The 288,358-nt window shown below is 39.1% G+C and overlaps 1 protein-coding gene and 1 pseudogene across 4 annotated transcripts; one reads left to right on the forward strand and one right to left on the reverse strand.

Annotated features, from left to right (window-relative positions):
• Positions 1–30,396: 30,396 nt before the first annotated feature.
• On the reverse strand, positions 30,397–30,923 carry LOC139022351 (ferritin light chain pseudogene; annotated as a pseudogene).
• Positions 30,924–135,958: 105,035 nt separating this feature from the next.
• On the forward strand, positions 135,959–238,908 carry SATB1 (SATB homeobox 1). Of its 4 annotated transcripts, none has more exons than XM_070433342.1 (12): positions 135,959–136,144; positions 159,762–159,996; positions 163,709–163,885; positions 164,661–164,787; positions 165,510–165,633; positions 184,252–184,363; positions 186,721–187,175; positions 194,864–195,076; positions 203,505–203,660; positions 232,087–232,290; positions 232,880–232,975; positions 234,569–238,908. In XM_070433342.1, the coding sequence occupies exons 2-12, from the start codon at positions 159,786–159,788 to the stop codon at positions 235,064–235,066; spliced, it is 2,373 nt and encodes a 790-aa protein (XP_070289443.1). In that variant the 5' UTR covers positions 135,959–136,144; positions 159,762–159,785; the 3' UTR covers positions 235,067–238,908. The 4 variants fall into 4 exon arrangements, with proteins under 4 accessions (XP_070289443.1, XP_070289442.1, XP_070289441.1 ...); XM_070433341.1 differs by lacking the exon at positions 135,959–136,144 and adding an exon at positions 155,278–157,061; XM_070433340.1 differs by lacking the exon at positions 135,959–136,144 and adding an exon at positions 155,278–157,050.
• The last annotated feature ends 49,450 nt before the right edge of the window (positions 238,909–288,358 follow it).

Below are 288,358 nucleotides of genomic sequence, written 5' to 3' on the forward strand. Positions count from 1 at the left end.
TTGTCTTTTTCTGTATGGCTTATTTCACTTAGCATAGTGGTGTCTCACATCCATGTTGTTGCAAATGGCAGGATTTCCTTCTTTCTTATAGCTGAATAATATTTCAGTGAGTGGTGTGTGTGTGTGTGTGTGTGTGTGTGTGTGTGTGTGTTCGCGCGCACAGGCATACCACATTTCCTTATCCATTCATCCACTGCCAGGTTGATGGACACTTAGTACTTGTGACTCTTATGGGGTTCAGTGACACTGAGAAAAAAATCTCCTTGATCTGAGAAAAAGTTTGGATAACAAGGAAACTCTGAGTCAGCGGCAACACCTGCGTGCAACTAGATTAACGGCACCCATGTCCACATCCGGTGGACTGAGCCTGGACTTCTCCTCGCCTTTAAGACGTCCTAGAAGTCAGGCTGCTGGAGGCTTTACTCACCCCTGTGCTCTGCAGTCACATTCCCATTCCATGGCTGCATCAAACAGAGCAAATAGCATTTATGCTCTTTTCCCCCGTGCTTGGCCCAATTAGACAGTATTGCTCCAAACAATAAATGCTCATAAAAATAAGAAACGTATTAGAAAGGAAGGTTATGATTGCCCTGTGGCCTAGAAATTGGATTGGTTCACATATGTTTCCAATAGAATCTTTAATTAAGATGCCTTTCCTATCAATGTGCCTCAGCAATTACCTGTATTGATGATGGGCCGTTATTTTCCTGGCAAGGTAATAGAGAATCTCACAGGGGTGTCTTAACAAGTCACTTCTAGAATACTTTCTGCCTTTTTTTTTCCTGTGACTAATTTACCTAAACGACTTGGTACTTATCAACCCCTTTCCTAACAGAGAATGAATTGGAGTATACACTTGAATAATATTTAAGGATACATTTAGTTGGGCTAGAGCCACTTATTTCTTAAGAACTCAGTGGAATAATGTGTTCATTCATCAATTCATTCATTTGGCAAATATATAGTAAGAGCCTAATAAGTATTAATCATCATACTCTGATGTTGTTGATGGTGAGTAAAATGGTTTGTCTGCTGATGTTGAACTATGAAGTTGGGATAACAAATATGAGCCAGCGTGCATGGGACCCAGACTGAGATAATAATAACAACAACAATAATAATAGTAGTAGTAAAAACTCATTTTTAGTAGACCCCCCTAAACAGTGCTGACTCTGAGATATTTTTTTGTATTTGATATATCCTATCGAAATTTGTTAAAGAGTCACTCACCCTCCTTAAGTAAGTGTTACATGAAGGGAATGCCTTCCATACACCTAATTTTACAGAATGCCACTCCTCATGTCTTGGCCTTATTGACCCCCACCTGACAACTTACTCTATTTCTAGACACCCCCCTTCTGACCTTCCTGCCCCTTCCTGCTCTGTCCTAGACTCTTTTTTCCAATTTGATATATGATCCATCCTCTCTTATCTCTGAACTTATCTTCCTTCCCATATTCTTTCTTCTCCACTTGACATATTCCTGAGATGTCCCTAAGGAAACCCTAAAGTCTCTTATTCCCATTTGCTGTTCTCAGAAACTCCCCCAAACCTCTTGATCCCTGCTTGTCGTCACCTCTTTCTCCACCTAATGCTGCTGTTTCTCTTTACCGCTGCTTAAGACATCGTCCCCCTCTTGCTCTCTTGCACTGCTTCCTTCCCCAGGATGCTCTCAGGTAATAATCTTGGTTGTACAGAATGGTCCATAGGTATGATGTTTGAAAAACCTCCTGATCTATGCCCTTGATTGGGAAATTTTTATCTAATACCACCTCTCCCCACTCTCCCACAATTTGTTTGCCATTAAAAAATAAGCATAAGAGTATAGTTGAAGAAAAGTATCAGACAGGAAAAGGTCTATACAGATAAAACAGGAAAATGACAGCGAGTCCTATTTCTCAAAGACATGAAGGAATTATGTAGAGAAGCAAGAAGGAAGAAGTATGAGATTAGATTGCTTCCTGGTTTTCCATCCATTAGAGGGGGTGAGTGGGAGTTGAGGGGGACCTCGTATGATAAACAAAGTTGAGGTGAACATGGACACCAGGGGGCTTCATCCTAATTCACATTTGGGACGCTGGGATGAGGTTTCTGGCTCACCAATCTGGAATCAGCCTGTGGAAGTGGTCTGGGTGGGATCAGATAGTTTAGGCAGAGGGAGGGTCAGAATTTAGTTCTCCAGAGTCAAACTTGATTTTTACATGCATGAATGGGACCCAGATATGTCTACATGGGTCCCGGGGGAACATGGGTATCATGTTAGGGTCTGGTTGAGTCACCACAACAGGAGAAAAGAGGCCTGGGACATACAACTTGGGGCTGCAAAGCAGGTTTGGACTTCAAGTATCAACCTGTTGCTATCCCTCATGGGTATCTACAACACCAAGGAGTGTCTGAATGGTGCCAGATAACTGAGGGGGACCATGGTGCTCTGACTATACCAAGAAAGAGTGGAGAATCCAAAACCTAGCAGGTGCATCCTTTAGTAGTACATGTCAGCAGGGATGGAACCAATCACACCTCCAAGGTCATGGTTCCAGAACAAGCATAAGATGAAGAAATAAAGACCTGAGGATCTATTTCCTCACCACCATGAAAAGTTAGTAAGCCCCTCTCTTACACCAGCTGTTATGAAGAGGAGGAAATAGTTTGGGGTTTGGGGATTGGAGACAAGTTTGGAAAAATATTATCTCCATTTGACCTAGTATTTAAAGACAATGTGCAGATTAGGGTTTATTTAAAAAGGAAAAAACAAACATATCTGATAGGTGGCGGTTCATAGAGCATATCTACTAAGTAAGAGAGAAATGTTAACAACTACATTTCCTTGGCACTCAAGATGAAAATCAGTGAGTGCTTTTGTGACCCAACTTCCTTTGCCTTTTTCTTCCCCAGCAATTATAAAAGCAACTCTTCATTGCCTGGAAAATGAGTGAGTAGAGAAAAGCCAGATGTCTCCTGCCCAAAGATTTTGGGATAGCCAAATAGGGAAGCCTCCCTCTGCATAAGTTCAAAACCTCTTCCACAACTTCTGTACATTATTTTTTAAATTTCCACACATGTTTTGAAGGTTGCTGCCTGGTGAAGAATTGACTAAACATGCTTTTAACTATTGTCCCTTGCCCCATTCCCACCAGTACCCTTGAGACGGCAAAATCTTTTCTTCTGACATTTGAAAGCATTAAAACAGCTCCAGGGCTGAAGGAAACATTTTCCTCATAATCTTTGAAAAGTTTAGTTGCCAAGGTGACAGAGGCCTTAGCGACCAGGTGAGAAGGCCTCTGCAGTAAGTCCGTAAGGTTATTCAATGAAGGGGCAGGGAATAAAAAATGATTGGAGGAAAGAAACACTGGTTTCCCAGCATCTTATACCTAGAGCAGCGGTTCTCAACCTGTGGGTCGCGACCCCTTTGGCGGTCGAACGACCCTTTCACAGGGGTCACCTAAGACCATCCTGCATATCAGATATTTACATTACGATTCATAACAGTAGCAACATTACAGTTATGAAGTAGCAACGAAATAATTTTATGGTTGGGTCACCACATGAGGAACTGTATTTAAAGGGCCAGAAGGTTGAGAACCACTGAAGAGTCTCTTTTATTATGTAATTAGAAGAAAGCCCAACTTGCCCTTCCCAACATGGTACTATGTTCTTGTTGTTTTGTTGTTTTTTGGTTTTGGGGGTGTTTTTAGTACTGTTTTTTTAAAGATTGCAATTTAGACACCATACAGCACTACATTGAAATGCAAACATCATTTTCAGATCAGCTACTTGGTGGAGAAGAGTCTAAGGAGCAAGTTTTATAGGTTACACATTAAATGCCAGCCACCCAACACTACACTCTATTTTTTTTTTAATATATTTTATTGATTTTTTACAGAGAGGAAGGGGGAGAGATAGAGAGTTAGAAACATCAATGAGAGAGAAACATCGATCAGCTGCCTCCTGCACATCTCCTACTGGGGATGTGCCCGCAACCCAGGTACATGCCCTTGACCGGAATCGAACCTGGGACCTTTCAGTCCGCAGGCCGACGCTCTAGCCACTGAGCCAAACCGGTTTCGGCTACTACACTCTATTTTTAAAGAAAGCCATAAAAATCAACTTTCTGTAGTGTAGCTTGGAAAGACATGAAGAGAGAATGAGCCTTAGATAGAAAAGAAAAGAAGTTGATGAGTGGATGTAACAAAAATACAAGGACAGTTCAAGTTTTCTAAGTACATCAATCAAATCTTGCTTGTCCATACTGAGCGGAATTGCTTGCCCACATTCTTTTTATCCTTCAGTCAAATCTGGTTAGAGTATATAAGAACATGAAATATCTCCAGAATGCACCACAAGCTGTACTTAGCTAACTTTTTGGCATTAGTAGGAGAAGAAAAAGGAATGGGAAAGAGCTGAAAAAAGTTGCACTATCAGGCAAGATTCTCAATTAGCTTAAAGTATATGCATATTTCAATTGGGGATGAATAAGACTGGACCTTTTCTCTACTACATTCTAACATGTGGTCATGGAATAGATACAGTTTTCATGTTTCCTATACCAACCATTAACCAGGTCCTACGCCTTCCCCTATGCACTGATCTTATCACATTGAATTTTGAGGGTAGAAGCAACTCTTGATCTTGCCTGGCCTGCCTGGAATGTTCTCTCCCAAGATAGTGAATCCTTGGAATTCAAGAAAACCAAAATACCAAGCTCACAAAGACAGGACAATTCTACCTCCTGGCCATAAATTCACATAGCCAGAAGCCAGGCATGGTTATCTCCATAACATATAACCTTTTGTCCATTTCTTTCCTTTTGACTCCAGTTTTCTTAGATGATTAACAGGGAATCATTCTGATAAACTGGCTCATGAGGAGATTTAAGATCATGTGACTACACTTCTCAAAAGACAATGAATTGTACAATTTGAACAAAATTTATCTAATCCTAATTTTAGTCTCTTTTCAAGACAAAAACTCTGCTACAATTCATAGGCTTGTCACTATTTTTAAATTAAACTCTTAAGCAGTAGAACCGGTGGTTGATATATAGTTTCTTGTTGGTATTGATGTCACCCATTCTTTATTTAAGTAAAGTTTCAAGAGACATGTTGTTTGTTTGTTTTGGGGATCGTTCTAAAACAATACAGTTAGTTTTCCTGAAAAATCTATGCTCACAAGAAAAGTATGAGTACAGTGGACACAGGAGAACTTTGCAATTTTTTCTACAAAAATGGATGAGGCAGCAGTAGGCACCAAGATTATAAACATTGTAAACATTTAATTTTTAAAAATCTATTCATTAAGTATTGAGTAACTAATAAATGTATATAGAGACAATGCAATTTTTTTCACCAAGTGATTCTTAGCTATTATATGCAAGGTTGCTTTGAAACTTTAAAATATATTAATATTTAAAAAGATTTTATACTATATCATTTGCCAGAAACATGTCAATATGCTTTTTCTGTTAATCAAGTAAGTTAATAATAGCATTCAGAAGGATCTGGGCTATTAATACATGCATGCATATTCTAGTCATTATAGTTAAAGGGACACATCAAGAAGGTAAAATTGTCCCTAAAAGTTCAAGGTATGACTAATTCTGGAAGGATTTTATTCAAGCAAAAGTTTTGGGTTCTGTGAGTCACCTGAAACAATTTTAATATTTTGGCTTCTGACTTCCCCACTCTGCTGAAGGTTCTGTGGTCATTAGAATTTAGACTTTTATTCCCCAAGATGCTAGCCCAATACTAGTGCTCCCATAATAAGTCAGGATTCCCTTTTACACAACATTCCATTTCCCTCATACAGATCAGAATTTTTCAATTAAACTCCTATTTAATTTTTCTCTTCCCTTTAGAATACTAAAAGGGATATTGTTTTCTGATTCTTCTTAATTGTTCTCCTTTTCCTGATCCAAATCAATTGAAACATCATAACAGCTTCAAAATTAATTACATGATTTCCCCTCTGCTTGGATAGATATGTACAGATCTCAGAATGTGATGGCTGTGTTCACATTACTAATTACTCACAAAATCCTTTGATGGCTGTGTGTCTGCACTGGCCCAAGTGAAACAGCCCACCTATAGTTGTGAGTTGCTTTCTTAAAAAAAAGAAAGAAAGAAAAAAGGCAGTAACTATTTTGGTTTTCTGTGCCTGAACAGACTCTGCTCAGTCCTTTGCCTCATGTGCTCTGTTTGTGCTCCTTAAAAAAATCATGTTTTCATAAAAAGAACTCAACTATTTCACTCTAGAGAATATTTTCGTCTAAAGGGGAGAACTGACCAGGTTCCATCCAAACAGGAAGATATGACTTGCCTAAGAAATTACTCCAAAACCCCCTTTTTATTGGGCAAAATCGGTGAAAAAATTAACTTTAAAGAGAAAACATATTAGAGCATTCAGGTGAATATGGAATCCACTGTTGATTTGTTTAAGAATGAGATGGAATGTGGTGGTTAGCATGTTAACAAAGAAGAAAAATATCTTGAGAAATATTCTAGAGACAAAGTCAGTCTTTTTCATGGCTCCCAAAACATCATAGCCTGCCTCAGTGGGCTGAGCAGGTTGGGCACACAACTCTAGCAGAAACCATTTGTGAGTTTTACATGCAAAGGTCACTTTGTGAAATTATGCAACTTGCTGCCCAGATATTTGCCCAATGGGAAGATTGTTGTGTTTTGTTCTTTTAATTTTTTTTCTCTTAATGAGTTTATTATTTTAAGATAAGTCAAAAATTAGTTTTCTCTCCCCAAAGAGGAAAAAATTTATTCTTTTCCATGCTATCTAGTTCTAGATACTTTATAAATTTTTGTTGAAAGAATAAATTAACGTGCAAAAAACTACCATATATTTGATTTTTCTCTCTTTAGTCTTTTTCCTACTCCTGCAACCTATTTCTAAAAATACACTTGAACATAAAATGCAGTGAGAGAAAATAGCAAAATTGGAAGACATTTTTGCAAGGTACAATGTGATATGACCACTATTAATTTTGAAATCTGAATTATTCTGCGCAAGTTTAAGTTATTTACTGGGTAGATGGGAAGAAGAATCCTTGGCAAACTGGAGCACATGGTATTGATCAGTTGCCTACTAATTATAAAGTTAGTTAAGGCCCAAATAACTCCCAAGCCAACTGGAAAGGCTATTTTTGTCTTCAAACAAATCCATCCCCCACTATCAACTGATGCTCAAACTAGAAGCTTATATGTCTCTGGCCCTCTCAGCTAATTAATGTCTAATTTTCTAAAAATTGGGACATTGTTTTACAGCCTAAAATCAAAATAAGAATTTAAATATAAATATGCTTTGAAAAAGAAACATTGGTTTATATTTATATAAATAAGCTGATATTTGATTATTTCCTAGGAATCATACATAAAAGATAGGAGGGAGAGAGGATGAGGCAATAGATACCTGATATGAAATGATGGGTAGAGAGAAGGAATGAGAAGCTTCAGAAAAAATGAGTCTAGAACATTGAAAATAGCCTTTCTTTACTAACTTTGTATTTTGCCTGCATTTAGTCCTTGCATCATAGAAAGAACTCAAACCTGAAACAAGGCCATACACACAACAAGAAAATAATAAAATAAACAAGTTTAATTAGAAATGAACCATTGGTATTCTACTTCTGCCAAGTGTTTGGGTGGTTTCCCATAGTACACAGCTGTAACGTTGCTATGAAATTGCTAAGTGTAGAAGGAACCCACCATTATCATCCCACAATAATATACTCTACAATTCTCCCCAAAGTGGGCACAAATATCCTTTGGGCATGATGACCTTCTAGTTCATTATCAGACCTAGAAACACATTCTTCAGCCCTCCCAATAAACATCTGTGCTCAATCCTAAAACTTACGAATCAGCCAAGGGAAAGAATTAATTAAAACTAGCCCAATAGATGTACATCACTCTTAATTGTCAATTAACAATATGGTTCATAAGCCTAGGATAGAAAAGCTATTTGTAACAACCAATGGCTGAGTTATATAACTTTGTAGTTGACAACTTAAACTTAAATTTGGACAATGACTGAGGAAAGCCAACAAAACGAAAGGTAACTTAAAAATTTCAACTACTCAAAAGGACTTCTCAGTTTTTTGCCTATTTATTTAAAACTAGAGGCCTGGTGCATGACATTCGTGGACTGGGGGAGGGTGTCCCTCAGCCTGGCCTGTGCCCTCTCGCAGTCTGGGACCCCTCAGGCCTAAGCCAGCAAGCAGACATCCCCCGAGGGGTCCCTAGTGCTGCTGCAGAGGCAGGAGAGGCTCCGGCCACCACCACTGTGCTTGCCAGCTGTGAGCCCGGCTTCTGACAGGGAGCAGGCCTAAGCCGGCAGGCGGACATCCCCCGAGGGGTCCTTAGCGCTGCCACAGAAGTGGGAGAGGCTCCCACCACCACCACTACACTCACCAGCCGTGAGTTCGGCTTCTAGTTGAGCGGCGCTCCCCCTGTGGGAGCACACTGACTACCAGGGGCCAGCTTCTTCATTGAACGTCTGCCCCCTTGTGGTCATTGTGTGTCATAGTGACCAGTTGTTCCACCATTTGGTCTATTTGCCTATTAGCCTTTTATTATATAGGATGCCTATGTTATGGTTCATGATACAAAGGGAGAATGGGGTCCTAATACATGCTGACAGGAGATTTGACTTTGGGTAGTGGGCACATGGGGCAATATACAGCTCATAGAAACCCACACCTGAAACCTATATGTTCACGTTGACCAATGTCACCCCAATAAATTTAATAAAAAAAAAAACACACACACACACACAAATAACAGAGGTTCAACATCTATCAGAACCACTGATTATTCCCCTGAGCCATACAATCTTAAGAAGCAATGATTTGAATAGGTAGCCTAGTGAGAGACTCTCCTAGTTCCTTCTATTCAAAGTGTGGCCTCCGAAACAGCAACCTCTGTACCACCTAGAAGCTTGTTAAAAATGCAGATTTTCCAGGCCATGCCTCATTGTTGGCCAATCTAAATTTTATCAAGAGGATAGAGAATATCAGAGATTAAAGTTGTATACAAGAGGGGGTGGAAAGGAACAGCTGTCAGGAGAAAGGGCATGTCAAGGCCATGGTGGTAAATTTTCTAGGCTGAAGTCCTTCAAGGTCTCTCCCTACTAAGGCTTGGCCTTAAAGTAGGGTCCTGTTGGGTTGTTTTGTTTTGGGGTTGTTGTTGTGTGTGTGTGTGTGTGTGTGTGTGTGTGTGTTTGGGGGCAGAGGTTCTGGTTCTGGTTTGGTTGTTTATTTTTATTTAGACAGCCTGAAATGACCCAGCTAGACTTTTGACTCTGGAAGGTGAATGCTGAAGGCCACAGGAGATATTTGAAAACCTCCCTCAGTGTGAAACCCAAGGAAGATGAGTCCAAAGGAAGAAATTATTTTTTAAAGTGCTATGATGAAAGCAAAAAAAGATTCATCAGAATATTCACGATGCATAATAGGTGCTCAATAAACAGTCTCTAATTTTCCTCATATATGGCAATAATGTCATATTTCCTGAAAGAAAAGAGACTAATAAAAATGTTTACATCTATTGAGTGTCTATAATGTGTCAAATATTATATGAGACATTTTTTAAAATTTTATTTTTTATTGATTTTAGAGAGAGGAAGGGAGAGGGATAGATAGAAACATCAATAAGAGAAACATCCATCAGCTGGCTCTTGCACGCCCTCTTCTCAGGATCAAGCCCGCAACCCAAGCAACATTCCCAGACTGGGAATCAAACCATGACTTCCTGGTTCATGGGTCAATGCTCAACCATTGAGCCACACCAGCCGGGCCATACTAAACATTTTTAATTCTTTTTTAAAATTATATTTATTTATAAGCAGTGGCCACATTCAATTTGCTTGCCTCTACTGGACTGCCTGCTGCGTGCCTTTGACAAGAACAGGGTGGTTAAGCCCTTCTGCGGGTACCTGGCAGGCCTGCTCTCTCAGCTTTGTCCTGATCACTAGGGTTACACTTTGCATGTTTATATAATTTCTTACCGTAACACTCTCCACTTCTAGTGCTAATCGCGTGTATTAAAATAAAATAGCAAATGTGCTGAGAGAAGCGCACACTACAAAGTGATACTTGTAATATCAAGCACTTTCAAAAGTCTATAATATTTGCATTAGGTCATCAAATATATTCCCTACTGTCAAAGAGCGCTTTTGTTCTCTGCTCCCCTCTGCTTTGTTTTATCTCTCACAAGTGAAAATATCCTTATCTCTACTAAGCCACTCTTACATAATCTTCTCCTTGCATCTGTTATTATTCACAGGGGAAAATAATATCACTCTATATGAAGAGAGATAAATCCGCAGCAAAATACATTATAAGCGCCTTTGTCTGTGGTAGCGTTCCCTTTAAACATGTTGGGTGTAAGTCCTTCCTTGTTCGTAGGTCCAAATTCCTTCTAGAATTTGGATGCTTAAAACTGAAAATTAAAAGGCATGCTCTGGTTTTTTGCTGGATATCTTCCACCATGCTACTTTAAAGAATATATTAAAGAGAGGGTGAAGGCAGGTGGTACATTTTTAACTGGCAGCTGAACATTTGCTTGGCTTAAAGCCAAATGAAATAACATAATCCTAACTGACTGGTACACTTCTTCCTGATCCCTTTAAATTCCTCTTTCTCAAATTCTTTATGACATTTAAATATCTCTTGAATTAATCAATTTTATAAAACAATGAGATGGTTATAAATTGAGACCGCCAGTAGCAACAATCATAATAAGATGGCTATCTTTTCCTAAGTATTTAGAATGTTCTTTGACTTTACCTGAACCATCATGAATTCTCACAAAACTCTGTAAGAGATATATTACTCCCATTGTATAGATGAATAAACTAAGGCCCAGAAAATAAAATGACTTGCCCAAGATCCCAGAGATAACTAGAAGGAAGACAAAATTCAAACTCAAGTTTGTTTATTTGTTTATTTGTTTTGCTCCAACACAACGCCCATGATCTCTTTACCATCGTTTCCAGTAATCACGTTATGTAAATTCCCTTTGCTGATTTCTATATTTCTGTAGAATGCTACCCAAAACTTTTTCAGGTTTTCTCACTGGCTCTAATGAGACTGCCGCTGCGAAGTGACTATTTGCAACTCCACTGTTCACAGAATGGCTCCCACGTGGCTGGTGCTCAATCAATGTTAAATAATAACAGTTCAAAGCCAGTAATGACAAAGCAGGAAGCGCCTCCCTCTTTATACTTTTAATGACTTCATAGGGCTCTTTTTTGTTAATTGTTTAATCACAAATTCCAGTTATTGCTATTTACATGCTCTTTTTCAACTTTTGAATACAGTCTTATTTCTATTTTGCCAAGCTTTCGGAAACACCAAATTAGAAACAAGCCTATTGTCTTCCACACAATTTCTGCACTGTGAAGAATGAAAAACACCACCAGAGTGCCTGCGTGACTAATAGGGAAAAAGAAAGAGAGGGAAAAATCAACTGCAAGTTGTCTAAGGAATGCCACCTTTACATCGAGTGCTTCGCAGGTTGAAAGTCACTCCTTCCATGGGGAAAAGACCCCCCCACACCACTTAATAACACGAACAGCCCAACCACGGAGGCCTAGCTTTCTACAACAGAAAATCCAGTGCGAGGGGTCATGGAATGAATGCAAAACTGACAGGCATTCATGTTGAAATGAGTGGCTGACTTGCTTTTTAAAGGAATACACAGATTTATTCACTTATCTCCATCAGTAGAACACAAAAATCTCACCCTGGCCCTAGAGCAGTGGTCAGCAAACTCATTAGTCAACAGAGCCAAATATCAACAGTACAATGACTGAAATTTCTTTTGAGAGCCAAATTTTTTAAACTTAAACTATATAGGTAGGTACATTGTTATTAACTTAATTAGGGTACTCCTAAGGCTTAGGAAGAGCCATACTCAAGGGGCCAAAGAGCCGCATGTGGCTCGAGAGCCGAAGTTTGCCGACCACGAGCAGGTCTGAGTTTGGCACATTTTAGGGTAAACCACCTGTACAAACAATATCACACCAAGTATTGGACTGCCTCTATGCCCATAAAGCATTTGAATGAAAGTTCAACTCCAAAAAGTTGACTTCTTGAACCATCCCCCAAACTGAAGGAGTTATGTCCTTCTCCCAAAACCTTTCTGACATTTTGTGAAATTCGAACATGAAGGTGACAAGTCATTTAACCTCAATGATTACTAATATGCATGCTTTGCTACTGTTACACACAAACCTGAAAATTAACAGCGGCATATCTCCGCAGGGGAGGAAAAAACCTTAAAAGAAAGCTTGGGGGAATGCAACAGAAAGCTTTGGATATGTATTGCCAATGGTGATTCCATTTGTTTCAGAGAATGCTTCTGTGCTCTCAAATTGAGCAGCATCCAAGGGGTGAGAGAATGATTGCGTGAGTAAGAAGAGAGGAGAAGATATAAAGTAGAGGCTTCCAACTGGCCAGGCCCCCGGACAGATTTTATTTGGCTTATACAGTGCTTCTTAAAATCTGATTTTGTTTCCACACTTAAAAGTTGGAAATTTTAAAATAAATTTTAGATTCTTCGATTTTCTTTAAATAACGGAAGATCTAGAAAATTGAGCACAGAATTCCACAGGGTGATGAGTAGCTAGGCTAAGAAATGGTTGTTCCCTTTCTCTCTTTCATAGAAAGGGCCTGCGTTCTTCAGGTTGCAATAGCTCCCTGTTCCTGACATCCAACCTGGTTGGATTTATTTCCATGATCTGTCTGGCTCCTGTGAGCATTTCAGCATTTACAACCTATTTTGCAAGCATTGGTGAGGGAATACAAGTATCAGACTTTTCTACTTAAATAGTTTAGAATATTTATTTGAATAGATGAAAACGTAAGACCTTAAACCTTACATCTCCCAGAAGAAAACAGAGGCTAAGCTCCTGGACACTGGTTTTGGCAATGACTTGTTTGGATTTAACACCAAAAACAAAGGCAAGAACAGTGAAAAGTTCCTATATTTAGAGTCCAATAACATGGCTTTGATTCCATTTCTACCCTTAATTAACTGAGTGCTCTGCAGCAAATCATTTTAACCTCTTTCACTGGGGCTTCTTCATTAGTAAAACAAAGGTGTTGTATTAAGTTACCTTTAGAGTTCCCTGCAGGTCTAGAAGGCTGTGCCTTCTTATGTGGCTAAACCATATGAGCCAGAAAGTCAACCTGATGTATGTTAGCTTTTAGTATGAGGATGAGGATGAGGGTGGGGGTGGGGGTGGAGGGAAACAGCCTAATGACACCTTGTACATGCTGAGAAAAAGTGATTTTAATTTCCTCTGAATGGTAGACTTCTAAGGGAAAGGACTAAGGAAATCATAGTTTCTTTTATAATAGCACAGAAAAATGAGAGATTTAATTCAATCTTATTCTATCTTAATTAAAAGGGGATTTAATATAAAATAATAATAATAATTCTGTATAGGTTGAATTGGGTCTCTCCACCTCCCCAAAGAAGATATAGTAAGCCCAACCCCCAGTATCTCAGAATGTGACTTTATTTGGAAATTGGGTCTTTGCAGAGGTAATCAAGTTAAATGAAGTCATCTGAGTGGACCTTAATCCACTATGACTGGTGTCCTTAGAGAAAGGGGAAATTTGAACATGGAGACAGACACATACAGATTTAAAGAGACAGGAAGAACACCATGTACAAGCCAAGGAATGTTCAAGGCTACTGAAAGCTAGGAGAGAGGCAGGAAACAAATTCTCACAGCCCTCAGAAGGAACCAACCCTGCCTTGATCTTGGACGTCCAGCCTCCAGAACTGTGAAATAATACATTTCTGTTATTCAAGCTACCCAGTTTGTGGTACTTCAGTATAGCAGCCCTGGCAAACTAATATACCACCTTCTATCCACTTGCCCCCAGCTAAGCAGAGGCATAGCATTGTTCCAGAGGTAGGGGACACCCCAGGGAAGAAAGGAAATAGTATCCTTGTGACTTCTGCGGAGACACATGCAGACTCTTTTGGTTCCTCCAGGTTATAAACAGTCACTGGTATGCACTAGTTCTTGCTCTTCTGAATCCGGAAACTCCTTTCTAAACTGAGTCCAAGACCAGCTCCATAATCTGCAAGACCCAGAGGAAAATGAAAGTGCAGGACCTCTTGTTAGCAAAGTATTAAGAATTTCAATATGGCAATAGCCAAGCATTAAACCACATATGGAGCTCTGTGTGACTACCCAAGTTACATGCCCATGAAGCCAGCTCTTACTGCAACCTACTAGATGTTTGAGAAGGTCACTAATGACTTCACTCTTCTTTTTCTGGGTAATTCTGGAATATATCTGGTCTCTGTGTGGAGCATTTTTTACCTGCTTAGATTTAGTTAAGTCCAAGTTCTCTAGCAACTTCTCATCATCTCTTTCCACATGTGCATTTATTTGCTAAATCTGTTCAATGTCCAACCTTCTATCGTGTTGGCTCCTGAAAAAGTAACATGGTACCTAGCATGAAATAATGTGTAATTTAGAGGCAGAAATCGCTGTGACCTAAGGAAGCATGTGACAAGTGAGACAGAGGAGACATAAGCATTGCACTCTAGACATTTAAAGACAAAGACTTTCCAGATAGGTTGCTGTTGGAAGAGGCAATATTGGGTGGGCCCTTAAAAATAGATTGAATTTTGTTTGGCATTTATGAAAACAATCCAGGTATAAGATCTAGTATATGCAACAGCACAGAGATGGGACACAATAAAATACATTTGAGGAACATGGGCACATATGGAGCCATTTGGGGGTGAGCCCAGATAAAAAAGGTAGGAGTAAATCAGCCTTTTCCCATCTTATGGAGGCTAATGGTACAAGAGAGAGAGGGCTTAATTATGTTGAAGAGTCAGAAATAAGCAGTAAAGCTGAGGTTAACTTTAATGGAACTTCAAATTATTTTTATGTCTAATAATAGATTATACCATCCTTGCAAATGTATGTACATCTATTTTATCAAATATTCTCAAACACTAACAACTGTTTTATACTCATGGGAAAAATCTGTATAGGAAATCTTGGGCCTGCCTACCCAAGCAGAGAAAATCCCACCTTCTTTGGATCCTTCTGATAACCTGGTACCCACCTTTACATTGGGACATATTATCTTGCAATTATTTGTTTTCAAGTCCATCTTCCCTCTGGACTATGAGTTCCTCAAATTCAAAGACTGTGTCTTATCATTCTCTCTACTCCTGCATATGGCATAATGCCTGGTACATGGTGAGTGTTTAGTAAATATTTGTTAAATGACTAAACAGATATTGCTGCTATATATGGTTGCTTTCATCTAAACATTCTTCTAGTATTTACTCATAAATGAGGGGCCTTCAATTTAAAAATTGGAATGAAAAAGCTCTCATCCAGCCCTCGTTGTGAACAACAGCTAATAGTTCTACTTTTAAGCACATTTCCCCCCATATCCATGATACCTATCCTTCCAATCTAATGTCATCATCCCTCCAGTGTCCTTGGCCTTATAGTACCTAGTGGCTGAGTTACCTGGCACCATTATTTTCTTACACGTGGCATTGGGCTAATTCTTTCCTGGCAGAGTCGCCCCTACTGAGATGAAGATGAGGGACTCCAGGTATGTTGAGCTACATCAATAACAACAATAGCCACAGTGTGAGTATAGCATCGCCTTCCTGTGCAAAAGGGCACCCTGACGTTCAGTTCCAGGACTCAGTTTTGGAAAGCAGTCAGCCTGAGAGGTGACATGCATCAGAGGCCTTCTGACCTTTACCCTACCACCTCAAGAGTTCCTCTGCACGTTAACTCTATAAGGTACTTTAAAAGTGTCCTCCTGCCATTCTGTCTTGTTTGTGGTACCGTGCGTGTGTGTGTGTGTGTGAGTGTGTGTGTGTTTTCTGAGAGCATTTGATGGCATCTTCACCTCAAAAGTTCACTTCAGAGTGAAGAGTCGGAAGAAGACTCTGCTAGATGCTTTGTTGTTTGGTTTTGGACAGGAAAGCCCTGTGACATAAAGAGCACTAACTGTTTATACTGATACAAATGGCCTGCAACCCAGGCCGGTAGGTGGGGAGTTTTCAGATGGTGTCATGATGGGAAATGGGGTGAGACACTTACCAGACATCAGGGGGCCCAGCGGTGTTCCCACAGCCACATCCTGGGACGCACGGCACTTAGGAGGAACGATTTTAAATCACTTTGATTTTAAAGTCATTTGAAATCAGGGTGAACATCAGAACGCAGTTTTATCATTTTAAAAAATGGATATGATGGAGGCCCTGAGTTTGGCAGCAGTGGGAGGAAGGGACACATCTTTGTAAAATTAGTGAGGTGGCTGAGTGGGAGTGGAGGGAAATCTCAGGCTTGCTGGATCTGCATCCTGGCAAGGTGTTGCTTTCCAGTTTCCCCATCAGAAAAACAAGACCATAAAAATGATGACCTCACGGGCAGTTCAACAGAACAGCACTCTTCCTAAATTAGTTGATGCTAGAGCTCACATTAATTACTCAACTATCATCGTAATTAGCACTGGTTGTGGAGCCAGGCAACTTAAGTGGTTTGGAGTCTATTTTGTTCAACATCTTCTAATCATATAACCTTGAGCATGACCTCTCTTGGCCTCAGTTTCCACATCTGTAACATTGGATAGCATGTCCTTATAGGATGGATGTAAGTATAAAATGAGTGGATACCTATGTAATAAAGTGTCTGGGATTTAATAATTACTCGATAAATGTACACTACAGTTGTTGTTATTACCATCACTGCTAAGATGATTTAAAGGGCAGGATCCATGTTCTCTGGGAAAAATAAAACAGCGCACAGTAGCCATTTGGAAGATCTTTCTGAGGACCAGCAAGCAGAGAGCTGACAATTAGATAACAAAAATATTACATTCCTTTTTTTAAAAAAAAAAAGCGACCGTTTATTTTTAAATAATTTTATATTTACAGAAGATTGGCATAGATAGTACAGAGTTGCCATATATACCCGTCACCCAGCTTCTGCTAATGTTAGCATCTTACATATCAGGATACAATTAACATTGGTACAAATGAGCTAAATTACAGACCTTATTCAGATTGCACCCGTTCTTCACTAATGTCCTTTTTCGTTGTTGTTCTAAGGTTCAATTCAGGATTCCACATTGTCTTTAGTTGGTGTGTCTCCTTGATCTCTGGGAAGCTGTGACCGTCCCACAGTTTATCATGGTCTTTCATGACACTGGCCTTTTGAAAACTGCTGGTCAGATAATTTTCAGATGGTCCTCAAAGTGGGATTTGTCTGATGTCTGCTTTTATGATTAGACTGAGATTATGAAATGTGGGGAAGAATAGGAGGTGAGATGCCTTTTGAGCCCATCGGCTCCTGAGGTACATGATATGATTTGTTATTGGTTATACTATCTTAGCTAGTTCTACTAGAACCTCTATTTTGTTTTCCTGATATATTAGAGTGTATTTCTCTAGTAACTGACTTAGATTTTTGCTGAATTTTTCATCCTTTTAGTTTTTGGTTCTTTTGATATTTTTGCTTCAGAAAGTCTTGGGGTATTGAAATTATTGGCTAAGATAGTTTTCTGCCTGGTTTCTCCACTGTATTGTTCCTCTTTTTCCCTTTCGCTTCTCTATTGATTGTAAGTGAGTCACTAAGTCCAGCCCTCACCCACGGGGAAAAGAAATAAGCTCCCTGTCCTGGAGAGAGACGTATCAAAGAATTCATGGATATCTGATTACAATTAGCACAGTAATTAAGAAATACTTTGGGGAGAGATAATTTGTGGTGATGCAAAAGTTTCTTCTTAAACTTTGCCCACGAATTTTAGCATTCATCAGCATATCGTGCCTGTAGCAATTTTTGCTATAATGTTCTAGTGGCAATTTTCTATTTCCCTCATTCTGTCTATATTTATTAATTAGAATTTCTCTGTAAGGAAGAAGTTTCCTATTTGATTTATTTATATAAGCGTGGACTCATCAATGTATATTTTATCTTTTGGGACTATAATTCAATTCTATCTCATGATGAATATTTTATCTCAAGTTGATATAGCTTTGGCCATTGGGAGATCTTTGCTAATTCGCAAATTTCTATATCCTTTTGACTTTTCTTCCCCTCACTTTCTTACTTTTTGAAACCACAGGATGCTGTGCTCTCATCTTGTCTTTTCCTCACTGTGAGTACCAGCTGTACCTACAGTGGGAGAGCTTCTGTGCGGGAGATACCCCTATGGAGCAGGACTTGCTTCAGTGGGGCTTTGGTGCTCGCTGAGTCTGCTCCTTGAGTGTGTCGCTTATGGGTGTGAAGAGTTGTAATCAGGTATGATCTCACGCTGACCACTGGGTTCACTGGTTCTTAGGTCTCCAGGGAGGTGCAAAGTCAGCCACTGCCTGGGGCCACTCAGCAGGAGCTACAGAGAGGTCTGCAGATTCCTCCTCTTTGTATCGAGTTTGGAAGTGCCCAGATGAGGTCCAGCTATGAAGTAAGGCAGGCTGGTGCTGGTGCCGGGTTTGAGGCCTTTTATTAATGGGTTTGGGGCTCCCTGACCCAGCTGCAGCTTGTCTGAGGTTTTCAAGGACAGGCCATTTATATTCAAAAGCCTCTGCACACAGCTTGGGTGGGGTTGTAAACTGGATGAGGCGGGGTCTTAGGGAATCACCAGGGTGAAGCAAACAGAAATACATGGCTGCCAGTCAGTCCTGCAACCGTGGAGGTCCCAGCACAGGAACAATGATCCCTGCAAGCACCTCCATCTGGGAGAAAGCCGCCCCGAGTTCCTGCCCTAATGCCAGACAATCCAGTTCCTCCTGGTATGTGTCTGTGACCCCCAGAGCCTCGCCCTGGTGATGGAGCTCAGAGGAAGTGGGAGCTTGTAAGTTCAGTTCATGGTGCCGGCCTTTAAAGAGGAACAGCTGGGTCTCCAGCAGCCTCTGTGTCACTGAGCCCTAGTGAGCACTGGTTTTTACAGCCCATAGTTCTTACTGCCCCCAGGGACTTCTCTTCCCAGCTCTGGGGCTCTGGGGTGGGGGGCTGGTATGGGGCTGGGACCCCTTGTTCCTCCGGGTGGCCTCCACAGAGATGATCTCCTTCCCAATTCAAAAAGCAGCACACGTGGGTGCAGGACCAGCTGGTTCCATGCTTCCGCACCTCCTACCAGTCTCAGTGTGCTTTCTTCTTTGCTTCTCTAGTTGTAGGACTTCCATTCAGCCAGCTTTCCAGCAGTCTGGATGATGGTTGTTCAATATTTTGTTTGTAATTTTGATGTGGTTGTGGGAGGCAGCAAGTACTGGCATCTACCTATGCTGCCATCTTCAAATCTCTCCAGCTTTTGTCTTTAGGCTTATAACATACTAGAGACCTGGTGCATGACATTCGTGCACTCAGGGGGTCCCTCAGCCCGGCCTGCACCCTCTTGCAGTCTGCGAGCCCTGGGGAGTGGGCCTAAGCCGGCAGTTGGACATACTTAGCCCTGCCACGGAGGCGGGAAAGGCTCCCACCACTGCCGCTGCGCCAGCCATGAGCCCAGCTTCTGGCTGAGCGCACACCTCCCCTGTGGGAGCACACTGACCACCAGGCAGCAGCTGCTGCATTGAGCGTCTGTCCCCTGGTGGTCAGTGTGCATCATAGCAACCGGTCATTCTGCCATTCGGTTGATTTGCATATTAGGCTTTTATTATATAGGATAGTTAAAATACTGTCTTCCAAAGTTACATAGATCAGATGTTTTCATGGTCACCACTTTTCATAATCATATCAGACGTTTGTTTGTCCCAGTCTGTTGCTTCTTGGCTTCCACTGACATCCTGGTTATTTTTTTAAATTTGCGTGAATCAAATGTAATTTTTGTGTTATATAGTCCTGTGGATTTTGGCAAATACATAGGGAATCATACATCTACCATCACAATACCATTTAGAAATGGACCTCAAAATTCGGCTGCGCTTCTCCTTTGCAGTCAGTCCCTCCCTCACTCCTCCACTACAGATCTGCTTTCCATTTCTATAGTTTTTCCTTTCCGGGAATGTCATAGAAATGGCATTGCACAACATATAAATGTCTATCGCTGGCTTCTTTCACTTAAGAAACTGTGTTTAAAATCCATGTATGTTCTTGCATGGCTTGATAGTTTATTTCTTTTCATTGCTAAGTAGTATTTTATCTTATGGACATGCTACCGCTTGTTCATTCATTCTCCTGTTGAAGGACACCTGGACTGTTTCCAGCTTTCAGCGATTGTGTAGAAAGCTTTTCTAAACATTCACATACATGTTTTCATGTGATAGTAAGTCTTCATTCAGTTCACTTGGTTACATACCTAAAGTGGGATTGGTAAGTCATATGACAAATGAATGTTTAACTTTATAAGAAACTGCCAAACTCTTTCCCAAAGTGGCTGTACCATTTTGCATTCCATTAGAGCCAGTGTCCGGTTGCATTTGCAATTGTCGGTTCTGTTTTGGTTCAGCTTTTCTAATGTAATGGTCTCCCATTGTGATCCTAACTTGCATTTCCTTAAAAACTAATGATGTTGAAACGTAGCACGTGCTCATTTGTTCTCTGTGTATCCTCTTTGGTAGAATGATAGTTTAGAACTTTGCCCATTTTTTTTAAAATGGGTTGTGTGATTTTATATTGTTGAGTTCCAAGATCTCTTTATGTATTCAGGATACAAGTGTCTTATAAGATATGTATTTTGCAAATAGTTCACGGCATTCTAAGGCCTTTCTTTTCATTCTCTTAACATTATCTTTCACAGAGTAAAAGTTTATATTTTAGATAAACCTCAGTTTATCCATTTTTTTCTTTTTTAGATTATACTTTTGATTTCATAACTAAAAACTCTTCACCAAACCCAAAGTCACATTAATGTTCTTCTAGAAATTTTATAATTTTATGTTTTTTTAAATACATAAAATATATTTGGTTATATGTATACCAAACATATAATTGGTTATATGTATACCAAACTCTAATTGGCTAAGATAGTGTTCCTGAATCTCCAGCCAGATGCTGAAGGAGAAAAGAGACAGAAGGAGTACAACCTCATCGTAGGTATATCATTCCCCTTCAGGTTCACCACATTCGTGCATGATACAACACAACGCTTGCTGGAAAGGGCGGAGCAGTGTGGAGCCAAGTTCTCCACCTCCACCTGCACACCTTTCTCAGAACCACGGAGTTCACAGGTGATAAGAAGGGAGGCGTCTCTGATACTGTTAGTATACTGTTAGTTATACTGGGTGCCATAACTAACAATGATCCATTTTTAGTTATTTTTGTATAACGTTTGAGGTATGTGTCAAGCTCTTTTTGTGGATATCAAGTTTTTCCTTGCCATTTGATGAAAAGGCTATCTTCTTTTCATTAAATTGCCTTTGCATTTTTATCCAAAAATAGGTTGACCGTGTTCATGTGAGTTTATCTCTGAGCTTCATATTTAGTTCCCTGGTCTATATGTTCCTCTTTTTGCCAATAGCTCACTGTCTGTGGCATATCTGAGTCTGGTTCTCATGATTGCCTTGTCTCCTCTGAGTGTGTTTTACTTGTCTTTGCATATGTCTCCTAATTTTTGTCGAAAGTTACTCATTTTTATAAAACAGTAAATACCAGGGTAAATATTTTTGATTCTTGGAGATGAGCACATTATTGCTTCTACTAGGCCTTTGCTGTTGGAGGTTTGTGGGACCTACTCAGGAGTAGGCTGGGTGCAGCGTTTGTTGTTGCTATGGTTACTCTCCTTGTACCTCAGGCTTCAAATGCTGCTAGTAATGCCTCCTCTTCCCTCTGGGGCTGGCTTGCCAGGAGTTTCCTCAAGGTCCACTTCCCTCTTGGATTGGGGTTTTCCCTTTGTGCTGCTCTCCAAAGAGTATCTGTCTTGCAGCTCTCCCTGGTTTATTTCACTGTTATGATTCCTTGACATTTGTTAGCCTGATGGTGGGGGTGGAAAGGGCGGAGCATTTTCTGATGCTCTGGTTAACCCTCAATTCTAGGCAGGCCAGTGTCTCTGGGTCTGGTGGCTGTGTATGCTGGGCCTAGCGTGCATTCCTGGAACACATGCCCCTGCCCAGAGGAGAGGGTGTTTTGTTTGTTTGTTTGTTTGTTTCATATTCTCTGCCCTCAGTTGCAATGAGTTTCCACCACTTGTTCTACCCACTAAGACACCAATTGTTGTGATCTTACCACAGACTAAGGCTTTTCCTCATGAGGGAGGTGGTTCTGGGAGAAGTTCCTGCCTCAGTTGCTGTTACTCTCTCACAGAGGGCACCATGAAGGAAGCTTTGAGCGTTAGAGTAACGAGAAACACAGGATCAGTGACAAGGCCAAGTTTACATTTTAGAAACATACAGAGACTGGGTTGCAGCAGGACAGCACATGAGAAGACCAGTTTCTTTTTCTTTTATTTATTTTTTAATACATATGTATTTTTATTTTTGAGATGAAGGGAGAGGGAGAGATAGAAACGTCAATGATGAGAGAGAATCATTGATTGGCTGCCTCCTGCATGTCCCCTATAGGGGATGGAGCCCACAACCCAGGCTTGTGCCCTGACTGGGAATGGAACGGTGACCTCCTGGTTCATAGGTTGACACTCAACCACTGAGCCACACCAGCTGGGTGAGAAGACCAGTTTCAAAGCTCTTGAGAGAGTGCACATAGCAGCAGGGAAGAAAAACCAATTATCTTAAGAATTGGCAATAACATTCCTCTTGGGGAGGGAACTGTCTCTGCTTAACAAATCTCTTAATGGGCTATTTAGGTGTAAAAAGATAGACTCCAAGGAAAAAAGAGGGGACAAAAAATGCAGCTGAGTTTCTCAATGAAATAAAGTGAGCTTGTTTGCTGAGACTGATAAGAAAGGAAAAGAGGAACAACCAACAGTGATTACAAAGCAGCTAATAGGGAGGTGTGATGGGTGACCTACCCTGGGGAAGGCTTGTCTGAATTACACTTTTGGAGAAGGATGTGTAAAATGCTAATATAAAGCGCTGTGTTTTCTGTGATGTAAATGCCCTGGATTGCCCTGAACCGTCAATAAAGTCAGCCACAGGCAACAAAGGAGTATGTTAAGGAGTTGGATTTGGACTGGGCACAGGGAGTCTTAGAACCAAGGATAGAGGCCGAGACCAGTGTCTGCATGAATTAAGTGCACAACAGCAGAAGGAGAACCAGAGAGGCCACTGAAATGAACAGATTCAGAGAAATTAAGAATTCCACCCCTGACACAAGGATAACCATTGAAGCTCCCAAAGGAGGGGCTGGACTTTTCACAAGTCAGAGGCTTCGGTATTTGAGACTGGGTGGTTTCAGCGAACCCTTCGGTTGGCAGTTCCTTCCCATGGCCAGGAATAAGGGGATGCTCAGGGATGGAGACCATAACAGGGACACCTGGAAAACTGAGAGTGTCAAAACAAACTGCTTTGGGCTCCCACTTATACCATAAAAGAGAGCCACAGAGTTAGACTGACTTTATTTACACCACTTGGGATTATTTAAGAATGTCACTTGCCAAGGGCAAATGCAGTTGAGGTTACTGTCAGAGAAGATCGTACAGCCTTTACGAATTGTTAGCTTTAAAATGGAATCAGGCTGCCCCAGAAGGAAATTGGGCATTTTCATGGCAACCTGGATGGACACAGAGGCGGGGAGTGCAGTGCTCCGGGCAGATGGGGTCCTGGTGCTGCCTTGGACCACTTCTCTGAATGTGACTCCCACCAAGACACTGCAGTCCCACTGCACCTCCCATAGCACATGCAAGAGGTAAATTGGGCACAAAAATGCCAATTATTTTACACCTGAGACACAAAAGCAAGACATATTACAAACAAGTGTATTTTGGGAGATTCTTTCAAAACAGTAAATCACTAACTTTGGCTCATAGTCTGTTGTATGAACTTCAGTACCAAACAAGAGGCAGTTGGAGTTACTGTCAACAACAGAAGCAGTACAGAAGAAAGTCAAAATTTTTTAAAGAAAACCTCCTGTACATTTATATTGTAGGAATATGTCTTATAAACAAGGGAGAAAATGTCACTAAAAACTCAAGGTAGTATTTTTGGAAATATTCACATTCACATTGTCATCTTTTGTTTTTGGGGTGTTTTTTTGTTTTTTTGTTTTTGTTTTTCCATTTTTTTTCTTTTTTCTTTTTGCTCCAAAATATCTCATGCCCTTTACTGAAACTAACATAGAGAAAGTATACTCCTCTGAGTTATACTCCTTGAACATGGTCCTCAAGAGGGATGCAACATCAACCCAAGTGCATTTGAGAGTGAGGTTTTTAAAAATTAATCCTGATAGACTTCATATCCTTTAGTGTCCGTCTGGATTTGGTTGCCTCAGAAGCAGATGCTAACCTAAGGATTTGAGTGTGCGAGAAATATATGGATCACGATCCCAGGAAATGTTGAAAAGGGAATGGGAAGTAAGGCAAAGAGGAGGAAAAGCCAGTAAAGTGTGCATTTATTAAGCAGTTAATCACTGTGGACAACGGAAACGCAGTGCTCCTGGAGAATTAGGGGAGAGAGTATAAGACACACCAGAGTCCTCCCACTGACGGGCACATGTTTGTGTCTACTTCTCCTGTGCCTGTTGAGAGCTGCTTGTAGGGACATTAACTCTTCACTTTGCACTGTGATCCTATCCTCATAGGATCAGGAAAAGTGGATTTTGCATGTAGAAATGTCACCAGCATGAAACCAATTGTGCCAAAATTTAATATGCACAACGACTCGATTAATCTAAGCTGTGCTTAGTAATTTCATTTCTCTTATAACTGATTGGCTAAGGCAATGATATGTGATACAGGCCTGGCCAATGAGACTGAATGGGAGGTTTGTTAAAGAGCTTCTGAAAAAAAAAAATTCCTTCTTGTAATAAGGAGACACCTAAGGAGAATTTTTTTTCTATCTCTCCCTGTGGTTGTGTGAGGACAGGACATGTAGGACCACAGAGACCATCCTCTTTCCATAAGGAGATAAACTGAGGGAAAATGCCAACAAACTGAGGATGGGACAATGGACACATTAGTATCATCTCTGGGCTACTGAAGTAACAAATCCTGGAATTTTCTACTTCCAATGCTCCTTTACTGTGAGCGAAATTCTTATTGTTTAATGCACTTTTAATAGCATATTCTGTTACTTGCAGCCAAAAACATCCTATCAATGGACTCAATGACTTTAACAAAGAGTCAATCAAGAACACCTTTGCCCTAGTGAATGTTGCTCAGTTGCTTGGGCATCATCCCATGCATCAAAAGGTTGCTGGTTGGATTCCCTTTCAGGGTACATGCCTGAGATGTGGGTTCGGTTCCCGTTGGGGATGTGTGGGAGGCAGCTAATTGATGTTTCTCTTTCCCTCTCCTTTCCTCTCTCCCTAAAATTCATTTTTTTTAAAAAAAAAATTAAACATTGATACCAAATGTTAAAAATTGTTTGGGTTTTATCACTAAAAAAAAAAAGTTGTTTCTTTACCTAAAGTAAATCTGTTTAATTCAAAGCATTGCATTGAATGATTTTACATGCTCTGTGCTCATTCCTCTTGAAATAGAAACCTTATATGTTTCTCTATACAGTTAAAAACATATATGCTGGATATACTACATATACCTATTGATATATGTTTGATAATGCAGAAGAATAAAAGTCATTCAAGCCCAAATATTGTAGTAAGCAGTTATCAGAATTCCTTATGGGGAATTTGCCCTTGTAGTCATTTGTTTAGCATCCAGGACACTTCATCTTTCATCAAATGCCTTCGAGGCATGGGGCAGACCCTTTACAGGCATCTGCCATGACTCTGCTCTGTACCACCGCCTCTGAATGCCTACCTGCTAGCCACTCACTCCACGGAGGAAATTAATGTAAGAAGTATCATCATGAGACAGTAAGAAACCTTCCAATTATACTGTGATCTGACCTGACTACTCTTACAGTGTCTTTATCTTCCCATCAATCAAAACAGGTTAAACCCTGAACACCACATTGAAAACGTTATTTAAAAAAAAGGGGGGGGGGGGGGAGAAAAGATAGAAAAAAACCTGTCAGATTTTAGTGGTACTTTGTGAAGATGTTTCAAGACTTTTTCAATGTAAACTATGTCAGGAGAGATCTCCAAACACATCATCTGATCTGAATTGTGGATGACAAATAGCCTGGGTTTCCCATCATCCCAATGTTGTCAATTTGGCCTTCCTCCCCACTGACTGAGGACAGACAGGGGGACTCCAGACTCAGGCCTGCATTAAGTATCACATCCAGTAAGTGAATTTATTGCCTTCACCAACGTCATTGCATCAGGGAGCGTTGGGGGGAACCCTGGCTTGGAATAACATTCCTGGTAGCTGCTGATAGTTCTCTTTCCTTCCAATAAAGATGAAAGAGAAAGGAGACAGAAGGAGTACAACCTCATCATAGGTATATCATTCCCCTTCAGGTTCACACACATTCGTGCATGATACAACACAACGCTTGCTGGGAAGGGCGAAGCAGTGTGGAGCCAAGTTCTCCACCTCCACCTGTATACCTTTCTCAGAACCACGGAGTTCACAGGTGATAAGAAGGGAGGCGTCTCTGATACTGGGTGCCAACCCCCCTGATCCAATTTATTCCCTTCCTGAGCACTTCTATCCTCCGACGTGGCAATCGCACCTCCTCACCTTCTTTCTCCAAGAGCCTCGTTAACTTCCCTGATACGTCCCCCCTCCCCACTCACCACTTAAATAATCCAAAACCTGCGACTGCGTGGTACCTCGCAGAAGAACAGATGCAGTTGGGCGCACCTGGGGACAGCTGCGGTCTGGACTCCGGGCCCCCATCAATTATCACCCCCCTTACACTCACCCTCCCCTCCGTCACATTGCCACCTGTGCTTTATGTGTTCCTGAGATTCCTTGGGAAAAAATGCAATGAGTAGCATGCGGGGGGTCTCTCGGATTCCCACACCGTGCGCCGTCCTCCCTTCCATCCCTCTTTGCAGCGTGCTAATTGTAAATGCAGAAACAGAGAACTGCCTCCAGAAAGCACAGGCTTCAAGCTCAACCCAGACAAAGGTGTAGCGGCTGCCAGCACTCAGACGCTCTCCCATTTCAGTCTGAGGCACCGCTTTGGAATCGCTGCAGGCTCACAACTGCCCTTGTCTTCAAGGGCACAAGTGGGCCCAAGCAGGAGGCAACAACCACTGTGAGTCTGAGGGCCGTGCAGCAGTGTGAGGTTTTCAATATATTACAATTATTAAAACACCTGTGCTAAATAACCTGCTCCAGTATGAAGAGTTCCTGAATCTCCAAAATGACTCATTACTTAAGTAGGCTGGCTGGCTGTTTGATTGTATTGGTGGGGGGTGCGGGGGGGTGGGCAGAAAATGGAGCAAAAGCTACGTTCAAACATCTTGATGTCCTCTCTCACCTGCATTGCGAGACATGGTGCATTTGCTTTGAAACTTCTTGCTCTCTTATTCTCTTGCCGGCCTAGTGCAAACCAAGCCAGATGTAAATGGCAGAATAAAGGCCACCACAAGCAGCCCGAAGAAACCAGCTCAGGGAGGAAAAGGTGCTGTTCATTCGGATTAAGAGCGGAGTGGAAGGAATCTTTCCTACTCACATCAGATGCTTTGGTGAGAGATAATCCAGGGGTAAACAGTGCGGGAATGACAGACATGCAGGTTTAAGTGAATAAGTTCATTTCTGCTTCTCAAGCTGTACTAAGTGCCCGTGTCAGATGCTTTGTCTATTTTAAAGCAGCTGGTCACTTAAGTTAAAAATCACACAGATGGATGAAAAGTTCTCACAGGATTAAGAAATGTCTTTAACATATCCATGGCCACATGGGCTCTGTGGTGGGCAAGGCTAGGGCTTCATGCAGTCTCTTTGCCCCCAAACCCCCAGACTTCTACCCTTCTAATGGACTTCTGGCTTTCGCAGTGTGATTGTCTCCTTCCGATGCAATTTCTTCCTTGGCCAGGGTTCCTTTCCTGAACAGTAGGGTACAATTCAGGTATGGGCAAGTGTAGCAGGAACCCATGGAAGCAAGCCATACACAGGTTCTAAGGAAATTCCTATCTAATCTCTGACATACAGTAGGAAAGGGCCCTGGGACTCCCCCATTCCAGGGTTCTGCTGGGACTCTGGTGTGGTTCTGAGGCCAGTTTGTAGTTGTACTCACACTTGAACTTTTTAAACATCTCTGGATTCATGATCAAACTAAGCCAAGCCAATCCTTAAATGCAGCCCTGGACTCCTTGCCATACCAACATAACCTAGGAAGATGCAAGTAGATGCTATGATTGCTTAGAAAATCTTCTCTCTAGCAACCTCTAACATTTCATCAGTGCTTAAAATTTTCCATGAACAATGCTAAGGTATTTTATATAAAATACCTCATTTATTTTTCACAGCATGCTGGTACAGAAGGCAGTATTGGTTTCCCCACTTTATAAAGAAAAAAGCTGAAATATAGAGTGTGTGAGTAACTTGCCAAAGGTCACAGAATTAATAGATACTACAACCAGAAATGTAAATTCTAATTCCATAGCCTGTATACATATACTTTTAACAACTATCCCCCCAAAAATGGTCACTAACACACACACAAATTAACCTCATGAATAATATTAGAAATGTAAAAGACAATAACAGTGAAATGATATCCCTTTCTTTTTCAAACTAGAAAAAAATTACAATGATAATATCTGGACAGGGGTGGAGGAAGGGTTAGGGCTCTCGGTGCTGTTGGGTGTATAAATAGATACATATTTTCTGGAAGACAATATGACAATAATATCAAATGCCTGGGGATTTTACCTACTATTTCAATCAGTAGATTCATTCCTAGGAACTTATCCTAAGGAAATAGTCTGGATAAGTGTGAAAAAGATGTGCAATGTTCATCATAGCTTTGTTTGTAGCAGAATGGGCAATAACTATAATGTGCAATAAGAAGAAATTAGCTAAACAACCTGTGGTATATCCATATATTGGAACACTTGTAGTTGGGCAAAATTGGGATTTAAATGTGTATTAAATTAAATTCCAAAACACATTCCATGTAAATGTGTTTAAGGTATAGTATTAAATAAAAAGATACAGAGCCATATGCATAATAAAATCCAATAATCCAATTTTTGCTCAAATTTTTACACATACTTGGAGCTTTGATTTTTAAAAAATCGTTTTTTATTCTCATTATTTTAATCCTGATTTTCTTTGGCTACTAGAATTATGTGCAAGTGCTTTTCATTTATTTTCATTTTCTCTGGGGTAATAAAGTATTATTAGTATAATCAAAATATTTTTAAAAGCTATTGATAATTGAGATACTAAGATTAAATTGATTTTATAGATCAGCAAATCTCAACTACATTGTCTAGGCAGATATAGATGTGAGATCAGTTATGAAATGTCAACATTTTTATTGCAAGTAATACTAAATTAAAATTAGAAAATGCTTTGTGAATTCAAAGTTATCCTTTTAATAATGTCTCTTCTACTTCCTTGGGTTTCAACACATTCTCAGGAGTAGAGGTAGATGAAAGAGGGTGGAATTCCCACCAACCTGGGGAAGCGCATGCCATCCACAGCCGATGCCATCTGCACCCTACAGACTGATAGAAGTGGAGAGTGATGTCCAACAACAAAGCCTGGCCTTGGTACAAGTGGGGGTCAAAATCTGGCTAATGCACGCGACTGACTGTTCATCCTGTGGCCTCTGCAGGAAATAAAAGCTGAGAGCAAAAGCCACAGACAACTTAGGCTATTTCCCAACTAAACTGTTTCAAGTCCAACACTGTCCAAAATACTTTATATTTAACAAGACAAACTTCTCCAGTCCTTAACAAGGTACCCACAAATTAGCGAATTCTGATTATGCCTCCTTCCCTCCTTTTGCCTCTTTCTTTCTCCACTTTTACAAGGCTTTCCAGAGATGAGACCATAATTCTCCTGGGGTCAAGGATGCAGGCCCCAGTTTTCAGGGTGTCAACCAGGATGGCTGTGTTCCATGTACTGATGCTCTAACTCCTGCCAGGCTTCTCAAAAAATACTTACAGTTTGGCCAAAAGAGCCCAGAAGAAATTACTGAGCTGAATTTTTGCCAGCGTGGCAGAAATCAAAGCACATGCTCTACAAGAGGTAGAAAGCTGACACTTCTCTGGACTGTAAAAAAGTGTCCTGTGGTCAGCCGTCCTTCAACAAGCACACTTTTGCTGTTTGTTTATTGCTGCTGCTGCTGCTTCTTTTTTTTTTTCTGCAAAAAGCTTTATTGTTTCATTTGGTCCAATGCATGAGAGAGGGCTCCATGGCGGTTAAAAGAATGGCTAGTAGTTTCAGGAAGAGGTTCAGGTAAAAGCCAGAGACACCAGGGGGATGCAGAGGGGCCTCTGAAAGGCTCTGGGCTCCAAAGGTTCCTAGTCCTGCTTAAGGGTGAGCCTTTCGAAGAGATACTCGCCCAGCCCAGCCTGAGGCCAGCCAGCCTGCACATGTGAGTCAGGTGGTCGCCCATCTTCTTGATCAGTTTCACCTGCTCACCCCGGAAGTGGTTCTCCAGGAAGTTGTAGAGATGCAGTCTAGCATGGGTAGAACCCAGGGCCTGCAGTTCCACAAGGGCCTGGTTCAGTTCCTCTCCAAGGCCAGGATGGTGTTCATGGCGTTCTGAGATTTGCCCACTCATCAGTCGTGAAGGTTTCTGCACGTCTTGGAAGAGAATGCAGCCACCACGCTTGTTTTGCAACTTTAAGAGACGCTCGGAGCCCTCGTGCTTCTTCTCCGCCAACTCTCGGAAGAAGTGGCTCACGCTCTCGAGAGCCACATCGTCATGGTCGAAATAGTAGCCCAGAGAGAGGTAGGTGGGGGAAGCCTGCAGATGCAGGCTGGCCAGGCAATTGACCGCAGCCTCCACCTCAGTGGAATAATTCTGACGAATTTGGGAGCTCATGGTTGTTCAGCAATAACGAGTTAAGGTAGAAAAATAAAAAAAAAAACAGTGTGTTGACTGGTCCCGAATGTGGTTCTGAAGGTAGTCACTGGATGAGACACAGGAGGGTGGCCGGAGGCTGGAAGAAGGGGCGTCCCTGGGTCTGTTCCAATAGTTGTTGAAGCAAGAGACAGATCCGGGATCTCTGAGTGCACTGCCTGTTTATTGCTTCTTCTAACAAACGTGTTAACTGATAGTCAAAAGCATCGTCTTTGATATTAACTATGCTGAAAGTATGAGAGCCCAAATGAGTAATTATTTCCACCGCTTACAGTAGGATTGAGCATTTGTCATATAAGGAAAATAGTACAATTCAATTGGGAGCATGAGCAAACAGTTCAAATATAAAATATTTGGAATATGTGTCCATATGTGATAAACATCTCAATCTATTTCCATGCTATTATGTCAATTTTAACTCTATAGAAATTTCAAGCTTCTGTGGGGTTTGTGTTTGTTTTTTAATCCTCACTGGAGGATATTTTTCCATAGATTTTTAGAGAGAGTGGAAGAGAGAGGGAGAGGGAGAAAAAAGGAGAGAAAACACTCATGTGAGAGACACATGGATTGGTTGCCTTCCACACAAGCCCCCCTGACCAGAGCCAGGGATCAAGCCCGCAACCAAGGTATGTGCCCTTGACCAGAATCAAACCCGGGACCCTTCAGTCTGCAGGCCAATATCCTATCCACTGAGCCAAACTGGCTAGGGCCAAACTTCTGTGTTTAAATATCATGCAGATATTTACATTTGTTTGGGTATAAATATACATATATTTGTGTATTGTGTGCATTTGAGTATAAGGGTCTCTATCATAATGTGCTGTAATTCACACCAAAATTAAGCCTGAAGTGATTTTGCATACCAAACCAAATTATGTCCCTTCAGAAAAAAATATTTAGTGAGCACTTTGTATGCACAAGGTCTTGTGCTCAGTGCTAGCAAGGGATACAAAGGTGAACAAAAATTCAATACAGATGCTCTCAAGGAGCTTACATTGTGTCAGGGGGTTGGAAAGACAAGTAAACAAACAACTATTAGGTAAACATAGCCAAATGACAATGATAAAAATTTAAAGATATATGGGTATGTCAAAAACTATATAGAGAGACAGATGTAAAGATGGGTATAGATCAAGGGTTGTCAAATTTTTTCCTGAAAGGGCCAGTAGTAAATAAATTAGGTTTTATAAGCCATACAGTCATTGTTGCCGCCACTAAAGTCTGTCATTGTAGCTAAAAGTACCCATAATCAATATGTAAATCAATGGGCATGGCTGCTTTTCAATAAGACTTTATTTATGGACATCGGAATTTGAATTTCATATAATTTTCACATATTGCAAAATAGTCCTCTTTTTTATTGCTTTTTAAAAAATTTAAAAATGTATAAAACATCCTTGGCTCACAAGCAGTTCAAAAACAAGAGGAGAGCTAGGTTTGGCCTGAGAGCCGTAGTTTACTGACTCCTGCCACAGACATAGCTTAAGGGACAGAGATCACAACCCATTGGAGTATGAAAGGTAAAACAGGAAAAAGCTTCATGGGGAAATGACTTTCAATAATGCACCATGAAGAAGGGCCATGTTTGAAAGAGATGGAAGTGGGATGGGAAAGGCAATGGATGGGAGAGGAAAAGTAATCTGAGGTCACTAGAATGCCAGAGTAAGGAGTTTGGTGTTGGCATTGAGAAATGCCAGGCTAAGGAGTTTGAGTAGCTCCTGGGAACTCGGGGAAATATTTTAAATAAGGAGGAAATAATTGCAGCTGTTGTCCAGGTAGTGGAAGTGGAAGGCTTGGTGAGGGAAAGGATGGAGCTATTACAGTCGTCCAGCTGAGTTAACATAAAGGCTTGACCTTGCAAAGTGGCCAAGGGACTGAGAATGGGAGAAGGGACTCGAGGGACAATGATGAAGCCAGTAAGACCTGGAGGGAGAACGAATGTGGTGCAGGAGGAAAGGGAAGGAACTGAGGCTGACTCTGCAGGTACAACCTGGGGGACATGGAAGAGGTGAATCATGAACAGAGACAAGGGGATGGCAGGTTGAGTTTTAGGGAGATTTCAGGGCATGTTGAGGCAGCAGGCGCAAGCACATAAAGGAGATGTTCCACTGGTTCTGAAATCTGTTTCCCATGGACGGCCTCTCTTCTCTGAGCTGCAGGTCATTGTTATCAGACTGCTAAGAGTTGCAGTGATTTCAAATCAATGTGGAGGGTTACCTCCCAGCAAGATATTCTAGATGCTATCAAAAATCGGGGCTCAAATGGTTGTCATTCACCGTACATGTCCAGGCAGAGAACAATCTAAGGCAGTGGTTCTCAACCTTGGCTGCACATTAGAATCACCTGGGAATCTTTTTTTAAAATCCTGATTTCTGGGCCTCCTCCTCCGGAAATTCTGTTTCTTTGTTATGGGGTGGGGCCATAACTTTAGTAACAAAGAAACAGAATTTCCGGAGGAGGAGGCCCAGAAATCAGGATTTTAAAAAAAGATTCCCAGGTGATTCTAATGTGCAGCCAAGGTTGAGAACCACTGATCTAAGGGCTCCTGCTATCAACTACTTCCAAACTCAAAAGGTCAACGTCTCTTGTTAGCCAAATCACCTAAATAACTGAATGCTGAACTTCCTTCCCACCTTACTTCTCTTTGTGCAGGAAGTTTGGATTTCAGGTGCAGTTAGGGAATCAGTAGCATGTAGAGCAATGAAGTTCAACAGAACATTCTGCAACAAAGACATTGTTCTATATCTGTGCAGTCTCCTATCGTAACCACTAGCCCATGTGGCCAGTACTGAATTTTAAATTGATTTAATTAAAATTTAATATATGTGTAGTGGTTGAATATTGGATAGTACAGATATAGATAATAATCATAGCTGAAGGAATGGCTGAAATAACCCAGTAGGTCATAGAACCCCAGAAAGAGGTAGCGTTTAAGGGTGGGAGGAGGCAGGAGATCCATAAAGGGAAGCGTGAAAGAAGGTGGATAGGACAACTCCCAAAAGATAGCCTTAAGGAAAGCTAACGAAAAAAAACGTTTTAGGAGGGAAGAGTGGTAAATAGTTTCAGTAAAGATACAACAAGCATGAGGCAATGCATGACGAAGACTTTTCCGTGGACTGCGAGTACTAGGTGACTACAGATGACCTTTGATACCTACAGAAGTATGATGCGGGCAGAATCAAACTGCAATGCTTTAGGAATGCACTGGTGACTAAAATTAAAATAATGACAACAGGCATAGTCATGCACCAGGCTGCTTGAGAAAGAAAAGAAATTTAAAAGGACATTCTTTTCAAAACCATGTGTGGCCTAACTCAAAGTTACTGGAAAGACTAGACTGAGAAGGGCATGGACATGACTGTATTTTTAGGATACCTTCATTATGAGGTGCACCATCAATACCATAACAGCTTTCTTCGGAGGGGGTGGGGGATGAGGGGCAACCACTCATTAGCACACACTTACCAATTCTACTAGCCAGGCTTTCCAGATGCAAGGGAATGGAGTATATATGAGGGTAAAGGGTTTCTTTAAAAACATAAGGCTTGTTTTCTATTAAAGGAGAAAACTGTTATGTGGATAGATTCTAAGCAGTATTATCAGATTCTCAGAAAATTCTGGTTAAACATTTTCGTGCAAACAGGAACTAGAATAAAAAAATAACAACGTGTAGGGTAATAGTATTAGGAGGTAGAGAGCAGATGAGAAGAGCTGGTAGGGTGACTTGGGTTTCAGAATGAATGGAAACATAGTATTATACTGTCATCACTGACCCCAATGAAAGAGATGGGACCAGTGTAGGAATCAAAACCTCTGTGAGCTTGGATAAACAGATAAAGAAGGTGTGTGTGTGTGTGTGTGTGTGTGTGTGTGTGTGTGTACAGAGAGAGATAAAATGTAAAATTATTCCGCCTTAAAAAAACAAGGAAGTCCTATCATTGGCAACAACATGGATGGACCTTGAAGGCCTTCTTGTAAGTGAAATAAGTCAGGCAGAGAAAGACAAATACAGTATGATCTCACTTATATGTAGAGTAAAAATAAAGAAAGAAAGGAACAAGCTCATTGAAAATGAGATTAGACTTTTGGCTCCCAGAGGTGGAGGGTGGGGAGAGAAAGAATTAAAGGAAGGTGGTCAAAAGGTACAAATTATCAGTTATAAGATAAGCAAACACTAGAGAGGGAATGTACAACATGATGGCCATAGTTAACACTGCTATTTGGTTTACAGGAAATATGTTAAGAGAGTAAGTCCTAAGCGTTCTTTTCACAATGAAAAAACGTTTTGCCTTTTTGTCTTCTCTTCTTTTCATTATATCTATGTGAGACCGATAGATGCTAGCTTAACCTATTGTGGTAATGTAATAGGTTACAATGAGTGTAAATCAAACCATCATTCTGTACCCCCTTAAACTTATAAAGTGATATATGTCCATTCTTTCTCAGTAAAACTAGGAAAGAACCACTATGAGCCTCTGTGCTTGTGAAAAACCGCATGTGCTTAGGTAACTGGTTTCAGGTAACACCTCCTTTGAGTTCTGGTGCCCAAAGGTCTTCATCAGAGGTGCTGCCACCATCATGAGAGAGAAGAGAAACTCACTCATTCTCTCCCACCCTAACCCTAACCCATCTGGGCTTCTCGCTTAGAGGCCAAAAAGAAACCTTTTCCTTTACCTTCATCTGTGCGATTAACATCGGCATTACGTCCAGCTCACATCGTCAGGCTTCATGTGCACATTGAGGAATATTTGCTTTTATGAAAGAACAGAGAATCATAGAACCAGAAAAGACCTCCCCAAACCACCCCAATCAGATCCTGTCTTCGGCCAGGTGTTTGTTCTTCCTGCCCCGGAAAGATGATTATTTCTTTCCTTCTTGCAAATCCCTAGGGACAAAGAGGCGACATTCGGCCTTGTTTCTTTGCTGCTGCACTTTATCCAGCGGTTGCCTATCTGAACGGAGACCCGTCTAGTCATGGCAAAATGCACCAACCTCCATGCTGGGGCCTCTGTTTAAATGTGCACTGTATTTGCGTAAACACGTCTGAGTCACTAAGTTCCTCCCAACAAATGTTTTAACATCTTCCCCTTTCTCTCTCCCATTTGTTCATTTCATTTCAAAAATAATAATCATTGTTCTTTGCCCTTTTGTCCAGTTTGTTACTCTGTCTTGTATTTTTTTTAATTAGGAAATTTTAGTGCAACATGTTATGTCTCTGATTTTAAATGTCGACAGCAAAGCCCTCCAAACTCATGATTTCCGTGGCAAATGTGGCTCTGTCTCATTGCTGAGCCACAGCAGCGCGAGCATTAACATTTTATGCTATATGACAAAATACTGTACTCTTGGAAAGGGCCAGAATTAATGTTACTATGACAACTCCAAATTTCTGACTTTTATGCATGTAAAATTTCAAGGATACAGTTGCATTATAGCACAAGGTTGTTTATAAAATCTCCCTCGAAGACTAAGATATTTATTGCAAGTCCTCACTGAGACCAATAGAAAGTGCCACCCCACCTCCCCCATACCAATACACATCAGCAAAATAGATGGTAGTGTATATGCGGTTGCAAAATATTATGAAATCGATTAAAATCTTATTTCTTTTCGTAGCTGCTATACTTATAAACACATACATACAGTATGCAGCAGTGGGTATAAATACAAATAAAACATAAAGAGAAAACATATAAAACCTCATAAATATACAGTATCGTGCCTTATCAATATTCATTTATGCATATCTCTGCACTCACGCATTAATAAAAGCACATATATTGGATTTGAATGTGTGAGGGATGGGCAGGGAAGCTGTAATCAAGATATTCAAGCTCTCCTCTTCATGGATAAGTATTACATTATCTCTCTCAGCCTATTATGTTTTCTGAAATTTCCAAATGTATGTTCTGGCCTCTTCAACTTTAGTCTTTTGCATTTAAGTAATGAGAAAGTTAAGTGCAATAAATGGATCACTCAAGGGCATTACAAAGGATGTTTTGATCTATTTAGAGCCTTTAACTTCAGAGCAAAGGCCTGGTTTAGTGTGACCTTCGTGAATTCAAACTGTTTTGTTTCACTAACAAGTGAAGCATATATTTCAATAGAATTAATGTATGGCTGGCTCCTCAGAAAGGCTCCATTGCAGGGGGATGGGGAGGGGGCTGATTTCCAAACTCCCTCAGACATATTTGTAAGAAAGCATCTCAGTATAATGGCAACTGATGAAAATTTGGGAAGTCTGTGGTCCTGCAGCTCTATTTCATTTCTGTTAGTAATGAGCGGCGCTAATACCGTTTTCTCCAAAAACTCAAAGTGCTCAGGTGCTTGGGAGCAAGCTGGACTTTATCTCAACAGACTCTTCCGTGTGTTCCCCATGGGGTACAGGGGTACAGCCGCCCCCCTCCCCCCTGCCCCCCCCCCCCCCCCCCACACACACACACACACTCTTTGTATTTTGTAACTGTTAATATTCAGGCCAAACCCTGAGCTGAGATTCTTTACTGTTTTCTGGGCCTTCATTTCCTTTAGGTGTCTTCCTTCCCTAGGGCTTTTGTCATTCCTTTGGCAACTATGAATAATGCGCCCACATCTTTACTAAAGACCAGTTGTTTTATGGAGCCGGGATGGATAATTAGCAAATTAATTCATTAGAGTTATCCTCCTATTATTGAACCAATCATCTGGATAAGCAAGATGTCCTTAGTTTATGAAAGACGTTTGTGCCTATGAGTGAATAATTGTGAAACTGTCTTTTTCCTTTCTAGAAAGAATTTAGGAAGACATTTTACATGGAGTCTCTTTGTCCTTGCTGAAACAAAGAATGTCACAGGGGCCAGAGGCAGCTAAGGGCACCAGTTCCTATGGGATCCAACACATGAATTATAATCAGTCCTCCCATTTGGAGAATGGTGGCTCACATTTATTGAGATATTACTGAGAGCAACATGCTATTGGAGGTACTTTATCGTCCATGCTTTAATCTTCTCAGAACCTCCATAAGGGTGAGACAATGGTGCAACATAGGGCTAAGTGCCCTGCTCAAGTTCATACGGCCAGAAAGCAATGGAGCCAGGGTTTGAACCCAGGTAGCCTGGCTCCTGCCCACACTCAAGACTGCTTTTCTTGACTTAATTTTATCAGACCTTTTAAGGAGATTCAGGGTTTTTAGGCATAGAGTTTGGGCCTTCTTGAGGCACCCCCATTACCATCCTCCATCTGAGGATGCCATAGGTCTGCCTGTCTGCTCCAGAGCAATTCCTATGACTTTAGACAACTTTGCCTCCTCCATGTCTGATATCCAAATATATCATTGCCCTTAACTCAGTGAGAGAAGACCAAACTTAACATTGAATGGTAAACATTTCTCTGTATAACTATATAGGCTTTTTTCATATTCTTAAAATATAATCTCTTGTGATTAAAAAAAATTGTAAAACACCAAAACAGTCCCTCTTAACAGGCCATGGCAATTCTCACTCCTGGAGTAATGCCATCATAATTAGCACTGTCTTTTCCATGCACAATTTCCATATTTTAGATAACATTGTATATAGTAACTACTAACAATATTTAAAACCAGTGCTCAACCACTCATTGCCAAGGACTATTTTAAGTTTCCTATGCATCTTGCTTATTCACTTAATAGCAGAAGCCTCATGGCAGTTATGTTATTTGTTACCAGGTCAATGGCTTTATGATATTTTATCATGTGTCATACCCGATGCATTTACAAATGAACATTTGTGTTTTCCATTTTATTTTTCACTATTGTAGACATCACTGAAATGAACATCTTTGTGTGTTTCAGATTATTTCTGACATGGATAAGGTAGATTTCTAGACATGGAATTTCTGGCTGACCCTTCATGAGGCTCTTTATGGTAGCAATTGCAAAATTGCTTCCTAGAAACTACTACTATGCAATTCTTGCTAGAAACCTGAAACATGTAGTGAGGCAATTGTTGTTTGGAAAGGTTAAGTGAAGGGACGTGCCAGCTTGTTATCAAATTAAGTCATCAGAAAACTCCATGTTTGAAGCTCATTAATGTGGACTTCTCAGAAAGGCCTTCCCAAAGTCACATGTCAAAACGTGTCAAGACTTTGGCCTTGGCTTTCATCGAGGACAATTAAGACCAAGTCCACGTGAGCAAAGTCATTATTGAAAAGATTTTCTACAGTGTTAGCCCTTAGCCCTTAAATAAGAGTAAACAAACTTTACCCTGTCCAATTGATTAACTGGCACACATCCATCTTTTTCTATTAAAAAATATAACTACATTTTTGTCTGGACAGCTGGGAAACCTAAAACTTAAGTGAATATTGTACAGTAGCCTACAAAATAAAATACAAACTTCTCATTGGCAGAACATGTCGCCCACCATTTTACCCCAACCTAGGAATCCAATTGCACCTCCTATTATTGCTGTGAGCAAATGCTCTGTCCCAGATAATCTTGTCCCACTTTCTGATGACTCTTCATTGTCATTCGAATTCTCATTACATGCACAGTGCCCTTATCTAAACACCTATTTGAATCTTGCATGTTACTCTATTTTCTTCACTTGCCTTTTTATGTTCAACTTGGTGACTAGGCCATAAGCCCCTAGAGGTCCTCTCTCATGTCTACATCCTGTAGGAATTCTTAAGAGGAGAGAGTCTCATATCTTAGGTTTATGTAGTGATCTGTCTGGGCTCTATTGCATATTCCCCAGGGAAATACCTGGAGGCCAGAAGATTCCATTATTACCCCCCTTAAAACCCTTAAGGACTCCAAATCCCTTTACATCATAATAACCTCTAATAAAGGCATAGTCACTTAAGGTAGGAAGTCATTCGCTGTACAATAGAAACATAAACTGCTAAACAGGTCCCACATTCACTGTTAGGACTACAGCTCGGTATAAGATCTCAGTTAGAATTTACTGAGTGGTTTGCAAAAAAAACAAATGTTGACTCAGGACTTATTGTATGTACCTAAACTCTCTCTGAGAGAAGAGGACATTTCTGAAAACCCCCTTTTCAGTTCGGTTGGGGTGTAGAAATTTTTTTCTGTAACCCTGCACCAGGGAACCTTTCTCTGCAGCACTGCTTTGACTAGAATAAGTATGTTTTTGTAGAAGTATCTTTGGAGAGTGCTTGTGTTCTATGTAAAGCCATTATTTTTCAACATGGAAACTCAACAAACTGTAACTAGCTCATGCCCCTTCATCATTCCCTCTCAAGTTTCCAGAATCACTTGAGAAGTATTCACTTTCCAAACCTCCCTTTGTAAAGTCCTAGCTTGAACTGTATGCCTCAGCCAAGAGTAGAGTCACAATATGTTGCTAAGCAAGGCACTTGAGAAAAAAATTCAGGGTCACTGTTCAAGTCATCTCAGCAAAGGAACGTATTCATGCAGTGAAGTCACCAGGTAATGAGTAGGTGGCAGGCAATTGAGTTTTCTCTCTGGAGAAGTCTTACACTCTCAGGAGGACTAGGGGAGGAAAACAGACTTGTGGATCCAAGAGGCTCTTGAAGTCACTCATGTCTCAAGTGTGGAAATGTCCAAAACTAGCCTTTGAGATAAGATGGGGCAGCTTCAGAATAGTCAGCGGCAACTTCCCCTAATTCCGTCAAAAACTTGCAAGTGAGAAAATGTAGAAAGCCAGATACTAGAGACCGGGAAGTAGCTAATGGAGCCATATATTCATCATATTGATTGGTCCATTGATTTTTCCCTGTTTTTTTTTTAAGCGCCCATTTCTTGGTCCTGTGCCAGAGATGCTTTAAAAGCTTAAACAAAACTTACACCAAATCTTGCCAATGGTCCCCAGGGAACCTACAAACTACCTTTCTCTGTTGCCACAAGCACAGCTGCACAAGTAAATTCCCTCCAGATGAAATTGTAGAATTCTAGCTCCAGAAAGCTGTATACCAGGCTAAATAAGAACTGTGACTGAGTAAGGGAGGTAAAAAAAAAAAAAAGCCTAAATGGTGAGAGCCAGGATTGTTGGACCAAGTATCTATGAAGAAACAGTGATTTGTTTTTTGGGTTTTTTGTTTGTTATTTTTTTAAAATATATTTTTACTGATTTTAGAGAGGAAGTGAGACATAGAAACATCAGTGACAAGAGAGAATCATTGATCGGCTGCCTCCTGCACACCCCACACCAGGGAATGAGCACACAACCCGGGCATGTGCCCTGACTTGGAATCAAACCATCACCTCCTGGTTCATAGGTCGTTGCTCAACCACTGAGCAACACCAGCTGGGCTACAGAAACAGTTTTGTACTGTTATCAGCAGGTCCTCCTCCTACTAAAAATTGAAAAACCCTTAGCACCAGTGGTATGAATAGAGAATATCCACTTTCCTAGGACTGGTCACAGAAGGTCTGGCACCATCAATTTCTTAACCCATTAGTGTCCATACTCTACTGTGTTTAAGAAAAAAACAGATTCCTGGGTTCACCTTCAGCAAGTCTGATTCTGTGGGGAGTAGGGCCTGGAAGCCTGCATTGTAGTGAGCAGATTCTTGGGTGAAGGGGGTCTTTGGAGAAACACTACAAACAGTTTTACAGAAAGGCTTAATCTGGTGACTGCTGTAGATGAACTGCAGAGGAGGAAAATGGATGTTGTGAAATATTTGAGTGATTGATAATTATCCCTTTATTTGTGTCCATTCCTTCTCCGAAACCCAGCAATCTAGAGAGCCTCTTGCCAACCCTTGAGTAACAGAGATATATACAATGATTGGTATTAATTAGAAAACTTTGATTGCAAGTAGCAACTCAATGTGATCTTATTATGAGATGACAATGGTGTCACCTGAGCTGGGAACTAGATATTCATAACAATGCCTCTCTCATTTCTGCTAATGTTTCTCTCTCTCTCTCTCTCTCTCCCCCCCCCCCCCATTTGTTTACAATGCAACAAATGGCTGCAACCAAAATGCAACCAAAGCTCCTCAATGAAGAGTGCTACACAGAGACTGAATTCCAGTTCAAACTATTGTTATCAATCAATATGAGTCCCGGGTCATCTAGAGGTCAGGGGTCCACATGAAGGATGGAGGGTACTTTTGATTAACAAGTGCTATGAATTTAAAGTTTCAGTCATACTGTTTGTAAGCTTTTCTTCTATCCGCTAACTCAGGATATCTCACAACAAAATTATGCAAAATGTAACCTTATAATGAGGAACCAATAGGTCATAGATTTTTCTTTCTTAGAGGAAAATAAAATAAATGGACAAGATTTGATCTCAGCACAAGGTCAGCTCAAGGCTTAATTGTCAAATAGATGAAAAATATCTGATGCCCCTATCTTTTCTTTCCAGACCTTTACACTCTATCTATATCTACCTGCTCACCCATCCTCTTCTAATAGGAGAGTTTTATTAATTACTAGAGGCCTGGTGCATGAAAATTTATGCACTGGAGGGGTGGTCCCTCAGCCTGGCCTGCCCCCTCCACAGTCTGGGAGCCCTCGGGTGGGAGGTGACCCAGCGATCAGGGAAAGGCGACGCCCTATCACACCTCTGCTGCTGCCACTGCCAGCAGTGCAACCTCAGCCAAACCTGGTTACCTGAGCCTTGGGCAGCCCTGGGCAGCTGGGCACCCACCATCTGAGGCTTGCCTGTGCCTCGGGCCGGTCCTGGGTAGCTGGGGGGTTGAGGGGACTGGGGAACTCTGGAGACAGGCACACAGAGCAGTCTGGCCTGCCTGGGGGTGGACCCGGCCTTGCCGCATGCCTGCCACCCCGGTGGGGTTGCGGGAACTGGGCACCGCCATCTTTGAGGGTGTGGCAATCAATTAGCATATTCCCTCCTAATTGGCTGTGGGCGCCACCATCTTTGCGACAGTGTAAGGGTCAATTAGCATATCCCCTCTTTATTAGATAGGATCTGCATCCCCAGTGAGTGGGTTAAGTCCGTCTGTCCCTTACTCCAAGGGAAAAGATGACCATAATAAGCCTAAAGCTAACCATATGAATGACAGGACTTGTTTCTAAGTTACTTGTCTTCTGTAACTTAACTCTCTTAATTTCATTTACCCTGATGGCATCGCCCTTTCCTGAGGCATTGGGCATGCGAGGTCTCCCTTGTGCTGGGATATTGGTGACTCACATCTATGCAGTAAAGCAAATCAAAATGGACAGAGTATCATCAGGAGTGCTGATCTCAAAGGCAAATGTCGTTTCAGACATATTTTTTCGGTACTTCGTGACCTATTTGCCTGTGTCAGGAGATTTTTCTGTTTTTAAATATTTAAACAGGGTGAAAGAGTTCACTTCAGCCTCAGCGACGGGCAAACCCCATGGTAGCCTTCCAAAGCCTGAACAGAATTTTGTTTCTGAAAAACTTTATCCTCCAAAGGTTGAAGGTGGAGGGCTGTGTGTAGAGGGGTGGAGGAGTGGGGGTGATTAATCACAACCTAGCAAACCTTGACATTCTTTAAAAGGCTTCATCATCTATTGCTTGAGGGGCTTTTCACCTTCCCAGGTGTTCTCTATTGGCAGCTAGTTGTTGGGGTGTGTGTGTGTGTGTGTGTGTGTGTGTGTGTGTTGTTTTTAGTCAAGCCACAAACTTCTTCGCTTGAAATGTTATAAGTGCTCTTTGGATTCAACTTGTGTATTTTAAGAAAGAATTACCAATAAGCGTCTAGTCTGTCCAGATTAAAGGTGCTTACAAAGACTCCCATCAGAAATTTGAGTAGCTTCCAATGAGCCTCCCTGTGAGCCCAGTGAGCACAGCTTTAAGCTTTCGTTCAGCTGAGGTGTGGCTCTTCCTTCTTTAAGAAGAGGATGAGCTGGTGCCGATGAAATCGGGTAGGACAGGAAGCAGCAATTTGTTCCCACACATTTTCTACCTTCTGGGAATTCACACTCAGAGGAGAGGTCACTCTACTCTGAGCCACCATGTGGCAGGTATGAAGAATGACAGCCAGAAGCAAAAGTCCTGGATGACACAATATTTGGGGGACAGTCTTTGGGGAGGGTGTGGTACTAATTCTGTGAGATTCCTTAAGGGAATGAAGCAACTGGACAGCAGAACTTGTCTTCTGTAACTTCAGTCTCCAGGGAGATGGTATTATTTTAGCGATTAGGCGAGAAAGCTTTGAGAGCCACAGGAGTGAGTCAAATCCTGGCTGCACCAGTTACTGGACACATACCCTTGAACAAGCTACCCAGCCTCTGAGAAAAGACAATGAAAATGGTCCTTACCTCGCATGTTTATTGTGAGAATTAAATATGGTAATGTATGAGAAGGGATTGGCATAGTGTCTGGCACAACGAATGGGCTCAGGTATTTCTGAGTGGATAACAAGTAAACACACTGTTCTGAAACTTTGTTTGGGGAATCCTCACTATTGCTCCTTTGAAATTAGAGCCATGCTTTTTTGCTTTGGTTTGCTTTGGCATGGTCAAAGATCTGATGGCAGAGTTGCCTTTTGAAAAATGGGGGGCCGGAGGGGGCGGATAGAAATCTGTTAAGAAGTACTGTTAAGTCAGTGTGCTGATTTTATGATTGTTAAATTCAGTTCGTCACTCAGAACTCTCCCCAGTTATGAAGAGGATGTCCACTGAGCACCAAGGTGGACTTTGAAAACTCCCCTTTCTCTTTGTCTTAATTGTGCAGTATTCGACCCAACTAGATGCCTTGAAGCCTTAGGAGATATTAGTCAGAGAAAACACCAATTGACCAGTTTTAGGAGCTTAATGCAATGTTCATTCAGATGAAAGTTGACAGTTGTTGGTGATGTTCACCGGACCATTCCCATCATGAAGAGTGAGTGCATCTAAAGATCAGATAACCCCACACCAGTGAGCAAGAAGTTTCTTTCCTATTCCTCTCTGTCTCCCTCCTCCCTTCTTTTTTATTTTAACAGCAAATGATTTCTTTTGAAGAACTGATCTTCTGGTATACATCTGTGAGCTTTGCCCAGACAACAGAACTTTTGCCTATGCCAAAATACAATAGACAATCTGTTGGGGGGTGGGGATGTAATAGAAAAATACTATCCAAACCCAGTAGACTTCACTTTTGAATGATTTTTTTTCTGGATAGTACCTCAATAAGAAAAACCTAACTAAAATAGAATTATGTAGAGGATGAAATCTCACATTATTAGTCGAAAGCATCAGATACTCAGGGAGGTAACTCTCACTCCATTTCTCAGGCTAACTCACTGAAAGATCTTAGGGAGATGGATTTTAGGCACTGAAAAAGCCAGTACCAGGTAATGGATTAAAGCTAATTATTTTCCTTATCCATTCGGAATATAATTCATATGGCATGAAAACTAGAGTCCAGGAATCAAACAAATATCCAAATATAGTATCAATTTTTATGTCTTAGAGACAGAACATATTTTCTTTGGCTGTCTTCTATCATATTATACATTATAAAGTATAGCAATTGGATGGAGGGGGGGCTAGTTGGTTTTCCATTTCTACTAAGGTGTGCAATGTATTTTGTTGATTATCATTTTATTTTGAGAGGTGCCACATACATGGGAATTATGTTTAATATCACAGGAGCTTCTCATTGTGCCACCCTTCACAATTTGAAAATCCCTTTAAAGTGGGTTGTTTGGTTTGAACTTCACAACAATAAAATGAGTTCCACAGATCATTACTAGAATTCAAATTGGACAAATGAGGCTCTAAGACATCGGTTCTCAACCTGTGGGTCGCGACCCCTTTGGGGGTCGAACGACCCTTTCACAGGGGTCGCCTAAGACCATTGGAAAACACATATATAATTACATATTATTTAATTATATGCTTTAATTATGTTCAATTTGTAACAATGAAGATACATCCTGCCTATCAGATATTTACATTACGATTCATAACAGTAGCAAAATTACAGTTATGAAGTAGCAACGAAAATAATTGTATGGTTGGGAGTCACCACAACATGAGGAACTGTATTAAAGGGTCGCAGCATTAGGAAGGTTGAGAACCACTGCCCTAAGAGTTTAGGTGACCTGTGCAAGCACACTCTGCTTGTAAAGATTTGTGTTGCAATGAGAAGCTGGTATTGTTGGGAACTTGAAGGGGTGCCGAGGGAACGTATGGACCTTCCTCCCCTGCCTCTCTTTTAGAAACAAAGTATATTCTCATCTGATTACAGTGTTTTGATATGCGGTTCCTACTGATGGTAAGGAAGGGGACCAGAAGGCCTCTCATAAGGACCCTGCTAGCCCTGTAATTGGGACAGTTGCTTTCTCTCAAATGGAAGAGCAGTGATGATAATCATTAAACTTCAGGCTTCCGAGCGTCCTTTCATCTGCGTTCCTGAGCCAGACAGGAAGGAACCACACCCCCTGCACGGTATGGTTCTCTTTTCAAGCTGGTCTACATCCATTAACTACCCTAGACTTAGTTTTTTCTGCTCAATACAAAGATTGTTTCTACTCCCAAACATACAGCGAAGTCTGCTTTTTGTGGAGTACTGGTAGGGTGTCCTAGGTGTATAAAACTTTCTGGACAAATAGAGTGGCTGCTCCTCCGCATGAAAATGAAGTTAAGGAACCATCAAAGTCTCTCGTCAGCAACATCTGCGAGTTTAGTGGGGAGAGTTTGAAGGCAGAGCATGCGGAGGCTCCTGTGCTCTGTCCCCGCCTCCTCCGTCTTCCACCTGCAATAGCCTGTATTCATACCTCCCAGAGGAAATATGCTATTACTGATAATATGATCACTGAAACACTGGGAGTGGTTAGATCCAGAGCTCTGGCAGTGGGTTAATAAAGGGCCTAATGAAGAACAAAAAATCCTGCCAGTCGCTGTAAAAAAATATTGCCCTCGGGAAATTATAAATCAGACACCATGGTGTGAAGTTAAAAAATATAAGAATTGCACTGGCTCGCGGATAAATGCGGGCGTGGGCAGACTGGTGACGACACACACATGTCACTGGATGCCCGTGGAGTTTCAGTCGGCCTCAGCGTGATGCAGTTAGACGCCTCGGCAGACAAAGCCACGGCCAGGTTTGCTCAGCCTTGTCAACCCACTCTGCAACGTGCACGCGGCAGGGACAGGATGCCTGGTCCACGAATGAGCTGTCATTCCCAGGGGATCTCGCCTGCTTCCTTTTTATTTTTATCTCCCTTTATTTGTTTGTTTGCCTAATTTCACAGCGTTCATCTCCATAGACTTTTAAGTGCTGCCTCTGAACAGAGACCTGTATTTAGGGTTTTCCCAGTATATCCACATTGAGCTTGTCTGGGGGAAAAAAAAAAAACACAGTGAAAATTGGTCTTATGGGGCAGCCTCAACACAATTCTCTCTGACCTGATTTAGGGAATACGATGAACGCGACAGAGTAAAGACCCTGGCTGACAGCCACACTCCACCTTTTAGCTACATTGTCAAAGGCCTAGGAAAGCAGTTGAGCTTTCGGACTCTAAGAGCACGCATACACCTTGACCCATGAACTTGGTGGCTGCCTGATGAATACTCACTGAGGGGCTGAAGCTCATCATCTTCTCAGCTCTGTCCTTCACTCAGTCATGCTTGCCCGTGACCTTCTTCTTTAGCCAAAGGCCAGTGCTTCCCCCCGGGGCCACTTTTGACAGCTTGCCAACTGCTTCATTGGGTACCAACTGTTGACTCCCCATGGAAGAGAGTCCCTGGGGATGTGGGGGAAAGAGGACAAGCAGTGCAGTGAGGTCAATGCCAAGGAGAACCCCTCTGCCCCACCCCCTCCTCACTACCACCAGTGAAGCCTGCTTTTCGTTCTGCCCGCCGAAGCTGGTATCTTTCCATGTCTCTCCACCGAAAGAAGTGGGATGACTCTGAGATGTGTCAGGAATTCCTTTCTGTTTCTTAGGGATTCCAAAAAGGCAACTCCAGAAATGTGAGGAGGCCCTACCAGAGAAACTTCCAGCTCACCTAAGGAAATTGAACCACAAACCTCCAACAGATAGTACAGAAAACACCTCTGCTTGCAACAAGCATCCATATCCGTATTTTGAATTGTTTCTTGAAATTTACATTTTCCTGGAGATCGCCAAAACATTGTCATAGCTACCATTATCCTGGTTTCAACGGGCCTGTTGGCCCCAAATATGGATTCAAATTTCTCTCTCCCTTTTTCTTTTACTGAGCTAAGGTGTAAATATGTAAACCAGACTTTAGCAAGGATTCAGGGATGAAAAAAAAAATAAGGAGTCAGTAAAAGAAATATACCATTTAGTAATCTGATTGACACATTACATCTTTATAAAGCTGTCTGATGGAACACTGATTTCCATATGCCAGATAAAATTTCTGATGGAGTTTTCATTGGTGTACAGCATAGCAAAATGCAATAGAACAAAATGCAGTGGAATTTTCATGTTAGATATAATTATATAGTGAATTATACTTATTTTATTGATTCTGAGATTATTTTCTCCCTCAGCTTATTATCATAAATAGTCCCCTCTTGTAATAATAGATCGTACTTGCTTTTTTGGTGCCCTAGTTTGGTAAAATAGAAAGCTAGTCATTCTGTGTTGCTCTTCCACCTTTTAAATTTTGACTGGTACGGTCTCCAAAAGGTAGTCATATTTCAGCACAAGCGGAGAAGGGTTTGAGTCTCCAATGTGGCTTATCTCCAAAGGGGAGAGCGTCAGAATTTGAAAATGAGCTGAGTTCAAAGAATAGGGAATCAGAAGAGGACAAGCAGAATTGTGAGGCATGATGAAACCATTCCCTGGTACCGCTTTTTCTATCAACACAGCCACAATCATGAGCATTATTGAGCATCCACAATGTAGGATATGCATTTTACATGCATTATCTCATTTAATTAAACTTCATGACAATTAAGGAGCAAGTTACCTCATTGCCCATTTTTCAAAGGATGAAATTGGGACTGAGAAAGGCCATGTTACTTGCCTAACAACACCCAGCCTTTAAATGACAGAGCTTAACTGTGAGTCTGCGTTGCCTATCATGTAGTCACAGATGTATTACTAAAGTAGTTGATCATCACCTGAATTTTTGTAAATCAAGCCATAGTTCTAATTCATTAAAGGAGTTTAACATTTCTGGAGATACTTGTGAATCCTTTGTCAATGCAAAAAATAACTTCCCAAATGGACACCTCCTCAGTGATGTTTGGTCAATCCAACTTTGTTGAAGCCAGGTTAATTTTTATTGAAAGGTATAGTTACGGAGTGCTCTAGAATAGAATAATCAAAGCATTTTAGAGACAATAAGTTGTCTCTCCGATTAAAACAAAAAAAAAAGACCCAATAAGGTCAGTGGCAAAAGCAAGAATGATGACACCAAGGCATTATGACACTGCTCACTATGAAACATTGCAATTCCTTACTCATTAGCGGAGCTTTATTTTCCATGGGATGTATTTCAAATGAGGCTATGCTATAAGTAGAAAACAATACATACGGGTTCATTAGTCTTGCTCTTTTAAAGATAAATGCTGTATGTGGGATAAATGCTGTGAGCAAGAAATTACAAGCAGGTTCCCATATGCTAGATATCTATTTCCACAGCTCCTATCATCATGGTTTCTGGGCACTTTGACAGATAGATGAGGCTAATTCAGGCAATGCAGTACATTCTGAAGAGTAGGTGAAAATCCTCTTTCTCCTTAGCTCCCTGCCTTGGAAAACAATAATTCACTGGAAAGTGAGAAGAATAAAAGATTTTTCTAGAATGAAAACCTAAAAGAGAATCCATGCAGGAGGGACAAGTTTATTCTTTGGTTACAAGTAATAATGTCTGTATTATCCTTTAATCAAGTTGTTTGGAAATCTATACTAAGTAAATAATCCTAAGTGGGTAAAATGTTGTATGCCAATCATCATAGCATTAAATAGGGAAAAAAATTCAAAAACATCTGTAATACTATCAACAATAAATATATACAGGGTGTCCCAAAAAATGTATACACACTTTGAATAATTATGAAATCAGTGTTTGTTAAAATACATTTCATGTTGAAAATGTAAAAGAATCTACAGACATCGTGTGTATATATTTTTTGGAATACCCTATACATAAAAAAAAAACCAAGAAAGAAAAGTGTTCAAAAGTAGGAGATGTTTTTAAAGAATTTATGGTGTGTATTTCTCTGAATATTATGTAACTTTTAAAATCATATTTATAAAAACTACAGAATTATTTGGGAAAATGCTTATGTTAATTGACAAAAGTAGTAAGATTTTAAATGTAATACATAAAATGTTAAATAAAAGGTGTGATTACAACTGTGAAAAAAGAGAAATACAAAGTATAGCCCTGGCCAGTGTTGCTCAGTGCACCCAAAGGGTGCCAGTTCGATTCCCAATCAGGACATATGCCCAGTTTGCCAGTTTGATCCCCAGTAGGGGACATATAGGGGGCAGCCTATCAATGTTTCACTCTCACATCCATGTTTTTTTCCTCTCTCTCCCTCTCCCTTCCTCTTTCTCTAAAAATCAATAAAAATATATTTTTTTTAAAAATGCAAAGCATAGAAAAATGGTCATGTTGGGGTAAGGAGTGATTGAAATAAGGAGTAATTTTTTTATTCTTAAAACTTTGCTGTATTTTCCAAATTTCTATTTTTTTAAAAAATGTCACCCAACAGGCATGGTTCAGTGGTTGAGCATCAACCTATGAACCAAGAGGTCATGGTTCAATTCCTGGTCAGGGCACATGCCCAGGTTGCAGGCTCAGACCACAGTGTGGGGGTGTGCAGGAGGCAGCCAATCAATGATTCTCTCTCATCATTGATGTTTCTCTCTCTCTCTCTCCCTTACTTTCTGAAATCAATAAAAATATATTATTTTTTTTTAAATGTCTATTTTGAAATATAAATGATGATGTCATGATCTGGAGGTTTAAGAGCTGGAAGTTCTACCAATAATGACATTTTAAAAATCAGTCAATATGGGTCCCCAAAAAGTACATTTTTATTGGCTACTTTGTGGTATTTTTACATCATTTTTAAATCAAATTTTAATCAAATTTTTCTCCAATTTTACATGCTTTAAAGTATATTAAAATGTGGCTTGTTCATACATTTTGACAAGCATACACAGCCATATGACCACACCATAATCAAGATATAGAATATGTCCATTATTTCCAAAAAGTTTTCTTATGCTCTGTCCCAGTCAAATCCTCTCATGTTTCCAAAAGCAGGAAAGCACTGATCTGTTTTCTATCACTATCGATTAATTTTTCCTGTTCCAGGATTTCACAGACGTGGAATAATACAATTTGCTCTCTTTTGTGTCAGTCTCCTTTCGATCAGCATAATGTTGTTTTGGGGTTTTTTTTTAACCCTCACTGGAGGATATTTTTCCATTGATTTTTAGAGAGAGTGGAAGAGAGAGGAGAAGACAGAAACTTCAGTGTAAAAGAAACATACCGATTGGTTGCCAGAGCCCGGGCCAGGGAGGAGCCTGCAACCAAGGGGTATTTGCCCTTGACCGGATCGAATCCAGGACCCTTTCGTCTGCAGGCCAATGCTCTATCCACTGAGCCAAACCAGCTAGGGCTCAGCATACTTTTTTAAGGTTGAATATATTGTTACATGTATTAGTTGTCTATTCGGTTTTTATTGCTGTGCATATATAGATCACATGTATGCATTCCACACATTTTTATCTATTAACCTGATGGTGGTCACTTGAGTTGTTCCCATTTGGGGATATTATGAATAAAGATGTTATACACATTTGTGTTCAAATATTTCTATGAACATATGTTTTCATTTCAATTGGGTGAATACCTACTAGTGGGATTCCTGCAAATGGAAAGTGTATATTTAACTTTATGAAAGCTAGACCACCTTCTACATGTTTTTTTAAAGTGGCTTTAACCATAAAGCTGCTAGGAGAAAATATTTTCAGTCTTAGAATAGGCAAAAAATTCTTAGGACACAAAAAGCACAAGCAAAAGAAAAAATTTTATATATAGGACTTCATCAAAGTTAAAATTTTCTGTCCTTCTAAAGGCAGCACTAAGAAAATGAAAAGGCAAGCAACAGACTGGGAGAAAATATTTACAATACATATATGTGGAAAAGGGACTTGCATCTGAATATATAACTTTTACAACTCAAAGATAAGAATACAAACACTCAATAAAAACATGGGCAAAAGATTTGAACAGACATTTCTACAAAGAAGATAAACAGATGGCAAAAAAAGTGCATGAATAAATGTTCAGTATCATTAGTCATTAAAAAAATGCAAATGAAAACCATAATGAGATGCCATTACTCTTCTACCACTGTGTCTAAAATTACAAAGATTGACAATCCCAAATGTTGGCAAGAATGTGGAGCAACTGGAAATCTCAAACACTGAGTTTTTTCGTGGGATGATTCATCTCATATTGGTATCTTAAATAAGTAAAGGATTATTCAGTTGAGTTAGAGATTTAATTAACGTTCATACTTGTTTTCTCATTATGACTTCAGACTTTGCTAATTTCCATGGATGGATCATAATATATATAATAGCTAAATATAAAATACTCTGCATATCAGGAAAGAAATAATTATTATTGACCTGATAAGTTATTTTAGGATATCATCTCTAATGTTCTCTCAATTCTTACATTTAATATGTCATTTCAACTTTGTTCTATTTCAATATTCATGAATTATTTTTGAGACCACACTATATATCCTTGATGCCATTTAAATCTTGTAATGTCTTTGGCCGAGAGTAATAAAATTGAGACCAGGAACAATTAGCAACTTCTTGGATTATCTTTCAGTTTATATGTCAATTTCAAAAGCTAAATTTTCTCTTTAACCCAAGTCAAGCTTTATGGAATTGATTCAAATGTTAACTGTGCTGTGGAATTTGAACTGCGAGATTGAGAAAATTAAAAATAGTTTCATTTATTTTAGACTTAATTTCCTATAATCATTTCATAATCTATGATAAAACAATTTGTGGTCTCTCTGACATGAAAATAGGATCACTCCTGAATTTTAGTAATTGCACTTCCCTACAAGCCTTGTGTTATTCTGATTTTCCAAACCCCAAATCAGATACTTAGGGGCAGCTCAGAAGAAACCAATCAGAGATATGTTGTTTCTTTGCCTGAATAACGAAATTTCCACAATATTTTGATCATTTATGGAAACAATGGAACAGATCTTTAGAATCCAATTTCCCGTAGATTCTCGGATTTACTGGATCTATAGCCATACCAAATGTTCCCATCACACCATAACAAAAATATGTCTTGATGATGCACCATGGAGACCTCCAAGTTTAAATGCCATGGATATTTGATAGTTTTCTAAATTTTCTGTGGATTCTGTCCCTATATCAACTTATTTCCCTCTTTTCAGTACGTCTTGATGGGTTCTGCTTCATTGTTCACTTCTTCCTAAATGTCTTTAAAATGTAGACACATCCAGATTAAATCACATGGCAGAATTGTTCATGGTACAACCTGTACCTTCTTGGAGAACCATATTTAATTAATTACAAAAAATAATAGCATTCAGCAGGAAAAGCAAAAAATGAGAGATCAAAACTCCAGCTAAACCCTTTGGCTATTATGAGTGACCTCTAAACCACAAACAACGCTAAAGTTCTTGGGAAAACTTTGTTTAACTGGCACACACAATACATATTAACTCAGGAGCAGGGCCCTGCCAAAAAGGTAGACCAGCCGCTCTTTGTAAATGTGAAAAAGAAAATCCGTATATGAGCAAAAGGAAAAACATAACTTTGGTGTCAACTTTTCTGTGAACTTCTCTGTGGTGCTTACAGTTCTGTTTGCTGGTTTTTTGCAGAGATGTGACGGACGGAGGGAGAGGTACAGCTGGAGTGAAGGGTGCACCTGTTTGCAGTTGCAGGCTGAGACCATCTCAGGTACAACTTTGTTCACTGTTTGTGATTCCTGATATGCAGAGTCCCTTAAAGTCACTTCAAAAGAGCAAGGTTTGCAGAGGTCCCCAATTCAGGATGCACATTACACTCACCAAGTGTTTGCAAAAATTCCCTCCAACACCTTATTTCTTCTTCAGGTTTACTAAATAACCTCTAGCCATAGGACCTGGGCATCAGTATTCCCTATTAATTCCCAGTGATTCTGATGCAAAGTTAGGTCTGTAAAACTCTGTATTAAAACAAACATTAGCAGAAATGTCCAACCAAGTCTTCTAAGATGGTAGGAGAGATAGGGATAGGATTGAAGGTTTAGAACTAGTTCCAATTTATAAAAAAATCTCAAGAGAAACTATACATGCAACCTATATTATGGGTTTGGGGTTCGTTGGATTTTATGTTTTGTTGTCTTTTGTTTTATCTATAACTAGGGGCCCAGTGCACGAATTAGTGCACCTTAAAAGGAACTGTGGGCTGCGAGGCTGCGGTGGGCACAGGGGCAGGTCTCAGCCCATCCTCCATGCCCCTGCCCAACTCTCCCACCATGGCCCCTGGTCCCCTGTCTGCCCGCAGTCCTGCTCCTGCTGCCACTGCTCCCATGAGCTGATGGAGCTGGCCCTGCTCACACACGCTGATGGCACAGAGCAATTGGGGCTGGCGCTGGCAGCGGGTGCAAGTGGGGCTAGTGCCATCAGCAGGTGTATGCCAGTGGCTGCTGTCCAGATCACCCCTCAAGAGCAGGGGGAGGTGGAGAAGCCTTCAGGGGCAATCGGGGCCGGCAGCCGCCTCTGCTCACACCCACTGACTGCGCCGAGTGATCAGGACCTGTGCTGGGCACCGGCAGTGGGTACAAGAGGTGGCTCTAGTGCCAGCAGCAGGTGTGAGCGCCGGGCAGGACCACGGCACACGGGAGCAAATAATTTTCAGTAACCACAGGAGGCTTGCCCCGATGACAGTGACTGGTGCCTCACCTTGGTCTGGCGCCCCCACTTACCTGCTCCACCATCCCACTGTGGTCGACACCCACCATGTTCCACACGCGCCCCCTGGTGGTCAGCGCATGTCATAGTGAACATTTATTTCGGTTGTTCTGCCATTCGGTCTATTTGCATATTAGGGTTTTATATAGGTAGATTATATTGTCTCAATAGTGTGTCATGAAAGAAAGATTTCTTTAAGGAATAGGAAATGAAAAATGAATTATTACATGAGAAAGCATTTTTTAGTAAATAAATATTTTCAACTACGGTCTCCATTTGGAAAAAAACTAAAAATAGGATCTCTGGTAGATAGCTATGGCTTTTGCCTATATAGCATTCATTCCCTTTCTTTTGGAAACAATGCTGTAATTTTGTATTGGTAAAAGATCCCTCTCTCTGCCTTAGTCTGAGTTTAGTTTAGCCCACCACTGGTTCTGGAATGAGCATGTGACACTACCTGGATAATTTCAATCTCACATCCCTCAGCCAGGATTGGTTCATATCCTTGAAGATGGTCTTAGTCAGGCTATTAGAGTAATCAACTGTCAGTCTAGCCTTGGGCCTTTTCTAGAGGGATAAGAAGGGAACCTGTGTTCATGTGAAGGCATTGCAAAGGAAAGCAGAAACTAGCAAAGAAGAAAGATAGAACTGGTCCAGTTGACATTATTGGATCCCCTGGATACTGATGTGCATCATATAAGCAAGATCCTGGACTTGTCAGTTATGTGACTTAATAAACTTAATTTTATCAAATTCATTCATTTATTCATTCATTCATTCATTTTGTGAAAGCCAATTTGAATAAAGTTTCTGTTACCAATAGCCAAGTAAGTCTGATGAATATAAGATTCTTATTAGTGAAATTGTCAGAACTATTAAGAAAATTAGAGATGCTTTACGATTTAATAGACAGTTTTTGTTTGTCTGTTTTATTAGGCAAACTGAAGCTTGAATTTCCTAGAATCAGAACCTCAAGGAAATTTCTGGTCAATTGCTCAATCCATCAACAAGTAGCAAATGAGCTTCCCATCTGGGCCCATTACTCTTCTAGGCATAATAGGAAAGTAAAACTAAATAGAAAGCCTTGTCCCTTCCTTCAGTAAACTTACAGTCCACTCAGAGAGACAAGGAAAGTACATTAGACGTAACTTGGGAGGAAAAAAGCACATAGGCTTCAGTGGAAAGAGGTGTTAACCAGCATGCCTTAAGGCTTTCTGTGAGACACACATCATAGGAAGTGTTGCATAAAGACCCTAAGAAACAAATAGTACAACCACTGACCTCAAGGAGCACATAGTCGAGAACATAAAACACAAATTCCAGAAATTAATTAACTGTATTACACAGCAGCATACCATAACTTAATAACAAAGATGGTACCTTAGTACTAAAGCCTTATTAAGTAACATGGTGATTACTTTACTGAAATGCTCTGAAAGCTCAGAGGCTTCTTCTCCTATGGCTCCCAGAAGTCACCAGCTTTCCTCTCAGAGAAGGATGTCATGTAACTTTTGAATCACTAGGGTTAGGGGTCTTCTCTAAATTCCACACAGATCCCATGACTTCTCTGTTGAGACATGCTATTCTCTAAAAAATAAGACAAACTTTCAGTTTCCTAACTCTCCATCATTCTCCAGCTTTTCATTATTCTCCAACTCCTTGTTCCCCTTTAACGCTAAAGCATTCTATACCTCTCGACCACCTCTTCAACTCTCCAAATTGTTTACAGAGTTAACCAAATGTAGCTCAATCTAGTTTTCATACTGAAGATAGAGAAGGGGTGATGGAAGGATGGACACAGGAGAGCAAGAATTGGGTCCATGTTGGTAAAAATATCCTTTTTTCTTCTTTTCCTCTGGATTTCTTCTCCCCTTCAACCAAATCCTGACTTCTTTGGAAACAAACTACTATTGAGTAGGGAGGCACTTTTGTACTCCAAAAGAAGAGTTAGTTCATCTAAATGACTCTCCAGCATGTGTGTGTGTGTGTGTGTGTGTGTGTGTGTGTGTGTGTTGAAGGTTTAAGAGCTTTGGAAGAGGGTGAGGCCAGGGGAAGGTTGAGAATAAAATTTACCAAATAAGAATCCTTATTTATTGTATGTACTCCTGTATCATTTCTTCAGGGGGTGAGGGGGATAGATTGGATTAGTACTGTAAATATTCACATACCAAGAACACAAAGAACATTTCAGTAGCAGAATAGAGAAAAATTCAAGTATTAAAGGTTCTCTAGGAACTATTCTGCTACCTTACTGCCTTGATTTTCCCTTTGAATTCTTACAAACCTCTCTGTTAATGCATGGAGAGCATGAAGCATTGAAATGGAAATTGCACAACTTGCCGACTTAGAACTCTTATTTTTAAATAAAAGTTGACATTTAATTGAGTGATGGAATAACAATGTGAGAATATTAGCCAGCATGATCCCACCCACACACCCCAAGTGGTCTTTTACCATGTCACTGACTTACCCACTGTTCAGTCAGCTAGGCTGTTCCCATCTAATTGTTTCAGAGAAGGAATGTGACAGAAAAAAAAGTAGTTGATTCTTGGCTTTTGGAAGCCAAAAAAACTAAAGGCCAAAGAAGTGTAGAAAGGAGTCATAATCTAGCAAAAGATGTAGGATAAAATATCATGGCAAAGTACATGCCTTTCTCTAGATCCCCACAGCCAAATTAGAAAACAGTGTTCCCTGAATGTTGACAGAAGTAGGAGTAAAGGAAATGCAATGCAAGCATAGGCTTCAGTGCCCTCCCAAGGGATGGTCACTGACTATCCTCTTAGGCTAAGCCCAAGCCAGGAGACAAAACCTCCTACAGAGTTTATGGAACCTAGATTAACCCAAAGAAGGCAAAACCTAAGAGAAAAGTGACTGCTGACTTCATTTAGGCAGGCAGAGCCTTACACAATGTCAGAATTTCCCATCCTGCAGTGTGGCAGAGAAGAAGAAAGACGATTGACTTGGGTCAAGTGTGGCTCAGAGAGAGCAAGAGAACTACTGGGCCTGGAGTGGTCAGGCGTCATGCTTACTGGGAGAAGGCCTGTCTCCAATGGTGACTTGCATGGACTAACAGCTGGGGACGAGATGAGACAAACAATGTGACTGCCATTGTGGACAGCGGTCACTGAGAATCAGGTACGGCAATGAATGTCTTCAAAAGTGCCTCTATGGGTCAATGACATTGAGGACCAAACTTTGCCTGCCTCCATCCCTGTCCACCCATAATGCAAGGTCTTTAACATTAATTGGTGGAACATTCGTTAAGCTCTATAAAAAACTGATATATTTAAGTCATCAAAAACCATTATCCAGCTGAAGAGTAATGGTCACATAACTTTCTAATGCAAAAACTGCGCTTTCATATTGATGATCACAAAATTATGTGAGTGATCTCTAACTGAAATGAAGTTGATCAAAACTTTACAACTGACAGCTATGATCAACAGTCACCACATAACCTTAGAGTAACAAAAGCTGAAACAGACACACTTTACCTTCTTAAAAATAAGAGAAATAGCTAAGATATTTGCAAGCCAACAGGTACCAAAGGCATAATTTCAAACGGTGCTCAATAATAGCACCATTTTCCTGGTTCCAAGAGCAATGGGTGGGTGGCTTAGGACCAGAGCAGAGGAAACCTCTGAGCTTTTATGCTGGGAGTAAGTTAAAACATAATGTCACTCGTTTGGTGCCTCCAAACCCTTGTACCATTTACATCAGTTTGTGATACGCTGCTTTTAAATGCCTTGTGCATTTCCAAGGTCTACACTTTATGCCATCAACAAAAGCTGTTTGTGGACAGGGACTGTGTCAAATCCAATGGACACCTCTTAATTATTAGACCTTTCTCTAGTATTTAACATTGTTCTCCATTTGCTCTTTCTAAAGCTACTCCGGAAGGCCTTCATACTAAGGTATCATTTTTATTATTAAACTAGAGGCCCGGTGCATGAAATTCGTGCACGGGAGCAGGGAGTTCCTCAGCCTGGCCTGCACCCTCTCCAATCCAGGACCCCTCAGGGCTGCTGGCACCTAACTGCTCACCTGCCTGCTAGCCTGATCCCTCTAACTGCTCTCCCCTGATGGTCTGATATCCTTAACTGCTCTCCCCTGCCGTCCTGATCCTCCTAACTGCTCTCCCCTGCTTGCCTGATCACCTCTAACCACCTCTGCCTCAGCCCTGCCACCATGGCTTTGTTCGGAAGGACGTCCGGAAGGTCGTCTGGAAGATGTTCAGTCTAATTAGCATATTACCTTTTTATTAGTATAGATGCCACCTTGCCTAAAAATGCAGGTTGTTAGCAGGTTTTCCAGTCATGGAAGGAGAGCCTGCAGTAGCATCCTGGGTTCTGACCAGGGCTTATGCACTTGTGCTTTATCTCAGCAGATGAGATTCCTAGAAGACTCTTAGATGTACCTTGAACATTTCTATTGATTTTGCCAAATCATCCTCCAAAAATGTTGAACCACTTTAAATTCCCACCAGCAACCATGCATGTGCCCTCTGTCCTAATTTGATGCCAGTATCATTGATTTCCCCCTAGAATCTTCCCTCCCCTCAGCCAGGACTGCTTGGCACTTGAGCCAAACTCACTGTTCAGCCCAGGACTTGATTACCCGAGACAGAATTATGGAGGAGGAAAAATAGTTTTCCTCTACCCTTCTGAGTTCTTAGCAGAGGCCCTTGTAATGAAAGACAGATTACCAAGAGAAAAACTAAAGTTCATTAACATGTGTACCTCGTGTATATGTGGGAGATCCCAGGGGAAAATGAATAACTTCCCAAAGTGGCTTAGAATCCAGATTTAAATACCTTCTTTCTAGGGAAAGGGGATGGGAGATGTAGGCCTCTTAGAAGAGAGTACATGATTTTTAGGAAAGATGAATGGGGGTGGGGGAGATAGTTTGTAACAAAATTTGGATGTGATGTCAACTTCTAGTCTCCTGTCCTGTGACAGGAGTCAGTCTTCACTGGCTGATGGCACTTTTCCGATTTTAGGCAGAGAAGGAGACTTCAGTGAAAACCTCTCCTTGCATTTGCTGTTTTTCAAGCATCTGCAGGTCAAGATCATCAATAAAACAACATGGCATATGTTAGGGTGGTCTGTTCTCTGACCTTCAGAATAAACCCAACAAAAGCTTGTTTCTCTTAGATAATTTGCCACAGTAGTGTTATTCCCTGGAAACAGTATTCTGACCAGTATTCTGATCACTTCCTGGGAGTGGTCCTAACATACCCTGTGCTTGTAGAAAGGTGTGGGCCATATCACTAAATAAATCAGGGTCAGTTTTCTCATTTTGTGGAAAGGGAGATAAAGTTATAATAGTTTATTTCCCTTTCCACAGGTTTCCTGCCGGTTTGTGTCTCTGCTGCAGCCCCAGTGGCCCCAGCACCTCTGCGGCCTTGGGGTTAGGGGCTGCTGGGTGCTGGCCCCGCTGCAGGTTTGTGTCTCTGCTCCTCTGGCCCCAGCAGCCCCAGTGGCCCCAGCGGCCCCAGAGCCTCCTCGGCCACGGGGCTTGGGGTTCCTGGGTGCTGCCCCTTCCTGCAGGATGTGTCTCTGCTCCTCTGACCCCAGCGCCGAGGCAGGGCTTGGGGCCGCTGGGTGATGGCCCCCCCTGCGGGCTGTGTCTCTGCTCCCCCAACCCTGCCGCCGAGGCAGGGCTTGAGGCTGCTGGGTGCCCGCCCCCCTGTGGGCTGTGTCTCTGCTCCTCCATCCCCCTGGCAGCACTGACAAAGCAGGCCCAGAGTCCCTCCACCAGCGGGTTGGGGCAGAATGCCTGCATTGTCACCAGGCTTCGCTCCGACACTTGGAACCTACCTATGAAAATTAGCCGTCCTCTTTGTTGGCAGTTAATTTGCATATCATGCTGGTTAGCCAATGGGAAGGGTAGTGAAGTTATGGTTAATTACCATGTTTCTCTATTATTAGATAGGATTACAGTATGTTGCTTGGTAATGCACTTAATTTCTGGAATTTGTGTATTATGTTCTTGACTATGTGCTCCTTGAGGTCAGTGGTTGTATATTTGTTTCTTAGGGCCCTTCTGTAATACTTTGTATGTGTGGCTCACAGAAAGCCTTAAGGCATGCTGGTTAACACCTCTTTCCACTGAAGCTTATGTGCTTTCTTTTTCCAAGTTACAGCGATAGTGCTCCCTGGCACTCTAGGGGTTAATTTGCTTAAGAAAACAAACATACGAACAAAAACTCTATTAAATCATAAAGCATCTCTAATTTTCTTAAGAGTCTGGCAATTTTACTAATAGCCCTAACTGGTTTGGCTCAGTGGATAGAGTGTCAGCCTGCGGACTGAAGGGTCCCAAGTTCGATTCCGGTCAAGGGCATGTACCTTGGTTGCAGGCACATCCCCAGTAGGGGGTGTGCAGGAGGCAGCTGATCGATGTTTCTCTCTCATCGATGTTTCCAACTCTCTATCCCTCTCCCTTCTTCTCTGTAAAAAATCAATAATAATAAAAAAAGAATCTTGTATTCATCAGGCTTACTTGACTATTGATAACAGAAACTTTATTCAAATTGACTTTCACAAAATGAATGAACGAATGAATGAATTTAATAAAATCAAATTTATTCAGTCACATAACTGACAAGTCCAGGATCTTGCTTATTTGATGCACATCTGTATCCAGGGGATCCAATAATGTCAACTGGACCAGTTCTATCTGTCTTCTCTGCTAGTCTCTGCTTTTCTTTGCAATGCCAGGCTTAGAAACTTTATTGTTTTGCTTTGGGTTTTTGTGTCCATTTCTTAAGGATCCTCAGAACGTAGGTGTTTTTGTAATTATACTTCTCAGCACCCCAAATTTTCCTCACTTTTTAACCCTTCCTTTTCTAGAAGGAGCCAATGCAACATCTTCCATATTTTAAATAATTTATGTCACCTTATACCAAATGTAGATTACTTTCTCTATAGTTTTAATTTTTTTTTCTTATGAGTTCAGGGAAGATGTGTAATAATCAGCCATTTGTTCACTTAGTTTTTTAAAAAATTATTTAAATGATGATTGAGTGACTATTATGTCCTAGATTAGCATCATGCTCTGTGTCGGAATCCATCATCTACTGAAATGTCACCCAGCCAGCTCTCTGCTAGGTCTAACAGTCTTGATTCATATTTCCCAAGCTTTCAGTCATTTTCATGTGTCTCTTCTATTATCTTCCTCCTTTTTATGAAGATCTTCTTTTGGTCAAAAGCCCAGAACTGCATCCAATAAATATCTGACCTAGTACAGGTAAAACCAACAACAACAATGAAAATCTTAGGATTTGAAACATACAAAGTTAAAAATTTTCTAATTATAAAACTAAAGAACTGTCTTGTCCCAAAATATTTGAAATAGTAAACTTACAAGAAGGAGAATAATTAAATAATAGAAATCACCTTTAATCCCACAACCTCTTTATAATTTGTCATATTTCTTGCCTGTGCATATTGTTTTAAGTAGTTGAAAAAGACAATTTATGCATTCTCTACTGTGCTATAATTTAAATTATTTATAAATATTATATTATCTTTTATAATAACATCATAATTTATTTAATCATTCCTATGCTGTTAGTCAAATATATTTCTTGCAATTACTAAATAACATTGCCAAGAATTAGCTTGCTATCCAAGTGAAGTCTTTGTCATTTTTGCCATGGTTAAAAATGGTCTGTTATTTCTAATTTGTATACTAATGTTAAATTTACTGTTGGAGAACATAATACTCTGTGTTTTTTGACTTCCATTTGTGTTTACCAAGGTCACCTGAAATCTGTTTCTACTAAAGGTATGAATTTAGCAATGGAACTCTAAGTGGCTTTATTATAAATAAGTGACACTTGAACAGAAAATATATAAAAGGATATATATTGTATAAACAAAACAAACAAAATATTATTTTTAAAATAAAGAATGTTTTCAAAAATGCCAAAATGAGCATGGAGTTTATATATGCTAAGGTTTGAATTGGGCAGTAACATAACAACATAGCCTTAGGGCAGTCCATTTCACAATAAATTTAAAATATATATATATATATTCTTCACCTGAGAGTATTTTTTCCATTGATTTCCAGAGAGAGAGAGGAGGGGGGGGGGGAGAGAGATGGAAGGGAGGGAAGAAGGGGGAGAGAGAGAAAAACATCAATGTGAGAGAGAGACACATCGATTGGTTGCCTCTGCATGCTCCCCTACCAGAACTGGGGTACCTGGAACCGAAGTATGTGCCCTTGACTTGAAATATAACCCACTATCCTTGGGTCCACAGGCTGATGCTCTAACTACTAAGTCAAACCAGCCAGGCTAAATTTTGTCTTTTACATCAATCATGATAACTAAAAAATAATAAAGCTCTTAATAGTCAGAGCTTATTAAAAGATTCACTTTTTCAAATTTAAATCTGTATAATTTTAAAAAACATTTACTTTATAATTTTAATCATGGTAACTATTCTCACCACTTAATATTTATTTAGCCCCCCCCCCCCACCTCACCTCAGGGAATATGGTAATATAGCAACTTGCTTTGTATTTGTTGAAAATGGCAATTTAAAAATCAAGGGAAATGTTATTTTAAAGTAAATTGTTAACTGCTGGTTGGTCAAGGTGCTCTCTTAATATCCCTAAGGTGAAGAAATCAATAGAACCTCAACTATGATCACTTAAGAGTAGTTGAATTCACTTGTACCATAGTAATTTGCTTATATGTTAACAATAGGAGTAAGAAAATAGCTACAGGCAGCTTAACTATGAGCAGCTCACCCCAACCCTCCCCCCCCCCCCCCCCCCACACACACACACACAATTGTGGGTATGGAATGAGAGGAAGAATGTGTTCTGGGAAGCCATTTATGGGCAAGGGATTTTGACATATGCATAAAAAATAGTCCTCAAGAGAAGGGAGAACAAACTGGGATGTTGAAAAGTATGGAAATGTTGGTGATTTTACATGTAAAAGAATCCCATCCACCATTTGGTCAGAGGTCAGGATATGCATGTGGTAAGCTTATACTTCCCTGTCTCCTTGAAGTGAGAGGTGCTCATGTGACTTGCATGGGCCAATGAAACACAAGGATGTGCATCATGTGCACGTGGCAACTTAAAGAACTACTGCACAATTTGCTATGACCCGTTCTTTCCACTGTGATGTGGATTCATATTTTGACATGCAGCCTTCACCTACCAGCTTTCTGAGTGACTATAATGAACAGAGCCCCATTGGTAATTTGCTTTGGAAATCTATCATGCACAAGAAATAAATTTTTACTGTTTCAAGCCACTGGAGTTTTGAGGTTGTTACTATCACAAAACCCTAATTTAATTGGTTAACCGTCCCTGTGAAAAAATAGTCTCCAGTAACAAAACAAAATGTTCTTATATTCAGAATAATTTTACCAGCCTCATCCCAACTGACACAAGAGACCAAGTATTATTCTTGATTTTTTTTAAATAGACACTCATTTGTCCTGAATGTCATCTTTTCTCTTGGGCACGGTTTTGTAGCAGATGGTGTCGGTGCCTCTCCAATATTACCTCCCTGTTACACTTGTTTGCACTTGGCCCCAACTCCAGCTCCTAGCACCAGCAGTTCTTTGTTGAGGGTGTCCTCTCACTGACGGTACTTACTCTGCCACCTGCTCAACAGGTGGAAAGTTTCTATAGTTCAGGTCTTCAGGAGAAGCTCTCAAGGAATAGCTGAGGAATGTTGAAGTAATGTGGCTCCTTTCCTCCTTGGGTGGGAGAACTCTAAAGTGGAATAACTTGTATGGGCTGCCAGAGTTTCCCTACAGTGGTCGGCAAACTCATTAGTCAACAGAGCCAAATATCAACAGTACAACGATTGAAATTTCTTTGGAGAGCCAAATTTTTTAAACTTAAACTATATAGGTAGGTACATTGTTATTAACTTCATGAGGGTACTCCTAAGGCTTAGGAAGAGCCACAATCAAGGGGCCAAAGAGCCGCATGTGGCTCGAGAGCCACAGTTTGCCGACCAAAGCCCTAGCACAACGCTGCTTCAGTGGCTTCCTGGAACTGAAAACTGGCTTTATAACATGAGCTTCCTGCCTAGTTTCACTTACCCATCCTCCTGCCTTTACTTCCTGACAAATTACTTGAGCTTAAAAGTGTATCTCAGTGTCTGATTGTCAGGGAACCTAAACTAAGTCAAATTTAAACAACCGAAGTTTTAGAACAGAGAATGTAGGGTGGATAAACGGCATGAGAATGGGTTTAAAGGTAGGAAAACAAACCATTTGAAGAATAGCAAGTCATTTGGTTTGGATTAAGCTATATGCAAAGAAAAGTAACATGGGATATAGCTGGGAAAATAGATTGGCCAGATCATAAAAGATCTTGAATAATAAAGTGTTTAAGCTTTTAAGTATGTGGATTCCTAACCTGTTACGATGTTGAGCCTTTCCTTCACTCTCTGATCTTTTCTCTTACGATTTTTAAATCTCTATTATACAAACCAGAAAGAGAAGGCTGTATTCCTGTTAAATACAGCAAAGTAAAGAAAAGCCATAATCACTTTTTTTCGGTCATTCAATCCCTTTAATGATAATATCAAACTAGACAAGACTTGGACTACAGCAGCTCTGCATTCCTGACGTGCAACCTATGTCATCTGACCTTTGAAGCATAGATAGCATTGTTCCTGAATGGAGTCATTAATTAAACTTTATACTCAAAAACAATATGACTTAAAACTTGAAAGGCACCTGGCTTTTATCTCCTCATTATGATAAGTAAGCACAAACTCAAGAAACAAAATCTGATGCCTTCGTGTGATATATCAAGGAGCTAAAATCATCTCTCTGGAAATTACTGACCTTAAAAAGGCAGCACATAATGGTAAGAGCATTGGCTACAACTCAGGACTCTGCCTTAGGTGTGGTCTTAACCAAGTCACTTCTCTTTGAGACTCAGTTTTTATATCTCTAAAATGATAGGATAAGACCAAACGAATACCTCAAAATTTTTCTCTCTCAAAAATTCTAGGCTTCCAAGAATTTTTTTATATAAGGTTTATTGGTATGCAGAACATTCCTATACCTTCAGCTAGTTCTGCAGTTCCAAATTCTTCAGCAGCTATGTGTATACTTATTGCATCTACTCTCTAAAACAGCCGTGGGCAAACTACGGCCCACGGCCGGATCCGGCCCATTTGAAATGAATAAAACTAAAAAAAAAAAAAGACCGTACCCTTTTATGTAATGATGTTTACTTTGAATTTATATTAGTTCACACAAACACTCCATCCATGCTTTTGTTCTGGCCCTCCGGTCCAGTTTAAGAACCCATTGTGGCCCTCAGTCAAAAAGTTTGCCCACCCCTGCTCTAAAATCACCTTCTTCCTCTCTGTTCACCTTCCTTTCCTTTACACCCCTAGCAAGATGATATGCAAATATTTTCCTTGACCTTTGGGAAGGGTGTAAAGATTAACCTGTCTCATCTCTCAAGAAAATGGAAGCTAATTTTGGGGTTGTTAAATGATGGGGTCTTAGGGTTTAAAAAGCCCTCAGAGTCTATTGGGGAAGAACAAGAGGATAATAGCTTAGAGAAGAGCGAGAACACCTCTAAATACCTTCTAAAAAGCAAGGGCTGGATGATTCAGAGGATTAGCAGATGAAGCTTCTAGAATTTAGAAGTTGCCAAGAATGCCCAGTGCCCCTTTGCCCAAGAAGAGCTGTGTAACAAGTTCTAGCAACTCTCCATTATGTGGGTGCCCAGGAGTCTCCTAGAAGAGAAGAGTGGGAGGCCACCGTTGCCACTATCCAGGGACTATACCATTGGTTCTTCCTATCAACAAAGAGAAAAGAACAAATTAGTCAACCTCTCACACTTCAGGTATTGACTATCAGGTAGGAAGGACACTTGACCACACACACATTGCCATAATACTTTGCTCGGTATTTATCTAATTCCATGGTAACCCCATTCTCACAACAACCCAGTATGTCCGCATTCCAAAGGAGATAATGGAGGAGGAAAGAGGACATCAGCCATTAGAGCTCAATGTAAATTGATATCAGGAAGCCTTCAAGTCTCAGAAGATAGAAATTATTTCCAAAAATGTCAGAAGCCAGTCAATGATTCCATGCTTATTCACATTTTTGTTTATATTTAATGATTTTTGTTGTTAAATCTATTTGAAATCCTATCAAAAAATTTTTTTCTAATGAGGCTCTCACAATTTTAAACTGAATGGTTGGATTTAATAAGGGTAAATTCATATAAATTAAGAACAACGAACATATACATAACAGAAAGGCATGGATATAATTGAGAAGAAATATAGTGATGTATGTGGTGCTATTAATTGAATTAAACTTTTAAGTATAATTTTGTTGGTGATAAATTTCAAGTGAGGAGAATTTTTTTGAATGAAAGAGAATGTACTAGTATCCAAAAGACTGAATAGTTATTTACACCAATTAATTCAAAAGTCACCTAACGTCTCCCATGAGACGGGCATTTCAGGAATGTAGAGGTCTGGGTTGTGAAATTGATGCCTTTCCCCCATGAATTAATCAGCATCCTCAGAGTTGAACAGGTGTTAGATGAGAAAGGTCAGACTTCACTGACCTCAGGCAGCAGGAAACCAACACACTGAAGACCCTATAATCTATTATCAGACTGCAAAACAAAAATCAAAATGCTATTTCACATTATAATTTTAAGGTTTTATCAAAAGCCAACACTGCTCTATATTAGAGAAAAAGAGGTTTGAGGAATTCAAGGAGAAAAATCCACTTTTGTAGTTTACATGCGATTATGGATGTGGGAGGAATTTTTCCACTACTGGCAAAGCCAGGGAAAAATCTTTGTTTTGTTTCTTGTTTTTTTGCAGAATTTGCAAAAACAATAACTTTAAATCAGCTCTCCCGATCTACCACAGGCTCTGGGTAATTATCCCCAAAAGGTCCCTTTAGTGAGTCAGTTTCTATTTTTTTCCTCAAAAGTAGTTTCTTCTTGACATTTTTATGCAGTCTTTCTGTTTGCTAAAATAACAGAAGTCTCCTATTAAAAAAACATCAACAACTGTCAGGGATTTTGTTTCTCCAGAGCTCAGCTCTCAAGCCTCCTGACACAGTGACTAACATGGCCATCTGAGTTGTGAATTTCATGTAAATCCCTCTTTTTCCTTAGCAGGTTAATGAAACTGAAATTGAGACTGGCCCACTGCTCTATTATCAAAGACCTACGTTACATACCTGAAGCCTCTTTTTGACTCTTCTATTTTTTTTTTTATTCTGATCTTAAAGAATCTAGTGTCAGCCAAAAAGAAAAATCAAATAATAAGAACTCCTGTTTCTGGCCAGAATGGAGAAAGGGACACAATTTACACTCCAACTTGAAACACGGGAAAATTAGACAAAAATATATGAAGCAATGGTTTTCAAGACATGGGATTGTGGGGTGACGAAGGATACTGATCCCTGAAAGGTGAGAAACAAATGAAGTATACCCTATGTTGTCCCGCCTTACTACCTTAAAGGTGGGTCCAGATCACATCCAGAGAGAGAGAGCCCAGGTGGAGTGTATCCAACTCCTTAAGTTGAGGAGCTACAGTTGAGAATCTGAAGAGACCCAGGCAGCTATAGTTCATAGTACAGAGTACCAGAGAGGAAAGAGCGGCACAGAAATCACTACAGATACCTACTGAATGTCCCTCTTGAGTATTCAACTGAGTACAGACCAGTGCATGCATGTACACTGATCTGTAACTACCTGAGGCAAGAGAAAAAAAACACCCAAAAGGATGAGGAGATACCAGTGCCCAGCGACCAATCAGGGGTAAGAAGAGTGCCTGTACCCACCAGGCAGACTGGAAACTTTAAAATTTACAGGGCATTGAGTGCGGTGCTCAGAAGGCTCTTCCTCAGTAGTGGGAAATAATTAGCCCATGACTATTCACTACATGGGTTCTGCCTACCAATTAAAAGCAAGATCAGATAGGACCAAACTATTTCCAAGTAACTGAACTGTGTCCCAGAAAAAAAAGCTCAAGAGTATTTATAGGAACACAAAAATATTCAGCATCCCACAAGGTATAATTTACAATGTCTGGCATCCAATCAAAAAGTTCCAGACCCACAAAGAAGCAGGAAAATATGATCCATAATGAGGAGATAAATCAATCAATTGAATCTGATTAAGAACTAACCACAGATGTTAGTTAGCAGAGAAGGACATTAAAATGGTTATTATAATTGTATTCCATATGTTCAAAAAGTTAAGCAAAAACATGGAAGATATAAAAAAATTCAAGTAAACTTGTGATGAAAACTACAATGTGTGAGATAAATACACTTTTTAAGGTTAACAGTAAATTAGACATTATGGAAGAAAAGATTGGTGAGCTTGAAGGCATAGCAATAGAAACAATTCAAAATGAAACAAAGAGAACTTTAAAATTGACACCGTATCAAAGAAGTGTGGACAACATCAAGCAGTCTAACATATGAGTAATTGGAGCCACAATGGAGATATAGGAAAAAGTATTTGAAGAAATTGTGGATAAAAATTTTCCAAATTTGAGAAAAACTATAAACACATATATGAGAAGCTAAGAAAACATAAAGAAAATGATACCAAGTCACAGTATAATCAAATTGATCAATACCAGTATTAAATGAAAAACCTTAAAAGAAATCAGAGAAAAGGATGTGTGCAAAGAAACAAAGAGAAAATAACATTTTTTTGTTACAAACAATGCAAGAAAGGAAAACAGTAAAGCAACATCTTTAAAGTATTTAAAGGAAAAGAGTAATCTGCCATTCTTGAATTCTATACCCGAGTGAAAAGTCTTTCAAACATGAAAACAAAATAGACATTGCAATATACAGAAGCTGAAACAATTCATCACCTTCTTTGAGAAGGTCATAAAAATTGATAAATCTCTATACTAATAAGGAAAAAGAGAAAATACAAATTGTCAACATCAGAAATGAGAGATGATAGCACTACGGACTACCCCAACCTTCAGCAACCATCACCCACCCCAATCAGTCAGCAGCTGTTGAGGGTGGCTTTTGCAATTTTTTAAAATAAGCCAAAAATGAAGTTTGCCAAATCAGTGGACTCTTCCATTCGTTAATGATTTCTCTGTGGCATGTGATGCTGTTTGATAACATTTTATCCATAGTAGAACTTCTTTCAAAATTGGAATCAATCTTCTCATACCCTGCTATGGTTTTAGCAACTAAGTTCATGGACACAGACAACAATGTGATGACTGTGGGGGGCGGGGGAACACGGTGAGAGAGGGTAAAAGGGGGATAAATGGTAATGGGGAAATTTTTTTTAAATAAAGGAAAAAAATCCTTGTTATGATTTCAACAATTTTCATACAATCTTCACTGGGAGTAGATCCCATCTCAAGAAACCAATTTCTTTGCTCATTGTAAGAAGCAACTTTTCATCCATTTAAAATTTCTCACTAGATTGCAACAATTAAGTTACATCTTCAGGCCTCACTTCTAATTTTATCACCTTTGCTATTTCCACCACATCTGCAATTATTTCCTCTACTGAAGTCTTGAACACTCATCCATGAGAGTTGGAATCAACTTTAAAAATCCTGTTACTGTTGATATTTTGACATCTTCCCATGAATCATAAATGTTCTTAGTGGCACCTAGATGGTGAATTCTTTCCAGAAGTTCTTCAATTTACTTGGCCCAGTAATACATCATAGGAATCACTATGGCAGATATAGCCTTTAAAATTTACGTCTTAAATAATAATACTTGAAGTCAAAATTATTTTTTGCTCCATGGGCTGCATAAAGGATGCTGTGTTAATAGGTATGAAAACAACATTAATCTCACTGTGCATCTCCATCAGAGCCCTTGTAGTGACCAGGTGCATTGTCAATGAGCAGGAATATTTTGAAAGAAATCTTTTTTTTCTGAGCAGTATTCTCAGCAGCAGGCTTAAATATTCAGTAAACAATATTGTAAACAGATGAGCTGTCATCAGGTTTTGTTTTTCTATTTATAGAGCACAGGCAGAGTGGATTTAGCATAATTCTTAAGGGCCCTAGGATTTTCTGAATGGTAAATGAATATTGGTTTGCCCTTAAAGTCACCAGCTATATTAGCCCCTAACAAGAGAGTCAGCCTGTCCTTCAAAGATTTGAAGCCAGCATTGACTTCTCTCTAGCTATGGAAGCCGTACATGGCATCTTTTTCCAATACAAGGCTGTTTTATCTACATTGAAAATCTGTTGTTTAGTGTAGTCACCTTCATTAATTATATTGGCTAGATTTTCTGGGTACCTTGCTGAAGTGTCTTCATCAGCACTTGCTTCACCTTGCACTTTTATGTCAATGGAGATGGCTTCTTTCTTTAAAGCTCATGAAACAACTTTTGCTAGCTTCAAACTTTTAACCTCTCTCAGCCTCCAAAGAATTGAAGAGACTCGGGGCCTTTCTTGTTTATGACCTTTCTCTGTATTTTTAAGGGAATGTTATGGCTGATTTTATCTATCCAGACTACTTATTTTATATTTCTGATAATTGGAAGAATTTCCATAAACTAGCTTCTATATCTGTACATTTCAACTCAAGTATCTCCTCACTACTTACAGATTTCTGGTGCTGGGTACCTTAGCACCCATTCATATTGTAATAAAACCTCTAATCCTCCAGGTTCTTGTTCCAAACACAGGTGAGTTGGTACAGTAGACAGAATAAATATTCCTGGAAGGCAAAACTACACTGGGGTGGCTAGCAATGCCTTAACTAAATATTGAAGTGTCTATGACCCACATAACTACATCCCTGTTGAACTGCATCACCTTAGCCACATCTCTTTATATACTTTTTATTGATTTTATTTTTAGAGAGAGAGAGGAAGGGAGAAGAGAGAAACATCAGTGTGAGAGCAACATTGATCAGCTGCCTCCTGCACACCCCCCTATCTGGAATCAAGCCCATAACCAGGGCATATCTCCTGACCAGGAATAAAACCAGCATCCTCTCTGTGCATAGGATGATGCCCAACCCACCAAGCCACACCGGCCAGGCCACCTTAGCCAGATCTGTAACATTTCTATAGTCATTGCAATGCTACCCAACCCAAGTAGAATATAATGAGGCAATGAGTATGAAAGGGGAGAATAGACAGCTATCTTAACCAATTACAATAGAAATATCTAGCTTTTGAAAATTTTAGAAAATCTTAAAACAATATGAACACATTGCTAGAGTTTCTCTCACAGAGTTAGAAAGGGAGGTGAGGAATCATTATGCTTAAACTTCATTAGTTTTCCAGTGAAATGACCTTTGAAATGAGCCATGATTACTTCTTCCTACACCTTCCCATTTTCTCTGTACTGATTTCTTTCTCCTTTCACAGCCATTCCCAGCTTCTTTTAGTTTCTTAATTTAGGGTTGATGATAGGCATTTGGCTTTATATGTGATCCATATAACACTTTGAGAACTATAGCTATATATTCTTATCACATATAGGGAAAAGGATTGAAGGTAATTTCTGCAAAATGAGGAATTATCATGATAAGGGGAAATACACTTTGCTTAAGATATATTAACATATTACCTCAGAGGAGAAACTAACGTGTGTATACCTTTTTGTTTAATTAAGTATATGTACATAATTTGATAATTTTTCTCCTCAAACATAAATTCATACCCCAGGTTTTATTATTCCTATGGAATTAAAATTCCAATCAACTAGACTTATCAGAGAATAACATCATTTAATGTTTTTCTGCCTAATTTAAAATAATTCAACAAAACATTTTTTTTTCATTCTGTTCAGAAACTTTGTAAATTTTAAGTGGACAACTTTTCTCACTTAGTGAAATAGCCTAAATGTAATTGAATTTGATTAACTAGGTTGCTGAATTGTTTCAGGAATGTGACTCTGGAAGTGGGTGTGGAAGATGAAGGGTTCTTAATGAAAGCACCTTCCATGGGGAGTACCTGTGTCACTTAGAACTCTTTATGGTGAAAGTGGCACAAAACCTATAAAGTCGCTCAAGTTACAAATAGCAATTTGAGCAAATAAGTTTGCAGTTAAGTCCAGAAACTTCAGGTGAGGTTTGATCCAGGGGTTCAATGGTTGTCAGTATGAACCTAAATTTCCTCTTATTTTCTTTTTCTTCCTTCCTTCCTTCCTTCCTTCCTTCCTTCCTTCCTTCCTTCCTTCCTTCCTTCTTTCCTACCTTCCTTCCTTCCTTCCTTCCTTCCTTCCTTCCTTCCTTCCTTCCTTCCACAGCTCCCTCTCTGTCCAAGGTTGCAGGTGTGAAGCACCTGTATTCAAGATAGCCTCATACATGTGCATAGCGTAGCAGGCTGGGTTTGCATCTTTCTAGCATTTATTTTCTTTTCTTTCTGAGTTTACAGGATTTCACTTCAGTGCTCAATAGCCCTTAAAGCCAGGGAGCATTTTCTTTAGTTCAACCTAAAATCCTTCTGTCATAGCAGCAAGGTTTCTAACCTACTCTGTGGATATTTGAGCACATCTGCTCAATCTAGTCTATGATAAAACCTTCCAGGTACCTGAACATCATTAATAGATTTACTCCTCTCTCCTGGCCATGGAATTATCCTCCCTCATTTGCTGTAAATTTCTTGGTTAAAAACTATCATCTTTGTCTTTCTAATTTACTCTATCACACTATTCCAATCCTTTCCTGAATGGAACCCTCACTTTGATGATGGCATATAACCAAAAGAAATATTGGAATATAATAAAAGGAGAAAAGTTAGGAATATAATAAGAGGAGAAGAAGAAACATTAGAATAAGTGACCAGAAGGAATATAGTAAGAGGGACAAATGTGACTGTAGAGGCATGGCATTTAGATGGAGCAGGATTTGAGCACTGGCTCTGTGACTGACCTTTTCTGAACACTTTAAAATTACTTGACACTTCAGTTCCTTCATATGTAAAATGCAGATCATTCAAGGGGTATTGTGAAAACTAAATAATATACACTGCATGGAAGAAAAGCTTTGCTGGCACGAGCAACAGCTCGATAAATGTTTACAAGGATGTGGTAGACACGGAGGAGCCCACCCAATTCTTCTTGAATTCCTTTGACCATTTCCATGCATTCCTTTCTGCTCCTTGGCTTCTGCTTCCAATGACTCTCCCATATGACTGTCCTTCAAAGGTCTGCCCTAGGGCTGTTGAAGCAGAAATACCTGGGAGTTTACATCTCCCTGGGCTGGGCCTCAGCAGTGACCTATGATGCAAGAGTAAGGAGGCTCACCTCCTCCCAGCTGCCTGGTGGTGGACAACTCAACCTCACCTCCAGGGTTCCCTTTTAAGAACGGGCTAAAGCTCCTGTTATGGGGCTTGGCCTGAAACAGCACATGTTGCTTGACTTCTTCACTTTTCCTGTCCTGATTCCTCCACTTCTCACCAGGTTCTCCTGGGAGCACTTCCTTCATAAATCATTTGTACACAAATGCTCATCTTAGTCTCTGCCTCTGGGGGCCTGACCTAAGACATTTACCAATATAATTATCGTGCTCACTTCCTCATAGTGCACGTTTTTCGAATACCTCAGTTCAAGAAAATAATACTGAATTTTGCTCAGGTAGATACATGTTTGGGGAAAAAATATTTCCAAATGGGGCAACTTCTGCAACGCATCACACTACAGATAAACTGTAACAGTGCACAGTGAATAATTTAGGTAATTACCAGAAGTAAAGGAAGTTTTAAATAGGTGGCATGGGCATTTCTGAAATAATTCAATATTGTTGCTTTGCCATTCCTCACCTTGTTTTTGTCCTACTGAGCCCACAAGGAACAAAACACTTCCCAGCCATAGACACAATTCTGCTTTAATCTCCTCTCTTCCCTTGTAAGAGACCACGTCTAGAGGCAGGGTCTTGGGAAGTCCGAATGAGGTCTCTTACTTGAGTCACCCTGGAGAAGGAGATATGACAATCAAACACCCAAGCAAACACAAACACGCTGGAATTGGAGAGGAAAGACAAGAGTTTAAGTTCTTACAGAGACAGATTCAGGGCAAAAACAATGAAGAACACTCCAAAAGCATCCAGAGTAATTGCCAGCCAGGTCCTAGAGGCATTACATAGGGGGTTTGGGTGTATGTCAGGATGGCTTAGAAGTCCACATGCAGAGATTTTAGAGCTAAAGACCACCAAGGATGGGAGTTCACTTTATCTCACTATCCAGCCGCAACTCCTGAGGGGGAATTTAAAGGACATAAAGTAAGTAATGAAAGATGGGCCATCTCTCATTTGTTTCTCCTTTCGTCATTGTGCCCAACTTCTGGATTGGTCAACAATTAGTAAATCTGCTGTCCCAAGTTTAAGGGGAAATCAAATGACCAATAAGAATCAGCATGTTTCATGTTTCTCTTTACCCAGGGAGGGTATGGGGTGGGGGCAGGCAGTACCATGCCTGCACTGTACAGCATGAGCTTTCAGAGACTGTCTTTCAGTAAGTTGCAGCTGCCGAAAATGCAAGCCCAAGTATGTGAAGCAATACCATCAGTATTTTTCATATGCATTTGCCCTTCCTGGGTTGCAAGGGGCAGAAGTGTACATGTTTTCAATTTTAACATTAATCTGATCATTCCCTTCTACTCTCTTCTCTTTTACCAATTTTCACTCCAATCAGACTGATTTTGAGGCTTTCTAAAAATCAAAATGATATGCTGTTGTTTCAGCCAAGATTACCCTCCCCTCTGTAGCATAATTAGACTTCCTACTAAGTCTACTCACACAACTGCAACCCCATCCATTTTTTAATTGGATTTTTACATTTAAATCGATAACTATAGAGAGGATTTCTAACCACTTATATTACACCAGTTTTGTTTGTTTCCAAAAGATGAGGAGCTCTTGCTCTTGCCAAGGCCGCGGCAAGATAAATACATTGAAAAAGCAGGGTGTGCACACACATACACAGATTTCCTACAAGGCCTCTTTTCCAGGTTGTCATGGTTTCTATTGATGCCTATTACCTATGGTAATTCTATTTGGATGATGTTCTATTTGTTGTGTTGTTTTTTGCCTATTTATTTTAAAAATTACAGCATTTCCCTGCCTCAGTTTATAGGGTAAGGCTCTTAAGAAATTTAGAACTCTCGTCCTAGCCCCATGGCTCAGTTGGTTAGAGAGTTGTCCTGGTGTACCGTGTTGTAGTTGGATCCTTGGTTAGGGCACGTGCAGGAGTCATCCAATGAATGCATGGATGGATAGAAAAACAAATCGATGTTTCTCTCTCTCCCTTCCTCCCTATATATAAAATCAATAGATACAAAATTATAAAAAAAGAAATTTAGAACTCTCTTCCTTAATCTCCTGTTCTCTCATTCCAGTTTGCTTTCAAGCAAGTTGTTTATATGTGAACCCATTTTCTTACTTAATCCATAGAGATTGATGAATTGCCTTGGATTATTAGACCTTGAACCTAACAGAATTAAGTTCTTCCAGAGTCAATGATGAAATCTGTATAGTTAAACGCAATGCTAAATCCCATCCAAAGGTTCTCATCTTATATGTCAGCAACATTTGACACAATCAATCACTATCTCTGTCTTGAAACATGTTCTTTACTTGGCTTCCAGGACATGGTACTCTTTTTGACCATTCCTTCTCAGCTTCATTGAATTATTTCTCCTTATCTCTCTGAACCCTAAGATCTGAATCCACAGACCTCTTTTCTAAGAAGTGACCTAAGTATCTCATCCAGTCTCATGGCTTTAAATATCATCTACATGCTGATGATCCTCAAATTTATGTCTCCAACTTGGGCCTCTCTCTCAACTCCAGATTCGTATATCCAAGGGCTTACTTGATAACTCCACTTAGATATCTAGTAGACATATCATTCTTAGCATGTCCCAAATCAAGATCTTTACACACACACACACACACACACACACACACACTACCTTCCTTCTTCAACTTTTCCCATCTATACTAACTAAAGGGTAATATGCTAATTAGAATAGGTCAACTGGACATCTTCTGGTTGTCCAGTCCTCCTTCTGGACAAAGCCATGGTGGCAGGGGCTGAGGCAGAGGCAGTTGGGGGCGATCAGGCCAGCAGGGGAGCAGTTAGGGGTGATCAGTCTGGCAGGGGAGGGTGGTTAGGGGCGATCAAGCCAGCAGGCAGAGGCAGTTAGGGGTGATCAGGCCAGCAGGCAGAGTGGTTAGGGACAATCAGGCAGGCAGGCAGATGAGTCGTTAGGAGCCAGCGGTCCTGGATTTTGAGAGAGATGTCCGACTGCCGGTTTAGGCCCGATCCTGGATCGGGCCTAAACCGGCAGTCGGACATCCCCCAAGTGGTCCCAGTTTGGAGAGGGTGCAGGCCAGGCTGAGGGACCCCTCCCCCCATGCATGAATTTCATGCACTGGGCCTCTAGTCTTAAGTAATTGAATCTCCATTCTACCAGTTATTCATATCAATATCCAGGTGGCATCCATAACTCTATTCTTACCCTAAGTAAGAGCCATCATCAAATTCTATTGTCTCTACCTTTGAAATATATTCAGAATACCACCTCCCTGATCCAGTCCCGTCTAAATTTCAGTAACTTCCTAACTGATCTCCATCTTCTCTGGCCCCTCTTCCATCTGTTCTCAGGCAACATAACATCCAGAGTGATCCTTTTAAAAGGCAAATATGATCATCTTAGTCTTCAGCATAAAACCCGCCAGTGGCTTCTAATGGGTTTAAAAGAAAAAGCCAATGTCCTTTCTATGATTCACAAGGATCTACATGGTCTGGTCCTCCTTCTCTCTGTGGTATCATCTCCTATAACTAACTTCTGCATTTACTCCCTATTAGTATTCACAGCCTCTTTGTTTTTCCCCACAAAAATGTGAAGCATGGACCTGGCCAGGTAGCTCAGTTGGTTAGGACATCATCACAATACACCACGGTTGTGGGTTTAATCTCTGGTCAGGGCTTGTAAAAGAAGCAACCAATGAATGCATAAATAAGTGGAACAACAAATCGATGTCTCTCTCTCTCTCTCTCTCTCTCTCACACACACACACACACACACACACACACACACACAATATTGTCAGGCATCCCCAGCCCCATGGCCTTTGCACTTGCTGTTCCCTCTGCCTTGATTATTCATCCCCAGATATCTACATGGCTAGTTTTCCCATTTTCTTCAGGTCTTTACTTAAAATCATCTTCTCAGTGAGGCTGATTGTCCCTACTCTGTCTAAAACCTCCCTCCTTTGTTCATTATTAGCCGTTATTACTATCAAAAATGTCATTTACTTTATATATTTTATTTATTATCTTTTCTGGTCACTGAAATGTGAGTTCCATGAAGGCAGACATTGTTTTTCTGTTTTGTTCATTACTAAATTCCCAGCTCCTAGTGCTGGAAACATAGTAGGTGCTCAATAGATATCTGTTGAATGAATGTGTGATGGTCAGTAAATACAGAGATGGTTTTATCTAACTCATCTCACTTACCCCAACTAAAAAAGAAGATAGAGTAAGAGCAGCTGTCCTTTGTTTCGCTGAGTTTTACAGTTCTCCTCTTTGCCAACTCTTTTGTTGCCTTCTTTTTTGTTATTATTTTTTAAAATTTGAAGATACATAGCATGGATTCTACACCTGAAAGCAACAGAAAATCAGTGAAAGAGTGAAGAAATACCTGCCATTTTATTACACCAATGAGACCAATTGAGATAACTTTTTCAGAACTGTGGCTAGTCTTTCAATTTTGTTTGTTTGTCTGTTTATCTTTTTGTGTCTCTGATTCTCTCATATCTAAGGCCAGGGGCACCTTCCCTTCCCATATTGTATCACCTGCAGGCATGAAAATACCTATAGGCACGTGCATGTGTGTTATTTGTTCATTCGGGGATTTGGGATGTTACTATTAGGGTGTGGAAGATTGGTTTCATACAGGGAGTTATGTAGCATCTTCGGGGGATCTGAGACCTAGAAAACAGCAGTCCTACTCAAGGAAGGCCATGCTACCGGGGAGCCCAGTTATCAATCAATGTACCACAAAAATTAAACCGGCTCTTAGAACAGCAGTTGAAGCACTGTGGGCAATGAATTCTTAGGGGGTGGCAAAACAGATGAAATCCAGTCATCACATTTTACAACAGATCTGCTGCTTGATAAAGTACAACTGGAGAGCAGACTGTTAGCAATAAGGCCATTTCTAAGAATAAAATGAGAGTTTGTAAAAGATCCATTTGAATTATTAACTCCGAAAAGTGGCTAGAGAAGAAAACGGTTGCTGGTATCACTGGCTTTTCCCCTCACGTGTATGATTAGAACAAAGGGAGGCACAGAAGAGCCGGGGAAAGAAGTGAAAGCAAATTTTCCTCTGACATAAGGAGGCACATTTTCACGCAGTGCCTCATCGATACATGGAGAGGCCACCTACCAGGTAAAGGAAAACACTGCGGCCATTGCGAAAGCAAGCAGATGCCGAGGCAGGAGAAAACAGCACTCATTTTTACCGAACACCATCTCTTTTTTTTTTTGCTTGCAAAAGCATTCCTTTAATACCAAGTGGACACATCTAGCCTTTACTTTACTTTGCACCCTGTGGCTTTCCACTCCCCGCTCCCAGACACCCCAATGCAGATTCAATGTAAAACCTGAGCCATATCGAAGGTCACAAGGAAATAGCCAAGGTGACCACGAATATCTTCCCTCTTGTTCTGACTTTATGAATGGATATGGAAAGACAATATTAGTGTTTTCCTATTCAATATTTTTCACCACATTAAGATGAGATTTAAAATCTTTCACCTGAATCAAACAAGAAAACATGTTAAACAGGTGACAATGGTCAATGTTCTCCTTTGCTTTTATGAGCATGTTTTCTCCACGTTGTATGGACACACACACAGAAGCATTCTGACTCCAGGAAATAAAGAAGCTTCATTATGGAATCAAGTCCAGTGGAGTAGCATAGATCCTAAAGATCCTGGGAGAGCATTTGGCCTTTTGCTCTTCAGAAATTTGCTCTCAAGGTCCTTCCAAGTCTTCCTTTTTTAAAATCCTGTCAGTAGAAAATCCCTAAATTCGCTTTAAAGAATGTATAGTATGACCTTTCAGAATATGTGGGTTCCATTGACCATAAATATTATTAATAGGTAATGCCAGTGTTTTCTGATTACTTCATTATTAAAGATACATTCCTTTGTTATATAAAAGTAAGTGAATGTCAGATAAGTTTGATATTTACAACCATTAAGGATTTAACTGTCCTCTTTAAAAGCAAGGGAGTAGCGTTTACACCTCAGGTATTGTAAGTCTGATCAGGGCACTTCGAGAAACACAGTAAAAGACCCAAGATAAGAAGAAAAGATGCTAGGATCAGTTTAGTCTAAAAATCTAAAGGGTGGAAGGCATAGTTTCAAAGGTTACAAAATCACCATGTGTAAATAAACTCGTTTGCCAAATTCTGGAATAACAGTACTTGAAAGTAGTTTGGAGTTGCATTATTGCATTGTTTGTTGTTATTGGATTTTTTTTCAGTACATTTTGCACATCACAGGGTGCATATAGATTTAGAAATACAGTTTTTAAAAATGAAGTCATATATATGATCCAAAAAATGTGGGTAGATTTTGCTTGTATTTATTTACTTTGTTCAAGGCACTGTCCTAAGCACAAGGGAGAGGGAGAGAGAGATAGAAACATCAGTGATGAGAAAGAATCATTGATTGGTTGCCTCCTGCACACCCCACACTGGGATAAAGCCCAGAACTCGGGCATGTATCCTGACTGGGAATCAAACCATGATTTCCTGGTTCATAGGTCACCGTTTAACCACTGAGCAACACCAGCCAGGCAAGGTAAGTATTCTTAATATCTTCATTTTTCAGATGGAAACTGAGGCTCAGACAGGGTAAGTAACCTTATTGACATCACACAGCTGATAGGTGGACGAGTCTGGCACTAGCGTCTGTGTTCATAACTACTCCACCTCTCATTCAATCACACATTCAATAAATGTTCAGTGAGTACTAGGTGCAAGGAGCTATGCTAAAGTAAATTAAAATTGTTTTTTCCAAAATGTCTACAGATTAAGAAGAGATGAAATGTGGACACAAATGCCTACATCCTAAGGTAACATGTGACAAGCTATCTAACAGACACTTGGAATATATAAAGCAACTCCATCATCCCTACAGATGGTTCAAGGAAAATGGGGCATAGGAGAAAAGAAGGCTTTAGGAGAAGAGACCAACAATTATGAAGAGGATAATTATAGAGTAAGTCTATAGTAAATACCATTCAAATGTAAGAAAAACAGTTTCTCATGGGAGAAAAATCAATTCTTAGAAAATGCTGGCCTTTTTCCATTTCAATGTGTGTAGACTCAATAAGACTAGGTCTCTTGGAGCAAAACTTGGTTTTTGCCATTTCCCCCCACTCAGACAGCAAAAAAACTGACCAAGTATTTACATATTTTAAAAATACAATTTAGCTACTATACAACCATGAGAATGACTAAAATTAAAAACGAAAGACTGACAATACTGATCATGCCAATAGTTGCCAAGAGTAAGGAGCAAATGAGACCCTCATAAATTGTAGGTGGGGATGTAAAATGGTACGACTTCTTTGGGAAAAGGTCAACCAGTTTCTTATAAAACTACATACACACTACTCTATAACTCAGCAATTCTATCCCTAGGTGTTACCTGAAAGAAATAAAAACAGATGTCAACAGAAAGGCTTGTACAAGAAACACCACATAGATGAATCTCAAAAACATTATGCTGAGTGAACACGACCAAATATGAAAAACTACTAGTACATGCTGTATGACTCCTTTTCTATGAAGTTCTAGACTGGAGAAACAATGACTTATTGGGATCAAAACAAAACCATGGTTGGCTCTGGGAGGGTGAGTGCAGGGATGACTGGGAAGGAACTTGAGGGATCCTCCTAGATGATGGTGATGTTCTATATCTTGATTGGTGTTTGGGTGACACAGGTACATGCAATTGTCAAAATTCATTTAATGATCACTTAAGATTTATATATTCCATTGCATATAAATTTTGTCTTGAGAGTTCTAAAAGAAGTGTAAAGGATATTGAATTCTAGTTAAAAATATGCATGATGTAGTATTTAGAAGTGAAATGTCTTCATGTCTGCTACTTACTTGAAATGTATCAGAAGTAAGATGGACTGATGGCCGCATAAATAGATATGTGATCAAGCAAACACATTAAATTTTCATTACAGAATCAAGCTGATAGATTTATTAGAGTTCACTGTTATATTATTTTAACTTTTCTGTATGTTTGAAGTTTTTCATGATAAAACGTTGGAAAAGTACAACTCAAGAATACATTAAAACATATTTTTTAAAAAGGTTTGAAGATTTGAATTCCCTACAAATTAAAGGTACTTTGCAGTTAGGAAAGCTTAGGTTTTTATTTTTTAAACTACCCTCTTTTCTTGAAGAATAAAAGGAAATAACTATAAATGTAACACCACTACACAGCATGAATGAAGGACCCCAGTTTTATGGCATAAGACATATGTCTTATGTGTTTTAGATAATTTGACTGTAGACTTCAGATGGAGTTTTAATTTTAAAAAACAAAACTGGAGTGGATAAACTAAGGATATTGGAATATAAGTATGGTCTCGGGAGCCCTGAGAACTTGTTAAAGCCATTTTTTGCTAGTTGTGCAAAAAATTTGGAAAAGCTTATAAGTACACAGTGAAGAGGGAAAAACTATGTAATAATTCTACCACCAAAAGAAAATCACTGTTAATAGTTTGAGAAATTTATTTCCAATCATTTCTTTGGTCCACATTTTTAACAGAGTTAAACTGGTAAATATAATATTTCCATATAGTATAAATATGTTTCATGTGAAAAAAAATGTTTATAAATAATGTTAAGATAAACATGATGTTATTTTAAATGGGTATGTCTTATTTTACTATGGAAATGTGGGCATATAGTTGTTTTAATTTTATTTTGCTATACTAAAGAATGTTGAAAAGGAACATCTAGGCAAAAATATGTTACATACTTATTTTTAGGACCAATAATTTCTGGAAATGTGTATTTATCAGAGCATTGTAGCTAGCCTATGGGTTAAAAATAGTCCCCATGTGCTCTCAACAAAGTGTCTTTATTGCTACAGTCCGCTCAATGAGATGATATTAAGTACAAGTTTAACCTCATCCCATGGTTTGCCAGCATTCCAGCAGCCCATGGGAAGAGACCTGAACCCTGTGTATACCTACAGTTCATGCAAACACAGACGTCAGCACCTGACAGGGGTGGGATGGGAGATAGGAGGTGATAAACTCAGTTTGAAAGCATTCCTTTCTTCCCCAAAAAGGGAGGAATGAAAATCCTCTGAAGTGAGGCAGAAGCCTAGCTCTGGAAGATGCAGGAGCCAGTGAGGGAAGCTGTGCAGAGTTGTTCTTCTCACAGTAGGAGGTTGTGCTCAAACCTCTCCCAGCTGAGGCACCTGATGGGTGATCCTGGAAAGAGCAGCTTCTTATTATCCTATATAATAAAAGGCTAATATGGAAAGTGTCCCCTCGACCAGGAGTTCGACTGGGAGTTCGACCAGGGGGCGGGGCAGGGCTGGCTGGCCAACACCCGTGGCCCCTCCTCCTGGCCAGACCCACCCCTGATTGTCTCCCCACCCTGATTAGGGGCAGGGCCGGCCAGCCAACCTCCTGCACCCCCCCGCCCCCCAGCTGGCCCAGCCCAATAGGCCCCCATCGATCGGGGCGGGCCAGCCGGACCCCATCCATGCATAAATTCGTGCACCAGGACTCTAGTAAATGGATAAAGAAATTGTCATGTCAACAGGGAAATTGATAAACCACCGGCAAAGACCCTCTTTAAAAGCCATAGAATATGCCAGTCAGAGAAAGACTAGCATCACATGATCTCACTCATATGTGGAATCTAATGAACAAAATAAACTGATGAACAACATAAATCCAGAGACATAGAACCTTGAACAGACTGATGAGTTTCAGAGGGAAGGTGGAGGTGGGGGTGGGTGGTTGGGGGTGTGTGAGATTAACCGGGGAATTTATATGCACATATGCATAGCCCATGGACACAGACAATAGTGTGGCAAATGCTTGGGAGAGGTGGGTGCGGGGAAGAGGGGGTCAATGGGGAAAAAAAAAACAAATGGACATCTGTAATACTTTCAACAATAAAGATAAATTTTTTTAAAAAGCAGTGGACATGAGCCCTGGCTGGGTAGTTAAGTTCATTGGAAGTCATCCCACATGCCAGGGTTGCAGGTTCAGTTCCTGGTCAGGGCACATACAAGAAGCAACCAAAGGCCTGGCCAGTGCAGTTCAGTGGTTGAGCATCGACCTAGGAACCAGGAAGTCTCAGTTCGATTCCCAATCAGGTCTTATGCCTGGGTTGTGGGCTCAATCCCCAGTGTTGGGGCACATAAGAGGCAGCCGATCAATGATTCTCTCTCATCATTGATGTTTCTATCTCTCTCTCCCTCTCCCTTCCTCTCTGAAATAAAAAAAAGAAACAACTAATGAATGCATAAATGAGTGGAACAACAAATCAATGGTTCTCTCTTTTTCCTTTCCTCTGTCTCTAAAATTAATAAATAAAATTTAAAAATGTTATAGCAGTTGGCATGAGATGATAATGTATTTCTATTCCACAGGAAGAAAACTTGTGAGCTATGGATAGACACTCAGAAACGAGGATTCATATCAAAAGAATTTAAATGCAATATGTCCTATAGGCAAGAGGACCTGGTACAAGGTGAGAAAAGATGTGTATCTCTCTCGTTCTCTGTCTCATTAAGTGACTCATATCTAGTAGTGTACTAAAGCCAGCAGACACCAGCTGGAGAGAGCCAGTTGGTAAATGTACAGGAATTTTGCAAACCAGTTTGGTAACTTGAAATTGGCCACATGAGAGTATTTATAGCAAGGAAATCAGCAAATGCTATATATCAATCTTTTTTTTTTCTTTGCCTGGAGATCTGGTTACCAACTCATCACAGCTCAAATCCAAAGCAATTTATCTGGTTTCTTTCCCAAATTCCAGAGCAATTATTGCCAACTACATCAGAACATCTCTCATCAAATCCATTAGCTTCCAAAGAGACCTCAACCCATCATTTCCCAGTTCCAGGTATGAGCTTACTAGTGTGATCTGTTCTTCTGTTAACTTATTATCTTCACAAACTCCAAAACTCAGAACCTCACAATTGTATTTAACACTTTGCTCAATAATAACATGAAAGGGGAAAATGGAAATAAAGGAGGAGGAGAATTATTCGTGTGGTATTGTTTTCTTAACACATTGTTTTCTTATGTCAGCCCTTGTGATAAGTTCTTTCCAAATATCCTCACAACATCTCTTAAAAGAAGGTATTGTTTCAGTTCGTCAAAGGGAAAGATGAAGTTCAGGGAAGTTATATTACTTACCTAAACTTTCACAGTGAATAAGTTGCAGAACTATGATTTGAATCCAGGCCCTCTGAGTACAAAAGCAACTCTTACTAGTAAACCCATATGCCTAATTGGCCCGTTAAGACTGCTTTTCATTGCTTGTATGAAAATATTGTTTACATACAATGAAATGCAAAAATCTTAAATATATATTTACTGTGTTGACAAATATATACAGTTGTGTCAACTCACACTCCCAGCAAAATATAGACCATTTCCATCACCACAGAAAGTTTCCTCCTTCCTTGTTCTAGTCAACCCCCCTGGAGAGTAACCACTGCTTTCACTTATTTCATCACAAATGGGTTTTATCTGTCCTAGAACTTCATATATACGTACTCTTTTGTGGAAGGCTTCTTTACCTCGGCATTTTGAGCATCATCTCTACTATTTGTGTGTACCAGTATTTTGTGTCTCTATGTATGAGTAATATCCTATTGTATGTATAAATCAATGTTTGTTTATCCACCCTTTGATTGGTGAACATATGGATGATTGGCTATTATTAATAAGGAGGCTATGATCATTCTTGTACAAGTATTTTTGTTGACATATGTCTTAATTTCTTTGGGGTAAAAGCTAAAAGTATAAGTGCTCATCCACAGGTTAGGTGTATGTTTACCTGTATGAGAAACCATCCAACTGATTTCCACAGTGATTTTGTTATTTTATATTCCAACTAGCAGTATATGATTGTTCTCGTTGCTCCACGTTCTTGTCAACACTTAGTATTGCCAGTATTTTTTTTTAATTTTAGCCATTCTGGTGAGTATTTAGTGATAACCATTGGCTTTAGTTTGCATTTCCCTAATGACTTATAAGGTAGACCTAGATGTGAAAGAAGCATAGAAGTGTCGAGAGTATATCTTCATGATTTTGGAGTGGGCAAAAATTTCTTTGACAAGGCCCAGGAAGCACTACCTTTAAAAGAAAAAAATGTACATATATAGTGTACTATACCAAAATTAAAACCTTAAGAAAATGAATAAATAAGCCATATACTGGAATAAATATACATACAAAGGACTTATGCTTAACTATATAAACAACAGTTTCAAATGAAAACAATTTTTAAAAATCCAATGAACAATTATGGGCAAAAGATTGGAACAGGAACTTCACAAAGGAGGATACACAATGGCGAAAAATGTACATAAGAAAATTCCTCGCGGTACTTCACCTCTACCTTTTTTAGGAATCAATCTTTTACAATTTTGTACTACAGTTTGTGTGTGTAAACCTCGTAGCCCAAATTGTAAACCAGAAAGCAGAATAAACATCTGAGCCATCTTTGTACCCTCAGGGTATGCATAGATGTGGAGACAGGATAGGCCCACAACTATTTCAAAATGATTGACCAAATGAATTAACACTGTATATCTCAAGACATGTTAGCTGGCCATTAATATTGTAAGCAAATGAAGCAGTAATATCAGAGCAGTGCCAAGAGAGAGAAATAAACCCAAAACAGTAACAAGAGGAGTAAGCTTCAGTATTCCCCACAGGCAGGTGAAATGACATTTTAAGTGTTAGTGTAAAATATAAGAGGAAATAGCGTTGGTAGCATAAAACGATGAAGATAATGTGAAGCAAAGCTTTCCAAAAATAAGACACCTACTCTTTTGCATGGGCAACCCATCTCAGTGTGGGGAGCTTTGCATGTGAAAGCCCAGGGGAAGCTATCAGACCAAAACAGGAAGCTGTGCATGTGCTCTGAGCCGGAAGTCACCAAGACATGCCTCTTGTGTACTCTTATGTGCATCCTGCTTGCCAGAAAATGCAAGTTCCTTGTCAACAATAGACCCAGAAAATGCAGATGGCATCATTACTGCATCACAATAGTGTTTTCAGATGCAGAGGACACCTTGGAATTGCCATCATTTTAACTCCTAGAGGGCATGTCCTTTCTGCAGCAAAACTTGTTTACGGAGGCCCTTGTGAATGACTTGTGTGACGCTGGCTCACTTCTATGACTCATGAACAACTTCAATACTTACAGTAACTCTGAAAGGAATTTTCTAGAACTTAGTTGGACGATATTTGTAATTATTTTCAAATAATGTACTCTCTGTTCCAGATGATGACCTCAAGAATCAGATGTTTTCAAAGGGAAAGAATTCCTGTATATATTCTAATGTACGTATTGCTGTCCCAAATTTCAAACTGATTTGCATAAATCATTCCATTTCCAAGTAAAAGAAAGATTTCTTTTCTGATCAGAGCCTTGACACATGAGGGGGGCGGGAATTGACCCAAAGAAGCAAGTGTTGTTACTTTTCCTTTTTGAGATTCTCAGGAGGGGAAAAAAAGCACCTCCCTGAGTAAATTAAATTACATTTCATGACTAGAGCAGTAAATAAGAAAATTAGAGGGACACTCTGGGTGGGGCTCAGATAGGTCCTAGAAAAAGAAGAAGATACAGAAATTTTAACAAGAGAGAGAAGAGTTAAGGATTTGGAGGACCCTAAAAGATGACATTTCAGAACTGTGTGTGTGTGTGTGTGTGTGTGTGTGTGTGTGTGTGTGATGCGTGCAGGTGGAGGGAAGTATATGAGAGTCAGAGAAAAGAAAACCTTAAGTGAAAATTACAGTTTTGTCAGGGAAACCTTGGAGAATAAACATATTTATCTCTATTCAAGCAAAACATACCCAGATAATTAGCAGAACTCCTTAAGTGATATGAGCTCTCCCGAGATGCCACCTCAGAAGCATTATTCCCCAACTGAGTAGAGCCATCTACCCCCCGCCCCCCACACACACACACACACAAAACGCACGCACACACACACCCCCCACATTTAACACCAGACCTGAAGCCATAGTAAGAGACATAAAGGAAGGGGGAGGTGAGAACAGAAAAATTGCAGAGGACTCTGAAACACGTTGGGTGGACAGACAGCCTTCAAACCACTCTCTTGAAGACTCACATCTTAAGTTTTCTCAATGAAAAGCTTTTTTTTAAAAAAAAAGTGCAGTGGCCAGATTTAGGAGAATATCAAAAAATAAATAGTTCAAAGTTCTAGGATGATATCAAGGTAAAGGCAAGTTCATTCTAGTTATTACATTCATATAAAATGACTGAAAATACCTGCTCAATGCTCTCTGCTCTCCTGGAGGGACCTCTCTCAGGGCAACGCGGGCTTAGATTTTTTCAACAAATTTGATGCATTTCAATAAAAGAGATAGATACATACTTTTGAGATCTGTCAGATTTTTGACATGCTCAAGGAAAGCCTATTATTTAAAGCATTCCCCCGAGTTTCTGTATGTCTAAGTTTCCATTTGGCACTTGGGACTTTTCCCAAACGCGGCGTATCAGACTAGCACTCCGGTTCGGATCAGTGAATGGGTTCGCTCCACCAGAATGTTAGGCTTCACCGTGCTATTTTTGTATTTTAATTCAGATCCTTTATGTGACTCTCCACTTCTAATTTGAATTTTGCTGGGTGGTTTAAAGCTTTTCAGTTCTTTCACATCTATTCTTTAAGATGCTTAGTTTAGCATCTTTACGATTCCCCGCCAGGGTTTTCTTTGTGCATAATTCTTTGGCACCCCGGGCAGCAGGCTCGGAAACAGTGGCTGGGTTTCAGTGGCCCCCAAACTCTCCCAAGGAATATGGGCACCTTGGGAGCGTCCTGAAGGGTTTGGTGCCTGAGGCAAGGTGCGCTGTTTGCTTAGTGAATTAGCACTCCGGAAAAGGATGGTAAAAGGGGTGTCCCTGATGGGATGGGAAGCAAATAGGAAGCTGTCCATCTGCGTCAGTACTATTGGGTGCTCCGTCAGCATTACCCACGTTTTCCACTCTGGTTTAAAATGAGTAACCTCGGTGTTTGTAGCCTCGTTTGCAATGTTTGAAGGGAGATGCGATTTAGAGGCTGTCAGCTGGAATCCGGGATCTGGGAGGAGGTTTTAATGAGAAGGTGTTTGATTTGGTCAACGATGATCCTAACGCCTGTCTTGTTCTTGGGTGCTCTCTTGCGGGAACGTGGACCAAATTTCTAGGGGCCTGTTTTTATGTAGATTTTTTTTTAAATGTTGTGCTTTAGCAATAAATCTATCATGACTATTTTAAGATCTAAATGGATGAAACATAAATGGTCAGGACACCTGCATTCTGGTAGCACCAATAATAGCTTAGCAGTTATGCCGTGTTAACCAGGGTGCAGCCACGAGACGAAGCTATTTACATACATCTAATCTATAGCATAGTGCTACAACCTGCCTGCTATCATTTCTATGTGACAGATAAAGAGACTGAGCCTTTACACAGCCAAAAAATGTATGTCCTCTTGACTCCAAAGCCTTGGCGTTTGACCATTACACCGTACTCCCGCTCTGCAATGCACTGAAGTGTACTTGGAAAAGATGTAACACTCTATCCACGTCAGGTGGTGTTACTGTGGCTGCTCCAAGCGAATCTTAATCTCGCACTATTCTCACTGCAATATCGAGATGCCTGAAAGTGGTTTGAATGGCTCGGCTCTCCCTGTGAGTCACTGAAGCACGTGCAGTTATACCTTGGGGACTAGGGGCAGAAATACTTCAAATCCAGTGTTTTAAGATTTCAAGAACTCAAGATAGGAGCCAATGTCTTCCCAAGCTGCTGCTAACTACTAAGTACGAAGAAGGAAAAGCCTTGACAAAAAATAGCAAACCAAACAAGTATTTCAAGGCTGACGAAAGCCTGCCTGGGATGCTGACATTGTTCTGCTGTGGTTGCAAAGAAACCTTTTGCATCGAGAAAGCACTTCAGTTTATTTATCCGCCCTTTTGGAAGACACTTATGTGAAGGTCTAAAGGAAGAGAGCTTGTTTCTGTGCCACCACCAGTTAAAGACATCTTTTTGCATTATCCATCCTATTATTTCGAAGTGAGATATCTGTGGAAAGTCAAAGGCCAGGACTCCTTTAGCAAAAAAACTCAAATAAATGTGTTTAAACCAGCCATAGGCTGTATAACGATGGCTCAGTCAATGATGGACCACATAGATCACGGTGCTCCCATCTATAATAATAAAAACATAATATGCTAATTAGACCTGACATCCTCTGGAGGAAGCCAGGGTTAGAGGGAAGCCCGGTCCCAGGTACCAGAGGGAGACCGGTGCCAGCAGCCGGGGGAAGGAAGGCCTACTCCTGCACGAAGTTCATGCATTGGGCCTCTAGTAAGATTATGATGGAGCTAAAAAGTTCCTATCACCTACTGACGTTGTAATGTCCTAATATCATAGCACAAGGCCTTACTCACACGTTTGTGGTCATCCTGCGTTGCCAATTGTGTAAAAGTGTAGCACATACAATTACTAGTACAGTAATAGGTTTGGGTAAGTACACTCTCTGGTATTTGCACATCCATGAAATCACCTATTGACACAATTCTCAGAATGTATCCCATCCTTAAGCAGCACATGACTGTCCTTCAGTAACACTCCCCAATCCTATGCAGATATGACATCTCATAGTTTAAGGGTTATTATTTTTAATATCTCTCTGAAAAAATATGATTTATCAGACTTCCCTGCAAAAGAAGTACACTTCATTTATTTTTGCTTTTGCTAACAAGTTAATAATTTAGGCAGAAACAAGCAGTTGCAAGTTATCAATAGTTGCTTTGTTAAGCAAACAGATTTCAGCAATTTCTCTCCAGTAAAATATCACTTTCGTGACATCAACCTTTTAGCTGAAAATGGAATTAATCTGTTGTTGAGGCAACTAAGACGATTTAAATTATCGCTGTGAATTTGGTCTCAGACATCGATTAGGGGAATTATTTTGTTGATCTGAATGGATTCCTGAATTTGCAAGAATTCTCTCTCTCTCTCTCTCTCTCTCTCTCTCTCTCTTCCTCCCACCCTCCCTCCGTCCTTCCCCTTTTCTCTCTCTGTTTTCACTCCTCCACCCCCACCTGCCTCAATTTTACAAAAATCCTCAGCCCAGAGCTATTAAGGCATTCAGATATCTACCCACTGTGCCATCCTCAGTAAGTTTTGGAGCAGGCACAGCAAATGCCCTCTGCCAGTGGAGCCGGGGTGTCAATCCATCCCTCTAGATCACACACCTTCAGGAGGGACCAGAAGGGGTGTGTTTGGGTGAGAACGGTGAATAAGCAAACTTGGTGACCGTCCAAGCCAAGAGGAACTCAAGAGCTGGATTTGGAAAATCAGACAGAGCTAAGGTACATAACTGATTTCCACTCATTTTTATTTTTAAATTTGTATTTAAAAACTTAATGGAGAAACTGTCCGTGGCATCCCCTTTCAGCATAAGGAAGTCTAATTTATGGTGGCATACAATTCTAACTTGTTTTATGTTACTACCAATTTATCTCATTTTGTTTTAAATTGTGCTCTGCTTTGTTCTGAAGGGGAGACCTTGAAAATTTAACCCCCGCGCCGCTCCCCCAAAGAACCATGTGATAGGGAATCCATGGTAAGTTCTGTTACTTCTATCAGCTTATATCTAGTTACAGTTTGAAAAATCACAACATTCTATGTACATTGTTATTCCTGGGTTAATGAGAAAAGGGATTGGACCAATTAATATACACTTCGTAGCCTTTAAAATAAGGTGAGAAAGTTCTTTGAAGATTGCTGACAGAAATAGCTAAAACATTGTGTGTGTGTGTGTGTGTGTGTGTGTGTGTGTGTGTGGGTGTGTGTGTACACACCCACACATACACAAATATATACACATCCCTTAGGCTTGAGGTAGAAGCCAGAATGAGAGTTGAAAATTAAAACTAATAGGCCAAATCTCAGAAGTCTAAGTGTTGTTCTCAGTTTGAATCTTAAAGAAGAGTTGAGTGGTTCCTATTCTATCTAAAATGGTTTGTTCATAAATAATGAATGTTAGAAAGGCAGAATGCCTAAAATCCCTTTACATTTGAAGAGGAAATTTATGATCCCTTCAAAATTTTAAATCATTTTAGACTGTGTAAAAAAGAATACCTTAGGTATTATTCGTGACCTCAGTCCTACTCTGGCAACTTGCTAGAATCATATTCCATACAGGGCAGATTGAATCAAACTCAGCACTGTTGACATTTTGGCTGGGAGAAACATTAAAAAATCACTCCTGCCCCTGAGTCGCTCATTTATGAGTGCAGGGGTTCTCAGGATGTATTTTTACTAATAACAAAGGGATTACTGTACTGTCTATAGAGGTAAAGATTTCATGGGTAAAAACTGTATTGAGGAACAGTAATCATGGTATGTTTTTTTAAATTAGAAATAAAAAGTAACTCTAGACATTTTGGTGGCATAATACAATGTTTATGGCATTTGAAAGGAGATGTATCGCAGAAATAATTTAAATAGTGCCTATCATAAACACCAAAATACCAAAAGAAAATCTGTAGGCAAGTGTAACCTTGAGAGGTATAAATCAGTAAAGAAGAAAAATTTTCTGTAAGACAAATTGAAATGTGTCAGGGAGAAATAAATGCCGTGAGCTCCTGATGAAACTGAGCTTTAGATCTCTGAAGGTAGCATATGTGCAAAAAAGTGTATTCCATGATGGTTAGAAGGAGTTTTGAAATTATAAAAATGAGACTGCCAGACTACAATTCTGAACTGTAGATAATTTTTTTTAAAAGCTCAGTGGATTAAGTCAAACTCATACTACTGGGTCTCACTTATTTTTGGTCCTAAATGGTTGAGCCTGGGCCAAAGTGGGAGAAAGATCTACATGAGGGGTTCACAACTCCCATAGGGAGTGTTGGGGCTTGCTAAATATATGCCACCTGGATCCACACCTAGAGATTCTGATGCAGCAGATCCTGAGGGAAACCAGGAAATTTCTACTTTATTGCAATATTCCAGGTGATTCCGACCTAGACAGTCCAGGGTCATACCCTGGCAAACAGCTATCTGGGTGCAACAGAATGAGTTCACAGGCTCTGTTCTTAGCATACCAAGTGAAAACATTTGTGTTATTTTTAAACCATAGCATGTCCAACACGTCACTTTGCTGAGGGAAACATACCATTTGCTGTGTTTCCAAGGAAAATGCAGGAAACTCATTGGTGTGGTGGTGGTGGTGGTGGTAGTGGTGGTGGTGGTGTGTGTGTGTGTCCATCCTGTCCTGATGTTCCTGATGCTGTTGGCATCTCTATCTCAGATGTAGAAGCATGAGGGTCCCAATCTTGCTAGCGGGCCCAGGAAGATGACTCTGGACCAAAGCAGAATTTCTCTCCCATTGTGTATTGCTAATTCCAAAGAAATGTGTAAAATTCCTCCGTGAATTTATAGATGCAAGGAAAATCTATATTTTCTTCCTAACAGAGTATACTTAGGAAATTAAAGAAAACTATAGTTCACCATGAAGTGTTAATTTTGGGCAAAAGGGGACATATGCAAACGTCCAGCTTTCAAAAATGGCAGAGTACACATTCTGTGTGTAAGAATTTCACAATAATTCAGATGTGAAATGGGATATCAATCTTCCAAATAGCATCTTTATTTTGCTAATTTTTCTGTGAATGTAAATGTCACTGCATTTAGCAAAGACGAGTGTTTCCAATATTCTCTCATGCATCCTTGTTTAGTGGACTGTTGCCTCTGCCAGAAATGCCTTTCCTGTACCTTCTTCACTTAACTAAATCCTGCTTTTCCCTGAGACTTAGCTCAGACTCCACCTCTCCAGGGGACTTCCCCTGAAATGCCCCCACCCCATCACCTTTCCCTGCTGAATGAGACATTTCTCATAGTAGCTGGTCTTTCCCTCAATCAAGGCATGTGACCCTGATGTCTGCAGCCCCTTTGCCTCCACCAATAACCTGTGAGTTCAGTGAGATCAAAAGCCTCATCCTACTTGTTTGTCTCTATTTCTGAGGCTGAGCAGATAGTCAGAGTTAAAATTTATCAGTGTAATAAGTAGATTTTAAAAATTGAAAATTATTTACTACTAGAGGTCCAGTGCATGAATTCATGCACGGGGGGAGGGGGGGGTCCCTCTGCCTGGCTTGCATGGATCGGGCCAAAATTGGCCCTCTGACATCCCCCAAGGGGTCCTGGATTGCAAGAGGGACCCCACCAGTGCACAATCGGGGCTGGGGAGGGACTGTGGGAGGGCTCCAGAGCATGTCCAGCCCATCTCACCCAGTCCCAATCGGCTGGAACTTAGCAGCAAGCTAACCTACCAGTCGAGCATTTATCCCCTGGTGGTCAGTGCATGTCATAGTGACTGGTCGAATGGTTGAACAAATGGTTGGACACTTAACATATTAGGCTTTTATTATATAGGATATGGTAAATCCTAGTGAAGCATAGCATTGGTACCTCTAAGTGTTAGTTGCATATATACAAAAAAAATCCCAGGTCATTAGTTTCAAGATGTGTAACTACATTAACAAAAGCAAACATAATATATTGGACACCTTCAGCAGCAAACAGGTACATGTAACTAAAGAATAGTATGACATGCTATGTTTGAATGCTACAAAGTTACATGTGATTATCATTTACACTGCAAAATGCACACACACTCAAAGGCAATGAAGATTTCTGACCCTTTTGTTTACCTGGCACAGCACCTAGTGAGAACAGAGCAAACATTCAACTTCTATTTCCTTTGGTTTTATTCATAGGAACAATCTAGTATTATTCTTTGAGGCGAGTGTACATATTCTCCAACCAAAAATAAGAACACAAACAAGTACTTTATTTTCAAAGAAAAGGGCATAAAATTATGTCCTTTGATTAACTGATTGATTTAAAATACAAGTCCATCACTTAGTTATGCTTATTTGGGTACAATTTCATATGTGGTTTTATTGTTCAAAACTTTTTCTAAAATAGTACAGGTTGCTTATTTGTTCTCTATTCTTTTTTCCCGCCACAAGTTGAGCTGTGCAATGCCAAACAAACTGTGATTAAGGAAATGAGTTTTGCTTGTAATCAATTACATTAAAAAGTTGGCACATCAAGCTTGTAGCTCCTTAAAATAATGACTAAATAAAGAAGAGGAAGTTTAATATTTGGCACAGTGAGATAATAATCAGAAAGTAATAAAAACAGACATCTTTAAATAGATAAAAGTGACAAACCTATATAATGCATAGGGTTTATTCCAGTAACCTCCAAAGTTAATGTTCTGAAGATGTAATGAAAAAGTGAATGCATATCACTGCGCCTTACTCAGTGTCCACATTGAACCTGCATAGCTCTCATTGCAGAGGTATTTATATCTTCAGCAAATAAATATTATTCGGGTGTGAAGATGGACACACAAGGAAAGAGAAAACATGTCCATATTTCAAATGAAAAACTATTTACTGAATCAAAAAAAATAAAAAGTTCAAATATTTTGAGCCCTAAAGTCAGTTGAAAATCCCTCTCTCCTTTGTGGTGTCTTTATCTGGTTTTGGAATTAGGGTAATGCTGGCTTCATAGAAAGAGCTTGAAGTGTGTCTTCCTCTTGAATTTTTTGGAATAGTCTGAGGAGGATAGGCTTTAGTTCTTCTTTGAATGATTGATATAACTCCCTTGTAAAGCCATCCAGACCAGGGCTTTTGTCTGCTGGAAGATTTTTGATTACTGCTTCAATTTCTTCGGTAGTCATCAGCCTATTCAGGTTTTCTGATTCTTCCTGATTGAGTTTTGGAGACTTGTATTTTTCTAAGAATATGTTCATTTCATCTAGGTTGTCCAGTTTGTTGGAATAAAGTTGTTTGTAGTATTTTTTTCTTATTTTTAAAAAATATATTTTATTCATTTTTTTACAGAGAGGAAGGGAGAGGGATAGAGAGCTAGAAACATCAATGAGAGAGAAACATTGATCAGTTGCCTCCTGCACACCCCCTATTGGGAATGTGCCCGCAACCAAGGTACATGCCCTTGACTGGAATCGAACCTGGGACCCTTCAGTCCACAGGCCGATGCTATACCACTGAGCCAAACCGGTTTGGGCTGTATTTTTTCATTATCATTTGTATTTCTGTGGGGTCGGTTGTCACTTCACCTCTTTCATTTCTGATTTTGTTTATTTCGTTCCTCTCTCTTTGCTTCTTGGTGAGCCTGGCTAGAGGTTCATCAATCTTGTTTATCCTTTCAAAGAACCAGATCTTGGTTTTATTAATCTTTTGGTTTGTTGGGGGGTTTTTTGTTTTGTTTTGTTTTGTTTTTTGGTCTCTATGTCGTTTATTTCCACTCTGATCTTTACTATTTCCTTCCTTCTGCTTACTCTGGGCTTTTCTTGTTGCTCTCTTTCTAATTCTTTGAGTTGTAGGGTTAGATAATTTATTGCCATTTTTTCTTGTTTTTTGAGGTTGGCCTGTAGAGCTATGAGTTTCCCTCTCAAGACTGCTTTCACTGTGTCCTATAGATTTTGGATTGTTGTGTTTTCATTGTCGTTTGTTACCAGGATGCTTTTTATTTCTTCTTTGATATCTTTGGTAACCCAATCATTGTTTAATAGCATGCTATTTAGCCTCCAAGTGTTTGATTTTTTTCATTGTTTTTATTGTAGTTGATTTCTAATTTTGGTCTGAGAAGATGCTTGATATGATTTCTATCTTCTTGAATTTGAAGAGACTTTGCCTGTGTCCCAATATGTGGTCTATCTTTGAAAATGTCCTGTGGCACTTGAGAAGAAAGTATATTATGTAGCTTTGGGAAGAAATGTTCTGAAGATTTCAATTAAGTCCATCTGATCTAGTGAGTCATTTAGGCTTGATGTTTCTTTGCTGATTTTTTGTTTAGAGGATTTATCCAGTGGTGTCAATGGGATATTAAAGTCCCCTACTATGACTGTATTTCTGTTGATCTCTCCCTTGATATCTTCCAGAAATTTTTTTAATGTATTTGGGTGCTCCTGTATCGGGTGTATATATGTTTACCAGAGTTATATTTTCTTGTTGGATTGCTCCCTTTAGAATTCTGAAGTTGCCTTCCTTATCTCTTATTATAGCCTTCATTTTGAAGTCTAATTTGTCAGGTATAAGTATTGCTACCCCAGCTTTTTGTTTTCATTTCCATTTGCCTGAAAAAAAATTTTTCCATCCCTTCACTATCAATCTGTGTGAGTCCTTTGTTATGAGGTGGGTCTCTTGTAGATAGCAGATATATGGGACATGTCTTATCCATTCAGCTACCCTATGTCTTTTGATTGGAGCATTTAATTCATTTACATTTAAGATTATTATTGATAGGTACTTGTTTGTCACCATTTTTGTTATTTATGCCTGTGTTCCTTCTTCCCTTCCTATTTCTTCTTTTTGCAGCAATCCCTTTAGCATTTCTTGCATTGCTGGTTTGGTGGTAATAAACTCCCTTAGCCTTTTTTTTGTCTGCGAAGCTCCTGATTTCACCTTCAATTTTGAATGATAGCCTTGCTCGGTATAGTATTCTTGGATTCAGTCCCTTACAGGCCAATATCTTAGATGAACAGAGATGCTAAAATCCTCAACAAAATTTTAGCAAATCAGATCTAGCATTACATTAGAAAGATCATATACCATGACCAAGTGGGATTTATTCCAGTGTTGCAAGGATGGTACAATATCTGCAAATCAATAAATGTGATACATTACATAAACAAATTGAGAGACAAAAGTCACATAATCATATCAATTGATGCAGAAAAGCATTTGGTAAAATCCAACACCCTTTCTTGATAAAAACTCTCAGCAAAGTAGGAATAGAGGGGTCATACCTCAATATAATAAAAGCCTTATATGACAAACCTACAGCCAACATCATACTCAATGGGCCAAAACTAAATTCATTTCCCCTAAGAACAAGAACAAGACAGGAATGCCCACTTTCACCACTCCTGTTCGATATAGTACTGGAAGTGCTAGCCATAACGATTAGACAAGAAGAAGAAATAAAAGGTATCAAAATAGAAAACCCCAAAGACTACTAGACTTAATAAATGAATTCGGCAATGTAGCAGGATACAAAATTAACACCCAGAAATCTATAGCTTTTTTTATACACCAACAATGAACTCACAGAAATAGAAACTAAAAAAACAATCCTGTTTGCCATTGCACCAAAAAAATTAAGATACTTAGGAATAAACTTAACTAAGGAGGTAAAAGGTCTGTACTCAGAAAACTACAGGACATTGAAAAAAGAGACAGAGGAAGACATAAACAGATGGAAGAACATACCGTGTTCATGGATTGGTAGAATCAACATCATTAAAATGTCCATACTACCCAAAGAAATTTATAGATTTAATGCAATCCCCATCAAAATATCAACGGCATATTTCACAGACCAAAAATTCATCTGAAATTTTAAAAGACCCCAAATAGCCACAGCAATCCTGAGAAAGAAGACCCAAGTTGGAGGGATCACAATACCTGATATCAAGCTATATTACAAAGCCACAGTTCTCAAAACTGCCTGGTACTGGCACAAGAACAGATATATAGACCAATGGAATAGAACAGAGAACCCAGAAATTGACCCAAGCCATTATGCTCAATTAATATTTGACAAAAGAGGCAAGAGCATACAATCGAGTCAAGACAATCTCTTCAATAAATGGTGCTGGGAAATTTGGTCAGATAAATGCAAAAAAAAAATGAAACTAGATCACCAACTTACACCATACACAAAAACAAACTCAAAATGGTTAAAGGACTTAAATGTAAGATGGGAAACCATAAAAATCTTAGATAAAAGTCTCTATAGGCAGCAAAATATCAGGCATATGTCATAGCAATATCTTTACCGACACAGTTCCTAGGGCAATGAAAACTAAGGAGAAAATAAACAAATGGGACTACATTAAAATAAAAAGCTTTTTCACAGCAAAAGAAACCATCAACAAAACAACAAGAAAGCCCATTGCATGGGAGAATATACTTGCCAATGCTATTTCAGATAAGGGTTTAATCTCCAAAATTTACAAGGAACTCATACAACTTAACAAAAGGAAGATAAACAATCCAATCAAAATATGGGCAAAGGACCTAAATAGACACTTTTCGAAAGAAGACATACAGAAGGCCAAGAGACATATGAAAACATGCTCAAAATAATAAATCATCTGAGAGATGCAAATCAAAACAGTAATGACATACTATCTCACACCTGTCAGAATGGCTATCATCAACAAATCAGCAAACGACAAGTGCTGGCAAGGATGCGGAGAAAAAGGAACCCTCATGCATTGCTGGTGGGAATGCAGACTGGTGCAGCCAATGGGAAAAACAGTATGGAATCTCCTCAAAAAGTTAAAAATGGAACTCCCATTTGACTCAGTAATCCCACTTCAAGGACTATATCCCCAAAAAAACAGAAATGCCAATCAGAAAGGATATATGCACCCCTATGTTTATAGCAGCACAATTTACAATAGCTGAGATTTGGAAACAGCCTAAGTGCCCATCAGCAGATGAATGGATTAAAAAACTATGGCATATCTACACAATGGAATACTACGCTGCTATAAAAAAAGAAGGAAGTTTTACCATTTGCAACAGCATGGGTGGAACTGGAGAGCATTATGCTAAGCAAAATAAGCCAGTTGGAGAAGGATAAATATCACATGATCTCACTTATATATGGGATATAATGATCAACATAAACTGATGAACAAAAATAGACCCAAAAGTAAGGTAGTACTGAACAGACTGTCCAACCTCAAAGAGAAGGCAGGGGAGAGGGGGGTTAGAGATCAACCAAAGGACTTGTATGCATGCATATTAGCATAACCAATGGACACAGACACTGGGGCGGTGGAGACTTGCCCTCGGGGGTGAGAGTAGGGGGGGCGGTGTCAATCAGGAAAAAAGGAGACATGTAATACTTTAAACAATAAAAAAAGAAAAGAAAATCCCTATCTAACATAGTATCATTCTTAGAAGTCATCAAGCTTTATGATTTCAAATATACTCTACCTTGAGATATGAGTGAAGATGCATTTAATCTTTTCAGAGGTATAATGTCTGGTTTGTTGATATATGTAAGAAGTTTTTACAAGAGGGATGCCTACATACAAGATCTGAGATAGGCATGAAGTAATATGTTGATATAAGTTATTCCAAAAGAAGTAGCCACTGATGTAGAAAGAACTTCAGTATATTTTAGGGAACATACTGGGGTGATATGGATTGGTTTGCCAATCCATATCACCCCAATAAAATGGTTTGCCAATTTAATTCGAGGATAAATCCTAATTTCCTTATGAAAATAACACTTCCTTATTAGGGTATGTAGGACAATAGTTCATAATCCTATTCTACTGTTTCGCCTCCTGCATGTGTTCACTCAAATGTTTCCTGATCAATGAGTCCCACCCTGAAGACATATTGAGTATGGAAATATTCCATCCACATTCCACATTCCTGATCCCTTTTCCTTGGCTTCCCCCCCTACCCCAACTCTTTTCAGAGAACTTCTTTCTATTTAACTTATTGTTGCTTAGTTTGTCTCTCCCCCAACACCACCACCCAAACAAAAATGTAAGTTCCTCCAAGAGGGTTATTTTTATCTCATTTGCACAGTAGTCTGTAATATTCTTATTTACTTCTGCTCATCAATACTTGAAAAGAGCTGAGCTTCCCCCCTTATTTATTCAAGTATTGTGAAACTAGACAATTGAAATGAGAATGCTTACTTCTCCATAAGTCAGTATATGGTGTTTTGCAATACAGATAACTGAATGAGCTGCAAGTATAAGCATTGCAAGTTCAAACAAATCACATGATTGAGATAACTATTGAAGTATTATTTAAAGTAACTTATTAGTATTCAGAGATTGTGCAGTGATACAGGCCATGCATGTTACAAGTTCTGAGTAGCAGAGGTTCATTACTTAGTTTCCTCTTCAATTCTTGTTTTGCACACTGTGATATAAGGTAAAGGCAAGCCACATAGCATGTTACACAAGCAGGTTTTGTGCATTTTTACTCTACTGAACATACGGAATGTATCATTGTGAGAACACCATACACCCAATCAGTAAAACAAAAAACACAAACATGTTATTTGTAAGAAGGCATGGAACGTCATGTGGCTTCACTCACAATGAGTCAAATTCCAAGAAGAACATTTTTTTAAAATGATTCTAAAAAGTGGTTCATAGACTTCATCAGCTGCCAAAATGGTCCAAGAATATTTTCTAAATAAGTAAAGAATCCCTGATCTAGGTCAAGTAGATGTTTTCTAAGATAAAAGTTACCAAAACTAATCCAGGAAGTGGGGAAAATGGAATAGACCCACGGTCATCAAACTGCAGCTCGCGAGCCACATGCAGCTTTTTGGCCCCTTGAGTGTGGCTCTTCCTAAGCCTTAGGAGTACCCTAATTAAGTTAATAACAATGCACCTACCTATATAGTTTAAGTTTAAAAAATTTGGCTCTCAAAAGAAATTTCAATCGTTGGACTGTTGATATTTGGCTCTGTTGACTAATGAGTTTGCCGACCACTGGAATAGACCAATCATTATAAGAAAAACTGAAGGGTAATTAAAGATTTACACACAGATACCCCATCACCCTTACCACTATCAAACACCTGTGCCCAAAATGCTGCTCCCAAACTTTCAAGGAGCGGATCAATTTAAAATTTAAATCCTTAAACACTTAAAAAACGGGGGAAAAAAAGCAGAAGCAAGAGAAAGTGCCCTGATTCATTTTACAAATCAAGTAAAATAACCCTGATATCAGACTAAGAAAAGTGTTTGTACACAGGAGAACCATCAAATCAATATTACTTATAAATATGTACAAAATTCTTAAATGAAATAATGACAAAACAACTTTTCTCTAGAGTACAAAAAGGAAGGAGAGAAAAGAAACCCAATTGAGAAGGTTTGGAAATTGGTATATGAGAGTTGAAGTTTCAGGTTAGGAGGAGGCCCATCCACCTCTGAGAAGAAAGCTGGGGGTGGGAAGAATCTGCCATTAGAAGGGAATGGAGGCAGTTTAGTCACAGACAGTGGGAGGGTGACTGAACCAGAGAAGCTATGAGGATTGCTAGGTAATGCTGAGCATCTATTCGAGGTGGGATATGGCTGCCCTCCGGCAAAAGTTTCTTTAGCAGAGTGTTTCTGCTTGGTTACAGGACAGTGAGAGTTGTGGTTTTGCAGATGGGCAAAAAAGAGAAAGAGTCTAATTGAAATAATACCTATTGAAGTTTTAAAAAATGAAAAGAAGTGAAGGGCAGAGGAAATCAGTCAGCAATCTAGAGATCCTGCTGCTGGAACAGAATGGTGAGTTCGAGAGTAATTGATAAGGAAGATTATTACATATGATATTATGGAATATTATGCAGCAATTAAAAAGAATGAAATAGAGCTATGGGAAATTAAATGTAAAGCTCCCCTATGAATACTATTGATATGTTGAATAATGTATGTATGTGTGTGTGTGTGTGTGTGTGTGTGTGTGTGTATTTTCTACCAAATGATGCAATTGCAGAGTACAGTAAGGCTTATAAACAGTTATTTATTTTTTATTTCACTTTCCTATGGTTCAAGTCATCTACACCTAATATACATTTTAATTTTAAAAATATTTTTTAAAATAAAGCAATTTCCATGCTGGAAAAAAATGGTTTGCATAACTTCTTCATGTAGAGGTACTGCTGTTAACATTTCTATTTGTTTTCATCCAATTTTTTAATGGAAATATCTTTTTTTTTACTAAGGGGAATCACATCGTGCATACTGTTTTTAATCAGCTTTTTCCACCTTTTCTACGACATTAAATATTTCTCTAGTATCACTTTTAGTGGCTAAATAAAGCCTTGTTGTTAAATATTTATGTTTTATTCACTTCTCTTTCTACCAAAAACACTTCCATAAAAACCTAGTAGCTATAATTTTGCAAACACCTATGACTTTTCTTAGCATGAATCCCCCAACGTAAAAATGCTGGTTTAAAGACCTCGTGCGAAATTATGAGGCATTCAATAGAAATGGCCATAGTACCTTCCAGAAAGCTTTCTAAAATTTACACTCTCACCTACAGCAATGACAGTGCCTCCTTTCCTGTCATTTTTTTCAATACTGAGCTTATGATATCTTAAATCTAGTTTTTAATATTAGGTCTCTAAAACTAGATTTATCATGAAATGAAATATGTCTTCATTCTAACTCTATATTATTGAATTGTTATTTTAAAAATCAGATAGCATAGTGCTAATGACCTGAAAGCAGTTTGATTCTGTGGGATACAGAAATCAGGACAATATTTATGCACCTCTTACCGGCTTTTTCCTTAAGCTCCCCTTCTTTACTAATCAGTTACATGGAAAGATCAAGGATTAGGTTTTGAGAGTCTGGCTCTAACCGCCTCCTAGGAGTCAAATTAAAATTTAAATATAACTTTAGAAACCATGCCCTGGACCTTTGTGCCATTGAAGAAGGTCAAGTTCAAGCCCCTTATTTGAAAAGACCTCTCCCTGAGAGATCACAAGAGGAAGCCTATTAACATTACATCTTTCTCTTTTCTTTTCCTCGTTGTTCATTTTAAAACAAAGCTAATACTGACTGAAAGCTAAAATTGTGGAAAACAGTCATGACTTCTACTCTATTGATGCGGCATCAAAGTCAAGTATGCTCCCACTGAAATCACTGGACACAATTGCTGGTGAAAAATCTTGATGAATTACCCATCTAACAGAGCCTAGCTATTTTGCTTTTGAAACTGTACACAGCAAAGACCTATCACCTATTGCCAACTTAGGCATTTTGTGTTTTTATTTTCAAACAAGAAATTCAGTTTGGTTACTAAACAATTTGTTATTCTTATCAAAAACAGTGGTAAGTTTTCACACAGAAGTGCTGCTTGCAATGCTTCAATACTAAACTTCAACACTGAAATGGTCCCAAATTTAAAAAAAAAATGATTTCTGTGGGAAAGGAAAGAAGATATTTGCTTGCTATTGCTCCAGTTGCTGTATACATGCAAATAAATGGTAATCTACGGAGGACAAGATCAAGATGATGGTTGCAGATGATTTTATTGTGTAGACACAGCTATATTCTTCAAATTAATTGTAATGACAGTAACTTTTATTGTTCACTCTCATATAAAAATTGCCAAAATGCTACATGCTGAAAAAAAGAGTCGTTGAGGGAGATCAAAGAAGATCAAAAACAATTGAAACCTCTGGTGTCTTAACAGTTATCAAAGGAAATCACACAGCCCTCAAGACATCCAATACTTATTTATTTCATTAAACAGCATACTGATGAAGTCAAAAGAGAGCAAATAAAGATACCACAGTAAAATATTGTTTTTCTCTGTAGTTTCACCCAGGATCATTTCAAACATGTGAAGACCTGCATATCTTATTTACAAAATAATTACAAATCCTAAAACTAACCTTTGGATTTATCTATGGCTTCCCTAGCCACTGACCTATACCTTTCTTTCATTGCCAAGCTCCAACGATAAATATCCACACGAACTGTGTCTATTTCATTTATTCCCAGCCCAACTTTTTGTAATATATCAACTTTATCAAAATATTAAGTTAGTAGTTTCAGTTGAGTTACCACATTAGAGCAAGGCCCTTTGACAAAGCAGATGCTAGACCGTATGAGAATTTACAAAAGAGGTGTGCTGAGCCATGGTGACACATTTCCTGGAACCCCTCACCCATCCCAAGGTTATAAAGGAGTCAGGTTTGGAACACGAAGGAGGAATTCACAAAGGGAATAACTTTATTTTTTTAAATATATTTTTATTGATTATAGAGAGGAATGGAGAGGGAGAGAAAGATAGAAACACTGGGGATTGATCCTGCATCCCAGACCAGGAATCAAGCTGTGACCTCGTGGTTCATAGGTCGATGCTCAACCGCTGAGCCACGCCAGCCGGGCAGGGGATAACTTTAAAGAGGTCACAGAGAAGAAGGGGAGACACCACTGCTACCCCTTTCTCCAAACCTGATGAAAGGGAGGGGCTTCAATGGGACCCTTAGCTGCTACTTGACATGTGTTCCTTGCGGAAGACCCTTGCTTAACTCCCTTATGAGAAAGCTGTCGGAGCTTGGGCAGCACAGTGGGAGGGGACAAGAGGTAAAAGGTGCCTGAATCCCAGAGGAGGAGAGCCAGACTGGAGTAAAATTCTAGTCAAGAGGACCCCAGAGAGAGTCTGTGGGGAGCCTGGGAAGCAGATTGTCAGAGAACCAAGGGCTGCAGGCGGTGTGGCTGCCAAAAGAGACCTTGCCACATCAAGGGAGTTTTATGAGGAGGCCCAGCAGAGGAAACTCTAAGGCACCGAACACAGTGTCTGTGAGGGAATCAGTTGTAAATAAATGTCTGCCAGGCACACAGACATTGGTGGCCTGTCCAGTGGGTTTTCTGCTTCTCTTCCTCCTCTGCCTCTGTTCTCCAGCCCCTGGTGGGTCCTGTGCTGCAATCAGCAAGCTGGAGGGAGAAGCGTGGGGAAAAGAAGTCATTTTAATCAGGTTGGACCCATATCAGAACTGCACACGCAGATTTCTGATAGGAGATTGGGACTGAAAGTGACCAGGGGACTCTCAGGTGTAGGAGAAGAACCAGCAGAGTCAATGAGCCCCTCCAGGGTTTCAACCAGGAGCGAGGGAAGCCGACACCTGAGCAGGTGTAAAGGGCACCTGAGAAACAAACATTGTTTATTGTCATTTTTATTCAATGAATCCTAAATGCTCCATTGCTCTTTGGGACCACTTTCTTAAAAAAAAAAATTGCCAGTGATATTTAAAAGGTAACCTAATATAGTAAAAAAAAAAAAATGAATGGGTTTGTAGTCAAGAGAACTGAAACTGAATTCTGAATTCACAGCTTAAGAGGTGAGTGGCTTTGGCTAAGTCATACAACCTCTCTGAATCTCATTGTTTAATCTCTAAATTTAAGTGATTGGAATAGTTCATCTCTAAACGACTTTTTTTTTTAGGTTCTTAATGCTATTTGTCTTGGTTTGGGCTTTCTGGAAACAAACCATGAGACAAGGATTCTAATGCAACCTAGAGGTAATCCCAGGAAATTTAGAAGCAGGAAAATGAGACAGAGACGGAAGCCAATAAAGTGTGTTATCAAGCCAGTTAGCACTATGGGCAACAGGAGTTCAATCCCTCCGCGGAACCCAGGGAGGCTGTGCAGCCCAGCACTGTCCACCAGAAATACCATGTAAGCCAAACCAGTGGCTTTACATTTTCTAGTATACACATTAAAAAGGTAAAAAGAAACAGGTGATATAACTTAATAATTTATTCAACCCAATAAACCCAAAATATTACATGTCAATATGTAAAAATTATTCATGAGATATTTAAAAAATTTTTTTACTAAGTTTTCAAAATCTGGTGGGTTTTTAACACTTAAAAGACAATTCCATTTGGGAACTAAACTGTCACCTTTAGATGTGTACTTCGATTTTGTAAAATTTACAGTTGGAAAAGTAGATTTGCATTGTCAAGCTTTTCCACATATGATTAAAGATTTTCCAATAACTGAAGAGTATCATTTTTAAAAATAATTTTTTAAATCCTCACTAGAGGATATGTTTTTATTGATTTTTTTAGAGAAAGAGGAAGTCGAGAGAGAGAGAGAGAGAGAGAGAGAGAGAGAGAGACAGAGAAACTTCTACGTGAGATAAACATTGAACGGTTGCCTCCCATACACACCCTGACTGGGGATTGAACCCCTAACCTTTTGGTGTACAGGACAACGCTCCAACCAATTGATCTGAGGCTGAAGAGTATCATTTTTAACTATTAAAATAAAAACAAGCTGAAAATTTAGTTCCTCAGTCACAATGCTACATTCTATAGGCTCAATAGCTACATAGCTTGTGGCTGTGGTATTGGACAGCACAGATGTTGAACACGCCTCACAGTTAGTCTACCTGAGGGACAAACAAGCCGGGGCCTTAACCCACCTCGTGGGCCATCATTGGTTAATGGCTGCTTCTGGGCCGTTGACAGCTGTGCTCATGACTGAGCTTGCTTACCACCAGAGCAGAGCTTCTTGCCCAAGTGCAGGTGTTCACAGTAGGAAGCCTTCTGGATGTAGAGGTGAATGCCAAGGGGACGTGGGCAGAGCCCTGCCGGTGCCTGCTGCACTAGCAAACCCCCATGTTGTCATAGATTGTCATTTGTACCAAGTTTCTTCTCGATTTCTTAGACCAATGTGACAAATCAATGATTTGTTTCAAATATCTCTCACCGTCAACTCTTTCCTTCCATTGCCATTGATGGTGTTCTGTATGTCAGAGGCCCTACATTACCTAGCAGAGTCCGCCACGTTTTCAGCCATTTGTAGTATATGTTCAGTAATTCAGGCATGAAGGTGGATTCTGCATGTTTGGGGAGCTTATGTGGCCATCCCTATTCTACTTTCTAGAAGTAAATCTGATTTGGGGTAGAAAAAACTTAAGATCTAACATAACACTCTAGATATAGCACTTAAATACTGCTACACCTAGTTCTGCTAAAAACTTGATCCTGAGACCCTTGCACCCATATGACCCATTCAAACTTGATAGTTTAAATACTTGATTCTCTAGTTTCTTCCCCCAAACCCAAGCTTGGCTAATGTCTCTATTTCTTAACCTCAGGTATGCAGTCCAGCCAGCTGATGTCCCTGGTAACTGTGCCCTCCCTGCTTGCCCTGTGGGCCTCTAGATGCCTTGTGGCTTTGTCTCCTTCCCCTTTAATCTTCAGTACTCTTTGGCCTCTGTTGCCCAATGCTTTCAGGGTTATGTGAGGCTAAACCCTCTGGAAACTATGTTCTGTCTGCCAGACTGAATCTCCTCTCATTTTCTCCCTCCTGGCCTGTGCCACCTAATTGGCAGGATCTTATTCCAGATCCCTGCCTCTACCAACCTACTCCATACACTGCATTTACCCAGGGCACATAATACCACAACCCCCAACTAGGACAACATCTGCCTTCAAGTCTAAACATTAGCTATTATTGTTCCTCTTTCTTTCGAATCTATTCTGCACTACGAAGTCACATTCATCTCTTAATATCCTGCACATGACATGCCAAAATTCGCTAAAGAAAATCCATAACTATCCTAGATGGAATCCGATGTTGGGGAGACAAAAGAATATACGTCAATGTTCCTAACTTAAGTAGTTTTCAGGTAAACTTGAGAGGCAAGATTTTTATGTATGACAGAATTAGGAAATCATGTAGAACAGAGATTGGCAAACTTCATCTGTTTTAAAGGTCAGAAAGTTAACAATTCAGTTCATTCATTGTGGGCTCTATGTTCTTTGTGGCAACTACTCTGTCTTTGTATCATGGAAACAGCTACAGATAATACATAAATGAAAGGACATGGCTGTGTCCCAATACAAATTTATTGGGATACTAAAAGGAACACTAAAATTTGCATTGTCTATATTCTGTGAAACATTCATCTTTGGATTCCCCCCCAACCATTCTTAGCTTCCAGAGTATCAAAAGCAAGCAGTGGGCAAAATGTACTTAGCTGTCATAGTTTCCCAACCCATGGTGCAGAGCATAACTGATTACTTAGGTCGTTCAAATCCAATGATGTAGAAGTTTAAGGAAGAGAGAGTAATTATTGAGATTCCTTTATAGAAAAATCAAACCAAATTGAACCTAGGAGGTAGTAAAATAATTTGGATGATGGAGAAAAGGAAGAAGATATTTTCACTCAGCAATGCATAATTTAAGAGAGATAAGTTGAGTATGGGACTAAATTACAAACTGAATTCAGATTTTAAATTTTTCTTCTAATGTCCTTTTTCTGTTCCAAGGTCCAATCCAGGATTCCACATGGTATTTAGTGGTTGTGTCTTTTTAGTCTTCTCCAATCTGCAACTGTTCTTTAGTTTACCATTGTCTTTCCTGACCTTGACACTCTCGATGAGTACTGGTCAGATAATCTGTAAAATGTTCCTCAAATGTTCATTTGTTTGGTGATTTCTCATGATCAGATCGAGGCTGTGCATTAATGGGAATGACATCACAGAGGTGAGGTGCCTTCTCAGTGCATGATATCAAAGGTACATGTCTTATTACCAGTGACATTAACCTTAATCACTTAGTTAAGGTGATGTCTACTGTGTATTTCCTTATTTCTTGAAACTAAGATCCTCCAGGCTCAACAAGAGAAGGGTCAGGAGACAGAGAAGGAACCACCAAGGAGTGGGAGGAAACTACAGCATGGTGTCAGAGAAGCTAAGAAAAGACAACCGTCAGTTTTAAATGGAGGGTCCCCCATAAAGCACCTTACCTCAATAGTCCCTCCAGAAACACAGGAATCTCTCAGCCAGATAGCCTTATTGCCCTGGTCCACCCAAATCCCTAACTGACCACACTGCACTGAACACAGCTACAACTAACAAGGTCAGCCCCATGGATGTTAGACCTGCATTCCTGTAACTGCAATGTTTCCCCACTCTGAACAAAATAAACTGATGAACAAAATAGGTCCAGAGCCCAGTCAGCATGGCTCAGTGGTTGAGCATCGGCCTACGAACCAGAAAGTCATGGTTCAATTCCAGTTGGGGCACAAGCCTGGGTTGCAGGCTCGACTCCCAGTGTGGGGCATGCAGGAGGAAGCCAATCAATGATTCTCTCTCATTATTGATGTTTCTATCTCTCTTTCCCTTTCCCTTCCTCTCTGAAATCAATAAAAATATACTTTAAAAAAATAGGTCTAGAGACATGGAAGCATGGAGGAAACTGACAGATCTCAGAGGGAAGGGGGAACAGGGGCGGGAAGAGATTAACCAGAGAACTTGTATGCACACATGCATAAGCCGAGGACACAGACAATAGTGCGGTAAAGGCCTGGGGCGAGCAGGAGCCCTGTGGAGGGGAGCAAAGGGGGGAAAGGGGCAGATCTGTAATACTCTCAATAAGAAAGATACATTTTAAAAAATCTTTTCCCCCTCCCCTCTCAGGCCCAAATCCCACTCAACTTTCTCAAGTCAGGGCAAGTCGCATCTTTTCCTTAAACCTTTTCCCAAACTCTCAGCCTACATTTCTCATGGTATTGGTTTTTATCAATGCCATGCATGGTTTTTATCCCTTCAGTTAATTTAGTGTTTGGATTTTATTCTTTAAATTTTTGTCTGTTTCTTTCATATTATTTGTTCCCTAGCAATACTGTAGCCCCTTTAGGTCAGAGGCCATATCTCATACTCTGGTATGCTCAGTAGTAAGTAATATCTAAACACCTAATAGACATTTAATAAATGTATGTCAGTTTAACACTCATATCAACAAATCAACCACTACAGTGAGTCATCAAAGAAATAGTTGAGCACTGGGAAGATTCCAGGAGCTATCTTATCTAAGCAGGAATGTTAAAAAACTACTTCTTATGATACAAAGTTAGGATAGCTGTGCAAATTGCTTATGACTTTGATGGTATTCCAAGAAAATGTAACCCTGAGCCAGGGCAATCTTATATCTCACCCAGAAATAATTCATCAGAATATTTGTGGTTTAACTATTAATAAAGTAAGTCACTATAATATTTTATACCACCCTTTCGGGCTTTGTTTTAGAGCAACTATCTGATCTATTTCCATTTTAAAAATTAACTACCTTTTACAGAATTATTAATATATAAAGTTATCAGATTTTCAAAAGTTAAATGGGGGAGTATTAATAGAATTTATTGATTTTTTTTAAATAAAGTAAATATAGATAAACAAAAAAGAAAATAGTCCCATAAGCCCAACACAGAAATAGATGCTGTTAACATGTTTTCAGCTTTATTGAGATATAACATTTTATTGTATAAAATATCATATATATATAATATATATATATATATATATACACACACACACACACACACACACACACACGGGTAAGTGGACTTACTTTTTTCATTTAATGTTTCATATTTCTCATACCATTAGATATTTTCTGCATTATTTCTTTGTGACAGTAAATTAATTTCTTTGTGACAAATGTATTATAATTTATTAAATTAGTGTCTATGTTTGGACATCAGGGTATTTCTAATTTTCCCTCAATAAATGTCATGCCACCATGAATATTCTTGTATTTAATTGTGAACATAAAATTTCTCAGTGTAAGTTTCTAAAAGTCAATATCTCTATATGAATCACTATGTACATTTTAAGGGTTTTATTTCTGTGTTTCAAAACTCAAAGTCCATTGCCCAACTGTTGTGTCAATTTACTATCTCTATTAGTAGTAATCAAAACAACTTTCAAACAATCATTTTATGTTTTTAAAGGTACCATGCTCACCTTTAGAGATGATAAAGCTATATTTTCTCTTCGTTAGTACTCTTTTCTGCAACATTGATCAATTTTTAAATATTGTGCTTCCTGATATAAAAAATGAAAAACAACACACTTATTTAGTGTGAGTTGTAAAAAAAAAGCACATTTGAAAAGGAAAAAGTCCAAGAGAACATTGCTGCAGCTAATAAAATAATAGTAATAAATAACCAAATTTATTAATTAGGATCCTCTTTAAAAATCTCTTGTCAAAAACAAATATTTTTAAGTACATTTACTTGCTTTCTTTAGTATTATTAATATATTTGCATGAAAGATAATTTTTGCACTTTATTCAGATTCACCAGGTTTTTTTTATAAAAAAGACTCAGACTCAGCCAAAATTTGAATATGCATAAACAATTGAGAAATAGTTGCCACATGTAAAATAAGAAATTTCCCCATAGAAATCTGATCATTAGTTATTTAAATGGACTTACCTGTACACTCACCTCTGCACAAAAAAATTTGAGACAAATATATTTATATTTTAAATGACAAAAATAACAAATAATATAATTAAAATTAAAAACAGACCAGTAGGGCCAAGAACAGACATGAACATAACAGCCCTGTTTGAACTTCAAGTTTGGTTTCATGACTTGTTCTTTCCTGTTTGAGACAGAAGTCGTTGTTGTCAATACACATATCAGATTTATCTCATGTGAAATATTAAAATGACAATCCAATAATTTCTAATGATTAATATTCATTTCAAGACAAAAATGAACACAACTACTTAAAAAAGTAGCTGATATGTACACTTTCTCATTTCTGTAGATAAACATCAGGAGAGCAATGTAGGCTAAGATTACTTTCAAACAATTGAGCAGTTTTAAAAACCATTTTTCTTTCCCCTTCAAAGATCTGAAAGGCAGAGGATAAAATCAACATACTTTTTATTTTCTACTCGCCTAACATCAATCAGGGGTGACTAAATCTCTACAAGGTTGCTTTAAACGGAATAGTCCTTTAAGCTAAGACTGTATTATTGAAGTATTCTTAAACTAATACTGTATTCTTAAAGTATGAAGAGGTGAAGTTGGCATCCAGGAAAAAAGAAACACTCTATTGATCCCCAAAGAGATATTTAAAAAGCCAGAGATCGCATAAGCAGTTTGATTGGCAGTGGTGATAGTGCAAGAAAAATGCTATGACTACACGGAACTGTGGCCGCCAGGATGCAGGGATCACAGAGGATTTCATTTTGCTAGTTGCCATATTATTTGTATATTTTTTGCAAATTGGATAATATATATCAGCAAGATAAGCAATGTTGCTACTGAAATAGTGGGTAAAAGAACTAATTAAGAGATTAGCAAAGTCAGGTCTACTTCGGTCAATTATATCACAGAGTTTATAAATCACATATAAGATTGCCAGTGTGCCTCTGGGATTACTGAGCCAAGTCTAGAAAAATGCCTCAAGGTTTAAATTCTAAGAAGGTGGTTCTGCAGTTACAATTTGGAAGCTCCTAATAATGTGGGTGTAAAGACATGCACATATTCATGCACGATGCTTTATTCTCATTGTAATGTTCCACATTCTAAAAAATCTATGTTTTTTTTCCCCCACTGGCATGAATTGTCTCTATGGTACAAGCAAATTAGCTGTTTTTCTAGTTTAAAATTTTGGAAGTGCTTTTTTTTTTTAGGCCAAGGATATGCAATGAAAACATGATATATTGTTTTCCATAAACCATAATCATTAGAAACTTTAGAAGAAGGGAAGAGATTCATGTAAACTAGCCCTGTACAGCTCAGAAATTCTGAGAACTTTAGTTCCTCCTTAATAGAAAATGCTGATGTTTTCCTCTCTAGTGAAAGGGTGTGACTAGTTACAATGACTCTTATTTGGGGCTTTAAATTAAATTTCAAAAGCAGCTTCACTTATATCCAGTGAATGCTTGGACAGTCCATCTTTCACTCCATCTCAATGTGTAGAATAATGTCATATTTTGATTAATGTGCTTCTTTGTTTAACTTGTTTATTTGATTTCTACTGTGCATTTCCCATGTGTCTGTAAGCCCCTGGCAGAGAAGAGGAAATACCTAAGAAAGTGCGCTCTGCTCTAAGAACAGCAGCAAGACATCATCGGGGAACTTGTTAGAAAAATCAGAATATGGGTCCTCACCCCAAACCTACTGAATAGGAATCTGCATTTTATTTTATTTTATTATTTTATTTTATTATTTTATTTATTATTGAAAATATTGGGGTGACACTGGTTCACAAAACCATGCCAGTTTCAAGTGTACCACTCAATAAAACATCGTTTGCACACCACATCCTGCACCCATAGTCCCAAGCAAAGTCTCTTTCCATCCCCATTCCCTCCCCCTTCCCCCACCTCCACCTCCATTTCTCCTGGCTCTCTCCCTCTGGCTATCATCTAGTCCCCCAAACCCCTCCCTCTGACATCTGTCAGTCTGTTTCATGCATCCATGCCTCTGTTTCTATTTTGTTCATCAGTTTATTTTGTTCATTAGATTCCATTTTATAAGTGAGATGGTATGGTACTTGTCTTTCTCTGACTGGCTTATTTCACTTAGCATAATACTCTCCAGGTTCATCCATGGAATCTGCACTTGAACAGGTTCCCCCAAGAGATGCAAAGACCAATGAAAGGTTAAGAAGCATTGCCCTAGAGCACATTTGCTCTTTCTCATTCAGGGATTCTACTTCCTGGCTATTTTTCCATTTAGAAAAAGGTATAGCTCTCAGAACAGCCCATTTTCAGATAGACATGAAGTAAAGATAACATTTTAAATTTATATTAATCTACTTTCTATGTATATGACCTCTTTCATGTGTGAAGACATTCACTCTCAGGGTAGGGGATTCGTTTTGTTAAACAAGACTGTAAAGAAAGAGTTAATGTTCAGGCTAAAACATCCAAAATAAAAGTTTTTATTCTGTAAAAGATAAAAGACTTGGAAGTCAAGTTCTGTTAAGAGAAAATGATTTCCCACCAGTTCTGGAGGCTGGGAAATTCAAGATCAAGGTCCCAATAGTTTCTGTTCTCAGTGAGGGCGCTCTTCTTGGCCACCTTCTCATTGTATCTTCACATGGTGGAGAGAGTAAGTACTGGTATCTCTTCCTATCCTTGTAAGGCAGTGGTTCTCAACCTTGGCTGCACATTAGAATCACCTGGGAATCTTTTTAAAATCCTGATTTCTGGGTTTATATACTTCATAAAATTTTTTTTAAAGACCAACAGGACTGGCTTTTTCAAGTGTTCTCATGGAGTTTATGATATGATGGAGGAGGTAATATATCCTTTTTATTTACAGTTTTGTCTTCATGGTTTTTAAAGGGCTTCCATATTCAAGCTCCCATTCGATCTTCTCCAGAGCCCTGAAAGAAGAGATTGAAGGCCAGGTGGAAGTGGTTCATCCAAGGAAATGCTGACCCAGGTCTTTTCAGTTCCAGGTCAACGTTTTTGTCCATCCAATCATACTACTTCAGTCTTGGCTCTCTTTCTGCTGTCCAAGTTGTATCCCTTCTTTAAAACCCAATCCAATAATACCTCCTCTATAAAACCTTCCCTGATAATCCTAGTTAAAATAATTTCTCCTTCTTTTTTTTTTTTTAAAATATATTTTATTGATTTTTTGCAGAGAGGAAGGGAGAGAGATAGAGAGCCAGAAAAATCGATGAGAGAGAAACATCGATCAGCTGCCTCCTGCACATCCCCTACTGGGGACGTGCCCGCAACCCAGGTACATGCCCTTGACCGGGATCAAACCCGGGACCCCTCAGTCCGCAGGCCAACGCTCTATCCACTGAGCCAAACCGGTTTCGGCAATTTCTCCTCCTTTATAAATGAATGTAGTACTTTATTTTGCCTCTCTACTGGCATTTAAAAATATATAACCTCCCCTTTTAGACCCCAATCTCTTTGAGAATAGGATCAATATTTCACTCTCCTTTTTTTTCTCCCAGTACTACTCAGTACTTAGCTCATAGTAGATGCTCATCAAAGCACCAAGAATTGAATAAAGATGGAGGAATGAGCATTTCACCTAATCTGAGTCAATGATTATATTCAGAAGATAATCAATGAAGAATATAATGAAGATGAAAACAGAGTTGTGTTTTATCTCTTTGCTTTTGCTATCCATGAAAAGGGGTGGGGAGAACTAACATTAATTAAAGTGATTGCTGGGTACGAGATGTTTTATGTTATGACATTTTGCCTTCATAGGTTGTAGAAAAATACTGTTCCTCCCATTTTTAAGTGGAGATACTGAAGCCCAGAGTTGTCTAGACACTTGCCCAACTTCAGAAATTGATGGCATGTTTGAGAGGCGACTAAACCCAATTCCATTTAACTTCATGTGGCAACATGAACACATGAAATCATCTCCAATTATACTGTTATAATAAGTAATTGTCCAGCATTTGTCTACATAAAGATTAGTTAATTGTGTAGTAATAATCTTGAGATCTTCATTGCACAGTAATAATCTTGAGATTATCTTTTAGTAACATAGTTTCTCACTTTATTATTGATTTGTCATTGATTCACCATTTCCTGGTTGAATCGTTTGACTCATTTTTCCAAAAGGAGAAAGGAATTTCACTGTTACCATACTCTTTCCGTGTTCTTCATGTGACTAGTCATCACTAATTGTGAAATGCTAGCCTGTAACATAGATACTAAGTCTTGTCTTAACAAGTGGTATTGTGTTAGAACAAGGCTATTAGAAAAGAAAGTGTGAACGGTTGGAGCTAAATCCTGGAACAAAGGAGGGTTGAGAGTGGGTAAACCCAGAGATGTTTTCATGAATAACCTCAAAAGGAATAACAGCTTTAGCAAAAAAGGAAAACTCAGGCATGAAAGCAATTAGTTAGACATCTACCCTATTACAGAGCTGAGAATTATTAGGGAGTTTAACCAAAAAACATTGGAAATGAATGTCATAGAATTAATTTTTATTTTAATTCTTTATTATTTAACGTATTACATATGTCTCCTTTCCTCCCCCCCACCCATTGACCTCTTCCCAGCTACTCCCACCCCCAGCACATGCTCTCAATCCTTACTCTCTGTGTCCATTGATTATGCTTATATGCATGCATACAAGTCCTTTGGTTTATCTCTTACCCACTCCCCCCTCAATCTTCATAGAGGCAGATACCAGATAGACAGCATTAAAGAAATGGCAAACTCATGTAGGAGGGTTCATGTATTGTTTCTGCAGCTGAAGCCTTACCAGAGCAGGGTCCTGCAGCATCCTGAAAACCAAATAGATTCATCAAAGGTGACTGTTCTCACCCGTTTATAAAATACCAATTTGTATCCTTTCCTCTTTCAGGGACTGCAATATTCTACCTGGTAAACATCTGTCAGTTTAATTGGCAGGCGTTTTTACAAGGTAGTTATCATTTCATTAGCAATTAAGACAGCTAACAATAAATCTTGGCATATTAACAGATTTTTTGTTGTGGTGGTGGTGGTTATTGTTGTTTACAATTTCAATGAAACTGTTTCAAGTAATTAGAAAATTCTACCAAAATCTTCCAAACTCTTTGGATTGGCCAGGTTGGGGGGAAAAAATCTGAAAGCTCGTTTTCAGGCCTCCTGAGGTGTTTAGTTCAGAAAAATCAAGTCACAACGAAAGTCCTATTTCTTGAACAGCTTTCTATTGTTCCTAGCCTGCCAGATCAGGGAGCTGGTAAAAAAAAAAAACAAAAAAAATCGTGCATCTGGAGAAGGGTGAAAATCGGGAAAGTCGATAAGTATTTTTCTAATTTAGTGCTGATGATGTTAATGTGACATAGGCTTCTATGGGCATTTTCAATCACTCATGGGCGTGTCCTCAGAGATGTGACACCCACAGAGAGACTGAGTTTCTTAAAAATAAAAACATATCAGACATTTGATTGTTGTCATTGCTACTTGGAATGAGTTCAGAAGTGCCTACAACCAATGGTAAGTACGTTCCTAGAAATCTCTGCATGGGGGAATTCAGCGTTAAAACAAAAGAAGACCTATATATAGCAACAAAACTTGTTAGTAATGGATGGACCTGCTGGAGGGCATTGTCTTTTTTTTTTTTCTCTAGTCACTAAGGGGCTCTAAAATAATGAGGTTTGTTTGTAAAATAACAATAACAATACTAAATCATGCTTACCTATTTTCTAAGTTACCGACACTGTTGTAATACCCTTTAAACATATTTAATCCTTACAATGACCCTAGGAAGTAGGTCTTGTGTTATCCTCATTTTACAGAATAAACTTAGAAACAGACATTCAACAACTTGCTCAAAGCCACACACTAATAAGTGGAGATACAAGCGTTCTGGTTCTGGAATCCATGCTCTTACCCAATATACTCTACTGTTTTGTTTTGTTTTTTCGTATATAGATAATGGTATATTTTTTTTCAATATAAGAAACACTTATTCAGTTTGGGAAAATGAGAAAGAGAAGAAATGATGCCATATTATTTGTAACCTCAAATAATTGTTAGCCTTTGAGGATATCTGCTTTCAATCATATTTACTTGCATATTTTCAAACTTATTATAGTTCTATGATTTTGATTTTTTTTCTCTTCACTTTGTATCCGAAGTATTTCCTATGTTGGGAAGAGTGTTTATGATGCTCACTTTTCATACCTGCATAATATTAAACGGACTCGGTATACATTAGCAAGTCTCCAGTTGTTAGCTGTTTAGGTTACTTCCAACAGCCTAGAGCAGGTTCATGATCCTCTACTCACTAGCTATAGAATCTTGAGTAAGTTATTTGACCTCTCAATATTTCAGTTTTCTCATATGTTGTTGGGTTTTTGAGAGAATTCACTGCAATAATTGAAGTAAAACACTTAAAATTGTCTACAAATAGTTATTACTATTATAAATAAGTCTGTAGTCAACATCTTTATACATAAAGACATTCACAATTTTTAAAAAGAGTGTTTTCTTATCATATATGCCCAGAGAGAATATTATTGGGTCAAAAGATATAAACCATTTTTGTCTAGTTTCTGATTGATGTTACCAAAGTATTTCCAAAAAGTGTTATATAGATTTATATGCCACCACTTATGTAAGAAGAAACCATTTTTTATCTACCCTTGATGACTTTGGGTATTAACATTAAATGTTCTTTAGCTTTGTCTTCCATTTCATTAATTTGTTCTTCAACTTTTTCTAATCTGTTCTTAAACCATCTACTGAGGTGGGGTTGTTTTTTAATTTCTATCAGTTCATTTCTCAGTTCTGGAATTTCCATTTGATTTTTATCATAGTTTCCAGTAATCTGCTGAAATTCTCTATCTTCTCATCTAAAGCCTGTTACTTCTATACCTGGATCTCCTGTGGGTCTGTGTTTGGTCATTTTATCTTGTCTGCTGGTATGCCTGGTAATTACTGAATGCCAGACATGCCTACAAAAAATCATAGACCTATTTGAGCCTTTGGATGTTCATATCCCTGTCAAGTGATGTTTTACTTTAACTCTTGACAGGCATGTGAGGAGTTAGGGAAGTGAGGTCTCTCTTGAATTTTCTGCTCTCTGGGTTCTTGGTATCTCAAGCCCTCTCCACCTTGAAGCCCTCTAATTCCTTTGAACCAATATTTGTTAGATATTTTATTCAGCTTTTCTACCCACTCTTGGAGGATGAATTGATCTAAATGAAAATAAACTGTAACAGTTGGAGTACAAGTCATTGACACTAATTTAAAAACAATGAATTCAACCTAAATATAACTTATATTTGTGTTAATGGATAGTCACTTGATTATTAGTAAGGCTAAATGTTTTTATATGTTTGCAAATGTGTTATACTTCATGTTTTGTAAAATGTGATTTTAGTCTTCTCTCATATATCAGATAAATGTTATTCTATTCTTATTTCCTGTGTTAGTTTTCAGTTGCAGTGTTATTATGAGTTTGTATGAGCATCTGTGTGATAATCCTATTAACCCTTTCTGTTACTATATCCAAATAATTATACTTAGGCTACTGTTTGCTTGTTTTATTGTTGTTTTAATATAATCAAGCCTATTTTTATCTTTCACCGTGCAATTATAGTATTCTAAGCCATAAAAACAAGTCCCTTTACACTACCTATGGTTTGAATTTTGATAATTTATTACATGTGTACAATGAGTACATACTGATTTTTTTCAAACTGTTAATCAGTCTATGTATTGCAAAGATTTTCCATTTCCATTGATTTATGTCCTGCTATTACCAAACATTTCATTCTTATATAAAATATAATTTATTTTGATCACATATTTGCCTCGTTAATCTATGTGGTGCCAGTATCACATGGTTTTAATTATTATAACTTTATAATGTATTTTAATATTTGATAAGACTAGTCTCTTCTCATTATTCTTTTTTCTTAAAACTGATTTTTGCTTGCTACTCATATTTATTTTATTTTACAGATTTATGTCAAAATCAAGTTCCCCTCACCATAACTTCAAAATGTGGAAAACAAAAGAGCAATTGATATTAGCCTTTCATTAAATCTGTATGCTGGAAAGAAATAACAATTAAAATTATATGTTATGTTTTAAAGCAGAAGCCAGTCTTTTAACTATTTAACCTAATATTTTTGTAGCTCCCAAAAAGTATTTTAGGAGAACTTCAGCTACATTAAAATAATCAAAATAACCAAGTAAAAAAGCACACAGTCTTTTGATTATTGAATTTAATAATTTTTGGCTCCCAATAACTTTTGTTTAGATAGGTTACATATTTTTGTTCAAAATCAATCATAGAGCTTAATATATTTTGTCGCTCTTATAAAATGAATCTTTTAAAAGTTTATGTTGAGTTAGTGGTTTATAGTATTTAGAAATACTACTAATTTACATAAATTTTTATCTGACTTCTAACATTTTAATAATTTATTAAGTCTATTCAAATTTTCATTGACCTTTTTGGATTTTCAAGGTATAAAACCATTTTTCAGTATATAATGATAATGTTGTATCTTTTTTACTCTTTATAGCTCTACTTTCTTTAATATGTTTTATTAGATTAGTCAGGTCTTTTAATATAACATTTAATGACATTATTATGGCAAACTATTATACCAACTTCTTTCCCCACCCCTGGTTTTAAACAAGTACATTTCTAGTATTTTTGCATTAATTTTACTGTTGACTATTGTTTAAAAATATTTATCATCATGTTGAGGAAATATTTTATTTCTCTTTTTCTTGTTTACCATTTTATCAAGAACAGGTATTAAATTTTATCCAATGATTTAAAAATAATCCATTAAAAAAACAACTGTTTCTTATTTAACTTACTAATACCACATATTTTATTAGTATAATTCCTAAATTTATAAACTTTTGCTTTGCTTAATATACATAATTTTAATTATTTTGCTGTAGTGAGTTTTAATGCATTTAAAGTATATCATTATAAATTATATTTTGTTTAGAGTTTAATGCATAATCTTTCAATACCATTGTTTCTTCACTAACATTACACTATTAATGATTATAAAGTACTCCCTTTGTCTTATTTACTATTTTTGACAAAAATTCCTCTTTGTTTAATATTCATATTGTTTTATTTGATCTAGATATGTGAGCAGATTTTTTTTTTAATAATTTTTATTTCTTAAATTATTACAAAGAGTATTACATATGTCTCCTTTTTCCCCCCCTTGACATTCCCCCAGCCCCTACCCCCCCCCCCCCCCCCCCCGTGTCTTGTGTCCATTGGTTAATCTTATATGGATGCATATAAGTCCTTCGGTTGATCTCTTAATCACCCCCCCAAACCCTCCCAAGACTTCCCACTGTAGTTTGACAGTCTGTTCAATGTTGCTCTGCCTCTGTATCCACTCCTGTTCATCAGTCTATACTGGTCCCCTTTGTCTGTCCCAACCTCACTGGAGTAGTCTCAACCTCACCAGGGCCGTCTGAGCCTCACCAGGTCCGTTACAGCCTATGTGAGCAGATTAGGCCAAGAAAAACGTCTTTGCCATTTAAAAACATACTTCTATGTTAATTTTTTAAAGTATGACTCTTGTAAGCACCTCCAAATCATAAGGTTTTTATCTTAATTTATTGTGAAGATATTTCTATTTGAATAGGGAAATTTAAGGCATTTATAGTTTTCATAATTTTTAGGCTTAATTGGAAATCTTTTACACTTTGTTCTTTTCAATAGTTTCTTATTGTTTCCTTTCTATTTAGTCTTTTGCATGAACTATGTTTTTTTATTTTTATCTTCTACAATTATTTATAAAATATATATTTTGTTCCCAATTCATCCAGTGACTACATTAAATTGTTCACAACTATCTTTAACTGTGTTCTTACCTAACGATTTAAAAATAGCCCTAACTGGTTTGGCTCAGTGGATAGAGTGTTGGCCTGCGGACTGAAGTGTCCCAAGTTCGATTCCGGTCAAGGGCATGTACCTTGGTTGCGGGCACATCCCCAGTAGGAGGTGTGCAGGAGGCAGCTGATCCATGGTTCTCTCTCATCGATGTTTCTAACTCTTTATCCCTCTCCCTTCCTCTCTGAAAAAAATCAATAAAATATATAAAAAAATAAAAATAAAGCAACAACTTGTAATGTTTTTGTTTTCTCCAATATTCTTTCCACATTGTGAACATGAGTTATAGACTCTTCTTTTAAAAATTTAAAACCCTCCTTTTCAAGATTATTTTATTGAAAACATTGCTCCATTAGTAAAAAAAAAAAAATATCTAGCTATCAGCATCAATTCTTAATTCACTTCAGTTTTCATTACACTTCATTCATGTATTACTTTGTCTTTATTTTCAATGCTTAGCACTAGTCTTTTTTCCCCAGAAATTTCCTATTCTTGAGTTTTTATATTGTCTCACCTTTCAGTGATCAGGAAGCTATCTCTGCAACTTTTGCAAAAAATATTCGTAGCTATTATATGTTCTGGAATCTTGCATATTTTAAGATATTCTTCTGTTGCTTTTACACAAAAGCCAATAATTAAGTAGGCATAAAACTTGCAAAAATCAAACTTGTTTCTCATAAACTTATGTAGAAATTTACCTGTGGTCTTAAAAAAGTTCCTGTTCAATGTAAGACTATAAGGATAATCTAAAATATATATACATATATATTTTCTCAACTAATTACAAGATTGTTTGTAGGTAAAACAATTGTTTGTACCTAGAAATATTAAAATTGACCAGCCTATGACTAAACATTTAGTTCTCCTCCTAAATTTTGCTCAAAAGAAAACCTATAATATTGGTTCAACTTTTTCTTCAGAAAGTTTCCCTATGTTATAACTTTAATTTTTACTTCTGATTCATATGCTTTATATTCAGGGGAACACTAATTATTTTATTCATAAGAAATGTTTATTTAATACCAGTAGAATATACTATGGGTTAAGCACTTTGTTAGGAATAGGGTTACAATAATAGATGTTTATTGTTCTCAAAGAGATTATATTCTAAGTGAGAACTCCATAATTTGTCTTTCAAATTTCCTATCCTCTTTTAATATTTACTCATTTTCTTTGGATGTTTAGACTATTAATAAACTTTTTCTTTGTGTCCCTGTTTTTATATCTGCAAAACAAAATTTTTACCTACTGAATTTTTTATTTAGTCACAATTTTTCTTATTTGTACCTGTTCTTGTTTAATTAAAAACAATATAGTCTCTCCTACTATATTGTTATAATTGCATTTCTAAGAAACCTCATATTATCAAAAGGTTATTATAAAAACAATTATTTCAAGAAGAAAAGGGGCTAGAGGCTAAAAAGTTTCAAATACACAATACAATAATTTTTACTATAGTAATTTCAATAATAAATGTTTTTATATCTCTAAGTGTTTTAAATTCAAATTACCACTAATCAATTAGCCTATCAAAACAGTAAGTATAATTCTTAACATTACTGATCAAGTAATGTAAGACTTACAGTGTAAAGTAAGACCAGATCCTAGACAAGGAGTTTCTAGGGTCATAAAATAAATAAAATTACAATTTTCAACTATCCAAGGTAAAGAAAAAACTATAACAGCAATTGAGCAACCAACCAGCCATTCAAACAAATTTATTCCGAATATTTTTGTAGAATAACTTCATTTCTGCACGATTAACTTTAGTCCTAAATGTGCCATTATGTTAAAACTACTAATACCCAGTACAATGCAAATGATGTATCTTAATGTATCAAGGATGTTATTTCCAACTCCATCTATAGAACCATGGGAAGTAAGAGAAATGATTGATGTCTTATATGGAAACAACCAGGGTTTCTGGTGCACTTCATGCATTGGGATATGTTCCTTGCTCCATCTCCAAAAACTGAAGACCCAAGAGGAAAAACACCTATGCCTTCATTGTGCTTCCACAAAATCCCCTTTTCCTGTAAGCTTGCAGAGTCAGCTTCTAGCACTTACAAGGAGAGCAAAGGAAAAAAACAGAAAACAAAGGAGAATATTTTTGTGTTGCTAATATATTTCAAGTTCTGATGCACATGGCCCAAGAAGTCATCAAAGGGAAGATTTTTATGTTTGAACACTAAAATGCAGAAACGCAATTCTGGCCAGGATTAACTTTCACTTTGCTAAGCATAGGAAATGCCCAAGGTATGTCAGGGCCAGCAACATAGAAGGCCACAGGAGCATGTTAGAGAACCACTTGGAATTCTAGAAGCAGACCCTTTGTTCCTTTCAATATTGAGAATATGCTTATTTCCTATGTTTTTACTGTTGACGTATAAAATTCTTTTTCAGGTGTTTCTAAAGCTTTTCAAAAACAAATTCAGTAGAAGAGTGTTCATATACTGCAACTCATTTGGTGTCTTCCCAGAAGTTGCCCAAATTGGAATCTTAAAATATGCACATTGGGATGAAAACACAGCTTAAAAGCAGTTTTGTTAAATGTCTGTGTTTTTAATTCAATGAATGATTTTAAAAATTAGCTTCATTGTTTTTTAATTTACCATCTGTTAACTCAATAAATATGGGTTCTTAAAGTTAACCTAATTGTCTTGGAATTTGCTGTTTTCGAAGCTGATTAAAGTTATTTAAATTAATTTTATTGTATATTCAGATTAGGACAAAGCTTGTCTGCATTTGGATAGATCTTGGCTAATAATTTACAAATAAATATGCCTATTTTTAAAGTGGACTAATTTTCTTTGTATGGCTCCTACTACATATCAGTCAACTTGTAAAGAGTCAGAGATGCTGATATGAGATAATTAAAGAGATAGTGTATCAATACACTAAAACTTATAGCCTTTATAAACTGTGACCATGTACAAAATTTTTATCTACTCTGTCTCTTATCTAATGAAGATAAATGTAGAGTAAATATTAAAGAGAATGCAAGTACTTTTATTCTACACTCCCATGGTTAAAAGGAGCTGCTATGTTTTTTAAAAATATTGTCCTGCCTCTGGTCATAGTGTATTGGACTAAGAGTGGTCTCTGGACCCAAGTGAGCCAATTAGTCTCTTCCCTGAGGGTTGTGAAAGCCAAAAGGATGGGTCTTTCTCTGGGTGGCTTGACCAGAACATCTATGGCTCAAGAACAACTGGCAACCATGATCTGCTATGTAACTGAGGAGAGGAGGGAGCTGGACTGCTTTGAAGAAGAAACACAAAGAAGACATATATAGAGAGAAGATTGATGGATTTCCTATAGCACTTTATATACTTTTTCTACTCCTGAGGCCCCATTGCATTGACTATGAATTCCATAAAAAGCCCCAGTGTGCTTTTCCTTTTTTGTTTAAACTCAGAGTCAGCTTCTATCACTCACAAATCAAAATAACAAACTATTGCACTAGAGAGGAAATCCCTCTTGTGATAATGATTGTTTAATCAGGGATTTCTAGATTTTACTCCTCCCCCTGCTCTTCTGTAGATGAGAAGTTGTTAAATATTAATACATATTTAATTTTTTGTTTTATGGTTATTGCTTTTATGGTTTATCTTAGAATCTTTTGTCTATCTTCAAGTTACATTATGTTTTCCTCTAAAAGCTGTATGGTTTTAGCTTTTGCATTTAGATCTACAATCCTTTGCAAATGAATTTTGAATATGGTGTGAGGTAGGGATCAGTTTTTTTGTTGTTGTTCTGTTTTGTTTCTATATGATATCTAGTTATTCTAGCACCATTTGTTGAAAATGCTTTATTTTTCACATTGGGTTGCTATGTTGGTGAAAGTGGGAGCACAAATGGAGAGGCCATCTGAAACTAAACTAATGACAATACTAAAATGAAGAAGTAGACACATTTTATTTTATTCATTGTACTAATGAGTTTAAGAAAATGACAGTAACTTCTTCACTTAACAAAGGAATGGGTTAATAATTCTTTCATCAGAATGCACTTCTTCCATAAATTAACATGTAATGCACCTAAAACATATCGCATGACTAAATATTCCACTCTGTTTTCTGTTCCATGTTGTTACCAGCTCACCCCTTCCCATTATCTGTGTAATGTGCATCCACTTTTGCTCCAAACATTAAAAGGGGACCAGACATGCTGAGATCCAGACTGGCACTGTATCCATTAGATGGAACAGACTACATTTGCCCCAAAACATCAAATAAAACCATAGTGATAACCAAGTCAAAGTAGGATTCCACTGTTGGCCCTGTTTTTTTTTTTTGTTTTTCTTTTTATCTGGGACCCTAGCAGGGCCTCTCTCTCTCCATTCCTGTTGGCTTCTGGCTTAGTTGTTTTTGAATCCTAGCCTTGCTTGTGCTTAGTGCTACCAGGCAATGTGCCCAGACTGCGCCCTGGCACCGAGCATTTACTACATGCCTATCAGCACTCACAAACCTGAGACAATCCTAAGGATGTGCACTGCCTTTTTTTTTTTTAATATATTTTTTTATTGCTTAAATTATTACAAAGAGTATTACATATTTCTCCTTTTTTTTCCCTCGCCCTTGACAATCCCCTGGCCTCCCCTACCCCCCAGTGTCTTATGTCCATTGGTTATACTTATATGCATGCATACAAGTCCTTTGGTTGATCTCTTACCACCGCCCCCCCTGCCCCCCCACCCTCCCCGGCCTTCTTGCTGTAGTTTGACAGTCTGTTCGAGGCAACTCTGCTTCTGTATCTATTATTGTTCAAAAGTTTATAATGGTCTCTATTATCCATGAATGAGTGAGATCATGTGGTATTTTTCCTTCATTGACTGGCTTATTTCACTTAGCATAATGCTCTCCAGCTCCATCCATGCCATTGCAAATTGTAAGAGTTCCTTCTTTTTTACAGCAGCATAGTATTCCATTGTGTAGATGTACCACAGTTTTCTAATCCATTCATCTACTGATGGGCACTTAGGCTGTTTCCAAATCTTAGCTATGGTGAATTGTGCTGCTATGAACATAGGGGTGCATATATCCTTTCTGATTGGTGTTTTTGGTTTCTTGGGATATATTCCTAGAAGTGGGATCACAGGGTCAAATGGGAGTTCCATTTCCAGTTTTTTGAGGAAACTCCATACTGTCTTCCATGGCCCTGTTTATTTGTTCCACTTCGTTGTACCATAATTGGAGTTTTTGTTATCCTTTCAATTGCTTAAACCAGCTTCCAAGTTATCTCCTGACGATCCCAGAATACTTCATTCCATGTTTGAGGTGACCTCAAAGTGTGAATGATTCTCAAAATCCAGTGATTCTCAATGTGCAAGTCACATAACCTGCATATTTATCTCTGTCATGGCACACATAGAAAATGCTTAATACGTGCCAAGAACATTGGGGGAAGTGAATGAGGTAACTGGCTCAGAGACTCTGACCACCCTAGGCCCTTTCCAGGCCCTGCTGAGTCACCTTGAAGATTAAAGGCCTTAATATCTTGGCATACTGGTTATCCTTTTGTAAGATATCAGTTGGCTCAATCATATGTAAATATTCCTTTAAAAATATATAGTAGTGAGTGAAAATATATAGTCTTGCCTAATAAGGACCCATTTTTCCTATTTCTGGAAAAATTACTCCCCAATTTATCTGGAAGGACCATACCTTCCCCACTCCCAAACGACATGATTTGTGTAGGGTGGCTGCACTTCAAATCCAAGGTGGACATTTGACCAAGGCTGGTGAGTTAAACAACCACAGCCCTTAACCAGAGTGATGAGGGCAGGTATGAGTAGATGATACAATTTCATCTAGTGTCAGTCAGTGGTAACAGCTAGATCTCATTATGCCTAAAGCAGTCCTTACACTGTATTTTCCAGTTTATAAGTATGTTTGGTTAGGGGTGGAGGGATTAAAATGAAATAAAGCCCAAAACAAAACTTTTATGTTTGAGTTGGATTACTACCCCTCACAAACCAAATCCCCTAAATCCACAGGGATTTCTGGATCCCAGCTTATTTCTACCAAATCTGAATTTATGGACATGCAGCCAGTAATCTGTATTTTTAAAAAAATTTTTTTTTTTTTAGAGAGAGTGAGGAAGGAAGGAAAGAAAATATAGGTGCACAGAGCAACACATCTATCAGCTGCCTCCTGCTCGCCCCGCTCCCTGGGATCAAGTCCACAACCCAGCCATGTGTTCTGACCAGGAATTGAACCAGCAACCCTTCAGTGGACAGGAAGATACCCAACCAACTGAGCCACACTGGTCAGGACTAGAATCTCTATTTTTAATACGCATTCCATTTCATTCCTATTCACACTAATGTTTGAGATCTACTGATTTAACCCCTTTACTTTATGGCTCTGGAAACTGAGACTAATGAAGACTAGGTGTTTTTCCCAAGATCATTCCACAATATGTATTTATTCTAGGCATGTGGGAGATAAGAGTGAAAAGAACAAAGACCTCCTGCCTTCAAGGTCATTGGCAAACTAGCTGGTTAGTTCCAGAATCAGAACTAGAATTCAGTTCACTGTTTTCTTCCTGGTGACTTGATTTCCCCAAGGTCTTGCTCTAACACTGTCCTTCCCTACTCCAGCACATTTTTGGTCTAAAATGTGCACTTTTATTAAAGGCAATGATTCTACATTTGGGCAGCATTCATAGCATATAAAATAATTGGAGGTGCTTTAACAAGTTTAAGGTAAATGTTACTACTGTATATGGTCTGGAATTTGCAAACATTTTCACCAAAGCAACAGAAAGCAGAAAGCAGCAGAAGGAAACAAACGCAGTACCCACCCTTCCCCTCAAAGTCACAGGTAGCCCAAAAGTCTTTGAAGACTTGTGTGTGTTTTTTGTTAAAAAAATCATGCAAAATGCTGCATTCAATCCCATTGTATGTGTAAATGTTTTAATAGAAAAATAATTTCTTCCAAAATCTTTAAGTAGAAAATAAATATTCCAGAAATAGAGACCATAATTGTTCTCTGGCTTTGTGTACCCTTGGCACACCAGCAAGTCACCCAGGAGGGACTTGTTCCTACTCCATTTACATTCCAGTCATTTCATTTTCTATTCTTGTTTAGATTCCAGAATTTCTTCTCTATTAGAATACTAATGACAACAATAACATTAACACAATAAGCAATTGTTAGTCTGTATTGCACATTAACTGTGTTGAAGCACTGTGCATCTATTAACTCCAGGAGGTAGGCACAATTATCACCCCCATAATATAGATGAGTAAATTGAGGCAGAAAATTAGGAGACATGCTCGAGGTCATGCAGGTAGTAACTAGTTGAATCAGGATTACAATTCAGGCAGGCTGACACCCAAAGGTTTCTTTGCCTATATATATTAATTTACTCTGAAATTCACTTAAAATATTATAATTTGCTCACACTGCTCCTTTGTACTCAAAATCCCTGGAACATAGAAAATGGGTGGATTTTATTGTATATAAATTATACCTCAAGACAGTTGAATTAAAAAAAAGTATAATTTGTTAAGACTTTAAAGTCTTGCTTGTTCAGTGAATTGAGTAGCTTTAAGAATATGGATGTGTCCATGGGAGCATAGCCTACAAGAAACCAATCAGCAGCAAACCTTATGAAAGAAAACCTAGTATTTTGACTATTTTATGGGAGCTGATAGGAGAATGTGGGGTGTTCTTACAGGTCACAGGCTGTGGAGTGGCTGGCAAATATGGTTTCAAAACAAGGGAGGAGCTGAGAAGAATCGTTTCCTAGACTCAGTTTTGTAAGAAATTGAAAAATTAAACCTTGTAAAGACAGTCTTAGGCCCATGCTTATGGGACAGACTGTGCTATAATATATTCTGGTGTGTAGTAATAAAGACGTTAGCCTTCACTAGAAACATACATGAACTATACAAATGGGTTTAGTATAGCCCTAGCCGGTTTGGCTCAGTGGATAGAGTGTCAACCTGTGGACTGAAGGGTCCCAGGTTCAATTCTGGTCAAGGGCACATGCCCAGGTTACAGGCTTGATCCCTAGGAGGGGGCTTGCAGGGGGCAGCTGATCAAAGATTCACTCTCATCATTTATGTTTCTATCTCTCTCTCCCTCTCCCTTCCTCTCTGAAATCAATTAAAAATATATTAAAAAACAAAACAAACAAACAAATGGGTCTAGTGTAGTGTTACAGAGCCTGAGAGTTCAGGGTTTTAGGGCCTGGTACAATGACCATCTGGTTAGCCAGCATTCCTCATGGCAGGCTCAGTAAGCTTAGTCCTAGAGTCTAGGGACTTAGACAATAGGCTTTCTGATGCTGTGCAGATCTTTGTGTCCTGCACTGAATGACTTATGCATTTCTTAAAACCAATAATCTTTATCATAGACACAGAAAAGTACATTGATCAATATAAGATCATTGTGCTCTTGAAAAATAAACAATCTAGCAAAGGAAGCGTATAGCATAAGGAGCACTCAAAAATGTGTCCTTTTCTTTCATTCATTAGCTCTGCAAATATTTATTTGACACCGCCTATATACTATATGGAGGGTTGTGTACTATAAAAAGGGCAGTATTATAAAGGGCGTTACCTCATCCTTCAAATGAGTAGAGTATCAACTATAGCATCCCAGGATTGACTTTTTAAAAAATATATTTTTATTGATTTCAGAGAGGAAGAGAGAGGGAGAGATAGAAACATCAATGATGAGAAAATCATTAATTGGCTGCCTCCTGCACACCCCACACTAGGGATTGAGCCCACCACCAGGGCATGTGCCCTGACCAGGAATTGAACCATGACCTCCTTGTTCACAGGTTGATGCTCAACCCCTGAACCATGCTGGCTGGGCAGGATTGACTTTTCCTGTCTACTTTGCCAACAGAGTGATCTTCTTTCTAGAGAGATTTGATGGCATTGCTCTCATCCTTACAATCTCTAATGACTCTCTATCTCATCATGAGACACCTAATATCTCAGGTAGGAGATATTGACTGGTAGTGCTTAACCTCAATTTGACAATTAGACATGCCTCCCTCCCCAATCTGTACTTTGAAATATGAGTAAGTTCTCAACATTCAACATTTCAATTTTTCATATAAGCCGAATTTCTAGCATCTCTGTAGAAATTGAAGAACGGACATTCTGCATCATTGGCATTGACTACCCCATTTTGGCAGAGAATATATTTCTCCAGGTTGCCACAGCTCCCACCACTGCTCATGGTCTCAACTTGGTCTGCTTTGCTCCCTTAGACCCATGCTTGGCCCAACGTATACATAATCGTTTGCAATCCTTCATGGACTGGATCATGACTAAACTCAAGAGCATGTCTGCAAGGCCCTTCACAATTTGGAACTGCTTGGTTTCATCCTTCACAAAGACTCCATGTTCTAGCCACCCTGAATTCCTAAAAAAGCTTTGTCCTCCTTAGTGCCTTTTCTTGTTCTGGTCTCTCTTCTTGGCATATCCTTCTTCCATCTTCTATTTCTGCCTAGAGGAGTCTCACTTATTCTCAAGACTTAGTTCAATCCTCTATGGAACTTTTCGGAATCCTGCCAGAGGGTTATTTGCTTCTTCCTAAGTGTTCTCATAGCACTTTGTGCCTCTATTAGCATTGCAATGACTTTTTCTGTCTGTCCAATTGGAAAATGTGTTTCTAGAAGAGAACTCTTAATCATCTCCATATCACCCTTACGTGAGTGCCTACATCTAGTAGATACACATGAATATTTATTGAATGAACAAAAAGATGGATAAATGAATGAATGAATGAATACTTCCAGGAGAAACTTTTTGTTACAAGGTTTTCAGGTTTACAATAAGAAAAGTAACTACTCAAGATTAAATCTCAAATTTTGATAATGATAATGACATCTTCAGATAATAGTTCTTAAAAGTACCTGTTCATTGTACCCTTTCCAGAAAGTAAGTCTAGAGAAAATAAAAAATATATATAGTATTAGTAAATATATAGTGACCTAAAGTTGATAAGAGCATCACACTGTGGGAGTGATTTGGGTAGTGCTGCAAAGAGAGAATAGATGGTGAAAAGAAGTCACAACATATCTCCCTATAAGGCTAGTGGTCTCTCTGGCAATGTCTACCTGGAAGAATGGCACATTTGGGCCACAAAGTGGCAGGAAATGATCATGTAGCTGCAGGCTATCCTGTGGGAAAGGGTCAGCATGGTAGTCCTGAGAGATGTGCACCATAGCTCTCTCTGTTTGGGCACAAGGGAGGCTGCCCTATCTGGTCTCATTGTAATGATTCCATGGAGCCAATGCAACTAGTCCTTGTCAATAGTTGTGAGTCCAAATAACACGGGTCACTTCTGGCCATAGCATTTAAATGTCAGCATGAGCCTCTTCAGGGTGATCTTTATTGTCATAGCCACATGAAACATTCAAGATGGCAACTGTCCCATCAGCCTGGGACCCCGAATAAGGAGACGCGGAACAGATCAGCTGATGTGCAATGGACTCATAGCATGACCAAGAAAACAGCTTTGGCTGCTATAGGCCACTAGAACTTGGAATTGTTTGTTACTCTGGCATAATATAGCCTGTCCTGATTAATAAAACAGATTTGCTCTGTTTTCCTGCAAATGACAGAAAAAGACTAATGGTTGTATGTTTTAGGAAGACCAATTCTGTGCAATTTAAGAAAATGTAATATTGAAGTGCGCAAAGATGAAATAAATTGCTTAGGATTTTATGCTTTAATTCACACAATATGCATTGAACTCTACAGTGTGTTAAATATTCTCTACCTAAAACCTCTGCCTTTATGGAGGTAAGTGTTGAGTTCCTCTTCACCTAAGATGTTTGCAATGATGGCCCCTAAAGTTTTGACTGGACAAAGTAATTTAAAAAATACCCTCCAATCCAGAGTTTCAGGATGTCTATGTCCCCTGGTCTAAAAAAGAAAAATATCTATTTTCTCAAGCATTCCTTTGATTCAAACCATTTATTGATTTATTGAGTTGTCTTTTCACATTTTAATGTCATTTTCCCAGCAAATAAGTTCCTTGAAGGCCAATACTGTTTTATCTCTCCTTTGCATCTTTCTCATACTATTTAGTAGGCAATATTTTATTGTCTATTCTCTGAGGAATATAATCAGCTTTTGACACTAGTTATTATTATTTGATAGGTTTCAGATTTACTTGTCTTTCAACTATTTGTTAGATTTGGACTTATTTAAAAAAAAAAAGTCTAGGACTACAAATGTATTACCTTAATAACTTTCAGGAAAAAATGCCTTCTTTTTCTGAAAAAAAGAAAAAAAGCCTTAGCTCAGTACTATTGAATTTGTGGCCAATTACAATATTTCATTAACATCTTAATTTAGTAAGCATTTAATGTATTCCTACTATGTGCCAGGGGGCAAGGTTTATTCAAGATTATCAAGATAATGTTACTTAATACTCTTTACCCATCATTACATAATTCTATATTTTAATAGAGTCTATGATCTCTCTGTACAAATCTATTTGGAGGGAAGCAAATGCAAAAGGTTGGGGCAAAATATTCTCTTGGTTTAATTCAGGGGAGCACCTTGAATTCTGAGGGCTTAATTGATAACTTGGGGGAATAGGCCAGTATGTAAGTGCGTGCAAGGGAGAAAAAAAACCTTTTACTTTTTTGGATTTCAGTTTCTGTTAAGGTTCATTTCAGGCTTTTAGAATTGGAGAATCAGCTGCCTGCTACAAGAAATTGCTAATAAGCAGTAATTAAAGACTGAGGATTTATTTATTCTTTCCATTCCAAACCTGATGTCATTCCCAGATGGAAATATTGGTACTGGTTAGGCAATTCAGCATTTTCGGAAACTAAGGCAGGCTTTGGTGTCTCCTGGGCCCTGCAGGGGAAGAAAGTGGTCCAGGAAAGAAAACTTGTGTTTTATTTTGTTTTTTCGCATCACAATCATTTATACATTTTTTGCCTTGCTGTACAGAACCAGGAACTGCGGTGGGCACCTGTGTCTTAAAAAAATGAGGGCTATTTCTCTAAAATAAACTTTTCATATTCTTATATCTTTGGAATTGTTGTCCCCGCCTAAAATGACAATCAGCTGGAAGAAAGACGGAAACATTCCAGTGAATTCAATACCCATTGATAGAAAAGAACTGGCAGATGAGAAAGCAGCATGAATACATGGGCGACTCTCCTTTATTTAGAAAACCCACACCAAAATACAGCACAGTTGACGTATTTGTTACCAGGGCTTGAAAGTAGAATCCGCCACTGTGTAAAAGATAAAATAAGACTGCACGGATGTCAGGATTTTCCCAGTGTGCTTTATTCATAGACACTTGACAGGGAGGACCTAACAGAGCTTTTAGGAAAAAGCTGAATTCTCAGCCCACAGTCACTTTCCAGGAACTTCACTGTAAACTGTGTTCCAGGCTAGCGGGATGGAGATCTTAGCAATCTCCCTCCTGCTACCATAGTTTCCTTCTCTGTAAATACAATTATTTATGGGGGTTTAATGAGAGAGCAAGCCTTGTGTGAAAGGAACTCAAGAAAGTACAGCTTCTAAAAATACACCGAGGCGGCTCTGCAATTCTTATTGTTACAAACTGAGGTTTTGCAGTTCAAGCCCTGAACCTAACAACTACACACACACACACACACACACACACACACACACACACACGAAGAGAAAAAGTAAAGACTATATTGTTGTTTTTTTCCCTTTCTGCAATCCCCTCACACTTGGAGTAAACAGTAGTAATTTTCTGTTGTCATACTCAACGCAAATTTTCCAAAGGCGACACAACACAAAAACAAAAGACCTGTTAGCTTCCTTGGAGTTGGGGGTGGGGGTGGGGGTGGGGACGAATGGCAAGAGGAGAGGGGCAAAGTTGAATTTCCGTTTCACCTTAGCTGGGGTCCTGAACCTCCAGTCACCCCTGATCTTGCAGAGGTTTTTGGAGTTTCAGGCCCCTTTGGGGTACATCCCCTCGCCCCCTCATCACTGGCCCTCTTTGCTTCCAGCTTTTGGAGAAATTGGACCTCAGCTTAGGCGTCTTCCAGCGAGTAGAAAAGTACAGCTGCCGATGGGAGGATAAATAGTAAACAAATGGCCAGGGGTCCACTCCTCTTCCTTCCGCCACGTGCTCCTCAGTTGGGGTGCAGCGCTCCTGTATGGGGTACTAAGAGGGGCGAGGGTGGGGTGAAGGGAGATGGACAGAACAGGCTGTGAGGGAAGGAGGCCCTCTAGGAAAGATCGTCTTCACTGAACATTGAAGAGAAAAAAATTGGCCCACATGCCCCTAGTGGGGAGTGATACATCCCACGCAGGCTGGGGGGGGGGAGTGTGGGGGGGAGCTTCGGGGCCTCTCACCTGACTTCCTCCTCCGTTGGCACACTCTGCAATCACCCCCCTGTTCCCCCTCAAAAAAAAAAAAAAAAAAAAAAAAAGCCCAGCCAAACAACGAACAACAAGAGGAAGCCGCAGGCGGCAAGAGGAGGGGGTGCGCGAGGTGGGGGCCCGGGAGAGGTGAGAGGGGAGGGTTGGCGGGCGTCGAGAACCGCGCCGCGCCCCCCTAAGCGCACTCCAAGGCGCCCACACTTACCCCTCGCGGCTGAGGGTCCGATCTTCGGTGCCAATCCCCGCGCGCGCCCCTCACCCGCCCTCGCCCCTCCGGCCCGCCGCCCCCCCCAACACCCCGGCCGGCGCGCAGGGAGGGAGCCTGGGAGCCGCGCGCGGCGGCGGCAGCGGCTCGGGCTCGGCTCGGCTCGGGCTCCAGCGCGCCCGGTGTGGCCGGCGGCCGCCGAGGCTCCACCGCCAGGGGGAGAAGCCGGGGCGGGCGCAGGGGAGGCGGGCCGGGCCCTCGCCTCGCCGCCCCGCCGGCCAGCCCGCGCCGCACCGGCTCCGAATCAGCGGCGACGCAGGGTCCGCGGAGCCCCGGGGCGCAGCGTGCGGGGCGGAGGAGCGCGGCTGGATGCACGCGGCGGGCGGCTGCGGGCTCCCGCGGGGGGCGCCCGGCCGCTCCTGGGCGCCTCCAGACTGCGGGCGCGGCGACCGCCGAGCCCAGAGCAGCTCCCGCCGGCCCCTTCCCCCTCCCGCCCCCGCCCCCGCCCCCTCCTCCCCCCCCCCCCCGTTAACATCTCCTCCCTCCCCCCTTCCCTTCCTTCCCTCGGCCCCGCGCGCTCGCTCGCTCGCTCCTCGCCTCGCTCTCCCCTTTAAACGCCCACTTCGGATGGGGAAAGAAGACAACTTGAAGTCAAGTTGCAATTAACTTCCGCGGCAGCCGCAGCTCCGGCGGCGGCGGCACCAGAGGCAGAAGCCGCCGCCTCGGAAGTCCGACGCCGGTGCGCCTGCCCGGGGAGCCGTTCCCGGTCTCCGGCCCTCACTCGACAGCCACCGCCGCCCCCAGCGCCCATGCCTGAGTGAGTTCTGCTCCTTTGCCTCTCTTTTCCTCCCGACTTTCATCTCTGTCTCTTTTTTTTTTTTTTTCCGGGATCGATCCAAACTTCTTTGTAGCACCCACTCATGGTGCCCCTGGTTGGGGCGGCTCGGCTCCCCTCTCGTGGGCGCTGGCGGCAGGGGTCTGTCGAGCCCCTTCTCGCTCGCGCTGCCGGTAGAGTTGGGGAGAGCACGCGGGATGGGGGCTCGAGGATGCCCGTCGTCCTCTCCCAGGGTGTGGGCACACTAACGCACCTGCCCGACAGACCCTGGCTAACAAACTCCTTCGGGTCGTCAGCGCGACCCCTTTTGGAAGAGGAAAGGGGAGTGGAAAAGACCGAAGGAAGCCCGCGGAGACGGGGAGAGCCTCCCAGTGCCCCTCCGAGCCGGGCTGGCGGAAAGGTGCCCCGAGGAGGACGCTGGGGAGTGGGAACGCGCCCCCGCCGGCTCGCCCGTCCGCTCAGCATCCTTCCCCGGTCCCTCTCCGCCTTCCTCCGCCCCCCGCCCGCGCGGCTGGCCGGGAGCGGCGGCGGACAGGGACCTGGGAAGTTTGTGGCAACTTCTCCTTCCCGGGAACCACTCGGGCGCCGGGGCGCTCAAGTTGGAGCCGGGAGTTTGAAAGCCGCGGCACTCGGCGTTGGCAGTCCTCGCCGGCTGTAGTGAGGCCGGTCCTGAAAAAGACTCCTGGAGTGAACGTGGGTTTGGAGATGGGCTGGAGGAAGGGAGAGGTGCTGCCCTCCTTGCAGGGACGGGGACATCACTGAGCAGCCACCACGGGGTCTCCCTCCTGCGGACCCGACCCTAGCGTGGCGGCTTTCTCCGTGCGCCCCGCTGCCGAGGCTCCTCGGGCGGCGGAACATGGGTTTGGGCAGCCACCGTGAGAGGGGCGATGCAGGCAGGTGGCAGGTCCAGGAGTGACACGCGCGTACCGGGGACACGCACAGAGCAGGACTCTGGGTGACTCCAGAATACCGAGAGGGACTAGGGCTCTTGCTGGAGGTTTTGGCACAGACCTCCACTAGGGCATTGCAAATTTCACTTACAAGTGTCAACCACAGGGTCCCTTCCCAAAGTGCCCTCGCTGGCAACTTTGACCTCTGGGCCCTTCCTCCGTGAACTTTCTCAGCGGCATTCCGCATTTCCAGGCGAACGGTGTAACGCTTGGACTTCACATGGGTGTAAAAGAGGGAAAACAGAAAGACGTCCGGTCTTCAGGACCGAACCTGGGGTTCCATGCTTGCATCCTTGGAGGCCAGGCCACCTGACTTTCCCTCGAGGACAGAGTAGGGGGTAAGAAGGAGTAAAACTACACTGCTTGGTGCCAGGTTTTGTTCGGAGCAGTTCCTGAAATCTACAGGGTTTGTGCTGCTGACCCAGTCACTCATCCCGCTGAAACTTTATTGAAATTTACACCCTGTCTAAAGTGAATTTTTCTGAGATATCAGGATATCAGGAATGGAAGATTTATTCTATAGTCAAATGTAGCTGCAACACCTCTCCCCCCCCGCCCCCCCTACTTTAAGACTGGAGAAAACCAAGGTTGAGGTGTTTGCTCTACAAACCTTTAATCTGCTATGTGGTACTGGTGCTATGATTTAGCAGCAGTTCTTTATTTCTATTGCATATTATTTTAGTAGAACAGTAGTACATTCATATACTGGCTGCTCCAGTCTGCTGGCAAACATTAGCATTCAAGCTTGCATTTTTGACAAATGTGCAGACAGGAATAGCATGAATAGGCATCTTAAATATTAACAACCTAAGCATCTGTTGTGAAACAAATTTAATATATTTACTCTGTTTTTCTCACATTGTTAGAAAAGGTTATAATAAGTGCATAATTTCAACTTTAGTTTGCAGAAGTAACTGGCTGCATCTTTCACTACCTCTCCAAGTGTTTAACACAATCACCAGACATAAATACTTTAATTAACTTGGTTAGGCACATTATTAAATAGAGTTTAAACAATGTGCATACTATGTAACAGTAGCAAAATATGTATCGTATTTCTGCATATTTTAAATGACTATGCATTTTATAAATATACCAGGCATGTTTATTCTTCATCTCCATTTGACACTTATTACTTCATGTTTTTTTCTAATGGAAACAATATTTTAAATGTAGAGTTGTTCAGTCATATGCAATACATAATATGTAAACAGTAGCTATAAAATACAAAGCACTGTTAAATTTGAGCATGGCTACATGTAACAAGATCGTACAAGAGAAATAAAAATCACTGCTCAATTTTGTATTCCTTTCTGAATAATGAATACAAATGATGTCTAATAAAGAACAAATAGGGATTTCCCTCCTAAAGTACTAGTGCCTTAAAATGTGTGGGGGGTAGGAGGGATGGAAGGGAGGGGGAAGATAAAGAAAACCTAAAGAACTTCCCAAAGTCTGAATAGCTATTTCCAGAATCAATGCATTCCTCATTTTCCCACAAGCTGAAATATGTAATAAATAATAGTTCTTTGTATGTAAAAGTATTCAAAAGGAATGCCTTTTGTTTAGTTGTTGTAATAAATTAATATATTCTTTGGTTGATAATCTACAAAAGTGGGTCTTTTGTTTCTCAGCATCTTAAACAAGAACAACCACAAAATGAATATTGGCTTATTTCTGCAAAGAAGTCTGTTGCCAGCTACGTGAACCTGCGAATTAATAAGATATGATATGCTGAGTGATGGTTAAGAAAGACTACATTAAGATGGCAAAAACGGAACTATCTGGAGGAGGTTTTGAATTATTTTTTTCAGGTGACAGGTTGTGGATTGTAAATTAGGCCTAAAAGGTCAGGTGACAGGCACCTGTTCCTCATTATTGTAAAAATCTTCTGGCTACAAACTCTATTAAGCTAAAGACAACATGGATATACAGTAGGGACTCTATAAAGCACTCTAGTGGCTTGTCATCTGCTCTGTAAATTTCCAAAAGGGCCATACGTAGATATGCCCTGTACACAAACACATCATTTCTTTCAAGATGTGTTATCTTGGATGACTCTTACTAGTACTTGGGATTGGCGAAGTATGTAAAATAAATACATGTCACTGAATCAATCTTCAGACCATATCTACACATGTTGTAGTCCAATGCAAACATATTTTTAAACCCTTCTTTTCTCTTTACAGTCCATTGATTAATTATCAGAATTTCTTCATGTTTTAAAGAACAGCCTCCCCAAATTGCCTTGTATAGTTTTCAGATCAGATGTGTTCCCATTTTAAATGATGCCAGGAAATATCTTGCTCAGTACTTGTAATGTAAGGAGAAAAATAGTTGCTATCTACTGTCATAGCGTTGTGGCATATAGAAAATGGGAAGAAAACCACATTTTATATGAATGCTGTTAGGAAGCGCATCGTCATCTGATCCTCAAGCTTGCCACTTCTCTCAGCAGAGCTCAGTCATGTTTCTGTTAGAATTAAAGAGTATGATTTGATTTGCATGAATGGCTTACCTTTAGATATTTCAGGGAGCAGAATAAGCATACAGATTGGGTGGACCTAAATAGCACAAGGTGACAACAAAAGTAAAGGTTCCAGTTGCTTTTAATTAGCCAAGAAGGGGGATTTTGAGTAAATTCTGTAATTCAGATGATTAAATTCTATATTTAATTTTGTTCTTCTCTCTCTCTCTTTTTTGGTTTTGTACAGTTATTGCTTATTCTATTAAGTATTTGGCTTTAGCATTTGTGGTCAGATTACAGAGCAGTCATTACTCTTGCTTTTCAAATTGATTTGGTTTCCAAACTCCAAAAGTCTGGGATGATTTTAACAAATTGGTTTACATTTTTGACAGAACAGAGTTAAGTTAATTAATAGATCAGGCACGAAGAATCCTCCACGGTAGGGTGTATTTTCTGGTAAAATGAAAGTTATGTTTCAGCATGATGAGCATCAGGCTTCAGTAATCTGTTCCTCGTGTGGAATGAACACTTCCTACTTCGAGCTAGCAGGCACCTACTGTTTATTTACGCTGCATTAAACTGACAGCTCAGCAATCAGAGGAAAAATATTACTTACCTTCCTGAAGTAAGTACCAGTTTATAGGTTAGTGCACGTATTTATATTCCTGTCACCACTAAATAACGGCTCTGTCTCCATTTTAATATCTACCTGTGCTATAATCCAGGGCCTCAGACTCTTCCCGGTTGGGGGTAGGGGTCGAAAGCAGGTTTTCTTATCATTTCCCAATGGCAAAACCTTAGAGAAAAGTATTTTCATCTCTGCCGTGTGAGAACCAGCTGGAAGCAATGTTATTTTACATACCTCAACTATAACATCAGAACCCCCAAAGAATCTGCATGCCACTTAAAATAGTCATCTGTTAGAGCAACCTCAGGACAAATACGTTCAAACACATTCAAGTGTGTGTTTTCTAAATTGACTTTCTACCAAGTTCCAAACAGGTTACTTAAATGCTTTGATTACTTAGATAATAACTTTGATAAAGTGTCTTCCCTCCCAAGTCTTAGATGGAATGTCTCAGTTTTTACTGGAAATCTTCAAATATAAGTACAAAGTAGGGCTCATTGATTGCTCGATACTGTTGGCTTCTCTCTGAAAATATTCTTGCCTCCTTTCTTGTTACTCTGTCAACCTTAAGATATGGGTGATTTCAACTTCCTTGTAATACTAAATGAATTTGTTGTTTTCTTTTACAATTAAAACCCCTTCTCTTTCAAACTCCTGGGAACATCAAAACACTGCTAAAGTTGAATTATAAAACTTATGGTTAACTTGAGAAAATGCTTATTTTCACTTATATTCTATAAGTCCCTCTTATACTCATCGTCTACACATTGTCAATCTCTCATCACATATCTCATTGACATCAGAGCAGAATGTGGTCTTAATACAGCATATAAATCAAATTTGTTACACAAGGTTCTTCTGCTTCTCTATACCAAAGAAAGAGTGTCTACTATGGTAATTTATATATCGTTCCTAAGTGCTATTCTCAATGGTAAGTCTATTTAAACTTGATGTCTTCATAGAATGTGATCAGCACATTAACACACATTATTTAGTACTTTTGAACTTATGCCAGTGGTACCTTTTGCTGTTTATTTCTTTTAAAGTCTTTTTAAGATCAGATATTTCATTTCAGAGTAAATAGATAAAGATTGCGTGTCTATGTATTCAGGGTGAGATTTAGTAGCATAGCATTTCTCCAGCATATTGGCCTATTTTTTTATTCTTTCAAGTTATTCTTTATCACTTCCACTGATGTTGCTGTCTGAGGCTTGGTTCGTAATAGCAATTCTAATCATCTCTTTCAATGGACTTTCAAACATGTAGTTCAGTTGAGGCAGTGATCTAGTTAGGTTATGCGAGATGGAAATGAGTTAGCTGCGACCCTGGCACTTATGTCCCTAGATTCTCCTGAAATTTCAGTCCCGTTATTTGACATTGGGTTGTGAAGTGTCTTGTAATTGAAAAATTAAGACGTGGTTCAGTTTCCAGTGGAGGGAAGATCTTTGCTGGATAAAACGTTGAACTGTGCAATCTTTTATGATGCTCGCCACTCGTTTTAGAACCTGCCTGTGATTGTACACATTTTGAGTACCTCGGGCTGCAGGTCGTCCCCCAAATGAAGCTGAAATGCTTGCAGAAGAAGCGGGTGTCAGGCTGCACCTGGTTGTGCCTTTATAAGAATGTCTGTAGATCTGCATTGCCCCCCCCCCCCTTTCCTCTAACCCTCCCCCCCAGGTGTGCAGGAAGTGGAGGGCGTTGTACAGGGTGAAGTGGGTGGACTCTACCCAGAGCTATGACCTGATTTGTGACGCACCCTCAGAACTGCAGTTAATGGTCCAACTGCTTCGCAGGCAACTGGTAACCACCTCATTTGGGGATGCTTCTGCCTTGCTAGCACTGCCAGAGAGAACTTCCCTCACGGTCACCTCACCAGAGGCTACTTTTTGACAGCTCTCTTGTAGGGCTAGATTCAGAGAGCAGCTTCTGATACCTGGAGGGTAAGTGCCAGAAACGTTTCTGTCCATTCCATGTGGAGAAGCAGGGCTACAGCCACGGGGAGGGACAGGCGTTGAGTGTCTGGGGGGAGGTCTCTGTGTTGGGAGGTTGCTTTTTCTCAGCTAGAGATGATTTGAGACCAGATACCAACACAAATTTTTCAGTGGGCTTTTTTTGGGGGGGGTTGGGGGGTGGGGGTGGCAAAATAGGGTAGGAAGCTCCCATGGGAAGTTGCTAGACTGATCTTTCCTTGAGATATTTAAAGAAAAGGGAATTCTTGAGATGCAGTTTTTTCCAGGAAGGCAGGCGTAGAGTAAACTCGATTGCTAGATGTTCCTTTCTAAGTCTTCCTCAATGGTTTCTGTAATGCTGTTAAGAGCATGTAAATGAGGATTTGGCCTTTTAACGTTTATAATGTTAAGGACTTTAAGATAAAAGAGGTTTTATGTTATAAATATTTTATTGTAATAATTATTATAAATAAAATAGAACCCAGTGTACACGGATATCCTTTGACATAGAGATAGTCTTGAATGTAGCAAATCCATAATTAGCTGTTTGATGTTGGATGCAATTGAGTTTTCCTGTTCCAGTGAACCAGACAATGGAAATCATTGGGAATTAACAACGCGGCTATGTGATTCTTGATAAAGCTAACCTTTCTGTCCCCATTCAAGTATTTTATCAGTGAATGAGGGGGCTAAACTAAAATGCTTACACTTGTAAACTGTAAAAGGATATATGGAATTGGTAAAAGAATCCCAGTGTTTCCCATTGTGTCTTTGCCCATTGAAGTGATGCCTAGGTATCCTATTTAACGTTAGACAGATTTCTCCAGACTCTGGGAGGAAATAACAATATTGCAATCGCTGTGCTTTATAAAACAAATCTTAGAGGTGGGCTCTTTTGGGCGGTTGAAAAAGACTCAAAAACAATTTAGAACATTATCTCAAAAGTCAAAAAATGACAGCCTTACTTTGTATGCAGTCATTGTATTTTAATAATACTGTACGCTTATTAGTGTTATTAGAGCAGTAGACAGTTAATTACAGCCTTTTCTGAGACATGTTAACTCTATATTAACAGCCATGTAAAAAAAAAGAAAGGAAGAATGATGTATATGCTTACCTACAAGCTGCTGCTTGCTAGACTCTTGAAAATATCCTTTGAGAATGTATTCAGTCACATTTTGGTCCAGAATCATCAAAATGGTTTCTACTAAAACAACTGAATTTTAGAACTTTTCACTGGGATACAAAGTTTTCTCCCTTTTTTCCCCCCCCCCTTTCCTTCTAATGGGTATTGGTTGGATCACTTTTTGCCAGTAGCAGAAATTGCTGTCCCTCAGCGGTTTTTACCTTTCCCACATTATATTTTGAGATGCCTGCGTTTTCTTGTTTTCTGATGACTTTGGCCAGCCCACACCATGAAGAGCTTATGGGTTGATTGAGTCCCTCTGAATACTTGTATTTTGTGGAATCATTTTAGTCACTGTTCCTTGATCCAAGTTACATTTCCTTAAAATGTTCCAAAACCTGATACTTAAGATACATGTGAGCAGTTGATCACAGCAGTCGTTCTAAGACTATTTTATTTTCCAGATTTCAGACCTGGGTTTTTGCTTTGGCTTTTGGCATGGCAGAACAATGGGGGACCACCCAGAGGAGTTTGAAGCAGGACTTCGCCTTACTTACACGATTGTATCAAATTGGTTAACTCTCTGAATTCCCTTGGTTAATCTGGACACGTAGACCTTGTAGCCATGTAATATAGCACTTAAAGTTGCACTAGTATTCCCAACTTGATGATTTTTTAGGTGCTGCTTATATTTACTTCAAGAAGACATTAAACTACAAAAAGGAAATTCTCTGGAAGGTGCATGTCTCTGTTATATAAAACAGGAAGAAGTTCACAGTTAGTGTCCTGTGCCTTGCATAGTGAGCACTCATTAAAGATTTGCTAAATTAATATTGAAACAGAGAATTTAGCTTGTGCTGCAATAATGATTTAATGGGGGAGGGACCTTTCTCTCTAATTTTCTGTTTTTACTGGGGTTATCTGAACACTTAATCTGCACATGTCCGGCTTTCTGGATAATTGAATGTTTTTCTTCTTTAACTATGTGCTCTGTCATTTTTTTTTTTTTTTTTGACAGTAGCACTGGGGTCTGTTTCATCCTCATTGTCTGACCTCAAGGATTAGGAGAAGTATCTCTGTTCAGGTCTGTGGTCCCTTGGTGTTTGGTTGTGGTAACAAACTGTTTAGAGTCAACACAGAGCCATCCCCTAGGTGTGTACAGTTAGGCCACAATGGACTTTCTGATATTCTGGGACCAAAAATACTATTTACCAGTGACCCAAGGCTGATGGGCCTCTCCCTATTCTTTCCTACAATAATGATTTTGTCCAGGGTCCCATTGCAAAAATATGAGCCATGGTTGCTGCATACAAATATATTTTTCATTGTAACTCTATGTATTGCACTTTTAAATGTTTTAAGATTCAGGGTATTGATATTAATGGAAATTTCACTCTATTCCTTTAAATTAATACTAGAGTTCCAGTGGGGTTGTGTTAGCTGCATCTAAAACATTCTGAAAAGTTCTGGGCATTCTAAGAAAGTTTATCTAAAAAACACACTTCCTCTTTAAATTTATTTTCTTTTAAAAACATGTGTGGGGCTATTTTGCAAGACAGTCCTATTTAGTTACAGAAAGGAAAGTATTCTTAAGCGGTACACTGCTGTGTGACCTGTTCCATTATCGTGCACATTCTGTCTCTTTAAAAACAGTCTCCTCTATTTGCCCTATTAATTGTTGATATGTTGCCATCCACGAGACAAAAATTAGAGCTGTAATTAAATAATCATGTGATGCTCCTTAGTGCCAGTGAGAGCAAACTCATTTTTCCAGGCCCTGATGGTCACTGATTATTGTATTACTACTGGCTTGCCTTATTTATTTATTTTTTCTTCGTGATTCTCTATCTGTAGATTACCTAACTGCTGTCCTTCTCTTCAAAATTAAAGAAAGTAGAGAACATTCAGCCAGTTAATTGGCTAGACGTCCTCAGAGATGTAAGGTAGACATACCTTTTTTTTTTTGCTTTTGGTCACCTGGCAGGTTCTTTTGGGAGGCTACATCAGTGGTGTGGTTGCCTGCCATTTAATTTACACTGGTGTTTTGGCTGGGATGGAGGCATATGGGGAATGCCAGGAGAATTACAAAAGGAGCTGGGTATTAAAATTCAGAAATGATTAAAATTGAAATAAAAGGATGCTGCTTCTTTGCCAGTACTCTGGCAGTCATAATGACACACAGAGATTAGTTTCCACCTTCATCTTTTCCTTCTTTCTCATTTCCTCTTGTTTATTGTTGACACATTTTCCTTATGTCTGCCTCCCGTCTCTGTATCTTTTTCGCACCATTATGCGTTCCTACTTCTCTCTCTTTCCTTAAGCAGGGAGAAGCCTACTTAACCTTATTATAACAATAACAGAATAGGTTATTAATATTTAATATGCACATGATTAAAATTTCTCTCCCTTAAACATAGGTCAGCTGTATTATTATTAACCAGCATGTAATTTTTCATTTAAAATATTCTTCTTCTGCCCTTGCTGTTTCTGAAATGTGGTCTACTTTAGTAGTGATTTAATACCTAATGTTTGGAAAACTGTGGTGGGCTAGTGAGAAAAGAACTTACCAGTCATGGATAATCAATTATGCATGAATTCAGATGTAACAGATGGAATCTGGTGAGTTAAAGTTTCTCTTTGCCTTAATGTGTTTTTTTTTTTTATTTGTTTGTTTGACACCTGTCTCCTATATAGATAAACATCTCATGTAACAAGTGAGACATTTTCTTATATATTTATATTCCCTTTAAAGTGAACTTGGTTTTTTAAAGAGCAGAGAATTTTTTATGTGGCCCTTAAAGCTGATCAAATTCTTTTCCATCACTTTATAGATACAGAACTTGATCCTGTTTGACCTAGGAAGGTTCACTCAGCTAGCTAGTAGAGGAAGGAGCAAGCCCCAGTCCAGGCTCTCTGCCTTCTGTCCACTGCTTTACCCACTGTCATTTATCCTCTTTTGTGGGAGTTGCTTCATAATAGAGGAGCTACACTAACTCTGGATCTTAAAGAATTTCCAATGAAGACTGTGGTAGACTAGTTTCAAATTGTGTAATCTTCTGTCTGAAGACATGCAAACAGTACCTGTGAACATATATCATATTATGTTGACTGCATGTTATATCCACATTTATTCATACCTGGATATTGGCCAAACAATTGAATTTCCCAAATCTATAGAGAATGCCCCAACATTTGGTTTATATCCTAACCTGCCGCACATGCCTTTACACTTGTAATGTTGTAAATTTTTAGTGACAAAGCCCCTTGGTGCAAAGCATACTAATTTTTGAAGCCTTGTTATCTTCATGGAGATATAAATTTAATTTTAATTAAGTATAGTGTGAATGTATAGTGTTTTTTTTCAGTTGTAGAAATAATACAATGATGGGGATTGTCCATCTTTAAAGCAATACAGTCACAAAACAGTTTCAAGCTGGTCCCCATCAAGATTTTTTTCATAAATATGCTGTTTGTTTCTCTCAAGTGTATTCATGTGTATATATTTTTAAAATACAAATGAAAATAGTCTTTACAGAATAAAAATAAATGATTAAAAAATAGCCTAAAGGCTCACTTGTTCTGTTTTTATAGTTATACAGAAGCATTATTTATCAACTTTTTGCTTCATATCAGCTGGAAATTTGCATATATATTTATAGTTCATGTTAGTTACTTAATGAATTAAATTCTACAATAAACACACTAATAAATAGACACCTGAAAAATAGGTAACTTGATATTCTAGCTACAGCTATACTGTAAAACTATGTTTGTAGTATTTTACTTATGCTTTTACACATAATAAATATGTAATTTTAGTTTGGCTTTCCTATGTATTAATGTCTCTTAATCATGAATCAAAAATATATAAGTAGGTATGAACTTCTATAAGATATAATTTACATATGAATTTCCAATACATTAAAAACTCATTCATGAAGAAGTTCCCTATTGTAAAATAAATATGAAATCAGTAAGAATAGATGATAGGAAACAGAATACAGGACAATATGTTATAGAAAAAGATAATATAAATTATTGCATGCTGAAGTAAATACTTTAATCCTAATTATCATCACTAAAAAGTGACTGGAAATTAAATTTGAAAGACTTTTAGGCTTTTTTAAAACAAAAATTATATTCTTATTTAAAATTCGAATTTAAAGTCTTTATACAGAGACATTTTATAAATCATTACATAGACTAAATTCATACCATTGTTACACATCTGGGGCTGTACTGCATAGAAATGTTCATCACTCTTAAGTACTGTTAATTGGAAGGGTCTACTATTTTAGGAATATAGTTAATTTTTACTCATTTGAAAAACATCCAAAAAGAAGTTTTGGACTTTATGTACTCTTGTTTGTTTGTTTATGTTTCATTCTCATCTTTTGCAAAAATACAATAGTACAGAATAAAATCTGAAAAGAGAACAGTTTTCTTGCATTATAGGACCATCAAATTACCTACTTTGGGTGGGATCTTGGTCTCTAATTACAAATCCATGTTAATTATCCTTGGGTCAGGTATTCATCATAAGAATTAATTATCTTGCATAGGCTGGACTGTGGCTGTTGGCGGGTAAGGACAAAGCAATGGAAGGTTGTCGGTGAACACAGGGTTGTTTAGTATGTTGTAGCTCATTGTTCTCCTTGGCACGATATTTTCATGATAGTATATATCTGCCAAACTTAGGAATAGGTAAAAAATTGGTTTGTTTTAGTTCTTTGGTTAAAAAATTTTAAATTGGGGTAAAAGATGTATAACATAAAATATGCCATTTTGACAATTTTCAAGTGCACAATTCAGTGGCATTAATTCTGTTCACACTGTTGTGGAACCATCAACACAATCTGCTTCCAAATCTTTTCCATCATCCCCAATAGAATGTGCTTTACTTCTGAATGAACGTCTTCCTTGCTTCAACAAATTTCAAGCATTGCAGTGGAAGGTAGTCCCAGTCCAGGTGTGATACAGTTCCTTCTGGTGGTGGCTTTCCTTCCTGATGGACAACTCCTGTCCATTGCCTTGTGGTGATGGGCACAGCAGTACAATATCAGAAACTCCATTTGGCTGATACTCCCCACACAGATCTGAACTAGGATTCAGGTGCATCAGATCCTCAAACTGTTTCCCCCTCCAGTTAAGCCAGGAAAGATTAGTGATGACATTCACATCACTAAGAAGATTTGGTTATGTCTTGGCTAAACCAGTTGATTGGGAATAGGCTGCTGTTAGACTTTGTTGGAATTAAAATCCCCTGAGCTTCCCGAGAGTATTACATGGCAGCTAGCGCTGTGAGGACCTGTCACTGGCTCTTGGGAATGGACGACGTGAATACTTCAGTTCTGCTTAAGTGCAGTGACTTAGTCTGGAGATAAGTGGAACAGTGTTCAGCTGTTCCAGGAGAATCTCACTCCAGGTTGAAGTTTTTTTTCGGGAGAAAACTCATGCCCAACTATGTTGACAAAAGAAATAGAGGAAACTGGGATGCTTCTGGCTCCAGTAAATAACAGGCTGGTTTTAGAACTTTACTTCCATGTGTAATTTTGTGGTTAGTCACTTCTGTCTGTGATGGTAAATCACATACCTTTACAGGATTTCTGGCACCTTCGTAAATCTCAAGCAAGTGCAAAATGCTCATTTATCTTGGCTCCTCAAATGGCATTTCTTTAATTGACAAATCAATGATCTAATAGCTTGCCCCCCCTCCTCCTTTTTTTAAATTTAGTGGCTTGCCTGCACATATATTTCTTAAATTTTGGAGAGAGTGCTGGTTCCTAGCACAACTTTAACTTTTCCAAGTGAACTCAAGATTGGGTTAAAAACTTCACTTGAGGATGCCCTAGCAGGTATATTTGATTTTCTATCTTCAACATATTACCTAACCCAGAGAATGCCAATCTGGGCTGTAATTGGAATCACCCTGGGAGCTCTCAACAACTGAATGCCTGGCCATTGCAGTGGGGTGGAGCGTGGACATCTGGCTTATGGAAGGAGCTCCTCAGGTGATGTTAACCTGAAGCCCATTTTGGGAGCCACTGAGCTAACTTCTGATCCTGGCACCTGGCTTTACTTTCTAAGACGGCAAGACTCTTCCTAAGATTTCGTATAAAAATAGTTCTAGGGTTCCTTTCTCTGTGATGGCTGGCACTTGTGAGAGACTCCAGAAATACAGAGGTAAATATTTAACACCCTCTAGGTGCTCACAGACTTGCAGTTTGGAGGGGTAGACATGTAAATATGGAATGTCACACTGAAGGACAGGTGGTATGATGGAACATCAAGAAGGATGTAAGGAAAGCTGGAGAAGGCTTTGGACAGAAGAGTGGAATCAAGCTTCATACTAAGAATATGGCAGAAGGGAGGCCCCAGGTGAGAAGCGGGAGGAAGGGCACTCCAGCAATTCGGGGGAAAAATGAGGCAAGCTGAAACTGTAAGCATTCTGGTGGTGATATCTACACTAGAGGACTCAACAGCCATCACAGGAATCCTTCCCTCTACCTACTCAATTTTCAGATCTAAGTCTTGATAGAGATACCAGTTTTGATGGAGTTATTACCGTTGTGTCTTAAGGTTATGATCTATACTGATATCTATGGAAAGAAAGATAGCTTTCAAAAAATTTTCCCAATACATTTTTGCTAAAAAAAATTAAAAAATGGGGGTGAGGGTTGTAATATTTCTGGGTAAAAGGCCCAAATAGTTTGTCAGGTTCTAGAAGCCAACTACAATGGTTGTTCCTTTCCCTTACCCAGTTTTCCCAAAATTAGCATTAAACATTGGCCTCCCTTTGCTCGGCTTTCATAATGACCTTTTTCTATTAAAACCATATCACAAATTACCAGTGGGTATTTACATCCACCCCAATGTAATTAGGAAACAACTCTTGATCACTATCAGTCTGGCTATAATGGAAACCCCACCTATTAGGGGAAAAAACACAAAGAAAAAAACCTTGCCCCATATTTAGAGTTTATTATCATTGCTCTGTTATCTCCCCTGAAACATATTCAAGCTTCTTGCTGTTATTTTCTGCGGTATACCATTATTTGTTTGGTATCTGGATGCCTCCCAGTTTGAGTAGGTACCTACATTAAAGCTTCCAAAAGACCCGTTTCTAATGGCAACTATGCTTATGTAATGTGGGGGTAGAAGCGAGGAAGGGGAATGACTTTGTGACTTTTAACTTCGCCTATGAGCTACTGAAATGCCCATGGAAAGCAGCATTTAGGGTAAATGCATATTATTCCAAATGTACTACAGGACCCTTTCAAATATAGACGGGCTAGAAAGTCGTCTTAAATTCATGTGCAGTGGCACACAAACCTCATTGCATGCAACTTTACAGATCTATGGGCTTATTCTAAAATGGAAAATGATTTCCATTTGGACATTATTAGGATGTCTAAAAGCCACTCAGCACCTCTAAGACTCCTGACCAGGCCCTGGATTTACTTAGTCATCTTTAGAGAAGTTCACTAGATAAGTGCTGTCCAATAGATCTTTCAGCAATGGTGGAAATGTTTTATATCCTACACTGCCCAATACCCACCTAGAGCTATTAAACACTTGAAATGTGGGACTCAAATTGTCAGTTTTATTTAATGTCAGTGAATTCAAATTTAAGTGATATAGCCACCTTCCCCACCGTTACTTCCTTTTGCAATTCTCTAGAAGGAATTGTGACTGCAATTAGCAGTAGGAGTTGGTTGCTAGTGACACTGAGCTTTTTGCTCTCATTTATTTATCCATAATGTAAATATTGCAAGGACCGCATAAGAATTCCTGGTAATGTGGCAGTGAGCAAGACGCATGGTCTCTGTTCTCAGAGGGCTTACAGTCTAGTATGGGAGACACTTATTAACCCAATAACTATCCAGCTCGTTAATTGATTAAGACTGTGATGACTTACAAGAGAGAAATGCTAGAGGCTATGAGAGTATAAAATGGGGGCTATACTTTCTTGTCAGATTAGTCAGAAAGTTTAATCAGAGTTTCGTTTGTTCACTAAAACAAGAAAAGCATGAGACAGCTTCCCTTCCCCAAGTTCAAGGCTGGGTCAAGTTGGCTGCAGGACCCAGGGCTCTCAGAGTAGAAGTGTGCCTTGCCATGACCTCCAAAGATGTGGGGTCTGTCTGATTAAGCTGCACGCATACCCACACTGCAAACTTCTGAACTTGAGCAAGCAGATTCTGTCTTAAACTATGCAGTTGTGATGATGTCAGTCACAGATAAGATGTGAGAAGAAGGGTGCAAATGTTTACAGGATATTGCATTTCCTCTCTAATATATGTTTTGACAGTGCTGTTTGGGCTCCAGCCCCAGCTTTTTCCTCTCTGCTCTTACAAATTTGTATTTGGTCTATTCAAGCAACGGTGTGGAAATCAGTCCTGACATCCCAGACAGACAAAATGAGACACATGACAGCAAAACATATGGCTCAAATAGACATCCTTATATGGCCAACACAGACCATATTCCCAGAAATTCATAGATGGAAAACACCACCTGCAGCTAAAGCCAAAAAACAAAGAGTTGACACGACAAAAAGAGCAATATGCTACGTAAATGGTGCTGCTTTAAAAATGTAGGGAGATAGCCAACTGTATTTGAATTTAAAAAGATGGGGAAAAAATGTCCTTAGAAAGTGCTATGGCGGTAAGCATTGCTTTGCTAACACAGTCACTGGCGGAGTTGCCATATCTTAAAAGCGTTCAAATTCTAAATGCTTTCTCTGTTTATTACAAATGTATGTGCTATTCAGAACTCTGAATGTGTTTTAATGCTTTCGGATATCTGCCTGCATATTTATCTTAATACGGTGCCATCTGAAAACATGCAGTAGTCCTTTCATTATTAAGTTAAAAGAATCTTGTATATCTGTTACAATATTTTATCTTTGCTACTCTTTTTGTAGCCAGTCTGAATGCCTTCTTTATGGGATAAAAAATTGATGTGCTGTTTTACCTGTACATCACACATGAAATAGTTCATGTATTGCACTTGTACTATTTCATGTTCCTGAAGTTGACTCTTTTGATATCTAGATTTATAAAGTTTACTTTGTTTTAACTTCTTCCAATACTTGCTTGCATCTTTATCTCCAGATATAAGATGCCTGTGTAGAATCAAATGTTTTCCCCCTAGATAATTTATCCTCACACATGTCCTGAGTAGTGTCATTTTTCTAACTATCTTTCTTTTTTTCTTCCTTTATTTTAACCTGGGTTTACACTGACCAGTGCTCAGTGGCTATAATGAGTATTCTAAGGGGAAGATAATTTATAGTAATTAAGTTTATCATTGTCTTATTTGACTTTGGAGGGCATAAACCTTTGTGTATCACTTATGTCATTTCTTACAATCATACAGTTCTAACATAAAGGATGGGCTTGAGGGGAAATGAGTATGTATTTGTGAATAATAGATTCATAATTGTACTACATCATTATTCTTTACAATAAAGTCATTATTATTTTATGCTCATTTATTCTGTTTATCATTTTCCAAGTCCATGTTCATCCTTATTACACACTTTTATGTTTTGTGTTTGAGAATTAGTTTGTCATTCCTGAATAAAAGATGCTATTCAAATTTAAAGATTACTGTTTTAATTCCCACATTTCATTAGCATTGGCCAAGTCATTAGGAGGAGCCTAAGGCAATCAGGAAGCAGTTTCTGTCTTATTTACTGTGTAAATGATACGATAAACTTATTTACATTTTATTCCAATGTGTCTTAATATTGATATTTTCAGTAACCATTTTTTGGTCTTCTCTTTGCTCAAATTTTGTTTTTGCTCAAAAACTATTTTTCTTCTTTTAAAAACACTCAACTTCAGGTGAAGTTGCATGGATAATTTTTTTTGTAGTCTAGAATTTTTCTTAGGTGTTTTTTTTTTTATGTTGCTATTTTTGTAAATTTGTCAGTGTGACACTAGAATGCACTGTCCCTACTGAAAACCAGGCAGGAAAGCATGTCAGGCATCACCAGTTTGAAGCAACTAGTCACACATTCAGCTTGGAAATTCCTAACTTAACCTATCATGTTGCAAAAATCATTATCGAAATAATTCATTGCTATCTGCTTTTCTTTTAAATATTTCCTCATTTGTTATATTTCTTATACTTCAATTAAAATATTCTCCATATTTCCCCACATTTCAACTTTTAAAAATGTGATCTCATTTTTTTCCTTGTTTTGTGATGCTGTCATTTATTATCACATGTTCTTTCTTTTGCTCAAGGCTTGGGTTTATATGTGCCAAGATTCATGGTTGCCTTCCTTGATTTTGACTAACCTTTCCGGTTTGTGGGTGAAACTTGGGGGCCATTAGAGTGATATATTTTCATTGTGTCTCTCCTAAACTTGTCCTCCCCAGGAGGCCATTATTTCTTATACTTTATCTTCTACTTTACCTTCTGCTTTTCTTAGATTTCTAATGTAAACAGTGCCTCTAAGTGTGTATTGGTAGCTTTAAAGAGCTTAATTTGCATATTTTCCTCTTATCTCAGTACTTGTGTTAACTTGTTGCTTTTTTATGAGTAACAAAATGTTTATCTGACTGATTTTTTTTCTCTCTTCCTTACTAGTATATTCTGAAAAATAATTCTTACATTTTTGTTTTTGTTTAATGATTAACTGCCTTCAGGGACGGAGATGTTAGTGTTCAAACCTAAGCGATAAACACTGCATCTCTATTTGGGTGAGACTGTAATGTTCTTCATTTTTTAATAGGAATTACATTTAATAGATTATCTCAATAAGAGGATCTTACCTTTGAGCTAATGACCATTTATTTAACTGGGTAACTTACCCTAGATTGCAGAAGTATTTATTGCAACAACAGATGTATTTACCCACCCAAACTTTCTTGTCTTTCGCTGGTGTGAAATTAGTTTAAGGATGGTGGCATCTTTCCCTTTTTAATAACAAGTCAGGTCTCTCTTATTAAGTGACCCAAATTTTGTTGAACGCGGCCACTACAGGCCACGTATTTCTCCCTCCAACGTGATTTCTGGCTCAGAAGCGAGGGAGTTTTGAACCTACCTCTGACTTGCATAGAAAGCTCTTACCCTTGTGGCTTTAACGTTGGCTCTAGAAATACTTTAGGACTCGTCCTCTTGGAGGGTCAATATTCGCGAGACCGTTTTAAGGATCTTGGCCTTGATTCCTCTGCAAATGTGGCTGCACCCGCTGCGCTTCTTGGGAGAGCTCTTCCTCCGGAGGGTCCCCTCCAGTCACTTCCTCAGTCCCCCCATCTCAGTAACCTACGCCTGTCACCTGCGGGTCCGGGCCCCTCTCCCGCGGGGCCGGTGCGCCCTCCCCTCCCCTGCGCCTGTGCTTGGGGTGCCCGCCTGCGGCGCTCCGGACCGACTCCTTTTTGTGGCTTTGGTGGCGCGTGGGCGGGTGGTGAGCTTTCCCCCTGGCCCTCGCCCCCTCCTCCCCATCACTTTCACCCCCCACCCCCGCCCCGCCGGCGCTGCCCCTCCTCCCTCGGCTCCCTCGCTCACACCTGCCCCTGCCGCCCGCTCGGCGCGCGCTCCCCTCCCCGCCGGCGGCCGCTGCCAGGGAAGCCCCCCGCCTCCTCCCGCTGCGCCCGCCCTGGCGCGCCTGGCGGCGGCCGGCGCTGGCCCTCGCGCGGCGCCCTGTTATTCTGGGTATTGTGTGTAATAAATGTCGGGCCGCCTCACTCTAATCAAGCTCATTACAAATTCTTGCGCGCCCGGGGCCGGAAATCGTGCGCTCCCCCCGCCCCTTCCCTCACTCATTCACTAGTTACTTGTCTTTCTGCTTTTTAACTCGCCGCCCCCGCCCCCTCCCCCCGATCCTGGCCCTCCAGCCCGGGTTTTAATCCCCATCCCTTTTCCGCCTTCTCCTTGCACCCTACCCCCCCCCCCCCCCCCCGCCGCCTTCCTCCTCCGCTCCGCACCCCCTTCCTCCTCCTCTCCCTCCCCGCTCCTCCTCCTCCTCCGCCGCCGCCGCCGCCGCCACTTTCTCGCTCGCTCCCGCTCCCCGGACGCGGCGGCTGAGCCGGCCCCGCTGGGGAAGGGCTCGGGGCGGCGGCGGGCGGCCGGGAGGAGGCTGCGTGCTCGGGGCTGGGGCTGCGAGCGGGGTGATTTTGTATTAAAATGAGGAGGAGGAAGAAGAGGCAGCCACAGCGGCGGCGGCAGGCGCAGCAGCAGGAGCAGCGGCGTGGAGGGCTGCAGCCCGGGCGGACGCGCGGAGCCGAGCTGGGCACGGCGGCGGCGGCGACAGCGGCCGGGATGAGTCAACTAATAATTTAATGGGGGCAGAGACGGCAGCGAGGGGGAGAGCGAGCGCGAGCGAGGGGGGGGCAGAGAGAGAGAGAGGAGAGGGAGAAACAGCCCCGTCCGGGGACTGGCGCTCACACGCACACAGACGCGCACACACCTCTCCCTGTGCCACCCGGCAACCACCGGCCTCGCCACAACAACAGCAGCCACGGCCGCCCTCTAGCCCGCCCGGGGACCGAGCCGAGAGCCGGGGCGACTCCCGAGGACGCTTCCCACCCCGCTCTCGCATTTTGGGAAACTCCTCCTCAGTTTTGTTGGGGTTCCTGCGTTTCTTCCCCCCCGTCCCCCCCCCCCCCCCCCAAGTCCCAGTGCCATTGTGGTGCTCCTTGTTTACCTCGGACTCTGGCCGAGTGAGAGCGTGGCGACTTTTTTTGGGGGGAGGAGGGGGCGGGGAGTGTGTCGCTGCTGAGGCGGTGGAGGTGGCTGGGGGTGCCTTCTAATTCCTTCCTCTCTCTCCTGCCCTCCCCCCCCCCCCAACCCTCTCTCTCTCTCCCCTGCACTCACTCGGCTCCCCAGACGCTCGCAGCCCCGCGTCCATGGGCAGGGAGAGGGTCCTCGGGGCTGTCGTCAGCGAGGGCCGAGTCAAAAGTGGCGTTTTAGTGCCTTTCCGGGCTTTTTTCGCGAGCTCCTGCCCCCCACCCTCGCTGTCCCCCGGTAGATGCCCCCGGTGAGGGTGCGAGGCGGTGGGAAGAAAGTTTAAGGTTTGTTCCTATCAGTCGCAGTTGCTGGGGAGGGCGGCGGGGGCGAGGGGAGGGGAGGCGCGGTGGCCTCCCCCTCGCCGCGTTCTCCGGGGTCAGCGGGGAACGGGCTTGCGAGTGACAGCCCGAGTGGACTTTGTGGCCTCGCACCGCGAACCCTGCGCGAGCCGAGGGAAGGGGCACCGCGAGGGGACCTCCTTCCCCTTCCCGGAGACCTGGTCCGCAGTGCATTTTTCCTCCTCTTTTTAAAAGAATCCTCAGCCGCCAACCTCGCCTCCCCAGCTCCACCACAGTGCGCAGGGTTTGCTTTGTTTTTACGATTCTTCCCCCCAACGAATCACTTGTCAGATCAATTTTATCTTCGCCCTCCTCCCTACTTCCCACTCTCCCCTCCTCCCCCTTCGAAAACCCCGTTCTCTGAGGTTAGACATTTTACAAACCATATATGTTGTTTTTCGAATTGTGATTTTTTTTTTTAACACTCTCCCCCTCCACCCCCCATGGCTACTCTTCTAGGCCTTTATTTCTGCCCTTCCCCCGCTTAGGGGGGCGGGGGTAGGGGAAGAGAAAATAATACAATTTCAGGGGAAGTCGCCTTCAGGTCTGCTGCTTTTTTTTTTTTTTTTAATTACAAAAAAAAAAAAAAAGGACAGAAAACATCAGTCTTGAACTTCTCTTCAAGAACCCGGGCTGCAAAGGAAATCTCCTTTGTTTTTGTTATTTATATGCTGTCAAGTTTTGAAGTGGTGAGTTTCAGGTCGGTTTTGCTAATTTCACTCAGTAAAACTGCAGTGTTTCTGTTTCTAGATAGTACTTTGCTTCTTTGTCTCTTTAAAAGGTCACAGTGAAAGCTTGGCCTGGATCGTGCCGGCCATGTGGAATGGATAAGGGCATAATCTCTTAAAATGTGATTATGGGGTTCGGTGGGGGTGAGGGAGGCCATTTAGCAAGGAACTCCCTGGAAGGATCCCACATTGCAAAAACAAGAAACCAAAAAAAAAAAAAAAACCCAAAAAGGTTCTTGAAACCGGAATGTCGTGCTTTTCTTTTTTCGTGTAAAGGGAAATCATTGCTGTGTCTGAGTTCACTGTGTTAGTCAGTAGCGATCCCATATGGACTTAGTTGATGGACTGGGAAATGGGATTTTGAGAAAGTAGCCTGCTTTCTGTGTGCCAACCAAACGGTACACGAAAATGGACTTTAAAATGTGTAACTCACAAGAAACTCTTGAGCCTGGCATCTGTTGAGACCCGAGTTAGTTCCTGGGCTGCCAGTCCAGCAGGCCCCGTGGAGGCTCCTCTGTGCAATCCCAAACGGAGGTTTGGTGAACTTTAGCCTTGGGCATAGAGTTTAAATGAGTAAATTGGGTGTTTTATGTGCATGTAATTTTGCTTTATAATGTAAAGCTTTTTACAAGATGACTGAGTGTTTAATTGACGCTTATGGGTGAGTGTTGGGAGGACAATTGTGCATGACCTATATGATGTTTTGATTATCAATACATTAACTAAATTAGCATCTATCAGTTTCACTTGCTGTATACTTTATAATGCTGCTAAGCCTCAAGACTGCTGAATATGTTTTTTTAGCATTCATTTTGATGCTGATGTTTCCTTTTTTCTTAAAATTGCCCCACGGATGAAGTATTTTCAAATCATATGTTGTAAAATTCATTTTCTGCTCTAGGGTAAGGCAACCACTTTCAAAAAAAAAAAGCAGCTCTGTATTATAATCCACATGTAACATTACAAAGAGTGTTTTGAATAAGTTAATAACCATTGCTCTCTAATTTTGGCTTTAGTTTAATATAATGGAGAAGAGTAATCTTGATAAAAAGTGGTTAAAAGAGGCACATTTATTGTTAATGAACCTCATAACCAAAAACAGATGGGACCTCGATCAATGGTAAACCTTTAGTTCTCAGCGTGCCACCCTGGAGTACAAGGATAAATAGCCATTATTTCTCAAACTTTAGAGTTCTTCAATTGGCATTCTTAAGGTTGCTTTTAAGCCTACAGATTACCATTGCTCCCTCCTCCCCATTCACCTCTTTTCTTGATTAAATTGGACAGAGTAATCTATGGTTAAACAGAAGAAAAACATGCTTCTAGAAAAGCCATGCTAATATAAGCTGGCTTTCAATTAATCGGATCTAAATAGCTTTTCCGGTGTAATAATTTTTTAAAAGTACAAGAGATGTTAAATTACTAGACAGCTGGAGGAAAGTAATAATTATCATATTCTGATTTTTGAAATATGATCCCTTCCCCCCTTGGTATTGGTAAGCTCAGTATTTCAAGTACTATGAAAGTTCATAATTCCACTCACCTGTTCTTATCAATTCTAGTTACAACTATTTTAGAAGTGACTTGGATATTGTACTCATTGTTTTATCGTAAACCGTATGAAAATTAATGTCCATTGTGTAATTGAAAATAATTATCTGTAAATTTTTTTTTGAAGTCAACCAAGATGTTAACTTCATTGCATACTGAGATTATTTTTGAAAACTAGCAATTGTGTTTTACCTAAATCAAGACTTATTTTTTTAAAAAGCCAGTTTGGCACTTGGATCTAATGCTAATATCGCAAAGTATTTTCACGTTTTTTGCTACTTAAGTTAAGAGCATTCTATTACTAAAGTACTCCTAAATGTTAACTCCAAACATGTGAGTCGTAATGCTTCAGTACTTGGAATATTTGAAGAAGTCCTCCACCTAACATCCATTTGCTTAGGGGTGAGATGATCCAATCACACATCTGAGCCAAGACTTAACTAGATATTTAACAGGTCACTCTTGAAACTTTCATAGTAGAAAACTTTTTCTACAAATTTACCTGCAAAGCCAATGGGGAGTGTAAAAATTAGATGTTTGCTACCTTCTTTTGAGGTGGTATGTATATACATGTATAGTGTTTTTTTTTCTCAAAAATTAAGCTATATGTAAAAATATATATGCAACAGATTTAACTGATATTTTGGGCTGTAATTATTTTTCCATTCTTGTTTAAAGTGTTACTGTTTTGTTTTGTAAAGAATTTCTAATTTTTAAAAATTGGGACTGTATAAATATAATTTATCTTCTTTCTGGCTCTATTGTGGTGATTCTTGTTTTAGAAGTAAAGCCCATTTCCCCCCCACTTACTTTTGGTGGTAAGTCACAAATTACCTTTTATTCACGTGTGTTAATACAGTTTTCACAAATTATTCTGTTAACTTGAATGGACATATGCTGTCATCTAGAAATATAGTAACATATACATTATGTTATATATCTAGCTGAGTAATCTTACAAATTATATTTGTGAAGAGAGATATCTAGGGGTAAAACATTTACATGATGTATGCATGTAAATACAGAGAGAGAAAGGGAGAGAGAGAGAGAGAGAGAGAGAGAGAGAGGAACACCCCCCACCCACCCAATTCTAACCGCATCTTCTTTTTAAATTCTGGCAGGTGATCTTTAGAGAGTAACTGAGTATGGATCATTTGAACGAGGCAACTCAGGGGAAAGAACATTCAGAAATGTCTAACAATGTGAGCGATACGAAGGGTCCACCAGCCAAGATTGCCCGCCTGGAGCAGAACGGGAGCCCACTGGGAAGAGGAAGGCTTGGGAGTACAGGTGGAAAAATGCAGGGAGTGCCTTTAAAACACTCGGGCCATCTGATGAAAACCAACCTTAGGAAAGGTAAATACTTTCGAGCCAAATCCTGGAAAGCTGTGAGCCCTGTGCCTACCCAAGGCTACTCTGTGTGGGTGTGGAGAGGCAGAGCACTCTTTGTAGGATCTTTGCCTTGATTCTCTTTCTGCTCTGAAATTAGTTACATCCCTGGCTGCAGTGTCAGTCACGTTTTGAAAGTGGAGGCTCTGTGTTTGAGTGGAGCATCGTACTCTGCTACTACAGACAGGAATTGTTGGACATTTAGGTTGATAAGGACTGAATTCAATATAATGGTCTTTAGCCACCCAAGGCTTCCATGGATAAGGTGTAATGGAAGTAGAGGATATATACATGGCTATTGCTTGTTCTTGCCCTGCTTAAGAATAAGACACTGGCTTTTCCATAAGATTCGCTAGTTGTAAAAGACAGGTTCAGAGGTAATGGAAATCTTGTGTGCTATGATGTAAAAGTTTTGTGATGTCATTTTTGTGGCTTGTTTTCTTAAGAGCAAATGCATTATTTAGCAATGAAAAAACCTGATCATTCTAGTTTTTATGTTTGCTATAACTGGGTATTTTTGATAAAAGGAAGGGCAGATTTAGGCACGTTTACAAGGGGAGGATGTGTAACTGACTCCTTTCTACCCATTTCATGTTAAGTTGATGAAGTTGGACAACTTTGTGTTCAACACTTGTTTATGTAAAGCAGTGCCTGTGCTGGTTACAATGTGTGTGCCTCATAATGGTCTTTATTTTGTCTCTGAATAAATGTGTATAGGATTCAGATTTCCCTTACATTTGCTAAGCAAAGGATAAAAATGCCATCTTTTAGCAACCGAGAATATTAAGTAGATAAAGTTAGAAGGCAGAGGAATTTCATTGTGTTTGATGCATAACATTTATCATACAATCATTTATTTTTTCCTTGGTTTGGCGAAAACAAAGAATATATTGATCCTGAAATGAACAGACACAGCAGACCGTATTGTTAGATCTTTATCTATTAAAAATGGAAAAACAGCACTTCAGCAAATTCTTTGGCCTCTACTCATGATTACCCTATTTATTGATTGTTTGCCAAGAATGTATGCATCTTAAGAAAGCCAGGGTAAGAGCATTAAAAATATAATTTATTACGGCTTTTCAAACAGAGTGCATTAATATTGTACTGTGAAGCACTGGGGCTCTATAAAAAAGACTTTCTGACGCCTGCAAACATATAAGTTCCATAAATTCCTAAATAGGAGATTTCAGCTGTCTCTGGTATTATGTGATATTTGCACAGCAAACTTTTAATGCCAGGACAGTTTTAGACAAGGATTCTACAGACTTCACTGCTCCTTATGGCAGACGTGCTGTTTACACAGGCTCATAAACCTTCAGCAAAAGCTTCTAAGACTGCCTCCAGGTTTAAATCATGCGGTATTTTTAGCCGTCGGCAGTGGCCAGTGCACTCCCCCTTTAATGCTGGGAGGTTATGAAGTTGCTGTAGTTGGAAGTCTCGCCAAACACTCGCACAAATAATCAGACAGTTCAGAGAAGGCTCCTGTTCAGCGTTACTCCCAATAGCAGGAGGGCAACCGTGACAGTTTGCTGGAGGATTTAGCGGCTAGGTTTGTAATTAAATGATACTGTTGTCACTTTATCAGTAGCCACCTTTCATTACCTACGGGGTCCCGATAAATAAAGCTGAAGATATATACCCAATATATTTCAGTCGCTTGAAAGACCCACAGTGATGTCATAGGTCTAAGGAGAAGAGCATGTAGTAGGGCAAGTCAGTCTCCTCCTTGGAGAGGAAAAATCAATGCATATGTTTTTGTTGTACTAACCCAACTCTTTGAAGACATCAGGACAGGGGGAGGAGAAACGAAACTACAGTAATTTCACTTCCTGCTCAAAAGATTTTTTTTTTCTCCTTACAGTATTGCCTTGATAGTGATTTATTCTGTTTAATTGAAGAAGGTTCCTTGCTTATTTCAAACAACAAAAATCACTGAAGCCTTTTAGTGGTGGTGGTGGTGGTGTGTGTTTTTGTGTGTGTGTGTGTTTAATTTTATTTTTTGTGTCTGGTTTCTGTTTGACAGGTGCTAGATAAAAATTGTGGCTGAGATGTGGCTTAAGAAAAAGGGGTTGGATGTTTTTGTTTATTTGTTGAGGAGATTTTGCCAAAGTACCTCCAAGCCAAGAAAGAAATCACCAGTTTGTATTTTGCTGTTTTTGCTGTGGTCTCCCCAAATCTTCTGATCCCTGGCGGATTCTCTCTCTGGTATAAAACAGCCGAATGAATGACAAGAATATTGGCAAGCTTCACGGCTTGCTTTTTTATGCCTCGCCTGTTGGATATCTCCGAATGAGTTTGTGAGCTTTTCTAAGTCAACCTAAAGGTTTTGGTGCTCTTTTTTTCCTTTTTCAGAGCTAGAATCTCTTGTGAACAGTTCACGGAGGCTTTGGTGAAGAGGCATGTGTAGAAAAATGTAGCTGTTTTACTGCCAGCTTTTGTTTGCAGAATAGAGCACTTTTAAAGGGCATCTCCGGTGTCAGTAGAAAATCCCGATTTTTTAGCTCTGGTTGGCATGCGCTGGACACCTTCAGAAGTTGGTAGGATTCTGCGAGTCCAGAGGGCAGAGCTTAAAGAGGCATTAATGTTACAGGACTAATTGAGGATCCTGGGTGCCCTGTTAAAGTAACCCTTGCCATCATTTATGGTAAAGATGATACCCTCCTGGCAGTTTGCCACAGTGCAGTTCAGATGCATCTGCTTTTAACCCTTTTCTGCTTATCCCTGGGAGTCTAACAGTGCGCTCGCTGCGTGAACACCTTGAGTGCTACAGCGTTCCCTGATTTCCGTTTCCAGAAGCCTTTTTTCTAACCCCGGTGTGGCCTTCGCCGATTCATCATCTGGCTACTGAGTTATTACATTGGATTAAAGTAAATAGAGAGAGAACATGGAATCTACGCAGATTCCTTGATCCTAATATGTCCTGATATGAGGCCAGTTCCCTTTTCCCGCTCTCATTTTCATCCCATTTACTACAACAAGACTGTTCATTTTAAAGACATATGGTTACTGTGATATCTTTTTAGTCAGGTAGATTAAATGAGGAGCCATCAAAATAAAAATCTTATTTATCTACATTATGCACATATTGAAATCCTATATTTTGAGCATCAGTTTGGTTAAGTTTTGCGTTCCTTTTATGGAAGCATTATAAAGTAAAATCTCTAAAAAGGAAGCAAAAGGCTAATCATTTTATGGCCAAAGGTAATTTGTTTGGGCACAAACAAGGGATAGTTTAATATTAACAAAAAGCCTGTAGGCCACGTGAAGTTGGTTCTTGTGAAGACAACTGGAGTGAGTCAGGTTTGCACACTGTCTACATTACCACTCACAACAGATCAGACAAGACACCTACTTCTCTCTCGTCCGCAGTATCATCTGATCAGAAAGGTAATTCTGCATTCACTCATCTTGATGGAAGCAGAGCCCCACTTACCCTCGGAGCAGGTTCACATTCTATTTCCCTATTTCTCTCTCAACTCTGAAACAGAAAAGGTTGTATATGTTGGTGTGTGCGTGCCTGTGTTTCTGTGCCCTGTCTGCCTGGGAAACAGTCTCTTCCCTTCTCTCACTGTTGTGAAGATTTATTTTCATGGCTTCGTGTGTTTTTTTTCCCTCCCCCAGACTGTATTTCTGAAGATTGTTGGTTTGCATCTCTTCCTCCCTGTCTCTTCGATAGGAACCATGCTACCGGTGTTTTGCGTGGTGGAACATTATGAAAACGCCATTGAATACGATTGCAAGGAGGAGCATGCGGAATTTGTGTTGGTGAGAAAGGACATGCTTTTCAACCAGCTGATAGAAATGGCACTGCTGTCTCTGGGTTACTCGCACAGCTCTGCTGCCCAGGCCAAAGGTAAATGACGCACGTGCGGGGCTGGGGAAATTGCTTGGCATCCTTTGTTTACCTCCCAGGGAAAGCACTGAATATTTTTTTTTTTTATTCAAAGAACTGTAGGCTGTGTATGATGACACTGGTTCCTTATAGACTGTGGCTTTAAAAAATTGGCTTCATTCAGTTTGGTTTAGTTAACACACATTTTGCTCATGTGGAATGTCGAGGTAGATTTTTTTTTTAAATTACTTCAGCTGAATCATTAGTATGCTTATTGACCTTAATAATCTGCTCCACTGAGGACCCACAAGGAAGTGAGGAGCGTATTTGAGCAGATGGACTGTTGAGAGTCAATTTGCATTTATGACTGAATATCTAGTTCTGTTTCTTTTATTCTGTTTCTGATGGTTTTATGGGCTGTAAAGTATTTTTCAATGCTGATTCCCTTTGCAATAGAGAATCTTATCTGAATCGTAAAGCCATTTAGAACTGGTTCAGCTATGTCTTATTAGAACTTCCTGTAAGTTAGGAAAATGTGGCCTGGGCATCGGTTTTATTGATGGGGTTTGATTTCCAAAATAATAAAACAACCCTACAGTCATTTACATAATTTCACAATTTGGAAAGCTGAGCTATGAATATTTTCACTGACCTGCCTTTTAGAGGGAAGGGAATCATTCAGACAGAAATAACAATATTGCTTGTGGTGGGGGCCATGAAAGAAAGAAAAAAAACTACCAGATGTATTATCTGAAGGGTAAAACCTGTAGTGACATATTCTCTTTATCTGGAATAGGGCTAATCCAGGTTGGAAAGTGGAATCCAGTTCCACTGTCTTATGTGACAGATGCCCCTGATGCTACGGTAGCGGATATGCTTCAAGACGTGTATCATGTGGTCACGTTGAAAATTCAGTTACACAGGTGAGTCAGGACAGCGTTCTAGGGGAAAACATTCTAGTTACCTGATATTTTTAACTAAAGCATCTCTGGTCAACCTTTTTATTTCCTCTGTGTTTCAGACGGGTTAATTAAAATTGATTTTGTTACCTTTAAAAGCAACCCCCCACCCCCAGCCCCCAAATTTGTAGGTTTGTGCAGGTTATCAAAATATGAGACTTTTTATATTGAGTCAATGAAATGATGCATTACAAGAAGGCATTTTACATAAAGTTTACTTAAGAGAAAAATATTTTTGCATATCATGAACAGTGCCATCTGTGTACATTTTGTGAAAGAATGCCTTGTTCGCTCTTGCCGCGGCCTTGCTTATTTATATAGTTTTTTACCATTTTAATTCGTATGAACGGAGTCACGAAAGGAAAATGGTTAATACATTCATGCTTCTCCCTGCTTGCTCGTGAGAAAGCAGTACACCTTAAATTGTCTTCCCAAGCGCATCAGAGCAGGAAGGTAGAAGTAACATGAAAAAATAGCCACCACAGGCAGCTGATGTATAATTCATGCATCGATACAGCAGATGTGTTGTATAAAGTAATTAACTAATCGGAACAATCAGGAGACCGAGAGCAATCTCCAGATGCATCTGTTTGATGCGCAAAATGAAATCTGTCTGTCTTAAAGGAATGTTTTGCAGCGGGATGCAATCTTGTAATAATCCCCTTTCTAATCTCTGTCTCACATAGTTGCCCCAAACTCGAAGACTTGCCTCCTGAACAATGGTCGCACACCACAGTGAGGAATGCTCTGAAGGATCTCCTGAAAGATATGAATCAGAGTTCGCTGGCCAAGGAGTGCCCCCTTTCACAGGTACTGAGCAGAGCGTGGAATAAATAATAAGACATCCCGGGCAGCCCTGATGTGAGGTTCCATGGGGCTCCGTAGTCTTAAGCAACCGGTATCGGAAGCGAGAATCTGCCAGACATGTCAAGTGGCTTGACCACTGGTGACTTTTAAAAATACGCCTGATTCATTCTGAACAGAGCCTTTACACTTTTTCTCCCTTGGGAAAAGAGCAAAGGAAAAACGGCTCAGCAGACTCTGCTGGCTGGCTTTCCCATTCCTCTTCTGAGCATGGAAGCTCCATTCTCCCCAGTGCTCTGATGTAGGGAAGAGTAAAGGCAGTAACACTTCCAGGAGCCTGCAGTGAGTGGCTTTGTAAGTGTTAACGTGGAAAACTTCGTCATGCTGCCTGAATTAAATAAGAGTTCAGTTGTCTAATACTTAGCTCATTATAAAAATAAAAAACTACAAAGAGCATTTGTAGTAATAATTGTAAAAGTCAGAATAGAAATCTCCTGTAACTAAAGGTTGAGTAGTTATTGTTCTTTAGGAGTTTCTCACTAATTTGGGGGCATTGTTTTACCTCCCCCCCCCCCCCCCCCCCAAGATGCCTGTCATACCACCAGGAATTTTTGGAATAAGACAAAGATCTATTTTTATTGTGCTTGATTTTTTTAGAATGAATTTTGATGGAGAGTTACTAAAACTGTAGAGAGAGAGGCCGCCCCTGTTTCCAAATGTAAAAACCAAACATCGTGTTGGATAGTGCTCAGCTAATTTCAGATTTGAAAAAAAAAAGCAAAGGTGCTGCGAACCTGCTTTTCATGGGCTGCCTATGCGGTCACTACAGTAATGTGGTATAAAGCCATCCCCAGTGCCCAAATGCAGTGCTAGGTCATTCTGTGACATAGTATAATTAAAGTGCTGGTAGAACTAGATGTTTAAGGTTTTCTTTTAGTTCAAGTTTAAAATGTAATTCTGAATGTCAGTCTGTCAGTCATGTGAACTTGAACTGTACGACTCTGCTACAAACATTTCTGCAGTTGAGGGAGTCTTAAAATGTGTTTCTAATGTGATGCTCATGAAGATACAGGGCACCTTTGGAAGGAAGCTTGTGGGCTTCTGTGCTACCTTTTCATGGAACCTCCATGCATTGCAGGTTTGCTGCAATATAGCCCATCAGTATTCCTTTGATATTTATTAGCAGTTATAGGAGCAAAGCAAATGAATTAAGTTGATAGTTAATGATGACTTGCTATGTTCTTTTAAGGTGAGCTCTAGCCACAGGTAAAATATTATCTGTGTTGTTAAATGTTAGTTTCTTGTAATTCAGAGCAACTCAAGCTCATTTCCTTCTGTCCTTCCTCTTTCACCCATGGAGTAGAAAGGATGTGACTTTATACACCTCCAAAATAATTTAAATTAATGAAACACGGAAATCTATAGGATGATAGAATGAAGCAGGTGACTCTTAACCTCTGGGACTTCGGGTTTTGCAGACAACTCCAGATAACATGCCACTTGGTTATTAGCATTTGAAAATTGGAAATGTCCTCGAAATAAACTTCATTTTTTTTTTTTAAATTCAGAGGTAATACATGTAGCAACACCCAGAATAGGAACCTCAAGTATCTTCATGTTACTAAGTGTCCCATTGATTTTGGAAGTAAATTCAGGCAAAGATTTAACACATGTATTGTGAACTGGAGGGAGGAGGATGCAAGTACAGTATTTATCAATATAGGCAGTGAGAACTCATTATTAAATGACATCAACATTCGGCCAGTAAACTCCACCTCACTGTAGCTTATAAACATAATTGTGAATTTACTTAATGTCATCATGGGAAATGAATTGAATACAGACAGTTATAACATTAAACTGAATGACAAAATGAAATTCGGGACTTGGTTTTGGATATATATGTATTGGTGAATTCCTATAGAGAGGCCTTTAGAAGATCATGCGCACGCGCGTGTGTGTGTGTGTGTGTGTGTGTGTGTGGAGACTTTGCAGTAATCATTCTGTGGTGAAACTAGGCTGCATCTTCAACATCAGTTGTAATTACAGTCATCTTTTCTTTAAAGAAATCTTTTGAAAAAATGCATAGTTGAGCAGTGGCAGCAAATATTTGAAATTAATTTAATATTTAATACTATGAAGAAAGTGCAGTCTGTTGTCTAAATGAGGGACTTATTTTATATTCTGTTACATCATCTTCTATCCTTTCTGTAAAATAAACTCCATGAATCTGATACTCAATTCAGAATGTTTTAATAATGAACTATTTTCCATTTTTCTTTTATTTTATTTGCTGTCATAAGTTATTAAAGACGAGAAATTCAGGCTCTCTAAGGACTAAGCCAAAAATATATGCTGAGTTTGGCAAAAATGACTCTTTCTTTCTCCTGTGGCTAAGATTTGGTGATGAAGATGCTATGGTAAAAAAACAAACAAACAAACAAAAAAAACCCAGCAAATAAATATTGTCTCAGTCTTGTATAAAACGGAACCCAACACCAAGAAATCCTGTATTAAGACCTTTTGACCCCCTGTGGAGATTTGATTCATTCACTTAGGAACTTTCAGCATACAATTCAGTATTCACATTTTGCTGTACAGTAAGAGTTGTTTCGTTTAATATGATAAAATAACCTTGTAGCCACTTAGGGCTACAGGATCCCCTAATACTATGTTTAGCAGATGTCTACCCTGTGGGCAATAGACTCCCTTTACAGAGTAGAGGCCAGGAAGGAATGGGAATGGGAGCCAGCAGGAATTTGCCTCCTGGTGTCTGATAAGCCCTGCCTCCGATTCTCTTAGGAGGATTGTCTCAATCTTGCTAAAGCAGAAGTCCATTTGGGACTTGGAATCATAGAACTAGGACGTGTTACTTTCCCAGACTTCTCCTTGGACAGATAGAGGAGCCAGTGTCCCCAGAGATTAAAGTCAAAATGCTGGTTACTGACTGACCCAAAAGTCCTTTCCCAATGATACATTTTAAAGTAAGTGCTGATTTTAAAATGCATACTTAACATTTTGGTGCAGTAATATTTTCTTTGATAATATTTGCAAAGTTTTCTCCAGCTGCAGAGGTTCCATAAGTGTGCATGTGGTTTCGTTTATAACTCATAGCTTTCTTTATTTGCAGTACTGCTTTCCTATCATAAATCTGCCCAAATAGATTGACACCCCTTTATTAAGTTTTGGTCCCACATGTTTGTTTATTTTTGTAAAATGTTCTAAGACATAAGAAATGCCTCGCTTGTTACAGATCTGAGGTTGGGCGTTGTATCGTTACTTTTGTTTTTTTTTCAGTGGGATATGGTTAGATAAGTTGGATGTTGTATTCTGAACTCCACGTAATGCAGAGAATGAAGTCTGACTCGGGGACCAGAAAGCCTGTGGTCATGAGAACTTTGACAGTGTAGATTCGGGAGTTGAAAAAATAAACATTTTGCCTTTCATTTTGATTTTAGTTTTCCCTGAAGTATCAGAAATGGAACTTTTAAATACTGGAGATTATATATATATTCAGTACAAGGATAGATTCATTTTGTTGAATGTATCATAAGTAAACATCAGTTATTACTTCTACCAGCCTAATGCTTTCCTTCTGAAAATGTTTAGGCCAGATATTCCTGAGAGATTCTCATGCGATAGGTGCATTATTACCTCCCATCCACAGCCCCCACCGGGGTGCGCGCGCGTGCACACACACACGTCACCGCCTTCACATTCGAAGGCACTGCGTTATTTTCTATTTCTCACCTGGGGAAAAAGTAGCTCCAAGCCCAGGTCCTACATAAACTAAGTAGGAGTTGACATTTTTATTTTCAAGTAGCAAAGGCTATAGAAAATGAATTCAAATGTGAACATTCCATTTAGAAGTAATAATTGAGAAAAAGGATTTTTGGGTTTTCATTTTCCTGCCAGCATCAGGGTTTAATATGTGTTAGATTTTTTAAATTATGTATTGGCAAAACAGATTTAAAAAAAAAAAAAAGGAAACTGTGCTGCCCTCCTGGAGCTTAGCATTTAAAATTTAACTCTGCTGATTCCCTGGAACTTAGACATTTAATAAACCTGTGTTCAGTTTATTTTCATTCTGTATTATAAATAACACTGGAGCAACAATTTTAAAAGCCCTGTTTGTTACATATTTTTAACTGCACTTTGTAATTTTTTTTCATAACTTTTGCACTGAAGTGACATTTTAAAATATTTTTTGGGAAACACTGATAATCACATTCTCTCAAAGGAACAGGCAGCATCAGTATTCATATATTGTATTTCATGTGAGAGCCTAACCTATGACATTCATTCACATATTTACATATTTATACACTCAGAAATATGTATCGACAGTCTCCTGTATGACAGCAGACTCCTATTTCCAGTGAAATAATAAGGATGACACACCTTAATAGTTGAAGTAATAATAGTTAATTTTGATTTAGTGCTTTAGTATCAAGAGCACTTCTGTCACCCTGTTTTATATTTTGCCATTTTCAGTTCGGGAACCTGAGGCATATAATGTTTAAATAAATGCCCATGGTTACATTGCTAGGTGAGGGGCAAGAATTCATACCTGGAGCTAGTGAGCTTAACCAGGATTCCTTCTTGCTCACATACATAGTAAAGGACTATTTTAAAAAAAGGCGTTCTCAAATTAATTTGATGTTTTTATAAGATATTTAGATTTCTAGGAAGTATTGATAACTACTTACAGTTTTCCAGTTGTCTTTATTCTCACTATTGAAATTTTTCTTTAACATGTGTTTTTAGATCTTTGATTTTGTTGTTTGTATAATAACTTGCTTTTTAAAAGAACCATCATCTCGTACCCCTCATTTTGAGCATGAGAGGGTGATTCAGCCCACAGGGGCTGACTTCTGGAATGATGTGGTATATTGAGGTTCCAGAAGATTTGAATGTCACAGCTCTGTGGCAGTCACTTCTCCCCCCCATCCTCACATCCATCTTGATCAGTAGGTATAATGGAGCGAATAGCCCTTTGTTTTGAACCCCAAGACCATGTCAGACATTTCATTGGAAACAGCGAGCAGTTCTTGAGTCTATCTGAAAGTATAAACCAGTGATGGCGAACCTATGACACGCGTGTCAGAGGTGACACGCGAACTCATTTTTTGGTTGATTTTTCTTTGTTAAATGGCATTTAAATATATAAAATAAATATCAAAAATATAAGTTTTTGTTTTACTATGGTTGCAAATATCAAAAATTTTCTGTATGTGACACGGCACCCGAGTTAAGTTAGGGTTTTTCAAAATGCTGACACGCTGAGCTCAAGAGGTTCGCCATCACTGGTATAGACCTTAGTCATCCACTGGACTGATTTTAAGGATGAGGATATAACTGGCAACTCCACTTAAAACTGGAAAGTTTCCTGCCCTGGCCAGTGTTGCTCAGTCGGCAGGAGCATCCTTGGTGTACTGGAAGGTCTCGGGTTTGATTTCAGGTCAGGGCACACACCTGGGTTGCAGGCTTTATCCTAGATGCCTATGGGAGACAACCGATTGATGTAACTCTCTCTGTCTCCCCCTCCTTTTCTCTCTCTCTCTCTCCCTCCCTCCCTCTCCCTCTCTCTCTCCTTTCCTTTCCTTCCTCTCTAAAAAAATCCACACCAAACAAACTAGAAATTTCCTGTTTGAAGTGTGCTTGTAGGATTTTGTGCCTGCATCTTCCTAGTGTAATATTATAAATCTTGTTGCTAATTACCATGTATTTTTTAATTTTTCTTTTTTAAAATTAAAAAAAAAATCCCAGTCCTTACCCTACTGACCATGGGAATTCCAGCTTGTGAATATCTGCTTTTCCAGGCACTGAAGTACTTGATACTAATTGGATTTTATTACCACTTTCAGCAATTGTATTAATGGCAAGGTCCATAATGGAAATAGTAGCCAGTCTTATAGGCATAATTGTGTGTGAATTGCTAAGCTTACACCAAATAATTTTTTCTGCCTCCTTTCTTGAACCAGTTATTACTTCATTCTCACTGTTCTTGGGAAAATATTGCAACACAAGATATTTCAGACAGTGAGATACCTGCTCGTGTTAATATTATAATACCTAGAGTCTACTGTAGAAATGTCCTCTAAATTGCAAGTTTTACTTTTTGAATCTCATTTTTAGCTGCTTTAGACACATAAAATTTTTACTGTAGCTTGATGTTAGTTCTCTATAACCTTTTAGAAATATTAATCAAAATGGGCTGAACTTAATAAAGCACCTAACTTACAGTGGATTGATCTCAAATATTTTATGGCCACTATCTTTTCACAATAGTACAACATAAAAGAGTTTAAGCCATGCCAATTTAGGGATGCTTAACAATGTGTAAGTACTTCATTTTCACTTAATAGGTTTTTTACCTCTGCTTTGTTTTAGATCTTGAACAGGTTTCCTTTGACCTCAAAATCACTAATGCAAGAAAAATTACCATATCATGAGAGCATTTCCCCTATTTTTTTCTGGTTTGTAGAATAATAAATACTTCCAAGGCTTAGGAGTAGACATGGCCTGGGTGAAAGCCTATTAAATGCTATGTTCTAATTGTGTGTGTGTGTTTAAGTTAACTGGTACATGCTAATTAATCTGGTTTTCCTGCTAAAACAGAGCCAGCTTTAGAGTGCTTTTTGAGTGTCTTTTTTTTCACAATTATGACTTGAAATTTCAAGCTGGGCTCTATCTGGATTTGCTTTTTAAACCTGCTTTATTTCATGTCAAATTTGGGCCCCTTACAATCGTGTACACAAACAAACAAACAAGAAACAACCCTAAATTCAGGATAATCCAAACAAACAGATACACCCAATTTTTTTTTCTTTCTCATTGGAAACCATTTGATCATCTCAGGCTCTGAGCATAGAAAACATAAGAGAGCCTTTAACATAACAGGGGAGAGCTCAGCCGGGCTCTGCAGCTCATTGCCAATTGAAGTAAGGAACGCTCTGGCTGTTGGGACTTTTAAATCTAGACTTAAAAGTTATTTGTTCTGTTTAGCATTTTTAAAATGATTCTATTAGGAATTGTATGTGCTTCAGTTTTAATTTTAACTCATAATGATTGTAAAGCACCCTGGGACGCTTGCGCGAAGGGCACCACAGAAATACAAGATTGTGTTGTGTTCTAATATGCAGCGTTATTATGGGGTGCTGGAGTTTCATCATGGACAGTTCGTAAAGTTGCAGAATCCCTCATTGCAGGAAGGTGTCTGACTTCCTTTAACAGCCTCTTTTTTCTTTCTCTCATTCTTACTCTAAAACTTTATCCTCTCCAGTCATCCTCTTCTTTAAAAAAGAAATCTTGTATTGCAGTATTTTCCCATGAACATGCTAATCTAATTTAGTTTACTCAGAGGAGTTAAAGATGCAAACCAGATGATAGGGTGAAAGTGAAGAAAGAGTGAAGCTTTAATTGTTAGCATTATTTGAGATCACATTCATATCTAGATGACAAGACAGGGAGGGTCCTTCCTCATTGGGTACCACCGACTGTCCTGGGCTTCTCCTGTTTTACTGTCAATTCAGCATTTATTCCCAGGCAATTAAAAAATATGGAGCAAACCGAAACAAGTATTAACTATTTGAAACCTCACAAATAGCTATTTCCCAAAAAGTATTAAAACTCTCCAGGATTATGTTAACAGAGGACAGAGCTTGGTTGTGCTTTCTTTTTATTTCTTAATGGAACTATTTCTTAAAATAATACATTTCTTCAGAAACTTCATTCTGTTGCTCGCGTGTGAGTATTTGTGTGTCATTGGTCTTTGTCATCACTGATTCGTGAGCTATTAGCTTTCATTCCATGAGGTCTGTGAGCTTGGGCAAATGACTCTCCATGCCTCAGTTTCCCCATCTGAAAAGTGGGAAGATCATAGTACTAATTTTGCAGGACTGTTAAGAGAATGACATGAGTTAATACTTGTACAACATTTAGAACAACACTCAGTTCTAAAGTGTTCAGTAACCTGAGTTGTTTTTCTAAGACATGGGATGGAGAGTTTGAAATTGCATTTATGGGTGCTGCATAGCCTAGGATACTTTGCTGCTACGTAGAAGATTTGATGTAAGCTTCCTTTTTATAGAAGCAACCAAGAACTTTCCATTTGTGAAGAAATTAGAGGACTGTGTTATAACTCATTCTCACTTTTTGAGGGATCCTTTTAGCATCCTTCGTAGAATCGTTAAAAAGTTTCGATGTATTTTAAAATGGAAGTGGGGGAAGACTTGAGCCTTGTGCTCTAAATAAGCACATTGGCAAGTTATGTAAATATGACACTTTAGATGCACAATGTGAAAAAGATAAAGATGCCTCATGGGACTATCTTCTGGATGTGAGTTTCCCCAGTGTCCTTTCCTTTAACTTTCCTCACCCCACTCCCCATTCTCAGGCTCTTATTCCCTTTCTGTACCCATCAGAGTGTTTCTTCATTGTTCTGATATTAACTGGACTCACTGGTCTCCCTGTGTACACTGTAATTGGCTGTGTACAAAAGGGATTGTTTTATTCATCATCGCAGTCATAAATGCTGGCACACAGTAGGGTTTCAAAAATATGTGTAAAACTGAAATATCCTCATAGGATTTTCACCATGTTAATTTCATTAACCAATAAATTCTGTCAGTAGTTTTATTAGTTGTATTTTATCTATAATATCCTAGCTTACAAAATATTTTTCCTGTTATACTTCATTTTGAATTTTCATACCCAAGAGCAAATTGCTTCTGGATTTTTTTCTAAGAAAACCTGCTTATATTACAAGCTGTTACACATTTTTACTTATATGTAATATTCTTAAATATATATGTATGGCACTTACATATTGGTAACCTAAACAATAGTTTTGACCGAGTACAGGGGACCCAGAGTTCTAAAAAAAATGCTATAAAAGACCTAATTATACATCACTATTAAGCACAATCTTTAGCACCATATTTCTATGCATTTTAAATTTTTCATAATTGAACATATATTTCAGTGTGACTAATACTTTTCCTTTTGTCTCAATTGTGTTATAGTTGAGATCCACATTTTCTTTTACTGAATCTAAAATCTCTTTTAGTTAGAAAAATCTCTTCACTAACATATTTTAGTCCTATTTGTCCATTTCTCATATTTAAAAATAAAATTAAGAGGGAAAACTTCAATAACACAGTCTAAATGATTTATAGACAAAGATGCTGATGCTACCAACACAGAAATGCTAACAGCCAGGACCACCCCACGTGAGTTCACAATGTCCATTCCTCAATTGATGTGCACAAGTCCTCAGTTGGCCTTGGAGACTCTGGTTAAGCCTGTAAACATATAATGTATATGTCAGCTATAAAGGTCCTGGATCACCTGAATTTAGAGAGAGCTGCAAGTGTAGATAACTGTTCAGTCATTCCAGAACGCGCCTCAGGGACTTCGCTTACCCACCCCCCTCACCAGCTCAGCCGCGAGCACACACCTCCAGTGATGGACGGGCTCATTAATTCACGATGTCTAACCCATCCAACATGTGTGGGGGGTTTTTTTGTTTGTTTGTTTTTGCCATTTCACCACAACAAAATCGGTGATTATCAGCATATGACATTTTCCCAAAATGAAGCATTTTTGTAATATCGATAGAGATGAATCTGATTAGTTTGGTTTTTCTTTATGACCTGATCCAGTGGTGACATTGGTTTATATTTATCCAATGGACGTGGGAAGTCTTGGTGGATAGCTAACAATAAAACACAGAAATCAACAACATGATTTAGCCCTTAGTCTCCTGTAAAATCTTGGATCAGATCTGAGTGGGGTCCACAAACCCTGCAATGGGCTTCCTAGGGTTTGTGCAGACCTGAAGGTTATTTATAAGGAACCTTTGGGAGCCCCTGTGGGGAGAGCTTCCCTAGGATTTAGGAGACTCCCAGAGTTCGGGCGTCTCCATCAAAAACTAAAAGCCAGACTGTTTTTTTCTCTCCAGTTTTTAGGTAATGTAGCTTAAAATCTATTAGTGTTCATGTAAAGAAGGAATGCAAAGAAGGAATATAAAATCCGTGAAGAGTTACAGAACCTAATTCTAGTGTTTACTTTTAGAATAATGGATTTTTCAGACTACTTCCCCCTTCCCCTACTCTGTGGCTTAAAACTTTTCAATGTGCTCTATTTAGGACCCCTGGAACATAACACAAATTTGGTATTCTTTTTTTCTGCTATTTCTAAGCACAGACACTAGAAAATTTGATCTCCCCAGAGGATGGGAGATTTAACCACACAAGGATCATCAGAGTAAGAGTAAGCAAGCATTCTGCAAATGTGTCAGTTGGTAGAGATTTGGAATTTTAGGAAACAGTTTTTGTTATAAAATCAAACTCATTGGATTTAGATCTAGCTAATAAAAAACTTGTACAAATCCTATTTGGAGTAGCATAATGTTTAACTTAGTGATGAGTAAATTTTTTGTAATCATATATAAGCAAGATACCAAGGGGCTTTAACCATTCTAAAAATAAACTCTAGTTGGGGACCTTTGCATAGTGAATGCCTAAGGATGGATGGTGTGCATGACAGTTGCATCTTCTTTAGTCACTAAAGGAGACCTTCTAGGACCTCTATTTGGGAAGACATATAGATTTCATACAATCTTAAAGCTGTTAGAAGGGACCTTGGAGAATATCTACTTCAATTCCCTTCATACTGCAGATGAACAGTTGTAAGCCTCTGTGCAGTTAATTTGAAATATTATATGCCCTTGGTAATAATACACCTTTTAACAAATATTTTATAATTTAAGGTCTTTACTAACATATTCAATTAGTTTGAGTAAGAAGGTTTCAGTGTAATAAGAAAAATCTAGATAGGTACTTACACAAAAGAACTGAATAGAGAATCTGGTCAAAGATATTATCTGGGTCTTAGTAAAATTACTTTAATTATGTGAAAAAGCCATATGAACTGTGAACCAACGTTTTCTTTTTAAAAAATTATGAATTGTATATTTAAATAATTAAATAAAATTTCTGTGTTTGAAATGATCGCATTTCCATCTTTAGGAGGTATGCTAAGAAAATTAAAACCAAATTGGATGTGTTCTCTTTGTGCTTTCCTTTTGTATTCCTTTAGAGCTTTGTATTGAGTTTCCCTTGTTAGTGCATCTTAGTAACCCTTGTGTGAAAATGCCATTTTTCAGGCACTGGGATTGATCAAGATGGCAAGAGCCATAACTATGACAATTGGAGTTTAAGTAAAATTTAGACGTGATTAGTCTCTTCTCAACAAATTGAGATTCTGAATATGCCCCAGTTGTATCTCCCAAGAGGATAGCTTAGAAAGCAATAGAGGATCCAGAGGGAAAGATTTGGGGAACATAAGCTAACATGCACAAACAGAATATTACACTTAGAAATCCTGCCATTTGCTTCTCATAAATTGAAGCCCATTTCCCTTCCTTCCCACCCCCAAATACCAGATGGGGACTACCTGTTAATTTTCAACAAATTCGTTCCATGACACTATCTCACATGGTGCCTTTTGGAGCTTGTTTGCAGTATTAGCTGTACTTTGGAATTAAAAGAAAACCCAATTTTGTGAAAATTCCTATTAAAATTGTATTTGAATGCGGAGTTGGTTCTGTTTGATCTGAAATTTAAGTTTGACCTTTGAGTTTTCCGCATGCATACATGAAGACTGCTGTAAAAATTCGGGCCATAGGCAGACAGGACTTGGAGAAATGAGAGGAACATCAGAGTGTATGATGTTGCACTTCTCAAAAAAAAAAAAATGTAAAAGAATAGAGAGCCAGCAGTTTGACAGATTGTTCAGTAAATGCTCATTTTATTGAAAATTATAAAAAGGTGCTTAATGCCTCTGTGCCATTAATACAATACATAAAAAGGTTACTGTCAAGATTAGTGTTCCAGTTCTGAAAATTAACTGTAGAGCTTTATGCATCACTCTACATCGACTTAAAAGTTAAAGGCGTCTGTGTGTGTGTGTGTGTGTGTGTGTGTGTGTATATATATATATATATATATATATGCATCTGCAGACATTTATCTTGGAAAACAATTATTTTAGACTTTATTCCAGAGACATTAGCAGTGATATGCTTTCATTTAAAGCACGGACATAATTGATACATATATATGTATGGATCAGACAGGGTAGAACCATGAAAATTGCCTTATAGAATTAAACCTGTGCAAGTTGATTTCTCTTGCTGCCTCTCCAGAGTATTCCAATTCAAAACATACATTCCTCCTACAGAAAAAGATATTCAGATTCCTTAGTTGAAATTAATTAGCATTCAGAAACCAGATAGCATGTTTTTGGGTATTCATGAGATCTCTGTTTGAAAAAAATGTTTTTAACTTGTAGAAATGTGTTGCAACACACAGATGGGAAGAAAAAGAAAAAAAAAATCTCTTTAGCAAGCACTGTGTGTAAAAGGAATATTACATTTTGCACGCTCCTGATTGCTCTGTGTAAACAGTTTTTGACATCTGTCTTTATAGTTTTCGAGGAGAGGAAGACTTTGTTAAAGAATCATTTTTATACAGCAGTCACCATTTCAGTCTTGCTTTACCTGTATTATGAAAGCAGATGGTCTGCATGTCTTTTGAATATTTATAACTATCAAAAACAATCTCTTGCTATTCACCCTTAGGCTTATGAGATGTCAGGACTGTTCTGGTTGAAAAAAATCATCTTGGGTGTTTACAGAAAGAGGATTACATTAAGCTGAAATGACTATACATTTTCCAGTTTAATATTTGTCCATCAGCTGTTTAATCGTATTTAGATAATTGTGTAAATAAGTCGTGGTAGCCTTTGCCCTCTCTGCTGATGGAGCCTGAAAGCTTTAAACCTGGGTGAACCACCATTTTGTAGATTTTTCCTGCTACCTTCTCCCGCCTCAGTTAAACCATCAGCAAGTCTTCAGTTAGTTTGGATCATGATATTGCAGTCCTGTTTAAAACAAAACAAACAAACAAACAAAACCCCAACAGTGCACAAAATGCCAGTATGGAGATCACATGCAATGCTAGGGAGTTGCTGGCTTCCGGTACAGGCTGTTCAGTGTATTAGAGTATATTGTCATATGCAAATAGGGTACCACACTCCAATTACCCTTTAAAGATGACATGGCTTTCTCTTTTTTTCTCCCTGAGCGTGCAGAGCTCTGAGGGTATTTTGGAAAACTTTTGGTACAGTGGGGGTTAACTGTTTTTTGACTGGAAGCTGAGCAATCAGAGATAACAGATTTTGCTGTGGTTGGTTGATTTGGCAGAAAAGCATGAACAGTTTTGGTTTAAATGATTGAATAACCTGATTAGCATTGTTTTGGGGTGGGTTTTTTGTTGTTGTTAAAGGCACAACAAAGCAATTTTAAGGGTAATCAAATCACTGCCTTTCCCCAATTGATGAACCTCTTTTTCAGAAGGCTTCACCTCTCCCTAAAACCTCTTGCTTGGCTACTTAAGTCGAAAAATAAAACCGTCTTTCCTTAGTTTCTGAATGCGTTATAAATGTACACCTCCGGTGAATGTCCCGTTCTAGTAGGGATTTGGAAGGATATAACATTTTGAAAAATTATGTAACCTCCGCTGATTCCTTGTGGGTGTTCTGTTTGTTGTCTTCTTTTTTGTGTTTCAAATTTAGAGACCTGCAGTATTTTTTGAGCCAAGGTCCAGAAGGTTCTCACTATATCTACGTCAGGCTTTAGAAAAATTCCACCCTTACCTTTTCACAATTAGAAAGGTTATAAATAATGTATTTGGCTGCGAAGGAAGCTCAGCCTGTGGCAGATGGCATCATTCTAGAGTGCCGGGGTTTCTGCGAAGATGGCATTCTTTCAGATCGGAACTTCAGCAGACTCCCAGAAAGAACCGAAGCCCCTCCTAGGGCGTAGACATGTGCTTTATGGATCTTAGAAAAGCTTACAACTTGGCTCCCAGGACGAGAGTATCGTGTCACACTGAGGTTGTGAGACCCACGGCCAATTTCTGCTGACTTTCAAATCCTGTTTCCCAGCATAGGAAAGCCGTGGCCGATTCACTGGTCGGTGCTGTGTATATCATTTGAACTTGGGATCTAAACCGACAGAGTTTTGTCAGCCTGAGTCCTTTCTTCCCTGAACGTTCATCTTTTACATACACTGGCCACCGGGTGGGAACACTTGCAATGACAGTTGTGTCTTTCTCCAAGTGCCCTGGTGTGTCTTTCTCCGAGTGCTCTGGAGAGCTCGTATAAATAGACAGGGGAGAGGACTGGTTCTGGAATGACATACCCAGCAAGCGCGGTGACTTCTGAGACATCTGTGCCGTTGCATTTTGGAAAAACTCGGGCAGGAAAACCTCTTGCAAACGAATGAACAAAGATTTTTTAAACTACGAGTTTTATTGTGACTGCCAAAAGTGATGATTTTAAGAGTCTCATTTAACAATTAAGTTGCCATTACCTTTAAGTTTTAAGGATGAGAGAGAGGAGAGAGAGACAGAGACAGAGACAGAGACAGAGATTGATTTTCTGGTAGTCTGCAGTAATGGCTTATTTCAGTGTCCTTTTGTTGATCAACTAATATGTTCCCAGCCCTGAATGCGATGAGTGCACACTATTTAGAGATGAGAACCAAGGCTCTAGTAGAAAATCCACAGCATGACAAGTGCTATCGTGGTACCATGTGTGGGATGTTTGGGAAGTCAGGAAAGGCAGAGCAGAGATACCTGAAATACATCCTCAGGGATGAACAGCTGTTAGCTAGAAATTGGAGAGGGCACTGGTCGATCATCCAAGTCAGAGAAGCGGTGCATGTCTTCCTGACGTCAGCTACCAGGTGCAGGCCAACTTTAGAAGTTACCACCAAATTTGAATATCGCAACAAATGGAAACACCGTTTTCCTTGGTGTTTTCCCTTGTTCCTACTTGACTTGTAACTCGATTTAATGAGTACAGTCTACATTCTTCATAAGAAAATGTATTTGACTTGAAATATATCATTTGAAATTTTACCTGATGCCTTTGTTATTCACAGAGTAGTCTTTGGACTGATCTGAAATGTGAGCCTATAATAAGAGCCCAGTGAGGAGGAGGTGGCAGAGGGTTGTCGTAGTAATTAACACCTCTTAAGTCCAGACTTGGTACGTTCCAACGTTCCAGGCACTGTGCTAATTGTATCACATTCATTATTTTATTAATTGTCTGTCCAAGGGCAGATAAGTAATGACGTGAAGAGCCGTACTTCCTAGTCACTTGCCCTGTGCTTGGCACATAATAGGAGTTCAGTAGATACATAGCGAATGAATGAATGAAAAAAAAAATGCCAGAATGAATGGAGTCTCAGAACAACCCCATGGGGTGAGTGCCACTATCATTGCCATTTATTATGGGGAATTGTTTTAGAGTAGTTAATTTGACTGGGGTTGCACTAGTAGTGTGCAGCACATCTTGGACTTGAATGCAGTTTAGCTGATTCTGTTTCATCAAAGAACATTTAGTGTGTGTTTAATACGTGCCAGGCATTTGGGCTGAAAAGTAATATGGAACCCAGTTCTGCATGAACTCACAGCCTAGTGTAATATTTTTAAACCAGTGTCTCCTTTTGATTGACATGAACCCCAAGCCCTTCTCCTGAAAATCATGGCTCTTGGTATACCCTTTGTACATCCATCCCTACCAACTATGAAAATATTGTTAATCTTTACTTTCTGTCATTTGTATTTTCAAAACAGTAGGTGTTTCTTTATGACTTTCCAAATTGAAGATTACGATACTGGATATGATCTTTCAAATGCCACGGGCCCCATAAGATCCTGAATTCTCTCTTCCCTGCCCTTGAAACTCGCTAGTGTAGTCAGATGCCGTGCCCAAGATTTCAATAAGGATTTTACTAGAAGAAAAACAGCATCTTGCTGTGGCTACATGTGAAATTTACTGTATATTGTTCCAATAAAAAGTGAAGTGACCCTGAGTTACCTGAATTATGGAATATTTCCCAGCCCCAAAAAGCATAGAAAGATAGAGAATCTAAAAAGTTGTTTTGGTATTCGTCACAACTTGTGGGTTAGCCTTTTGATTATGTCCTGCTTAGGCTAATATTTACATTAATCAGAGTTCCCTGAGCATACACCACTCCACAGAGCAGAACAGCGCCTAGAAAGTCACTTAAGGACAGAAGCTACCAATGTAGGGTTAAACAAGGGCAGGGGGAAGCGTTGATGATCGTGCACATATGGATATTATTTTTCACATATGGATAATAATGAACTGCATAGCACTATTACATATGGGCTCTAGTTGTGTAAAAATATTTCAGACTTTTTTTCCCACACACTATGTATCTTCTTCTTTCTTTTTTTCTCCCATATACATATATTTCACGGTTGATATACTGAACACATTAAATTGAAATGATCTGTTTACCTATCTGTCTTCCTCATAGATTGCAAGCTTCCTTTAGGCAGAGGCTCTGTCTTGTCTGCCCAAGTACCGGCCAGGCACATAGTAGGAGTACAGCAAAGAGCAAATTTCACATATAGAACTATTGGCAAATTAAAGTAGATTGGATATTTGTCAGAAACCTTAAGAAAACTTAGATATTCCAAATATTTTGGAAAATTAAGACATAAAGCTACATCTAAAATTTATATGTGCTATTATAGTAACATTTAAGAAACTGCCAGAATGTCTAGGTATAAGAGTAATAATTTTTAAAAAATTGAACCAAAGTGGAAGAACATCAACTGCCATCCATTTTCAGAATCACCGTTATCCATCAGCAGCCTCAATAGTTTTATTAGTGTCTGACTTTATTGATCCATTATTACGATAGAGTAAGGGTGATTGAAGCTGACGGATTGTTAACCGGATCAGGTAATCTGGCTTTGGTTCTGGCACCTTTGCTAAGTATCTTTTTGTACTCTGTACTAAGGGAGGCTCTTAGTAAGATTGCAAGCTACTAGATTAATGGCAGGGCATCATGAGCCCATTAAGGATGTCTTTTTAGAGAAATAAAATGAGGAAAGGACTATAAAGTAGAAAGTGTCAAAAAAAAAAAAAGGATGTCACAATTCTTCTAAGAAAGATCACCGTGCTTTACATAAATAATGCAATTCTAGCTTGTCCTCCTCACTGTAAGTTCTTCAAAGATCCCCAAGATTTGCATATTACAGGAATGTGTTCCTATTATAGAATTACCACTGCTAATGGATGTTAGGAGAGTCAATAATAACCAAAAGAGCTTTAAATTAGAAGTCACTTAAAGGAGATAATTATATAAAAATACTTTTGTTCCCAAACTGGCTTTTCTGGTTGTGCACTGCTCCCACACAATGCTGCCCTCTGTAAACTCTGTTACCATAGACCAACTAAAGTGTGAAGTGGAAGTTCTCAGGTTTCTACACAGAGGAGTTGGGGGGGGGGGGGGGGCGCGGTGCTGCAAAGTCTTAATTATTCCTGAGACGCAATCGGAAATTAATTTAACTGCTACTAGAGAATAGGCATGGTATGGTTAAAAATAACATGGATTAAGTCACTGAAATTGCCATCACTAAAATTTGCTGGGAAGAAAACACTTTTCTTTGTTGAAAATGAGTTTAACTCTCCCCCCAAACTCCTAATACATCAAAATCATGATTTTCATCTTCATTTTTCTGTTAACACTGTTGGCTGTTTTCGGGATGAAGGCAAGTGACAGAATAGGTCATTTTATTTTTTGTGGTATCTTTGAGAAATTTAGTAAGCATGAAATGTATATATTTAAGTGTTTTATGGTTATTTTGAAATTCAGAACTCAAGCTTTACTGTAGATGAAGCTAGCAATACAACTGTAGAAATTTTTTTTTCTTCTGATAGAGGATCTCTGAGTAGTTTATTTTCTCCTTAAATGTGGTCAGTGTTAAGGCAGTTAATGCATCTCCAGTGGGAAACCAAATGATAGAAGTGGAAAGCAAAGCCGTGTATCCCAAACTTGAATGCACACCCAAAGACCCTGGGGATCTTGGTCATATGCAGTTGCCCATTGACTAGGTCTGGGGTGGGGCTGAAGATTATGCATTTTTAATAAGCTTCTAGGTGATGCTGATATTGCTGATCCCTGGGGCATACTTTGAGAAGCAAGGATGTAGAGTTACTAAAACTCAGAGTAGCTATGCAAAACCCATGGATACAGGGAAGACCTGGGGAGGGAGTAGGAGTGGGGTGGAGGGGGTCAATGGGGAGATTCAGGGGGACATCTATAATGCTTTCAACAATAAAGACAAATTTAAAAAAACACCTCAAAGTAGCATTTATTTACAAACAGTCATAAAGTCATCTTCACAGAATTGGATTTATTGGAATCAGGATAAGTTTGTCAGCCTAGAACAGATGACATTGATGGAAGTTCCATACATATGAGAGCAAAGCCTGTGGGTTTGATAAGCTTTATACTGGTCTCAGTGGGCGGTTGTTTTCTATTTAAATAAGCATTTGATGACCTCCTTAATGAATTTTAAGAAGTTGAGGCTTTAGGTTAAGTGTGAAACAAAAATGTATTGGTACTCAGTTGATTTAAAAAAAAAAAGTACAGTTTGCACAATTGAAAACGTTTCTGTGCTCCATCTTGTGCCACTATGTGTTACAAATGTTTCCCCCCTCTTCACGCAGAGTATGATTTCTTCCATTGTGAACAGCACTTACTATGCAAATGTCTCGGCAGCAAAATGTCAAGAATTTGGAAGGTGGTACAAACATTTCAAGAAGACAAAAGATATGATGGGTAAGCAAAAACCGTTGCCTCGGTGGCTACATACCATTACGTGTCATTCGGGGGTTTATCAAAGTCACATCTCCAGCCAGGTCTTTTGATTGCCCAATTAGAGATCAATTTAGAATGTTTCTTTGAGGGTGGGGAGTGGGTATGAGTATAATGAGATAATTAAATTCAATAAATGTTTGTGTTTAAATCAGCCAAACTGACTTGGTTGTCAGACATGCAGGAACTCGAGGGGTGAGGAGGGAGCTGTCATTTTTTAACATCTCAGTGAAGACCTTGAAAGCTAATATTAGCTGTGATTTCTCTCAGAGATAAAACACGCTTTTATGCTTTTTGTTTTTGTTCAAAAGAAAGAGCCTATTTTTTTTCCCACCCAATTTTTAAGGGAATTAATGGACTTGTAGCTTTCACAATTGAGATCAAGTGATTTTTATATTCCTAATCCCCCACCCTGCCTGTAGGTGCTTAGGTGAATATACTGCTTTACCGCCCACACCAGAAAAATCATTGCATCATTCCTGAACTTTTAATTCCAGTAGAGCATCCTATCTTAACATAGAACTTTAGGTCAATATTTGTTACTAAGGAAATACATTAAAATTATCTTCAGTGTAAAATGACAGATAAAAAGCTGTATGTTGTACCTAAGCATTTAGATTATGACATTTTCTCCCTATTGAGTTTGTTAGTATCTGCCAAGGCAAACACTGTGATTGATGTTAATGTTTTAATTTCTATTAATGTTTTCTTTCATATACTTGTACCCTCCAAATAATATATTTAAAATAATATAAGAATGGGATATTTCACGTGCATGGCGTTATGCCCTGTTTTACATCTATTTCTGTTTACTTCTATTACATTCATTTTATGATGACAACAACAGTAACTTTTCCTAACGATTTTAAGAGACAAGAGAACCTGAATTTTTAAGCATGTTTTAGCTTTTGATATTTGAAGCAAAACCATCCATCTACCCAAACAGATTCTTTGCCTTTTATAGCTTAGAGCTATAATGAAGACAATGCATCATTTTTGGAATAATTGCTTGAATTACTATTCCCTGTGAATGGCCCACTTGGGCTGATATCACTGATAGAAATAGAAGGTTTCTTCCCCAATTCTTAGTTATATTCGGCATATATTTAGTGATTATAGAAGTAGGATAAGTTCCTCTAAATATATAAAACCTGAATATGTAATGAAGAGAGAAATGATGATTAAAGTCCAACCAGAGTCTGTACGTGGAAAGGAGGATGGTGTGCTATTTGGAAAGTCTCACCGGTGTCCATACAGCACCACGCTCAGCTTTTTCAGTCAGGAGCATCACACCAGTCTCCTCCTCCCAGCAGCAAAGCATTTGACACACTTTGAGCTCACTCTCAGCCAAGGGAGAAGCATCCATCTTGGGTACGTGGCAATAAATTGCAAAACCATGACAGTATCACCATTGCACCAGAACAACTCCCCGCCCCTTCCTTGAAAGATTGTCTTCAGCATCTGGTGATAGCCAGAGCTTCTTCAAGACACATTTGGGTCTTCGCAACACTGGGTAGACTGGCTTGTAATACTATAAATCATTTGCCTCATTCCAAGAAATAGTTGCAGACGATGGTTAGACTTAAATAAAGAAACTGTGTATGATACTCAGCCCCGTGTTCAATATGCACTCAGTTATTATTACTTGTCATGATGACCGCTTTCATTATTTATTATATTGATTACTTCTTTATATTCATGTCTGGGTAAGAATTGAACGTTGATAACATTTATGTTATCTATTTTTCTTTCAGACCTTTTGCCTAGAGTAATAACAATTTATATATATATATATATATATATATATATATATATATATATACACACACACACACACACACATACATATATATATATATCTCATAAGAAAATACTTGTGTATTTCTTTTTTGTTTATTGCCTATGATGTCTTTTTCTTAGCTCAACTCATTCTTTCTAGATGCTATTAAGCAAATGTCATTCTTCTAGAAACAATCTTCAAGTAAACAATGCTTATCAGCCTTCTTGGGGTAATGAGAATGAGTAACAGTTTGACCCTAAAACTAGTGATGTAGAATATGAAAATAATTGATTTCATGCTTTAAGTCTAAACCACATTATAAAATAGATCAGAAGTATTGTCCCACTTTTAAAGTTTGTGGAATTGTGCAGAGGAGGAAAGTACAAACACAGCAGGTTGAATTCTATCTTGAAATGCTCTTATTTTAATTGGATCTTTAAAGTGCCCCAAGCCTACTGTCTCTGTTTAGGACGTGATCGGAAATGCTTACCACTGCCCATCCTTGTTGACGGAGCATGATTTTACCTTTTATCTGTTTCAGTCGAAATGGATAGTCTTTCTGAACTCTCCCAGCAAGGTGCCAACCATGTCAACTTCGGTCAGCAGCCGGTCCCAGGGAACACGGCCGAGCAGCCTCCATCCCCTGCGCAGCTCTCCCACGGCGGCCAGCCTTCTGTCCGGACCCCTCTTCCGAATCTGCATCCTGGGCTTGTGTCAACGCCCATCAGTCCTCAATTGGTCAACCAGCAGCTGGTGATGGCTCAGCTGCTGAACCAGCAGTATGCAGTGAATAGACTTTTAGCCCAGCAGTCCTTAAACCAACAATACTTGAACCACCCTCCCCCTGTCAGTAGATCTATGAATAAGCCTTTGGAGCAACAGGTTTCAACCAACACAGAGGTGTCTTCCGAAATCTACCAGTGGGTACGTGATGAACTGAAACGAGCAGGAATCTCCCAGGCAGTATTTGCACGTGTGGCTTTTAACAGAACTCAGGTCAGTTTTGTTTTATTTATTAATGATTTTTGTATCTTTTTCTCTCTCTCTTCAGTCCCATCTACACCTAATGTTTGTTCTTTTACTTTGTACTAACATTTTATCCTCTTCATGTAGTCGTATTGTCTGTTGCTGGTGGTGCCTAAATATAATCATTCTTTTCCCTCTCTTGAACCTCCTCTGCCAAGAGGAAGCTATGCACAGCATGATCCGGATTCAGGGGCCTTGAAAGAATAAATGAAATATGAAATACGTTTCACACTGATTACCTGCGCTCTTAGATAATGGAGTTATAGACAGCAGTAGCAGGTTGAGAAAAGTTTCATGACTTGGCTAAGGCCACTGGTAGGACTCCAGGCTTCTAGCCTAGGGTCTTTAGTATATTACCACCCATACCAGACATGAGTATATAAATGGGCTCTATTGAAATTCCTTTACAACTTAAAAAAAAACACAAAAAACATCTTGGGACTCAATCACAATTTTTGCCATTTAATTCTAAGAAGCCATTTGGAAAAAAAAATATATGATTTATTAGCAGAAGGTGTTTCCTTCCCCTCTTCACATGATTGTTAATGTTCCTCCCAAGTTCACTAAGAGGCCTCTGGGGTAGTTTTGAACTGCAGGCCTCCGTCTGCCTGTCCCACTCATGTCCACACCTTTCTCCTCCTGGGAAATTCCTCTGAAGATGTTATCATCCTGGAAGAAGTTTCAGAAGGACAGGGAGAAAGGGTGATATAAGAGAAAGAAGTCCTAAGATAAAAAAGAAATCCTAAACAAATTGATTCTACTAAACTGTGAGAGTATTTTTAATTCCTTTTATTGGAAGCTAGTATATATGGTGTTTATTTTTGGCCCACGTGCGCACACACACACACACACACACACCCTCAAAAGAACATGTAACTTTGATTAGAATGAGGACATTATGTCCTTTCAGTGTTCTTGTTTTACCACTGTTCTTTCTTTTGTCAACTTTTTTGGGGACCTGACTCATACTTTCCTCTCATGTATAAGTTATTTTGTTTATTACATGATTATAAGAATAAAATTCTGGTACAAGAATAATCTAGTATTAATTCCTTGTTGGCAGAGTGTCTATACCTAGGAGGATCCCAGCTGTGGCTTATTTTTGGCTTGCCTTAAGTTACGAGGCCTGAGAAAGCCTTTAACTCGGTTTATTTTCGGTTTCTTTATCTGTTGTTTTTTTTTTTGTACATCATTTGTCTGTTTTTAAAAGGGTGATTGCAGAAGGTTTTGTCTCAGTTCAAAATTGTATGGTTTTGCCTAGTTGGATATTTTAACAACTTGAAACATGTTTATCATTAGCTTGTAAATTTAATACGGCACCTATGTTCAGTTGGGGGGTGATTATTTAAAAAAAAAATGAAATGAATGAGTGAATGAATCAGAAGTCAGCCATCTAGCTAGATACTCCTGCTTCTGGCAGCATTTTTGTTTTGTTTTGTTTTTGTAAATAGCAGTGACTGCTAGAAGTTGTCAGTACTGGGCAAAAAATAGATAGGGTTGTTGAATTGAATTAAAAGCCCACAGACAAAGAGAACATTGACGTAGACACAAATGACATGCAGATTTACAGATAAGCATTTTAAAAACGGAGCAAATTGTTATTTCTTAAAGCACTGAGGAAAGTGCATTTTACATGGGGAAGAATGACAAGAGAGTCCAGCTGAGGGAGATGAGGGAGATGAGGGTGAAGTCACCACCTCTTGGTATAGTTCAGTGGTTCTCAACCTTGGCTGCACATTAGAATCACCTGGGAATCTTGTAAAAATCCTGATTTCTGGGCCTCATCCTCTGGAAATTCTGTTTCTTTGTTACTAATGTTGTGGCCCCACCCCATAACAAAGAAACAGAATTTCCGGAGGATGAGGCCCAGAAGTCAGGATTTTTATAAGATTCCCAGATGATTCTAATGTGCAGCCAAGGTTGAGAACCACTGGAATAGTTTTTCTTCTCTTGGGTTATGATGCTCCTGCTACATTTGTTCTGCCTTTGGTTCTAACATCGACAATGTCCACAAATATCTGTAGAATTCGTTACTGTAAGGAAGGTAGAATTCTCTTTTTATGCCATATTAATCTCTTTGAAAAGATAAACAGTGACTTTATTTTTCTGAGTGAGAGAATGAAAACCTGGTACAGCCAGTGTCTCTTTATTAATAATAGCCAATTTAGAAGAAGTCACTACCAAAATATTATTTGGAGCTCAGGTTGGCAGAGAGGTTTGGTTTTATACCTTTGCATCGGTAATTGGTACTCCTCGGTCGAAGTGGATGTTGGGCCCTATTTGAAGCTGTCTGATGTAACTGAGAGTAATTTTCTATGTACAGTGAAGTGTTCACTTTTTGGGAACTAGCTTTTGAACACGCAAGCAAGCATGCATGTATTTTTGGTGTCATACTTAAAAACCATCACACACATGCATGCCACGCACACACACAGCTGCATTTATTTTAATGATTATACATTCATATGAATGCATGTAGTGTGTTTATTTCAAAGTGTATGCGTTTCAATAAAAGCAGGTGCAGAGTGAGGGTGTATGGTGTGAGTGTGGAGTACGAAAATACGCATGCTAATGCATATGTATAGGCGGAGGAGCTGTGCAGAGTTAAATCACACATCACACATTGTGTGCACTTATTGCAGTGTGCACTTATTCCAACCCCAAGTTTAAAAAATTAATGTAAAATATGTACGTACAAGTGCAGTTATATGACATGATCAGATAAAGACATTGGTACCCTGTACACAGTGTGTTAAAACATTAGTATAATAGATAATGCTGTTAAGACGCGAGAAAATTTTAGTCATTGACAGCTCTGTATAACTTTAAAATCCTGAATTTCATGTTTTAGCTCTTAATTGGAGAATTTTCTCATCATCTTAATTGGGTCTCCTAAATGAAATCATACCCCCCTCTCTCTCTCTCAAGACTTTCCCACATGACTATTTTTTTTTAAGTCTACCTTTTCTGAAAATTTATGGAGAATTTATATAATTACTTGTTTTAAGTACTTTTTCCCCTTTTGAATTAATGGGCATATGTTCTTTAATTGCTACGGAAGACACCAGCTTTTAGCATATGTCATTCATTCAGTTATTCCTACTTGATGTCTTTTTAATGGAAACCTATGGCTAAAAATAATTGCCAGAGCTTCTAGATTTATAATTTCCAGTTCACTTCTCTGTGTTATTGCCCTTTAAAGGTGGCAATAGAAGAAAATATATCCTTTAGTGCCTTTTTAGAAATAAAACCCAGAGTTTAACTCTGATCCCACCCTGTGGCTTTTTTTTCTCCCCCCTCCTCTTATCTTTGGCACACTTTATTTTCCAGTAAAATAAAGAATGAAGATGGATTATTCAAAACTGATAACAGTAATGGACCATCATGTAATGTTTTATTGAATTTGAGTTCTGTAAATTATGTGGTGGAGAGAAATTTGCCTGCTTTTAAGTATAAGAGAGATTGCTGCTGTGTTTCTATAATTCTTCACAGTGTAATTTAAGAAAAGTCCACTATCCATATCACTATTGAATAAAAGGTAAGAAGGTGCTATTACCCCAACGTGACAGCTCTCCTGTAGCCTCCCCAAATGACAGAGATAAATGTGTCTGCTTATAACTTACTTGGCGTAAGTCCAGAGTAGGTGGTGGAGTTTGAAAACGGTCTTTCACCTGGACATGTGTTTAAAAATTCACCAAACCACAGAGGCAGGTAGCCTTGAAGAATATTCTACATATTTTCTTTTTAGTAAGGAGGTTTTATCAAATCATATTTTCCTTCTGAGGCTTTGAAGTTCCATGAAACTGATAAAATCTATTTGAATCAGTGATTATGTTCAAAGAGGAGACAAACGGGAGGCCAGACCGGCTTTTTGTTCAGATTGGCAGTCTCTTTCGCTTATCTGCTGTTTTAAAGAATTCATAATTAGCATTTGGAAGTACTGATAATATTTATTGAAGGTTTTTTCTTTCTTTTACAATTACTAATGAATTTTACTTGTAATAACTTGTAAACTCTTTTTGGAATGTAAAAAAGGCTTAGGAATCCATCAGTAAGTTTGCTCTTTAATTGAAAAAAAAATTAAAATTCTCATTTAACCACCATGTAATGACAATGCAGAACCATTTTATGTTTTCATATATAGAGAACATATGAGTTATTTGAAGATGTGGAAGTCCCAACGAAAAGCAGCTTGTCATTTCCAATAAAATTAATATTCATGAGGTGCTGGTAACTTACGGCATAACATACAAATTCTCGAGTTCTTTTCAGAAACAAGGATGGCTAATGGTTTTGTTTAGTTTTCTTCAACAAATTTATTGAGCACCTATGGAGCACAGTATTGAAGAGATATTTTCGTCCTGCTGTTTCAGCATATTCGCTGAGAGCAAATAAGGTACAGGACATTATTTTTTAGCATGAAGAAGAATTTTTGGTAAGAGATCCCTCTTACTGTCCCCTGTAAGGAATTAACACAAGTGACATTGACCTAACTTGGCAAGTCTGCACTGTATTTTCGACTCTGGGCAAATGGAAACAGGCCACATACATCTTGAATCCATAAATGCAACTAACTATTCAAGTAACAACAACCTGAACAGGACCAAACATTCATTCCCATATCCAGATTCTTATAGCAGTCATTCTGCATCCAGAATTATTCTCAAGTGGCATGATTATTTATTTATTTATTTTTGGTAATTAACACATTCTAATCAAAACATTTCCTAACAATATTTTCAAGCATTTCCACCAGGGGGCACTCCCCTCATTGAAAGCTTGGGCCAAAAAAAAAAAAAGAAAGAAAAAAAAAAAGAAAAGAAAGAAAGAAAGAAAAAAAGAAAACCCCAAAGGTTTCTAAAACACCCAAGATGTCTACACTGGCTGCTTTAGAGCTCTGTGTGTTCCAGGGTTTGAAATAATCGCTTTAGACCTTCAACATATTACAAGCAGAAAAACTATACTTGCTCTAGCCAAATAATCAAATGGAAATAAAATGTTTTGCCCCTGAAACACTTTACTTGCTCAAATGGGAAGTCATGCCAGCATCAAAATATGGGTAGAGAAATGTCTAAATCCTCCCCCAAGTGACCTGCTGCCTTCTACGTAAGCCATACAGGAATGCCTTGGTGTTATGTTAGCAAGACTTGATAGAGAGCATTATTAGGTATTTTTTCAGGTGTTTGCTTTTCTCACCATAGTTCTCTGCTGTCAGGGGAAACATTTTTTTAATAGAGATGATATATTATTTTATTTGAGATTTATAAATGTCTAATTTCAAATTCCCCAGTCCTCAATATTTATAGGATCCCTTTTAACCTAATCTGTTTTTTTTTAAATTACTGAACATTTAGTGCAGGTAAACATCTTACAAAGCGCCACAGTAAACTTTTCATTGAAGGCTCACCTTGAGTAAATTAATAATTACCATTAGAATTTACCCGTGGGTAGCATATCTTGTTTCTAAGTTTCAGTCACCCATTTGCAATGTTGTTCCTTTTGTGGTCTGAATACACATAATTTATCCACTTAGTAAATAAAAATCAAACACTTATAGAGTAGGCATTGTGCTGAGATAACAAAAATGAATATTAGAATATTCAAGGAATTACAACATTTTATTTATTATGCTGTATTTCTGTCTCTCTATTTCTGTGTAGTTGATGTATATTACTTTGCCAAGCACATCTTGTAAAACATAACATTTGGTAGGGAAGAGCGGAGAACCTGGATTATTTTTTTTACACCTATTTTCAAACCTTCTTAAGGCCTGTATTTTTCGGTTTTAATGTGACACATCAACACAGTCAATCTAATTAGTTGGCCTTGTGCAAATTAAATAGCTGGATGATTGACTGCCTGTTTGACTGAATTTTAGTTAAACTGACTGGATGTTTTACTCTTGTGTAAACTCGGTTGCAGCATTACTTGTCAGTATTAGCAATGAAGGGACGCATTCCCTTCATTCTTCCCTTACGTGTCTCATGGTGAAACTTAAAGCTTGGGTCCAGGTTTCTGACTTCCGTTGCAAAGACCAAGGAAGAGATTAAAACTTACTCTTTAGCCCCCTGAGCCTATTGGAGGTTCTTTTTTCACAGCAGCCCATAAATCATTTTAATAGTGGACAGTGCTTCTATACTGTCTGCATCTATTTGAGCATTTGGGGCATTATTCCCGAAGAACCAAAAACTGGGTTTGCACTTCTAGGAAACCATGAAAAAAACGCAAATGTTATCATCTTGGGGCTTAATTATTTTGACATGACACTTTACCTCCCCTTTCCCAAATGTATCCTTTCACCCTTTCCGCAGAGTTGTTGGAAAGTGAAATTTGCAAACTATACCGAGATCTGGACATTTTACCCTGAGCTATATTGTGTTAAACTGATACTCTGGCTAAATGTAGAAACCAGGCATTATTTCATGTAGGAGATTGAAGTGGTAAGAGCTACTCAGCCCCTATCAGATGGACAGAAAAATCTTCTAATCCTTCAATTTCATATAATCCCTTAAACAAAATTGGGGAAAACCACCCATTTTTGAAAGCATTCTTCCAAAAATTAATAAAATGGGGGTGGGGCGGCTCTATTACTTGGGGAAAGAGACACTTTAAAGGACTTTAATGGTTTGTAAATTCCTTCTATTAGAAAGACGTATTTTTATTCCTCAAGAAATTTAATAGTTACAGAATTGGATAATACTCTTTTCCGTGGCATGCTATCATGGATTTTTGAAATGTGGAGAGGGGTATATGTATTTCAGATTTAATCTATGGTTTCTGAAGTTCAGAATTTCAACCTGTTACCAAGAGATACAGCATAGCAAGATAGTATTTAGAGTCATTGGGGCTGTCAAATGTAGTTTCCTTAAATGATAAATACAAAGAATCATTTGTCATTGACTCTAATAATTTTCAAATAAAGGACTAACTTAAAATATTGTCTGTGAAAACATAGCCTTCATCTTAGACGATGCTTTTGTAAAATTCTTTTTTTTTTTATTATTTAATCCTCACCAGAAGACATGCTTAGAGAGAGGAAGGGAGAGAGAGAAAGAGAAAAACATCAATGTGATAGATAAACATAGATCATTTGCCTTCTGTAGGTGCCCCAACTGGGGATTGAACCCTCAACCCAGGTACGTGCCCTGAAGATGCTCAACCAATTGAGCCACTGTGGCTGGGCCATAACATTCTTTTTTCTAATAAGTTGTAGTTCATTTTCTATGAAAGTTCTATTTCTCCTGAAATAGTTTTGTATCTTTACATATTAGGCTGTTGGCATTCCACTGTCTTTGTCTAGGCAGCTTGAGAACTCTACCGTTCAATGCTGTTGTATTATGAGCATTTCATTTATTCTTAACTTCCCTGGATTGTCTCTCTCTGAAAGATTTCATGGCAAGTTAAGCTACTCAAAGGAAGGAGACCAATTAGGCAGTTTCGGTTTATGGTATATGTAAAGCAGATGCTTAATAAAATTAAGAATACAATTGAGGCTCTCTTCTCTACCACGTCAGTTGTAACTAATATATTCCTACGTAGAATTAATGCTTCTGACTGTTCCTTTTCTAAACAGAGTGGAAAAGAAAAGGGAAGGATCGCCACTGGCTGGGCAGAGCCCGGAGCAGGCTCACTCACTCTGTGCCTTTCATTCCCTGCAGGGCTTGCTTTCAGAAATTCTCCGAAAGGAAGAGGACCCCAAGACTGCATCCCAGTCTTTGCTGGTAAATCTTCGGGCTATGCAGAATTTCTTGCAGTTACCAGAAGCTGAAAGAGATCGAATTTACCAGGATGAAAGGGAAAGGAGCTTGAATGCAGCCTCGGCCATGGGTCCTGCCCCCCTGATAAGCACACCGCCCAGCCGCCCTCCCCAGGTGAAGTCTACTTTTTCTCCTTAAGCCTTTTCCTTTGGCTTCTGTTTTTTAAAATGCCTGATGAAGAATCTCAACAAGGAATTAGAAGGATAGGTAGACAGATTTAAACACACACACACACACACACACACACAAATGTATGGAGTGGCTTGGGGGAAATTTTGTCCCCAAGCACTAATAATGATATAAGAACAATAAGCTACTAATTACGGGAAAGAAACTTGCTTTGTATTGCTGCTGCTTCGGGGTTCTTTGGGGGATGAAAAGTAGTCTGTGAATGGGATATTTATCTCTATGACTATTATGTAAAGAAGTATTTTAAACTTAAATGGGGGGGGGGGGGGAGTAATACAGTCCGTTTTATTCCCTGCAAGTTTTAGAACTGCCATTTGAATAGTAAATAAATATAAATAAATAAATAATTCTATTTGTATTTGTGCTTTTCCAATACGAACTGCAGCTGGTGCCAATTACACATCATCTCGTTTGTAATCTTTCATAATTAAGTTTAATACAATCCTGGAAGGCAGCTTGAAATGGAGCTGATAAGGAATTCCATCCATATTCCCAGAAATGGGCACATTTTCTGTTTTCCAAAATTTTACACTTTTTTAGGAAAGACCAAAGTCACCTTCCAGGTAACTTTGTGTATGTGCATCTATATTGTTTGTTTGTTTTTTAATCGAGTTTAAACGGTAGCCTCATAACTATTAGCATTCAAGTTAATTTTCAATACCATCTATTAGATACAAGTTTAATAGTGGATTAGACTTATAATCCACAAGCAAATATATATCTTTCACATATAATTTATGGCATGTACAGTTCTTAAAAATAAGATCAATAAAACTGGATAAAATTGAATATAGAATAGAAATTTAAAGTATTTATATAACCTCATGTTATAATGAAATTATATCTTGATGTTCATTTCTTTTCATTAATAGTAAATAATAATACATTTCCAAGTGTAGAATTATAGAAAAAGCTCATTTAACACTAAATATGAAACTGCTACAGATACTCCATAAATAGGGAATAGCTATTATATTTAGCCACCTGTTGAGGATCTTAAACTGTATGTTGTAATGTTTGAAATGATTATTTTTTAGAAATGTCGCAAAGGTCCATTTTCTCCGCTTCATTTAATGAAAATTAATTAGGTCTTGATGTCTATAGGAGCGGACTGTAAGGGAGTCATTACTGTCATTGTGAACAAGAAAGCCATGCTTCTCTAGCAGAATAGAAAGGATAATAGAGCTCACCTGCATACACACACACATAGCTATTGAATTTGGTCTGTAAAGACTTCTGTAAAATATTTCTTAAGAAATAATATACCTCTGGATTTTTCTTAAGAAAAAGAATGAGGAACTCTTTATATAGATACATAACTTTTATTATAAGAGTGACTAAACAAAAAATACTATACTTAGACCCGATCTAATACTTAGTGTGTGGTGTTTAGAGTTAATACACACATGATTATTAGTTAACTCTGTTCCTGTGATCATCACAGAAAGGCCCCCTGCTCAGAGAGCTGTCTTACTTATCACTGAATCTGCAAGACCAACAAAAGAATGACTTACTTGAGACGAGTATGAACTTTAAAAATGTATCCAAATATTTAACTTAGTGATTCTTAATACAGCTTTTGTTTTTAATATTTCTGGGGTTTTAATGCTTATGTTTTTCAAATGGGATTCTGCTGTCCTTAGTCATCAAGTTTTTTTTTCTTTAGGCAAAGTTACATTAATTGTTAAGGGTTATTTCTTTCCATATAAAGATACTCTTCAGTAGCTTTCTGATATATATGTCTAAAGACTGTATCTGCTGATAAGTTGGGATAGGAAATATAATTTACTTGGCTTGAATTATTGATCAACTGATTGAGCCACCCTTAGCTGCATTTGTTCTCCAGAAGGATTGAGACCAAGCCCTTATCCAGGTTGTTCAGACAATGTTGAACATATAAAGTATGTAGAGCCGAAACCGGTTTGGCTCAGTGGATAGAGCGTCGCCCTGCGGACTGAAGGGTCCCAGGTTCGATTCCGGTCGGGGGCATGTGCCTGGGTTGCGGGCATATCCCCAGTAGGAGATGTGCAGGAAGCAGCTGATCGATGTTTCTCTCTCATCGATGTTTCTAACTATCTATCTTTCTCCCTTCCTCTCTGTAGAAGATCAATAAAATATATTTAAAAAAAAAAAAAAAGTATGTAGATACTGTGGATTCTTAGTGAAACTCTTTCAGAGGAGAAAAAACATTGTTTCTATTAATCAGATTCTGAAATGATTATCTGATATATATATGTATGATTTTATTTCACTGCTATAATATAAATCTTTATGGTATCTTACGTATTTGCCCCACTGAGAATCCCTTTGCATTATTTAATCCTATATAATAAAGAGCTAGTATGCTAATTAGACTGAACAGCAGGAAGACTGTCCGAACGGCTTCTGGACGAAGCCAGGGCTGCGAGGGCTGAGCCCCTTGCACGGATTTCGTGCACCCGGCCTCTAGTATTATTATAATAGAGCTCACAATCATTTTGTTCACCTTTTATTCTCTAATAATGATTCAATGAATTAAATTTTAAGAAATTTTTAATGGATTAAAAGCATTACCAATGTCAAACAAGTACTTTAGATCTGGAAAAATGTGTTCTAGAACAGTTGAATTAGTACTTTGTTGCAGCAGTTGAAACCTAGTGCCTACACTGGAACCAGACAGCAAAATTTTGTCTTTTTTATATTTTGCCAAGGAGGAGTCTATGTGAAATCACTGTGCATTTCATTTCCCCAAAAATGAGGAGATTTGAAATGTACAGTGAAACAAGTTGTGGGTTTGGGTTAAAACGCAACTCTGATTTCTTTCCAAAGAACTGCATGCTGTAGACACAGGTCCCCTTGTGACTCACAGAAGACCCCGCCCACTTTCAGGCCTGAGAAATTGGGTTCTTTTCCAGGTCCCGCAGTAGGCTTTAGGTCATACTGAAGATGATTTGGATGTTTCTGGTTCAAACCAGATCGAGGACCTAAACTATTGAGGAACTCAACAGATTCTAAATCATCTTCAAGAAGGGACTTCATTGGTTTGAGTCACACTCTAGGTTTTATTCTTAGGAATACCGTCCCTGGATAAACCCAGACTAGCCTCAGGAATCACCGAGGCTCTTGGCTGGCCCTGCCTAGGTGAGGTGCATCTTGTGCACACCTGTCCCTTGTGCTGCAGTAGGGGCAGCCATGCTGTGAGCTGCTTGTCACTGGGGTAGTAGGCTCTGGCCCAGACCTGTTTAATGATAGTATATTTTCACAGCTTTACCTGCTAATTCAAGAAACAGGATTACCTTGCACTTGATAATGGTTCACAGTTTTCTCAGCACCTTGATGTATATCAATTCACTGAATCTTCAGGCCAACTTTTCCGTGGGAGAAAAATGACAAAACCAAGTCTGAGGTTTAGTCAGAGTTTTCCAATCTCTGTTAATTCTGTTGCTCCTCCCCCTACCTCAAGCTCCACCTGCTCAAAAATATAAGTGAACATGATAGAAAAGGGAAAAAGAAACTTGGGGACTTTTTCTGTTTGTCATGGATAGGAAGTTTTATTGTTAGATTAGGAAGATGTACAAGAATGTGATCTGGATAGATGATCCCTGGGTATTTCTGAGATTGTGGAGGTCATTGCCCCCTCCCGCCCCCCTTAATGTTTTGTTGTTGTTGATAGTATTACAGATGTCTCCCATTTTATCTCCTTTTCTCTCCCTATCTGCCCAGTCCCTATTTCTCCTCCTCCCGCACCCCCCAGTTCTTCCATTACCCTATTGTCTCTGTCCATGGGCTGTGCATATACCTATATAAGTTCTTCAGTTTCTCTCTCCTGGTACCCCCACCCCCACAAAGGATATTGCCCCTTAATTTTGGTTGTATGAAAATATCTGAAAGAACCCAACTCCTCCAAAACTGCCTGGTCTTAAAGGCTTCTTTTTCTGAATCTACTTGGCAGATTGAGTTTAAACCAGATGAGTTTATTAGAGGGATTTTATTAATAATAATTAAAGATTATTTTGTGGGAATTGTTCCACAGAACAGGTCACTTTTAAGTTGATTTCTCTTTAGGTGTGTGCTTATTCTAGTTTTATTTGTATGTTTTAATATGTGTGACTTTTGGAGGTAAATTAGCAATTTCTGTTTTTATAGTCTATACTTACCAAATTATAACTTTTTATATTAGTTATATAATTTTCTCCCTTTCCCCCCATAGCTCCTTAGTAACTCTTTAGTTTCTTCTAAAGGAAGATGTGATATTTTATGCTTTAGAAAATGTATGAAGTTCATAAAGGAATTTATCATTAATTTAACCTTGTTAGCTGCACCCTCTGTCTCTTTCTAACAACTTCTTCTATAATATAATGAAACAGAGGTCCAGTTATGGGCAGGAGCTTAATACATGATTAAAATTTTATTTGTTATAAATTCCTTGACCAGCATTATTTTCAGGTCTTATTTATGTGCTTGTAAAATGTTTCCCATTAACAGTCATCTTTGAAAAGTTAGAGAACTTGGAAAATAATATTGTTTCTATAACCATAACCCTCCAGATGGTGTTAATATGGACTATATTTCATCACCAATAAGAATGCCTTAAATAGTACATTTCTTACATAATGTTAACAAAAAAAATTATGGTTTATATGCCTTGAAAAATAAATTCAGATTGGATTTGTAAAATTAATGATAAAGTCATTTACTACTAAAAATTAGATATTAATGAATTTGATTTAGCAAAGGGCCACCAAAAAACAGGTCTAGCATGCCTTCAAAAATAAGAATTTTTCCAAATAAAGAAGTTGCATGGTTTCTAAGATAAGCATTGGCATCAGACAGGCTGCAGTTTAGCTCTCAGCCTTGCCTGTGGACAAATGACTTAAATGTCTTTGTTTCAAGAGCATTTCCTCAGGTTTTAAATGGGGCAGTAATAGTAACTACTCAGGGTATTGTGCAGGTTAGAGTTAGTGTGTGTGAACACTATACACAGCACTTAAGCAACTAATAAATGTTAGTGTTTATTTTCATAATTATTAGTAAAACGACATCAAACTTTATGTGTGAGCACGCACACACATGTGCTGTGAGCTTGTGCTCCTGCCTCAAGGAATAGTGCATAGTCACCCATGAAGACCACAGTGGAGTTCATTTAGTGCACTGTGCATGTAATCTGTAGTACATATGTAGTGTGTATAATTCTTTTGTAGTATGACTTGATGCATTCAGCAATTACATGAAGGAACAAAAATAGGATTTAATGGCATGATTTTAGTGAAATAAAAGATCTAAATCATCTTAGGGCTGTGCCCTATCCCCACGTGGGTAGGTACATGGTAGAAGCTTCAATTCTTAACTACTTCTCGGCGCCGCCGTAATGATGGAGTAGTACACCCTACCTTGATAAAAGCTATTCAGAAAGCAACTGCATTTATTTTACCTCCTGTGCTATTTGCAGAGAAGAGCTGAAGAGTAGTTTGTTTTGCCTGGAATGAACTACTTTATGAATTTTAATGTGTGATATAATATTAAAAGCTAAACCAGGATTAAAGAAGATTTTTTTTGTACTAAGCTAAAATAGTACTTAGTAGAGTGAGGTATAAAAGATTTTTGTTTCCATTTTTACCTGGGGAAAAATTCAGCCCTCATATTTTTGAAAAGCCGTCCAAGTCAGTTCGCCTTAAGCAATAGCTTGTGTTTAGGAAAAAAAATGTGATTCCAGAATTGTAATAGCTTATTTATGATGAGATGCAGATCTAAGCCAACAAGATGATAAAGAACTTTCCTAAATCTTTTTAAAATGAGTAATGCGGTTTCTTTATATTTTTAAAAGTTGTTGCCCTCACTTTTTAAAAAATTTTTAAATGTTTCATGTGCACTTGTTTCCCACTTCTATTTTGTGTTGGCTACCAGGAAACGATGATTTGATCCCCCCTCCCCCCCCCCATGATTTAAAAATCTTGCTTTTTTGATTCAAATTGTAATTGCTTTAAAAAATATTAAACCAAAGAAATTTTTAGAAACAAAATCACAGTGTTGAGACAAATGATTATAGGCTACCTGCAGGATAAATTCTTAAACAGCATTTTTACAAAAGAATGCAAATTATTTTTAAAAACACGAAACACGGAGTTTCCAAAGACTGCTCTCTCTCAGCTATTGCTAAGAAGATTGCTACCAGGGAACTACTTCTTCCAAGGCACTGGACTTCGTGCCCCCGTTTCTATAACATTCAATTTTCAAAGCGATTGAAATGGCTTTTCTTTTCTCTTTCATTTAAGCAGTGAGAAAAATAGGTATTAAAAGGGACCCCATAGGGTGATCAACTCTATTCTTTTGCCTCAAAGCAAGACCACCCCAGAGCAAAGTTGTGAATCTCACCAAAGCAACTTTGTAGGCAATTTATGGTAATGCGTTAACTCTTCTGGCTCCTAAAGTGGTGTTTAGCAGATTATTGCTTCAAAGCCTGGTGTATGTGCTTAGTGGCCTCCAGTCCTTCATATACCTCTGTGAGTGCCCTTGCTTACTGGAGTCACAGAGCCGCAAGGGGGACTCTGGAAATCTGGCTTCCAGCCCTGTCTCTAGGTTACAGTGCAGGAGAGGCCAATGAGGCCCAGCCCGTTGGACACCTGTCCTGCCTGCCTCACCTTCTGTATCCTCACTTCGGGCCTGTGGTCCAACCAGTTCACAGCATGGTCCTTTCAGTGCTTAGGTAGTGTCAGAGTGGAAGAGTCTAGCTGTGTCTCTACAAGCCAGAGTGAGTTATTTTGCTAACTGGCTAGAAGTTCAAAGGATTCAGAAGGCACCTTTAAAAGGGGCTCATGTTGCCCTGGCTTGTTTTGCCTGTAGACTGAAGGGTCCCGGGTTCGATTCTGGTCAAGGGCACGTGCTCCGGTTGCAGGCTCGAGCCCCAGTAGGGGATGTGCAGAAGGCAGCTGGTCAATGATTCTCTCTCATCATTGATGTTTCTATCTCTGTCTCCCTCTCCCTTTATGAAATTAATAAAAAATATTTTTTAAAAATAAAAGGGGCTCATATTTACTCACTAAGAGCAGAGAATTGAATAGCCTAGGATAATCTTTGTCCCACTTTTGATGCCAAATATTTTGGGACAGTGTGAAATAAACCTGGAAGACTTGCAGCCAAAAAATTCCTTCGTTTATTCTAAAATGCATTTCATTTCCTAGTGTTTATAGTATATGTGAGAAATGATCCAAGATGCTAAATTTCTAGAGAACAAAAACCTGGGTTCTATAAAAGACCCAAAGAAATCAGGCCCTTAATGAATCACGTTGCCGGGAAAAACATGGTCCTGCATCGTTGCTAACTTTCATTTACATTTTTATCAGTCCCCCAGTTTTCTTTTGTGTTTTTTATTTAAAAAGCAGCTACATGGTTCAGATGTAAATTTTCCAGACTGGTCAACATAACTGCGTAATAAAAAATTAAATTTGCACTTTTAAAGATTAATAATAGTATTAATAAATTTTGAGGGTGTGATTTAATTTTCCCCCTAAAATTCTGTGGCATTTTTCTGCTGGCACCTGTTTATCGTTATTTCCAACAGCACTCGTGCTAATCTTTCATTCAGGATTATACATTTTGGATATATTTTTAAGCCACTGATTATATATTTTGTGTAACTCGCAGCAATGTTCTGTTAAATATTGTGGAACATTTTCTTATAGTCTGGTTCCACAAGTCAAAAAGAAATAGTTATATACAGGGGTGCCAGGAAAAGATGAAATAATTACACAGAACAGCTTGGACATGCACGTGTAAAACGCAACCAGCCTTTATGATAATTAAGCAAGGCACTCTACCTGTTTCATGGATGGATAGAAGATTTAAATATGCAGCTCTGCAAATGGCTTTGTTATGGAAGATTTTTTAAATGAAACATGAGGAAAGGGTATTAAAAAAGAGCCTAAAATTAAAAAGGCCATAGTATATAATAGCTATTAGTGATGGAATTGTCTATTAGGCACAGGCACCCAGTGAAGATACAGCACTGTGCCTTATGACTTTAATTGTGAATTTCCTTTGTTAGAAGTGCAATGGGAGGTAATTGGGAAACAATTAGCTTAGGGTTTTCAAGTCTTTGAAACTATTTAGCTTTCCAGAAAACTTACTTTATGGCATTGTAATTCCTTGTTGTCGGCTGGCAGTGGCTGTCATATTACAGATGCAATCACCTGTGACAGTGTGACTTCCTTAGCTTAAGCAATCTGATCTCAGGGTAATAACTGAAGTTGAATGACTGCACTGTTGATCATCTTGATCATCAAAGGAGCAGCCGTGTCTAGTTTGGATGCTGAGCCTGGGAAGCTTCAAGACAATTTGACCAATGAAAAATGACAGTCATGTTCAAAATGTTTTGTAGGTGAAAACAGCTACTATTGCCACTGAGAGGAATGGGAAACCAGAGAACAATACCATGAACATTAATGCTTCCATTTATGATGAGATTCAGCAGGAAATGAAGCGCGCTAAAGTGTCCCAAGCACTGTTTGCGAAGGTCGCAGCAACCAAGAGCCAGGTAGGAGCCTCGATTAGGCATGGAGAATGTTTATCTATTTTCAGGATGTCTATTTTCAGTACGAATTCGCATCACTGAGAGGTCACAGTCTCCGGGATTATGTACAGAACTCTCTGGTGAGACAAAATGTTCAGATTCTGATACTAGACACTTGGGTCTTACTTCCTCCAATAGCCATTCTCCAGACTCTTAGTAAATCCCTGAGTCAGTTTATAATTGTTTTCAGAAGAGTAAGACTGTAACGTATGGGAAGTTTTTCAGTCTGGTCCATTGTAGTGGAACAAATAACTTGAATTACTGTTGTTTCATTATTACTTAGATGACCTTGATTTCTATCCTAAAATATTAGAAACATTATAGTTTCTTCTGTTCCAACTCTGGCACCTACAAATCTTAAGTGCACTTATTAGAACAAATTGACACACACATACGTATATCTTTGCATATGAATGATTTTAATTTTTCTATAGATAATAACACACAAATTGAATTACAATGAGAAAAATTGTCCATATCTGATCAATTATAAAGAGAATTGAATTGGAGAAGTTACAGATTCCTACAAAACAAGACAAAAATATAAGAAAATAATGCAGTTCTTCATCAGAGTAATTGTCGTATATTGATCATTTATGTTCATCAAAAGCTGAGTCATCTATATGCAGGAACTCACAATTATCTATAAACCCTTGTTCAAAGCAAGACTACTTCTTATAAGACCCAAAGAATACTACACTGTCCCTTTGCAAAAAGCTTTGATAGCACTACCAAAGGGAGAATTTAGAGGCAGTCAAGGGCTCAGGTAAGATTTCAACAACTTGAAATTTTAACCCAGTATATTTTTATTATCATTAATGAACCCTCCTTTATAATAAACTTTTGTTAACTTCTGATAAGCATATACAACCCTGAGAGTGTTTACAGTATACTACTTTGAGCTTTTCCTACAATTTTACTCTATCGGCATTAATAGTGGACCTAGATGGGAGTTTTGCTTTAGAAAAGGTTGTTCTTGTTTAAGTTATAGACTGGATGAAATACTTAAGGGATATCTTGGAAATGTTATAGAAAAATGATTAAACTCAAGCTGTGGACTGTAAAAATTATAGCTTTATAGGCCACATGCCTGCCTACCCTTCAATCACTGTCAAAGTGATAATTTCTACAATAATATGTTTCTTTTATTGTGAGATTCTAAACATCAAGTGCTGTTTAAACATTAAACTGAATTGTTTATGTTAGTGCTGTACTCAGCGTGTCATACATCAGGCCACCGTAATCTCTCATGGAATGTAAAAATCTGTCATGAATCATGGCTTGTATATCGGAAATTACTGTAATTTTGATTGGAAATTACAGGGCTCTTGAAATGTTTCTAATTATGATAGAATGTTAGAGCCGCTTCAAACCTGTGTGCTTCTTCAGATGTCTTCATTTACATGCCAAGACTATGCATTAAGGGGAAATGTCCTGTTCTCACTTTACCCCTCACCCACCTCCCCTGCTTATTCTTGTTTGGTCTACTTAGTCTAATTATGGTGAGGATCTCATATTTAAATGTATATAATCTTGCTTTTCTTTCTCATACTACATCTTTTCTGACCTAGCCAATTAAATTAATTATCAAGGATAACAGACTATATTCCTACAAGGACAAATACTTTCCCCAAATCTCCAAAATAGACAAACAGACAAACTAGACATGTATTACTGTCAGGCTTAAAACAAACAAAAATACATTTTAAAACTTTTTTTTAATTGTTGATAGTATTACAGATACCTCCCACTCCCCCACCCCCTTTTTCTCCCCTCCCTCAGGCCTTCACTACCCTATTGCCCATGACCATGGGCTATTCTTTGGTTTAAAACTTTCTGATAACTGTCACTTACTTGCTTAACATATGTCATTTAATTTCATCTGGTCCCCCCTTTCCCATTTTCCTTTCTAACTAGAGCAGGAATTTTGAACCTTTTTCGTTTCATGGCACACATAAACTAATTACTAAAATTCTGTGGCACACCAAAAAACATATTTGTTGACCTGACAAAAAATATAGGTATACTTTTGATTTGATTTATAGAAAAAAATAATAGTGATTATTTTCTGCTCAAAAGTGCCATTCTTATATATAAGGATTTTTGGTACCATGAATTTACCAATCAGAAGCAACCTTATTAAGATAGAACTCTATTATATGACCTACATATTTATGGTTCAAGACAGGGCATTCACACTGGACAGCTATTGCTGTTTTGGCTATTCTCATTGTGGGTTGTTTTTTTTTGTTTTGTTTTTTTGACAATCTAAGTGAAAAGAGGTTAGTACCCCTGACTAAATAGTCAGGTATTGCATGTTTTAAAAATGCTTGCGGCACACCGGTTGAAAACCGTTGGACTATAGCATAGCCCCTTATGGTTAGCAGCTCCTTGCTACCTTCATTCTTTTCTTTTCAATGATAAGTTCCATCCTCCCTGCCAGGGCTAAGTCACTGATTTTGGACCTCTTCAGACAGTGGCAGCAATTGGTTGACAATGGCCCGTGAGTGATGCTCTGGGGAGGTTTTAAACGTTTTTGCTCTTTGCACCCTCGTCCTGCAAAGCTCCCATGAGTCTCTTTCAGCATTGTCGCTTGGCAGCTTCTCTGAGTCTGCCAAGATGGTGTTTCCCGAACCCCGCCCCCCCTACGCTGTTATCTAATCTCTCATTCCTGGTTGAAAGAGAATCCAGGGGCCCGTTGGTGGCTGTAGAGTCACCACATGAGTTAACCTGTTCACTTCATTCTCTCGGATGATTATTCCTAACTCCTAATTTACTGTACCTTCCTGACAGAGCATTTCTGTAGTTTCCTCTCAGTTGTATAGTTTGGTTGTCAGCACTACTCTGTTAGTGAAAACAGGTAGATAGACTGATAGTTTCTTAAAAGGAAGATAGTCCCAAAACAGTGTGTAACCTGAGAGAGGAGATCTGACTTCACAAGGAAGGTCATCGTCTACTTAACTTCTGTTCTCCTGCCATGATTTTTGTGACGGGAACAGAAAAACTAGCAAAGAAATTTCTAAAAAAAATATCTTCAAATCAGACTGACCTTTTTCATGGTCAGAATTCAATTTCTATTTACACCTTGGAGATAATGTGACAAGGGTTGTCAGAATGAGGCAGAGGCCTGAACATGGGGGAAGGTGGGGTGCATGGACAAAGCAGGGACACCAGTCCCGTCCAGCTCCGCCTGCTGCTGCGTCTTGCCCCAATTCTCCAGGTTGACTTAGCACCCGTCACCTTTTTTCTGCTAAACCCCAGCGTGTATTCTCTATTCTCTGCATTTAATTCTCAGAGTAACCCCGTGAGCTAGCGTAGTTTTCCCCAATGACTCTTTTCCTAAGACTCACCTGACTAATAAACAGGAGAGCCAACCCCCCGTTCTCTGCATCTGTCCTACTATTTTAGTGTCTCCTCGGGGTTCCAGGCGGCATCAGTACCGAAGTTAAACCCAGCTCCAGGACAGATGAATTCGGGATATTGGACTAATGGATAGTGGAAACGGTGGGGGCTTTCCTTTCTTCGCTGACAGATTCTTACCAACATAGGGCCGGAGTGCACGCTTTTCATGCCCGAGGGGGAAGCAGGGGGGACGGGTGAGAGAACTCAGAGGAGGCTGTGGTCCAGGCTGTATGGTTGATATTATAATAGTGAGAAATTAGTTAACCTTTTTGAACCCAAGATTCTTTTAATATGGGGAAGAGGTTACCTGGTATGATGTATGCAGAAGAGCTTTAAGATGACACAGTGCTATACCCAAATGGAAAATGCCTTCCAATGTGCTAAGCAAGAGGCTCAGCTCAGCCCCCCACACAGAGACATTTTTATTCTCTCTTCACGTATTTCAAACAGCTTTTGTGTAAAAAAGATAGAGCCTTGGGTAGATACCCTGAATGACAGGCAGCACAATTATTTTGAAGTTACTGCAGTCTCAGAATGTTTTGGACCCAGACACATCATAGTTGTGCTAGGCACTGACTAATGCACAAAGTATTTCCAGTCAAAGAAACCGACTTGGTGGATTCCACCATCTCATGTATTATCGCTCCTCTTCCATGAGTAACAGAAATTAGATTGTTTTTAACTCTAATAGAAATGTCTGAATAAAATATGCGGGTGCAACCTGGAAGGTAGGCGATTTTTGTGCTTGGATAGGAAAGCTGGCTAATGCCAACTTTAAAAAGATGATATGCTTTAAACATAATGTGAATAGCTACAAATGAATACACTTTATATTCTGGGTATTCAAATAAGCAGCAGTTTTTTCAAGTGAATCATATTGGAATTTTATCAAACATTTAGTCTGATAACATTCAAATAATTATGAGAGCAGAATTCGCTAATTTTACTGTTTAAAAAAAATAGTTGATTTGGGTAATAACCATTACGGTATCAAGGTTCAGTTACTGTTCATTGGTTATAGTGTTTTCATATGGGAGATGGAAATGGAATTTTTTCCTTAATGGTGGCAGATGTTGGAATCTAATTTTATTCCACGGCAAAGCCCCCGAGAGCTCTGAGACTTAAGGTGTATGTCCAGCAAGGGGACATTAGCAGCGCTGTAGGCCTTGCCTGGTACATCGACTTGTTACATTGATTTTCATGTTTGCAGAGGTGGAGTTGGCAGATAGAGTAACGCCGTAGGAGTGAAGGGCTTTCACCGAGCGGCACTGCATCGCCACTTGTGTTTAGAAAATGATTTCTCTCCTTTATTGAGCAGAGTATTTCTTTCAGGTAAAGCAACTAGATCAGCGGTTCTCAACCTGTGGGTCGCGACCCCTTTGGCAGTCGAACGACCCTTTCCCAGGGGTCGCCTAAGACCATCCTGCATATCAGATATTTACGTTACGATTCATCACAGTAGCAACATTACAGTTATGGAGTAGCAACGAAAATAATTTTGTGGTTGGGTCGCAACATGAGGAACTGTATTTAAAGGGCCAGAAGGTTGAGAACCAACCACTGAACTAGATGATGATAATTCTATTTGACAGAGCATGCTTTCAGTATAATCTTCTGCATTCTCTACCTATCAGTCCTGTAGAGTTAGAGGACTCCAGCTGCTACAGCTTTGGCTGGTCGGTAGGTACAGTTTTGAACACTAAAACAAGAGGATTTCCTCCTCTGTGAAGAGCACAAGCAGTTGAAGAGGCCAAATAATTCAAAGCCTTTCGCTTTCTTCCATCCTTTCAGACACGTTTATCATTGAGATTGAAGGCCTCTAGCATGAGAGAGAGAAGGGAGGGCAGAAGAGAGAGAAAGGAAGAAAGCTTTAGAGCTCCTTGGGTTCATAGGTGGGTGGGAAAAAGCATCTTTTTTACCTTTGGATTTGGAGATGGTGATTGTAATTCTTAAATACAGTAAGACGTAGTATGTCACAAAATGGTCTTGAAATAGGGCTAACCTGTCATTTTCGTTGCTGGGAATAGGAACCTATAGTGACAAAATCCAGGAAAAAAATCAGGGAACCGTGATTGCATTCTGCATTCTAGCAGGCGCGTGAAGGCATCTTTTATTTTGTTAGAATTAAACTGCACTTCTCGGAAACTGCACCTTGAAGCTCTGTGCTGATTCACTCTTTCGGAATGTTCACGTGACAGACTTTGCTGCCACACGATCTCACCTGTGCAGCCTCCCATCTGAGGCACACAGGAGGCCCCTGCAGATTTGAGAGTCACGCTCGCTCCTGTCAGTGCTGGGGCCACGCCCTTTTCCAGCAATCTGTGGGAGGATGTTCACATTGTGTCCTCCTATCACAGTGGTTCTCAACCTTCTGGCCCTTTAAATATAGTTCCTCATGTAACCCAACCATAAAATTATTTTCGTTGCTACTTCATAACTGTAATGTTGCTACTGTTATGAATCGTAATGTAAATATCTGATATGCAGGATGGTCTTAGGCGACCCCTGTGAAAGGGGGGTCGTTCGGCCGCCAATTGGGTCGTGACCCACAGGTTGAGAACCGCTGTTAGCATTTCTTGGGCAAATAGAGTTTTCTTCAGCCAGGGTTTGTGGAGAGAACTGCCACTTTACATGTTCTCCATCTAGTGCTTTATGAAATATTATGTATGTTTACTGGGGAGAGGAGACCCTGGGGAAATACAGCTTGGGTTTCCCTGGGTCGTCTTCCTAGAACAGGAAAGGACAGGAGTGGGAGAGTGAGGAGAGAAGTAAGACAACCTGGAGCATAGCCATCTCAGCTGCCTTGCCCACGTCTAGGTTAACGTATTTTTTGGTGGCTTGTGTTGAGTAAGAAGGATGTGGAGTTCCAGTGGTCTCCTGTTTAAGGTGTTCTGTGCTGGTGGCCGATCTTCAAAAATCTCATGTCTGAATATTGGGAAGCTATATTGGGTTGAGTTTTCATAAATGTAGACCTATCTTTATATCTCTAGTTTTTTGTTAAGAAAGACTATTGAAATTAATAGCTTTAAGTACATAGATATTGACATACTCTACTGGCTTGAAGGTACATAGGTTGTATTTTTTAAGAGTTAAATTTGTGGATATGAATATAAGCCCTTTTCATATTTCTGCATTATAAAAACAAGCATGTGTTTTAGTAAATCTAGGGTTTGATCAAGGAGGTCCAGAATTATCCAATAGAACACTTACTTATTTGCTCATTATATTTTTAGCTAAAAGTGTTGCAAAGAGGTGTTTTCCCCCAGGCACTTGATGTTACTATTTTAAACAGGTTGAACAGGAGGTTTCTGGTTATCTTATTGCAACTTTCAAATCATTTAAAGTTTCACTCTTTTCCCCTAAATTAAAAATTAATTAACTAGAGTCATGTAAATACATTTTCCTCATTCACCCACTTAATAAGTTAACTGTTGCAAATATAGTCATAACTCATTAAGCCCAGTTTCTCCATCTTTAGAAAATGTCATAAGAATATTTTAAACAAGATTTGAAAATAATCAATTTATGAATATTGGGCCAACTCTTTAAAGTGGATCATGATGTGAGGAAGGCCAAGGAAGGTCCCCACAAGAGTGATCCACTTTAAAGCCAGATCAGTGTGGCCCTGGTTGGGCAGTTCAGTTGGTTGGAGCGTCGTCCTGATATGCCAAGGTTGTCTGTCCAATTTGGTCGTGGTGCATACAAGAATCAACCGATGAATGCATGGATGGGTGGAATAATGGATGAATGTTTCTCTCTCCCTTCTTCCCTCCCTCCCCCCTTCCTCTCTATCTTAAATCACTAAATTAATTTAAAAAATTAAAGAGCAGGTCAGAGTGTACATACTAAAGCATGAGTATACCAATTATGTATTTGTAGACTCTGCTTTACTCTAAGGCCACCTTTTGTCCAAAAATGTTAGTATAGGTTGAAAAGTGTGGACTAAGAATATCCTATCAAAGTTCCTCTTCTTGGCAACTCCTCTGTAATCATCTTTTGACAGTTGAAGAGTTAGTGCATTAGAACAGGGTCATGTATCTACAAAATGGAAGTAGGGAAGACACCAAACCAGTGGGGTTTAACTTTTTTAATAGGCATTCATCTTAAACCACAGTGTCATTCAGTTAAAAACTTAGCACACAACAGTAATACTGATATAATCCTTGAACAATGTACCAAGTTAAACGACAAAGTGTTTTCTCAGAAGTCTCAACAGTTATCTTTTATGTTTTTGGTAGTAAAGGGAGGTTTTATTTCTGCTTTATCTTCTTTCTTCCTCATATGAGAAATGAAAATAAAGGCCCTGTGAAATGAATGAGCAATGAAAATGCATTTATGCAAAATGACAATAGAAAAAGAGCACTGGAAGAAAAGGCATCCTTAAAGTTGCGCATCAGTGAGAGGTGCTCAGAGAGGGTTAGGAGAACTTATGCTGGGAAGACGAATCTAATAACGTGGAGTTTTTTCTGCCTTTCCAAAAGGATACCCTTAGTATCTTAAAAGTAACTTCTGAGATTATTCATTTTTTTAAGTATAGTTGTTACGCTTTTACACATGCGATTGTTTTGCATGAAAAAATAATGGCACAGCTAAATCACAGACCACCCATTTAAAAAATATATATGTACAGTATGTATTTTAGAGATTAGTACGAAGATAGCCATTCTATAATTTATCATTAAATACCCTGTAAAAATATACGCTCCAGACCGCTTATGGAGTTGCCATACAGTTGTTACATTGATGAAGCTGTCTGTTTTCTAGGTCTTAATGTACTTCTGTGGTATGTTAATAGAGGATCTAGTCTGCTTTGATTTCTTGATTCAGCAATTCCAGTTGTCTTTGTGTGTCTTTTTAAATAATTCCCTTTTCAACCAGTGTGCTTGAGGAATTGGGCTTAAACACACTGTTTCATAAACTGCCAGCCTCCTCGGCCGCCTCAGTGCCTCTGATTCTGTAAATCAGATCATAGACAGCATGCTGTCATATAATAAGGTGTCTGATCCTTATTACCAGTTTGTTGATGCACAGACTCCTTCAAATTGACCATTGCAACACATGGTTTCCCCTGAAACTAGCTGTGATAATTAGCGTGGTTCTAATGAGACAGAATGTCACTGATCTTGTGCTGAACTGTCGAGTATCGACGCTACGGATGGGAACTGTCAGAGCCTGCCATCTGTGACAGCGCTTGGCATATTCCAGTGGCAAGGTGGAGCATGCTCAGTAGAGTCTTTTCAAACAAATGGCCCTTTTCTTGACGAGGGGGTCTGTGTTCTGTTCCGCTGGAAGAATGTTTGCCCCAACTTTGGCCTACGCCAAATCCATTTTGCGATCCAAATGCGAATAAATATTTAAATCTCTGTTGTGTGTTACATAAGAGAGGGATCTTTTGTTTAGTAGGTGTATTTTAAGTGGCTTTCCTTCCCATGTTTTAAAAAAAAATTTTTGTTTTGCCTCTTCTGATTACCCCATATTGTCAGTTAACGGTAATACAGTCATTTAAGATACTTTCCCCCAATTTTAAAATCACTTTGTTTAAAAGAGAATTGTTGTGGTGGCTCATATAGTGGGAAAGCAGCTGGTTGAACACAGAGAAAGGGGAAATGAGAGAAATCGTTCCGATGCATATAGGAATACAAAAGTTGAATGGAAGAATTAAAATGGACAGGACAGTTAGATCTTTAGGCTCCGGAGAGGAGAAGAGATTTTTTTTTTTTTTTTTTTTTTTGTGCTGGAGTAAAAGTCCAGTGCTGCTTATCATTCCAAAATATGCTTTGTTGCTTTTTATTTCCTCCTCTCTGGCAGACCACACAGGGCTTGTTCTGAAGAACATTTTCACTAATCTGATCAGGCAGCCAAATACGCCGGGAAAACTGCTTTAATGATCCCACTAATTACCTCAAGTCAATATGAACTGTATTATTAGACTGAGGGAAAATATTCCATTAGGTCTCCCCCTTGGGAGTTTCTCCGCTTTGTGATGTCACTGAAGCCTTCACCCTCTCGCTTGTAATTAATTTTATTTACACACGCAGGCACGCACAAGGTCACACCTGCACAACCGGCGCTGGCCAGGGAGCGTGTGGCTCTCCGGCTTAATCAGATCTGTCATAATTACCATTCTGCATGTTTCTGACACACGCTGTGAAATATTTCAATTTAACTGCCGCTACCAGCACAACCAGATGTAGTGCGAGTGTGGCTGCATTGGAAATATTATTCCTCAGGATAAACTCTCTCCTCCTCCTTTTTCCACCCCCCCCCACCCCCGCCTTTACAGCTAATGTGGCACAGAAGCTGATGTATCCTGTAAATCTTGAATGCAGCGCTAGATTGATAACAGGCGATTAGACAGTTTAACCACAAACAGCTTGTTCATTTTTCACAAATGAAAACCACATGTAGTGTAACTAAAATTTCAGGCTCTTTTTTTTTTTTTTTTAAGAGTTGGGGTATGTGTGTGTGTGTTGATGATGTGCTTAAATAAAAATGGAATGCAGTGAAAAGAAGTGTTTAGAAAAATAGAGAAGTGGCCTAGTGTTTTCCAGGTTATTTTTATCAAAATCTTCAGCAAATCCCTTTTTTTTTTTTCTACTTTCATCAAAACTTGAACAGAAAAAAAAAATTATTCTCCTTTGGGCTTTCCTCTTTTTTTTTTTTTTTTGGTAAGATTTTTTTTTAATGGGATAATATCCCTTTGAGCTGTACCTTTTTTTATTGTTTCAGTGTTAAACCTTTTATTTGAACATAAATTATGAAAGAATTGCTATGGTTGAGCATATGGAGTTTTTTAAAGGACAGTTTCCCTTATTTTTTTTTTTTAAGTGAAAAGTTGTTGGTTTAGGCTTTCTGGTCATATCCCAAATAATTCAAAACCAAAAAATGGGCCCAGTCAGAAAATGTAGATTTTAGAAATGATTATGGATTTGCAGAACCATTTTAGAAGGCAGAGCTGAAAAATCAGTGCATCTGTCTCTATGGAAATATTGGAGATAAAGTGGCCCAAAGTGCGGGCACAGTAGGTAAGCATAGAAGGCCAAGGTTATCCCCAGTCTCGGAAGAACCCAGCCATAAAAAAAAATTAAAGTATTGAAGCCATAAGGCAAAGAAGCTGGTGGAAGAATAAAATTAAGGGAAGAGAAAGCGATAGGAGCAGTGGTGAATTAGTCCGGCCTCGAGAGAAGGTTCACAGCAATCCGCTTTAGAGAACATTTAAAACATAGATGTAGCCTAGTGAAATGGCTTTTAATTCCAAGTAAAATACGCTTTCTTTTTATCTCTGTTTTACTCCTTCAGTTATGAGCCTCACATAGACGCTCCCTAGGATTCTGTGGTGAGTCCCATTAGCTAACAGATAAGAGGTGCCATTTCCCATAACATAGCGGCCTTTTTTAGCCCTTTGTTCCCTTTATCCATTTTCCCTCTGACTTATTTTCTCAAATTAAAACCCTTTACTTCCCCCACTTTTTTACTGGAACTTTCTCCCCTCTCACCCTGGTGATTTTCTTTGTGTTTTGTGTTTGCTCCATAATATCTTCCATCTTTAAAATTGAAAATTTGTATGCCTATTTATACTTTCTTTACTTTAGAGCAGGGGTGGGGAACGTCCGGCCTGCAGGCAATGTAAGGCCTGGGAAATCATTTGGTCTGGCCCTGCCAAGGCATTAGGGGTGAGTTAATTAAATGTTTGACCAAATATAGCAGGCTCATTTTTAAGCTGATAATTTTGTAATGGCCCGAGAATGATGTTACAGATACCCAAATGGCCCTTGGCAGAAAAGAGCTTCCCCACCCCTGCTTTAGAGGGAAGAAAAAAACATTTGCCTTTTAGTTAGAACCCTTCTTCCATCTCAGCTGCTAAGCCATTCACACGGTTAATATGAAATCATGAGGTCAGTTTCTTCACACGGTCTTAATCTAGCAGTATAGTCATTTTGCAAGATGCAGTTCTTGTGGAAGGTTTGTTTCAATCCCCACATTGTGGCTCTGTCACAACACTATTTCCTGTTGGGTAGAGATAATGCCTAAGAATCCTGTTTAACACAGAGGTGAAGGCACCCATTGCTAATTAGTGAGGCCAGCTCACAGCTGCTATCATCACTTGCATTTTAGGTTTCCGAAGAAGAAGAGGTTTGATATATAGTTGCATGGGTGTAAGTTAAAAAAATATATATGTGTGTGTGTGTGTGATATATATATATATATGTTAAAAAATAAAGATTATTACTTCATTGCTACCACCCTTGCTTTAATAACCCTGAAGTTTTTGCACAGCTATTTCAAGATATGTTAGAGATTAGCCAGCATGCAAATTGAATCTCATTTTATAATCACTGGTAGAACTACACCCCTTACAGGAACCTTGCATTGTTCCTTTTAAGTGAAAATTTTCATTTATAATCTGTAAAATCATCCCCAGTTTTCCATATTTGCAAACTTTAGTTTTTGTGTGTTAGGATTCCTTTGTGCCTAGCAAACCTGTTGACACAAAACGGGAACAGGAAAGAGAGCAAACAAAGAGTTGTTGTTTAGGAATGCTCTGGTATAGATGGAGTTTGAGAATATTCAGTATTTTTTGGTAGGTATGAGGGAAGAGCATGTCTTTCCATTGAACTTAATTAGACTACAATAACCCCATTGTCAAGGAAAATCTTTAAATTTTATTTATGGACCCTGCTTGGTCCCGGTCTAAAAAAAGGACAGTTTTCATGTACCTGTTAGCAAGTCACAGTTGAAGATTCAGCAGAAGTATAGTTAACAAACTCTATCCTGCCCCACCTCGGTCCGCCATTCTGCAGTTGCTCTTCTTCAGTGCTCTCAAATCCTCACGAAAATGTGCAGGAAGGAGAATGGGTTCCTTTGAATGCTGTTTGAGGTTTCCTCTTGGGATGCATTGTCTGCATTTTTCATGATCATTGTTGAGGTCATCAGTATCATTTGCAGGGTAGTTCACGTTTTCATTCTGAGCTGAAAGAAATGAAAGGGTGTGGTTCCTGATTATCTGCGACAGCTAGAAATAGGGTAAATTTGCAGACTAACAGATGGTTGATGTGATTCCTTGTCCATCAAATTCATCTTTCAGAGAAAGCATTGAGGATTGTAAGTAGTGGGACCCGATACCGCTGCGCCAGTTGTGTAGCCCCAGGCAAGTTGTGTACCCTCTCAGGCTTTGAACTTCCCTTAAGGTAAAATAAGTTGGGTCCGATTATGTCTAATGTCCTTGCAGTTCCAGGTTCTGTGAGTTTGTTGCAGACTAACACGTGCACAGGAGGGGAAGAGGATGCTATTTTGATCGAAGGTACTGCCAACAGGTGTGTTAGTCTGAGAATGAATCACAGAGGAGGTGGTAAGCTTTTGAATAATGGAAGGGCTCAGTTTGGGGGGGACAAAGTGCTATCTTGGGGTTTGTGGCCAAAAGGAATTACTTAGGAGTGCCATAGAGTGAGGAAAATTGATTGTTTGGAACCCAGTGTATGAACTCCATGGTATCTGGTGTGCAGTGAGCTCAAGATTGATACAATCCGAGTGCTGCTATTAGAAAACTGGACGCTCTCCCTCTCCTTACCAGGGACCTAGCAGAGTCAGCACAGCATGGAGAGATGAGCTCAGATTGGTTGGGGAATGGACTTGGCTTAGTATGAGGTGGGTTAGTGGTTGCCAACATGAGATGACTTGAAGTTTGCTGAAGCGTTTCCTCCTTAAATATATCTTTTTTTTTTTTAAATTGGTGCCTGAAAATCTACCTTTAACTTCTCTCTCTCTCTCTTTTTAATTGATGTAAGTTTTGCTGGGAAGACTAGCACATTATAGAGGGAAAATTATATGCAGTCTATGAGAAATCACAGGTTTGGAAGAGATTTGTGACATAGGGAGTAAAATGAAGGAGGCAAGGAGTGACAGCTGATTGGAGGGAATATTTTGATGCCCATATTTGCAAATTCATAAATTGGTACCTGCAGCATTTAATAGCTGCTGAGGGGTGCCCATCCCCAAATGTCTCCTTTAAATGTTTACCCATTTTACTTATGGAACCAACAGAAGTGCTAGTTGTCATGGGTGCTACTTAGCTGGTTCACTGATGGAGTATTTGGTGGTTTCAATGAAATGCAGATTAGGTAAAAATAAATTACTTTCAATAAGGTCAAGGAAGTGAAGGCTGTAAATAAAATATACATTTGCCAATAGACAAATGCCATTAGGAAACCCAGCTCAGTCCATGCCAAGCTGTTACTGTCTAAATTGCCTTATTTCTTCCTGGCTTGCAATTAATTTTTGCTTGTGTGTTTGGAGATTGGGGGAAGGGTAATAGCCTAATGGGTCATAATTTTATTTTAGTATTTTGATTAAAGAGACTAAATAAGTTGGACCCTAGATAACCATAAGGACTAAAGCCTTATCCATCAAGCCTAATTTCGAGAAAATTGTATTTATATTTCTGGAAAAAATTAACACCGACCTACATATAATATGAAGTTTTGAGATGGTTATGTGCTCAGTTATTTTCTACCTATTTCCCCACCTCACTTTATCATCTTTCTACTCATTTTCTTCTCTGTCTTTAATCCTCTCTTTGACTAGCTTCCTTCTGCCCTCAAATATTAAAAGGCAAATACTTTATAACCACCCGCTCGTTGAAAAGTGGTGGCGAGGGCAGGATCTTTATTTGATTACTTCTGGCTTCCTAGCATTTGCATTAGCTGCCCCCTCCCCGCACCCCAATAGCATGCCAGGCCACCACTCCTTCCTTCCCTCCCTCCTCTACCTGCCCTGCTGCCTGTCTCCCTTCTATTTGAGAATCCAGGTGTCTGTGGAAAAACTTGTTAGCGCTCCTCTCCTGGCAGACAGACATTTCTGAGAGGACACTCGGCTAATCTCATATACCTTTATCGTTATGTGGATGGTATGAAGTTAAATAAGTTAGAATATTGAGGCTTTGCTCAGAGGTTGTAAAGCCTTTTTGTGAGTTTGTAACAGAATCAGGAAAAAACAGTGAGGTGTATATATGTGTTAGTGTGATTGGCAGCCAAAAATGTTTAAGTTAGGAAACTGTTGTTTTATGAATGAAATCTCATCTAGAACTGAAATATATAAATTTCCCCCCATATTGATTGACTTGAGGGTTGGGTTAGGGTGGGCCATTCTCATCAACACAAACCAAGGCACGGCTGAAACACCCCTGATTGGAACCTGGGGCTCCTCCAGACACTCTGAGAACCATTGGACTAGTGATTCAAGTATTTTCTTCCAACACTTAAGGTCTCTAAGAGGAATGGTCCTTTCATGGCAAAGAAAAAACAAACAGACAAAAGCCATGTTAAGGAAATCTTCTAGACCACTAGGAATTTATATAAGATAGTTCCAGAAAAATGTGCATATATACACACACATCATGTGGAGAGAGGCACCCTATTCAGGAGTTCTTAACCTGTGTCTTACCTTTTCCCAATATGTTCATGAACTTGGATAGAAAAAACATTTTTTCATTAAGATATAACTAAAATTTGACATTTAATTATCAATACAGGCAACAAATCACAGTAGTATTAGCAATACCTATGAATTTATCACCAACAAAAATCACAAGTATTTTCCTATCATATTAAGTTATTACAGTATCTCAAAATATTATTTAGGCTCATCACTATAAAATTGTAATAGTTTAGTTATTAGATTTGTCCCTAGATCTTATTTAGTGTGTTAATAAAGGAGCACATATTACTATGTCAGGAATTTTTGATAACTGTATTTCATAATTGGTTTTTTTTTCATATGTATTTTATTTCAGGCACATAAAAACATTTTTCAGTAAAGACATCATCCCTAGGCTTCCCCAGGTTGCCAGAGGGTTCATGACACAAAAGAGATGAGATCATTGATTAAATAAAGTTTGTGTAGGAAAAAATATATATATTTTTAAAGGCAATAGCTGAGCAATTCCTGATTTTACCTGGGCAACATTTTTTTGTTATGTATTACTTTTTAGTATGCTTATTTCTCAAGTACCCTTCACTCCCATGTAAGCAGGGTTTATAAACACTGCAGTAACGTTTAAAACAACTACGACAAAAACCAACCGTATGGGCGGGCAGCCTTTCCAACATTCTGATGCCACAGATGGTGCAGCACTTTATGAAGGAGCTCCTTTGCCCTGAGGCTAGAAATGTTTGCCAGTTGAAAGACACCTTTAATATCACCTTACACCTGAAGTTTAAGCTGTTCTTACCTCGCTGGACAGTAAGTGAAATAATTCCCTATTATGTTCGTCCCCCAATTTCCTCTTATCCTACACTATTGATGGCACACAGATAGCACTTAGTAATTATTTGTGGAAGGATGGAATGCTTCAGAAACAGATTTCATATGCTCCTAATTTTGCCCTCACAAAGGCCAGCGTATTCCTAAGGGAGTCCAGGTGAGAGGGGTAGAGCCTCTGAGCTCAGACAGACACTCTGGCCAGACTCCACTCCTGTCCACCTGGGGCCCTCCAGGAGCCTGCTTTCCCCAGGTATGGAACAGGAGCAGTGGTTGTGAGGAACAACTGAGGTGGCCTGTGCAGCTTCCCCTGTCTCCTTTCATTGATAAAATTACAACCTGGCCATTGTCACTGGGACTCCCATGATGTTTCCAGAAATTTTAATTTCAAGATCCTAAATATACATAATGGGGAGTATAGTTTATTTTAGGAAATGTCTGCATTGTTGAAAGGTTTTATATAAGTAAATATGCAGTGGCAGACATATTTGTTTAAAATAACATGGTAGTCAGTTATTTTTGTAAGCAAACTACTGTATCAGATAAATCATAACCTAAAATTTATTCATTTTGTAAGTTCACATTTTACTTTGTTTTTGCACTGGGCATATATGGATATTCATTGATCTTTTTTTCATAGTGAGCTCATAATTTTGAATAGAAAAATAATGTAAAATTTTAATAGTGACTTTAGGATACAGCATGGTAAGAAATCTGCTTCCTAATGTTACAGTATAAGAGCACATCTTTATCTGGGTTGAGGGCTTTGGAAAAAGTGAAGGTTTTCATTATGTATTTTTAAAATTGTTGTTAATTCTCATCAGAGGATATTTTTTTCCAGAGAGTGGAGGGGGAGGGAGAGAAACTGTGTGACAGAGATACATAGATTGGTTGCCTCCAGCATGTGCCCCGATGTGGGGAAGGAAAGGGGGTTGAGATAGCAACCCAGGTACGTGCCCTTGACTGGGAATCAAACCTGCAACCCTTCAGTGCTTTGGCTGATGCTCTAACCATTTAGAAACACTGACCAGGGCTAAGCTTCTCCTTTATTATTTTTTTAAATATATTTTATTGATTTTTTACAGAGAGGAAGGGAGAAGGATAGAGTCAGAAACATCGATGAGAGAGAAACATCAATCAGCTGCCTCCTGCATACTCCCTACTGGGGATGTGCCAGCAACCAAGGCACATGCCCTTGACGGGAATCGAACCTGGAACCCTTGAGTCCACAGGCTGACGCTCTATCCACTGAGCCAAACCAGTTAGGGCTAAGCTTCTCCTTTAAATAATTCAATATATTTGCCTTTGACAGAAGCTTTAATAGTGCTTCCCTGCCTCCTTAAACCTCGTAAGCTGATCTCAGTTTGAATCTTAGTTCTTTGACACACAACACCAGCATTATGAATGAGTTGTTGGACTTTGCTACTGTCCATGATATCCTCAGGAATTACAGAGGAGTATAGTGTATTGTCACTAAAATGGCCCAGATTGTGTCATTCTTACATCTTTCTCTGTCCCCCCAACTTACTGCCACTTTAGTGTTGCAGGAATCTTTTGTTACAATTTTAACACCCACTCATGGGAGTGTGAGCCTCAGGGGTCTCCCAGCCCCTTGGGTGAAGGAAAGTGAAGAGTGTGTCACTCAAAGGGCTGTTTGTGTTGGCATTTGTTTGTACCGTAACTCACATAACACACATGGAGGTAGAGTGAACTAAAAAACCCCTCAGCATTGATTAGTTCATGGAATAAATTCCCAGGGCGTGGACCAGAGCAGTAGGAATAGAAAAGAAGGAACACATACAGGAGAGGTTCTGAAGGAGTGGAATTGACAGGAATTTATCATTTTTCCTTTATGGAGGAGATAGGAAAGAAAAATCAGATTTTTTAATTGAAACTATTTGCTATTTATTTATTTTTTAATCCTCACCTGAAGATATGTTTAGTGATTTTTTTTTAGAGAGAAGCATCCATTGGTCACCACCTCTCATTCATGCCACAACTGCAGACCAAACCCTCAACCTAGGTATGTGCCCTGACCGGAAATCGAACCTGTAGCCTTTCTGTGTGTAGGACAACACTCCAACCCAGTGACCTACTCTGGCCAAGGTGGTTTCATATTTTTTAAAGTTAAAAAACAGTACATGGTCACCATAGAAAAAAGTAAAAAATGTCAAGCATAAGGAAGAATATAAAAATACCCCAAATCCCAATACTGAGAGAGAGCCTAATTTATGTTCCCCCTCTCTCTATATATAATGTATATGTATATACACATCTCAGAGATGGCTAAGGGGGTCAAGTAAGCTTAATTAAACCAGTATATTTACTTACCAAGAAGTTCGATAGGCTAAGTTAGACATGCATACATATATATGTGGTATATGCATATAATATATGTAATATTCATTAATTCATAAGATATACATACCTTTGAATTCCCAATTGAGGTGAATTTAAGTTACATTTAACTTTTGCTATCACAAATAATGCTAATGTGAGCATCATTATAGTTTAATAATTTGTATACATCTTTAATGATCATTTCTTTAGGATAAATTTTCAGAAGTTGAATTATTGGATCAAAAAAAGGCATTTGTGTTTTAAAGGTGCTTGCCAGACATTTCTACATTGCCCTTCAGAAAGATACCAATTTATACTTCAAATAACAGCCTTTTGGCACAGGTGCCTGGGTGGGTGGTGATACTGTTAATTGAGTTAAACTACATAGGAGGAGAAACTAGTTTGTGGGAGGAAATACTGGGTTCAGGTTGGGATGTGGTAATTGAATTAATTTTAATTCCATAGGTATTCCAATTCCTTTGGATTATCTTTGTGATAAGGGCAAAAATAGTAGAAATAATAATAGCTGACATTCATCAATGTTGTGCCAAGCCCTTTGCATGAATTACCTTAATTCTCACAACCTTGTGTGACTGGTGGTAAAATTGTCCCCATTATATAGAGAAGAAAATTGAGGCCTAAAGAACTTGAGTAATTTGACCAAAGTTCAGGGGGCTTCTCAGTAGTAGAATAGAAATTCAAATTAATACCCAGGCTTTCTTCACAAATAGAGTTGAGACATATAGCATATAGAGTAGGTAAGGTCGCAGTAATTAAGCTGTATTCTCAGGAAAGTATGGTAAAGAGCCCTTGCAAAAGAGTTGTAGGCATAGTCAGTTCAAAACCAACTGGTCTATGTATTTTTCCTAGCAAATGTGAATTCATCTCCTAGTTTCATTACCCTACCCACTCCAAATAGTGCCCTTTCTTCAAAGCCAAGCCAATACCACTCTTTATCAGTAAGAACTTCCTTGACCACCCCAGCACATCTCTTCTTCCCCTCCACGTGGGTCCCACTTAATGTCTCCCATCATTGACGCTTATCACATACTGCCTTGCACTAAATAGGTATTTTTTAATGTTAGATCTTCCTGAAAAATAGAATCTCCCGAAACTGAATCAGGAAGAATCAGAAAACGTGAATAGGCTGATGAAATAGAAGCAGTAATCAAAAAACTTCCAGCAAACAAAAACTCTGATCTAGGTGGCTTCACAGAGGAGTTTTACCAAATATTCCAAGAACAACTAACACCTAAATTCCTCAAACTATTCCAGAAAATCAGAAAAAAAGGAACACTCCCAAGCTCTTTTTATGAGGCCAGCATTATCCTAAATCCAAAACCAGATAAAGACACTACAAAGAAAGAATTACAGGCCAATATCCCTGATGACCATAGATGCTAAAATCCTCAACAAAATATTAGCAAATCACATCCAGCAATACATTAAAAAGATCATACACCATGATCAAGTGGGACTTATTCCAGGGATGCAAGGCTGGTACAATATTTGCAAATCAATAAATGTGATACGTCACATAAGCACATTGAGAGACTAAAATGACATAATCGTATCAACAGACGAAGAAAAAGCATTCAACAAAATCCAACACCCATTTTTGATAAAAACTCTCAGCAAAGCGGGAATAGGGGGAGCCTATCTCAACATAATAAAGGCCATAGATGACCTGCAGCGAACATCATACTCAATGGGCAAAAACTAAAACCAGGTCTTCCCAAATACACTGTGAGCCATTTAAGGCAAGTGCTTCGGTTAAGGTCATAAACCCTTGTTGTGTATATCAAGGACGAGGCCCTGGGGTGAATGTATTATTTCATTTGTACCAGCCACCATCTTGAGATTAACAGTGAGATTAATACTGTTGTTATCCGCACTTTGTAGAGGAGCATCTAAAGCTCAGAAAGGAAATGTACTCAAGTCCACAGACATAAATGCTATACGGAGGTGACTGAGCAGGACTTGAAGGGGAAGGTAGTGTTTGGATGGGCAGAAAAAAAGGAGAAAGGGCTTTGCTGTTGAAGAGAATAGAATGTGGGGAGGTGTTGGGCACCAGCCAAGAAATAGGCCAGTAAATCAGAACATGAGTGTGATTGGGAGGAACTTGGGTGCAGCTATAGGGACTATGCACATGTTCTCTATAATGGGGTTCCTTGCGAGCAGCAGTTTGAGAGAAGAGCAGAGCAGTGATTTTCATCCTAGCATCCTTTTCCAAGGGCACCTCAAAGATGGCTAACGGAATCTAAAAATGCTGAGTTAAACCTGTGCCTGTCCCTATCAGGAAGTTTCAGAGACTAAATCAGACATCATATTTATGTGCTTTCTCTAGGAATCACAACTCTATATAATAGCACTTGTTCTCTCATTCTTCATCAAAGCTCCAGTCATCATTAGTGTATTTTACCCCCTACATTAAGAGAGGAAAAGGAATGATTACTTAAACGTTTCTTGTTCAGAAATCAAAAGAATTATCCATTGGAAGTAATTTAAAAATGTGTGGTGCCGAAGAACATCATTCAAGGGAGAGGTGCCCCAGCACGGATGAGACCGTGGTGAGCAGGGTGGAAAGAAGCAGACGATTATGATAGAAGTGGAGGCTAAAACTGATGAAAATATAGGATGAACCTTGGGAATATTGAATTTTCTAATGACACCAGCTTTGAAGAACGAAGAGAGAATAAAATCTTAAGTAAGATTTTAAGGCCCAGTGTTTAAATGTTAAATAAGACAGAATCATATCACTGAAGTTTAGGGAATGTCAAAAATACATCTCAGATTGAAAGGAAAAAAAACACAAGCAATTCATTTGCAGAAACTATATTCAAGTTAAACATGTAAGCCAGAATCAGTTTTGGCTAAGCTTTGAATAAACCATCTCAAAATTAGGCTTGAAGTATATGAAAAAAATAAACTTTTAAGTTATTTTCCAAGTTGAATGTTTTAAAAATTTAAGGCTTTTGGGGGGAAGTTCTCTATTTCAGTCAGATTAAGAGATTCTTTTCTTGCTAGCTAGTTTAATACGTTGTTGAGAATGTCATACTTTTATCTTCATTCACTTCTCAGATTCTCCCTCCTGAAAATATTCTTTAAACATGAGATTCTCCTCGCCTGAAAAACGTTTTAAGCAAGAACCATTTTTATCTACTCTGACCAGATTGTCATCTGATCATCTTGCTATGTATGGCACAGTTTATAGCAGAAGAAAACAAAGCCTCCATATTTATGTGTGCCCCAAAGTCAGTGGCTGTGAGAAGGTAGAAAAGAAAAAAAAACAAAACAAAACATGGCAGATGAATGATTTTCTTGTTTTGGCTTAAATTTTAAGGAAAATTGAAAAACATACGATTTGCTAATGATTCTGAATATTCCTTCTAAATTTGCTAAATTTTAAAGGGAGGTTTCACCCAGATTGTATAAACGTTTCTTTTTTATAACAAACCTCCAGAAAACTCTTGTAGATATGTTTTTTAATCTATGAAAAACAAAATGGCAAAACTTTACTCAAATGAGAAATGTGTGGAGAGCCGTTTTATGTCCTCTTATTACCACAATATGGAAACCCACAGATTTTTGGCTAAGATATAGAGTCCCTTACATAAACTGTGGAGTCTGGAGAGAGTTTAAAACAGAAATAGTTTAGAAGTTTAAAAATAGTAATAATTTAAGAGAGTACATGATTTTCTTTCTTTTTAGCAAATACAAGTATTAGAAACCATACTTTGAAAATAAATATATTTGATTATATATATATATATATATATATGTAATATATATGTGCTTTCTCTAGGAATCACATCTCTCTCTCTCTATATATATATATATGTGTGTGTGTGTGTGTGTGTGTGTGTGCGTATACATATATATAAAACACACACACACACATATATATATATTCTTTAAATACGTTTCTTTTTAAAACCCATCTTTGAATAATGGGGATGTTAAGGTGCTACTTTCAGAATGGGAAATGCATTTACTAGTACTTCTCTGTTCAAATTTATTTCCTGGGTTTTCTGTAATAAGACCAGTGTTAACAAAGCAGAAAAAGTTGCTTGCAGACCTGCTGAAATTCTCTTTGCAATACACAGTGTAGAGTTATTAAACTGGAGAGAAAGATGAATGTATTTCCTGCTAATTCCATAGAGGAGAACATGTATCTTTATTAATGTTAATGGGTTGGCCTCTCATTATGTTATAGAATGATCTGCTTTTGCAAAGGTTTTCTTCTAAAGAACTTCATAGCATTTAAAGGTTAATAAGTTAGGTAAAGAACAATATCTTAAGAGAAGTGTTTTTATTACGGGACATGATGGAATGGCTTTTATTAAATTACATGATGATTTGAATGGGGAAGAAGAAAAAGTGCATCGCTTCTTGCCCTCAACTTTAATGCCTTTAATCAAATAATGACCTTCTGGAAAATAGTTAATTTTAAGCATTTGGAAAGATCAATACCACTTTGCCACCAAAAAATGGCCTAGATGATGAAATTTGATGTATTTAAAGTATCATTTCACCCTTTTAACCTAGTAAATAATTTAAAATGCTTTCAGTATTGCTTTGCCACTGTTTTGTTTCTCACTGTTCAAAGTGTTATGATTGTTCTCCAAAACAGGTTAAAGTTCGTGTGTGAAGCCTCCAGGCCTTGGGCCTGGAAGTGGGGTTGTACCTCCATTAGGCCTTGTGTGTCTATGTTGGGGCCCCTGAAGAAGTAGTATATTTTAACACTACATTGAGGCAGAGTGTGTATAAAGCATAAAAAGTGTGAAAATGGAATTCTTCTGGAATGTTAAAGGGGTGGCTTAAACATCATTGGTCCCTTTTGTGGTATCTTTAAACCTTTATTCTAAAGGTGAAAGAATTAGTAACTCTGACTATTAGAACCCAGACCGCCCCCCCCCCCCCCCCCACCTCAGCTTATAGAACATTGATATGAAATTACCCTTGAGTGCCGACAGCTTTGTAAAAAAAAAAAAAAAAAAATTGCCCTCTATTAGCATGTTTGTGGGCAGATTAAAAACTGTCTTCATTAGCATAAGTAACACTTACAGGTTCTTTTAAAAGTGGAACATTATTTGCTGAATGATAATTTGCTAGCTTTATAGTTAGTTGTTCAGAATGTACTCATTCAAAATGCCTTGTGCAGTTTAGTCTACAATGCTGCTTTTTTTGTGTGCTAGAAATACTGTTTAATGTATTATATACTTAATCCTTGTTCCTACTACTTGCTAAAATGTAATTCATGCTTTCCACTAAAATGTTTGTATCAAATACCTCCCTATTTAGATTGATTTCTTTTAATATCATATATTATTATGCGATGAACCCAAGAGATTGGAAAGAAATACTTTTGCAAATAACACATAAAAGATTGGGAGGGGGGCGTAAATACAGACTATAAAATGTTTTGCTTTTTAGAACTCAAATTACCATTCTGTTTTTTAAAATGTATTTTCCGTCTTAGTTGTAGCAAGAATTATTTGTCATTTTCTTTCTCTTTTTAAAGCTCTTGGGTTCAAAATGTATATGTATAGAATGATCATATATACATATCTGTATATTGTATTAAATGACTTTTTTCCTCAGAGAATATGGGAAGTCTATTTTCCCCTGGAAAACTGTGTTGCATGCTCCCACCTTTATCACAGGCCAGGCTTTGAAAGGTTTCTCTTTTTATGTGTGGGACCCTGTAGGTACAATAAATTCATTCGTGAAATGAGGTTCCTTTCCTGACTACATGAAAATCATCGTGCACCCCTTATCCGTTAAAATGTTAGAAGTGAATTGACTTGAAGTAACTGTTCTGACTAGAATGGAAATCAGGGGTTGAGTTTGGTTGGAAATTAGCAGCTGAGAGGAAGGTGCCAGGATTTTTATTTAAATGTGGTACAACAAGATTCTGTCAGTAAAGCACATCATTAGAATATTGAGTTTAGAACTGCTAATTTTTCCTTTAAAATGAGCATACAGTCGTGTGCTTCATGGACCATAATAAATTGCCATTGTGTTGTCATTGAGTTTGTTTTGCTTTTTTGCAGTACTGGTTTGGCAGTCACTCTGCATTTTCTCTCTTCCTTTTCTTCCTTTTCCCCCCCTTGATTTGATATTTCTTTAATAGACCCCCCTAACCAAATCCAGTCAAAAGAATGTTATTTCGTGCAGTCTTAGCATTAGCATCCTTTGCACCATTTTCTTGCTTACGGTGGCTAGACATTTGCAGATGGTTCTTAGTTACTATAAAGTACATAACAGTATTTCCTTTGTGGCAGATGGGTCTAAGACTTTTAGTTCTCAATAAATGTAGGTTTACAATACATAACTTTACAGGATTTGTGTTGTATATAACAGGTTTGAACATATTATCTCAGAATTCATCTGCATGGCATTTTCAGCTTATTCAGGGTCCATGCCAGTTTTTTTAAGTAATAGGGGGGAGCTCTGTGATTGATAGCAACAGCTCAAGGCGTGATTTTGAATAGAAACAAAGGGTTTAGAACAGAAGGTGTCAAATTAAACTTTGTCAATTTGAAAAGTAGTAACATCCTGAAAGTTTTACTAATTTATTTACATGTGGCTACTGTTTATATTTTGCCCTTTTTATATGCAGCGTAATGTTGCTTGGCAAATTTACTACATTTAAAGTGTAGGTTGTTCCTTGTGCCATTTTGGTTTCCTGAGAATGGATTGGTATCATTATTTGAAGGCTTTTTAGTCTTCTCTTTTCCACTGTTTGGAACAGTTGTCATTGAATTTAATTTTGAGAGTAGTTTCCTACCCCGGCCTATGGTCTTTGAATATCTCAAGTCTCAGAGACCTCTCTTAAAAATGTAATTATGTTCACATTTCGCAACCTAGTGCTGCATTTCATTCCTCGTCTCCCCTCTACCAAGTAAATCTATAAATTTATCATTTAAAAACCTATATAGTACTTAGGGGAATCAATATTTTTTATTTGCTAAGTATTACAGATATTCTGACATGATCATTTTCTTCCCAAATTTATATGCTCTAACAATAACACGTACGGAAAAGTGATCTAGAAAAAGGTTAGAAAGCATTTGGCTTTTTTCGTCACTTTCTGCAAAACACAGATTAGATTACTGTCATCATTAATAGAATCTCAATCCATAGATTTTGAGGTAGTCAGAATATTCCAAGGCATTTAAATAGTAGTAGAAAACATTAATCTTACTTTGCCGGTGTGAATTGGGGATGAGCCAAATTATTTTCTCTGCCGACAGAGAACTGGCATGTCAGAATATCTGTTTTCCATTACTTTTTAAGAGATACGCACATCAAGGAAAGAACCCCCGCCCCCCCCCCCCCTCTTTGTTTTTTTGGAATATCCTTGTAGAACTAACAGTTCCCAGCTGCACCGTTAAATATTTTTCTAAGAAGCATCTGATTTCAGTCTCTTTAAATGACCGTGTTTCTTGAAAGGCTAGCAGAGACATGCTTCAAACTTATAATTCATCAAATTATTTTTAGATAAGGAATTAGAAGTATTATTTAAGGGCAGAGGTTAATAGCAAACTACTGGAAATGTTATGTTAGTCATAGGCAATTAATAAAAATACGGGTCTGTCTCGTAAGTGTAGAGACACACAAGTGACAATATGAGCAAATATTTGTTGAATGAGTCGGGGCTCTTTTTCTGAAATATTTGTGAAACCAGCGTGAATGTGATTGTTTAGGAATTAGCTATCATTATTAGCCATTTTAAAAGAACTAATGATTTTCTTTTCCAGAGAACATCTGTGATCCACATGTTTTTTTTTTCCACATATATATGCAAGTGCTAACTGATCTCCGCATGAAAAAGTTTCTAAAGGATTTGAAAATTATTGGAGTTTTCAGCTCTCTCCAAGAAGCTTTTCTTACATGAATCGTTCTTAATTTAACTTTTAGCAATTTTTAGTTGCAAGCATTAGTGTTTTTTTTTTAATTCTTAGAATCTCAATGTTGAGCACTTACTGCAATAATGTAAGACTAGCTACTAGGAAGTAAAAAAACCAAAAACAGCATCTTTATGAACCTTCTAACATCTCTTGAAAGATAAATAAAATTGTAGTATTTGCTGTGTTTCGGCATGGGGGCGGGTGTCAATTGACATAGCCAAAGAATGAAGACAAGGAGGAGGAAAGTAGCATCCTATATAGTAAAAGCATAGTATGCAAATTGTCCCCTGGCCGTAGTTTGACCAGGGGGCGGGCCGGCCAGGGGAAGCGGGGGAGGCCCCAGCCGAGTAGGGATCCTACCAGTGCATGAATTTCATGCACCAGGCCTCTAGTAGTTAATATTCAGACTTATGGGAAGATACATCTAAAACCGTCACAGCATGAAAACTTAGAGGTAAAGTGTAAAGAAATAGCTTAGATGTAGGAAAATATATTTTCATGGCTTATTCTAGACAGCAAATATTTGCTAGGAAGCACTAAATAATCATCTTCAGGGTCTCAAATATTTCAAATACTGGAATATAGTTTTCTAGTCAATAATGCACAAACATAGAGCTAAAATATGACGTATCATATTATTCTGGAAATAAACATAGGATTGCCAAGGTTAGAAGAGAAGTGTGTTCAATGACACTGTAATCAGCATTCTTATTTTTCATTTAGCTAATATTCTTTTAGGCACATCTTCAGTTTACTGCCTACTCTTTTAGCCTGGAATTATTATGTGTTCGGTAGCATTGAATGAGTGCATGATTGCATGACTGTCCCCATGTACATATTTGTTTAATTAAAAGACCTGTTGAGTAGAGAATCAAAGCTCTCTCAGAAAAATTGGTAGGTCTCCTGGGGGTTAGCAGCAGTCACCCTTGGCTGGTTAGTAGATGGGCCTTGGGAAGCTAATGTCTCAGTTCTCTCTAAAATCTCTCAAATAGGCCAATTTGGGGAGAGTGTACCTTGCTTCTTCCCACTTTATATTGCAATTGGAAAGAGAATTTTCTCTCCAGTGGTTCAGGCTGAGAAGAAAGGGAGGAAAAGCCATACCATTCTCACTCCAAAGGTAACATTAAAAACAAACAAACAAAAAACAACAACCAGCAAAACAAAAGACAAAAATACCTTCTCCTTGGCTAGTTCTAAAAATCAGATAATAAAGAAAATGTACTTGATCCATTCACATCCAACTAATTTAGTTGAAATTTTCAAGAAGCCCCTGTGTCTTAGGCCGCGTTCCCTAAAGCAGAACCTGAGATGGGGAGTTCAAGTGCACGTGATTTGGTGAGGGACTTGGAAGGAGCAAGGAGGATAGGGAAAAAGGGGTCACAGGTAAAGGGGAGATAAGGTCATCTCTAGAGAATAAATCCCTCTATGGAAAACAGCAGTAAATTGAAGGTACAGAGACTTTGAACCACTGGGGCAGCCAGGCATGGCCACCCTGGGCGAGGGGGCCAGGGAGGAAGTGGAATAACTGTCCAGGCATCTCCAGGGGAGATGACTCCAAGACCTTTCTCCAGAAAAGAGTGTGGCTCTGAGCTCTAAGCAGGCAGCACAGCAACTGGGGGTGGTCGCCTTGGCTGGGGAAGGGGGTCTGGGTGGGATACCCCCCTTCCTCTCCACCCCATTCCTTATGTCCATCATGGCAGCCAAGACAAAGGAGGTTTGAGAGGGTGATTAGAAAATGTTGGACAATGGACTGTGTTAGACCACTCAGTTCTTGATAATCTGATAGTTCACTCTTTGCTCAGGAAACCCGTTAAAATGGTTGCTTGACAAATCACATGTGTATCCTGCAGCAGGCAGAAAAGCAGGACTCCAAGCTATCTCTCTGGAAAGTTCTTCCTTGAGAATTCTTCGAATGCCCAGTCTATAATCATTTTGCTTTATATAGTGGACAACATTCTTACACAGCTGCACACATCCCTTCTCTGTTTCACACACACACACACACAAATATTCATACCTAATTTCCTTTCCAATACAAAAATTCCAAACTTATGAAATCCTTTTTAAATAATTATTCTAAAAGTCTGTCCTAACTCTCCTTAAACACCCGCAGGACCGCAGGTGGCCACACTCATCAAACAAAAAGGTTGGGCAAGGCTCAGGTGCACCCAGCTTGGCTTTTCCCCTGTTTCTCACATATCACAAAGCCCCGGGTAAATGGGTCTTGCCCTTGGAGTCTGAAAAATATTACCCTCTTTTAAGATGCCAGTCTGAACGTTCATTGGAAACAGAGCCTGTCTTTTTGACAACCACAGCTCTTCTCAGAGGTTTAACAAAATTGTTTAAAGCAGATTGGAGTATTTTGAGCTTATGAAAAAAATTAACTTCACAGGATCTTTCCATTTTAAGCTCCTAATGGAAATTGTCAGTCTTTCCCCCGCCCGCATGAGCTGACCTATTATTCCCTTGTCTCTAAGGGGTGGTTGTGTGAGCTGTTACGCTGGAAAGAAGATCCTTCTCCAGAAAACAGGACCCTATGGGAGAACCTCTCCATGATCCGAAGGTTCCTCAGTCTTCCCCAGCAAGAACGCGATGCCATATATGAACAGGAGAGCAACGCGGTACATCACCATGGCGACAGGCCGCCCCACATCATCCACGTTCCAGCAGAGCAGATTCAGGTTCGTTTACCTTGGCCAATTCAAGATAGCACTAAGTAAACAGAGCTTTAAACTGAGCAGGGAAATTAGCGTTTCTCTCCTTCCCAGCAGACTACACATGGGCTTTTTAGCAAGCCATAGTGATACACTGCTGTCTTGCTCAGGGGGATGAGAGGAAAATTAACACTTTTTCCAACATGTGTTTTGTGTTCCTCTTCCTTCACTCCCCACCCCCAAAGTGGCAGGAACCCCCTTTTACACTTCTTGTTTGGCAAGTGAGTCTTTGTTAGAATTGGGTTGTTTTGTGTGTATGAGCTTCATAATTTTTTTTTAAATCAGAATTTAAAACACACCACCTTAAAAAAAAAACATACAAAAAACTAATACCTGAACTGCACCCAAGGAAAGGAATGATTGCTGTTTTCTGTAGGGGGATTTTGTAGAATCACAATTTTATACATTGGCTTCTGTCCAAAAGGAGGTGGGGAGGGAAACCTAAATGGAATCTTGCTCCCGACTCCTTGGCCCTTCCTTCACCTTGCAGCTGTCTCCCTACACCCTCACAGAGCACAGGTTAGGGGCGAGTCATGTCTGTTTGTCTTTCCTTTAGAGCCCCTCTCCCACCACCCTTGGGAAAGGAGAGTCTAGAGGCGTTTTCTTGCCAGGCCTGCTGACCCCTGCACCGTGGCTCAGTGCTGCTCCTCAGGTGAGCGGGCACAAGTTCCCTTTGCCAGAAAGAGAGGCACACAGACAGGGGGTGGCTTAGAGACCTGCTCTCTTGGTCGGGATATTCAGACTTTCAAAGGACAGTCTGACCATGGCGGTGGGCTGAGACCACTGTGCCAACAGACTCAGCCTTGTACTTAGCTGTCATGTCATGGGACTTGTCTCCATTCACCCGACTGAGGGAACTCCCCTATGAGTTGAGATTGGAAAACTCTGGGGTCAGGTGTTTTGTAGGCGCTCTTAGGGCCTCGGTTGCTTAGGAAGTATGTTGCAATTGAACTTCAGTGGTATAACTTGTTTTTGTTAAATTTAAGGGGAACTTCTCCTTTAAGGAAAAATGCCATTGCCTTCCAGAGTCCTAAAATCCTACTATCTTTGGTGAATCACCTGCATTATTTCTGAGTATTGTTGGGGAAAAATACATATGTAGCTAAAAACAATAATAGGGTTATCCATCCACTAGGAAAAAATATCCATGAGTATGTATTCAAGATAAATTGAAAAAGAGAATCCCTGAGGATATCAAGCACTAAAATAATCCCGAAAGCCCGAAAAACTGTTCAGCGAAAACAAAAAAAAGAGGAAGATATACATTAAGTAATGAGAGTAGGACTTATTTGAAAATGTAAATCGTTTTTTAAAAAATTGCTTTTTAGGGGGTGAAAGGAACTGCGTAGGCACCGTATGAATGTTCTGATATTTTGCCGCTCACTCGGGTTGATTAGCTTTGCTGATAGGAGTTAGGGGTAGCGACTACAGTTACGTGCATGTATCGCACATTTGTTCTGTATAATTGTGTAGGGAAATCACAGCCCACATACAGGTACTAATCATGAAAAAGTGTCTGTGTACACTAAACTTCAATCCTAATCACATCCAAGTCCACCACAGACACAACAATTCGCTAGCGGCGGATTGGACCTTTATTTTTCCATAAGGAAAAAAAACTTGCAGTGTAAGCCTAGTGCCATTTGGTAAGACATTGTGCATGAAATCAGGACTGTCTGGCAGGAATTTCACAAACATCAGCCTCTCACAAATCCTTTGGACTCCTAAGAGATAATGCTGAAGAAGAGGAGGGCTAGCTATCTTGGTTGCAATTTAAATACAACTTTTGAATCCTGCTCCATGTTTTACCTATGCGATGACATAGGGCAAAACACATTTCTTGCATGGCTCTGTACCTCACCTTTCTAAAATGCCTTTGAAATCCTTCTCGATCTTCCTTTTAAATCTTAATTATTTATGTCATAATTGGCTTTGCTTGTCTTCCCGTGATGTGCAAACTTCTGGCACAGACTGAAAATCAAGGTTAGGGAGGCTCCGGTGACCTCTGAGAAGGAGGCCCAGTAGCCCCCCAAACCCAAGTCCTTCCTTCCTAGTGACTATCATTTTGATATTTTTCCGAATGCTGTGGGTCCTTTCACTGGCCTGCCTTTGGGCCGGAGCCCTTGTCCCCATCCAAGAAGCCAGGCGTGGGCTCACCCCCCTACCATGTGCTCCGTAGTTCTAGCTGCTTCGCGCGCACCTGGGAGAGCGCAGTCTGACTGTCCCCTTGTTCCTTCTCCCGCAGCCGCCGCAGCCGCAGCCCCAGCAGCCTGCGCCGCCACCCCCGCAGCCGCAGGCGCAGCAGCCGGCCGGCCCCCGGCTCCCCCCGCGGCAGCCCACCGTGGCCTCCCCGGCCGAGGCCGAGGACGACACCCGCCAGAAGACGCGGCCGCGCACAAAGATCTCCGTGGAGGCCCTGGGGATCCTCCAGAGTTTCATCCAAGACGTCGGCCTGTACCCGGACGAGGAGGCCATCCAGACTCTGTCCGCCCAGCTGGACCTGCCCAAGTTCACCATCATCAAGTTCTTTCAGAACCAGCGGTACTATCTCAAGCACCACGGCAAACTGAAGGACAACTCCGGCCTGGAGGTGGACGTGGCCGAATACAAAGAGGAGGAGCTGCTTAAGGATTTGGAAGAGGGTGTGCAAGACAAAAACGCTAACACCCTTTTCTCGGTGAAGCTGGAGGACGAGCTAGCGGCGGAAGGGAACACAGACATTAACGCCGACTTGAAAGACTGAGAAATCAAGTATTATTTTCATTCAGCAGTGCCACTGGTATTTACTAACACAACGAAAATCCACCTGTATGCGCTCAGAAACCTTTGTTGTTCATGGTTTGGCCAATGAATCTTCAGAAACTTGCACAAACAGGAAAGTTGAGAAGGGATAATGCAGACTGCACTAAATGTTTTACTCTGATTTACAAACTGCTCGGCAGCCCCAGGTGAAGCATTGAGGATTGTTTGGTATTAAAAGTTCAGATTTGTGTTCTCGGGAACGCACCGAGGTGTGTACCCCGTCAGCATGATACCAGTGATTTTTTTTAAAAAAATTATTATTATTCTGGAGCCGCAAACAAGCATTATAACTTCTGTGATTATGATTTCCTTCCTTTCATTATTTCTGTAACACTCCACACTGATCTTTGGAAACTCGCCCCTTATTTTAAAAGGAAAAAAAAAAAGAGTTTGTTACTCTATTGTATGTTACAAAAGAACTATAGACTGTGGAATGCAGTTTAAAGATGACATATGCCAACAAATGCCTTGTATTATATGGCACTGCCGTAATTCAAATTTGTTTTTATTTTGGAAATAAAAGTTCACTGTAATTTTTTTTTTTTCATTCTCATTGTTACATGATTTTTTTTTAAATGAAAAGAAAATGTGAAACACAGTTTAGTCCTCATTATTTATTTGTAGATCCTGCAGCATCATGTTGTAATTAATTTTTTGGAAGTTTCCGTTAAATGTAATATTGCTTCTCTTGTTACCATACTGATTCTTTTCTATTTATAAATGTATTTTGATGGGCAGTAAAACAAAGTGTCTTAAAAGTTTTAAATAGAGAAAATGTGCTTTACACAGTTGCCTATAAAAAGTGCTCTATGTTATCCAAGCAATTCATACTATAAGCTTCACTCTTATTGTTGTATGCAATTTTTACTATCATGCAAATAAGCTTAGGTAAATAAAACTAATAGATCACCTTAGAAAATTATGCAATTAATGTGAAAATAATTGATGTTTGCAATGTGTCTTCCTTTGGTTTACAATCAATTTTAAAACTACATCTGTATAAAATTTCTGTATAAAGGTGTATTTCTTTTTTATGAGTTTATGGCTATGAAAACACCAGCTATTTTGTTACAGCTGGCTGTTTTTATAAGTGTATCACAATTTTCTTTATGCAGAAATATTCTGATTAGGAAGTGGTTATTGACTGTAACTACACAATTAAAATTGTTTGTATGGTATGACATGGTAGGGTTTGTCTGCTTATGTGGAGTAACTATCCAGAGTCAAAGGTGGTCCTCTCGGTTAGGTGCATGTTCATACTTTCTTGATGATATTTTACTGATTCTTAAAAGAGCAATGGAAAAGAAAAGTCACTCGAAATGCTGTAAATTTAGATCACAAACACATGCTCCTTTTTAAAGTTTAACTATGAAGATCATAACCTGTTTGGGGTTAACATTTTGCTTAATAAACAGATAGCAGGATAGTCTAAAGACTCACTGGCAAAAACATAAATCCAGCCTCTAGCAGTTATGTGCTTAGAAAGTAGATTCATCTGCATTTATTCCACAGTACTTCACTTATGGCAACGCTTTTTTTAAGCTAATGTACACATATTTTTAAAGGCCATTAATAACAAAATAAGTAAGGAAAAAGAGACCTTTTGTATAAATATTCCTTAATAAGCAACGTATTTTTTAAAAGTTATAAATGGAATATACATTAACTCGGTTCATGCAGAAAATATGAATAACACACCTGGAATTTAAACACAATTTTCAAGATACAAAATTAGGGTGTGCTAATGGTCATGGGAAGGTTGGAGGCCAGTGTTGCAGTTTTTGATTATTTTCTTTTTCTATTCACTTTATATCTTCCTTTTTTTAAGGTTTCCTCGATGTTAATAGGGGGTATCCGAATTCCTTAAAACTTGGTTCTGAAATGGCCCATTCTTTTCCTGCCAGTGCCCTAGGCCGTGATAAGCTCATTGGTAGTCAACTGGGTTGCTTTAGTGTTGAGCTTTTACTTAGGATACTGAAATGGGATCATTGAAAACTCCGAATTCAGTTTTCAAAAGTACTATTTACTTTTAAAGCACAGCTGAACTACTATGAAGGCAGCTGGTTTGCTGCAGACTTAAAATTGATTGAAAAGTTTTCAGGTATTTTATTAAGTGAGGAAACTTAAACATTCTTGCTCCCTAGAGTTTAGGAAATAATTTGAGCAAAAGGAATTTGAATTAGAATAGACGTAAGATTTCATGTATTAAAAATAAGACAAATAGACACTAGTATGCTATGAAGTTTTTAAGAAAGCTCTTATCTTCCTCTTTTTTCATATGTTAAAGAAAATTTAGAAGAGAGAGACTTTTTTTTTTTTTTAACCAGCCCAACACTTAACAGATGTCAGAGGTATGAAATTTAATTTTGGGAGGGAAAGGAGAAATTGGATTGCAAATATGATTTTCCCATTCCCAATAATCTAACTTATGCAATAACTTTCTCAAGGAATTGATGAGTGTGTGTAAGAAATCAACAATACTAACAAAATTCTTAGGCCCTTTAATCTTGGCAGCCCTAATTCTGCTAATATGACATTTTAACACCCTCCCCACCCCCCAAAAAATAGCACATGTCAGTAAACAATCATGGTCAGGATGGAGTGAGTACAATTGTTTTCAGGAAAGATGGCATGTCTTGGAAAAGATTTGTCTGGGTGATCTTCCACATTGCTCCCCCAGTGCCACCTATCGCTCGCTCACACCAGTCCTATTGCTGGCGGCTATGGTACAATTCCTTGAACAAGCTTCATCGTGTCCAAGTTTATCAGAGACTTTAAAAAGCGGGGCATGACATAGCGCTTCGTGCTGTGAAGACCTTAGCAGAGTCAGGTAGTTTACGGGTAATATTCAACCTTGCGCATCTGAATCTGTCATGGATTCCTCCCCTCAGCACTTTGCCACTAATTTGTATTACACTCTGTGGCCATATAATACTTGCACATTATGCAAAAAATAATGTTGATAGTATCTCCTTGGCACAAAATATGCAGAGTTGACACGTAACCTTTGACAACCAAGGTAACTAATATGTATGCGTGCCCTAGTTGTGTGGCACTTGGTTACAAAGTCTGTTCATACTATGTATAAAGTGTGTATAGATGAACATTTAGCCCCAATGAATTCTGAGCTTAAAAGAAGTGTGTCTTTTTATAAGTAGTGCTATCTATATCTATGTTTATCTAAAATATATAGCTTGAGTAGAAAACTTTCTCAAATGGTTCCAGATTGAGTAAAAATGACAATCCCATACATTCCATTATGAAAGTCTGCCCTATTCCCTATTGTTATCATGAGCCAATTTTAAGGTCCTTGAATGTCCTGATGTCATCAATAAATGAGCTGTTCTGAACTGCCTGGTGATATTTTCAAAGAAAGCAATTAAAATGTATAAACCCTATTAAATAACCTATAGAGAAAGGACTACTATGTTAAAATTAAAACAAGCCAGCAATTTGCATGGTAGGTGGAAATCAATGGAGGTCCAAAAACATTAATCATATCTAAAATATCAGAAGATATTGATGCTATAGTTTACCTTATAAATAAATATTTTTTACTTTTGAAGGGGGTGTATTATGGATTTGGTGTTTCTTCTGGGGCAATCCTTTTCATGTAAATACTACTTGCATGTTTTTTGACAAAGGCTAAGCTACAATCTATTAACACACGTTTTTGATGAAAATATACAGTGCCCTTATTTAAAAAATGTGGTGGAAGGTGTATGTCCAGAATACGATCCCTGTTTCTGATACCAAATGTTAAATAAAAATAGTTTGGAATTACTGTTTAAAAGATGAGCAACATGTTGAAGCCTTTCTTACATTACCCTACTTAATGTGGATTATGCATTTCTAACTTTATCAAAATAATTCCACAATCCCATTATGGTTTCTTGCTTATATCAAGGTTATATATTGTCATTTTCTTTTTTCAAAAATATAATTTCATTGATTTCAGAGAGGAAAGGAGAAGGAGAGAGAGATAGAAACATCAATGATGAGAGAGAATCATTGATCAGCTGCCTCCTGCATGCCCCACACTGGGGAAATCAAACCGCAACCCCCTGGTTCATAAGTCGATGCTCAACCACTGTGCCACATCGGCCAGAGGGTGGGAGTCGGGGGCGGGGGGGGGGGGGCACGTAACTATATTCTCATTTCTTTCCATCCACTGTTTTCAACTGCTAATATCCCTACTGTGATCAAAGGCACATGACCTGAGCCCTGTTCTCCACAATAAGGTGGTTAATGGGGGAATGCCTTAGAGCAGTATGTTATATTCGTTGCCTTGCAAAATAAACACAAAGAAACTCAAGTGATGTATTTTGCATTAGATTAAATGTTAAGCATTACTTCGTTACTGCAAATTGAACATTTTTACTATTACTGAATATTTGCTTTTTATGGTACTCAAGCTTTCAGTCCAGTGACAGTCCCTAATTCATGCCCTTGGGCCCAAAAAAGAAACGATGTTCCCCGTGCGGCTCTGATTTGCCACTTACAGTACCTGTTAGATGAGAATGTTGACAAGGTTCAAATATTTAAATGTGTCCCTTGATTCGCTGAGTCTGTGGCAATGTGATGCAAAATGAGCATTTGTCCAGAGCACAACCCGCCCAACAGCATCTTAATGTGGGGCCAGGTTTCAGCTACTCCCCCTTCGCTTCCAGTTTTAATTTCCAAATATTTGTTTTACCATCTCATACAAAGGCTTCCTCCCTTCTGAGGACCCTTCCCTACCATCCTCCTCAAATACGCTTAAAGTGATAATAGCACAACGTGTGCTGAAGGCCTCATTTTACTAGGCAGCGCCACAAACGTGTCTCCATTCCACCATGAAGTGTTGTCAGGAGGGTACTGGCATTCCCACTTCCAAGACGAGGGAAGAGAAACTCAGTGTTCGGCTCAGTGGTCACATTGGTCTTTAAACCCAACTCTACTATCTACAAATTCTATCTCTACTTTCTCCTTTAAAAAATAACTTCCTCAAATTTAGAAAATACAGGAAACTTAATTGCAATTCAAATTTTTTCAGAAATATAACACGTATTTTGCTAATGTAAACAGTTCATCACTAAAGTAATTGAAATCAAGTAAATGAAATGTTTCATCATGAAATATCTATCCCCAAACTCTGCCATCCTGGTATAAGATCCATATATACCAAATTTAATAAAAAAAAAAACCCACAACACTTTGTTATAGTAATTTTCAAATGCACATGAAAAAGAATAGAATAATGAACTCCCAAGGATTCATTACCCAGTTCAAAAACATTTTTTGTCAATAAATACTTTGTAAAACTTTTTAAAAATATATTTTATTGCCCTAACCGGTTTGGCTCAGTGGATAGAGCGTCGGCCTGCGGACTGAAAGGGATGTGCCCACAACCAAGGTACATACATGCCCTTGACCAGAATCGAACCTGGGACCCTTCAGTCCGCAGGCTGACGCTCTATCCACTGAGCCAAACTGGCTAGGGCTGTAAAACTTTTTAAAATTAAGAAAATATCCAAACTGTTTGATGGCTCCTGCTCATTATCTTACTTTTTTTTGGAAAGTAATGCATTTTCTTATTTCTAAAAAAAACCCAAAAAACTAAAACTTGAAGTTTTTCCCAGAGCCCTCAATCCTCAAAAAGACACTTTTAGAAGGAGAACCTGTGAGAATTCCACAAATATTTGTACCACAAAAAAAGAGAGACAAACCAGCCTCTCTTTATTTATAAACAATGCGTGCTTTCATATCATTGTTTAAACTAAAGTACATAATTTTCAGTTATGCATAATAAAATATGTAATTAAGCAACATTCCATGGTGGATTAAAGAATTAAAAGCTTCAGGTGCAGAAAAGAATTTGTTGGCATTTTCTTTTTTCAAGGTGGTATTTTGAGGTGTTACTTTTCATTTTCCTTTGACATCTCATACACAAATAAATAGACAGAAACAGGTGAGAAGCAGAGAAATGAAGGGCTGGCTCTACAATAGACCTGAAATATGTAGCGAGGCAGAATACTCGTCACATGCCCACAAAAGCTAAATTAAAAAGGACAAGAATTTTTTTAGTCTGGGGGGCAGGGGGGAAACCACACGAAACTCTAAATAGGAGCATGTGCTTCAAGAAATAGAAATAATATAGAAAGTTAACTGAATTGGGTTATGCTTAGATTTTAAACTACATTAAATTAATTCACAGTCCAATTGGTAGAGTCCAGTAAACTTATTTTTCAAATGAAGAACTAAATTTAATTAATATTTCTGGACTAGAAACGTCAAAGTTCATAGAGGCATTTGCAAGTTATTTCCTGCCAGTCTATGGCTTGTCTTTTCATTCTCTTAACAGTGTCCTTTAAAGAACAGAAAGAAGTTCTTGACTTGGGTGAAGTCCAATTTAACATTTTCTTTTACTTTTAAAGGTCTTGCTTTCACTGATGTATCTAAGTAATATTTGCCTAATCCAAGGTCACAGAAATTTTCTCCTATCTTTTATAAGTCTTATAGTTTTAGGATTTACATTTAAATCCACGATCCATTTTAAGTTGATTTTTATATGTGACAAAGTACCAAGGTATAGATCAAAATATTTTTTTCTTTTTTCTGTTTTATTTTTGCATTTCTTCCAGTACCATTTGTTTAAAAGACTATTCTGTCTCCATTGAATTGCCTTTGCATCTTTGCAAAAAATAAATTTACCATATATATGTGTGTGTCACTTTCTACTTTGGTTTGTTGTTCTCTTCTCCAAGATCTCACAGTTTTACTAGTAATTACTCTCCTATAAAATAAGAGGCTAATATGCAAATCAACTGAACGGCAGAACTACCGGTCGCTATTACACTCACTGATCACCAGAGGCCGATGCTCAATGCAGGAGCTGTCCCCTGCATTGTACTCACATAGGGGGAGCACTGCTCAGCCAGAAGCTGGGCTCATGGCTGGTGAGCACAGCGGCAATGGTGGGAGCCTCTCCTGCCTCCACATCAGTGGGACATCTCCTGAGGGCTCCCAGACTGCAAGAAGGCACAGGCTGGGCTGAGGGATCCTGCCCCCTACCCAGGTACACAAATTTTGTGCACCAGGCCTCTAGTAGCTTATAATAAGCCTGCAGGTAATCTACATCTTTAAACTTTATTATTCTCTTCTTCAAAGTTGTTTTGTTGCTTCTGGGTTTTTTCACTTCCCTATGAATGTTAGACTCAGCTCATCATTTTCACCCCAGAAAACATGCTGGATTTTTATTTGGTTGTTTAAACTGCATAGATCATTTGGAGAAGAACTGGCATTTTAACAACATTGAGTCTTCATGAACATGAGTTTTCTCTTCATTTATTTAAGTCTTTGTTCATTTCTCTTAGCATTGTTCTGTAGTTTTCAGTGTACAGTTCTAACACATCTGGTCAGATTTATCCCCAAATTATTTTATACTTTTGATTCCATTGTACATATTTTTTAAAATTTTGATTTCCTATTGTTTGCTCCTAATATATAGAAACATAATTCATTGTTTTATATATTGATCTTTTATCCTGCAACCTAGTCTAAACTCATAATAGTTCTAGTAGCTTTTTTGTAGAATCCATCAGATTTTCTACATAAACAATCATGCCATCTACAAATAGTTTTATTTCTTCTTTCCAATCTAAATATCTTCTTTGCTTTAATTTTCTAGAATGTCTAGTACAATGTTAAATAGAAATGATGAGAGCAGATATCCTTGCCTCATTCCTGAACTTATGTGCTAGCACTGTTCTAAACCCTTTACAATAAATTCATTTAATCCAAATAACCACTATATAAGGGAGGTATGTTATTATTATTTTATTATTAATAATGAAACTAGACACAGAGTTTTTATATATCTGCCCTCAGTGGATATGGCTCCCAACAAATCTTTCATCTCTCAAAATGCAACTATTGATTTTGCCTTGGCAATCATTCTTTATCCTTATTTGCTATAAGGGTCATAGCTTTAACACTCAACTCTTGATTAGGTGTCAGGCTATGCCATAAAATTTTATTTGACCAAAATAAAGTTCAACTATAAAAATATAGTAGGAAGAGAATTGTGCTAAGAAAATAAACTAAGGGAAGAAGAGAAGGGAGCCAGGAGAAAGAACAGGGACACAGGAAGAGAAGAATGAAGATGTTGGGAGGAAATAGGAAGACTGGCTGGTAAATGAGATTACTCAAAGGAGAAGCATACCTTCTGCATATTTTTTATAAGTATAAAAAAAGAAAATCACATGGCTCACTGACCCCTTTTGATGATTTTGAAGACACTGTCTATTTTTAAATTTGGTGATTCCAATAAATACCCTACTATCAATGTCTTAGATCAGTGATGGGCAAACCATGATCTATGGGCTAAATCCAGTCTGCTTCCTGTTATGTAAATAAAGTTTACTGGAACACAACCACACCCATTCATTTACTTATTCTCTATGGCTGCTTTTGTGGTATAACAATAGAATTAGAATGGTTGTGTAAGAGGCCATCTGGCCACAAAGTCTAAAATATTCACTCTCTGGCACCTGTATAAAAAATGTTTGCCAACCTCTGCTCTAGACAATTAAGTTGTGCCTAGGTTTGCAAAGGTAGAAAACTAAAGCAATTTTCTAGATAACTTGTGTCAAAACAAAATAATCATTTCAACATTTTTCAGGAGAGTTGGAGCATATATTAGAAACTCTTTAATTCCCAATTCCATGTTTCATTTGATGTGTATGAAGAACCTAGTGAGTTCATTGGCTTACACAAGAGCATTAGACCAGAGATCCTACAACCTGTTGCTTACCAGTAACTAGTCTAAAAATTTAGAAAATTATTGGCTAGAAACTTCACCCCTTCTTGATAAACTCAAGAAGTGTTAATATTCTTGGCAACATTGTTTTTGCACTAATTGCCGTACTCATCTGCTCTGTGAGATTGATTAGACTGAGAGAACATTTGTTCTCTACTAAAATCAATGCTTCCTAGCCCAGCAGAAAGCTAGATCTGCCTCATTTCCATCCTGAGAGGACATGTCACTGACAACTGTACGCTTTTCCTTTGAGGATTTGAGATTAAATTGGCACTTGGCTTGATGGCCCTTCAGGAAATGATTCTGCCTAGAGAGTCCTATTGAAGTAAAGCAAGACCACAGGGACCCAAATGATTCCTTCTTACAGAGAGAACCTGCACTAGGCCATCAGTCGGATATCCCTTTTGGGGTCCTGGACTGCGAGAGGGTGCAGGCCAGGCTGAGGGAACCACCACCTCCCCCCCCCCCCCCCCCCCCCGAGTGCACACATTTCGTGCACCGGGCCTCTAGTGAGTAAATAAATCAAAACAACTGTTATTATTATGAACATTATTTCAACCTTGCAGACCTCTTCAAAGGTCTCAGGGACTCCCAGGTTTCCAGATGAACTTTGAGAACCACTAAATAAGGCCATTCTTCCTCTCAACCAGCTAGGGCTTTGTGACAGGTTGAGTAATTGGCTACAATACCCGATTCTCATGTGACTGGATTTACATCCCATCCTTGCCTTGGCCAAATACATTTCCCCACACCTTTGATCCTGGGCGTGGCCAGGTAACTTGCTTTTGCTGAATGTTAGCTGCCTTGAGGCAAGCAGATCCTTTAAATGGCTTGGGTAGCAACTTGCCCTTCAGGAGAAGGGCCACCATAAACACACACGGAGCTGAGCAGAGTCCAGCTCAGAGTGAGAAACAAGCTCTGACAAGTGCCCAGATAGAAGCAGAGACCAGCTGAGCCCACCCTGGATCAGCTGATTCTACATGGAAACTGCAGACTCATGACGATAAGAATAAATACGTATTGCTGAATGCCACTGAGTCTCAGAGACTGTGATAATGGCTGACTAACTGAGACCTAAATCCTGCCAGCTGAATAAAAAGAAACACATAAAAAAGCAGTTGGGACAAGAGCGAAGGAAGATGATGAAGTGAGACAGGGAAGGAAAAAAGCCGATGAAATGTGTGTTAATCATCGATTCCAAGAAGAGCAACTGGGGCTGAATCCCACTAGAGCAGTGGTTCTCAACCTTCTGGCCCTTTAAATACGGTTCCTCATGTTGTGACCCAACCATAAAATTATTTTTGTTGCTACTTCATAACTGTAATGTTGCTACTCTTATGAATCGTAATGTAAATATCTGATATGCAGGATGGTCTTAGGCGACCCCTGTGAAAGGGTCGTTGGACCGCCAAAGGGGTCGCGACCCACAGGTTGAGAACTGCTGCACTAGAGACTCAGAGGAACCACGTAGAATGAAACACGGAATTGCCCCCTAAGGGATGGAAAGGCTACTTATCCACTGGTTCCAACCTCTCACTGGTGCCAAGTTGCCTTTGGGTTTCTCAAATCTCCATCACTAGTAGTTATTCTTAACATAACTTTTTTGACAAAGAGTTTTTAAACACAGCAGAAAATCCCAGGACTACTAGAAATGTGAATGGGGTGGAACAAGCTAACAGAACATTTTCCAGATAACTGCTTACCTGAGATAAACCACATACTGATTAAAGCTTTCTTATGTGGTCCAAAGAGGAATGCCCTTGGTGCTTTTAAAAAATGCAGATTCCTGAAACTCTGAGAGAGACTCATATCCACGAAATGTCAGGGGATTCACTGATACTATTTAAGAGCTTGGATTGGGAAGCCAGAGCCTCTGAAGTGGGCTTCTGTTAACAGGGAAAGTAACATTGGAGAAAGATTTTTTTTTCTACCTTTGAAAATGCCATATTAGAGGCTACCAATTTTCAGATTAAAGGCCCAACCCTTTAATTTTCAGATTAAAGGCATATTGTTATATCTTCCATACTGTGCTATTGCTCACTCCACAACTCAACAGGGTTTTGGAACAGTGTGGAGGCACAATCTAAGCAGAAGACATTGATCAAATAAATGTCTGCTTTGCTTCCTTTCTCCTGTCTTCAAACAGTTCTACTCATGTTCATTGAAGGTAGGCACCTTTTGGGGGGAGCTGAGAAAGATCAGTGGGTATCATAAAATATAAGAAACAGTGATTTAGAGAGCATTCACTGTGTTTCTGTTTTTTTCAGTTGGTACTCAATGACCAGTCCATCTCACTCCTAGATACTCACCCAAGAGAAATGAAAACATATGTTCACACAAAGACATGTATGCAAATGTTCATAGCAGCTTTACTCATAGTAGCCCTAAGCTTTAAACAACCTAAATGGCCATCAGCTGGTGATCGGATAAACAAATTGTGGCCCATCTATACTATGGAATACTACTCAGCCATAAAAAGGAATGAATCACTGACATATACTACAGTGTGGATGAGCTGCAAAAACGTTATACTGAATCAAAGAAGCCAGATCCAAAAGAGTATAGACTGTATGACTCTATTTATAGGTAATCCTGCAACAGGCAAAATCGGCCTATAGTGACAGAAAGCATATTAGTGGTTATTGAGGCAATGGTTTGGGAGGAATTAAGGATAATGGGTATCAGGAATCTTTTTTTGGGTGATGACGAAAGTGTTCTATCAACTGTGGTGGTAGCCTCACAGGACATTTGGTCCTGTCTAAAATATCCATAGAGACATGTGGTCCACACCCAAAGTTCCTTGATATTTGATTCTGTACCAAAATGTCCATGGTTAGGTCCATCTATCTAACCCCATGTGCCATTACCAGCTAAGCTACTGACACACAAAAGATTATTGGCAATACAGCCACATCACAATGATTGGACCAATAAAATATTATTTTATATATGAATCCTGAAATCCAAAGGTGTAAATAAACATTAAGGACTACTGGAACCCAGAGCCATTTTCTAAGCATAGACATTTGGACAGAACCAAATTCAAGGACCTGTCGGTGTGTACCAAATGTTTTTGTGGATGTTCTGAACAAAACTAAATATCTACTAATCAGTAAATACACCGATAAATGAATTTGTCAAACTCACTGAAATTGTTTCACTTAATGGGTGAATAATATGTACAATATATCTCATTACTGTTCAGTAAAGAAAAAGACAACCTCTCTTCTTTACTACCTTCTATAAACCATCTGGCTTAGAATTCTCTCTCTTTCTCCCTTTCCCCCATCCCCGCCTTTTTCTTTCTCCTCCTCCTCCTTCTTTCTCCTCCCATTTTGTTCCCAACTCAAATGGCCCTCAAACTGCAAATGGTTCCACAAACCTTAGAAAAATAAGGAACGCTATATCTTCCAGTCAACATTCTAGAACAGTGATGGCGAACCTTTTGAGCTCGGCGTGTCAGCATTTTGAAAAACCCTAACTTAACTCTGGTGCCATGTCACATATAGAAATTTTTGGATATTTGCAACCATAGTAAAACAAAACTTATATTTTTGATATTTATTTTATATATTTAAATGCCATTTAACAAAGAAAAATCAACCAAAAAAATGAGTTCATGTGTCACCTCTGACATGCGTGACATAGGTTCACCATCACTGTTCTAGAACATGGAAAAGGGTCTAACAGCATGCTGAAACTATTTGGAGCCAAGTGTAATAAAAATATATGCAGCAGCTGATTAAAGGCATAAATTAGATCTATGCATGTATTTCTGAAATAAGATCAAACTTAGTATAAAAAAGTGGTGGACGGACTCCCTACAGTGGCACTATTGGCAGAAGCAAGGTTCTTTTTAAAAATATGTATATTTTATTGATTTTTTACAGAGAGGAAGGGAGAGGGATAGAGAGTTAGAAACATCAATGAGAGAGAAACATCGATCAGCTGCCTCCTGCACACCCCCCACTGGGGATGTGCCCGCAACCAAGGCACATGCCCCTGACCGGAATCGAACCTGGGACCCTTCGGTCCACAGGCCGACACTCTATCCACTGAGCCAAACCAGTCAGGGCGGAAGCAAGGTCCTTAATGTCCAGAGACTGCAAGGGAAGAGAAATGGCTTGGAGGCAACATACTTTATTGCCAGTGATGACTAAGCTGTTTGAACCATTCTAATGGAAAAGACAAAAGAAACCCAGTACTTCCTCTTAGTATCAGATTTGGGCTCACCACCAGGATGAAAGAAAATGAGAAGGGGAAGGAATTTCTTCTCTTCTGGTACACTATGGCCAAAAGTATGATGTTTCAGCTCTTGCTTTACGCAGTTTTAGTGTTTGGTATCTAATGTCTATTTTAACATAAATTTTATTTGGATCAAGGAAAAACTATTCCTTCAGAGAGGAAAAGCCTGTGCTTGGTTCATTGGGACAATAGCCTTTCTTCCTTCCTACCTATATTCATTCATTCATTCATTCATTCATTCAATCAGAGAGATGAGGGTTCGTCCAAAGGACAACCCATTAAATAGCTAAAACTTCAAAGAAATTTACTGACGTCATTGGAAATAGAAATGAAACTCATAGCAACTTTTTTTTTTCATTTTCAACAAATTGTTATTTTAAAGGAACAATCTAAAGCTTATCTTTTTGTCTACAGTTCACGAAGCAGAAGGAGCCAGTAAGTTTGTATCAGCACATCCACATGGGCACACAAGTCAATTTAGCCTTAGCAGATGGCACAGGTTATAAATATAAGGCATGATGATGAGATCAGTGGCGTTCTTTTCTCGTCCAGCGGACGAAGCCATGGAGTGGTGAAATAGTTTGGCCAAATAACCCAAGGAAGTTGGTACAAGAGATGTATATAGAATAGTTTCCTGCTCCTACAGGCCAATGGCTACGTCTTGAAGCAGTAGTCACTGAAAGTTTGAAATGTCCATTTACTTATGTTAGCTACACCCTAACAAAGAATGGCCAAAAGTTTGAAAGTAAAAGAATGACCTAAAAATGAGCAGAATGACATTATTTTCTAGAATGATATCACTAGATAGATACAGAGAGAAACTTACTTCTGTGCAAAAATTACTTTTTATTTGTAAAAACAATTTGGTGACAAAACTTATTTTGAAAGATAAAAACCTAATGTTATCACACTAATAGTACTGTTTTCATTTTGTGTGTTTACTATTGGTCCATAAAACTTAAGATTTATTTTCTTGAAGTCTTAGTTTATTTATAATTTGTTTTATAATATTGTCATTTCCCAATAATTTTCATAAGGGCTAAAACTACTATGTTTAAAGTAGTTTTCTTAGTTGGAAATAGGCATATAGGTCCTTACTCCAGCCTTTTTTAAAGTGCTTTATCTGGATTTTAATCTTGAAAAAAAAAGGATTCTATGACTAAATCACTCAATTGATTTGTGATAATGGTCACATAGACTTGAAGCATGGGCATTGATAAGACATATTTTCCAAACTCATTTAAATGCAGGCGCCTTTTGAAAAGGAGCATCTCACAGGATTTGTGTTTCACATAATGTGCCCTTTACAAGACATTGTTTAGATCAATTGACCTATCACAAGTCTGAGGCCTCGCGACATTAATTACCACTCAACTTTACATAGCCAATTTGTGACAGAACCCAGACGAGAATTAATAAATACATTTCCAGAAATGCAACTTCTACCTAAATCTCCTTTACTATTTTGGCTGAAATATTCTCACACTGCCACCAAAAATTCTCAGTCAATGACAATTCCATGAATCTCCAACATAATGTCTTTCCATTGAGCCAATGATTACTATAAATGGAAGCTCTTCATTTCCTCTTAGAGCAGTGGTTCTCAACCTTCTGGCCCTTTAAATACAGTTCCTCATGTTCTGACCCAACCATAAAATTATTTTCGTTGCTACTTCATAACTGTAATGTTGCTACTGTTATGAATAGTAATGTAAATATCTGATATGCAGGATGGTCTTAGGCGACCCCTGTGAAAGGGTCGTTCGACCGCCAAAGGGGTTGCGACCCACAGGTTGAGAACCGCTGCCTTAGAGAAACATGAGATGCAGAAGACTGCCTGACAAACCTCAGGATAGCCACTGAATGAGTGATGCCTGGAGATCTAGAATACTAGTGCAGATATTAACAAAGCTGGTGCCTAAATAAATGCAGATGTACACAAGTGGTTAATAGAGTCTGTACATTGGGAAAATAAACAAAAATGTTATTGAGACAGTACACAGGAAAATTAAGGAAAAATTCCCATTTTGTGCTGTTATGTCTAAATATCCTAAAATAAAAGTATTTAAAAATCTCTGCAACAGACCATAACTCACACGGAAAAGAACTTGGTGAAAGAATGGGTTTTACTTAGCCCTATATGTGCTTTAATTTTGATTCTGAAACTCCACAAAATACCTGGCCTGCTTGCCAGAATTGGTCAGTGAAATCCCACTGTATTATAAAGGAATGTATCCTTGGCATCACATAGAATTCTTTATTAAACATTCTACGGGCTACCACCTAATGTTACTTAAGGGCTACTCTATTAGTAATGTCTTAGTTCAAACTACTGCAATCCACACTTGGTCACTGAGAACCTGAAACGGACCCGCTTCTGCCCAGAGCGTCACCAAGTCCCTCATGGAAGTTGTTCTGTCTGATTGTAGCCCTCAGACACTTCACCGGACAGACCCAGCCTCAGCTCTGAGAGCTGGGTAAGTCACAGACCTTCATCACCTCTTCTAGAGTCCTTTTCTCCACGCCGTATTTTCTGGACTCTGCCCTCAAGCAAATGCTTCCCTTCTAAACTAGTCACCAAATGAAAGTCCCCATAAATATCAGTGAAAGACATCTGATACCTGTGCTTGCTTGGGAGTGAGTGTTGTTTTCACAGTTGCCACTTGGATCCCGAGTCAAGTCAGAAAAATATCCCTTTACATTTATTAAAAAGCATCAGCTCTTGGAGGGATGAATGTATATATTATCTATAATAATCTATAATAATAAAAGCATAATATGCTAATTAGACTGGACAGCCAAACAACCTTCCAGACATCATTCTGAACATCCTTCCAGATGAAGTTGCGGTGGCGGGGGCCAAGGTAGAGGCAGTTAGGGGCAATCAGGCAGGCAGGCATGCAGAGTGGTTAGGGACGATCAGGCAGGCAGGCAGGAGAGCAGTTAGGAGCCAGCAGTACCGGATTGGGAGAGGAATGTATGACTGCCAGTTTAGGCCCAATCCCGCAGGGATCCCTGTGGGATTGTTCCTAAACTAGCAGTTGGACATCCCCCGAGGGGTCCCGGATTGCGAAAGGGTGCAGGCGGGGCTGAGGGACCCTCCCCCAGGCCCCCCTGTACAAATTTCCTGAACCAGGCTTCTAGTTACATATAAAAGACTTGCATGAGTATCAAGGGCAAGTACAGAGGGGTGAGAAAGCTGGGATGAAACCATCTGGAGCATTTATATTGAAATAGCTGTTGCTTGGATATTTATTGAAAGCACTGCCTGTTGACAACATCATAGGCTTTTCTATTGCTACTGAGAAATGACCTCCTTCTTATTTCCACATACCAAAAAAATGCATCCATATCTTTTAATTTTGTTTTAAATAGGAGAATTTTAAGATATGGACCTACACTGTCATATTTAAAGCTGCAATAAAAATCTGACCTTTGATGTTTCCAGTTTTAAAATGTGGGTTCTGTGAAAGACTGGAAATATTGATGGCTGAGCAGCCAGGGTCAGTTGGAAACTTTAATGATGTTGGTCAAATTCAATGCCAAAAGAAAGTTCCCTGAAACAATCAGATATAGAGCAGTCTTTCAAATAAGTTATGAAGTCCCAATCAGTGGTGCTGGAATAGTTCCAAGATTATCAACTGGTAATAATCTAAAACTGAGTTCATATATTAAATCAATGTATCAACATAACTTAGCACCTACTATGACTTTTGCACTGCTTCTTTTAAGTTGCTACACTCAAAGGAATACACCCCAAGTGAAAACATGACCACGTAATATAGTCAATAATTTTACTTTTCATTAAAAATTTTCCTCAATGTAAACTTACATTGTAATTGCAGCTCCAAAAGATGTTTTTTTTATAAGTAACATTCATGGTCAGCTTCTCTGGTTTGATTTCAATAGCAACTCCATAGCTTGGTCAGTGTAGATAAAGGACAAGTGAGGGTGCTGGAAATATCTCAGAGGCATGATCCGCAAGACATGGTGACTGTGTGATGTGGGTAATGATGAAGAGAGGTAAGTTTAGGATAATTCCTCCTTTGCATATTTGCTGGCTTTGTTTGTGCCTTTGAGGCCATATGAACTGTAATCCCCCTTACCAAGGTAAAAAACCCAAAATACAAACAAACAAAAAAGAAGTAAACTATAGGAGAAGAGGAATGAGGTTGAGGGCATCATACATGAAAAGGCCCTAAGTCTAGCAGTGCACCTGGACTGTAACAGAAGTCACACAGGTAACAGAAATGTGGGAACCAACAGCAGAATTAGGAGTTGAAATCTTGAACTAGGATGTGGGATTGTACGGATAAAAGCTGAGGTCTCATAGAAGTCCCTTAAAGAACTCAGAGATCTCCGAATCAGAAAGAGAAAGCAAAGCATGGGAGACCAAAGAATGTTACAGAAGCAGGAGAAAAACTAGGAGAAAGTGGTGTGATGGAAGCTGACAGAGAAGAAAATTTCAAGAAAAGAGAAAAAGTGGCTAGTGTTGTTTTGACCAGCAGGCATTCGATTCTCCTCGTGAGTGTCCTGCGTTGTGAGGAGCGTTGGTGAGAGGTATCACCTATGTTCCCATAATGTCCAGGTCCACCCTTTTCCTGCTCTGGGCATACGTAGAATCTAGGCTGGGCCAGTGAGGATGCTCCCTTCCAGGATTTACCAAATTTTAGTGCAAACAGTGAGAAGACAGGAAACAGTTAGAATTAATTCACCACAATGGTAGTGTGGACAAGACTGGACCTGGTAAATGAATACAGTGGTAGTTCTTTTACCCGGTTTAGTTGTCCATATTCTAATTTCCTATTCCTTTTTCCAATAAATTCACTTTTATTAGTAAAGATAAATAGGTAACATAGAGTTGAGTTATACCTTTAAAAAAAAGGTAATCTATAATGCTTTCACTGTAAAGATAGATGAAAAAACTCAGGTTCAATAAAGTTAAAATCACCCAAGGTCATAGATGGGACTACAACTCATGTGTCTTAACTTCTAGCCTTAAGGCACTTTTTCTCCCTATATTTCATATTGCGGTAAAATACACATAACATAAAATGTATTACCTTGAGCATTTTAAGTGTACAGTTTAGTAATGTTAAGTACATTCACACTGTTGAGCAACCAATCTCCAGAATTCTTTTCATCTTAGGCTAAGGTGCCTTTCATTGTACAATTGGTGGCACATGGCCACCCAAACAAATCTACCTTCCTCGGCTCTCTTGCAGCTAGACCTGGCCAATGGGATATGACTTTTGCAGCCTCCAGGTTGTATCCTTGATAGGAAAGAACATGTCCTTCTTTTCCTCCTTCCCAGTTGAAATAAATGTGACTCATGCGCAATGCTGATGAAGGCACTATGTAGAAAGGAAGGTGGAAAAACTTGAAGAACAACCCTGACAATTTCATGAAGCAGCACTGCTGTGATAGCTCTGACTAGTATAATTTAAAAAATAAATTCCTATGCCATTTAAGCCACTGTTAATTGGGATGTTTCTGTTATAAAAAGCTGAACCAATTGCACTTGATACAACCATACTGAACCTTCTTTCCTTTCCTCTTGTCAAGTATCACAAAAAAAATATAAGGGATTTACATTCTTTTCTTATGAAATGTTGCACAGGCCAATAGTCATATTTAATATCGTTGCACCCCAAATCCAAGAATGACATTTAGTTTATCCTGTTAGCAAGGTCAAGTTGATGGAGGCACACACGCATATAATGCTATAGTTTAGTGCAGAAGGAAAGCTGGGAGAAAAATCTATTTTGGACACTGCATTTGAAGTGAAACCTTTCTGCTAAAACAACTTGCCAAATAAATAAAGGGGGGAAAAAAAGAACCATCTTTTTTATTCAAATGTATTTCTGGAAGATAAGTGTGTGCAGGTGGGGCGGGGGATGAGCAACCAGACTACTGCTCAAACATTTTAACGTATTCTTACACGTGTGAAAACTGGGACTATTCACTCAGGAGTTGGTGGTTCCACCAGGTGGTAAAATGCTGGATAAAGAATTCAGGAAAAAATGTTTAAGGTTTGTATTTAGCAAACTATAAAGAGCATTATAAATGTTATTCATTCTAATTCACAAAAGTCTATGAAACACTCACTTTATATAAAGATGAATTATAATGCTATATACCTTCTTTCTTCTAGAGGCTTCTTGGGTAAGAGGAATCAATCATGTGCTACTTCAAATAATGACAACAAAGCTAGTTAATTTTATTCCCAGTAAGGTCACTCAGTGTACTCAATACAGATGCTCAGTGCCTTAAAATCGCTTGTCTAAGAATCAGATAGACTTATGTACAAATCCTGATGCCATCACTTGATAGCATAGGATTTGAAGAAACTTACCTAACTTTTCTGAGCCTCAGTTTCCTTATCTGACACTGGAGTTTGTCATACTTGCTATAGGGTGATAGGATAATCAGAGAATATAATCATGTAAAGTGCTGAGTATATTAACAAGTGCTCATTAAATTGTGCCTGCTGCCATTATATATATACTAGAGGCCTGGTGCACAAAAATTTGTGCACTGGGGGGAGGGGGTCCCTCAGCCTGGGCCTGTGCCCTCTTGCAGTCTGGGACCCCTCAGGGGATGTCCACCTGCTGGCTTAGGCCCGCTCCCTGGGGGATCGGGCCTAAGCTGGCAGTCAGACATCCTTCTGGCAGCCCGGGAGCCCTCAGGGGATGTCCACTTGCCAGCGGGGAGCAGGCCTAAGCTGCAGTAGGACATCCTTAGCCTCTCCTGCCTTCACTGCTATGCTGGCAGCCGTCAGCCTGGCCTGAGCACACTGACCACCAGGGGACAGCTCCTGCATTGAGCGTCTGCCCCCTGGTGGTCAGTTTGTGTCATAGTGACCAGTCATTCCCAGTGGTTCTGCTGTTAGGGTCAATTTGCATATTACCCTTTTATTATGTAGGAGGATTATTATTATTATTACTATTGCTAAATGATAATTTTGATAAAACAAAGCTTGATAGATATGAGTCCCCTCTCCAGTGTTTCTTCTTGACCTTGGTGATTTTATATGCATTTTTAAATATGAATATTACATTTTAAATCAGAGAAATTTCAATTTAAAAATTTAAAGGAAAAAAATTAAAGGGCAATTCTACTTTATTTTCTCTGCCGAAAATGCTTTTATGAGCTTCATTTTAATGACTGCTCCTTCTCTTGTCATAGTTACACTCCTCCTCTGAACCTTCCATGTTGGCATCAATTTCTCGTAGGCTTACTGGGGCTTCCTTTTCACTTTTGTTATAACCTTGGCATATGCTAACAAACAAGACGTGTGCTTTCCCTTGGTTCTGTCCACTTGTATGATGGCAAAATTTCTTACATATCATTACAACTACCAGGGAAGCTGATGAATTCAAGTGCAATATCTACCTTCAAGACACGTAGGTTGGTTGCCTCCTACACATGCTTAACTGGGGCTGGGTATTGAATCTGCAACCCAGATACATGCCCTTGACCAGAAATGGAACCCACGACCCTTTGGTGTGTAAGCAGATGCTCTAACAAGCAACACCAGCCAGGGTGGAATACAATACTCTTTGATATACATTTCCCAGAAGCTTCTGGTTTTCTGTTTGGTGAAGATTTCCATTTTGAGTAGGGAACAGACGGTGGGAGAACATATAGCATCTTTTTCCCCCCCAGGTAGGACCTGTTTCACAGTGGTCAGGCATTTCATGAGCAGAAACTTAAATAGTTTTGCTTGCTTGCTCAGTTCTTTTTGTCTTATATTTAGCAGTCAGTCCTTCTAGATTCTAGCATTAAACTGTTCATAAATCAAAGTTTTTAGAATTGCTATGTTTTCATTGTTTTCTAATCTTTACAGCTATTTTCATGGAAAATTATATGGAGTTCTATGGTGCTGACCAGCCAGAATGGCATTTTAACCTGAAAACTTTTCTTTGCATTGTTTACATGAACAAAAAAGGAAATACTTTAAATGTCCGGCAATTGGGGATAAACAAAACAAATTATGGCCTATCTTTATGAAAGAACACTTGTGGCCATTAGACATCAGATTGCTTAAGTTTATTTACTGGCATATGAAAATGCCCACAATTTATCAATTGGTTAAAAAAAATTACAAAACAGTATGTACAGTGTGGCTCCAATTTCATAAAACAACCAAAAAGAAAAAACAAAAAAGATGGAAAAGATACATGATACAAAATTCACAGAGGTTCCCTGGGCAGTGGAACACAGGGTAACTTCTATGCTTTATTTTGAAGGTGCTTTATAGTTAAATTTTCTATTAAAATATGTATTTTATTAAAATAAAAAACAATTTTGTAATTAGCAGTTTATAGCTACCAGTTAATTTACTTGCAAAGATGCTAAGTATTAATATCATATGCACAGTGGTTTGGGGGTGGGAAAAGAAATGTATTCTCAGGTAAAGAGAGAAATTTCTCCATCTCAGAGCAAAGATATGTGAGAACCACAGTGTTCTATATTTAATATAACACTAGCTAGGTATGGATTTATTGTGCTTCAAAGTAATCTATATATATATAAAAGCCTAACTGACCATCTGACTGACCATCCGACCGGTAGCTATGACACGCACTGACCACCAGAGGGCAGATGCTCAATGCAGGAGCTGCTGAGCTACGGTGACTTGGCAGCTGCGGTTCTTGGGTGACGCACCCAGAACCAGAGAGGAGGGAGCCTGTTGCACCAGGCCTCTAGTTGATATATAAATATTATAACATGCTGCATGTAGACACACATGTATGTCTTCTAAAATTGATTTGAGGGTATCTGATGGCCACTTTAATAGGATACTAGTATCTCACATCCATGAGAGGACAACATCTGGCCACAATAAGAAAGTTAATCGATAGCCCAGTGGTTCTCAAAGTGTGGTCCCTGGACCAGCAGCATCAGCATCTCTTGGCTCATGTTACACATACAAATCCTCAAGCTTCACCCCAGACCTAGACCTACTGAATCAGAAATTCAACCTGTGTTTTAACCAGCCCTCCAGATGATTCTGATAAATTCAAATGCCCACTGATTATAGAAAGTGCAAATGCCTTTTATAGGTATGGCCATGAGGAAACAAAACCACTCAGAGAGGCAGAAGCATCTCTGATACTGAGCTAAATAACTGTTCAAAAGATGTGACCTGTCTTCTGATTAGTGTCTGAGCAATAGGAAAGTGAGAACTTGATCTGTTTCCTCTGTGGTTCTGGTATGCCACATATTAGTCTTACATTATGGTGGAAAATAAAGAAGAAAAATTATCATGTGTACTATATGACTCATACACCATTGTTATGTAAGAATTAACAGAGGCCCAGAAATATGCTACCTGTGCTTCTGTGGAAAAGAGTTGCCACTCTGTGGAAGAGGGTGCTGATGGTGGTAGGTATATGAGGGTTAAGATGGAAGGTTCTAGAGCTCAGAGACCCTGAAGCAGGATGGCCCCCCCATGGTCTCCCTCTATTCTTATAGACAGTTGAGAGGATGGAGGAGCCTGGGCCACCTCCCATTGGGGGGAAGCATCTTTCTGTGGAAGCCCAGGTGGGGAGGATTCAACACATCTATTATAGATGTTGGAGGGAAATCTCTTTCCTCCACCTCTTTACTTGTGGTGTCCTTTGCTGGAAAACGGGCTAGTAATGATGAATGTGACTGGGATGTGGGTGTGGGTCCAGGTGAAAGGGGCCACGTAGAATATCTGCCTTAGGCTTACAGGTAGCCCAGGTCTTGGGTGTCCTTTTCTTCTCAGTAAGGTTGCCCGGTGTAGCAAAAACCAAACCAAACAAAAAAAAACCAAAATGCCCAGTTAAATTTAAATTTCAAATGAACAACAAATATTTTTTAGTATCAATACATCCTATGCAATGTTTGGGTCTTACTAGACAGTATAAATATATTGTGCACATTTTAGTATAAAACATTTTGTATGCACAATATTTAGTATGTTTTATAGTATAATTAATGTTCCATTATATTATGTGTCTGCATTCCTTGTCTCACTAGATCAGGTATGTTTCGGGGATGTGGATTATACTTTAGATCTCTAAAATGCAATATTTGGGAAATACTTATACTAAAAGTTTACTTAGCTAAAATTCAGCTTTAACTGTTCTATGTTTTATCTGGCAGCCCTGCTAGATGAACTTAGCTAGATATGAGACTTCATACAGATGTGGGACAAAAGCATTTCCAAAAAAAGTTAGATGTTGCTTGAATATGCATCACCCTTGTTCAACCCGGCCCAGTAACAAATGACTGTCTGTGAACTTGGGTGTCCAGCATCCCTGTATCCCACCCATCCTGACATTCTCTCAATAGACTCACAAAGAGCAGACTAGCTATGTAGTTAAGTCATTTGAGGAGAAATAATTTCCAAATTTTTCAACAATGTTAAAAAGGGAAAAGGAGTGAGCTTGGCTCTTTGCACGACTCAGAATTAATTGTTTTAAGAAATATATTTTCCTTGTTCATTCGCTGCAGAAAACACAATTATGTTTCCTCGGCATACAATTTCCAAATAAAATATTACTGATAAGTGGGTCCATCTCTGGGACTAGCGGCAAACTCAGCCAGGAGCTCAGAAAAGCAGTTGTGATTTCTATATGATTTCCACATTTCTGCCTCAATGGCAGTTTACTGAACCAATTTTGCTCCCCTCTCCAAGACATTTTCCTAATAAGAGGAAAGCCGTTTTATTTTTAAAAAACCAAGTCTGAAGCCCATCAGAGAAGGTTAAAGGAATTTCTTTCATGTTCTTCAACTTGACCTATTTGTCAGTCTGGGAGCGCGTCCTATGCAAAGGCTTTGTGTGCTGCTGCTGGTTTTCAGCTGGGGAGGTTGTGGATGAGCTATTGCTCCTCTCCCAGGTGAGAACAGGTGTACGCCACTTTAAATTTCCCGTGGATCTGATTGCATCATTTGTTATATTATCCAACATAATGACATGAAATACGTAAATAATAAAATGCCAGTTGCCTGCTGAAAATTTAAAGTGGCAGGTCCTTTCTCTTCCCTTGGAAAGGCTGTGCTATCTGAGGATGGAGCTTTCCCTGCTGAAAAATGACGACCAAGCTGAAGGGAGCCACAGGGGAAAACATACTCCTCTGGCTGACAAAGTGAACACAGAGACAGGCGGCAGGACCTCACCCTTTCTGCACTCTCCACAATTGCTGCACTTACCATGTGCTTGACAATGCAGGTTTGCGTGAAAGTATGCATTTCAATCAGATGACTATGGAAGGGAGTCTATGCAAAGGTCAAATGCTCTGCTATAAAAAGAGTAAAAGAGGTGGCAGCATTTTCTACTTTAAAAAGAAAACCCCACATATATACTTGGCTTGTCTTTTTATCCAAGTGTCAACGTGATAGGTCAGTGTTTGCAGTGGATGGAATTCATGGCGTGGGGAGAGAGACGCAGGGCACAATGGGCTGATTGAGGGCTTTCCCAGGAATTTGGAAACTCAAGGCAAAACTCTTCCAACCAAGGCAAATCCTGCCTGTGGTGCTACCTAGATTCCTTAAAAATCCAAAAATTTTCCCCAGTGAATTTTGGTACCATTATTAGTAGATTTCCAACTGCGTGCAGTATAAACAAAATGAACCACGATTATTTATTCAATCGGATTCACCTCAAATGCACCGAGCACCCATTCTGGGAGTTTTGCACGAGGTGTAAGGAATACACACAGTTTCTGCTCCCAAGGGCCTTATGGTCTGTGGATAAATTTAATACAAATTCAGTTTCAAATGTGTAATATCATTACAACCCAGAGATGAAACATAAATAGACCTTCATCAAATTCCTTCAAGAAAACAAAGGTGTCATTTTCAGCTGCTATTCTTTGACCATCGGTGCAGAAGTGACAAGTGACAAATAAATGGTTCTAGATGGTAATGCTAGGACAAGCCTTGTCAGGGATGAGTTTAATATATGGAATCAGAGGGGGAAATAACCCATGAACAAACTCACGTTTGTCCTAACTGATTTTGTTGGGCTTCCAGTTCTGGACTGACAAAGAGGAGACACACAAAATATATTCTGGAGGCCCTGCAGGAGACATAAACAGTGTGGCGAAGGACTTAACAGGGGATTTGGCCAGGGAGCAGTTGCTGGTGTGTTGATAAGGGATAGATGCCAGCTCTGTACACAGCTATGAGACTTGCCAGCTCCAAGTATTATCTGCTTATGAATTAAGAATGCATTTTGATGGAGCTCTGCTAATGTGCCTAAAGGAATGAGAGTAAGAGCTATAGGAATGAAACAATCTCCCAGACTGGTGAGACACGGATGACCTCAACTCTATGTAAGCTGCTGTTATACATGTATGTGAAAGGAGGAAATAGTATATATTTTTATTTTTATGGTTTTGAGCAATGTTTTGCATGGTGCACCACCTGACCATATCTATTCTGACTTAAAACTTGTCACTTATAACAAAAGTGAAAAATGAGTTTTTGAGGTATTCTTCAGAACCATCATGGTATCTTATGTCTGCTTCTTCTTCTTAGATGCTAGCATCCCTTCTATGCTTTGTACCTTTCCCTTCCCTACACTTTAATATTACTTCCTCTTAGGCATGAGAATGGAAATGTATTGCAAACTGATAATGGCTTAAAAGTATGAATCTGGATTAATGAAATATAATAGTATTTCCCCTAAAACTGAATAGTTACACAAAGTTACAGTATGGTTATGTGTGTACATGTCTTATCTCACTTATGTATATTTTTGAGGGCATAGATTTTACCTTATATCTCTATGAACCCTCTATATACTAGTATAGTGCCTTGAACACAATAGATGCTAAGTATTAATTGAATAAGTGAGTAATTCTAGAAAAATGGGAGAGACTCATTCTTCTATGTGTCTTCTATGGGTTACAGAAAAAACTAAGGAACAGAAGCATTGAAATCTGTGTGTTCATAACAAATAATGCTTTCTAGTTCCAACCCTGCTTAATTAATAGTACTGTATTATAACAGATCTCAGTTGTGCCACCAACATGGTAGAATATAACTCAAGTTTGTAGAATGGGCTGTTCTTTTTCTTCAAACCCTCACTCACTTGAACTTGGCCTTTCAAAGAGTTCACATTCCATAGTATCAGTAGAGATCTATAAAACTAGTTCTGAGAAGCTTGGCTGGTAGGGGCCAGATAGCTAAAAGGTACAGTAGTTAAGCCATATAGCTGGGATCAAATGTTCAGAGGTTTGAATCTCAGCTGGACTAATTGCTAGCAACTTGACCTAGCTCGCATTCTCTCCTTTATAAATGAGAGAAATCATTGTGAGAATTAAATTAGATAAATCATATAAAGTATAAGGCACATAGTAAGATGTGTGTGATATAAAGTTATAGAATACTAAGAAAGATGTGAGCATTTTTCGCGATGAAAGCTGGAAATAAATTTTGATGTAGGCCTTAAAAAAATAAACAAGAGGTTGTTGTTGTTGTTGTTGTTGTTGTTTTTTAGGTGCAGAATTAAAGGAATGAGATTCCAGATAGAGGAAATAGTACATGCAAAGGCACTGGGGTTAGAAACTATATATGTTCAGGGATCAGAAGACCATTCATATATAGTCCATACATGACCCCTAGAGCATAGCAAAGAGTACATAGGGGGTGGACAGAAGGACATTCAAAGCCACAGACTTGATCACAGCACAGGGGACATTAGAACCTATCTCTTGACTCCCAGTGAATGATTTCTTTAACAAATACCAATCTTCCTGAAACTAGAATTTAAATTTCCAGCAGTTTTCAGTATCTCTAAGGATGTTTAAATGCAGTCTACATAAATTGCTGGGTAGAGGATCTTTATTCAACCCCCTGAAAGCCAAGAGCCTACCTGTTCTGGGTGAATATTAAAGCCTTCTCAGCATGTGTTGACAATGAGGGCAGATGTTGCTGCCAATATTTTTAGACAGAATTCAGAGACCTGCTAAGAATTCTGAGCAGCTGAGCATTTCACTCTCCATATAGGCTATTAGTCATCTCACAGACATATCTTTAAATGCCCTAGGATGAAATTTGTTCATCTAGATCATGCAATTCCAACATCAGCTGTTTGTGGATGGTTAACTTAGTAATTGTGATTCAAAGAAGTGCAGTGGGGTCCATTTAGAGTGGACCAAACTATTTATAGAGAGGAAGCCCAGAATTACTGTCATGCTTGGGGAAAATTACGGTTCTACTTATAATGACTTCTTACTTTCCATTGCATTCTGCTGGGGCGGGGGGGGGGGGGGTGGACTAACAACTGTACACTTTTAACTTTGTTTTTGATTCACTGTCAGGAGTGCAATGATTAGCTTTAAAATGTTGAATAGCATGTAGGTGCTCAGCATATAGTAGGTGTTCAATGGCAAATAATAGGCATATTTTTAATAAATATCTGTTGAATGAATGAATGAATGAAATCAGCTGAACCACACTTTTAAATTGTATTCTAGAAGTGTGGAGCATTGGTTGAAGCTGACACCTACAACCATGTTATTATCATATGCAAAAAAAAAAAAAACAACAACAAAAAACAAAACCAACAATATTATGTTTTTAGAAAGATTCATGGGCAGGTGTCAGTTTACTGACCTGGAGCCTCTCTTATTTCCTCTTTAGAAACAAAAAGTTTTGAACTCAGTGACAATTAATGTCCCTTCTAGCTTCAAAACTCTATGGTCCCAATTCTGGTTTGGCTAATACCAGAAGTCAAGGAATGGTCCCTTGTAACATTTGCCCGAAGTTGAATTATTTATTTCACATTTAAAGCATTGCAATCCATTTTAGATTTTTAAAAATAAAAATGGTATTTTCTTGAATGGTTTGCTGTCTTATTTGAATGTTTTTAATCTATGCAGCCATTGCATTCTGACGTGTCTTTCTTGTCTTGAGGAATTTTTCAGTCTGGTGTCTCCCTGTCTAGCTGGGCATACTGCTAGGCAGGAGCTCTGCTTTCTTCATCTTTGTGTCCTGTCAGTACCTAACACCAGGCCATGCAGAACGGAGTCCCTTCTTTACAATCCCAGTGTTATTTGTTTAACAGTCATCCTGGAATAATGGTTCCACCCTAATTTGTGGGTTTAATAAAATGCAGCTGCTGCAGCAGCCAGCCCATTTCATCTCTCCCTCCCTCCGTGTGTTCCAGCCACGTGACTGCCTTTTGACTCTTCAAAAATGCCAAGTTTGCTGTGGCTTCTAGGACTATGTCCTGCCCAGAATGCTTTTTCCTGAGGTCCTCATTCAGGTCTCAGTACCAACGTCACCATCTCCGAGAGGAATTTCCCGGCCACTCCCTCCAAGTCACCAAATCACCAAATATTGCCTCCTCTTTAAAACACCACCACCTGACTTGATCATAGATTATAAACCCACTTTTCTTTGCCACTAGAACATAAGAGCTGCAGAAACAGAGTGTGTTTCACCTTTTTTTCTCCTTCTATTGCCAGCATCTGAGACAGTGCTTGGCATGTGATAGGTGTTTGGTAAATATTTGTGTGATAACCTAAGTGCCCTCTCCCTCGGTCACCACTGCCAGCTCCCTGCCACCTCCTGCCCCTTCCCAGTAGGTCTCCACCATTGTCACCACTTTGCCCTTGACACACCATGGTCACTGACCATTACTCGGCACTTTCATGAAATATCCTTTACTGAACTTCCTTTTGGCTACCTTCAGCATCATCCTCCAGAAGCTCCTTATGTCTGCCCCATTTTATAACTAAAAATAGGGATTGTAATCTGTAAACAAGTAAAGATTTTCTTTTATCAGGGACCGGAGACAAATTCTTTGAAATTTTAATGTGATGCTATTGCTAGACATTACATGACTATAATAATGGGAATGGAGTTGAAGCCATACCGGAAACTTGCCAGTTTATGGAATAAGCGCATGCTAATAATAATTGTTATTATAAGACTTCATTAGCACTGATACTATCTTGGTTCTATATATAGAAGACAGAAAAATAAAAAGCTCATCATAAGGCAAGGCAAATAAACTAATATTTAAAAAATAACTATAATCTGATGACATAAGAGAATGTTTTGTGTGCATTATCATTAGAGCTTTTCATACAATGAGCACTCACAAGCAGTTGCCTCCAGAAAGCCCCATTAAATAATATACAGGCAGAAGAATACGTGGAAGCATTTCAGGCATCATCCTGCTGTGATTCCAAACATTTCCTTAGGCTGCTGTGGTCGTCATCCGACTATCTGCTCCTCAGTGGGTTTCCCCCACTTACCTACCCTGCTGTGGGTCACAAAGGACTGAAACCTGCATTTCCCAGGTTCCCTGCCAAGTGGCTTTCGAATACACTCCATCAGGGTGGCCCTGGCCGGAGAGTGGACTTGGAGAAGGGGAAAACCCAGTGTATTTCTCCCCATGTTTCTCTGCTTTGAACTGTGTCTCCAGCAGTGGCTGCCTGTTCTCTCCAGCCCAGCTCTCCTTGGGAAGCCCTGGCATCTGGGCTCTGGTTACACCACCTCTTCCGTTTGTCCTTTCAGCCCCAGAGATGACAGCAACTTTCTGTTGCTGTTAATATCTGGGCTACCTCCCCATCTGCTCTTTTCCTCTCTGTTCTTACAGTATCTTTTTAATTATTTCCAAAATCAGATGCTCCTCGACTTATAATGGGGTCCTAAATTGAATATATGCTAAGCTGAACATTCACTGAATTACATTTTAGGAAAATATCCTGAGTTGAAAATGCATTTAATAACCCAACAAACATCATAGCTTATTCGCCTACCGGTGGTCGGCAAACTGCGGCTCGCGAGCCACATGCGGCTCTTTGGTCCCTTGAGTGTGGCTCTTCCACAAAATACCACGTGCGGGCGCGCACGTACAGTGTGATTGAAACTTCATGGCCCATGCGCAGAAGTTGGTATTTTGTGGAGAAGCCACACTTAAGGGGCCAAAGAGACGCAAGTGGCTTGCAAGCCGAGGTTTGCTGAGCCACAGTTTGCCAACCAAGTGGCCTAGCCTATCTTAAATGTGCTTGGAACACTTACACTAGCCTACAGGTAGGCAAGATTATCTATTATAAAAGCCTATTTTATAATAAAGTGTTGATTATTTCATGTAATTTGTTGCATGTATCACTTTCACATCATTGTAAGTCAAATGAGCATGAGCCAGGGACCATCTATATAAACTTCCCTCTATGGAAAGATCTGAAGTGAGTCCTCTTCTCCTGAGTAGATTCTGAATGTTACAATAACCTATTAGTCATCAGTTTGGAAACTTTTTGTTTAAATTTCTGAACCTATACCCTTTAGAGAGGCTTTAATGAAAAGAAAACCATCTCCATCAATTTGGACCATATTCTTTTCAGGCATTTATGTTTAATCTCTATTGGAAAAAAAGTAAATGAAGTTTAAGAATGATGGATAATTCATACATAGTAATAATGAAAGCATGCTTTAAATATAATAATGGGAACTTTAGTTTTTAAAAGACCCATTTAAGCATCTAATTAATAAAGCAACAAGGAAGGGCAATAGGGGGTTCACAACACAAAGCAATTCACCGAGAGCACAAACAAAAGATAGCTTTCTCAGAAACCAAGAATGTTTGTCTATTCATAGGACATGGACATCTCGAAACTTATTTTCCTGAACCTTGAAAATAAACCAAATTCAAAGTTCAATGACATTGAACAAAAGCTTTCTAGAGAGTTATAGAACTACAAACAATATAGGGAGAAGCTAAGCAAGAAGGAGTTCAGAAGTCTTTACTAATGATGCAAGCCAAAATAGTCCCTCATTATACAGAAAAGTGGGGCTCTGTGTTCCAGTAGTCAATATAAGCTATAGTGGCAGAGTGGGGATGGGGGAAGGAGGGATAATATTATTTAAAAATTAGAAACAATTAAACAAAACATACTTAGAAAAAATTTGATTTGAACTGAATACCATAAGATATAGACCAGCCTCTCTTTCATGAAGATACAGTAGTAGCTTGAGGAGTTTTGAGGTCATCTACTATAGTATTCTCTGATTTGCAAGAGGCATGACCAGAATAAATATGCCTCAAATGGAAATTTCTATGAAAGAGTTTAACCTGTAAAACTTTGCTTTGCACACGTATTCTTCTTTTAGCCCTCCCTGGACTCCCCCAGATCTTCCCTTCTCAGGCTTTGGCAGTGTGGCTCTTAAGACCATGAAGAAACTTTCTGTTTTATGACATATTTACTCCTCTCATGATGTATCATCTCAGATTTTTAAAAACTTGTCATTTGAAGGATCAGGCACAACTATGTCCTGAGGAGTAGATGACTTAACAATTTAGAATGCTGCTGATTCTGGGGAGACATCTAAAGGCATGAAGTATTAAAGAGCCACTCATTTCAATTCTAGCTCCAACACTTATTTCTTCTTTGTGTGGTTTTAGACAAATTACATCGCTTCCATGAGCCTCAGTTGATTTCATGCTTATAAAGGAGATCACACTAATAGTGTTCTATTGCTCAGGTTTCTTAGTTGAAAACAGCAAACCCTATTTGAGCTATTTTAAGAAGAAACTGATTTTAAGAATATAGGCAGCTCATAGAATCAGTAGGATGATTCTATGAAGTAACAGGCTCCCTTCTGAAGTTTCAGGAACAATAAATAATGCCCTAAGGCAATGAAGAAGAAATGGATGAACAAGGAAGCTTCCACTACACTACCTTCTGAGCCCAAGTTGAAAGGGACTCTTCTGATTCTCCACCCACACCCGTTTTTGCTTTCACCATGCCAGAACAATGAATACCCCCCCTCACCCGTGTAGAGCCTCTGACCTCAATTCTGATGCAGTCTTGCATGGATGGATCAGTTAGGTTGAGTTTATGATCCATATTCACCCTAGCTGCAAGAGAGCCTGGGGAAGCAAGTATTTGAGCACTCTTTGAGAATGGGGGGCTCATATAAGGAATTATCAAAACAACAGATGTCCACTGCCAGTGTACCAGATACAGTTGGAGTAAGGAACTTGAAATGATGTACATACAATGTTTAGGAGGTGTTCAGCCCATATACGCCCTAAAAAAAGGGGAGGGGGTTCTACAAGTGGTTATATAAAGCTGGGTATGACTTGTATACTCAAACTAAGCCCCAACTAATGGTTTGTCATGGAAAATTAGATCAACCACTAGGAGCTCTCATATGACTGACCCGATATTTACTTTAAAAGGATGAAGAATAAGGCCTTACCCAGTGAATATGAGAAAAGTCATGAGAGATTTTATCATAAATAAAATCCTGCTTATCAAAGAATCCTTGGCCTTTTGTGACTGTTTTTGTTCTCTTATTTTTAAAGGAAAAATATTTATGATGGTTTTTTACTTTGATTAAATGGTACTATGAAAAGAGGGTTTATTTTTAATGGTATTTTCTGAAATATAAAATATAGAATATATAACTAAAGAATGTTAGGATCCTTACATTACCCTCCCTTTTAGTTCAAACTCTATTTAGAATTATATACCATTGTGTAACACAAAAGATGTTGTTTTTCCACCATCAAAAAAGGCAAGTGGGGATTTGCATGAAACCTTAGATATTGCACAACCATTTTTCTTAGCTCCTAGAGATGTGCTTATATTCTGCCTTCTTTAGCATAGGAGGCACCTTTAGTTTAAAATGTAGATGTTCTTGGTTACAGTTGCTATGTGAAATATTATGAGAGAGAAATTACTGTCATAATTAATAATAGGTAAAGGTTTTACCTTTGATGTGCTGCATTTTACATTTGACTGTCTTTTTGATTGTATTTATTGTACATCTCTATCATCCCATTGGCTTTCTGGCTGTTTGTATGCTTAGCTTGATATCTGTTTCTATTTAGTCAAGGCTATTAATGCCTTTCAGACATTTTCAACTGCTCAGTAAACCCATATGGTTTAAGTTTAAGGGGAGATTTACACTATTACATTCTTGGATATTAAAACCCACTTGTGTCCTTCTTCATTTTGCTGTCCTTAAAAGATATTGTGATGTATTAAGAAAGTACATATAAGTTTGCACTCACAGTAGCCAGAATAAGAACAGAGACAGTTCAGAAACTAGGCTCTTCCAAAACCAAAAATTTGACCTTCCCCAAAAGATCCCAAATATATGTAAAATCGTTACTGCTTACAAAGCCCATTCGCGTAATACCAGGGAGATATTTACTGTAACCAGCCACCAGGTGGACACTGCATGGTTTTACTAGTCCCGCATCTTTTCCTCTTTCTTCTGGGAGTAACACCTTGTTTTTGCCTTGGGAAATGCCTCCTTCCTAACCAAACACACTATTGGTGGGCCTAAATCAAGGTGACGTGATATCTCCTGGCAAAAGGATGGGCATATGATTGATTAAGGAGGCACTAGTCTTCTATCTCCTGGAATGTGAATATGGAGCACAATTCTTCAAAGATAAAAACTAGTCACAGGTCTTTCACTTTGGCCATGCACTTCTAAAGAGACTGACTGTTAATTTCTGTTACCTAGCTATCCAGAACTAAGTCTTTCTTGATTTACTTAATAAATAATCCATGACACTCCAAGTCTGGTGACTAAAGTCCAACTCCAGCCATCACCCCAGAGACCAATAGCCCCTCACTAGATCCAATACCTCAATCAGTTTTTTCTTTTGAGCTTTTAGCTCAAGCTCTGGAGACAGATTTATTTGGGCCAGAATGCAACTCCACCACCCACAAACCATGAGTCTAAACAGAGCTTGTTTTAACATCTATAACATGGAGAAATGAATATTAAACATATAGAATCGATCTGATTACTAAATAGAACTGAACCATGTATGTGAAGTGTAGAGTCTAGTTCCTAGCACATAGTAGGCTCTCAAAAAACGGTAGCATAGCAGTAGCAGTAGTAACAGTGGCAGTTATTCTGATATTGGTATTAATATCAAAATGGCAAAGTTGTACTTCAGCCATGCATCCTGTTTTTTTTATTATACTTATTGATTGCATACTCGTATTCTACTTTACTTGTTATGTATTTTATTTAGCATCTTTTTCTAAGAAAGCAAGGCCTTAGTACGTATTTGTCCTTGCACTACAGGATCTTGCCTGCTCTTGGCACAGACTGACCCTGTCTGTGCCCCACAACATCAGTACACCACTAGAAAATTAATTCCATATATTTTTATACCCAGTTACATTTTTTGCATGCTTTAGCGTTCAGGCTCGTGTATCCTTGGGTCTATGTTTACATTATTTGCTCACCCCTAGAGAAGAAAGCCAAAGAAAGATTAATTCATAAAAAATGAATGGTTGTTGAAACTCTTCAAAGCCTTGATTTACTGCATAATTAGTAGACAACACTAGAAAACAGAATATATTTCTGCCTGTGAATTAAGTAAATTGATTAATTCATTAATTACGAATGATAACTCCACAGATAGCATAATTGTATCACTGGTTAACAAAACACAGTAAAAGAATCAAGCGTGTTTTCAACATGGTCAAAAATTTAATTTACCTTAGTGGGTTCCTCTCTCAGAATCCTAATTAAAGATTTCAGGAAAGCCATACATAGTCTAAACACATTTCTAGAAGGAGGGTTGAATCACTTATTAAGCATGCCACAATTAAGAATGGTTCCTTCTTCTCCCAGATTTTCATCCTAACCAGAAATCACTCATTCATCCATTTATCATTAACCAAATATTACTGAGCACTGTCTGTGTTTCAAGTACTTTTGTAAGCACTCGGGATAACAGCAATGAGCAAATTAAACAAAGATCCCTGCCTTCGTGGAATATACATTGGAGAACTATTCTGCTCGTTATGGTAGCCACTAGCCACATGCAGCTATTTACATCTAAATTTAAATGAATTACATTTAAAAATTCAGTTCCTCAGTCCCACTAGTCAAATTTCAAGTGACCAATGACCACACATGGCTAGTAGTTACTATATGGGACAGTACAGAACATTTTCCACATTATAGAAAATTCTCTCAGACAGTGCTATTCTAGAGGGTGGCGACAGAAAAGCAATAAATAATTAGATAAAGATACAGTTTTAGACTGTGATAAAAACCCTGAAGGAAATAAATAAGAGAATGTAATAGTGACCATTTGGAGACTGGGATGACCACTTTTTAAAAGGTGATCGATCAGGACAGACATCTGTGAAAAGCAGGCATTTTAACTAAAACGAAGAATTCAACTCTTTAAAAAGTTGTCAAAGCAGGAGGATCGGCATGTGCTAAGGCTCTGAGGTGAATGTGGCTGGAGAGTTGTGAGAGAGGAAGTAAGGGCACAAGATGGAGTAGGGATGGAGACCATGAGAGAGTATAAGGTTTCGTGCTAACTTCCATGGGAAATCACTAAAGGATTAAAAACAAATGACATGCCCAGATTAATATTTTAAAACAGAGATTTCTGTGTGAGGGAGAAATTAGACGGGAGCAAGAACAGAAGGTGAGATACCTGTTCAAAGGCAAGGTGTTAAGGAAAATGGAACCAGAAATGTGACAATGCAATTGGTCATTAGAATGACACTGAAATATAATTGGAAGGAGAAGTAATTGGAATGCTCATTGATTAGATTTCAGGAGTGAGGAAAAGGGGAAAATCAAAGATGACTCCTGAATTTCTACACTGAGGAGCTCAGAGGAATTGATAGTGCCATCTACTGAGACTGGGTAGATTACCGAAGGGCAAGCTTGAGGTACATTAACATGATTTCTTTGGCTGTGTTATGCTTAAAATGCCAGTTAACATATGAATCAGAATGTTAAACAGCAGATAGCTGGATAGATAAATCTGGAGCCTGCAGAAAAACTAAGGTCAGATGTATGAATTTGAAATTATCTTCAAATAGATGGTATTTAAATCCACAAGTTTGGAAGAAATCATCGGTGATGAATTGGAGGTAGAGAAGAAATAAAAGAGCAAGCCCTAGGATATTGCGACATTTAATAGCGGGGTAGAGGGAGAAGAGCCAGCACAGGGAATTGAGATGGAGGGGCGAGTGGGGAGCAGCATGGAAGCAAAGTCAGGAGTAGGAAAACTGCGGAGCAGCAGAGGAGGATGAAGACAGGACGGTGTCACTGACAGGAGATTGTTGGAGAGTCGTTTCAGTTGAGTAGTGGAGACTTACTCCAGAACAGAAAAGGCTGAGGCATAATTGAGATGTTTAGAAACAGAGAGAGGCCCTGATCAGTGTGGCTCAGCTGGTTGGGCATCATCCTGTGAACCTGGGACCTGAGGGTTGTCAGTTTGATTCCAGGTCAGAGCACCTGCCCAGGTTGTGGGCTTGATCTCATATAGATGTTTCTTTTTTCCTCTCTAAGAATCAATTTAAAAAAATATTTGAAAAGAAGAAATAGACAGTTGAGTGCAGAATCGTTTTAGAAGCTGCAATGGGACAGGGTCACAGAAGAGGACCTCTTTTAGAATAGGAAAGGGTGGAGGACGCTTGGGTGCTTATGGAGCTGATGCAATAGCAAGGGTGAAACGATGGATCTAGGAGAAAGAAGGGAAGACCTTAAGAAAGCAACATTAGAGAGATGCAGAGTACAAGGAGGGAGTTGTTCTTCTACTGTACTAGGAGGAAAAACAGAAAATCTGGGTCCAGATGCAGATAGCTTTGTAGATTATGTGGCTGGCTTGGAAGGTGAAAAGTTCTGGTAAAGTTATAGCTTCACAACTTCACAAATTAAAAAAAAATTCACAAAAGATAAAATAGAACAAATGAGTTTCTCTCTCTCTCTCTCTCTCTCTCTCTCTCCCTCCCTCCCTCCCCCTCTCTCTCTTTCTCTTACACACACACCTTAGGCTCTGAGAAGAAAACATTTGGGAGCCCTGAAGTTATCAGCTGGAGGACAGGGCTTTGGTATCAAATCCCCACTCGATCTGTGATGAGGCATGTGACTTGGAGCACGTTACTTAAATTCTTTCAGCCTCTGCCTCTTCATCTGTAAAATGGCAATTATCACATACTTAGCCCATTAAAGTTCTAGATAATATATACCAAGCATATATACATAGGAAATACTTTTAAAAAGACAAGCAAAAAACCATAAAAGCGGTAATCAGAGATTACACCACCATTTAATCAGAGACTGAGGAGCAAGAGGGACACAGGACCATGAATGTTAAGGAAGGAGAGAAGGTCCAAACTAGGAAGTGGGATATAGACTCACATGATACAGAATGATAAAGAGAGTCAAGCTGAAGAAGGCCCTGGATTGGATTTGCTCACAGAAATGTCCCTGGTGACCTTCAACGTTATGGTTTCTGTGCAGTGGTCGGCACCATAGTCAGAGTGTATGGGATTTGGATAGAAGCAAGCTGTGAGAAAACAAAGGCACTGACTGTGAGGTACTTCTCAAGAGTCTCTGTGGGTAAGTAAGAAAAATAGATACAAGTCATGTAAGAGCTGAGATGGAACAAGAGAAGGCCCAAGAGAAAAACATGTGAAGGAAAAGGAGCTATGCTGTAAGCAGATGAGAGGTAATCACCCCAAGGGAGAGAAGATGCAAAGAAGAGTGCCCATGAGAACAGGAGCAAAGTACCACAAGGGCCTCTTGCATGAAGCTAGAACTTTGGGAGAACGGGTACATCTCTATTCTTATAGACAGAAAGCAAGCAGGGCATGGGAACTAAAGGGAACAGGCTGTTAGGTGGTATGGCCTCTGAGTAGAAAAGAAGCAGTGGAGTGAATGCCAAATGCAAATCAGAAGTATGAGGAAATCTGGGGAATTTAGAAGTAGAACATGCAGGTTGAATACTATCAATTGTAGTGGACTGAGGAGTCTTCCAAGTTAGAGTTTATCTGGAAGTTAGATATTTCCAATAGCCTGATGGGAGTCACTCTTCTTGACTGTCAAGAAACAGAAATGCCAACTTATTGATCTTCGGTTGTTCTTTACATATTACCGGTTCTCAAGCAGGACACAGCACACCAGGTCAGGTCTCTCCTTCCTAGGTTGCCATTGACCTTCTGATCCATCGTTCGGAGATGTTTCCCAGGTCACTCTATCAGTCTGGGGTTTCCTTAGGTATTCCTAAACCCTTGAGTCACAGTCTTGCCGGGTTTTCCTATAGCTTACTAATAAAATCTACTGTGTGGAATGTATTCATTTAATTCTTAATAGAAAACCTTAGGCTGTTGCTTCTTTAAAAGCCACTAACAGGATGTAGCTAAAAATCAACCAACTCCCAGATTGATGTAACAGGTGTTCATATTGGAATGAGCTGTCCATCAGAGCCTCTTATCATTCTCTCTCAATCTCTCTCTCTCCTGCCTCTCTCTCTCTCTCTCTCAATCTGTCTCGGTCTCTCTCCCCATTGTCTGCACCCCACAGAAGGCATGAGCCATACAGTGGAAATATAAGACAAGTTATCTCCATCAGGGCCTCCAAGCCCATACACCACTCCATTAATCAGCTGGCATTCCCAAACCTCCAGGTTCCAAAGGAGTCTATTTATGAAATATCTGGCTGTGGTGTACAATAAACAATGCCAGAGTGAACTAAAAACAGACTAATTTAATAAGCAATTTCTTTCCTCTGCACTGTTTAAATTTACATAATCAACTGGCTATAATATTTAGCATACTTTTAATGTTTCTCATTTGTTTACACTACAATTCTACTACAATTCTGTTTCAGCCTTCTCCATTCACCAAGATATTGATTGGCCAATAAAGAGTACAAAACAGCCCAGCCGGTGTGGCTCAGCAGTTGAGCGTCAACCTATGAACCAGGAGGTCATGGTTCAATTCCCGGTCAGGCCACATGCCTGGGCTACAGGCTTGATTTCCAGTGGGGAGCATGCAGGAAGCAGCTGATCAATGATTTTCTCTCATCATTAATGTTTCTATCTCTCTCTCTGTCTCCCTTTCTCTCTGAAATCAACAAAAAATATTTTTTAAAAAGTACAAAACAGCAAATATTCCACTGGTGTTTATTACATGAATGTGAAGGAAGTGAGAGGTGGATCTACTGTATATTTCTTGTTAATTACAGACCTAATATCCTATTAAAATGCATGAGATGACAAAAATCTCAACACTCTTTAAAGCTATTACTAGCAGATAAAGTATTCTGTTGAAGTATTAATAGTAGCATCATTAGAATAGTTTTATCAAGTGCACATTTATCTCCAGACTGGAAACAATAGCAGCCCGAAGGAGAGAAAGGCCCTTGTGTATTGCGGTATGAAAACCAACAGCAGTTGAGCCACATAAAGTATACTTGTGGCTTCACAACGAAAACAAACAAAAAAAAAACAAAAAAAAATTCTTGAAGCCACAGTTATAAGATGTAATAGAGTAAATGAGTCTATTTTTCATCACCTTGGGCTCTGAAAAGAAAACACTGTGGAGTTATCTCGATAAGGAAAGAGCTTAGATATTAAAATACATTAACTTTACTTTAATTGATTTAAACAGATCCAGAGCTTTCGAAATGGATATGATGTTATTTCTCCATTAGTAGACAAAATAGATCTGTTTTAGATTGCCAAGCTCCATCTCTGCATCTCTCTTGTCTGGTAGGGAGAGAAAACCCTCTCCATTTCTTAGCCTCTTACAAAACCCAAAACAACACAGAAAACCATATCCTTTTGTTTGTAGTTAAATAGATCCTTTCTTTATCCTTTCCTTAAAATGTCTTGGAGTAGCAGTAATACATTGCTTTCCTATAGCTCAGAACACTGTAGTCAGAAAACAACCAAAACAGATACCACAAATGGAGTGCTTACTCTGTCCAGGCACCATGCTCCATACATATTACTTTGTTTAACTGGAAAATGACCTTTGAAGCAGATCTCCTTATTTTTCATCTAACACAGATAAGGAAACTGAGGCACAGAGAGGCTGAGTAACTTGCCAGACAGTGAGCAGGTGAGATGGGTTATGAAGTCAGCAGGGGGTTTCTGTGGCCCTAGCTCTTTATCAAAACTCCATAATGTGGCTTCTCTAGGAGAAATAATTCCACCAAAGGCCAAGGTCAAAGAGTCTTCTATACACCACGGAAATAAAACATTTACATCAACCCCACCCAGCCTCCCACTGAACAGGTTTCTTGCATCACTTCCTTCCTCTCTGTTAGACTCTTTGTTTCTGTAGCATGATTTTTTAAGTCAGAGATAAATATGGAAAGGCTCATAAGATATCACATCCAGCCTCCCATTCAAGATGAGGAAACTCAAGCTCAAAGAGGGGAAGGGGGAAGTAACTAATCATAGAACTTTTTATAGCAGAGTCCACTTTGAACTCTAGATAGCCTTTATGTTATATTTAAACATGTTTATGGTACAGAAGAGATAGAAAGAGAAGTATTAGGATAGGCTTCCATTTCAACTAATTCCTCTTAAAGGAGTAGTTCATGTTTTGGTAGAAACAAACAAACAAACAAACAGCAATAATCCTGTTCTGATGTGGAAAAAAAATGTATTGTTTGGTGTTTCTTGGGCAGTTGAGTGGAATGATGACGGCTCTTTTGTGTCCTTTGGATCACATAAAATATTTTCTCTTGAGTCCCTCCAGATCGGAGTCCTGCTTTTAATCTTAGGTCCGCTAAACACCAGTCAGGGCCATAAACAGAATGTTAGAAACTTAAGCTGATTCTCAGGAAGGTGATGGCCAAGGTGAGGAAGAACTGTGCTACTGCCACCCCCACGTGCAATGCACCACCCCACATGCAAGGATCAGCCAAGGAAAGAATCCATGTTAGCACACAGTGTGAAAGCCAAACACTGTATGTCTCTAATAATCCGGAAACAAATGCTATTCAATGGGCTGCTATAAGTGCTTTGTTTATTTTAGGGAAATATTTCCAAAGGAAGCCTTCCTATGCGGGGCCATGAAAGGCCTTTTATAAAAGGATATTAATTATATGCTGAAAGTTAAAAGCATCATGAGCAACAGTACTGCTGGATATAATACCAGTAGACTATCTCACAGATCCACTAATTTAGGCTAGTCCTGATCCTGGCTTTCCAGCTGAGAACTAGAATTATTTAGCAATTATTTAGCTGAGCATAAATATTTAGAGACAGTTTTTGCAGACAAATCTTGCCTCTAGGAGCCAGACCCCTAACAATATTCTTGGCGCTAGTTTTCCACAGATAAATCAAGCATCTAACTTCACACCTTCTCTATTTCATTTTTACTATTGTGTGTGTGTGTGTACCATGGCTTTTTTTTTATTCCTGGCCTCTTTTTGCACTATCCCACGGAACAGAAACCTGGCCCAGCTCATGTGGCCTGGACTGAGTGTCTGAAAAACTGCTCATGAGAAACACGTTGGGTTTGAGTCTTCCATCTTGGATTTGTAATGTTTATGAGAGTTGGAGAGGTTCCAGGCCTGGGGTCTCCCTTTTATAAAACGCACTTGCTGTTAAACACTCTCTCTTTCCTCTGTTTCCTGTATGTGCATGCCCCTGATTTATGACATGAAATGCTGTGTCTCAATCTGCAAGGGATCCCTATTTTGCAATGACCGACCAATTGTGAATATGAAATCATATTCATAGTGGTGGTGTGTGGTAGTCTTTTCCATACCTTGTGGGGGTTTTTTGTTTGTGGTTTTTTTAAAAATATATTTTTACTTTCAGAGAGGAAGGGGGAGAGAGAGAGAGAGAGAGAAAGACAGAAACATCAATGATGAGAGAGAATCATTGATCGGCTGCCTCCTGCATGCCCCACACTGGGGATTGAGCCCCACAATCCGGGCATGTGCCCTGACAGGAATCGAACCTGTGGCCTGGTTCACAGGTCAACACTCAAGCACTGAGCCACGCCGGCTGGGAATACCTGGTGGTTTTTAAGCGCTGTGATTCCTGTTCACATTTACCCTTGGAAAATGTACCGCCTCTAAAGAGAGTTCACTGATTTCCCAACTCTGCTCAAATTTCACTGGGAGCGTCATTGACAGCAGCCCTCCAGCTGACTTTTCTATATATGGTAAATAAGTCATGGGAACAACAGTCCCCAGTTTCACATTAATTGTTTGGAAATCTCCACAACATCAAACATTTTGTTAAAAGTCGGGGGGAAAAATAAGTGTAGCTCTTTTGTTGTCATCGTCATTGTTTGGCTTCAGAGTGATTTGTTCTAAATACAGCTTAACAGGCAGATGACTGGTTTGTGACTAGAGCATCTTTTCGGAGATGAAAAAGCAATACAAACGCTCTCCAAATGGATGCCAACCAGGCACAGAGCAACACGGGGACCATGGAAAGGGCGCACCTGGGGAAATCCTTCCCACAAATTGGATTGACAGGGAGGGCTTGTTCCTGCCCCAGAGCATGTGCCTCGGAAAAGCTGGAAGGGAAGCACAGCGCTTTAGGAAGGAGGATGGGGAATTGCCTCTATATGAGAGTTTCAAATTGCTCAGGCATTAAGAGAATAAGAACGTGCAACACAAATATTGCCAGAACAAGGGGGAGAAGATATGGCGGAAGACCCACAATCACTGAGAAGTGGAAGCAGGATCTGCAGCCACACTCTGAGATTGGATTTAGGGACATCCCTCGAGTTCATCCCTCCCTTTCCCAGGAGACCTCTGCGCATCTCAACAGGAAGACAGGGATTCCTTCAGAATTCAGTGGAGCAGGAAAGTGGAAAATCTATTTACACCCCTGTTGGTCAAGATCTTTCTCACTTTTTGAGAAGAATTGCCTGACTAAAAAGATAAGTAAGAGCTAAGCTCTCTTTGTGTGTAAGAGTCACTGGAAGGGTTAAAAGTGAAAGGCTTTGATTTTTCAAGCAATGGTCTCATGGCTCTTCTAGAAATTCAAGATACCGATGCTTCTATGACCTCAAAGGCTTAAGTAGCATGAAGATAAGACAATGAACTTCATTCCACAAAACGCACTGAGAAATGTGGCCAGATTTCTTTAGGGTTTTCTTATGTTGACTTTTCCATTGCGGGGTCTGCGTTGCAGGTAAGGCCATAGCGAATTTTGCCGGTATTTTCACTTGTATTAATACTCTGATGACCCCACTCTTCTAAGCTATGGATCTGTGCATACGTTACTGATTTCCTAAGATATGTGAATCCCTGGACATACTTCACGCAAAGACCTCTGGAGACAAGAACACTAAGTCCCACTGAAGACTGGTTAGAAATCACAAAAGCCACTTCATGGCCAGGCCGAGGGGCAGGCACAGCAGCCCGGGTTCTTTGTACATTACTCTCTCCTCTCCAAGCTCTCAGGGATGAAGCAGAATTGAGATGTTTACATGGACTGGTGTCAACAAAGCTTAAATCTTGGAGTATCAGGATCAAAGAAATCAGTCCTATCGACTCTTTTCCACAAAAACAAGAGCTTGCCCATAAAATGAACACCAAGATCATGGAATTTCCCGCTGAAGTATCAGCTCCTATATTTTCTCTTTCTCCCCAGTCTGTAGAGCATATTAAATATTCTTAAGAAGCAGCGAAGTGTCCCTTTCACAGAGCTGTGACTGGTACACTGATTAGCACATCAGAGTGGGAGGCTGGAGAACTGGATCAGGAGGTTAAATGCTGCCCGTGGCCGTTAAGAACCATGGGCTACCTCCTTAGCCTTTGTCTACACCCAGATCATTGCTTTCTAGAATGGAAACAACCCTGCCCACCGTTTCATTGACTTGACTTCCCCTCTTCACAATGGTGTTACCTACAAATCCCACAGAACGCTTACCAAAGGGCTCCTTAAGCAACATGGACTCTGTGCCTTCTGGACAGCCATGCTACATAGAAAAGACGAAGCCAACTGTTCTTACTAAGACCCAGGGCTCTGCTACTTGTTAGACCCAAGTTGGCTCTTGAGCAAGGGACTGAAGTTATCCAAACCTCAGCTCCCTCCTGTGTAACATGGAGATAGTACTGCCATCTCCAAGGGTGATCAGGTAAATTGAGTGAAAGAGTGTCTGTGGCACAGTCTCCAAAGTGCCTGGTTCACAGTAAACTTGCAATAATGCTTGCGATGGGTGTCATTATTAAAATATGTTCAATAGTATTTTGGGAATAGTTACACGACCAAACAGGCAAAGGCCTCTGCCCTCAAAGATAAAAGTGCTTTTCCTTAAAAGGGTGACCCAGGTTTCCCCTCGTGGCTCTGTAAACATCTGGGTCTCCCCTAAGGAGCTAATGTTCTACACACAGCTGGCCCCAAATTGAGCTGGGCTTCTACCCTGGAATTCTTTGTCTTTTTACCGGAAGCTAAAAATGAAAGGCTCAGATACGCTAGTGATCCCAGGAAGAGCAAAGCAAAAACAGTAATACTAATTAGTAGCTACCAGAGCTGTTCAGCATGGCAATAAGCTGTAAATTTATGGTTTTGTTAAGAGTCAGGATACATTTGAAATCTTTTATATAATATTAGATATGAAAATACACACCATCTGGACCTCTTGCTGGTAGCCTTGAAATGTCTACATCTCACAGGAATCAAACCCATTTTACCTGCTAGGGAATAAAACACCTGTTTCACATATTACTTCACACTGGGTGATGAACATTTCCACCATCTCCAGCCAGAAAGGAAAAAAATGAAACTGTGGCTTCACATTGTTTAGTAGATTTTAAAAAGCTCACAGGGTTGGGGCTGTGTTACTACTCTCCGGTAGGAAGAAGGCCCTGCAAATTGCCCCTGTATTAGCAGCAGCTCCCTAATAATTTGGGGGTGTTCTCTGCAGCCCTGATTAGTATGGATCAAAATGCATTTCCCTCTCATTATAAATCTGTTTATGAAAACACTTAGTGAAATGAGCCAACTGCATCTTGGCTGCTAGTTGCATCTTGTAATAGATGGTCCCAAAGTGGATAGAAGGCTGTAATTCACTGGAGGAACTCTGCTGATGACATAAAATAGTTGAACAGCTTATGAATAGCCCTAGAATCTTGAGAGAGAAAACGGCTTTGCATTCTTTCCTAGGACAACTGCTGTTATTCTATAGATACCCTCCTGCAAACTTAAAAAATAAAAGCATCCTTAGCATATCTTTCCTTTGCACTTTCCATAAATCCTTTTGTTCTTCAGCTCAAATCTAACTGCCTGATAGGGAAACAATACCAGTATTTCTCTTAACATATCTTCAAATATCCAGTCACTGTTAATGTTTCCACTTGCCTCATGATGTCTTAAAGTTTGTTTGAATCAGAATTCAAATACGATCCATACATTGCTATTTCCTTTCCACATATTCCTTGCATGATCATTTGCTGTATAGAGGTACCCACAGTCCACATTTTGTGGATCGTATACCTGTGCTGCCCTTTAACGTGTTCTTATGTCCTCTGTCTTTTTTGTATATTAGTATACTAGAGGCTCGAAGCATGAAATTCGTGCAAAGGGCTCGGCCCTCGCAGCTATAGCAGCTTGCCTGGGCCCTTGCAGCCCCGATTTCATCTGGAAGGTTGTCCGGAAGGACATCCAGAAGGTCGTCCAGCTGCCCGGTCTAATTAGCATATTACCCTTTTATTATTATAGATAATATTTATAGTATAGTCTATATGTTAGAGGCTTAATCCAGTTCAGGTTTGATTTCTTTGGTAAGACAATTTCACTGCCGGTCAGATGGCTACAAACAAACAAGTAACCATTCTGTTACTTGGCAATAGAACTTCTGTCTTTGAAAATTCTAGGTGGAATATGGCAGAAAGAGTACACTCACACAAAGAAAAGCCAATGCTACATTATAGTGATGTTAGTTACCAGTTCATTTCATTAACAGAGATAGGAAGAAAAGATACTGGTGTGTGAAGAAAGAAGAATCTTCAAGGCTCCATGTACAACTAATTGGAATTTGGACAACATTACAATCATTCAAGGCGGGATGGGAAAACAATGTTGATGTTGCAGAGGAAGTAAGAAATGGGTTAACTCTGAATGGGTTAAAATGACTCACAGAAGTGAAACCAAATGCAATGATATCACAGGTACTTGGAAGAACTCTCTGTGATATTCATGATAAAGAAGTCCTATTAATGCTACCAGAAAGAAACTCATTAAAAAGGCAAGTAAATAGAATTCAAAACAGACATTAACCTCCAAACCCAACTTCATTACATGGAATTGAAATTCTTGAGGAATATAAAGTGACCAGATATAGAGAAAGATTTCTTAAACATGATTCTGGTGCTCAACATGACAAAAGAATTCTTATTTACATGACCCATGACAATATTAGATATTTAAGTGCCAGAGATGGTACCTTATTCAGAGATGGTACCTTCAAGACGGCATCAGAGATAGGACCTTCAAGATGGCACCAGCACAGTTTGCTCAGTTATTTTTTGGGTACGCTGTAGTATTGGCTTATACTATGCCATGGATTTATGCCCTAACAACGAAGGGCAAGAGGACACAGATATATACATGAGAAAGTACTTGCCTTTGCATGGGAAAGAAATCTAGACATTAGCTCTTCATTGTGAATGATGAATTTCGACTTTGCAAATATGAATACAATTCGACTACTCCTACCATATGCCTGAGCAAAGGATTCTTGTTTCACTTTTTACAATCAATGTGGTGAAGAAAATCTTTGGATCTAACATGCAAGTGTGTGAAAACAAAAAGTAATACCTTTAAGCATGTACCTATGTCGTTTGGACTTCCATTTGTACCTTCGGAAGATGTAATGAAACCTTTGAGTACATTGTAGAGAATGCAGAAGAAAATGTACAGAATCTAATGCTGCGGTTCTCAAACTGTGGGTCACGACTCCTTTGGGGGTCAAACGACCCTTTCACACGGGTCACCTAAGACCATCAGAAAACACATATATAATTACATATTGTTTTTGTGATTAATCACTATGCTTTAATTATGTTCAATTTGTAACAATGAAATTGGGGGTCACCACAACAAGAGGAACTGTATTAAAGGGTCGCAGCATGAGGAAGATTGAGAACCACTGATCTAATGTATTATGCTCGATGATGTCCATGGAAGGCATATCAGAGGTGGAAGAAGACAAGAGGCTCTGAGAATTCTACCTGAAACTTGGAATTTTTGTAGATCAGTACTGAAAGACAATCACAGGGTGAATAATGCCATGGAAAGCTGGCATAGAAAATTTCAAGCTGATGGAGGTGCATCATCCCATAATTTGAAGACTTGCTGATGTGTTAAAAGATGAACAGCAAGGCAATGAACAAGTTATCACCTGGGTTCTTGGTGGTCACACTTAAACACGACCACCAACTTCAAAGCGATACCAACAAAACCAAATTCATGTAAGCAATATTGTTAACAGACATAAAAATAAAAAGCCAATAATCGGTTTGATATATATTTCACAGAGAAACCCTGTCGAACTTCATAATGAGGACAAACAAGAATAAATGTGAAATCCAAAATTCATCACGAAATTACAATAAGATAAATAAAATTTTAACAAAATTATATATTTGTATTATTTAACAAATTATGGGCCAAATGTCTCAGTAGACATTTTGAACAGGATCCAATAACAAGGACACTTTGGTGTGGAACAGATGTCTCAATGGACATGTTAAGTAGGGCCAAACACCAAGGACCATTTGGCATGGACCACATGTCTTAGTGGATGTTATGGACAAGACCAAATGTCCTATCATACTGCACAGACATTCTAACATACGGTACATATATACATACTGCACAGACATTCTAACATACGGTACATATATACATACTGCACAGACATTCTAACATACGGTACATACATACATACTGCACAGACATTCTAACATACGGTACATACATACATACTGCACAGACATTCTAACATACGATACATATATACATACTGCACAGACATTCTAACATACGGTACATATATACATACTGCATAGACATTCTAACATACGATACATATATATTATGCATTATATGACAAATATAGGTCTATATATTGCAAATATCTATTCTAATTATTATATTTTATCTTATGAGAGCATTTCACAATAATTCTCCTGCACATGAATCTCAATGTCAGAGTCTGTTTCTTGGGTTTACCTGAATTAAAATACAATATTTTTAAATGTTTATGTGTCATTTGCCTTTGCTTTAATATGATATTCTAATTATATCTATTTGCCCATTTTTTAATCGACTGGGTTGTTTGAATTTTTATTGATCTGTGAATGCTATTTATATTTTCTGAAGATTAATTCTCTGCTCATTTTATTGCAACTATCTTCTTTAACTTTGTGGCTTATCTTCATAATCTTTATGGTAACCTGATGAGCAGGTGGTCTTATTTTTAGGGTAGTTTAATTTGTCAACCCTTTCTTATAGAGTTAATGCCATTTTGTTTTATTTTTAAAAAGATTCCTATACTTCAAGGTCATAAATGTATTCCTCATATTTACTTTAAAGCATCATATTTGGTCTTTCACATAAATTTTAATCTTAGATAATTTATTTTTATAAGGAGTGATAGGTAAGGAATTTTACTTATTGATAAAAGGATTTCAAATCTATACATCTTGCTAAGCTCTTATTTCTAACTGGAGGCCCGATGCATGAAAATTCGTACAAGAGTAGGCCTTCTTTCCCCCAGCTGCCGGCACGGGCTTCCCTTCAGCACCTGGAACCCAGGCTGACTTCCCTTGGGCTGCCCGCAGGCACCTGGGACCGGGCTGGCTTCCCTCTGGCCCCAGCTTTGTCAGGAAGGACATCTGGAATGATGTCCAGAAGAATGTTTGGTCTAATTAGCATATTACCCTTTTATTATTATAATTTGTAATTTCTGAAAATTTTTATATATTGAGAGCACATAGTTTTTGAAAATTACAGTTTTGTTTCTTTCTCTCTGGCCCTTACAACTTCTGTCCCTTTTCTTGTTTTATTCCACTGGCTAGGAATTAAAACTATTTATTCTTAAACAAAATGGGTAGAGGCATTCTTATCTTGTTCCTGACTTTAAAGGAATATTCTCCACATTAAGAAAGATATTTGCTTTACCTTTTCTGTAACAGTTTTTATCCGGCTAATTTTAATATATATTTTGCTGAGGAAATTTATCAGATGCCTATTTTATATATATCCAGAAGATCAAATATATTTTTCTTTACTCTTTTAATGACATAATTGATATTTATAGGGTTTTATAATGTTACACTGTCCTTGTGTAAGTGTGATAAATTCAACTTGATTCTGATACATTACCTTCTTATATGCTTCTTGAATGATTTTGCCCATGTATTTTTTAAAATTTTTAAATCTATGCTCACATATAAAAATGACTTCTCTTATACTCTCCTGTGTCTGGCTTTGATATTAAAGTTTTACTAGACTCATAAATTGAATTGGAAAATATTTAACCTTTTTTTCCTATAAACTGGAAAGTTTAGGTGAGGTTTGGAATGATTTTGGGGGAGGGAAAGTTTAGTAGACTCAAAGAGCCCATCTGGAACTAGTGGGATTTTTTGGGTTTTGTTTTTCTGTAGACTTATTTTAACTCCCAATTAATTTCTTTAGAGATTACTGGGTTCTGTAGACTTTCTAATTCACCTTGAGAAAATTTGGTAAGTTAAAATTGTCTAGGAAGTCTCACATCTTGCATAAGCTTTAAATTTATTGCTGGGATGCAGTAGATCGGGGTATGTTTGAAAAGAATGTGTTTCTTTGATTGCAATATCCCGTGAATGTCCAGAATCACAAATTTCTTAAGTTGTGCTTTTCAAATAGCCTAGCTTTACTAATTTTTTAAAATATATTTTTATTGATTTCAGATAGAAGAAGGGAGAGGGAGAGAGAGATAGAAGCATCAATGATGAGAGAGAATCAATGATCGGCTGCCCGCAACTTGAGCATGTGCTCTGACTGGGAATCGAAGCATGACCTCCTGGTTCATGGGCCAGTGCTCAACCACTGAACAACACGAGCAGGGCTAGCTTTACTAGTTTCTTGGCCATTTGGAAGAGGCATGTTGACACATTTCACTATAATCATGGATATGGCATTTTCTCCCTGAAGCTACAGAATACCGATTTATTTCTTTTTAGATATTTTGGTGAGCCATATACATTTAGATGTTTATATATCTCTGGCAATTGAACCTTTTACTCCAAGACTAGACCCCCTTCCCTGGAATAACCCACATCCATTGACTATAGTACCTTTTGTGGTAGGCAGAATTCTAAATTGTTCCTCAAGATCTTCTACTGCTGTACCGTACACACCAGCATTAATCCCTAGAGCTGTTGATGGCTTTTACCCCATGATTATTTTATGGCACAGTGACCTTTAGAAAGGGAGATGATATGAGTGGGCCTACCCTAATCACACAAGCCTTTTAAAAGCAAAGAGGTTTCTCTGGCTGGGAGCAGAAGTAGAAGTCAGACTAGAAGCATGAGAGAGATCTAATACGAGATCTGTTGCTGACATGGAAGGAACCACAGGGCAAGGACCTGAGTGTGGCCTCTAGGAGCTGAAAATGTCCTTGGTTAATGCCTACAAAGACATCACAGACCTCATTCCTAGAGCAACAAAAAAATCAACTCTGCTAAGAACTAGAAGGTGCTTACAGCAAATCTCTCCCTCGTCAAGCCTCCAAATGGGGATGCAATTTGCCAATATCTTAACGTCAACTTTATAAAATCCTGAACACAGAGCCCAGTCAAGCTGTGCCAGACCTCTGGCCCATGGAAACTGAGATAATAAATTAGTGTTTTAAAAGCCCGAGTTTGTAGTAATTTGTGACACAGTAATAGAAAATTAATGTACTCTTATCCTTAGGATTTTTTTTGTCTTAACGTATGTTTTATTTGTTACTATTATAGTTATACCATAAGTATATGTTTTCCATCTCTTTATTTTCAGTCTTCCCATATTCTTATATTTTTGGTATTATTTTGTAAGTTGCAAATACTAAATTTTTAATATCTTTGTCTTTAAAAATCTTTGTCTTTTAACTTGAGAACTTTGTCCAGATACATTTATTGTAATTACTAATGTGTTTGAACTTGGATCTACTATGTTCTTTTCTCTGCTTTTTTACATGCTATTTTCTCCTTTTTACCCTTTCAAAAATTATTCAATACTTTTTTTCATTTCTTTGTTTCTTATTGAATATTTCCTCCTCTATTGGTTTGGAAGTTACTCTAATTCTATTATTTTGCTGGTTATCCTTGAAATTTTACATTCATATTTAAGAAAAATATTAAAGTTATCATGAATTAGCATGTTATTTTTATATGTGGAACCATCAAATTTTTCCTATATTGTTTAAATTTAATAAACATGGAGCCAAGGTAAAAAATTTTCTGGTGATTCTTTTGCCTTCTCACTTCACTTTCTCTGCAAAAAGGGAGAGGAGTATCTTCCTATTCTTCCCACCTTTGCTCCGTCCATGCTGATGTCATCTTTGCAAGAGGGGTTGAATTCCAGAATTCCTGCTCATTATATGCCACTGGGTAAGTTACTTTGCTTATCTACAAAATGCGGATAGTAAAACCTACCTTACTGGGGGTTTGTGAAAAGTAAATAATATACATATATCATTTAGATAAATGCCTAGCATCCAGTAAAATCATTACTTTTACTCAGTATCACTGTTCTTTTTTATAACATAACTTACTTTGCTTACAGAACTTCTCTCTTCTTAAGAATCTATATATATAAAAGCCTAAGCAACCGTTATGACTGGTCAACCAAATGACTGGTTGACCAGTTGCTATGATGTGCACTGACCACCAGGGGGCAGATGCTCAATGCAGGAGCTGTCCCCTGGTGGTCAGTGCGCTCCCACAGCCAACCTCCCATGGCTGGCCAACCTCCCATGGTCCCTCCCCCCGGCTGGCTTGCCAACCATCCCTATCCCCGGCCAGCCAGCCAACCTCCCGTGGCTCCTCTTCCTGGCTGGCCAGCCCCAAATGGCCCCTATCGGGATGAGGCGAGATGGCCCTGATCACCAACCAGGCTGAGGGACCCCACCCATGCACAAATTCGTGCACGGGGCCTCTAGTATGTGTATATTTATATATCTCTGTGTTCATATTCTATTCCATTTTATCTCACTAATTATTCCCCCCCCAAATTAGACAGTTTATTAAAAGCTTTTATGTATAGGATTTAGATTGTAAAGATATTATCTCTGTCAAATGGAAACTTGCTCCATAAGGAGCACCATATTGTATGTTCTATAATACTTTGGCATATAACATGCCATGGAATGAATGAACTGCTGTTATCAGAATACAATAACCCTGCCCAGCCAGTGTGGCTCAGTAGTTGAGTGTCACACTTCGATTTCTGGTCAGGGCACATGCCTGGGTTGCAGGCTTGATCCCCAGTAGGGGGCATGCAGGAGGCAGCTGATGAATGATTCTCTCTCATCACTGATGTTTTTATCTCTCTATCCCTTCCTCAATCAAAATACATTTTAAAAAATATGATAACCCTAAGGAAAGTCTTATCCCCATTAAGAGCCAAGAAGGGCAGGGCAACTTTAGTAAGCTTATATAAATTGAATACAATTTTTAACCTATGCATTTGGACTTAAGTAAAAGCCAGTGGAGAGCATTGCTCAAAAATAGGCTTTCAAAAACCGGTTCATAAGATTTTAGTAGCTTTCTAAATTTGACCAGGATTGCTTATGCCTTTTAATTTAGTGGACTTGAAATGCTTGGCTTCCAAGTAGCATGTTGTAAGGAGGTTATTTCTGGACTTTCTCTGCATGTATGTATAAAATTAGCATCCTTCTTTGGCAACTGAATCTCTTCATTTCAAAGCTAACCCAACTCATCTGATAGTTATAAGTGAAGACTAATTAAATATTCTGCTTTCCGTTTAAACTCTTTATTGGCCCAGACACCTAGGGGTCAAATTTGAATGCTGTGAGTCAAATAAATGATCGGCAGTGTTACAATTACCTCGGAGCCCATAAAGTTCTTCTAAAAAAAACAACAACGGAATTACGGCTTTATGATCACATTAAAGCCACAATGTCATTACAATTGTTGATCCTCAAAGACTCAACCTCGGTGTAAAAAGAAGGAAGTCTGCCTCAGACCCTCACATTTCTTTCTTTTCTGAAGCTGGGCAGCTGCAATGGAAGCAGCAAAAACGTCCGCTTTCCACGCGAACAACAAAAAACATCCCCACCATTGCCAAAATAGCTAGAACCCACGCGGGTAGAGAGGCTGATGCTGTTAGAGAGCATGCAAAACACCGCTAAACAACAGCATAGAGAGACAAGTCCTGGGCCTCCACTGCCCGGGGCAGGCAGGAGAGTTCTTTGAAGAAGGAGACACACACAC

The sequence above is a fragment of the Myotis yumanensis genome, unplaced genomic scaffold (genome assembly GCF_028538775.1).
Source record: "Myotis yumanensis isolate MYYU_CA2020_CCGP unplaced genomic scaffold, mMyoYum1.0.hap1 SCAF_14, whole genome shotgun sequence".
Classification (NCBI taxonomy): domain Eukaryota; kingdom Metazoa; phylum Chordata; class Mammalia; order Chiroptera; family Vespertilionidae; genus Myotis; species Myotis yumanensis.

Coding starts and splice junctions, on each gene's coding strand:
- SATB1 (XM_070433342.1), top strand. CDS start 159,786: ATGGATCATTTGAACGAGGCAACTCAGGGGAAAGAACATTCAGAAATG. Junction 195,077..203,504: donor CGCCCAGCCGCCCTCCCCAG/GTGAAGTCTACT, acceptor AATGTTTTGTAG/GTGAAAACAGCTACTATTGC. Junction 232,291..232,879: donor TTCCAGCAGAGCAGATTCAG/GTTCGTTTACCT, acceptor TCTTTCCTTTAG/AGCCCCTCTCCCACCACCCT.